This window comes from Biomphalaria glabrata, chromosome 3 (genome assembly GCF_947242115.1).
Source record: "Biomphalaria glabrata chromosome 3, xgBioGlab47.1, whole genome shotgun sequence".
Lineage (NCBI taxonomy): Eukaryota > Metazoa > Mollusca > Gastropoda > Planorbidae > Biomphalaria > Biomphalaria glabrata.
Window position 1 is genome coordinate 46,897,409 of NC_074713.1, and position 259,191 is coordinate 47,156,599.

The 259,191-nt window shown below is 37.5% G+C and overlaps 8 protein-coding genes across 14 annotated transcripts; 3 read left to right on the plus strand and 5 right to left on the minus strand.

The window, feature by feature from the left end:
• Positions 1-26,267: 26,267 nt before the first annotated feature.
• On the minus strand, positions 26,268-27,743 carry LOC129925113 (sodium/potassium/calcium exchanger 1-like). The gene has a single exon (XM_056023476.1). The coding sequence runs from the start codon at positions 27,741-27,743 to the stop codon at positions 26,268-26,270; it is 1,476 nt and encodes a 491-aa protein (XP_055879451.1).
• Positions 27,744-28,728: 985 nt separating this feature from the next.
• LOC129924922 (uncharacterized) lies at positions 28,729-33,703 on the plus strand. Its single transcript, XM_056022357.1, has 2 exons — positions 28,729-29,017; positions 29,738-33,703. Exon 2 carries the CDS (start codon positions 30,883-30,885, stop codon positions 33,535-33,537), a length of 2,655 nt encoding a protein of 884 aa, XP_055878332.1. The 5' UTR covers positions 28,729-29,017; positions 29,738-30,882; the 3' UTR covers positions 33,538-33,703.
• Positions 33,704-52,234: 18,531 nt separating this feature from the next.
• Positions 52,235-70,949, minus strand: LOC106073206 (endoplasmic reticulum membrane-associated RNA degradation protein-like). Its single transcript, XM_056023477.1, has 19 exons — positions 70,443-70,949; positions 67,452-67,606; positions 67,180-67,281; positions 66,845-66,934; positions 66,637-66,734; positions 65,817-65,953; positions 64,873-64,990; positions 63,701-63,803; positions 62,187-62,216; positions 61,634-61,702; positions 61,045-61,185; positions 60,348-60,425; positions 59,650-59,720; positions 58,555-58,659; positions 58,276-58,360; positions 57,168-57,367; positions 55,072-55,185; positions 52,654-52,808; positions 52,235-52,239 (listed from the first exon to the last, which is right to left on the minus strand). The coding sequence occupies exons 1-19, from the start codon at positions 70,894-70,896 to the stop codon at positions 52,235-52,237; spliced, it is 2,310 nt and encodes a 769-aa protein (XP_055879452.1). The 5' UTR covers positions 70,897-70,949.
• A 2,860-nt stretch (positions 70,950-73,809) lies between these two features.
• On the minus strand, positions 73,810-82,947 carry LOC106073207 (mitochondrial 2-oxodicarboxylate carrier-like). The gene is made up of 8 exons (XM_013233709.2): positions 82,705-82,947; positions 82,006-82,138; positions 80,477-80,606; positions 79,277-79,384; positions 78,747-78,911; positions 77,387-77,568; positions 76,057-76,109; positions 73,810-75,618 (listed from the first exon to the last, which is right to left on the minus strand). Exons 1-8 carry the CDS (start codon positions 82,802-82,804, stop codon positions 75,557-75,559), a joined length of 933 nt encoding a protein of 310 aa, XP_013089163.1. The 5' UTR covers positions 82,805-82,947; the 3' UTR covers positions 73,810-75,556.
• A 9-nt stretch (positions 82,948-82,956) lies between these two features.
• Positions 82,957-88,619, plus strand: LOC106073208 (40S ribosomal protein S12, mitochondrial-like). The gene is made up of 4 exons (XM_056022358.1): positions 82,957-83,113; positions 85,990-86,176; positions 87,037-87,120; positions 88,285-88,619. Exons 2-4 carry the CDS (start codon positions 85,999-86,001, stop codon positions 88,584-88,586), a joined length of 564 nt encoding a protein of 187 aa, XP_055878333.1. The 5' UTR covers positions 82,957-83,113; positions 85,990-85,998; the 3' UTR covers positions 88,587-88,619.
• A 3,126-nt stretch (positions 88,620-91,745) lies between these two features.
• LOC106056345 (protein Smaug homolog 1-like) lies at positions 91,746-140,882 on the minus strand. 3 transcript variants are annotated; one of them, XM_056022359.1, is made up of 13 exons: positions 140,773-140,882; positions 139,441-139,796; positions 130,779-131,549; positions 121,391-121,660; positions 106,983-107,092; positions 106,445-106,531; positions 105,586-105,799; positions 102,353-102,441; positions 99,236-99,339; positions 97,522-97,732; positions 97,165-97,234; positions 96,733-96,819; positions 91,746-96,643 (listed from the first exon to the last, which is right to left on the minus strand). In XM_056022359.1, the coding sequence occupies exons 2-13, from the start codon at positions 139,643-139,645 to the stop codon at positions 96,615-96,617; spliced, it is 2,247 nt and encodes a 748-aa protein (XP_055878334.1). In that variant the 5' UTR covers positions 139,646-139,796; positions 140,773-140,882; the 3' UTR covers positions 91,746-96,614. The 3 variants fall into 3 exon arrangements, with proteins under 3 accessions (XP_055878334.1, XP_055878336.1, XP_055878337.1); XM_056022361.1 differs by lacking the exon at positions 140,773-140,882 and adding an exon at positions 140,512-140,627; XM_056022362.1 differs by lacking the exon at positions 140,773-140,882 and adding an exon at positions 140,434-140,452.
• On the plus strand, positions 140,212-169,413 carry LOC106056346 (abscission/NoCut checkpoint regulator-like). 3 transcript variants are annotated; one of them, XM_013213046.2, is made up of 12 exons: positions 140,212-140,226; positions 150,003-150,062; positions 151,981-152,105; positions 152,565-152,621; positions 153,798-153,964; positions 154,794-154,870; positions 155,358-155,505; positions 156,620-156,754; positions 157,718-157,894; positions 158,698-158,978; positions 164,657-164,793; positions 166,881-169,413. In XM_013213046.2, the coding sequence occupies exons 2-12, from the start codon at positions 150,009-150,011 to the stop codon at positions 166,951-166,953; spliced, it is 1,431 nt and encodes a 476-aa protein (XP_013068500.2). In that variant the 5' UTR covers positions 140,212-140,226; positions 150,003-150,008; the 3' UTR covers positions 166,954-169,413. The 3 variants fall into 3 exon arrangements, with proteins under 3 accessions (XP_013068500.2, XP_013068498.2, XP_013068499.2); XM_013213044.2 differs by lacking the exon at positions 140,212-140,226 and adding an exon at positions 148,639-148,706 and having other exon boundaries at positions 166,881-169,412; XM_013213045.2 differs by lacking the exon at positions 140,212-140,226 and adding an exon at positions 148,670-148,697.
• Positions 169,414-182,940: 13,527 nt separating this feature from the next.
• On the minus strand, positions 182,941-243,445 carry LOC106073376 (protein phosphatase 1 regulatory subunit 12A-like). Of its 3 annotated transcripts, none has more exons than XM_056022363.1 (3): positions 242,865-243,445; positions 190,324-190,496; positions 182,941-183,997 (listed from the first exon to the last, which is right to left on the minus strand). In XM_056022363.1, the coding sequence occupies exon 3, from the start codon at positions 183,823-183,825 to the stop codon at positions 183,232-183,234; it is 594 nt and encodes a 197-aa protein (XP_055878338.1). In that variant the 5' UTR covers positions 183,826-183,997; positions 190,324-190,496; positions 242,865-243,445; the 3' UTR covers positions 182,941-183,231. The 3 variants fall into 3 exon arrangements, with proteins under 3 accessions (XP_055878338.1, XP_055878339.1, XP_013089360.1); XM_056022364.1 differs by lacking the exon at positions 242,865-243,445 and adding an exon at positions 195,443-195,834; XM_013233906.2 differs by lacking the exon at positions 242,865-243,445 and adding an exon at positions 191,064-191,197.
• Between the last annotated feature and the right edge of the window lie 15,746 nt (positions 243,446-259,191).

Below are 259,191 nucleotides of genomic sequence, written 5' to 3' on the forward strand. Positions count from 1 at the left end.
AAAGAATGCTGACCATGTCCTTCAAAGCCGCACACTCTATCGAGAGGCCCGTACAAGACACTGGCCCCAAAACCTCCCTACAGAAGAAAAACTATACGGTGAACTGCCTGATTTGGAAACCACTGCGCGGTTCAGCAGTCCAACAGCAACAACAACAAAATGAGAAAGAAGAAGTATAACAGTAAAATTTAGTTTTCCCCTTGAAATCAATTGCATATTTTCAGTCTCCACGATTTTTGTACTTGTTCCCCTCTCGGTAGGTTTAGAAAAACTACAAATACAGACATTGACAGACAAACGGGCATAATGAAAAAACAACTACAACGTTAAAACTACTAAGCGGATGTAACAGGGACGATGAAGCAAGATGAATCTATCTACGCATTCAAGTCATTGCAATCCTTAGTAACGAAAAAGTGGAAACCTTTATATCTAGCTGAAAACAACAACAACAAAACATCATTTTAAAATCTTGATGAAAAGCTTTGCTGGATTTCTGCGCAATTAGCAAATTAATAGTTTATCAAATCTCAAGAGATATCTTTAGTATAGTAAAATATAGATGTCAGCCCTTTGATAGTCGGCGAAGTTATGGATACAAGTTATCTGACGTTCGAAGACGTCGTGGCTGCATCTTGAAACTAAAAAAACCAACAAAATGAAGCTCAAATAGTCGACCAAAAAAGTTGAGTCTAAGAATGACAAGAACGCATTTGTCCAAACAAAGAAATAGGAAGTTCTCCCAATGTAGTTACTATGAAGATCTTCAAAGAAACATAACTCTTGGCTAGATCTCGAAAAGATTTGTTCTTAGGGAAAAAAAGGGCAAACGAAATTTGAGGCACTTCTGTCTACGTCAAGTCCAAGACCTTGTTTGTTATTACTAATACATCCATTGACAACGCGTAAAGCTGAACGTGAACATCTAGCTACGGGAATAAACAGTTTAATATTGACAAGGGGAGATCCTATACATTAGTCATTACAAACATTTGTATTTCTATTCAACGTTTAACAGATAAATAAAATACACCGTAAGAATCTAAAAAAAAAGAACAAACGAAAGATTTTGAGGATAATGTCGCTGTCATTTGGCAGGACAAAAATGAAAACATTCCAACGATGGCGAATTCCAATATTCCGAGAAAAAGTTGCAGGTAACGTGGAAGAATATGAAGTTGTAGATTGAAATACAACATAATCATTACATTTGAGAATACTAAAATGACTGGTTGGTGTCCCTGTCACATTAAAGATATGCCTCAATGCTCTAGTCTTGGGCGAGGAGCCAACATGACGAGCAATATATACATTAGATAAAGTCACTTCTAAGCAACAAACCTGTTCTATTCTTTGCTGATTCCTTGAATATTTTCTTAATTCAGTTGAAAATGATAAAAACGTCCCTCGGACTTAAGTTATCCCCGCTTTCCCCCAGAGAGAACGAACTATTATTAACTTACACCATTTCCTTTTAGCTAAGGAATACCGGGCTCTGCCTCCTACCCACTACGTTTGTCTGTTTTATTTTCACATTCATTTAGCTACAAAGTTGGAAATAGCACATGAAATAAGTGTGTGGACGCTGAGATTATAAGACTCGGGTTCAAACTCTTTAGGCTGGTCAGCTAAAAACAGTCTAGGTGTCCAACACATTTGAGTTGAAAGGTTGAAATACGAACATGTTGAAAAAGCATTAGTTGTATAAGATATGACAGAGATTCCTAAGCTTCACGTCCATCAAAAGGATGTTATCTGAGAGAGACCTGATTGAGATTGTCTTGTGTCTCGCCTCTAAGGCAGGCTGTCTAGGAATGAAAACATCGACTCTCTGACATAACAACATTAGTCCCCGACACGTCGGAAATGAGTTTGACCTATTGACCTATTCGTTTTCTCTATCTCTTCTCTCACTTGGCGTGTTTTGAACATTCCTTAAACTGACTGGCGGATACATTGCTACCAAAAAAAAGTGTCTGCTGCTGCCTTTTTCATTAGGTCGTCTCCGAGGATGTCTTTTTTTTTAGGCATTCATAGAACTTGACCAGCCCACCTATAGAACTTCCGTTTCAAAGCCAATGACTCATCTAAATCTGAGTGAAAGTCGCACATTTCTAGAAGATCTACAAAATCAAAGAGGCAGTACAAACGATTGTTCGAGCATTATGGAGTTCATATGACGTAACAATTGTGGGCGTTGTTCAGTATGGCACCCTCGCTACCGGCTCAATACAGGTGTTAATGACCAGATAATTAGCACAGATGTAGGGTAGATCTAGTAGATAACAGAATAAAGAAATGTTAATCCAGTGTACTTATCCAAATGTAGATAGAATGGATCCAGATCTATGAACATACGAAGGTCCTAATGACTGACCTACGGGGTCGCCACTTCTGTTGATGGTCTGTTTTGTTGATGATTATAGATGTTGATGTTGCATGCGAGTTCGTTGAAGACACAACAACAGAATAACAATGAATATATTTGATAACGCAGGCTGATAACTTCAACAATTTAATGAATAATAAAAAGGGCACAGTCCTCTGTCGTCGCTAGCCTAGCGTCGTCCTCTCTAAGGCGTCTTCTCCGTTACTCTCTCTAGTTCGTAATCCTACTTTTTATTAACTCGTCACGTCACTACGGAAAAACCCGATGAAACTCAACTTCCACGCGTCTTGTGTCATTACAACGGTCTATTGCGCCATGAATCGAGACCAATCGTTGCAGAAGACTTGAACACTGGCCTGCGACGTCGCGACCTGTGGGCAGTTAAGAGTCTTAACTTAAGACCAATAGCTTGTTTTCCACGTCAACATGGTTGTGACGTCGCAGGCCAGTGTTGAGGCCTCCTTCTATAACGATTGGACTCGCGTGAATCGTTGAGTTGGAAAAAAGAAACTACGAGGCAAAGGGAGAGACCAAATAAATAGACATGAAACCTTCACATGCAATCTTAAAGTGACATTGCGCTATGAATGTACATTTCGTTTGCTATCGTTAAAATATTTATCGTATGCGCAATTGTAAGGCTAATTTCGTCAAGGAAAATAAAGATGTACTTTTATTATTATTATTATTATGACCTTGCCATGTTTACAAAGCATGCAAAAGTATCCCACAAATCACAACGCCCAATCTCCCCTCCCACAATCACAACGCCCCAATCTCACCTCCAACAATCACAACGCCTCTATCTCCCCTCCCACAATCACAACGCCTCTATCTCCCCTCCAACAATCCCAACGCCTCTATCTCCCCTCCCACAATCACAACGCCTCTATCTCCCCTCCAACAATCACAACGCCTCTATTCCCCCTCCAACAATCACAACGCCTCTATCTCCCCTCCCACAATCACAACGCCTCTATCTCACCTCCAACAATCACAACGCCTCTATCTCCCCTCCCACAATCACAACGCCTCTATCTCCCCTCCAACAATCACAACGCCTCTATTCCCCCTCCAACAATCACAACGCCCCAATCTCACCTCCAACAATCACAACGCCTCTATCTCCCCTCCCACAATCACAACGCCTCTATCTCCCCTCCCACAATCACAACGCCTCTATCTCCCCTCCAACAATCCCAACGCCTCTATTCCCCCTCCCACGACCATCACTTTAATTTTTTAAATTACCTTAATATTTATAAATCATTATCAAAGTCTCGCCCGCTAAAAACATGGTAAGAAGAGGCATCAGTTATTAAAACCATCTAGACAATACAGCTGCATAGAAACAATGCAAACTAATGAGATTAAAAAACATTGAGAGACTAAAGCCTGCCCAGATTGCTTTCCATTATTCGGCAATCACATTCTATCGTCTGACAATGGACTTGTTTTTCTTGTGTTCCTCCTCCCCCCCCCCCTCTCATTTGAATGTCAAGCGCGAGACGTCCAGGCCGACAAGACGTCAAGTTGAATTACAAAATAAACATGTCACTCAAACTATCTGTTGCATTATGGGTAAGGACTCTTCCCAGAAATCAACACGCAGAAGTGTTGTTTTCCTTCCACTTTCTTGTCTCCTTCTCAAGAGATCCATTCAAAGATTGCGAATCATTTTATTAGCGTCCTATCATGATTCAGCTTTTGTCCTCTTGACTATACGACTGGTTTAATTTGGAAATTATTGACAATAAAAGGGTAAACTTCCCGGCGATAGTGATTCGATCTATTACTTTAAAGCGATTCGATCTATTATTTCAAAGTGATTGGATCAATTAGTTCAAAGTGATTGGATCAATTAGTTCAAAGTGGTGATATATTTGAACCACCGTGTCTGTTTCTAGGTAGGCGACTCACGAGCATCGTTTAAATCTTGCAAATTACTCATTAGCTTGCACTTTGGTTTTTATGACCTATGTCCAGACTTAGCAACCCTCTCCCTGGTTCTCACTCCCCCCCCCCTCCCCCATATCCCATTCCATTCCAGTTTTCCGAAAGTACGACATGACAAGCAACAGGATGTGCTGCTCATCGTAGCTAGGCCTAACGCTTTCAATCGTTGATATTTCAAATTAAAGGCTTCTAATTATAGAACGATGTGAGTCACATGACACAGCAGGAGTTTATTTTTAGCCACTTACTCACCCCCAACAACGTAGACTTCTGTCAAGAGTCTCCCTCTCCATTGTCCGACCTGACAAGTGATGCTAGCCATGCGTTACCTCCCATGACCCGACTTGTGATACACCCTAGGCGTTACCTCCCCTGCTCTAACCCCACGCGCTCACTTGATTGATATTTTTCATTGTTCACAATTAATCTGAAGGCTTTAGGAGGGCATTCCTTTAATGAAATGTCATCTCTGCCTGGATCCTGACGTAGGTTACAAGCACGGATAGTCTTTGAACTCTGAGGAGATAGATCATATCTTTTAGAGCCAAACGATCAGCTTCCATCGGTCTACGGATGCACAGAGAGAGAGAGATAGAGAGAGAGAGAGAGAGAGAGAAAGAGACAGACAGGTAAAAAGAGATCCTTAATGCACTAATGACAGCGACGATTATACTTTTCCTGTTTAAGACACATTTTTGAAATTCTTTAGGCTACAGGAAGAAGAAACAAAGAAGTCAATGGGGAATGTGGAATTTTGATCTGTAAATGTGTGCTCTGGATTTTTAGAGAGGCTCTTAAGGTAATAGTTTACTACAGTGTTTCCCAAACTTTTCCTTTAACTGAACACGTGGCACATTCTGAGTATTTAGCTGAACACGTGGCACATTCTGAGTATTTAACTGAACACGTGGCACATTCTGAGTATTTAACTGAACACGTGGCACATTCTGAATATTTAACTGAACACGTGGCACATTCTGAGTATTTAACTGAACACGTGGCACATTCTGAGTATTTAACTGAACACGTGGCACATTCTGAGTATTTAACTGAACACGTGGCACATTCTGAGTATTTAACTGAACACGTGGCACATTCTGAATATTTAACTGAACACGTGGCACATTCTGAGTATTTAACTGAACACGTGGCACATTCTGAGTATTTAACTGAACACGTGGCACATTCTGAGTATTTAACTGAACACGTGGCACATTCTGAGTATTTAACTGAACACGTGGCACAATCTGAGTATTTAACTGAACACGTGGCACATTCTGAGTATTTAACTGAACACGTGGCACATTCTGAGTATTTAACTGAACACGTGGCACATTCTGAGTATTTAACTGAACACGTGGCACATTCTGAGTATTTAACTGAACACGTGGCACATTCTGAGTATTTAGCTGAACACGTGGCACATTCTGGGTATTTAGCTGAACACGTGGCACATTCTGAGTATTTAGCTGAACACGTGGCACATTCTGAGTATTTAACTGAACACGTGGCACATTCTGAGTATTTAACTGAACACGTGGCACATTCTGAGTATTTAACTGAACACGTGGCACATTCTGAGTATTTAACTGAACACGTGGCACATTCTGAGTATTTAACTGAACACGTGGCACATTCTGAGTATTTAACTGAACACGTGGCACATTCTGAGTATTCTAAAAGTGACAGTTGGAGAGCTCTTACGAAGGCTGTGAAACACACATTTGAAGCCCCCCCCCCCCCCAAAAAAAAAATTCCTTGTAGAAGACAGGAGCAGAAGACGAAAAGAGAACTGACCCCGCCGGACAACGGCTTTGTCTGCACGAGATGCGGACAAATTATGTAGGTCGAAACTGGGTTTGCGTGAAACTCTGCACTCATCCTAAACTTTTGGAATCGAAAACATTGCCATTCATTGATTCAATATTGTAGAGAACGTCCGTGTAATAACAGACTATATCACATCCCAAATACAACTTCCAATATATTCTTGGATTTTTGAAGTGAGGTTGTTGCAATGCACTCGCTGTCTTTCATTGCCTCCAACAGACGCGCTCTCACACACACAGATCATAACACTCTTGAGTATGATAAAATTTTGGTGACATAAAACTGCATTTCTTTTTATTATTAACATAAACATGTATAGTTCTGAAATGAAAACTTTGCTGGGCATTTGTTCAGAACGCCAAAGCGAGAGAATGAACACCGTGATCTCAGATTATTGAAATAGAAACATCGGAGTTACAGCCCTTTTGTTCGTCTTCAACATTCTATATCTACATTAACTCATTAGCTTCGCAATCCACACCAGAGCACACAGAATGAAAACTGACATACATTACTTTTCAAAAGTGGAGCGGAGGTAAAGAGTTAAAATGGTTCGACTAATAGGCTCAGTGCTGCTTATCAAGCACATTAATATAACTGGTAAACTGGCCTATATATTTAATTTAAAAATATTAACATACACTGGATAATAAGATGGAAATAGAATTCTTCAATTGTAAACTTGAAGCAACAAATGTAGGCTATAAATAGCTAATGTTATCGTTTTTTTTAATCCGTATAACATTTTTGTTGGCAGACTAGCAACATATATTAGTGTTGTTAATTTATTTACTGCTATTTATAGCCTACATATTAACACATCTTAAATAATGTAGAAGTTCAGTGAACTAAAACAAGGGATGTTACTTATAGAAACAGTAAGTGTAGATAATCGTGAAAAGGTGCGCCTGAAGAAAACAAAAAATTCCTTGCTGCCTTTAAAGCATTTAAAAACAGAAAACAAATTGAGTGATTGTATAGCTGAAAGTAAGAACACACAAAAATTGAGAGGTTCAAACTCCAAAAGTTTGGCGTCAGAGATTGTAAAGTTAATGCAGAGATTGTAAAGTTAATGCAGAGATTGTTAAGTAAATGCAGAGATTGACAAGTGAAGTCAGAGATTGTAATGTAAAGGCAAAACATTATATAATTCGGCCCATAAGAAAAACTTTATTAGAACATGGTTAAATTGCATCATTAGCCTATATAAAACAAAAGTGTACTCACGAACTATTTCTCAATAGAATTTTAATGCCATTCATGTTGATGAAATGTCTTTAGGTCTACAAAGACAAAAACTTAAACTTGAGTGTTCAAATTGATTGTCACGTTCGAACAAAATACCAACATCACCCGAGATACCCAGATAAAAGTATCACCCAAGTTACCCAGATAAATGTATCACCCGAGATACCCAGATAAAAGTATCACCCGAGATACCCAGAAAAAAGTATCACCCGAGATACCCAGATAAATGTATCACCCGAGATATCCAGATAAAAGTATCACCCGAGATACCCAGAAAAAAGTATCACCCGAGATACCCAGATAAATGTATCACCCGAGATATCCAGATAAAAGTATCACCCGAGATACCCAGATAAATGTATCACCCGAGATACCCAGATAAAAGTATCACCCGAGATACCCAGATAAATGTATCACCCGAGATACCCAGATAAATGTATCACCCGAGATACCCAGATAAATGTATCACCCGAGATACCCAGATAAATGTATCACCCGAGATACCCAGATAAATGTATCACCCGAGATACCCAGATAAATGTATCACCCGAGATACCCAGATAAATGTATCACCCGAGATACCCAGATAAAAGTATCACCCGAGATACCCAGATAAAAGTATCACCCGAGATACTCAGATAGAAGTATCACCCGAGATATCCAGATAAAAGTATCACCCGAGATACCCAGATAAAAGTATCACCCGAGATACCCAGATAAAAATATCACCCGAGATACCCAGATAAAAGTATCACCCGAGATATCCAGATAAAAGTATCACCCGAGATATCCAGATAAAAGTATCACCCGAGATACCCAGATAAAAGTATCACCCGAGATACCCAGATAAAAGTATCACCCGAGATATCCAGATAAAATTCTCACCCGAGATACCCAGATAAAAGTATCACCCGAGATACCCAGATAAAAGTATCACCCGAGATACCCAGATAAAAGTATCACCCGAGATACCCAGATAAAAGTATCACCCGAGATATCCAGATAAAAGTATCACCCGAGATACCCAGATAAAAGTATCACCCGAGATACCCAGATAAAAGTATCACCCGAGATATCCAGATAAAAGTATCACCCGGGATACCCAGATAAATGTATCACCCGATATACCCAGATAAAAATATCACCCGAGATACCCAGATAAATGTATCACCCGAGATACCCAGATAAAAGTATCACCCGAGATACCCAGATAAAAGTATCACCCGAGATACCCAGATAAAAGTATCACCCGAGATACCCAGATAAAAGTATCACCCGAGATACCCAGATAAAAGTATCACCCGAGATACCCAGATAAATGACAAGTCCAGAAAGAAGAAATATATTTTAAAACAATGTTTTTTATTGTCAAGTAAGAGGCTTGATAAATGTGGCGTTACACTGAGCACATCAAGGTGACGGGGGTGGGGTGGGGGGTCTCTTCAAAACTGTGTCGACCTGTCCTTAGTAACCTTATACGTCATTGTCGGGATTGGGGGGGGGGGGTAGAAGGTCAAAAAGTAAGAAGACCTGGGAGTGGACTGTGAAGAGAATATTGTGATAGATCTCTACAAGGAACACGTCCACTTCTGAGAAAGATGAGAGTGACTCTTTTACCTTTGTACTGGTCACGTTGTCAAGGTGACATTAGTCAACTATCTCTTTATATATGTTTCTATTAAATTACATATTGCATGTACATATATTAATAGCGCCCTCGAGTCAGAATTTTACGAATCAGCGCAGTGTTTCACATGACTACGGAAACCCAGTTGCATATTTGTATTTTTTACAAAAAAAAAAGCACTATATATATATATATAAGTATGTATGTATCCTATGTTAATAATATGTCCATAGATCTAAATGCCACATTATAGTGATGTATCTCTACATAGCGATATATATACTTAGTGTATAGATAAATGGAAGGGGGATTAAATAGAGATATATCACCAGTTTGTCTTGCTCAAGCCTCTTGATGGACATGAAGGACATGGTCGGATTCTCTTAATTGTCCCAGAACGATAAAACATTTGGTAAGTCCAGTGAACTTTTTTGAGAGCAGTCCGAGAGCACTATTAGCATTGGTCAGGTCAGTCAATGTATTTTTTCATTTTTATTGAGAATGTTTTGGTTGACCTGTATTTTAGGATGAAACTTGTTGAGCCTGCTGATAATTATACACAACTGCGTAGAGTTACTGTCCTGGTCTTGCGAAGTTTACGCGTCTCCTGTTTTGCATATTGATTAGAGTCCCATTGGTGCTTTGATATAAGCGAGGTAAACACAAATTATAAATAATTTAAACAATAAAAAAAGGCTTATATTAAAACGCATTAAAAAAAGGTAAAAAATAACAAATGAATAATCAAAGCGTTTGGTGTGTTTAGTATAAGCGTTGGGTGTGTTTAGTTAAAGCGTTGGGTGTGTTTAGTTAAAGCGTTGGGTGTGTTTAGTTAAAGCGTTGGGTGTGTTTAGTTAAAGCGTTGGGTGTGTTTAGTTAAAGCGTTGGGTGTGTTTAGTTAAAGCGTTGGGTGTGTTTAGTTAAAGCGTTTGGTGTGTTTAGTTAAAGCGTTGGGTGTGTTTAGTTAAAGCGTTGGGTGTGTTTAGTTAAAGCGTTGGGTGTGTTTAGTTAAAGCGTTGGGTGTGTTTAGTTAAAGCGTTGGGTGTGTTTTGTTAAAGCGTTGGGTGTGTTTAGTTAAAGCGTTGGGTGTGTTTAGTTAAAGCGTTGGGTGTGTTTAGTTAAAGCGTTGGGTGTGTTTAGTAAAAGCGTTGGGTGTGTTTAGTTAAAGCGTTGGGTGTGTTTAGTTAAAGCGTTGGGTGTGTTTAGTTAAAGCGTTGGGTGTGTTTAGTTAAAGCGTTGGGTGTGTTTAGTTAAAGCGTTGTTTTTACATTCACGCACGCATTCGCCTTACTAATATTATTATTATTTCGTTTAATAGTTTACAAAACACTCTCATTAACTATATCGATAGTGACATCCGTCTATTTGGCTTGTCAATTCCTACTGGAAATATACACAATACAAGAAAGATAGTGAGTGAGTAAGCGTTGTAAAAAGAAAATTGCTAAAGTCTGAATTCGAATTCGATTCCTCATGATGGAAGGCCAGCGTGTTTTGCCGTTTAGCTATAAAAGTACTTCAAAAATTTGAACGTTTAAAGTTTCAATGTTAGGAGAGAAGAGATACCAAAAACAAAATCTTACGTCAACTCAACAATCAAAACAAAGAGGAAATACTCAAACAAAAAAACAAATGACAGCAAACGATTTGTTCGCTAACAGACTTGTTGAAAACTTGTCTGATTTGTTACTTGAACATACATCTATAAATTAGTTAATTCGTATGTATATTGTACATGTAGATATATCGTATGTTGGTATGTATATCGTATATGTATATATGGCGTATGTTTTTGTACTTTTATTTTTTTTGTTTTATGTCCTATGTATTTTAAAGTAGAACTCTGAAACAAAAACATGTATGGGGCAACTTAGTATGTGGTAAACGTCAACTATAAATACCCTACAGACAACTGTACGTCGCACGAAGCACTGGACCAGATACAGGTAGATCTAGTACTTCGTCTCCTTGTACAGGCTCTAAACAAGAACGATAATCAGTCCAGGATTATGACATCCGTCTATTTGGGCTTGTCAATTTGTCATTAAAAATAGAAACAACTTTCTAATTTAGTCAAAGTTTCAATGCGTGAATTGAAAAAAAAAAAACATTTTAGGAAAACGCAATGCTCAATAATCCGCCTGGAAATAGAATACGATCACGTGACGGTGATAGAGGACCAATCACGAGGCATGTCAGATGACCACATGACACAACTCCATCTGTTGTGACAGCTAGTAGCGTAATGTCGCTACTGTGAAATGGAGCGTGACGCTACTAGGTGGTCTATTTATAGCGACACTATTCATTCAACTAGCAGAGCTGGGTTGGCTGTTAGAAACTCTCTGGCTACCCAAATTCTCGAGTTTGAATCCAGATCCAGATGAGAGTAGATATTTTCAATTCGGATTGTGAACTCATAACTCAAAAGGCTGTATGTAAGGCCTCCACCAGGCACCCGCCCGTCATGAATGCTCGTACACAATTCGACCAGAAGGAAGGTTATCATCTGAAAGCCTGGTAAATGGCCTTAAGACAAATCCAATGATCCTGCTCCTAAATAATTAACATTTGGTAGAATGATTCTCTATGAGCTCTGGACGGGGGAGGAGACTGAAGTCACGTGATTTTCTCTTGACAATCCTTTCACCTTCAACTAAACATGAGATAATAGTCGTGGACGTGTTCCAAAAGTGAGTAGCCATAGAGCGAACTTTTAAGATGGTAAGAAATATACTTTTGGACTCACACAAAAAATGGCCCAATGTCGGATGATAATGCATTTACGAAATCATATCTGCATTCTTTCCTTTCGCTTCGACTTAACTTGTCGAATTTAATTGACAATGTTTCCCATTGTCTCGGCCCACTAAGCACAGTATCTTCTGTTACAATCTGCTGAGGTATGCACTGAGGCATGCAGGCCTGTCATGGTGGCGCGGCGGACGAGTGGTAAAGCGCTTCGCTTCTGAACCGCGGGGCCCGGGTTCGAATCCTGGCGAAGACTGGTATTTTTTTTGTTTCGGGATCTTTGGGCGCCTCTGAGTTCACTCAGCTCTTTTGGGTACCTGACATTAGTTGGGGAAAAGTAAAGGCGGTTGGTCGTTGTTCTGGACACATGACCACCCTCGTTAACCACGGGCCACAAAAACTGATGACCTTTACATCATCTACATGATCTACCCTATAGATAGCATGGTCTGAAAGGAGAACTTTACTTTTATTTTTTTTTTTACCTTCAGCTTGACATGGAAAGATTTAACATTGAGATCAAGAGAAAGAGAGAGAGGCTTGGGGGGTAGCTACAGAAGAAGGGGATCTTGGCTGAGGAGGGCGTAACACTCTGACTCTCTGAGAGCAGGAAACATACACCGCTGAAAATGTTGCAGCCCGTGGTTCTTTTAAATACATACGTTGTGACCGTGAGCAAGACTCTGAGAGTTAGCGTCCTTGGCCACAAGAGAGAAAAGAGAAAAAGAAATACACTTCAATAAATATATGAAGAAATAGAGCTTCAATGTTGATCTTAACCCTTAAAATGCTGAGATTTGTTTTTTAACATGAGTGCATACACAATGGAATTACAATTCTAGTGTTTAGAGGCCACAGTACCACACGCGTCTTAAAAGATACGTGTCTCAATGGATGCTTTCATCTTTCTCACTGCAATAATAAATTCCCATTTCCAGTGTCCTTATTATCTCTCCTATTATCTGCCTAGTGATCACTGCTATTACTCGCTGACCATCGAGCCACTTTGTATGCCAGTTAAAACAACATGGCTGTCACAATGAAGAGTTAAATTCTAATGAATCAGACACGAATATCTCCGACACATTCTGAATCATCTAATTAACGAAACAGACAGGAACATTTCTGTTAATTTTCAAATCATCTAATTAACGAAACGGACAGGAATATTTGTGTTACTTTTCAAATCATCTAATTAACGAAACAGACAGAAACATTTCTGTTACTTTTCAAATAATCTTATTAACGAAACAGGCAGGGTCACTTCAATGATAAGCAAATAAGATCTAGTTGAACTTAAAGATTTCGAAGTAAAAGTTATGCAATAAATATACATAAATATTATATTATCTTATAATTTCCAGGTGTTACTTTAAAAAGAAAAGATAATTACGTCTTACGCGTATCCATGTGTTAATCCATGTGATGTATTTACTAAGCACCTAAAGGCAGCACGGAAAACCATCTCCCACTTGTCCACAGATGAGATTCGACCATAGCGCTCTGAGCATGCTATTAGCATGAAAGTAGCGCTATATAAAAAAGTTAGTAGTAACAACAATCTAGTCATGGGTCTCTCTCAGCTCAGGAAGAAAAACGTACAATCCGAAAAACGGCCAGCTCCTCTACCACCGAAACAAAAGCCACCTTAACCTGCGCTATCTGTGGACGGGAGTGTCTCTCCAAAATAGGGCTCCACAGCCACATGAGGAAGTGTGCTCTGAGATGAACCATAGTCGTTCTACGACTGAAGGAGGCCAATGATGATGATGGTGATGAGTAACAACAATCTAGTCATGCATGTCCGTAAGAGTTAAACTCTGCTAAGTCATTGGTTTTCCAGGCTGATTCAGACAGACACATTCCATGCTCTGAGAGACACTAGGGAAGGAGCACTTGTACAGATTTGTCCTAGAATGTGGAGTAAGAAATGTGCTTTTATCTTTTATCTTTATCTTTCTAAGTATTTTATTAGATTTTGTTTTGGTATTGTATTTTGTAATTATTGTTCAGTGTTTTATGTATCATTGCTACTTTATTTTTTATTTTTCTGTCCTGAAGTGTCTCTAAATTTAGTGATTTGACTAATGGTGATACTCTAATCAAACATGACTCTATTTTGCGTCAGTTGTGGTTCATTGTGTTGATGGTGGGAGTGTAAAGATCCAGTCACACTGGTATTAGGACATTTAGAAATTTTAAAGAAGAATTTAGGGATTAAATGGTGTTAATGTGTGAATTAATCTACCGGAGAAACAACGTAATTAAACAGTCGATGTCGTCATTTCCGTTTCCAATCCCACAAAACACTAACCTATATATATATATATATATATATATATATATATATATATATATATATAGATGTACCTACCAAGCACTATGATAAACATGCCACGCTTGTAATGTGCTACGTACAAAAGTTAATCCTGATGTTAAATCATGTCAAAAAGGGCACAAGTTGAAAACAGTATGAAGTTCGCGCTAGACACAAAAAAAAAGGCTAAATTTAGATCTGATGACGCAAATGAAGGTCGCTGGGAAGAAAAGAAAAGAGGAAATAACACAAGAGGGAGAGACTTTGGTACACTAGATGCTAAGAAAACTGACCGGATATAAGTATTTAAAACATATGTCATGTTCTTGAACAGCCGCATGATTTGTTGTACAAACTGACCAATTCAAATTAAATATACTACTCTTTTTTTTTTTTTTTAAGGACGAAGACATATTAAAGAAAGAAAACTGTAATTGAGAGAAAGTTGTGTACAATCGTGTTGCTGAAGCAATCCATTTAATTTTCATCCACCTTTGATTTATGACTCACACGTCACACAACTAGAGTTAGTACCAATCACGTCACATAGGTATATTTAGATTTATTTTTTTTTATTAAAAAGCTTATATCAATCACTCTGTCTGTCTGGTAAAAAGTTTCTACAGGTTATTTCATTCACACACAATATCGGATCAAGCTGAAACTTAGCAAAGTTAATTTTTTTATCCGACAACACAAGAATCAATAAAAAAAAAAGTAACCAATTAGTTAATTAACTATTGGTAATAATTTATTTTGTTTGGTATCTCGAAAAAGGGAAAGAAACTGTACTTGACTGAAGTGGTGGTATAAGCTGAATGAGTCCCCTTTTTTAGGTCGTCGACAGAGGCTTAGTGAACAATAGATAACTATACTATCTTCCATGTTCATACGCTCTTCGCAAGCAGAGTGGTTACCGTGTTGGCTATGAGAAGTCTGAGATGGCTTCAACCCACGAGTTCCAATTCAGGTCGTTCACTTGTTTTTACATAAATACATAATAAAAAAGCGATCACCCAGAAAGCCCTTTCTTTCTCCCCCACCCCTTTCCAACTGGTCCAGACAAGTGATAGGTTCATAGCGTAGTGAGAAATCTAAAGGCATGAAATTGCGCTAAAAAAACAGTTGGTAAAACAAATTGTAATCGCACAAAATTATTATTGTTAGTCTAGAATAGTCTAGATTTATAACAAATTTAATCGCATAACTGATCCAAACTAATTGATACACTTAATATAAGCATTATTTTTTTGTTCTTAGCCCGAATTAGTGATTTACTTTTACAAATATAAAAAAACAAGAAAAAGTAACTGTATTTCTTGTGATGCTTCATTATCGCTACAATTCTTTGAAATGTCCAATTACGTGATTCTACCGACAGTCCTGCTAATTCTTTGACAAAGACCTATGGACTAGCACTTCATGTCTACATAACAAGGTGCGCTAAATATTCATGTACTTCTTGTCAACTCTTTGCTAAATACACACACACACACACAACAATTGAGCAAAGTGCGCAGTAATTCCCACTGAAGCAGGGTTAAAAAAAAACGTACGCAAAATTTAAGATTATATTTTGAACTATTACTGGGGTCAAACCAGAGTTTTCAATGTGTGGCCAATAAGCAGTTGTTTTTTTTTTTTTTTTTTTTCACAAAAATATATATCAATGACAAAAATCTAGGAAAATCGATAGAACCTTTTTTTTTTTGTTAAACCCACGAAGAGAATGCAAGCTAATGATAGGAATTGTAAAGACCTTACGACTAAGAGTTAATGACAAGGGAACATAGCCCAAGATGAAAGGTTCTAAGTTCATGAGGTGAAAGTCATAAGCGGTCAATGTTGCATCAAGAACTTACACCAAAAAAAAATATATATAAATTACTGGAGAAGATTATAAGTGATTGATAGCTTACAATACACCAGGGCCGGATTTAAGTATGTGGAGGCCCCGGGGGCAAGATTTCCGGCCCTACACTTTTTTCGAAAGATTTAATAAAGATTCATAAAAGAACAAACATGCTTACATCTTAAAGCATGCTATTTTTTAGAAGAAGGAAATAGACTACGTAAGATTGAAAGTGCTAGCGTTAAAAATGAAAAGAAAAAAATACTTAAGATGTTTCTGACACGTCGAAATTCCGAGATATTTTTCTCGTTTCTGGTGAGCCCTTTCTTGGGGAGCCCATGGGGCTGTAGCCGCGCCTCCCCTCCCTTAAATCCGGCCCTGCAATACACCGACTACTTGACGACATTTTGCATGTTCTCTTTAGAGGACAAAGGTCCCGGGCAGTAGACCCTGGCAAGACTTTGACACCAAGAGTTACGACTTTAAGGTCAAGTGAGTAGGTGTTTAGGTTTGGTACACCATGAATAAATCCGATGAAATATGTGTTCTTAGTGCATTAAGTATTCCGTTGCGTGATGCCCTGAACCGCTTTATTTCAGAATGTTCTCGAAGGCTGAACAGTAGGCCTCAATGGAAGATGCACTGAACAACCTTTCCAGCGGATGAGGGCGATGGGGAATTAATTGTCGACCTGTCAACGAAGTGTCATCGATGCTTACCTACCACCGAGGCTGTCAGTGGGTCGAAAGAAAAAAAAAAAGTTAGGAGGCAGTGGTCACTTTGGGTGAGGAATCCCCCCCCCCCTCCTCTATCCCAACATGACGAGATCCCCTGATCCCTAAACCTTGTCCTTGAGCGGATGATAAACACAGACTTGTAAACGTCATCTAGGTCAGTGCTTCTTAACCCAGAGTGATCTACCCCTGATGGTAACTATTCGGTAAGAGATGCATAGTTCAACGAAATCTCCCGTACGCCAGGAAACTATTTTTTTAAAGGAAATATTCTCTTTTGGTAGTGTATCTTCTTCTTCTTTTAAAGGAAATATTCTCTTTTGGTAGTGTATCTTCTTCTTCTTTTAAAGGAAATATTCGCTTTAGGTAGTGTATCTTCTTCTTCTTTTAAAGGAAATATTCTCTTTTGGTAGTGTATCTTCTTCTTTTAAAGGAAATATTCGCTTTAGGTAGTGTATAAACAATGATGATGTGGTGACATTTAGATATAAATTATACACCAGGAGTTCACAGGAGATGAAAAGGTTGAGAACCGTCTATAGGTCAAGGGTTAGGGTCATTAGATCTAACAGCACGTACATCTTTATGTAAGGGTCACTGGATCTAGTTGTACATCTTTATGTAAGGGTCACTGGATCTAGTTGTACATCTTTATGTAAGGGTCACTGGATCTAGTTGTACATCTTTATGTAAGGGTCACTGGATCTAGTTGTACATCTTTATGTAAGGGTCACTGGATCTAGTTGTACATCTTTATGTAAGGGTCATTGGATCTAGTTGTACATCTTTATGTAAGGGTCACTGGATCTAGTTGTACATCTTTATGTAAGGGTCACTGGATCTAGTTGTACATCTTTATGTAAGGGTCACTGGATCTAGTTGTACATCTTTATGTAAGGGTCACTGGATCTAGTTGTACATCTTTATGTAAGGGTCACTGGATCTAGTTGTACATCTTTATGTAAGGGTCATTGGATCTAGTTGTACACCTTTATGTAAGGGTCACTGGATCTAGCTGTACATCTTTATGTAAGGGTCACTGGCTCTAGTTGTACATCTTTATGTAAGGGTCACTGGATCTAGTTTTCATCTTTATGTAAGGGTCACTGGATCTAGTTGTACATCTTTATGTAAGGGTCACTGGATCTAGTTGTACATCTTTATGTAAGGGTCACTGGATCTAGTTGTACACCTTTATGTAAGGGTCACTGGATCTAGTTGTACATCTTTATGTAAGGGTCACTTGATCTAGTTGTACATCTTTATGTAAGGGTCACTGGATCTAGTTGTACATCTTTATGTAAGGGTCACTGGATCTAGTTGTACATCTTTATGTAAGGGTCACTGGATCTAGTTGTACATCTTTATGTAAGGGTCATTGGATCTAGTTGTACATCTTTATGTAAGGGTCATTGGATCTAGTTGTACGTCTTTATGTAAGGGTCATTGGATCTAGTTGTACATCTTTATGTAAGGGTCACTGGATCTAGTTGTACATCTTTATGTAAGGGTCACTGGATCTAGTTGTACATCTTTATGTAAGGGTCACTGGATCTAGTTGTACATATTTATGTAAGGGTCACTGGATCTAGTTGTACATCTTTATGTAAGGGTCACTGGATCTAGTTGTACATCTTTATGTAAGGGTCACTGGATCTAGTTGTACATCTTTATGTAAGGGTCACTGGATCTAGTTGTACATCTTTATGTAAGGGTCACTGGATCTAGTTGTACATCTTTATGTAAGGGTCATTGGATCTAGTTGTACATCTTTATGTAAGGGTCACTGGATCTAGTTGTACGTCTTTATGTAAGGGTCATTGGATCTAGTTGTACATCTTTATGTAAGGGTCACTGGATCTAGTTGTGCATCTTTATGTAAGGGTCATTGGATCTAGTTGTACATCTTTATGTAAGGGTCACTGGATCTAGTTGTACATCTATATGTAAGGGTCACTGGATCTAGTTGTACATCTATATGTAAGGGTCACTGGATCTAGTTGTACGTCTTTATGTAAGGGTCATTGGATCTAGTTGTACATCTTTATGTAAGGGTCACTGGATCTAGTTGTACATCTTTATGTAAGGGTCACTGGATCTAGTTGTACATCTTTATGTAAGGGTCACTGGATCTAGTTGTACATCTTTATGTAAGGGTCATTGGATCTAGTTGTACATCTTTATGTAAGGGTCACTGGATCTAGTTGTACATCTTTATGTAAGGGTCACTGGATCTAGTTGTACATCTATATGTAAGGGTCATTGGATCTAGTTGTACATCTTTATGTAAGGGTCACTGGATCTAGTTGTACATCTTTATGTAAGGGTCACTGGATCTAGTTGTACATCTTTATGTAAGGGTCATTGGATCTAGTTGTACATCTTTATGTAAGGGTCATTGGATCTAGTTGTACATCTTTATGTAAGGGTCATTGGATCTAGTTGTACATCTTTATGTAAGGGTCACTGGATCTAGTTGTACATCTTTATGTAAGGGTCACTGGATCTAGTTGTACATCTTTATGTAAGGGTCACTGGATCTAGTTGTACATCTTTATGTAAGGGTCACTGGATCTAGTTGTACATCTTTATGTAAGGGTCATTGGATCTAGTTGTACATCTTTATGTAAGGGTCACTGGATCTAGTTGTACATCTTTATGTAAGGGTCATTGGATCTAGTTGTACATCTTTATGTAAGGGTCATTGGATCTAGTTGTGCATCTTTATGTAAGGGTCACTGGATCTAGTTGTACATCTTTATGTAAGGGTCACTGGATCTAGTTGTACATCTTTATGTAAGGGTCATTGGATCTAGTTGTACATCTTTATGTAAGGGTCACTGGATTTAGTTGTACATCTTTATGTAAGGGTCATTGGATCTAGTTGTACATCTTTATGTAAGGGTCATTGGATCTAGTTGTACATCTTTATGTAAGGGTCACTGGATCTAGTTGTACATCTTTATGTAAGGGTCACTGGATCTAGTTGTACATCTTTATGTAAGGGTCACTGGATCTAGTTGTACATCTTTATGTAAGGGTCACTGGATCTAGTTGTACATCTATATGTAAGGGTCACTGGATCTAGTTGTACATCTTTATGTAAGGGTCACTGGATCTAGTTGTACATCTTTATGTAAGGGTCACTGGATCTAGTTGTACATCTTTATGTAAGGGTCACTGGATCTAGTTGTACATCTATATGTAACCAATCATCGTTGTTCTTGTGGACAGACTTCTCATTATTTGAGTATTTCAAAAACCTTTAAGCCGTAATAGAAATAAACACCCGGCAACAAGCAATTTCTGCTCACGTTCAATTCAGTAAATGGGGGGAAAAAACAAACAAAACACAAATCTTATATAAAGAAAAGAGATGCACATTTGCTATACCTCACCTGTAAGATTTTTTTCCATTTTTCTATATCCAACTAAATTAATTAATTATCACTAATTAATTGTTGTTGTTTTTTAAATTGATTTGTGTTTTGTTAAGGACAAACGAATAATCGTGCAAAGTTTCAACTTGATCCGAGAATGGGAAGTGGGAGAAAAAACGTGTACAAAATTTGTACCAGACAGACAGACGGCGTGAGTCGATATAAATACAATTAAAAAGAATTCTTAGCAAGTGTTGTCATATTATTTAGAATAAAGTAAAACTAGGGAGAATGTGACAGATTTTGAAATAAATAAACAAAATGAATAATAACAACAACAATAAACATAACAATAAAAAAAATCTGTTGACAAATATTAATATAATTAACTAAAAATGCTTAAACAAATATGTTTTTTCTCTAGTCTTATGTCAATTTCCTATGGAAGTGGTTGAGTGGTTAAGCGCTTGGATTCCGAACCTAGGGTCGTGGGTTCGAATCTCCGTGAAGACCGGGATTTTGAGCTTGAGGATCTTTAGGGCGCCTGAGTCTACCCAGCACTAGTAGGTACCTGACATTCGTTGGGGAAAAGTAAAGGCGGTTGGTATTTGTGATGGCCACATGACACCCTCGTAAACTGTGGGCCACAGAGATAGATGATCTTTATATCGTCTGCTCACAAGGTCTGAAACTTTAAATAAAATATTTTTCAGCTTCCAAATTCTTCAGAGAATTTTTCTTCTGGAAAGACGACGTGTGATATCACCACATTCCACATCCAACAATTTATAATATTTCCAAAATGCTAAAAGAAAAAAAAAATTATGTGGATAATTAATGAAAAAAAAAAGGTCGTGTTTTGGGCTATTTGGGTTAATTAGTATTATAGCCAATAATCCTGTTGGACAATTCTTGTTTATTAGAGAAATCGATAATTTTTTTATTCTTCTATACGAAAAGCGTTTTTTCTCTGGAATAGTTTTGTGTTGCCAATACCCCATGACCCTGGCGATGCCTGGGATGCTTATTTGTTCAGGTGAGTTACTATGTCCTGGGATCAAGAATTTTTCATGGCCTTTATAAAAAGTACTATTGTAACCAACTGGGAGAAAAACTAAACACACACATAAGACAAACACACATACCAACATAAAGATGGAGAGACACACACACTTAGCAAATGAGGAGGACGTCTTCCATGCACTTTTCACCACCCAAAAATGGACAGAACACAAAGACAATAGCGACTCTGGAGACAGCATGCTCTGTAACTGTCGTGTCTCCCAGTCGTAAAGAGGTCGCTGACTCTGCATCGTAACACACAGACATTCACAAGACATTAACATGTTCTGCTTGACATGTTTAACTCCCTTTAAATTCCCTTCTTTATAAATAAACCAAATTAAACGAGCCCTGTACATTAGGAGCAAGACAGAAATACAAATAAACACGCAATAAATGGAGACAAAAACAAAGCGACTGAACAAAAACAGACAAGTTGATCCTTCATATTCCTACATATGTTTTTTTTTTTTTTCTGGTGAGATTAACACACTGTGTAATGACCTTTACTCACACACCTTTTTCCAAAAGGCTCTTTTGTTGTTAAACCTATCATCAAGTGTATACTGTTAAACCTATCATCAAGTGTAAACTGTTAAACCTTTCATCAAGTGTATACTCTCTAACCCGAATCAATCTATTCCAGTGTTTCCCAAACTTTCGACCTATGTAATGCTGAGTACCGCCTCGCCCCCTCCTTCCACCACACTTTAATTAATTAAATATTTTTTAAAAAATCAGAATAGTTAATGAGGTGCAACGCGTACCCCCTCCAAAGTCTTCCCGTACCCCTGGGGGTGCGCCTACCCCACTCTGGGAAACACGGATCTTCTCTTAACAAAAAGCGCGAGACTTGAACGGTTTCATTCTGTCACGAGGAAGTCACGTGTCTGGCTTGGGCTCAAACAATCTCCCAAGACGCTTTCCAAATGTAGCAGCCCCTTTGTTCTTATTCGACATGTACGTTCTTGTTGTTGCCGTTGTGAATTTTACAAATGCTGTTCAGCAACCATCAGTCTAATTAACTTTGCCATCATCTACTGGTATGGTAATACTTTACTGGCACAAGGACGTCGACTAAATAGACTAATTAAAAGGTATCACTCGAACAGAACTACCGTCTCTTGAAGAAATGAAAGATGCCTTTACAAAACACAGACGATCCTTAAAGACAATCTCCACCCATGAAACCACTGTTTCATCAGATCTGGACCAAGTGGTCGTCTCATCACCATTAAGGCTAGAGCAGAAAGATTCCTTTATTCCACTATCAGTCAGGGTGTTCCAATGTCACTTCTAGTCACTGAGATCTACATAGAAGCCTATGACCAAGTGGTCGTCTCATCACCATTAAGGCTAGAGCAGAAAGATTCCTTTATTCCACTATTCAGTCAGGGTGTTGCAATGTCACTTCTAGTCAATCAGATCTACATAGAAGACTAAATTCATAAACCGCTCGTTGTGTGTGCATGTCATGTGTGAATGTTGTACGCGTTTGCATCTCTATTGTTCTTGTTATAGTAGTTATGCTGAGGTGGACCATTGTGTTCAAACTGAATTTTCATTTATTTGGACCAGTAAAATTATCTTATCTTAGGACATCCGGCGGACCACGACTTGTCTGTCTCTAATGTGACAAAATATGCAGGTCGCAACTGGGTCTGCGTGGTCACGTGAAATACTGCACTCATCCTTAATCCTTGGACTCAGGACATTGCTTCGTTGTTCATAAGACGAACCTGGTGTGGATGTTCTAAATTTAGACATTCCAAGCACGAGATTCCTTCTTGTAAGGACATCAATTGTACAGACAACACGAACTGTAACGCGTATTGGAAACAACGGAAGTGATGTCACATCACTAGCCAGCAGACGATTGCCTCCGCGTGAAATCAATGTCAGGATAGACAGTAAAGGAAATAAGATAAACCCAACTCGCCCCAGCACAGACTGCAGACGATGCCGCGCACCAAATCGTGAGACTCGACATTGGCGAAATCCAAGATGCTTAAAATAGGACATGTGTGTGTGTGTGTGTGTGTTTCTTAATATGTGCTGGTTAACTTTCCAAGACCGCAACTAACTTTGTAAAAGAGCAGGAAATATTAAGATTGTAAGATGATACAAAATATTAAAAGCAATCAATGCTTTTCTACCATTCAAAGAGGGCCTGTAAATTGGAGTACCACTGTCTAAGAACCATTTATGTTCGCAAGTGTTCTTCTAAAGAAAAGCCCATTATACTTAGAATAATGACTCATTAAACTTTAATTATTAGATGATGTTTAAAAATAAAAAGAGTATAAATGTCAAATGACTAATTATTTGAGGTCATAAATCGTCTTTTCGCAGCCCCAATACTAGATAGTTAGATATTTGTGGGGGATTTTGTTAAAGTGAAGTCTGTCAAGAGAAAGGCTCAGATCACACTGGATAAGCTCTTCGAAAGTGGATTGGAATTTAGTGACGGTTTTTTAAATTAAGCTTCGCATGTTGAATACTTGTTTGTAGCTTCGTCTTTGGGAGGTAGGCTTGTGGTTGTGGCTTGTTTGTAGCTTCGTTGGGAGGTAGGCTTGTGGTTGTGTCTTGTTTGTAGCTTCGTCTTTGGGAGGTAGGCTTGTGGTTGTGGCTTGTTTGTAGCTTCGTTGGGAGGTAGGCTTGTGGTTGTGGCTTGTTTGTAGCTTCGTTGGGAGGTAGGCTTGTGGTTGTGGCTTGTTTGTAGTTTCGTCTTTGGGGGGTAGGCTTGTGGTTGTTGCTTGTTTGTAGTTTCGTTAGGAGGTAGGCTTGTGGTTGTGGCTTGTTTGTAGCTTCGTCTTTGGGGGGTAGGCTTGTGGTTGTTGCTTGTTTGTAGTTTCGTTAGGAGGTAGGCTTGTGGTTGTTGCTTGTTTGTAGTTTCGTTAGGAGGTAGGCTTGTGGTTGTTGCTTGTTTGGAGCTTCTTTTGATTTTTCGTACTAAAATATCGAAACTCGCCTTTTACCTGCATTACTGAACAAAAACTCAAAGGGATGCCTCTGAGTTAGTATGAGATACACAAACTCTTTTTGTAATCTTGTTTTTACAATGCACCGCTTCTGTACTACATTTTCATCCCATACAAATGTGTTGTCACTGTAAGCTTACTCTTCAGTTCGAGTCACTTCAAATAGAGCAACTGTTGATCCTGGTGTAACTCAGTTAGTAATACTTCACCTTTCGAAATAAGCTTCACAAGAGATAGACACAGACCACGTCAGTCCAGCGGGGAGGTTTATAAATAGATGCAACTGTTACGTTATTTATAAGCTCACAGAAAAAAAAAAAAAACCCAGATGAAAAAGAAAATGAAACCAATAAAAAAAATTTACATGAATTGAACATAAATGTACAGTTTGTATAACGTCCACCAACCACTTCCTCTCGGGCTAATGTCTTCCTTATCTCCTCCTCTCGGGCTAATGTCTTCCTTATCTCCTTCTCTCGGGCTAATGTCTTCCTTATCTCCTTCTCTTGGGCTAATGTCTTCCTTATCTCCTTCTCTTGGGCTAATGTCTTCCTTATCTCCTTCTCTTGGGCTAATGTCTTCCTTATCTCCTTCTCTTGGGCTAATGTCTTCCTTATCTCCTTCTCTTGGGCTAATGTCTTCCTTATCTCCTTCTCTTGGGCTAATGTCTTCCTTATCTCCTTCTCTCGGGCTAATGTCTTCCTTATCTCCTTCTCTTGGGCTAATGTCTTCTCTCCTCCTCTACCTCCTCCTCATGGGCTAATGTCTTCCTTGTCTCCTTCTCTTGGGCTAATGTCTTCTCTCCTCCTCTACCTCCTCCTCATGGGCTAATGTCTTCCTTATCTCCTTCTCTTGGGCTAATGTCTTCTCTCCTCCTCTACCTCCTCCTCATGGGCTAATGTCTTCCTTGTCTCCTTCTCTTGGGCTAATGTCTTCTCTCCTCCTCTACCTCCTCCTCATGGGCTAATGTCTTCCTTATCTACTTCTTTTGAGCTAATGTCTTCTCTCCTCCTCTTCCTCCTCCTCATGGGCTAATGTCTTCCTTATCTCCTTCTCTTGAGCTAATGTCTTCTCTCCTCCTCTACCTCCTCCTCATGGGCTAATGTCTTCCTTATCTCCTTCTCTTGGGCTAATGTTTTCTCTCCTCCTCCTCATGGGCTAATGTCTTCTCTCCTCCTCTACCTCCTCCTCATGGGCTAATGTCTTCTCTCCTCCTCTACCTCCTCCTCATGGGCTAATGTCTTCTCTCCTCCTCTACCTCCTCCTAATGGGCTAATGTCTTCCTTATCTCCTCCTCTTGTGCTAATGTCTTCCTTATCTCCTCCTCTTGTGCTAATGTCTTCCTCTCCGCCTCTCCCTCCTCCTCTTGTGCTAATGTCTTCCTCTCCACCTCTCCCTCTTGAGCTAATGTCTTCCTCTCCACCTCTCCCTCTTGAGCTAATGTCTTCCTCTCCACCTCTCCCTCTTGAGCTAATGTCTTCCTCTCCACCTCTCCCTCTTGAGCTAATGTCTTCCTCTCCACCTCTCCCTCTTGTGCTAATGTCTTCCTCTCCACCTCTACCTCCTCCTCTTGTGCTAATGTCTTCCTCTCCACCTCTACCTCCTCCTCTTGTGCTAATGTCTTCCTTATCTCCTCCTCTTGTGCTAATGTCTTCCTTATCTCCTCCTCTTGTGCTAATGTCTTCCTTATCTCCTCCTCTTGTGCTAATGTCTTCCTTATCTCCTCCTCTTGTGCTAATGTCTTCCTTATCTCCTCCTCATGGGCTAATGTCTTCCTCTCCGCCTCTCCCTCCTCCTCTTGTGCTAATGTCTTCCTTATCTCCTCCTCTTGTGCTAATGTCTTCCTTATCTCCTCCTCTTGAGCTAATGTCTTCTCTCCTCCTCTACCTCCTCCTCATGGGCTAATGTCTTCTCTCCTCCTCTACCTCCTCCTAATGGGCTAATGTCTTCCTTATCGCCTCCTCTTGTGCTAATGTCTTCCTTATCTCCTCCTCTTGAGCTAATGTCTTCCTCTCCACCTCTCCCTCTTGAGCTAATGTCTTCCTCTCCACCTCTACCTCCTCCTCTTGGGCTAATGTCTTCCTCTCCGTCTCTCCCTCCTCCTCTTGGGCTAATGTCTTCTCTCCTCCTCTACCTCCTCCTAATGGGCTAATGTCTTCCTTATCGCCTCCTCTTGTGCTAATGTTTTCCTTATCTCCTCCTCTTGAGCTAATGTCTTCCTCTCCACCTCTCCCTCTTGAGCTAATGTCTTCCTCTCCGTCTCTCCCTCCTTCTCTTGGGCTAATGTCTTCCTCTCCGTCTCTCCCTCCTCCTCTTGGGCTAATGTCTTCCTCTCCACCTCTCCCTCTTGAGCTAATGTCTTCCTCTCCACCTCTACCTCCTCCTCTTGGGCTAATGTCTTCCTCTCCACATCTCCCTCTTGAGCTAATGTCTTCCTCTCCACCTCTACCTCCTCCTCTTGGGCTAATGTCTTCCTCTCCACCTCTACCTCCTCCTCTTGGGCTAATGTCTTCCTCTCCACCTCTACCTCCTCCTCTTGGGCTAATGTCTTCCTCTCCACCTCTCCCTCTTGTGCTAATGTCTTCCTCTCCACCTCTACCTCCTCCTCTTGGGCTAATGTCTTCCTCTCCGTCTCTCCCTCCTCCTCTTGGGCTAATGTCTTCCTCTCCGTCTCTCCCTCCTCCTCTTGGGCTAATGTCTTCCTCTCCACCTCTCCCTCTTGTGCTAATGTCTTCCTCTCCACCTCTCCCTCTTGAGCTAATGTCTTCCTCTCCACCTCTCCCTCTTGTGCTAATGTCTTCCTCTCCGTCTCTCCCTCCTCCTCTTGGGCTAATGTCTTCCTCTCCACCTCTCCCTCTTGTGCTAATGTCTTCCTCTCCACCTCTCCCTCTTGGGCTAATGTCTTCCTCTCCACCTCTCCCTCTTGTGCTAATGTCTTCCTCTCCGTCTCTCCCTCTTGGGCTAATGTCTTCCTCTCCGTATCTCCCTCTTGTGCTAATGTCTTCCTCTCCACCTCTCCCTCTTGGGCTAATGTCTTCCTCTCCACCTCTCCCTCTTGTGCTAATGTCTTCCTCTCCACCTCTCCCTCTTGGGCTAATGTCTTCCTCTCCACCTCTCCCTCTTGTGCTAATGTCTTCCTCTCCGTCTCTCCCTCTTGGGCTAATGTCTTCCTCTCCGTATCTCCCTCTTGTGCTAATGTCTTCCTCTCCACCTCTCCCTCTTGGGCTAATGTCTTCCTCTCCACCTCTCCCTCTTGTGCTAATGTCTTCCTCTCCGTCTCTCCCTCTTGTGCTAATGTCTTCCTCTCCGTCTCTCCCTCTTGTGCTAATGTCTTCCTCTCCGTCTCTCCCTCTTGGGCTAATGTCTTCCTCTCCACCTCTCCCTCTTGTGCTAATGTCTTCCTCTCCACCTCTCCCTCTTGGGCTAATGTCTTCCTCTCCACCTCTCCCTCTTGTGCTAATGTCTTCCTCTCCACCTCTCCCTCTTGAGCTAATGTCTTCCTCTCCACCTCTACCTCCTCCTCTTGGGCTAATGTCTTCCTCTCCGTCTCTCCCTCCTCCTCTTGGGCTAATGTCTTCCTCTCCGTCTCTCCCTCCTCCTCTTGGGCTAATGTCATGAGGCACTTGCCGAGGATTACGTCATGTTTTGTTTCGCTTCATTCCTTCTATTTCAGCAGTAGATAACTTTACAGTGTTGTATTTTTTTTTTAAATGACCAATTTTTTAAACAATTAGTTTCTTTGTGGCAGAAACTGTATGTCCATTCCCAGACAGCCTGTTAGTGTGTTATGCACTTCGAGCTATCGTCACACTGGTCCTGCTATGTCCACTTCAATTTTCCCCCCCCCCTTCCTGCTTTTCTACACAGGTTTGAACTACGATTTAATAATCACCATTTCTAAGGAACATCCGAAACTTATGAAATAAACTCTTAATACATTTCTTTTTTTCTAACGAGGAGTTGCTAATTGTTAATTAGACCAGCCTTTCAATGGTCAATATTTGTCCAAACTAAGAATTACGTTCTGTACAAGATGCCAAGTGCAGCTACCAAGGAAGGCGATACTATTACGTCACAATGGTCAGTCAATCAGAGGTTGTTCAAATATAACTAAAGAGGCAACGCTGTGGCCAAAAATTGTCCCCCCATTGGCTTCACGTTTCCCAAAGTTTATGTACGCAGCGTTCCCATTTCAGACAATAACAGTGTTGACCTCTCGCTGTCCCAATAAGTCAAGAGTTTGGAGAATCTGTCAGGAAGGTGTGGAAAACAAACAATCTGGGGGGACAACTTTCGGGGAAAGCGATTAGTTCTGAATGCTACGTTGTGACAAGTCAAATACTCGCTGTCAGAGTCACTCTAAATTATCACAGCATTAATTATTATTTTTCCTTATTTATTTATTTTATTTTAATTATTTGTCCATCCTACCCCTAAATCATTCACCCGCCACACCTTTTCCTCTCTACCAGGCTAGACTTAGTCCACCACCTTGGAGAAAATTAGGCCAGTCCTTTCATTTATCTGCCCTTGACCGGGGCAAAGATAGACACGTTCTCTTTAGTCTTATCCGCGGATGTCCGCCGCGATTGACACCCCCCCCCCCCCCTTGGGTGGAGTGTAGGTCACTCTTCCCCCCACGTCTCTCTTTGATCTAAGAGATTACACGGGTCAATACACCGCGTGGTACTCCAAGGTGTGACTCTTGTCGGACTTCACCCACGTGTAAGCTAATTCTTAGCCTAGGACATTTCCTGTGTCCGCTCACATTTTCCAGGCCTTTGTATATAAGGTAAATTAAATAAAGTCAGACCCTCTCTTTCTCATTCGAGCTGAGCTATCGAGTCTGGACTATATCACTTATTCTTTCTCCTAGAGGAATACCTGGTGGTAAGCCGAACTTAATCACAAGTTCCATCTTAATTACTCTGTGTATATTTCCATTGGATTTTATCATGTGTAGTTTGCTTAGTTCATTTATATTTAATTAGTGCATTGTGTATTTCTCACTGGCGTAAGTAGAAAACATAAACATGTCCTATGTATTTATTTATGTATTGCATTAATCTATTAATGCTACGTTGCTCAATTGATCGTTGATGCAACTATGTATATATTTGTACATCTTATTTTATTTCCTTTATCTCGGTTGACCGCCTTGATAATTTTACTAGCGCACTGATACTGCGTTTAGAGAAGATATATGAATTATCTCCCCTTTACTCATTTTACTCTAAGGAGAGTTGCGCCGCTTGAAGGGACATTCAAGCACGCTCCATTGTTCTCGACCCACGGTCATATGCAAACAAAGCGTCTCGGTCACTGACCACCGCCCAACTCACCCCCCCCCCCCTTTTCTTTCTCTATCCACCTGCGTTGGTTATTTGAAACTATTATTTCCCCTTCTATGTACATTCTTATATTATTATTTCCCCTTTTATGTACATTTCTATATTGCCACTATCTGCCATCTATTTTCCAAATCCCATTTGTCATCATCTCCCCTTTATGCTCTAAAGCAATTTTACCAATCTGACGAATGCACCTCAGTCGAGGGCATTGATAAGATGCATGAGAGACATGTCCTAACTTGTCTTTATTTATCCGCAGCCTCCCTCAGGTGTCTGCCTATTTATCGGATTACTTACCTGCCTATTTGCCTATCACCTATTGCCTAGTTATTGGATCAACGATCTATTTACCGGCAGTTGTGCTTAGTGCTATTCAGCGCTGCATTTGCCTACTGAGATCTACTCAACTCTACTACTTGGCGCTATCGGCATTGCCCGCCTTTTCGACAGCCCACCTGTCAAGCTATTAGGTGCGACGTCCCTATAGACCAGATCTGTGTGAGATGTCATAGCTACGCCAACCCTCTGCAACTCACTGGACATATCCTGTTACCCACACTGCCCACGGCAGATCAGCTCTGCCCGCAGTAACCTTGTGCCCACGGTATCCGGCCACCCGCCATACTGTGCCCACTACAGATACTAGAACTTGGGACTGAGACTCCACAAGAGCTATATCGCCGGCGTCCCTCTATCCGCTAGAGCGCCACCTCCAGCTGCAGAACCTCAAGCCAGGACCCAGCCAGCTGCGACATCAACAGGACAACCAGCTAAGTCAGAGGACAAAGTGACATACTCTCTTATTATGTGCAAGAGTGATGATTAAACATAGAATATATTAGAGATAGATGCAAACCCTCCCCCTTTTTATTATTATATGTATATTTATGTAAATAAATTTCCTTTATTTTAACTTTTGTATCTATCTTTCATTGCTTTGTCTCGTTGCGTGTCTGCTCCCGATTCATATGCTGATAAGTGGGGGTGTGATAGCATTAAAAATAATCATCCCCTAGACATTAAACGCGCCAAACACACGTCACATTTCCCCACCTGTCACATTTTGGCGAGCCCGTCCGTGGATTTAACCCATTAGTACAGCAGGCACGAACAGGCAGCAATAACTAAATTCCATATCAATATTTTTTTCTAAAAATAGTTATAAGTATCATCACTTCGCATTATCAAGAGTGTCACTTCTGTCATATTTTATTTATTATTATTATTGCATTTCATGTGTAATATTTTCTTGCAGGAACTTTGTGATTTACGTAGGCAGACACCTCATTCCTTTTGCACTCTTCCCTATAACTTCTAAGTAATTGCTTTCAGTAGCTCCTTCCTCGTCTCCACCTCTTACTCTATATTCTGCTTTATCCCCCTCATTACCCACCCCTCATCATTATGGCCAGCGGCACACGCTCGAAAGCGGACTCTGACATGAGGCAGAAACTAGCTGAATTGAAGGACTTCGCAGCCACCATATTTGACGATGAAGCAGAACGGAAAGAATATGTGAGAGCACAATTTGAGGCGCTCAGAAGAAAGGAAGACGAAAAGGAAGAAAAAAGAAAGGAAGACGAAAAGGAAGAAAAAAGAAAGGAAGATGAAAAGGAAGAAAAAAGAAAGGAGAAGGAAGACGAAAAAGAAGAAAGAAGATTAGCAAGGGAGCATGAGCTAGCAATGAAGGAAAGGGATAATGAAATAGCTATAGCTAAAGAAAGAGAAAAAAAGGAAGCTGAAATAGCTATTGCTAAAGAAAGAGAAAGAAAGGAAGCTGAAATAGCTATTGCTAAAGAAGTCACAGAGCGAGAAAGAGAAAAAGAGCAACAAATTACAGCGAGAGAAAAGATAGCCGCGGACAAAGAGAACGAGGCCGCCCGCCAGGCTTCGTCCGAGTCTCGCTCGGCTAGCCCAGCATCCTTTCAAAGTTCCTTGAACGGCCTGCCCCACATGCCAATGGAGCACTTCGACGACAAGACAGAGAACATCGAAGTTTATCTTGTCCGTTTTGAGGAAGTAGCACGCTTCTACGGTCTGCCAGAGGAGAAATGGTGCTTCCGGCTATCCCAATGCCTCCGAGGCAAAGCCTACGAGGTTTACTCCAAACTTCCCTCCGGCCGGCGAGAGGACTACCCAGCCCTCAAACAGGCGCTACTCGTCCAGTTCGAGTTGACCGCCGAGGCCTACCACAAAAAGTTCAGAAGTTCCCGCCTCGAACGCAGAGAGACCTACGGTAACCTCTGCGAAAGGCTGGACAAGTACCTTATCAGGTGGCACGCTCTCAGCCAATTGCCAGAGACTTTTGATGGCCTAGCATGCCTCGTACTCTCTGAGCAGCTGTTAGAGTGCATGTCCCCAGAGGTCAGGGTTTATGTCAAGGAGCAACAAGCAACAGCTCCCGCTGACATAGCTTCCGCCGCTGACCGGTACTTGAACGCTCGTAAGGACTTAAAAGGCAAAGCAACCGCGACAGACCAGCAAACAGACCAACCAACCTCTCCGGCTCAATCCAACCTTGCTCCTAAAACTCCCCAGCACAACCAGGCACCAGGCCGGCAATCAGCCCCTCATAACTACAATAACCGCCCCAACTATCAGTCTCGCTATAACCAGCCCAACTACTCTCAGCGTGACTTACGTCATAGCGCGCGTGACAGTAGACCCACTCCACAACGGCAGCAGCAGGCCCCACGGACCCTATCTACGGTGACGCCAGTCTCTCAACCCTCCGCGATCGATCCTTCTGACCAACCGGAGGAGGACACATACTTCGTCTCCACGATGGCCGTGGTTCCTCAACCCACTGCCATTGATCTCGGCCAACCAGAACTCCCACCGGTGCTACCTCACCCCATCTCTTCTCCTCCGGGAGTAGAGAACATTCTGGCTAACGGTGTCGAAGTTTTGGGCCTATACGACTCAGGCTGTTCGTTCGGCGCGGTTATCAATAAGACGCTGATTGACCCATCGGATCTCACTGGTGGAACAGTGACAATCCAGTCCATAGACCGTGGCACTCCTCCGCAGGTTCTACCTGTCGCGAGGGTGCACGTGGAGTGCAGATACGTACATGGCACCATCGACGCCGCCGTCATGGACACGCCAGTGTATGACTTCATTCTAGGCTCCAAATATGTCCCTCTTGGAGTAGTCAATAAACCATACTTCTCTCTGCCCGTCGGCAGATCGACGAAGCAGAAACGTGGAAGCGACCAGCTGGTTGGAAGCCCTGGTCGCCACACTCACCCGCCCGGTCCCGACTCATCAGCGAAGCTCAAACCCCTCCGCCCTGGCATTGACACTGCCAGGAAGTCACGAGTTAAGTCGTATACCCGCGCTCGTGAGGGTCAACCTGACCCAGGCTACTCAGCCAAAATCATGCGTCCCTCCCCTGACATTGACAGTGTCAGGATGCCCCGAGGTAAGATGAACCCTTGCTCTCGTGGACTCACGTCTTTTCATGGCTCCTCAGCCACCATTCAAAATCAACCCTCCTCTGACATTGACAGTGTCAGAATGCCCCGAGATAAGATGAACCCTTGCTCTCGTGGACTCACTCCTCTTCATGGCTCCTCAGCCACCATTCCGAATCAACCTTCCCCTGGCATTGATAGTGTCAGGAAGTCACGGGGTAAGCCGAACCCTCGCGCTCGTGAAAACTCTTCTCACCCTGGCTCCTCAGCCACCACTCAATATCTACCTTTCCCTGGCATTAACCGTGTCAGGAAGCCACGATGTAAGCCAGATTATCGCACTCGTGGGGACGTTCTCCAGCAGAACTCCACATTCTTTATCAGGCCACTCTTCCCTGACATTGATCGTGTCAGACGATACCGAGGTAAGCTGACTACTTACTCTCGTGAAGAAGCGCCTCACAGCGGCTTCGGAGGTAAGCCCCAACGGGCACACGTGCCTTGGGCACCCCGCCTAAGCCCCAATCACGCTCCCCAATCCGCCCCAGGAAGGAATTATCACTCATCCAATCGCCCAATCTACTCTCCCAAGCAACCCCAACTGTTTCACCCAGGTGACTACATATTCAGGGACGGAAAGTAGACCACGGACAGACTTGGACAGACTCTCCTCCTGGCATGGCTACCCCTTATTTTTCCAGATTTTTTTTTTCTAATGCTGTGATAACAACTGATCTTAAAGTTAGAGTGACATCAGTCTGCTCGCACTTTATGGATCTTTCTGCGATAGATCCATCTTGGCGGCGGCGTATGTGACAAGTCAAATACTCGCTGTCAGAGTCACTCTAAATTATCACAGCATTAATTATTATTTTTCCTTATTTATTTATTTTATTTTAATTATTTGTCCATCCTACCCCTAAATCATTCACCCGCCACACCTTTTCCTCTCTACCAGGCTAGACTTAGTCCACCACCTTGGAGAAAATTAGGCCAGTCCTTTCATTTATCTGCCCTTGACCGGGGCAAAGATAGACACGTTCTCTTTAGTCTTATCCGCGGATGTCCGCCGCGATTGACACCCCCCCCCCTTGGGTGGAGTGTAGGTCACTCTTCCCCCCACGTCTCTCTTTGATCTAAGAGATTACACGGGTCAATACACCGCGTGGTACTCCAAGGTGTGACTCTTGTCGGACTTCACCCACGTGTAAGCTAATTCTTAGCCTAGGACATTTCCTGTGTCCGCTCACATTTTCCAGGCCTTTGTATATAAGGTAAATTAAATAAAGTCAGACCCTCTCTTTCTCATTCGAGCTGAGCTATCGAGTCTGGACTATATCACTTATTCTTTCTCCTAGAGGAATACCTGGTGGTAAGCCGAACTTAATCACAAGTTCCATCTTAATTACTCTGTGTATATTTCCATTGGATTTTATCATGTGTAGTTTGCTTAGTTCATTTATATTTAATTAGTGCATTGTGTATTTCTCACTGGCGTAAGTAGAAAACATAAACATGTCCTATGTATTTATTTATGTATTGCATTAATCTATTAATGCTACGTTGCTCAATTGATCGTTGATGCAACTATGTATATATTTGTACATCTTATTTTATTTCCTTTATCTCGGTTGACCGCCTTGATAATTTTACTAGCGCACTGATACTGCGTTTAGAGAAGATATATGAATTATCTCCCCTTTACTCATTTTACTCTAAGGAGAGTTGCGCCGCTTGAAGGGACATTCAAGCACGCTCCATTGTTCTCGACCCACGGTCATATGCAAACAAAGCGTCTCGGTCACTGACCACCGCCCAACTCACCCCCCCCCCTTTTCTTTCTCTATCCACCTGCGTTGGTTATTTGAAACTATTATTTCCCCTTCTATGTACATTCTTATATTATTATTTCCCCTTTTATGTACATTTCTATATTGCCACTATCTGCCATCTATTTTCCAAATCCCATTTGTCATCATCTCCCCTTTATGCTCTAAAGCAATTTTACCAATCTGACGAATGCACCTCAGTCGAGGGCATTGATAAGATGCATGAGAGACATGTCCTAACTTGTCTTTATTTATCCGCAGCCTCCCTCAGGTGTCTGCCTATTTATCGGATTACTTACCTGCCTATTTGCCTATCACCTATTGCCTAGTTATTGGATCAACGATCTATTTACCGGCAGTTGTGCTTAGTGCTATTCAGCGCTGCATTTGCCTACTGAGATCTACTCAACTCTACTACTTGGCGCTATCGGCATTGCCCGCCTTTTCGACAGCCCACCTGTCAAGCTATTAGGTGCGACGTCCCTATAGACCAGATCTGTGTGAGATGTCATAGCTACGCCAACCCTCTGCAACTCACTGGACATATCCTGTTACCCACACTGCCCACGGCAGATCAGCTCTGCCCGCAGTAACCTTGTGCCCACGGTATCCGGCCACCCGCCATACTGTGCCCACTACAGATACTAGAACTTGGGACTGAGACTCCACAAGAGCTATATCGCCGGCGTCCCTCTATCCGCTAGAGCGCCACCTCCAGCTGCAGAACCTCAAGCCAGGACCCAGCCAGCTGCGACATCAACAGGACAACCAGCTAAGTCAGAGGACAAAGTGACATACTCTCTTATTATGTGCAAGAGTGATGATTAAACATAGAATATATTAGAGATAGATGCAAACCCTCCCCCTTTTTATTATTATATGTATATTTATGTAAATAAATTTCCTTTATTTTAACTTTTGTATCTATCTTTCATTGCTTTGTCTCGTTGCGTGTCTGCTCCCGATTCATATGCTGATAAGTGGGGGTGTGATAGCATTAAAAATAATCATCCCCTAGACATTAAACGCGCCAAACACACGTCACATTTCCCCACCTGTCACATACGTTAGCCACAAGTGACGAAAATAACAACTGTCCAGATAGATTAGCGACCTGATCAATAAATAGTTCACTCAATTGTGGTGGGCTCTCTCGCTATCTTCCACACACACTCACTCTTTCTTCTCTCCTGCACTGACCTATGCATACACCAGGTTTAGTAGAAGAGCGTGCGGGACAGAATCCGGAACCGGAAGTGCTTTTCAACCAAGTATGAGCAGATACACGAACATTCCAAGAACCTCAAAATTCCCTTGCGTAATCGATGGATCACACTGAAAATGCGTTTTAAATAGTAGTGCACATGCAGAATCCATCTGCCTTCAAAGAAACTGTCTAGAAACTCCAGAGCCATTCTTCACATCTTCGATGGAGCTTCTTATGAAATGTCTTCATCCACTCATTGACGTGCGAGACACGGAAACACTCGTACAAAATAAGGTCGAGAGAGGGCGAGCTAAAAACTCATTATAGGCACATAATCATTCAATGTTGTTACAATGTCTCTACTCAAGGAGTGACAAGGGCGGAACCTGGACACGGATCTCTAAAACGGCTCTAACGATTTTCCTATAAATTTAACAGCTGATGCATATCGCTGAGAAAAGATTTACTAGCTCGTTGGCCACACTGGAAAAACTCTAGTTTGACCATTATAATTTTTCAAAGTAAAAAAAAAAAAGAAGAAATAAATTTAAATTTGGCTATGAAACATGGCGTAGTCAGCAGTAGTGTACCGATAACTGATTTATTAATTAAATTTAATGTTGATTTCAGTTTATTGCTAAGCTTTGGCTATACTTTTACGTAAATGTAATCTAGATTACATCAATATTCTAGATCTAGAACTAGATCTAAACTAGATCTTAAGAGTTCTAATTAAGAAGTTTAGGTAGATCTTAGGTAGATCGAACACTTAGTGAGGTTGTGACTGAGCGGCGCATGAGGTTTGCGGGACATGTTCTACGTCAAAATGAATTACGCACACCAAGAGTTGCGATAACATGGAAGCCAAAACGAGGAAAACGCAAACAGGGACGTCCTCGTATTACTTGGCGACACACCTTCATAGAGGACCTCAGAACAGTGGATACCAGGTGGGAGGAGGCTTCAGACATTGCCAGTGACAGATCTTTATGGAGACAGCTTGCCGCCCAATGCGCCGAACGGGGCGGGAGGACCTAAGTCTAAGGTAGATCTAGATATAGTTCTATATAATGAGAGCACCAATAAATACGTATACATGGACACAGTTGTAGATTTAGCTGAGTGGCTAACGTCGGTGGGACATCGAGCTGACGGTGCGGAAGTACGAGTTCGATACCCGCCTTGACAATTTTTTATTTTTATTTTAATGAATTATTGTTTCTATATCTTATTTTAAGCTGTGTTTAATGGAGCTCTTATGGAGGTATTGTTTTTAACAAAAATATGGTTTGTTTGTTTTTTCATGTTATTATTACATTTTTTTTAAGCCTGCCTTAAATGCGGTCACTTTATTCTTTTAAACAAGTGCCAGAGAAACGGTCATCTTTCCATGAGGAGGAGGTAGAGGAGGAGAGAAGACATTAGCCCAAGAGAAGGAGACAAGGAAGACATTAGCCCATGAGGAGGAGGTAGAGGAGGAGAGAAGACAGGGGAGGGGGGAGACCACCACCTTAAACCCTAACGTAAATATCTTAGTTTATTTTAAACTGCTGCAAAATACAAACGAGCTTAAAGTTTTTAGATGTATGCAACGGAACAGTCAGCAGACGATTTAAGACAGAGCATCAGATGACCGGTAGCGTGTTGACTACTACAGGTCGGGTTCTGTGTCCTAACTGGGCACACTGAAAAACATGTTTTCTTTGCATAACTTTCCGAATAAGTAGCCCAGCCAATGGACACGTGTGAGTGTGTGTGTGTGTGTGTGATGTGTGTCACTGAACATTGAACTAATGACTTCGCGGATTTAACAGTCACGTGATCAGCTGATTTTTTTTCTTTGTTTCGCTTTCTTCAACTTGTGTCATTCCCCAACTGGGTATCAAGTTCAAGTTTTTATTATACTGCTCCTAAGCAATGAGCGGAAGTTAGTGTTAGCGGACTCGAAGTCAAACTCGCTATTGGTCTAATGCTGCCCGTCTGTCTTATTTTATCTTATATAATACAGACGTTACTTCAAAAAAGAAGATGATTACGTCCTACGCGTCATGCATTTAGTCATGCATATTAACCAATGACTTAAATTCAGCCAAGTCACTGGTTTTCCTGGCTAGCTCAGGCAACCCATTCCATGCTCTAATAGCACTAGGGAAGAAGGAGTATTTGTACAAATTTGTCCTAGCATATGGGATGAGGAATGTGCCGTCTGTGACGTTTAAATGAGAAAACAAGAAAAAAAAATACAATATTTTTTTAACAAAGTTTATATTAAGTGTAAATGTATCCATTAGTTTGGAGAAAGAATGTTGTATCTGGATGAAAAATACGGTGATAGCTTTTTAAGTCTATTGGTACGACTTGAATTAGAACTCGAGGGCTCAAACCTTCAGAAGCCAACACACTAACCACTGATCCAGCGAAGTGCTTCATAGATATCTTTGTTAGTTTCAAACTTTTAAGCGACAAAGTAAAATGGGGACTGATTCAACTTATATCACTAATCACGACATCTGTCAAGTACTATTTCTTTCACTTGTTCAATATCAAACAAAATTATTAATTACAAATAATTAATTAACTTCTTGGTTATTTTTTTAAATTTTATTCTTGTTTTGTCAGTACAAGAAATAATTGTGCAAAATTTCCACTTGATCCGACATTGGGTGTGGGAGAAATTACGTGTAAAAACTTTTTACCAGACAGACAGACAGACAGACAGACTGTGTGAGTAGATATAAGGTTCATTTATTCTTTATCGGAATGCGAATAAATGCAACGGCTACTTATGATCATCTGAAAGCGAGTCTTTATATGCGTTTGGAGCCGCGACATCTACATGTACTTATCGGTCTTTTAAAAGCGCACATCTGAGTTTTATAAACATTAAATATGCTAATTATATTGATGTCTCTAACCAAGTGTGCGAGTACGACTGGCCCACGGGGCCCGCTCACAAGTTTATGTATTATATAAAACTTCGTTCGTTGCCTTGTTTCTTATATGGTTTTGGAATTTAGAGAGATTTATATTATAGATTAGCTCTTCATGGTCTGGAATCTACTAGATGGCGCGCAATGCAGAACTTCTGCTGGGTAGGAGCGGAAGCCACATTATACAAGAAGAAATGCGTCTCCAACTAGATTGAAGATCTACTGTAACGAGAATCTACTTCCCAATGTGGTGGTGAGATTAGAGACTATTTCATCTTCATAAGGCGTGTCAAGAAATAACTCAATGCTAGGAAAATCTATCAAGTTGTAAAGCAGTGTTTCCCAAAGTGGGGTGCGCGTACCCCCAGGGGTACGGAAAGACTTTGGAGGGGGGTGCGCGTTGCACCTCATTAACTATGCTGATTTTTAAAAAAAATACCCATTTAATATGTTCATTCTTCTCATAGAAGCAAGGCGAGGGGTACTCGGCGTTACAAACATTATAAAAGGGTACACTTTAGTCAAAAGTTTGGGAAACACTGGTGTAGAGGATGTAACGTAAGGCAGACCAACCTTTCGATACAGAACTTTTGTTTGTTACATTTCCTATATTCAATTTGTAGAAATCAAAGGTAGCAGCCTCGCAGCATGGAGCGCATTCATACCGAAGACAGAGCGAGTATCTCTCGTGTCTTCTGTCTAATCCTTTTGGCGGTGGCTGAGTGGTTAAACGATTGGCTTCCAAACCTGGATTCGAATCTCTGTGAAGACTGGGATTTTGAATTTTGGGATTTTTAGGGCGCCGATGATTCTACCAAGTTCTAATGGCTGCCTGACTTTAGTTGGGGAAAGTAAAGGCGGTTGGTCAATGTGCTGGCCACATGACACCCTGCTCGTTAACCGTTGGCCAAAGTAACAGATAAGCTTAACATCATCAGCCCAATATATGGCATGGTCTGAAAGGAGAACTTAACGTGTCTTCTTTCCTTCCATACATCCAAACTTTAAACTCGTTTGTTTTTACAAATTTCAAGCAATTTTTTTAAAACAGCAAAACGTTTTTTTTCCCGACAAATTAAAAAAAAAAAACTTGGCCAATCCATCAGCGTTTACTTCATTATTTTTTTTTAAACCTTAACCTTGAAGGAGCGAGTTTCCCAAGTCTAGTTTATTTCCCGTGCACCGCCCTCACTAATGACCTATGTTAGACAGGAGGACACATCTATGTCTATGGCCTCTAGTCGAGCGAAGATACAACTTCCGAGATAGACCAACAGAGATCAGATGAATGTATTAGAACATTTGGTGGTAAAGCGCTTAGCTTCCGAACCGAAGTCTCGAATTAGAATCTCGGTGAGGACTGGGATTTTTGAACTTCGGGATTTTCAGGACGTCCCTGAGTCCATTCAACTCTAGTGTGTGTGTGTGTGTGTGTTTCTATGGTAACGGTGGGAAAAGGTGAGGTATGCAGTGTGAATGATGCAGCAAGATAAGTGGTATTGTCGTCAGCGGTCTTAGTTAAGCAGTTTGGCGCTACAAGTCAACGGCCGTGAACAACAGTGGGTACCTAACATAAGTTGGTGAAATTGAAGGTGGTTGGTTGATGTGCTGGCCACACGACACCCTCGTTAAGAAGCAAATGATCTTTACATAATAATGCCGTACAGATCCCAAGACCTGAAAAGGTTACTTTACTTATTAGTTCAATAACATTGGTTACTATAAAAAAAAATTTTTGTAAAATGTTTTACTTAATTCGGATGTTCCTTCAGAGTTGAACATAATTACTTCCTAGTCCAAACCTCCCGCAGGACGACGGGGGATGGGAGCGGGCAGGGTTTGAACCCGGGACCATCGATAAGTCCGAAGGACAGTCCAGCGTGCAAACCGCACGACCAGGCAGCCATCCAACTAGAGGCAAGGAAACATTCAAAGAAACGGGATATCGTCTTGAGAGTAACATACTCCGCCTAACAAACAGTGTCCAACTAGTTTTCTTCTAAAACGTTTTAGAATTGTTAAAGTGCATCCACAAGTACAAGAAAAAGGACGCGCCTATTATAAGCTATCTCGATGTCAAGTAAAGTTCCCCTTTCAGGCCTTGTGGTCTATAAGGCAGATGATGTAAAGGTCATCTGTTTCTGTGGCCTACGGTAGACGAGGGTGTCATGTGGCCAGCACAACGACCAACCGCCGTTACTTTCCCCAACTAATGGCAGGTACCCATTAGAGCTGGGTGGACTCAGAGGCGCCCAAAGATCCTGAAATTAAAATGCCAGTCTTCAACAGGATTCGAATCGGCGACCCTTCTATATCGATATGACCAACGCCTAATTTTTCGACTCAGAACCGGACACAACAGAATGAGACAACATATGTTCCGGAAGCTAAAAGTCGGGACTAGCGAAACCTGCCCTAGTGGAGCAGCACCAGACAATGCTGACCATGTCCTTCAAAGCTGCATACTATATCAAGAGGCCCGAACAAGACTTTGGCCCCAAAACCTTCCTAAAGAAGAAAATATTTTACGGAGAACTGCCTGATCTGGAAACCACTGCCGGTTTATCTCAGATATAGGATTACTGATCTGAACAGCCTGATCTGGAAACCACTGCCAGTTTATCTCAGATATATGATTACTGATCTGAACCCTCCGACATGTAAAATAAGAACGAAGAAGAAGTTCCAATGCATCCAAATGTTTCTTCTAGTAGTCTGGTTCATTGAAAGAAATTAGTCGTTGAATTTTTTCTTTTCTAAACAAGTTTCTGCAAGTCATCGTGCTAAGGTTACAAACGTCCACCCCCCAAGTTGAATGTACATCAGATGTTTATACAAGAAGGTGAGGGGTCAGGTTAAAGCCAATGATTAATGACTTATAGGTTGATGAGATTGACAGAAATAGTCCGATGAACTGGCATTCTTCCTAAAAGAAACTCAATTCATCTCACTGTCGTCAACACTAGATTTAGGGACAAAGTTTTTTGTTTTTTTTTTTGGGGGGGGGGGGGGGGAGTTTTGGCAGTAAAGAAATCTACAACAAGCGGAAGAGATTTTGTCAGCACAATTCTTTAACAGGGAATTTTCAGAAATGAAACTTCTTTTTCTTCTTATAAATTACAGACGTTACTTCAAAAAGGAAGATGATTACGTCCTACGCGTGTTCCTAGGTCAATCTAGTTAAGCATGTTAGCCAATGACTTAAATTCTGCCAAGTCACTGGTTTTCCTGGCTAACTCAGACAACCCATTCCATGCTCTAATAGCACTAGGGAAGGAGCATTTGTACAAAATTTGTCCCAGCATATGGGACGAGGAATGTGCCTTTATCTTACGGTCTTTCTGAGTATTTTATTAGGTTTTGTTTTTGTATTTGAAGATTATGGTTCAGTGTTTTATGTATAATTGCTACTTTACTTTTGAGTCTTCTGTCCTGAAGGCTTTCTAAATTTAGTGATTTTACTAAATGTGTTACTCTAGTCAAATGTGAATATTCGTTTGTTATGAATCTCACTGCTCTATTTTGTGTCTGTTCCAGTTTCTTAATGTTTTCTTGAGTTGAGCGGTCCCAAACAGAGGATTCATATTCTATTATTGGCCTAACCAAGGTTAAATGCCATTTAAGTTGTATGTTCTTATTTGATTTATAGAGATTTCTTTCCAATTCCTTTGTAAGTGAACGTGTCTGGATGTGTGTCTGGATGTGTGTGTGTGTGTGGATGTTGGAGTCATTAACGTATAGTGTGTGTGTGTGTGAGGGACGACTTGACGGTACTCCATTTAACTGCAGCTCATTGAACCCTAAATTTAGCTCAAGAAATGAAAAGTCCACATCCACATGTTTAAAAACAAAAGATCAGGCAAATAAAAAAGAAACTACGGGGCGCTGAGACTTTACCTGTCCAGTGTTTGTCACGTGAGTCAGGTGGATGGTCACTGAGAGATTACGTGAGGAGGGGAGAGGAGAGACGCGGGGGTGGGAGGGCGGAGAAAGATCAATGTTTGCCCTGTTTAAAAATAGACCAAATTGAACATTGCTCTGCAACGAAAATAAAACTTGGCCGACGGACACGACGCTGGTCAAACTAAGTACGGCCTGAGACCCCGAGAGCTGGAATGCAGTATGTGTGTGTGTGTTGACAGTAAGAAGTGATGCAGAGTTTTTTCATTCCACAAATCTACAACTTAAATCTAAGTATTAAAACTTAGGCAACAAATTACAATGTAGATAACATCGCTCTCCCCTCCCCCTCCAATTGGAAAAGGGGGGGGGGAGAATATTTTAGTTTCAGAAAAAAAAATCAAATACAAACGTGAATTTTCATTTCCTTGGTCCACTCGATCTATAATATTCTAGCTATTTTATTCTCTATGTTTCTTTTGAAATGTACCTAATAAAATATATTTTAAAACAAAAGAAGCAGGTTGTGTCCACGCCTTTTTTTTTCTAAACACCCAGAGTTGATGTTCAACTATTCTTACCCTACCCTAAGAGTCTTCTTTGAATAGATTGATACCAAAAAAAAAATTAAAAAAAAAATTCGAATTTATTTTCTTTTTTTTGAGGGTGCTGGAAATCTTGTCAGTAATGCAATAGAAAAAATATCATGGCAGAGAGATAGAGAGAGAGAGAGAGAGAGAGAGAGAGAGAGAGAGAGAGAGAGAGAGGGAGACTTAGAATGGTCAAGACTAAATTCCTCCTAGTACCAATGTCTCTCCCAAGTCCAGTTGTTGACACTGGCTAAACACACCAACACCTAAAAATAGAAGCGGTAAAGCTTTCCGTTTCTATAAATAGCCACACATCTTTCCGTTGGAATCTCCTCCACCCCCTCCCCTTTTCTCCCCGTGATAACCTACGTAGATCTACGTTCCAAGACATACCATGGTATTGTTACTATGTAAAGTGACCATTTCGAAAGATAACATTTGGTTCCTGGGCCATGTCTATCACTCACTCTCTCTATATCTTTGTATTCATATATATATATATGTGTTCAACTTGACCGATAGTGAGGTCTCAAAAAACTAAGGTAAAATGCAGATTACTACGAATGAACCCCACGTGATGACCTGCTAACTACAGATTTAAAAACAAAACGCTAACTAAAACTCTATGGTCATATTACAATGTCTTCGTGGCTCGCAAAGACCTTCCTTCAGGGAACAGTACCAGGAAAAAGAATAGAGCATATTCCAACACAGACCATTGTATCGTTACATTGAAAATTGACCAGTTCTAAAGGTAATATTTTCAACTCCATAGTCATCATCCCAATTCTATAGCCCTGCTTCCAACTCCACAGCACTAGCCCCCAACCCTTGCACTTGATCGAACTCTAAAGCATTCACTCTAAATCTTTCTATACAGTTTAGGAATCGTCACCACTTCTTGGCAGGCGCCCGTTAAGTAATTTTAGAGGAAACAAAACTCTCCAACCACAAATAGTAAACATTGGAACACGCTTAATTGCATACTGTATAATTGCATTGTGCGCTTAAACTCTAAACAGTTTGAAAAATTCAAACCCATATTTAAAAAAAAAAAAGACGTTCCGCTTATTCGCACAGCCTGGTTAACCGTATACCAGGAGCTGGCAATTAAGCGGGTTCCGCTGTAAGATAGTCCGAGCCTGACAATGATCTGACAGAAGATTTACCACCTGAAAGAGATGACTTGAGGCTGTGTGTGTGTGTTGGTCTCTATGTGAAAGTGCAAGCGTTGTGTGTGTGTGTGTTACCCCCACCGATTCTCAAACCATACATGCTTGTTGTTGCTTCATTAAGTGTTCAATGATAGTGTTTCCAAAGTGTGGCAGACATCATGGAACGTCCACTGATTGTAAGAGATGACAATTCATTTCGTCTTGAACACTGTAAAGGGAAACAATCAATGCAGGGGCAAAGACTAGATCCGTCTCTCTGTAAGATCATAGGTTTCTGGGAAATATTTCTTCATGTAAATAGCAGACTCTAGTTACAGCCAAGCACTTTAATGTCAGCCCCCACTTAAAGTTTATCATCGTTTTATAGCCTACCCTTGCAGATCTTAGAGAGAAAGGGGAGATGGATTGGTCACAACCTTATAAAAGATACCATCAACAGAGCTAGACAGGCCTTAGGGTGGAACACCCAGGGCACGAGACGCTGAGGAAGACCAAAAACAACGTGGCGACGCAGTATACTAGATGAAGCAGAGAGGACCGGAAAGAGCTGGTAAGCCATTAAAAAAAACTAGCAAGAGACCGTGGAGAGTGGCGTGCTCTTTTACTGAGGCCCTATGTTCCACGAGGAACGCAAAGGAAAGATGATGATGATGATGATGACAGCCACCCCTCTATTTATAGCCATTTTTTTCATGTAAGACCAATTCCGCTTAAACCTAAATGCCCATTTTCTTATAGACAACGAACCACTTCTAGCCAGCCCTCCTTTGATATAGTCCGCAACTGTTTTGAAGGAATCCTTATGTGGGATACAAACATCGGTAATAGGGATGTAATGAGCGTACATCTGTTTGGATTCCTCCCAGACAGAACACTTTGTTGAAACAGGTCAATGGAGGGGAGCTTCCATGAGCCTAGAGTACCAAGACTCATACCACAATTACAAAGAAGAAGTACCACATTCGAAAAGAAAAATCTCTTGGTCTGAGTGACCTACTGATTGACTGAAGTATACTTTACACCAGAGAGTCTGGAAACAGAAACAAAAAAAAAAAAACGAACGCCAATACGACGAGTAAAGAAACTTATTGTACTAAAGACATAAGTGACTAGTCTTGTGGTTATACCTAGACAGTAGATCAAAAATGAGAAAACGAGAGAGAGAGAGAAAGAGAGAGAGAAAGAAAGAGAGAGAAAGAGAGAGAGAAAGAAAGAGAGAAAGAAAGAGAGAAAGAAAGAGAGAGAGAGAAAGAGAGAGAGAAAGAGAGAAAGAGAAAGAGAGAGAGAAATCGAGAAAGAGAGAAATCGAGAGAGAAAGAGAAAGAGAGAAAGAGAGAGAAAGAGAAAGAGAGAGAAAGAGAGAGAAAGAGAAAGAGAGAGAAAGAGAGAGAGAAATAGAGAGGGAAAGAGAGAGTGAAAACGTGAAGACAAATCCAAACTTTGCTAGACTAAAAGGTTGAATAAAAGGTTTCATAGGCCCCTAAAAGGTTCAGCAACAGTTATGTTCCAATGTTTCTTAAAGTGTGAGATCCCCTGGCTAAGCTCAACCTGTATGTACAATGTGGGAAAACGAATGTGCTGTGGACATGTCAGCAAGGTAAGCTACTGCTGATTGAGTATGTGTCAGATCTAGCCATGAAGAACATGTTTTTTTATGTTCTTTGTTTGTATGGTGCAGAGTACAGAGCATGACGCTGGACACTGTTCTAATGGGCGCCGGTTTACAATGCTGCTAACGAGTCTGGTGGAAGCCAGAAATGTTTGGGTGAAACGGAAGACAAGTTAGATTCAAAGATAGTATCCCAAACGTGACATGAAACAAGCACTACTCATTCGCTTTTACAGTCTCATCTTACTCAGGCAAACCTAGATACACACTTTCAGTCTAACTACAGAAAAATCTAGCTACAGACACCATTTCTAGCTACAGACACATTTCTAGCTGCAGACATTATTTCTAGCTACAGACATATTTCTAGCTCCAGACATCCAGTGTTTCTAAAGTCGTTGAGTTGAAGTGCAACCATCAAGTCCGGCTTCTACACTCTATTCCTCTAGTGCGAGTGGTAGCCCTTTGATAGTGTCTTTTCTAACTTTTAAGAAAACTATGTTACTAGATGAATAGAGCAGAGCTATGAAGCTTAAGATGAGTTTATCATTCCGAAAAAGCAATATTTAAAAACAAATCGAAATTTTCTAAGTTATATTTCCAGAAATGCTAATAAAGTCAGTTAATATTGTTCCCAGGCGTACTCCCCTACATATCACCACCATATTTTAGAAGCATGTGTAATAAATATGCCAGGATACATCAAGTACTTTACAGATATTCAAGCATGCATTCATAGTACACATTATATATATCTTTACATGTATTTAAAGTAATCATTTATTGTCATCAGATATCCCAGCATGCATCCAAAGTACTCTTTAGATACCCCAGCATGCATTTAAAGTACAACTTGCACTCAAAGCAATCATTCAATATCCCAGCATGCATTCAAAGTAAACAAAAGATATCCCAGCATACCTTCAAAGTACTCATAAGATATCCCAGCATACCTTCAAAGTACTCATAAGATATCCCAACATGCATTCAAAGTATGAGATAAATGGCAATATCCTGGCGCCTTGCTCTTCTGGCAACCTCTTTGGTTAGGATTACCGACTTCCACAATGTATGCTCTATCGTGACGTACTAAAGGTCAACGAGTGATGCTGATATATGCTAAGTTATGCAGATGTATGCAAGTGAAACTCTTAACACAATGATGTGCTCATATAGGAGAGAATAGGAAAGAAAGTTGAAAGAGAGGTTCTAATTTGTAGAAGGACAAGATGTCACTCATAGAAAGAAGGCTGAAATCTATTAGACATCAGAAAGTCTTTTTTTTTTACACAAAGTGTAATTGAGAAGAAAGCTATTTACAAAACCATCATCAGACCTGTACTCATATATGCAAGTGAATCTTGGACGCTGACCAAAAAACACAGAAAATCTGCTAAATATTTGGGAAAGAAAACCCTCAGAAATTTATGGTGCCATACATGAGGAAACCGGATGGAGGATTCTCACCAACTAATAAATATAGCAGCTATATGAAGACCTCTCCATAGTGACGGAAAGAAAAAGGAACAGATTACGTTGGGTAGGTCCAGAGAACAGAGAAGCAAAGATTGTTCATCGTCAAAAACCGAAAGGCAGGCGCCCCAAAGGCAGACCACGAGTATGATGGCTTGATGACATAGAGGCAGATCTACAACAGCTAAAAGTCCGGGCGTGGAGACGTAAAGCCCAGGATAGATCAGAATGGAGAGATGTGCTAGAGCAGGCCAGTCCTCTCCATGGAGACGTAAAGCCCAGGATAGATCAGAATGGAGAGATGTGCTAGAGCAGGCCAGTCTTCTCCATGGAGACATAAAGCCCAGGATAGATCAGAATGGAGAGATGTGCTAAAGCAGGCCAGTCCTCTCCATGGAGACATACAGCCCAGGATAAATCAGAATGGAGAGATGTGCTAAAGCAGGCCAGTGCCCTCCATGGAGACGTAAAGCCCAGGATAGATCAGAATGGAGAGATGTGCTAGAGCAAGCCAGGACCCTCCATGGAGACGTTAAGCCCAGGATAGATCAGAATGGAGAGATGTGCTAAAGCAGGCCAGAGCCCTCCATGGAGACGTAAAGCCCAGGATAGATCAGAATGGAGAGATGTGCTAAAGCAGGCCAGAGCCCTCCATGGAGACGTAAAGCCCAGGATAGATCAGAATGGAGAGATGTGCTAAAGCAGGCCAGAGCCCTCCATGGAGACATAAAGCCCAGGATAGATCAGAAAGGAGAGATGTGCTAAAGCAGGCCAGAGCCCTCCATGGAGACGTAAAGCCCAGGATAGATCAGAATGGAGAGATGTGCTAAAGCAGGCCAGAGCCCTCCATGGAGACGTAAAGCCCAGGATAGATCAGAATGGAGAGATGTGCTAAAGCAGGCCAGGGCCCTCCATGGAGACGTAAAGCCCAGGATAGATCAGAATGGAGAGATGTGCTAAAGCAGGCCAGGGCCCTCCATGGAGACATAAAGCCCAGGATAAATCAGAATGGAGAGATGTGCTAAAGCAGGCCAGTGCCCTCCATGGAGACGTAAAGCCCAGGATAGATCAGAATGGAGAGATGTGCTAAAGCAGGCCAGAGCCCTCCATGGAGACGTAAAGCCCAGGATAGATCAGAATGGAGAGATGTGCTAAAGCAGGCCAGAGCCCTCCATGGAGACGTAAAGCCCAGGATAGATCAGAATGGAGAGATGTGCTAGAGCAAGCCAGGACCCTCCATGGAGACGTTAAGCCCAGGATAGATCAGAATGGAGAGATGTGCTAAAGCAGGCCAGTGCCCTCCATGGAGACGTAAAGCCCAGGATAGATCAGAATGGAGAGATGTGCTAAAGCAGGCCAGGGCCCCTCTCTATTGTATGTAGCGCTACTGTGATGGATGTCAACATGACATCATAAAGAGGAAAAAAAATCGTTTCCAGAGCCGTAACCTGCAGGTTCAAAGTAAGAGGGACTGCGATCATTAATTAGATCAAAAAGTACCGGAATTTCTTTATGCGAAATTCTTTTGTAAACTATACGCTTCATTTCTTGGTTTGAATCTATCAATGATCCGTTACGGGAAGTGAGTGATCGGAAACTGGATAAGCGTATCGATTAGATTCAGTTACAATTGGAAAAGAGTGGAATCGAGTCGATTCCGTAATATCTGTTCTCGTCCACAGGATAGATACAAGAGTCGCTAGCCAGGTAAATGTGACAGTCCTCGCAGTTATTAATCACAGCAGTGAAAACAGATTAGTGGCACGGCTAGAGGAGTTACTAACTGTATACTAGGTGATTTAATTAACCTGTGCCGGGGGGAACCACATCAGGTCGTGTGTTGGTGTTCTTAACCTCGACCTTCTCCATCGCACCCCCCCCCACACACACACACAAAAAACAACAACTCTACAAGTCACGAAGTGTGGCTTTTGAACACAATTATTATAGGCTTAAGTTAGGTCTAACGGGGGGGGGACTATGTAAGAGTTGGAATTGCATGCCCTACTCAACATCAACATGCCCTACTCAACATCAACATGCCCTACTCAACACCAACATGCCCTACTCAACATCAACACGCCCTACTCAACACCAACATGCCCTACTCAACATCAACATGCCCTACTCAACACCAACATGCCCTACTCAACATCAACATGCCCCACTCAACATCAACATGCCCTACTCAACACCAACATGCCCTACTCAACATCAACATGCCCTACTCAACACCAACATGCCCTACTCAACATCAACATGCCCTACTCAACATGCCCTACTCAACATCAACATGCCCTACTCAACATCAACATGCCCTACTCAACAGAAACATGCCCTACTCAACACCAACATGCCCTACTCAACATGCCCTACTCAACATCAACATGCCCTACTCAACACCAACATGCCCTACTCAACACCAACATGCCCTACTCAACATCAACATGCCCTACTCAACATCAACATGCCCTACTCAACATCAACATGCCCTACTCAACATGCCCTACTCAACACCAACATGCCCTATCAACATCAACATGCCCTACTCAACACCAATATGCCCTACTCAACACCGACATGCCCTACTCAGCATCAACATGTCCTACTCAACATGCCCTACTCAACATCAACATGCCCTACTCAACACCAACATGCCCTACTCAACATCAACATGCCCTACTCAACATCAACATACACTACTCAGCATCAACATGTTCTACTTAACATCAACATGCCCTACTTAACATCAACATGCCCTACTCAACATCAACATGCCCTACTCAACATCAACATACACTACTCAGCATCAACATGCCCTACTTAACATCAACACGCCCTACTCAACATCAACATGCCCTACTCAACATCAACACGCCCTACTCAACATCAACATGCCCTACTCAACATCAACATACACTACTCAGCATCAACATTCCCTACTTAACATCAACATGCCCTACTTAAAACCTACATGCCCTACTTAACACCTTCCTGCCCTACTCAGCATTGCCATATGGCAAAAGTGCTAAAATGGCACACGACAACCCCTACCGCCCGTGGCCCCGGTACAACAATATCACAGGTCACGGAACAAATCGGTAAAATAGAAAAGGGCGCGAAAGAGAAGCTGGTGACCAAGGTAAAAGTGTTGCTGTTGTTTTTTGGTGAGCCAGTAGTGGTACTGCAATCAACTATCAAAGGTACTAGTTAACATACAAACAAAAGTTGATTTCACCCTAACAGGCAACATTGCAGATGTTGGCCAGATAGTGTTGTAGAAAGCGAGACCAATGTCTACTTGCGTGTTCCTGCTTGGCGGTGGTGTCAAGTCAGAGGTCCGGGGTATGGACATGTTCTACTATCATATGTTAAAATCACATGCTAAAATCACTGTTATAATACATGGTAGGTCGATTGACATGTACACAAAGCACTAATATTAAATCTCAATCTCAGCTGAATTCAAATGGAACTCTAACTTTAACTGAGTCGTTAAAAACGAATAAACCTGTGATCATATGTCGAATAAACCATCTGAAAACGTTTTTCCCCGACTTCCCTCCCCCATCCCAAACACACACACAAATAGTCTCTCACGTGGCCAAGACCTATTTCAATCAAGCAACGCCATCAGTGTTGAGACCCCGGGTCTCCATTTTCCAGGTCACCAAGGCCATAGTACAACCACGCACGTGCCCATAGGTGTACATCGGGAGTGTTGGAGCCAGAGCTGGAGTTGCGTACGTAGTCTTGGTTTGGTTGGGGAAGGGGGGGGGGGGGGTAGGCGAGAGAAGAAGGGGCGCCTAATAGGCAGCGGGGCAAAACATCTCCCCACCGCCCATGAAAAGTAGGTCAAGCGTTACTGCTGACTCCAAGACTGGGCTAAATAAGTAGCATGCGTCGGCTCATTTGTTTTCTCATTTTATTTCAAACTGCGTCAGAAGTGGGAGCTGTCATCCAAAGTTCACCACAAGTTTAGAAACTAAAAAAATAAATGTTTTCATTATGTATAAGTGAGGAGGAGGGGGGGGGGGTCATGTTAGTTCATTAGGAGGCAGACGAGAGGTGGTTAAAAAGAAATCAACACTCTGTGATAAATGTATTTCCCAATGAGTTAGTCTGGTGTGACAAAACAACGTATGTAAAAATGCTATGCTTAAACTCTCAAGACTGTATACTGTTTTAATTACTAGTTTTAATTACTATAATTCGTCATGGACAATAAGGATGTGGGCCGTCTGTGAATCCATGGATACAATGAACAGGGGCACATATATTTAAGACCTTCAAAGTGCCAAAGACAGTCACAGACAAATCGAAAATTTTACTTAAATTGATCCCGCCCTCACAGTCAAAACCTTTGAATGCATTACATATGACAAAATATGTAGGTCATGGTCGGGACTGCATAACCACTTGAAATATTGCACTATTCCTTAATTATTGGACTGGAAAACTTTTGCTTCAATGTGCTCATTATTTCTCTTCATTGAATTTATCCAGTTGCACAGCAACCATGGCGCAAAGGGGCTCATGATAAGAACCCACAGGGGGCCATTGAAAAATAGTTGTTTATTGCTTGTAATACAAGCATCCATTTAGGCCAACTTATAAGAAGTCTTTTCTATACTGTAAACGATAATATACACAAAAATATACACAGTAAAGTGTTGGTTTTTCTAAATACAATACTTCATCTTTGGTCTGAGGGGGGATGACATCATATTCTTGAACCTACTCAATACACTACAGCACTGTTTCCCAATCTTTTTCCTTAACGGAACACTTCGCACAATCGGAGTATTTAGCGGAATACTTGCTTAATTTTTAATGGAGAGATTCAATCACGTGCTGGCCTACTAGTTAACAATTCCAGTAGTTCATGGAACACTTATTCAGGTCTTGTGGAACACTAGAGTTCCGGGCAAACCCAGTTCTGGAAACACTGCACTACAGCTATTCAGAAAAAAAAAATGTAAAGGCCCATAACTTGAAAGCTGTACGTGGAATTCAAACGTATAACAGAAAGTATTTTTTACTTACATAGATTGCCATGGCCGAAGATGTTCTGTTCAGCAAATAGCTCTGCCAAGTTAATTTCTTTCAGAATGATCTCCCCTGAAACACTCCACTTGCAGTTCTCAGCAGACGTGTAGGTCCTCAAGTTTTCACAAGTCTGAAGACAATTCTTCAAGAACCTGTTTCCAGTTTGTTTTTTAAAGAAAGCATGATATTAGGTACCTTAAAGTTCTGAATTTGCAGTGGCCTAGTTGGCCAAAGTGAGGACTAATTGTGGTAAGGATATCTCTGCCTGGCTACAAGCAAACTCATTTGCAAAGTTAAAAGTGACCCCAAGCAATTGATATTTTGAGTTTCGTAACCACCCCAAGGCAAAAAAAAATATAAAAAATCAGCTACACCCCTTATACTAAAACATTAAAACTGTAGACATAATTAAGGATCCTTATTTGGATTCTTCTTTTTATTTAAAGAATTTTTAACATTTTATTTGAAATGTACAGGTATTAGATCTTTATCATTATTATTACTTTGTATACACTGCCTATTTTATGCTCAGTGCTCTTTGATCCAATCTTTTTGAAGGACGGAAAGGGGGGGGGGGGAGATCTGAGCAAAGGTTTACATAATGTCTTTATGTGCTCAGCTAAATTGGGATCAAACTACATTATATTAAGTAAATAAGCAAAAGTTATATTTTATATTTTTAAAAAGTTATTCAGTATCCAACACCAAGATCAAAGATCTCTTAATATCCATGCTATGCTAAATAATATGACAAAGAATGGACTTTTTAAAATTAGTTCTATTAAACACAGAATGTCAGAAACCTATTTAGGCCACCCAGGCTGTTCTTCAACATAAAGATTGCACCTAGCCAATCACGCTTAAACATTTTATATGATCATAAAGTACCATTTCTTTCCAAGGCTTCATATTAGCTTTATATTCCAATTCACAGTAAACACCATCATGTTATTCAATCAGATAATGTCTTATTATTTTCTTTTTATTATTATTATTATTATCTATTAATCATATTGATCTGATTTGTTTTCAAATTTTATCTGTTAAATTAAAATAAATGTCAACCAATATGTGAGGGAATACTGAAAGTTTGCTTTCGTAGATCAGATTTAGAAAATGATCTTGTCTAAATGTTTCACTCAATGAGACAATGTTTTTTAAACCTAAAAATAACTCAGCTCATCTTACAGTTCTAATTCTAAATTCAGTTTGTGGCTGTAAGAATTGTATATTTTGTAACCCTAAAAAAAAATGGACCAAAAATTGTGTTTGCTGAAAAATTTAGCCAAGACTTCTTCCATCTTGGGATATTGGGCCACCATCATCATCACATTTGCTTTCTGGGAGAAACCCAGGCCAACTTGTTTGACTTTGCTGCCATTAGTTTGTCATTAGCGTGCAGTACAGCCAGGCTAATGTCTGGGCTGCTGACCACTATATCTGGACATGATGACCAGTGTATGCCTTGGGCAGTCCCGCCAACTAAGCTTTGCTTTCACAACAATTGTGGGAGAATATCTTTTTGGGACCAAAGTGCCATGCTCTTTTTGGCTAATCCACCTGAGCCAGACTGATCCAAATCTGCTCCAAGAACCATGTACAATGGGTCAGTCTGCAGACAGCAGTTTTGTATTGCTCATAAGGTGTTGAATAAAAGAACAAGCAGACAAACAATTGTGCAAATAATAAAGTGGACAACTTTGGGCCTCTAAAAAAAAAAAAAAAAATGCTCTACATTTTAAATCATTGTATGAAAAACTAAAAGTGTTAAAAAAAAATTAAATACTTCAGTCTTTTGCTTCATATTGTTTTTGTTGTTATCTTATCTTATTAATTACAGACATTCCTTCAAAAAAGAAGATTTACTACATACTATGTATATCCCTGTGTTTACCTAGTCATACATGTTACTTAGAGACTTAAACTCTGCTATGTCATTGGTTTTTCTGGCAACCCAGTTCCAGGCTCTGATGGCACTGGCAAAGAAAGAGCACTGCTATAAATTTTTCCTAGTGCATGGAATAAGAAATGTGCCTTTATCTTTGTGGCTGAATATTTTATTAGTATGTTTTTTTTGTATTTCAAAGTTATGGTTCAGTGTTTTATGTATTATTGCTACTTTACTTTGAAGTCTTCTATCTCTAAATTTAGAGGTTTTACTAATAGTGTTACGCTGGTCGAATGTGAATATTTGTTTGTTATAAATCTTACAGCTCTATCTTTTCCACTTTAAAATATTTTTTTCTTGACTTATCTCCAATCTACTTTTTTTTTTCAATAACAATTGAATTCTTTGCTAAATAATTATCTCCATAGTGTGTCATAGATGTTCAATTTGTGTCACAGCCTACAGTTGCCCCCCAATTTATTGGTATTTTTCTTCCTACTAAACAGCCCTCATTATCTATGACCTACCTTTGTAGAAGTTTCTGGGCGGAGTCATCCAAGCTGTCATAGCTGTTCAGGTGACAAACTATCCATGTTGACAAGATAAGAACATAGTTGCTCATCAAACTCATACAAGGGAGGCTACAATCCAGCAAGAGAAAGGGGAGAGAATATTTTTTAGGGGAAAAAAAAGTAATTAATTATCTGCCCATGGAGTGTTAAAAGCATTGACATTAACTAAGCTTCTATCAATAACATACATTGCACATAGAGTCTATAGTTAGATGCTTGGTCCTTTCATCACGAAAGTGAACAGTTTAGACCAGCACCATTTTTTAACAACATGCTTTTTACTAGATATCCACCACATAAACTCTTATATTAGGACAAATGTATGCAAATGCTCCTTCTTCCCTAGTGCTATTATAGCATAGAATGGGTTGCCTGAGCAAACCAGGAAAACCAACGACTTTATCATGACAGAATTGAAGTCATTGGTTAACATGCATGACTAGATGCATGACACATAGGATGTAATCATCTTCTTTTTTGAATTAACATCTGTATTTTATAAAATTAAGTATTTACATTCCCAAAACTCATTATGATTTGAAGTACCATATCAAAATGTCATAATACTGTGTGGTCATTAGTGAGTAAGTGTCATTGACAAAAACAACATATAGACTACAGCAGTCATGCCCAAACACTGGCCTGTGGGCAATACCTGGTCCTTGACACAGTACAATCCAGCCACAAGAGACTTCTTCCCACATAGTGCACAAAGAAGCTTCAGAAGATAAGTTCCATTTGTAAAAATTTTTTTTGCTTTTATGTAGCTAGTGACAGAATTGTATATATCCCTTCCCACAGTGCACCACTGGACTATAGTGTAAGCCAGTATCATATAGAAACACAAGTATGTCACCAAAATCAATTTTTACTTATGATTTTAAAGCATGAACTCATCAGCACCATGCACATGGCATAAGGAATTCAGAGAATCAGCTATTTTAATTAAATTTGTTTTTTTGCTAATCAACTTACAGTTTCAGTTTTGCTTTATCAGTCTGCAACTGAACTTTTTTTTTTCATCCTCAGCTAATAATTGTGTTCATTAATTGACCATCATGCTCAACATTACCTGACCATTATATCCATCATTAACTTACCATTATATCCATCGTTAACTGACCACATTGTGTATGATCAAGTGACCCTTGTGTCTATCATCAAGTGACCATTGTGTCTATTATTGACAATTATGTCCATTTTAAATTGACCATTGTATTTATCCATACTTACTATTCTGTCTGTCATTAACTGACCACTATCCTTCTTTAAATGACCATTATATTTACCCTTAACTGATTGTTCTGCCTATCATTAACTGACTTCACAATCATACTATATCATTAATCCTGTTTCACATGCAATCAAAGCTATACAGATTTTTTTCTAGACAACTGTAATTATGTGAAACTACTTGAAATATGCTACTGCAATAGTAAAGTCCCCCTTTCCCCCCAAAAAAAAAGTGCCTATCTGAGACCTTATGGTCTAAGGTGTGGCTGAATCTCAGTTTAAAATAGTCTTGTATGTTCGACTTTTCCTTTTCCTATCCAGATGACCAATCATGGAGTCTACTTATTCTCCACCAGGACATTCACAGTTTGAATGCCACTTCATTCTTAATGCAACAGTAAAACACACACACACACATTTTTGGATTAACTTTTTTAATTGTTGATGAAACACTGGCAGAGGTTTGGGACAAAATTTTAAGGTATTCTGGTGGAGGATTTATGGTAAAAAATAGTGTATATGAATAATTTAAAGACTTATTTTATTGATACTAAGCTCAATAATAAGCTTATTTCTTGCAAATAATAATACAAAGTGTGGGGATGTTTTTTTTTTCTTTTACAAACAGTAAAGAAATTATAAGAATCATTGTGTTATAAATCAAATTTTGAGAACTGGAGGAGAGAGTTTTATTTAGTGTGGGCTTGGTTTTCTACATTATGATGGTTTACATATGACTGTGTCTTCCTGCATTCAATGAAACTGATCAATTACAGTGTGTGTGTGACAATAAAACAAAACAGTACATATAAACCTACAAGGCCTTCAGGCTGTCTAAATTGTCACGCTGCCTTGACCTTAGTTGCTTGTCCTGCAACTGTCTCAGTCTGAGCCGCAGTGTGGAACTGATTTGTCTCAGAGAGGCTTCCGTTTCCTGTAGGACTCTAGAACATAGATTGACAATCTCACTTTCTGAAACTTTCTTAGTGCTTCCCATGGCTGGCGTTGACTTGCTAGGCTGAAAACAAGGATAACCATGGCAACAATATTTAAACAAAGTAAACAACACTACTGCAAGGAACATCAACAGCACATTACAACAACACATTATAAAAATAATTACCTGAACACACTGTAAAAACAATTAACACACTGTAAAAACATATGACTCATCAAATTGTAAAAAAACAATTGACTCCACAGATTGTAAAAACAACTAACCCAACACATTGTAAAAACAAATGACTCAACACATTGTAAAACAAATGACTCAACACATTGTAAAAACAAATGACTCAACACATTGTAAAACAAATGACTCAACATATTGTAAAAACAATAGACTCAACACACTGTAAAACCAACTGACTCAACAGATTGTAAAAAACAAATGACTCAACACATTGTAAAACAAATGACTCAACACATTGTAAAAACAATTGAATCAACAGACTAAAAACAATTGACTCAACAGATTGTAAAAAAACAAATGACTCAACAAACTGTAAAAAACAATTGACCCAGCACATTGTAAAAACAACTGACTCAACATGTTTCATAATTATTATAAATAGCTACAATTAGACACATAAATAATAACATTGTTGTTGTTTTTTAAAGCCTTTCAGCTTTAAAAAAAAAATAAACTAAGGAAGTAACTAGAAAATGACTCCTAGGGATGACTATAAAATAAGGGAGAGAATAGAGTGATTCCTTAGTACTGCAAATTCAAGGAAAAAAAAGGGAGACAGCTAAATTCAGAAAGAGTTAATATAAGAAACAGATACAAAATTATCTGTCATTTTGTGGGGTAAAGAGTATATCTAATAAAAACAGGAGAAGATCGTATAATTAAACATAAACAGCTTACACTGTGCAATAAAATATTATATTTTCTATTGTGTAAGTTCAGAAACAAAGACTTACATGCCATCTATGAAGTGTGTTGTGACGCAAGAGATTCAATACAAACTGTATCCTCCCATCACTGTTTTCAAAAGGAACAGCAGACCTAAAATTTGATAATTCAAATTTCTACTTATCTCAACATAGTTACAGTCATCAAAAGATAATGCTGTAGTGATAAAACAAATGTTACAAATACATTGATGAATACTTTATATATGTATATATATATACAATGAATGAAATATTTATTGTTATAGATATGTGTAACTGTAGAGTAGATCAAAAGATAGTTCTTACATTTCAAGTAACATGTTCCAATCTGGCAATCTTGAAGACAATGAAGAGAGAGATTCAGACTGTACAAATCTTTTCAATGATGCCTGGATCAACTCCAAATGTTTGCTATGCAAGGGGAGGGAGCGGGGAGGGTTTATATGAATAAATTAAACAGATAATACATTTACTGAATACAGGAATCATATAAAAAAAACAACTTGGTAAAGTTTGCTAAGTGCAAAGCAAAAATCACAATAATCTATTCAATCAAATGAGACAAAGAAGAAATATGTTAAAATATTTCAATCTATGTGTTTTATTGCTGTATCTATACTGCAACTTCACACACAGAAAAAAGTTCTTCCAGTTGGTTGACTTGAATAGTTGTATCTACATGCATTGATCAATAAAAATCAGTATGGGTATAAGTCTACAATTGAGAAAAATATGAGATACACTTTAGTAAGTCACATATGACACTCATGTTGAATTTCAGTTCTGGGTAGTAACTTGACTTAATGAATAAAACTCAATTAAATCAAAAGAAGACAACTGTCCAGTCTTTTACATGTACATGGATCACTAGCTGTATCTTGTCCAATCATTTATTTTTAATCTAAAAATTCAATGTTGGTATAGGCCTCTTTCAGTCAAAGAACATCTTTTAGATTGTGAGATGAGAGCCTGGGCATCAGCAATGGTCTGAACGATGCAGCCCACACACTAACACCCCCCCTCCCTCACCATGCAGCTGATGTATCAAAAGGAGCAGCACTGTAGGCTGTGTTCTGGCAGAATGTAGCTTGTAACCAGCTCCTGATTTGTGTTCTCATGGTTGACTCCAAAAGTCTTTCTAATGTTTGGGTATAGCAGCAGGGCAGAAGAAGTTTGGATTTAGAGTTTGTCCTCTACTTATATTTGATAAGGATAAGAAAATGATCATTGACACTCTTTTTGTTTACATTTGGTTTCAAAAAATGAATTTCCACTTTAAGAAAGCTGACCATAGTTATCTCATTTCAATTATTATTTTTTAACACAAAACAAATTAACTGACAGTTATTACTTCATGATAAGTTTCTTTTTAAAAAAAATAAAACATATTCAGTAACATACCAAGGTTTAGTATCTGAATACTGGCACAACTCTAAATAAATACCAGTAGCTAAGGAAGACAACTCTATGATCTGAATACAAAAACACAAAGAATCTTATTAATGCCCTTCCAATATAAAGTGATGTAAAAAGAATAACAATAAAACTCTTTAAAAGTGTCATTTTATAGGGAATTACAGAGCCCACTTTTATAGGGAATTACAGAACCCACTTTTATAGGGAATTACAGAGCCAACTTTGTTGTATACAGCAAAGTGACCCTACTATGAACTTTTCCCTAACAGAGGTTATGTACTCTTGAGTTGATGGAAAAGGGCATCCCAGATCCCCATATAATGAGAAAAATCTCCCCTAAAACACCAGGAATTAGATGTACACTAACTCAAGTTATATGGCACGACCAATTCATTCCAATCATAATGATCAAATGTGATATAAAAAAAACATATTTTGCTTTTTAAAAACTCTGAAACTAAAATGTATTAAATTTATACAAAATAAACATCAAATGTTGAACTTTAAGGAACTGCTTTCACTGTAAAAAATATATCTCATAATCTGTTATTTAATATTTAGCCCAATCTAGTAGATTGAAAGAAGTTCCAAACTATAATTTATGTAGTTTTGTTCTTCTTATCAATTTGTCCAGTATCAATAAATTAGTAGCTGCTGCACTAGAAGTATAGCCAGTGATTTACCTTGTGTTTGAGTATGGAAACTGGATGAAATATGGATCTGTATCCTTCCACAGGAGACGCCATGCCATGAGGCGTAAACTAAATCAAAGAAAAAAAAGGCGAGCATAACAATAATTAATTGATTTAAAAACTTTCTTTGGGGCACAGTAGCAGGAGAAAAAGGGAGAGAAAAAAAAACACTGTCTAGAAGGATTTTAAAGTATAGAATTGAATTTTAAATTCCGTTTCATTTTTTTTTCTCTGTCTCATGGAATGTTGACAATTTTAATTAAGAACAAAATCAAAGCATGGGCTTGGCTTGTTTCTGTGTGAGACTCTAGGCTTGTCAGATGATTGGAATAGAGGAAAACAACTGGTCAACACCAGCAGAACTACAAAGTCACAGTAATGCAGAACAGTTACAGAGTAAACCAGAAGTTCCAATATTCAATATGGAAATCTTCCTTACTCTTCCTGATGTAATCAGGAATGGGTTAATAAAAATAAATGAATGAAATGGGAGGGGGGGGGGGGGGAAAGGGGGATTTTTAATATACTGAGATAAAAACAATTTGTGTTTATAGAATACTTATGATATTTCAAGCCTATAAAGCTATTTCATTCATTGTGAAGTTACTTCAAGTAAACAATTATAAAGTAATAATAAAACTAAAACTAGAAACTAGAATATCTAATAAGTGAATTCATCAACAACTACTTTTAGGGCCAGATAAAACAGGCAGGAAATCACTATGCAGCACAGAGACTGTTGTACTGTCAAGTAATCAGCTTCTCCGTGGCTCAGTTTATCTCTTGCTCTCGGCCCCTTGGGATAAATGAGAAGATCATGAAGTAAATCCTGTGGAAGTCGACAAAAAAAGTCTCTCAATGGAGGTCATTAAGAGATCAGTATAGCATGGAAGTCTTCAAAGATGATTGAATTTTTAGGTTATTACCAAAGTGTTATTTAAAAAGTTGTTCATTATATGTGTTTTTTTTCCAAACACATTCATTATCCAGTGTCACAACAAATCAAAACCAGTACATTTTGTCTATCAATTTTTTTCAGAAAGTTCTGCCAAGATATTAACTTATTTAAAATTATTAAACTTTTTATCTAAAGGCAGAATTAAAAGTTTTGTTTATACCATTTAGAAGTAGTGAAAAAAGTTTCCCAAGTTTCAAAACTACATAATAAGTTGGGATGAATAATGTTAAAAAAAAATAGCATAATAAAAAATAATTTCATAATACCAATATCTGTATAAATATTATTTCAAGATTTAAAATAATGCATTTTCATTTACCATAAATGATTCTCCACAAACTTGTATCAAAGCATTAAGACTACCGTCTGGCAAGTACAAGTCCAATATCTAAAGTAGGCATAAAAAAAACAACCAAAGATAAATAACTATAAAGAAAAAATATATTTAGTACTCACTTGACTAAATAAAAAATTAAAGTTTTTTTTCAGAGCTTGCAATCTATAGGGCAGATGATGTAAAGATTATCTGTTTCTGTGGCCATCGGTTAACGAGGGTGTTATGTGGCCAGCACAACAACCAACCTCCTTTACTTTTCCCCAACTAATGTCAGGTACCCATTAGAGCTGGGTGAACTCAGATGCACCCTAAATATCCTAAAATTAAAAATCATATTCTTCACCAGGATTCGAACCCAGGCCCTATAGAGTGTATCTGTATCTACTATAATTTATAAGCCATTTTTTTAAATTTCAATTCCCTAAACTTTAGTTCATATGACTATGTTGACTGAACTAATCCAATCTACATCTAGCCAAAGAAAGTTTACTGATCTTTAAAAAGGTCAAGAAGATGCATTGAACTGTTTGCTTACCTCTTCAAATGTTGTGTACAAACTTGTTGCCTACCAAAGAAGATAACAGACATTCATTAACAATGACTGACACCAGAGCCAGATTTGGGGATGGTCAGATGGAGCTACTGCCCCAGGGAATCCACAAGAGAGGGGCCCCAACTATGGAGCAATGCATTTTTACTATAAATATTTAAATTTTATAGTTGGCAACATTGTCGTGTTTAAGACGTGTCCTCTAGTAATGTGCTAATAGGGAGAAATCCACAAAACTGTATCATTAGATTTCAGAGCTACCTTCCTGAACACTAAAATTACATTAAGAGTGAACTTAGTTTTGAGGGTCTTGAAATGCACTAGAGAGTGCTCATTTTCAACAATGACAATTATAAAGAATAGGCTCTCAAAGATGATGGGACGAAACCGGCTGTTGAAGCAAAAACCCAGCTAAATATTGAATGTGATTTAATTTGTTATTAAATTTTAGTGACTTTAACCATTGCTACATTCTGTTGGGAATAAATTTTTGAAAGACTTGACAGAAAAAAATTGTTTCTTTTATTCTGAAAATAATTAGAAACCTCCACTCCTTCGTCACCCCAGGGCCTCCAGACATCAGACCTCCTAATCCGGCCCCGCTGAAACAATATTTTTTAAATTGTTAAATAAGGATCTGATGAGCTTACCAAAATTAAAATAGGTTGAAAATTTCCAATAGAGGTAAATTTTGGGTCTATTTTATACCTCAAAACATGTTAATTTTCTTATTTAAAAAAAAAGTGTTTTTTTTATATCAGTTTTGAGCACCTTTGGAATATCTGACTTCAAAAAGAACTCAGTGAAACAGCATTTACATTTCAACCTATTTAATTAAAGATGTGAAATGTAATGTTTATATTTCTTGAAATAGAATACAGGACCGGTCCTAGCAGTTGTGGGGCCCTATGCAAAAAGGGTTGCGTGGGGCCTACTCTGATAAGTATAATGTCAAAATTAAGATTTTGTATTAGAAAATACATTCTTCTTTGCAATAAATTTTTATAAAATGTAAGCTGACAATGCCCTTTTTTTTTTCTCGCATATTTTTGGCACCCCAAAATGACAATTTTTGTCTATTTACAGGAGATTTGTATGAATTTTCAGGAGATTTTTTTTAATTTCAGGAGATTTCCAGGAATTTTTTGGTATGTTTTGCAATTTCAGTAGATTTCCAGAAGGCCGAGGAAACCCTGTTATTATATACAAGTTATAATGGTTTAATTTAATAATTGGCACCTAAAATTAGCACAGGGCCTATGAAAGTGCAGGGCCCACTGCAGTCGCATAGGTTGCAGTGGCCTAAGGCAGGGCCTAATGGGATATATTTATACTTTTTGTAATGTGATGTTTGCATTTCTTGGTTTTTAAAACAGTTTAAAACATTGATAAACCTTAGCAAAAGCAATTATAATTTCAAATGTACAGCAAATTATTATTATTCCAAATATACAGCAAAACCCATAGATTTGTTTCTATAGACAAAAATAAATGTTTACCTCAGCAGTCAGGAGTCTCTCTGGGCATTTGTTAACTACAACAAAAAGTCTTCTTAAAGTACATTCCAGCTGTGGCAACAGACAAAGTGCAGACCAGCTGTAGCTGTGAAAAAAACAACAGCAAAACAGATGGGTGTGAAGCTTTGAAAGAGTCAAAGTTCAATAACTGATTCACAAATTACTATTAAGTAAAGTACCCCTTTCAAACCTGTAAAAATCATTTGTTTCTATGGTAGATAGTTAAAAAGGGTGTAATGTGGCTAGCACAATGACCTGAGATGAACTTCTATTAAAAAAACAGAGCAGGAAGGACTCAATCCTCCCGCAGTGCTCTGGCAAGAAACTGGGCCATTTGGCCTAATGTCTCATAGCTACCATACAAGTCGAGTGACTGCTCAGACAAGTCCCCCCTAAGCTGGCGGAGCTGGGAACACTCCTACAAGACATGCGACACTGTTTCAATGCTCTCTCCACAGTGAAGGCATCGGGAGTCAAAGTTCGTATGGAACCGGGCAAAATATGCCCCAATAGGACAGTGTTCTGTCCTACACTGTGCAATAATTGTCTGCTCAGTCGCCACCATGGATCGTCGCGATCTTGGTGACGCATGTGCTGCCAGACACTACGTGCTCTATTGGATTCCTCCCAGGATTTTAACCACTTCTCTTGAATGAGTGCTTGGATTTCTGCCATTGCTTGTAAAAATGTGCTTTGTGCTTCGATGTGTGTGGCTGCCAAAGCACCCTCCCTTGCAAGGGCATCTGCCGTTTCATTGCACCTTATGCCGCAATGTGAGGGCGCCCACTGCATAAAAACGAGAGCTCCAATAGCTCAGCACAATGACCAAACATCATTACTTTCCCCAACTTTCCCCATTAGAGCTTGGTGGACACAGCGGGAGTGTCCTAAAAATCTCAAAATTATAAATCACTGTATTCAATAAGATTTGAACTTGAGACTTCCTCGGTTTAGAAGCCAAGTTCTTTACCACTCAGCCACTATGTAAGCCAATTGCTTATCATTTTAACTGGAGTGACTATCCTATGGATAAGTAAGTAAAAGATAGATCTATAATTTTGTATGAAAAATTATAAAAATTTAATTAACTCATTTGATACATCACAATAATGTCTTTTAGCTGAAATCAAGTGATGTTTTAAAAACGTGCTTACTTCTTGAGACTATAGTAAGTGAAACCAGACTTGATCATTTCTTTATTCCCTTTGGTTACAATCCAGCTGCTTTCAATCAACTCTTCAATCTGCTGCAAGTGAACATCTGATAGCTCTACTGAGAACAAAGATTGTTTTAAATTATTACTTCCCTGGCATCTGCCATTTCTACAGAGAACAAAGATTGGTCTAATGATTACTTCAATAACATGACAGCTCCAAAGAAAACAAAAATAGTTTTTTAAAGATTATTTCCATGAACAACCATCTTCCATTCAAATATGGATCACAAGATTAAACTTTCCAATGCACACAATGGAATGATTTATTTTCTATGAAACTCAAAGTTTTAAACAAGCCGCACTATAATACACTTGATTGTATCAACTTTCTAGAAACTTGTGAGTACACTTAATGTATTCATCAAATTAATAGAAACAGGTTTAGATTTCTCTTTATATTGTTTTTAGTAACTTAATCTTACTATAATTTTTTATTAAATTCATAATAGGTGCCTTTGTATGTAATAGTGGTTTGGGCTGATAAAACATCCAAAACTTTGAAAGCTGTATACTCTATCTAGAGGCCTGAACAAGAAACAGGCCCCAAATACCTGTACAGAAGAAAAACTGTATGGAGAGGAGCCTGATTTGAAAACCACTGCATTATTCATATCAGGTCCTCTCAGATATAGGACTAGTTATCTGAACCCTCCAACATATTAATGAGAAGACAGAAGATCTTAAACCACTTACAACATTTAACAGAAAGCTTAGGTCTTTTAAATGAATAAAGATGTGGACACTGACACCAGATAACACATGAAAAGATTATTTATTTAGTTACCTCTTCGTCATTATCAACTTTGTGTTCATAAGGTTTAATTGATATTAGCTCATTTCTGATTTAAAAAATGAAAGTAACAACATAAAAAATGTATTTACCTTTCAAATGCTGAGCTATATCATCGCATGCAGACAAGGAAACATGAAGCCTGTTCTCTACTACATCAGTAGAAAAATGTCTTTCTGACAAATGTTTTCCAATGCTTACAGTCAACAGCAGTAAAAAATAAATATACCTGTGGATAATATTCAGCCGGAATGGTTATAACTTCAGGACAGAAGAGTGAAAAGTAAAGTAACAATACTAGAAACAATGAACAATATCTTACAAATACAAAAACACAATCTAAACACATACTCAGAAAGACAAAGTCACATCTCTTATTCAATACACTAGAAGGAATTTGCATAAGTGCTCCTTCTTCTCTCGTGTCATTAGAACATGGAATGGGTTGCCTGAATCAGTCAGGAAATCCTGTCATTAAGTTTAAGTCTCTAATTAACATTCAAGACTAGATTAACAAGGAATATCTAATTTATAAGATAAGATTGATAATGTTGTCAATTTTATATTTTTAAAGTTTGGAATTTGTCTGAGAAAAAGAAAGAACAAAAATACAAGAATGTTCAAGATTTCAAAAATTATTTTGCTATTGAAATAGACATACAAAATGAAAAAAAAACTTGCAATCTTATCTTATCAATTACAGAAGTTCCTTCAAAAGATAATGCAACATAATTACATCATTTGCATATTCATGTGTCACTCTAGTTGTGCATGTTAATTGGAGACTTAAAACATGGATTTTCCATCTTATTCAAGCAATCCATTCTTCTTCTATCAATCTTCTACTAGGAAATAAAATACTATTATGTTAAAACTTTCTTAATTGTACTATGAAAAAAAAAATCTCTGAACCTTCTGGGTAATTCATTGACAGAAAGAAATCCATGCCAGGCGACATTTCGTAGATTCATTGACACAGGTGGGCCCATCACAACATGGAGAACAGCAATCTGAAAACCAATGCAAAGTTTACCAGACGGTGAAAATGATAAATTATTTTGTATGCAATCAATTATGCAGATAAACTTATTACACAACCAATGTATGCAGATAAACTTACTACAGAGTCACCTAAGATATCCCTCAGTTCAGTAGTAGCAAGAAGATCTTTTAGCATGGCAGGACATTTCATACCTTTGGTTAAATAGAGCTGAAAGGAAATAATGACAATGAAGCAAGGAGATTGTCAGTACATATATGTGATATTAAAAATATGCAGTTATTATGTGTGTCAAATCTGCCTTACTTGGTACAATAAAATTACTAATTAGTTCTTAAAATTTTATCTAAAAATAAACTCCTAGAGTCTAAAGTTTATATAAATATATGTATGAGTGTGTGTAATTAGGTTTCAAATTATAAAAAAAAAATAAAAATTATAAACTCTAAAATTACATTTCCAAGAGCTTTTTCCAAGCCTCCACATAACATTAGCAAGGCTAATAAATCATCAGCACCATCATGATGACTTAAAAGTTCAAAGCAATCCTGAAATAACTAAAGACAGAATCTACATTAGCAAACTAATAACACAGCTTGGTCACTATTATGATTTAAGCTACATCACCGCTAATTTGCCAACTTAACAACAATTTGAAAAATACTCTTGTTAAGTCAATTTCCCAAGACATTTTATGAAAATGTGATAAACTATTTTTTTAACATACTTTTACATTTTTAGTCCAATCCAAGAATCTGCTGAATTTGACAGTAAATGTGGTAGTGTCAAAGTGTTCTAAGACAACTTCAGAAAATCTGAAGGCTTGTGTCATACACTGTACAGAGTTTTTATAATGTAAACTGATGTCAATGTTAGATTCATCTGAAACATAGAGAATACAAATTAAACAGAACTAGTTCAAGTAGTTCCTAAAAATGAAAACATGATTTATGGATTATATAAGCCTAATCCTAACCCTAACCCTGACATCTTGATTTTGTAACTATATAATGTATTTTCGCTGGCTCGGACATGTCACCCGCATGCCAGATGGTAGAATCCCGAAAGATATCTTATATGCTGAGCTTGTGGAAGGAGTCAGACCCAAGGGCCGCCCAAGACTAACATATAGAGATGTCTGCAAGCGAGACATGAGAGCCTCAGGCATCAGTGAAAGTATGTGGGAAAACATAGCCAAAGACCGGAGTGCATGGAGACAGACTGTGCGTGCTGGGACAACCCTTGCTGAGAACAAAAGAATTGAAGCGGCTTTAATCAAGAGGGAAAAAAAGAAAGCTGCCCTGTCTGCTAGCCCTAAATCAGAGGCATACAAATGTACGAATTGTGGCAAAGTCTGCCGTTCTAGAATTGGCTTGATTAGCCACACCAGATTCTGCCCCGTCTCAAGATTAAGCCAAAACCAGTGACTCACTTGGGCGCATCCATTGCCTTTCGAGACAAAAGGAGCCATATATATATAATGTAAACTTTAAAGGTACAGACCTTGCAAATTATAGACCAGATGATGTAAAAATCATCTTTTTCTATAGCCAAGGGTTAATGAGGGTGTCATGTCACCAGCGAAATGGCCAACCTCCTTTACTTTACCCCTACTAATGTCAGGTACCCATTAGACTTGGGTGGACTCAGGGGCTTCCTAAAAAAACAAAATTTCAAAATCCCAGTCTACACCTGAGACCCTTTAGTTCAGGTACCAGTCATCCACTGTGCCACCTTATTATAAACTTAAGTCTATAATTGCATATCAGTATTTGCAAAAGTTTTTTTTTCCTGGTAAAATAATGGTAAAATAAAAAAAATAAAAAAATTTCAATAAAAATGTCATTTGAATTACATGTGTTATTTTCTTCCACATATGAACAAGACAATTGTTTAAGTTTGAAACAATATAAGCATTAGCTCTGAGACTATGCTTAAAAACTGATATATGGTGACTTAGAATCTCAAGGTTAGATCCTGGGGAAAAATTTTTTTCAATTACGAATTTTAAGGCATCCCTAAATCTACCAAAATTCTAAGGAAACTTGTTTGTCACATAGATCTATGTCACACAAAAATACATACAATAAGCAAATATAGGCATGGTTCAACAGTGTAGTGTTCAAAAAAAGAAATCATAGCAATGTATATTCCTATTATCCCTTTAACCACTAAGAAGGATTTCTACCAGCAGACAGATGTGGATTGGGAACTCTTCAGCCATGTTGAAGACAAAGGAGCTGGAATTCTCAGCTATGCAATAAGTCACCTGTTAAGGCTACTCACAAGCATCAGGCAGAGATTTGAATTTACTTATTTATCATCTAAGATCAAAATGAAATCATTTCAATAATGTTTAGCAATATTGTGAGGTAGACAAAAAATTAATAAAATTGTCTTGATCAGAGGTAAAAGTTGAATTGGATAGGTACTAGAAAGATCATATACAGTAAAGTAAAAGTAAAGTTCCCACTTCAGACCTTGTGATCTATAGAGCAGATGATATAAAGGTCTTCTGTTTCTGTGGCCTGCTGTTAACGAGAGTGTCATGTGGCCAGCACAACGACCAACGGACTTTACTTTTCCCCAACTAATGTAAGGTACCTATTAGACTCTAGATCTGGGTGGACTCAGAGGCACCCAAAGATCCTGAAATTAAAAATCCCAGTCTTCACCAGGATTCAAACCCAGGACACCCAGTTCTGAAGTCAAGCGCTTTACTGCTCAGCCACCTCACCTCCTGAAGGATCAACTACTCTAAAGTTTTTCCCATTCCATCTGAAAGTACAGGGTCAGCCATTCAATAAACTAACTTCTGGTATCTTGGTATTGATGTAGAGCTCTTGGCATCCTTACTTAGTGCAAGCAGTGGCCAGGGAATGGTCAGGTTTGATGTTTTTATTTAAAAAGATGTAGGCTAATCTAATTAAATTATTTGTGTATCACTCTAGGGTCTGCAACGTTGTCATTACTGGAAGTGGTAATGGATATAAGCACTTCACTAAATATAAAATGCTTCCTAATGGCATGCATCTTAAATAACCTCTCACAACCAGTCCAACTCCTGGCCTTCACATGTGAAAGGCTTTGAGAGCCAACCCTTAGGAAACACTTAAGACAGTTTTCAGCACACATTCCTACAACCTGGCATAACAAGCTGAAACCAAACTATAATTTTGATAGATCAACTGTATGGAGAGGGTGGAAATACTGTGTGGGTAACATTGTTCCAACCATAGCTAATGCCCAGGCATTCATCTCTTTCCTATTAGATGATCCACAGTCGCTTCTGGACTGAAGGAGGCCACAGACTGTAGTTTACCTAACTGACCATCAATAATGAAATGACAGAAATTACCCTAGCTTCAACTTCATTATTTCTTATAGATCTATTACTAGACCTTAAAAAATATCCTTTTTTATTCTAGATCAAGGAAGTCATTTCTGACTGCCTAGTCGTGTGGTTTGCGCTCTGGACTGTCGTTCAGACTTATCGATGGTCCCTGGTTCAAACCCTGCCTGCTCCCATCCCCCGTTGTCCTGAAGGAGGTTCGGACTAGGAAGTAAATTATCTTCAACTCTGAAGGAACATCCAAAACATGTAAAATTAGGCTAGACTAAAATGGTAATATCGCAAGCTATTTTTTTTTAGTCATTTTAAATAGCATAAAAATAAATAAAATTTTTAATAAGGAAATCAAACATAATTCAGGAGTACCTTTGATTTGGGATGTAGATCTAGGACTAGATCTAAGTGTAATATTTTCATTTGTATGAGGTGGCCGAAAATGGATGTAGCCATTCTTGCAAATAATAAATGCAGTCTTAGTCTTAATAAGATTGTCCTGAAGCCCCAATAATAAATCCAGATGAAACAATAGTTTAGACTCTTCAGTCTCTTCTGAATCACATTCTTTTAATGAGCATTCGTGTTCAAAATAAGGTGAGGCGATAAAAGGCTGAATTGGTGGAGTCGATGTCAACGATGAATTTGAAACAGTTATGTCGTCAGAGTGCTTAGAGTAAGCGTCATCTGCAATACTACCAACATCATGAACATGACAAATCAAGCGTTTCACGCCCTCGCTAAGAAAACTTTGGGAATTATTGTTAAACTGCCTTAACAATGATGCAACTATCTCTATTTCATTATTATCCGAATTAAAAGACATTTCCAACGTTATGACTTTTTTTTTCACAATACACCTAGATATAGATACAGATTCTAGATCTATATAATGTATTACTGTAGGCCTGCTTCGCCAGCGAAGTTGAATATTTCGAATATTTTTTCAATGAAACAGAATCAGAATGTAAACATTGTAGAGAGACTAGATCTATTTTCTTAAACTTTAAACCAAAAGAGTGAGAACCCCCCCCCCCCTTTTTTTTTTTCCTATTTCACATTATTAATGGGTCAGATCCATAGCGTCCTTACCAACATTCTTCCAGGAATGGCCAGAGAATAACTGGTTTTGTTGATATTTTATTTCTAAAAAAAAAAAAAAAAAAACAACTCTAGTGTTCTAAATGTTTTATATATGCTAATGTCAGTATAGCTTTTTAAATTCATTTATATGTATATTTTAAGTTGGAGTCGAGCTCGAGAACTAGCTCTAGCCTCTACAATCCAACATACTGAACACTGTACTAGAGAAATATTTATGAAAAAAAGTATAAAGGGGACTAGTTCAGCTTATACCACAACATCATTCAATTACAAATTCTCTCCCTTTTTCGATACCAAACATAGCAATTAATTACCAATAGATAATTAACTAATTGGTTATTTTTTTAATTATTATTATTGATTCTTGTTTTTTCAGGTAAAAGAAATAAATTTCATCTTGATCCGAGATTGGGTGTGGCAGAAATAATGTGTATAAACTTTTTACCAGACAGACATAGTGAATAAGCATGATAATTAGATCTAAAAGAAATCATATATGAAAAAAAAACTGTTTAATGCCTTAATTGCACAATGACTATATAATACTTTTCAATTTCTAATTTTTTTTTACAATGGGTATTAGAGCTAGTTGTTTATTTATTGTTTATTATGTTTGTATGGTCTTGATTACTATTAAATTTGATATGATTAAAATATCTTTCGAAGGATCACCTTCACCAGTTGAACTGTTGAGGCACCAACCCTGAACTCCATTCCATTTGTTTGCCTTAAATAGATTCTCTTTCAAAGACAGGCTCGTCTATTCTTTAATGTTGTCTTTTAATCGATTACTCTATCTGCTTCTTCTTTTTCCTGGTACTGTTTCCTGAGGGAAAGTCTTTGTGATTCTTGAGTGCTTTGTTATATGGCCATAAAGTTTTAGTAAGTTTAGTTGTTGTTTTTTTACAGTGGTTAGCAGGTAATCATGGGGCCCAATTAGCCATTCCGATCCTGTTTCAAATCTTATTTGTGATGTGGTCTTTATAGGTAATACTATATCCTCCTATGGCATCTCAAGTCCATTACAAGGATCCTCCTCTTTAATTCTGAAGTTAGCCTCCAAGATTCGCAGACATACAAGAATGTAGACATGACCAAGGAGCGCATCAGTTTGATTTTAGTGCTGGACAATGCCTTTGTTGACTGTTTTGAGCTTTGCAAGTGTTGCTATGGACTGTTTGAACAAGACCATTTAGGCCTATAGCAGAAGGCCTCAACACTGACCTTGTACGTCTCAACCTGTGGGCAGTGGAGACCAATCACTCATTGCCATGTCGTACAGACCTGTACGTGATGTTGCAATGAGCTATTAGTCTAAACTGCCCACAAATTGCAATGTTGCAGTTCATTGTTCAGGGCTTCTATGATGATTGGTCTCAGTTTGAATCTTTCATCAGGAACAATAGCTCCAAGGTACCAGGTATTTAAAACTTCTGACTTCAGAGGATCAGTTAGTCATTAAGAACACATTGATCTTTTTTCTAAATGTTCGGGGGGGGGGGGAGGTTTTACCAATGCAAAGCTGAGAAAAAAGGGGGGAAGGGGGATTGACACCAATCTTGAACTATTTACTTCTGCATGGCTGTTACTCTTTTTGTAAAAAAAATTTTTAGGCTGTTCTGAAATAATAAATATTAGATTGTATGTTTTGCTTAGTTGTCATTTATTTGTCTAGCATCAAAATAAGAATAAAAACTTTTGCTGACTAACACTAAGAAATTGCCACCTAAAGATATGTTAAGATCCTACATAAGGTCATTTGTTATTGCATATTAATTTGGCTGGAGCTTTTGTATAGAGGATTTTTTTTTAATGAACAGTAATTTAGTAGTGGATATTTTGTTTTTTTTGGCACATCAGCACAATCTTTGCCATGTAGTGCCCATAATTTAGTAGTCTAGGTCACTCTAGGACACAGGAATGCCTTAGTTTCTTAGACTAACAGAAAAAAAAATGTAGATGTAGTTAAGTCTTAAATGTTTTATTTTGAAAAGGCTGAGTGCATTGGGTAAATTAACTGCCAGGACATTGCCTGAGGTGCTCACAGAGTTTTAAAACAAGGAATAGTTCTCAGTTTCAATTAGTAAGGAAGATAGCTGAAGATAGCTGAATTTTACAAGGCCACTTGAAGCTTTTTTTTTTTTTAAACTGAACTAGTCTTTGTAAGTTGTGTTTTATAGTTTGCTACTTTTGTAACAATTGCCAGCTGTCCTCTTCATAACACAGTTGCCACAACTTGTTTCAAGCCATGCCAGCAGTAAGAGTATGCTGATGTCTAAGCTGGCCTATAAAGTGCTTATGGAGAGCCCCTATCTTGCCTTCGTGTGTAAAGCTAACCAAATAAAATTGCTTTTAATATACAATAATTCCAATTTTCCATAAAGAATAGCTTCAAAATATATGTTGGGACCTACATAAGCATTGCCTCAAAAGTCCTCTTTAGAATACACAAAAGTATAACCATTTGTTGTGCAGTCTTGCCATTTTATGTCCAACAAACATAAGAATATATTTCAACTTTTTATAGGAGCATTAATGTATTTGATGTATAATATATAAAGAACTGTGAGCATTAATGTATTTGATGTATAATATATAAATAACTGCTTAAAGTAATTGTTTTAATAGCTTAAAAAAAAAAAAGAAAAGGCATTTATTTCACATAGTATTCATTTATTAATACAATGTAAAGTAAACCTAAAAAATCTTGCATTTGTAAGGATAAAAAAATAGAGTTGGCAACATCTTCTTAACCCTCCATTGTACAAACCCCACACATTTGTTTGAGCACACTTGATAAATATTATTAACACAACAAAATAATTTGCTTTAAAACATTATGCCAAGAACTCTGAACATAATTATTACACTGAATATCAGTAACATGAAATATCACAATCATATCTTATCTTATATAATAAAGACGTTACTTCAAAAAAACATTAACATGTATAGTTAGACAACATGATTGTAGAAAATCTAAAGAACATGAATCATGAATACAAGCTTATGAACAAAACAAACTGTAATAAAAAACAACAACATCTGCTTTTAGAAATGTAGAAAATCTGGAAAAATCTGTTTACTGTAAATTAAATTTTAAAAAAAATTTAATGTTGAATAAAAATAGTAATGTATAGACATCAGAAAATGTTGCATATATATTAGCAAAGATTGCATAGGGTTTTAGACTAATAATTAATATAAACATTCTCTGATGACTGGCAGTCATATTGCATGAGTCTATAGCAATGAGATGATATTACCCTGAGATTTTAAATTCCACAATCAATCCCTACTTCAAGGTCAAGTTGAGACAGAATAAAATAAATGCAAGAAAGTGTACAATCTGCTGATCATCTCTAATAAGTTCTAAGCTATGCAGCAAATATTAAGTCACTGGAAGTTAAAAAAAAGCTTTCATTAAAATAATTTGAATTGTATAAAGAGAACAACAATTCATCTATAACAATATTTCAAATCTGAAGACAATGGAAACAAATTAAAATGCTATCTAGTAATTTCAAGCACTTGAATAGTATGAAGGGCTTAATCTCATCATTAAATTACGGTCATTGAAACATATTAGTCAACAATGATTAGAAATAAGTTTGTAGTTAACAAATATCTGTTATTAATTCTTTTCAATTCTTAAGTTTAAAATCAATAAAACTGATTGTATAAATTTGAGAAATTAATATCAATAAAAAATCTTTACCAAAAAAAAAATAATCGAGAAATGGTAAAAAAAAACCAAGCTATTGAAAAGTGGAACAGCCCAATAGCCATAGAATACAAGAGATACTTGACAAATGAGCTGATAACACCAGCCAACATAAAAAGATCAAATGACAACACACAAGCCTAGATACTAGACAGTAAACCTGCTTAATAAATATTTATGGCATAAAACATTGAAAATAGTTTTCCACTAAATTCAAATCCAAAAAGAAATAAAGGACAGCAAAGTACATCAATGCTGAAGGTTAAGTGAGACAATTATTTATAGTATTTAGGAATTGATATGCACAACTAGGAAATACTGACCTCTAGTGTCAAAGTAAGAACAATATATGTAATGCAGAAATAAATTTTAGTTTTTTACTATTTTTAAGAATAAACAATTTTAAAACAGAAATCCCCCCCCCCCCCCTTTTCCCAAATTTTTTTTTAGTGAAATGAGGTATAAATTAAGAAAAAAATAACAACATACCTTAGAATATGGCCCATTAACAGTTTTTTTTAGTATAAAAATGACATTAGGCAATACTTGTATACAGTATATAGAGTAGAATGCCATGTGTAAAAGAAACAAACACTAATAGCAGGAGTAGGCTGATATAACAAGTCAACAGTACAATAACCAAATGACATCGGATGCATCAAAAAGTTGTCTTTAGATAATCAAATACATATTCATACACCAACAACATGATGGCTCCACCTGAGGAAGAAAAATAATTCATGCAAATTTAGTTACTTTGTAACATATTAATTAAGTTGTTTTTGGTCAGGAAAGTAAAGGTAAAAATCTAAATTTGAATGATGGCACACTTCTGCTGAGTTTTACTTGCGTTTTGAATATGTTTATAAATTGAGTTATTAGGTGCAATTGGAGGAAAAGAACGGGCTGTCCTATCAATATTTGTGAAGCGTACAGATATTTGAGAGAATTTGAGTCTCTAAAGATTTCACTCAAAAAGATTTTAATGATGATAATGCTCTCAGATTTACTCAGACATTTTTCAAAAATGTTGAAGCATTCAAGTGTGTAAGGTAGTAGAAAGGTATATCCCTGAGTTTGGTAATACATAAAAACAGTTGAGAAACTTAAAAAAAAACAACATATAAATAAAAATTGATAAATGTATATACAAATTACCTGGCCCAAGTCTAAGTACTTTTGGCAACAAGCCTTTGTACAAAGCAAAATATCTGAAAAAAAAAAGAAAAAAAACTTAACTAATTGGCTGTGACAGTTTTCTGAACAGATACAAAGAAATTTATATTGAAGAATCAACACTATTTTTGCTTACAATTTATCTAAAACAAGAAAAACATTTTTAAAAATACTTAAGAAAACAAACAAACAAAGCTTATAAGAAGTGTAATTGTATCAATTAGTTTGGATCAGTCATGTGATTAAATTTGTAATAGATCTAGACCAACAACAATAAATCTGTGAAATTATAAATTTACCAATTATTTATGTTTAGTTCTATTTCATACTTTTATCTTTCTCAATACACTACGATCCTATCATTTGTCTGGACCAGTTGGGAGAAGGGAGGGCGGGAGGAAAGAAAGGGAGATTTGGGTGAATTTTTATTGTAATCGGTTTTTAAAAGCATTTAGTAAAAAGAAAAAAGGGGGGAACAACCTGAATTTGATCTCAGGGCTCAAGCCAACATACTAACCATTCTGCTAGTGAGGTGTTTATGACTAGAAGATTGTATAGTTATGTATGTTTTTGTTTTTTTTTCAAACTTTCTTTAAAGTGTAGACCTATAAAGGGGACTAATTCAGCTTTCTTTCCCTTGTTTGAGATACTAAACAAAATAATTAATTACCAATAGATAATTAACTAATTGGTTAATTTTTTTATATTGATTTTTGTATTATCAGGTAAAAGAACTAATTGTGCTAAATTTCAACTTGATCCGAGATTGGGTGTCGGAAGATTGGGTGAAATAATGAGTACAAACATTTTACCTGACAGACAGGCAGACAAACAAACAAAAGCTGATATGAGCTTTAAAAAAAAAACATCTAGAATTTAAAAAAATGACAAATACAAAATAGAGTGGAGCTCGGTCACACTTGGCTGATAAATAAAATATCTAGCCCTGGAGGAAACTGCATTTTTACTTGGGATTTAAGGGAATTCCTGAGTCTTGCTCATAATGGATATTTGAAATTTGTTGTGTAGTAAAGACAATTAATTGCAATGTGAATCATTTAACATCCTTTTTAAACCATTATCATGTCAGCTCTACTTTTAACATGTTTATGTCTGTGTGTTCAAAAGTGAATGACTAGAAGTTAAAGGGGTACAGGAAACAAAAAAATTGAAACAATGAAAAGATTATCCAAGGGATAAATAAAGAGTTTTAGGCTGGGACGTAATAATCTTCAAATTCTGAAGCAACATCCTAAACTTATAAGATATATGCTAATATTAATTCTGCCCATAAAAAAATAAGTTTCTGTACCCTTCTTCCTTATAGACCAGAGCCATTGTCTGAAAACAACTCTTATACTTAATGACTCCTGGTACAGGTTGCGGTCCTTGGATTCTGCTTTTAGCTACATCAAATGGAATGTTGACGATGGATGAGAGGGTGCCAGCCACCAGACCTATTAAAAATCTGCGGAAGAAATCAGTAGTAGGATCCTGAAAAAAAGGTTTAGTTGGTTATCACATTAATTAACATAGCTTCAAAGTGTTTAAAAATAAATAAACATGGTATGTGACACTGTTAAATCTAATTTTATCATTTCTTGATTATCATCTGAGATACATTACACATAAGATAATGGCTTCAAACAAATCCCTGAATAATACAATATCTTCAAAAAGTAATAATTTCAAAAAAGTACCCACTATTACCCTGTTTAAATATGATCTATAGGTGTCAGTGTTTTCCTGGTTCCAAAGTATTGGCTATTTTTAAATATTGTATTTTAAACAAAGCCAGGTAGCTAGTTAGCTTTGTTTTGTTGGTTTTATCCTCCAATATTATTAAGAATCAGCCTCTCTAGCTACATGGGAAGTTGCAAGGGTAGAAGATGCCTTTGAGCATTCTCCAATATTGAAAGCCTGGTGTCTGGAATTTCAAGGGATTTGAATGAAGGGTGTATGGCTGAGTGACAAAAACCACCTGGCTAGCTATCAAGGGAGCTTCATTTCAAAGTCTGACTCAAGATGAGTTGTGTTTGCTGACCACCTAAGGGCAGCACATCCCCGCACATGCTAAAAAGTATGGGTTTTTTTGCTAATAAAAAAAATTGTGAATATTTTTAAAAAGCTAAGTTTTATCTTTTAAAGTTCCCCTTTCAGACCTTGTGGTCATCTGTTTCTGTGGCCACGGTTTAAAGAGGGTGTCATGTGGCCAGTACAACAAACAACCACCATTACTTTTCCCCAACTAATGTCAGGTACCCATTAGATTTGGGTGGACTCAGAGGCGCCCAAGGATCTCAAAATTAAAAATCCCAGTCTTCACCAGGATTTGAACCTAGGACCACCGGTTTGGAAGACAGGTGCTTTACCGCTCAGTCAACATGCCTCTTCTTATCTTTTAGGATAACTATAAATGCCTACATTGAATCATAGCAGCTAATGAGTAGGTCACAAAAACAATGTTTGTCAGTAAACTGTATATTTTTTTAAAAATCTAATGAATAAGTTACAAATATGTAGAGGATTGAGATGAGTTTTGTATGGTGTAAGCTAAAAGACAAAGATCAACTCCGGCTAACCCAATAACATTCTAAGGTTTGGCAGTCCAACTTTCAATATTCAAGTAGGAACAACATTGAGGGTGAAATAAAAAAACTAAAAGCACTCACACTGTAGGCTGGTATAATATCTTTAACATTATGATAAAAGCCAAAATAGAACATGTTGAACACTCCATGGCGCCCCAGAGTTGCTGTCAGTCCTTTATTTAATCCTCTTAATCCAAATCCATCTTTGGCTACTATTGCTCTGGCTGTTTTGATTGTGCTTGGTTGCTGCATGCATATAAAAAAAAAATGATGTAAATATTAAACTATGTAACAAAGTAAAATGAAAATTAGGAAAATTGAAACATAGCAATATTTAACATAAAAAGACCATTCTTCAGCAGGATTCAAACATGAGACCTTTTCTTGGTTCAGAAGCCAAGCGCTTTACCACTCAGCCACCGTGCTTCCATTTGATAAAAAGCAACAATAGGGTACTAATAACTGGCTGGATCAGTTATCTTTCAACAATACCCTAAGTCCTAAGTAAAATTGAGAATACCCCAAGTCTTAAATTAAATGGAGTGATTAGTGTGCCATGCTAAAATCAAATTCTACAATTGACTGAGATATAAACAAAATAATTAACATACTTCAGTGAACTTGCTTCTTTCAGCCTGAAGTTTCACTTTGACCACTTCAAATGGGTTGATGACCACAGCTTCTGTCAAACCAGCAAACAAACCAGCAAGAGATAGTACCTGGAGGATTCAAATTCAGAACATAAGCACTAATATGGAAGCAAAAGTTTTACGTAATCATTGAAGTATGAAATTAGTGAATAAAATGAAGAACAAAATGACAACAAAAATCACTAATTAGATTTTAAAAGGACTTTGCCTGTTGATAAAAAGAGTGCACCCACCACTATTTCAGTAAAAAAAATAATTTGCATCTGCTTTGTAACTAAAACTTTGTTCCTGTAATATTTACCTCTGCTAAAGCATGCTAACAGCTAATTTAATAATAAGAGTGCTATTTTCTTTTGTCAGAAGTGTTAGTTTATGTAAAAAGAAATTATACCTAAATTGTAATAACTTTTTCTTTATTACTTAAACTTTACTTTAACAGATGTGATGTTTAACAAGAAAAATATAAAATTACTTTAAAAAAACCCAGCTTATTTTAAGCGTAATTGTACCGGTATCAATTAGTTTGGATCAGTCATGTAATTAAATGTATGACTAACCTTGACATATAAATGTGTGCGATATAAATATTTTTACCTATTGTTTTTGTTTAGCGTTTAGCTTAGAATATTTTTACCAATTGTTTTTGTTTAGCTTTTGGCTTTCTCAATGCACTACGATTCTATCACGTGTCTGGACAAGTTGTGAAAGGGGGACGAAAGTACAGTAGTTTCGCTGAGCTTGTCAATTGTAGTCAAACTGAATTTCCATTAGATTGGATCAATAAAAATTAACTTATCTTCATCTTATCTTAAAAAAGGATGTATCTTGGTGAATGTTTACATGATTGTATTTAAAATGCATAAAAAAAGTTCACTCAGGGCTCAAGACTCAAGGGTGACTAATTCAACTTATACCACCACATCTGTCAAGTATGATTTCTTTCCCTTGTTCAAGATACCTAACAAAAATAATTAATTACCAATAGTTAACTAACTAATTGGTTAATTATATTTTTTATTGATTCTTATGTTGTCAAGTAAAAGATATAATTGTGCCAAATTGTGTGGGAGAAATAATGTCTACAAACGTTTTACCATACAGACAAGTGAGTTGATATAAGCTTTGTAAAAAAAAACAATTATGCATTAGTAAGAGACTTACCACTGGCTGGGACAAATAATTATCGTAACTGAACAAATTTTTGTAGCGTTCAAATGTGAAGAACTTTACAGCTCTTTTAGGTGTCTCTGCTAACAAGGGAGGCAGGATTCCCTTATAGAATGATAATGGGCTAAAAGAAAAAAAAAAAATGATGTTGTACCATATGTCTGATTTGTGTCATGGTATTTTCTTCATGTTAAAAACTTAATTTAATACCAGTATTAGAATTTACTATTAGAAAGTAAAATGAATTTTGAGTTTTAAAACTAGCAAATATAACAAAATCCTCTTTAAAAAAAAAAAGCTTATTTAAGGGAAAGAACTTTGCACTCATAACCATATATCACAATGATGTAGATGTTATTTCTCTTATTTGATGTCAAACAAAATAAATAATTGCCAATAATTAATTGACTAATTGGTTAATTTTGTAATTGATTCATGTTTAGTTATATTATAAAAAAAAATAATAATTGTTTAAAGTTTCAACTTGATCCAATAAGGGGTGTGGGAGAAATAATGTGTTCAATTATCCTACAAATGTAACTGTATCTGTGAATACTGAAGAATTAATTTCCCTTGTTGGGATGAAACAAAATAGTTAATTACCACTTATAAATTGACTAATTGGTTAATTGTTTCAAAGTTTCAACTTGATTTGAGAGTCAGTGTGGGAGAAATAAGGTGTTCAAACCTTTTTACCAGAAAGAGTGAGTTGGTCCAGACTAAGATAAGATAAAATAAAAGCTTTGTAAAAATGTGTTCATGTTAATATGTATTTTTTTTACTTTTTTTTTCTGTTTTCAGCCAATAAATTATTCAAGACTACAGAGAAGCCATGTTCATCTTTTATGAGAAGTTTATACATTTTTTAACATAATACAAGGCAACTTTCTTTTAAATTTGAGTGATTTTTTACTATCAAAGTATTGAATAAACAGTTTTTAAAATAAGGTATTTCACATAATAATCATCACCCTTCTTTTAAAATTTCTCATGGAATAATGGGCCTCTGTAAAAATATGTCACTTTCTCCTGTCTCTTGCTAATCTTGCTTCCAAGCTCTTTCCTGCCCTCTCAGTTTCATCTTGTACACTACCTCGCCATGTTGCATCTTGTGCACTGAGGGTTCTAATCTAAGTACTGTCTAGCTCTGGCATCATTTCTTAGGGTGTGACCAATCTCTCTCCCCAATCTAAGGCCTGTCTAGCTCTGTTGCTGTCATCTTTTCTCTGGTTATGACCAATCCATCTCCCCAATCTAAGGCTTGTCTAGCTCTGTTGTTAGCATCTTTTCTTAGGGTGTGACCAATCCATCTCAATTTTACTAATTGATAATAAGATAAATGTGCAGTACTTTTTATATCTCAATTTAAAACAATTTGTATTAATCCTATAATTAAGATAATTTTCATGAAAATTTACAGTTAAACCCATTTATGATGCTTTGACAAAATCCTTTTATAGCTAGACTTATAATTGTTATAAACAAGAATTTCAATTGAAAAAGTATATATATATATATATTACCCTTCTTGTCTATACATTTTACGAAAGCAATCTACAATGGATGTGTATCTGTTTGGATCATCAGGGCCTCTTTGTATCTGAAACCTAGTCTTTACCAAATCTAAAGGATGCATGATAGATACCTCGATAAATCCTGCAAAGAGAAAGTAGTGTAAAAAGTCCAATGAATTATAGAAGTACAAATAAGAATATATTTTTAAGCATTAAATCATTAAGATATATATATATATATATATATATATATATATATATATATATATATATATATATATATTTGCTTGCTTTGCAATATTTTTCCTTGTTCTTTGCATTGTATTATTGTATGCCTAATCCAGCCCCATTTTTGCAGCTTTTAATTTCTTGCTGTATTGGTGTTTATTGGGTTGTTTCCCTGTTTGTAGATTTTGTTCCTCCTCCTAACAGTCATTATGTTGCAAACATTTGTAGGTGAAAGTCTGAATTTTTGTATTGCGTCTGTGACTGTGGGCCAAACATAATGATAATCTCACACAAATAACATCTGTAATAGATCTATATATGATAATATAATAATTTATAATTCTAAAACATCCACACATGCCATTTTTAATCATTTTAGAATCTTAAGTGACTAAACTGACTAAAGGCAAAGGGATTTATTCAAATCAAATATTACTTATTATTAGGCCTATTTAATTTTAAATATGAATAAAAGTTTACCGGCACATCCTCCAGCTACAAACTGCATAGCAGCAAGAGTAGCATGGCCGTGGTTCCCTACCGATGCAGCACTTATATTTCTTTTCTCGTTGACCGCCATAACAACACGTCATTAATCACTGCTAGTTATCACACACTGGAACCGGTCAATTATTTTGAAGTGCAAGGTTCATTAACCGTAATTATCTTGTAAACTCCTGACCATTAAAACAGTAGATCTATATGGGCTAGTGAATTCTCTCGTCGAATTAAAAAGTAAGATTTTCAAAAACATAGCGGATAAGAGATCTACAGATATAATATCTAGGCTAGAATCAAGGGGAGTTCAATCTTAATAATAATGTCGGTCTCTATACCGGTCACATAGTCGCGACCTTTACTTGAAACTATAGAAAATACAAATAAAACAGTAAGTTTGCACCATTTCAATTAACACTTGTTGATGGTTAATCAAGATCGGTACCTAGCTCACTCCAAACATTTGCCCATTTATTCTCTATAAAAAAAAACAACAACAAACGAACAAATTAATATAATTATAAGACTAATAAGATCATTAATTTGATTAATTATCATTAATGATTAATTATGATTAATTAACATTGAAATTGATGTCCAAAACTGGCTGTCCGAAATAAATTTTGGTAAGAAAATCGTACTTTAATTCTGACACACTACATCTAGATCTATATTATTAATTATTTTTTTGTATGCAATCAAACAACTTGGCTTATGACTTATGAATCAAATAAATTAGCTCCAAAAAGAGTTGAATATATTGCCGGGTTCATTAGTATAGACTTAGCCAATCAAAAAATATAGTCTTAACCCTAGGAAGAGGTAAAGTCATCCGGGTAACATAGGAAAAAACAACAACCTGACTAACAAATTTGTGAAATTCGTTTTTCTTACATAAAAAGACAGCTAAATGGAAGGCAATAGGGTCAGAATCATTGAAAAAAATGGACAAGCACACTATACAGCGCGCTAGTTTTATAATAAATATTAAAATAATTATTTAATGACTACAAAAACAGCGCATGTCCAAATTCATGTAATGTCCGGATTAAATAAACTACTATAGAAGTAGAGTAGAATTTCTACTCTAGAAATAGTAGAATTCTACTCAAGTCAATCTAGATTCTAGATTTATAGAATATATAATTATTATAATTATAATAATAAAATTATTATTATAATAATTATACTAATAGTATTACTACTCTATTACTATTACTATTTATACTAATTATTATAGTATAATAGATTTACATTTAGACAATTTAGTCGTAGTCTTAGATCTAATCATCTAGATCTTATCTTCTTCTTATCTTATATAATATATAATACAGACATTACTTCAAAAAAGAAGATGATGACGTCCTAGACTAGATCTATAAATCACAAACATAACAAGTATTATTAGACCTAGTGTCTAGATTTACAATGCTTTTTTAAATAAAAATGTCAGTATCTGCGTTATTTTGTTAATATTATTAAAAATATTGTCTTATATGGATAGTTCAGACTGAGATCGCTTTTATCTATGCTTCTCTCTCGAGGATTCAGAGCGAATGATTGAAAAAACAAGTTTTTAAAAAAGCATAAGCCCTTCAATTTCGGCGACCTCACTTCCGATTGGTTTATAAAAAACGTGGTTAAACATTATTTTTTATATTTTTTTCTGTTTTTTTAAGTACGAAAATATTACAATATGATTTCTAAAATAAAATATGTGTTTCCTAATTAAAATTGGTAATATTTACGTGTAAATAAATAAATATTGGCAAACATACTCTTGCGACAGACAATTTTCGTATTTGCATCGAGGCTATTTTTTTAAAATCTAGGACAAACGAACCATTCAATTCACTTTTTTTTTTTCTTTAACATTTACAAAAAACATTTTTTTTATACATAAAACACTGAACCAAAATCTTCATCACCATAATCAAACCTAGATTAGATCTCTAAAGTCTAAATGTAGATAGAGACTAATAGAGTGCAGTTCACAAACGTCAGCCATTTTTACGTTAAAATTTTTATAGCTTCATAATGGTCTGGCCTTTCAGAGATTCTGTGAGAGTCAATGAATTCCCCATCCTCTGACTATAAAAGTAGATATGACTCTTAATTAAAATTATGAGGTCAAAGAGGTGTAGAGTGGGTACCGTCAATTGCTTCTAAGACTATAATATAATAGTATAGTAAATTAAATCTCACTAAGCGATTCGTATTTGGTAGTAAATATCTCTCTTTGTAGCAATAATTAAATGTATCAACTTTTGTTGATTGTACTGTCAGACTATTCATTGAATAAATATATTGTCTTTTTTTTTTATGGTGCCTGGAAAAGAAATTATCCCACAAAAATGAAAAAAAAAGGGGACAGTATAACATCAACTATTATTTAATTCTTTTTTTTTTATTGCTTACAATTGTAACACTTATGAGTATATATAAGTATAAGTATATTAGAAATGCTTTCTCTTTGCATTCAATTGCCCTTATAACAAAATTAAATACTTATAAATTAATGACCAGATGTTATGGAGTGTATTTGTGTTTCCATGGTGACATTGGGAAGAGGTTAGTAATTGGTTGGTGGCTATGTAGTGTGAATGATGCAAGATAAGCAACATTGTTGTCAGCAGTCTCAGGTACAACAGACAACTCCAGAATGCCAGAGTGAAAAGATGTGTTTTTTTTGTAGTGAGTTAGATTTTGTTCATAATACCATTTTAGGGTTATATTATTACTAAAGTCTGGGAAGCGTGGTCGAGAGGCTAAGTGTGCTTGAATTTAGCTTGGCTTGGCTACCTATGAAGGGGGCTCGAGTTTTGACACCTGACTCGGGCAGAGTTGTGTTTACTGAGTGCCTAAAGGCAGCACGGAAAAACCTTCTCCTAGATACCCCCTCCCCCCACTGGTCCACAACTGAGATTGGACCAAAGCGCTCTGAGCATGCTATAAGCATGAAAGTAGCGCTATATAAAAGCCATAATTTATTTACATTTATCTCATTTCATCTCAAGTAAAAATTGTCTATATTGTATTAAAAGTTATATTTTAGTTATGCACAAAAAAGAAGTTATTCGAGTTATTTCAAGTTTTACAGCCTACAGCGGTTTAGTTGTCTACTAGCAGTTTGGTGCTTCAAGTCAAAGACCAGCTCTTTTTTCCTCCCTTTTTTAATTTAATATAGCACTATGCTATGTTTTTCTTGTTATTTAGTATAGCACTCTATGCTGTTTTAATCTGAATGTAGATTTTATTTTTTTCCAGGCAAACAGAATGTCAGTATTCCAGTTCTCAAGACAATTGAGTGTTCTAGCTAGCAATGTTGTCAAGAGCACAGTCCTAAGGGCACCATCACAGCTAACCACCAGAGTACAATCTTCACCTTTATGTAGTACATCTAAGACTAACAACTATTGCTCGCTGTGGAATGGGCTGAGTCCTTATATTAAATGTAGGTAGATGTATTTATAGTTTTATATCCAACATGTATAACTTTTGCAGGAATACCTAATAATAATAATAATAAAAAGAAAACATAATAATTAATGGGGATGAAATAAATTGTCCCAGATTTATTGTCTATATTTCCACCTTACTGGCTGCCTAGTCATGTGCTTCGGACTGTCACCTGAGTTCAAACCCAGAATGCTGTCCTGCAGAAGGTTTGGGCTACTACATAATAATCTTCATTTCTAAAGGAATATCCGAAACTTGTAAAATAAACAAACAGAAGTCTAAAGATCAAAAGTTATAATGATAACATAGGATAAGATAGGCCTAGAGGGCAAGAGGATTTATATAAGTTAAATTATCATAAACATCAAGAGATATGATAGTTTATCAAAAACATTTTGAATAAGCTTCTTTAAAAAACTTTAATATTATACATAGATGTAAATTGTTTACCCATACCCTTGGCTAATTTATAACATTGAATTGTTGTTTCTTGTACAAAGTCACAAAAACTGACCTTTAAAAAAATGTGTTTAGTCTTGAGAATGAATAGGAAAGCCTAGTCTATTCTTAAACAATCAGGTGTACATCCCCAAATTCTATGTTATCATTGAATATTATTATCTGAACTTGTATATATCAAAGACATTTTCATCTTGTAAAAGCAAAAGGTTGTAATGTTGGAGCTTGTGTTTTAGAAAGTGACCAATCACCTCTTCACTCCCCTACCCCTAACAGTGTGGTACACATTATTTCAACTGATATTGCACATCTCTTTACTTATTTTGAAGAACAAAGGAAAATTGTACAATCACAAACTCTTTTTTTTGTAACATTCTAACTATTATTTTTCTACAGCTGCTTCCTGTATTTTACAAAAAATGAATGACTGCAAATTACATTTTGAGAGATTCATTTCTTTATCTTACATGCATCGCAAAGGTAAGAAGCTTTCCTGATATGTGTAAGGAAATATTATTTTGTTTTGCAATAAATGAGATAATGGCTTTTAAAATTTATACAAAATTTGGTTGAAAATACTGTTGATTTTTTTTTTATATTTAAAAAAAAAATAAAAAATATTTAAACAATTTAATGATTTTGGAATTCTCACTTTTTGTTAAGCTTTGATATTCCATTGACTTTGTTCCTAACCCCAGACATGTTTCTTGGCATCAATTGGTGACTGCTTAGACACTGTGATGAGGAGGAAATAGGGTTACAGTAATACATGCCGGACAGAGTTCAGGGCAAAGATGTAGTGAAGCTTTATACACATTTAGAACAACCTGGTCGTATCCTGTCAATGAGATAAACTCTCTATTGAGTCTCAAGGGACACAGTCTTGACTCCATATAGACATTAAAAACTTGTTTATCCTCTCTCATATGAGGGGAAATCATGTTGATAGAACACCATGGTGTTCTGTTCCTAATAAGTCTCTGAAGGATGTCCCCTTAGTTTTATAAAGCTTATACCAACTCTGTCTGGTTAAAAGTTTGAACATATTATTTCTCCCACACCCACTCTCAAATCAAGTTGAAACTTTGCGCAACTATTCAAGATATGAATCAATAAAAAAAAAACAATTAGTCAGTTGATTACTGGTAATTTATTATTTTGTTTCATACCAACAAGGGAAATTAATCCTTTAGTATTCACAGATACAGTTCAATATGTATGGTTTCGTCTGCATGCATAATTGAACACATCATTTCTCCCACAGCCGTTATCGGTTCAAGTTAAAACTTTAAACAATTTTTTATCATTTTTATAATATATTACGTGAATCAATTACAAATTTAACCAATTATTCAATTAATTATTGGCAATTGATTATTTTATTTGACATCAAATAAGGAAAATAACTTCTTCATATTGATGCATAGTTGTAAGTGCGGAGTTCTTTCCCTAGATAAGCTTTGTTTTTTTAAACAAGGATTTTATATTTTAATTGTTTATATATTTTTAAAAAATTGGATATCCACATTTTCAATCAAAGTTTACACGTAAAGCTTTTGACTCAACCCAAAATGTGATTCTAGTGTCTTCCATACCATTTCATGGTTGTAGTTGTCATTATAAATTACATTCTATTTTGTGTAGGCTTGTATAAAAAAGTTCGTAAGAAGAAAAACAGTCCTTTGGAAGGAAGGCCCCAGTTAAAAGGTGTTGTTCTCAAGACACTTATCAAGAAACCCAAGAAGCCCAATTCTGCCAACAGGAAGTGTGTTCGTCTGCGCCTGAGCACCGGGAGGGAAGTGACAGCTTATGTTCCTGGAGAGGGTCACAATTTACAAGAACATAACATCGTGTTGGTTCAAGGTGGAAAGTTGCAAGATACGCCTGGAGTCAAACTTGTTTGTGTGCGGGGCAAATATGATCTTCCACATGTTAAAAAGAAATGATTTGCACTTGAATAATATTTGTACAAAACTTAATTGATGTTTGTTTTTAATTATTATTAGTCGCCTCCTTTGTTTATTGTTCTTTCTGTCACATTTAGATCTAAAAAAAAAGTGGTTATGAAAATTGCCTTCATTTAACCTCATAGTTCATATTAATGCAACATTTACTATTGCTGGAAGCTAACCATTTTTCTTTCAAGATTATTTTATGCATCTAGATTTTCTAGATATTGTTAGGGTACACAGCGAGTAGAATAAAAACATTTTTTCTGTGTGGTAATCTAGAACCCAAAACAGTTGCTAGGGTTGGACAGGAAGTTCAGATTAGAGACTGGTGAAAGAGGAATGCTAGATACTGGATAGAAGATGAAAGACACAAGACAATTTTTTCCTTTAAAGCAGGAGTATCGAGGGCCGCATTAAAAAAATTTTGCCAATGGGGGGCCCCATATATATATATATATATATATATACATCAAAGTGCTTTTTTTTCTAAAAAAAAAATAGATGCTGGTACTCGGTGATGAATTGCCTAACTTTTAACTACTAATAAATTAATAATAAACGTTAAAATACAAGAAAAGTAATATTTTTTTCCCTACATTGAAAAAGGTGCCGGTACACCGTACCGGTTGCGTACCGTCACAAACAGGCACTATATATATATATATATATATATGTGTGTGTGTGTCTGTGTTTGTACTTACAACTTAGAAAGGTAAGCTAGCTAACTGTGGATAATGTCTTTTAACTTAAATTTATAATATAATGTATTATACATTTCTGTTTTGTTTTGTTTTTTCACGCTCCCAATTGAGGAATTACAAAAAAGAGTTAGCAATTTCTGAAACCAATTTTACGATTTAAAAAAAAATGCTTTTCTTTTTACATCACATTTCACCATAAATGTACAGTTGTACTAAATGTGAAGTATTTACTTTCTGCAGTCGTGTGTATTGTTTTAGAACAGTGGAACTAGCTTACTTACTAGTTGTTATCCTTGTGACTGCTGTCAAATTACAGTCAGTCAACATCAACCTGCGATTACACTTGTTTAGTTTGCACAAAAAATACTTGTTCAAAGATTTATGTGTACCCAAATCATGTGAAAGTTTAGCAGCAAGTTTTTTTTAAGTCTGTAAATACAGCTTCTGCCACCCATAAAACTCCCACGGAAGAATTGACTGGAACTTCTCTTTCAGGTCATAATTTGCTTGGCGTTACGTTCTCTGGAGCTGAATAAGCTTCTGCGCTAAATTGTGAGCTGATGGTTGAAAACTGGTTCTTGACGTCTTAAAATTTGCTTATATAAATTCCACAATTAAGGAATCTAAATAAGTCTTGTGCTTTTAACCATTTCACTAGATATAGTTTCACATTTCAGCTAAGGAAAATAACAAAACCTGTTTTCCTTTGCTTGCCTGGAGAAATGGGAAAGCTTTGTTTGAAAAGATTTAACATGCACTTAAATTTCATGTGCAAACAAACCAAAAGTAATAATGAAAAACTTGAAATCTGTCTTCCACTCTTCATTAGAAATATTAGTAGCAACGTCACAGTCAATGTCCTTCAAAGAACACAAAAATTTCTTCCTTGAGATTGCATATTCTTCTCATTACCTTGCCCATGCTAAGCCAGTGAATACATTTCATTATTATGCTTCTAAATCTTCAAGTAATTGTCGGAACTGCCTCTGGTTAAGACCCCTAGTTCTGATAAGTTTGATTATTGAGACATTGTAGCCAATAATATGTTGACATTTATGCAGCTTTCTGCAACCCAGGTTTCGTAGCGCTCCTAAAAAGTGAAGTCTCCTATAATTCTCCTAAAAATTGCCAGAATACTCCTAAAATTTTGTCCACTCTCCTAAAATTTTTACCTAATATTTTTTTTAAAATATAATTTTGCTTATTTCTTGCTAAATATGTGGGAGAAAAAAACAACAGCATAACTAGACATTCTGATCGCATGACCTTACGGGCTGGCTGTGTTAATGAGCTGACCAGTGACACGTCATTATCTCAAATGCATACCATACTCTATTATCTATTAGATACATTTCCACCACATTATGAAGGCATCAATAAGAATGTTTCTTATTTGTAAAAAAAAATTCAATAGCAACCATTTGTTCTTTAATAAAGCTGATAACATAGTTTCTGCTCTGGGTGTGGATTTTGGCAAGATATTTATTACTCCCAGAATCAAGTAACAATAATTGATTTGATAAATGCATAGTTTTGTGTATCTTTTACTTTCACAGTATATCACAAATGGGCGGGACACACTCACATATATATATATATAATTATATATCATACATTTCATCCATAAAAAAAAATCTAAAATTTGTCATGGAAAAGTGCTACAAACCCCGTTTAGAGTTTTTGGTTGCGATATTCTTTATTTAAAAAAAAAAACAATCCACTGTGAAAGATCGAGCCCCCATCAGTTTTTACACTTGCCATCTTGTCCCAACACAGTTCTTAATAGCATTGAATAAATACTGACCTGAGATTGTGTCCTATATTGAGTGTACTGAAGAATAGCCAATAAGCATAATCTTCGTTTACTTAAAACTTTTTAAAATGAGACAGTTTCAATACTGTATATAGATATTATTTTTAATATGTTTGAATTATTATATGTATATACTTTGGGCACACCTCATTTCTGTACGTGGTCCACGGACCGCAATTTGCCCACCCCTGCTTTAAAGTATGTAACTATTATTGTTAGTAAAGAAAGCCTTGTGGAGATTCTTTTATTATTGTCAATCCAATAGCTGGGAGAGCTTGCATGGGTGTGACATCATCCAAGGCATAACATTCCATTGTTCAAAAACATCATACATTAACATTTAAAAATTGTAATTTGAGAAGTTGATGTTAAAAAAAGTTACATGAGCCCTAAATTATTATTAGGTGAGTTTGTATGTAAAGCATCTTCAAAGTTCTAATTTGTTTTTTTAACTCAAATATTTCAATTTGCAACTCTTTCTTTTGGAAGTAGGGTCCCAAAATACACAAGATTTTTTCTCTTAATTACACATTTTCTGAGTTACCTTACAGTTTTAATGAAGTACACAAGTGTCAAGTGCCTGCAATTAATTTTAGTCACTACACATTTAATGAAATAAAAACAAGAGCATTTAGTAACTTGAATCAAAATAAATTTATTTCTCAAAAACAAGGAAAAAACTCATCTCCCCGGCACAAAATTGAATAAAACCAAGAAAATATGGCAGAGCAGTATTTGAAGGAACCTTACAGTTCAATAAAAAAATGCATAAATGGTGGAATTAATTGCAGAAATGAAGATTGCTTGATGTAGGACAGACTCAGCTAGGCTTCATAGTGTTCATGTACAGAATACAGTAGCTAGTTCAACAAGCAGAGATTTACAAAACTAATGGCTAATACAAAAGGCTCCCCATGACTTAAAGCAAGTAATAATACAAACCACTAGTGTTCATTTATAGTTACTCAAAAGGCAGATCAGCCTGTGAGTGCTAGAAACCTCCAATGTTATGTACATCTGATTTTGGGGATTAAAAAAAAAACCTACAAGCAGCACTGTCGAGAAGCTGGAGGCTGACAACAAAACACCCTGTGTGTTAGGACAACATGGGGGCTTGATAGCAAGCTCAAGACCACCATCTTAATGAACAGTTGACATGCTAATATATATACATGGTCTTAGAAGGGATGTCTGTTCAGAGAGCATGATGAAACTATTAGCTGATGACCTGGTCCATTTACAAAGCTGTTAGTTTTCAGCTGATGATAGGAAATGCATAGTCTGTCCATATAATGTTAAGAAATAGTTGCATTCAATATCTTTTTTTATTATTATTTCGCAAAAAAAAAAAAAATCTGACCACAAAATATTGCTGACAATGTTTTTGGAGAGGAAAGATCAAGAGAAGGTATTGACTACTTTTTGTTTACCTGTATCAAAAGTACAAAAAAAAAATGATTTAAAATATCACACAATTCTTGAAAGCAAGATTTGGTTTGTATGGATGTTGACCCACTCCTCTACTGCCTAAGTATTCAAATAGTAACAGGTCTTGTCCATATTTATCACATGAAATCTATAAATAAATAGACATCTTTCAAGTAGCCACACACATTTGTGGGGGGGGGGGGGGGGGAAACAAAAATGAGAGGACTGCTAATGAAACTTACATGTGAAACACTGACATGCACGAGTTTAGAGTTTAAGGCACCTTTAAACTTAAAAGCATCTGCCAAAATTCTTGACAACAGAATGTAACAACCGTAATACAAAATTAAAAGTTAACATCAAAATCACTGAACTTAACAGTGGAACTTTGAAAAAACATTTCAGTCAAATAACATGAACTGGTGTTGAACTCAAGTCTAACAAAAACTATTCCAGTGCTTCCTTAGCACATTAACTGAAGAAAAATTTACAAAAAAAATAGAAACTCATCAATTCAAACAAAAATTTAAATGTTAGAAAAGGAATGATAAAAATAAAAAAAAAATGACACTTGCTAAAACACCCAACTGGGACATTTTGTTTTGAAAACAGCATGTTATGGGACAAAACTACAATCAGGTGAAGAATGTCTTGATCAAATCTCATCAGCTGTTGTTAGATACAGTCTAGGATAGTGGTGTGAAATCAATGGGACTTCCTAGCTTAAAAAAAGACCACATTTTGAACTGATGTTAACATTGTACAGAAAACAAGTCTGGAGGGATGTTGCTTGAATGTTGAGCTTATGACACCAGGTCCTAAATACTACATAGAGCAGGAGAGCTATTAACATTGTCTTCTAGTTGTGAGAGACACTCAGAACATCTTCAATCAAGTACAGCCAGACTTGCAGGACAATTTTGAGATGTTTATAGTATTCTAAAGCTGTAGGAAATTTTTTTTAGCTCATTATTCAATCAATATAATTGTTAATTTACTGAACACTTCATTACTCTAAGTCAGCAAAGATACATACATTTGTTTTTTAAATCTTAAACTTCTTGTAAATTGATTTTCTAAAATCCCCCCCCCCCCCTTTTTTTTTTCAAAAAAAAAAATAATAATTCTATGCAACAGTGGAAAAGTATACTCTTAGAAAGAGTATCCAGTGACTTGGGTATATGTATCAAACTGATGTCTTTGATTGAGGTGTGGGAAATGATTTAAAAGTTTCTTTAATGGATATTCTTTATAAAAAAAAAAGTGCTTATACAAGTATAATATATAAATATACAAATTAAAGACATGGCTATGCTGTTGGGACTATGCTAGAAGATATGTTTGGTCAAAAATTCATTGCTATCTTGACAATGTAGGCAACACCATAGTTTCAATATTGTGTATGTGTAGAAGGCCTACACCTAAGGTAGTAAGACTAACCATGTTGAACAGTGTTAATTAGTCTGCTTGGAGGGACACTACATATATTACATTAGTCTCCCTAAAAGAATGAGCAATCATGCATGATATTCTTCCAAAAAAAATCTTTCTTTAATATTGTGTAAAAAACAATGTATATAACTAACATTAATAAACATCTTGAATATGCACCCACCATTTGTCTTTAAAAAAATATCCCAGAGCCAACTCTATGTGGCAAATTGTAAACTAATTTCTTTATCAATACCACTTTTCAACTTGCTTCTATTGTTAAAAATGGCCTAATAAAATATTTAGAAAGAGTTTATATAAGTTTAAAATGAAAATCATCAAAACGTAACAATTTTTATTTTTTTTTACAATTAAACTATCTTACAAATTGCTGTAATTTTTGTTCTTTAAAATGACAGTAAATAAAATTCATTGATACAAAAAAAAAAGAAAGAAACAGTAACTCCACTAACTGAAATGTAATTAAGAAACTCCAAACTGATGTGTACTAAAGGTTTCAATTAAAAATTCAAAGGTGAAAAGATGTGACATGTTAGATACTTGTCACAACTCTGAAGAAATATCTTTCAAGATAAGCAAAAACCAAAAAAGAAACAAAAAACCAACCTAACAATTAAGACTAGTACCTAAACATTTCAGTAGAATGTGCAGCTGTTTGAAATGTAGACAATAGTATCACTCAAGCATGAATATTTCTACCAGATCTAGGCATGTTAAGCACATTTGTTTTGTTTTTTCAAGATGGACATTACAAAACTGAGGATGCTTCACAAACATACAGAAATGATAGCATCTTTTAAGACTATTAACAATAGTTATGTACACCAACAGTGTTAAGAGAATTACATTAACAGGGGGAACCAGAACAACACACACCATGAGTAGTCAATGCATGGATTGCATCAGTTCCAGCATATTTCACCAAGCCCCACCCTGCAAACAGTCAGCATGTGTGCATAGGTGTGCCTGTGTGCAAAAGGCATTTGGGGCACCATAAAATAATTTAAATTAAACAATTCTTGTCCATCCAAAATGGCTAAAGGCACTCGCTTGATTGGGGGGGGTGCATAAAACACTGCACACACACACACATGCCTTGTCAGCACTATACACCTACCTATGTAACGATGCATCAGATTTTCCATGCAAGAACTGAGAAAGTCTGGCAACTCAGAGGCTAGTTACTTGTCCTGTGTAACTGTCTGTGTTGTTGACAAACATTATGACCACACCAATTATGACGGTGTTCATGAGTTTACAAAAAATAAAGAACTGTGTGGACCAGCACACAAGCTGTTGGCTGTCTACAAGCGATGACAAAATATCAACATATTGGTTTAGATTTGGTTTGTACATTAAACAAAACATCTTGTTTACACACAAAAATATCATTTAGCAATTTTTAAAAAAACATTCTCAAAGCATAACAAGTTATAAAAATGATTTTTGAATCAGCCGTTATGTACATTGAGGACTGTTAGAGCGTATGTCCTCTTAGTTTTCTCAACCCTGTCACTTCTTGTTCAACAGCAGTGCTATCTTTCTTCAATGTAAATATTCACTTGACTTTTCTTTTTAAAAGGCAAATTTAACGACCTTTAAAAATACACTAATTTATCTTTAAAAAAAACAACTTTAAAATTTTATTAAAATAATATAAAATTCAGACCATGCTGACCTTATGAAACAAAAAACAAGTATGTTTTTAAAAAGCAATGCCATGGGAAAAAAATGTTTACATCATAACTCAAAAAGGTTTTTACATTCTTTTAAAATGTGTTTCTCATGGCAAGGAGAACCTTAACAAGCTTATTTTTAAAAGCATGGACCAATTTTTATCTCTACTGAATACCTGCTTACAAAGCTTAGTACCTCAAGTACAGCTATTTATATTGCATGATGGTCAGAAAAATATCTAAGTTTAGATACAAAAAAAAAAAAGCCACAGAATTGTGTAAATTATATACCTAACAAATTTTCTATAGAGTTATCTAAAAATTGAAAGAAAAAGAAAACAGAGAAAAAGATCTCTGTACATAAAACTTCTGAGCACACCTGCAGACAAAAAAAAGCAAAGGCAATGTCTGATCTTCACCTTAAAAAATCAAAACAAAATTTTTCTTAAGGAGTAGATCAAGAGTCATTCCTTTTCAACTGCTGGGAACTAGCACAAGTGTGAGCAACAACAGCCATGGTTTAAAAGTGAGTTCGAAACGACCATGACCTTTGGCACTACGACTGTTGCCAATAAAAGACTACCACACTATTGATCCATGTGACATTTGTGAGAAAATGTTTCTATTTACATTATCTTTATTCAAATGTAGGACATAAACCGAACATAAATACAAGACATGTATCAGAGATCTCACATACGTAGGTAACCTACTTGTAAAAGTAAAACTTGGATCAACAAAACTCTCCTTCCCTGGTTAGCATAACATTCTCAGAGAAAAGGATCCTATTTGACCAAGAATTCAAACCTAACCAATCTAACTACTTGCAATGGTAGTGCAGTTTCAAACTAGTCTGTTAGCAGTTCACTTTGCACTAGCTACATGTTAAACAAATTAGGAGAGATACAACATCAGCTTCTCAATATTCACAAATGGAGTGTGGACTTCAACATTAGAAGCCTGAGCCTCTGTCATTATTGTCTGAAATTTAAAATAAATTTATGAGTGAAAATGCATTACAATTATATAAATGAGTTGAATAAAGTCAATATATGAAATTTCAGACCAACCTGAGCTGCCAAGAGCATGTTCTGTCATACTGATACACAATGAGTCCATGTGTGCATTGATTTCTGTATCATTGGCATTCTCTCCACCTGTTTGTTAATAGTTTTATTGACATTTAATGATGAAAACATTGACAATCAAATAGTGCTATAAGTGGGCTGGTTGATATGGGTTTTCATTATATAGGTCATGTCATGCCAAGTGTTTTGGAGTGAGTGTATCTATTGGATGAGAATTTCGTAACATGGATTGACAAGTGGATAACAAAAAGGTGAGAGGCTGATGAAAGAGGAGTTGCAGTAGGAGAGAGAATTAGTGTTGACTGTAGTCTTTGAAGGGCATTGAAATATATTTTTAAATCATTCAACTTCTTTGTGTTTAATAATAAGTACTTGCATTACAAGCCATTCAACAATTTGCACCAGTCTACTTACTCTGTACAGGAAGAGCCAATGGGCGATGTGTTGGAGCCGACTGTGTTCTTGAAATAGGAGTTTTTGTTGGCTAGAAGGAAATGAAGTGAAATTTAGAAGTTTATTTAAAGAAAAAAAACACAAAACATTCATACTAATCAAATTCAGCAAAATCCACTTTACTTATTGTTTAATTGACATAGCATAAATTTTTTTAAATGAATTATAAATACAATTATTAGCAAAGCGTGAAGGATCACTAATTTTCTGTGTTATTTGTTCCAGCAATCTATATTTGTTTCATTTCTGTAAACAGTAGACCCACTTTAGTATGGACTACTAGAAGTCAAGAACAGGTTATTGTATAGACAAGATTACCTCCAAGAGACTAAGTTTGTTGACAGCGCTGATGTTCAAAGAACTGTTCCTCACAACCTGCATATGGCCACTGTTAGCACAACCACTACCAAGAATGGATCTCTTGCCCATCCCCCAGTTGGGCTGGTGAGACTGGGTCATTGTTAGAGGACTGCGACCACTATTGCCACGTAGCATGTGCCTACCCAAAGATGATGGGTATGCTACAAATCTGAAACAATATAAACAGACTATAAATAATGTTTTGCATAGAAATCAACTCTTGTTAAACAATTCTTAGAAAGTGTCTGTATCCAAGGAATCAACAAAACAAGTAGTAATTATATTTGTGGCAACCACAGTCACTTTCTCCATCTACAATCCATTAGAGCTTGCCATCATAGGCTTCCTTTGTCTTGAATAGCCAAAGATTTGTATGCACCAATGTTATTTCCCTAGACCAACTGTAAGCCAATTTAGTCATTAGTATGTTAGTAAACACTTTATGTCAAATCATTCAACTGAGAGATATTTTGTTTTTAGTGAATTGATCTATTATTGGTTCCTTCAGGATATGACTTTTGACAAGTTTCCATGACTGATAGTAAATGAAAAGCTATTAGTATAAATCCAAATAATACTGGTAGTGACACATTTGTCAAATGTGTAATAATAATGGACTTCATCTTGAAGTGTTAAACCAGTTTTATCTATAAGTATTGTAACTACAAACTAAAACATCTTGGAGTGTTCAAACAGTTTTATCTGTAAGTTTTGTAACTACAAACTAAAACATCTTGAAGTGTTCAACCAGTTTGATCTATAAGTTTTGTAACTACAAACTCAAACATCTTGAAGTGTTCAACCAGTTTGATCTATAAGTATTGTAACTACAAACTCAAACATCTTGAAGTGTTCAACAAGTTCTATAAGTATTGTAACTACAAACTCAAACATCTTGAAGTGTTAAACCAGTTTGATCTATAAGTATTGTAACTACAAACTCAAACATCTTGAAGTGTTCAACCAGTTAGATCTATAAGTATTGTAACTACAAACTCAAACATCTTGAAGTGTTCAACCAGTTTTATCTATAAGTTTTGTAACTACAAACTCAAACATCTTGAAGTGTTCAACAAGTTTGATCTATAAGTTCTGTAACTACAAACTCAAACATCTTGAAGTGTTCAACAAGTTTGATCTATAAGTTCTGTAACTACAAACTCAAACATCTAGAAGTGTTAAACCAGTTTGATCTATAAGTTCTGTAACTACAAACTCAAACATCTTGAAGTGTTCAACCAGTTTGATCTATAAGTTTTGTAACTACAAACTCAAACATCTTGAAGTGTTCAACCAGTTTTATCTATAAGTTTTGTCACTACAAACTCAAACATCTTGAAGTGTTAAACCAGTTTGATCTATAAGTTCTGTAACTACAAACTCAAACATCTTGAAGTGTTCAACCAGTTTGATCTATAAGTTCTGTAACTACAAACTCAAACATCTTGAAGTGTTCAACCAGTTTGATCTATAAGTTCTGTAACTACAAACTCAAACATCTTGAAGTGTTCAACAAGTTTGATCTATAAGTATTGTAACTACAAACTCAAACATCTTGAAGTGTTCAACAAGTTTGATCTATAAGTATTGTAACTACAAACTCAAACATCTTGAAGTGTTCAACAAGTTTGATCTATAAGTATTGTAACTACAAACTCAAACATTGACTCACGGTTTCGTACGTGGACGTTCCAGAAACTTCTGCGTGGGCTGCCACATTTTCTGTGCAGACTGTTTCAATGCATGTAGTTGCTTCTTTTGGCGAGATGAAAATGCCTAAAATGAAAACATGACAAAAACATCTAGTTCCTTGTTGAATTATTTCTAAATGACAAACTTGTTAACTGTTAATTCTTTATAATCAAGAAGTATCAATGCTAATAAGAAATGGCATCGAACACATCTTATAAATTTCAGGTTACATTCAGTTGGGTTAGATTTAAGTTCAGGTTGATAATGAATATAGTTCAGGTTCATTTCAGTTTGATATAGTGTCTGTTTGCTTTATATATCAAACTTTACACACTGACAAATTGAACTCTGCCTAATATACACCAAGAAAGTCTTGTGTCAGAAGACCCAATTTTACATTTACTACATCCATCCATCCCAGTGGCGCTACAGCACATGGAGGGCTCTGGCCTGCTACAACACATCCTTCAATTCAGATCTCTCCTGGGCCTTTGGTCTCCACGCCCTAACCCCAAGCTGTTGCAGATCTGCTTCCACATCATCAATCCATCGCATTCGAGGTTGGCCTTTGGGTCGCCTACCTTTTGGTTTTTGCCTGTAAACAATTTTCGCTCCTCTGTTGTCTGACATTCTTTCAAAGTGGCCTGCCCAGCGTAGTCTGTTCTTTTTTATTTCTGTCACTATCGGTGGGACTTCATACAATTGATATATCTCATGGTTAGTGCATGTCCTCCACCCTATTTCATCCTGTATAGCACCATAGATTTTCCTAAGAATTTTTCATTCCCGAGTATTTAGTAAATTTTCAGATGTCTTAGTCAGTGTTCAGGTCTCACTTGCATACATTGCTGCTGGTCTTATTATGGTTTTGTAAATTTTTTCTTGGTTTTCCTTGATATTGTTTTGCTCCTAAGTAAATGATGGGTGCTATAAAATGCTCTGTTGCCTCTCTGTCCTTTGCCTTAGTTGGAACCTCTTTCAATGGCAGGCCCCATTCATTCTTTTATGTTGTCCTCGCATCACTTTGTCTACCTTTTCTTCTTTTTCCAGGTACTTTCCCCTGAAGGAAGGTCTTTGCGAGCCTGGAAGACCTTATAATATGGCCATATTTTTTGGGCTTGCGTTTTTTAAAATATAGTTAGCAGGTCATCATTGGGTCCAATCGCTGCAGTAACCCTAACCCTGTCTCTAATCTCTTGGTTTGTGATGCGGTCTTTGAATGTGATACCTAGGATCCTTTTGTAGCTTCTCAATTCCATTGCTAGGATCCTCCTCTCTAGCTCTGCAGTCAGTATCCAAGACTCACAAGCATATAAAATGTGACCATGACCAGGGAGTGCATCAGTCTGATTTTGGTGCAGAGGGCTAAGCCTTTGTCTTTCCATATTATTTTAAGTTTTGAAATACATTTCACATAATATTCAATATCCAAGCAAACCAAGACTACAATTTCTAAGGTTTATGTTCTCAAGAAAAATTTCTTGTAAAAAAATATTCGTCTACAATTCCCTATATTTTCCCATCACCCCCTTTTCATGATCCAGTATTTTCTCCTACACTCTCCAACTTCTCATTCCCAAGTTACTACTTTTCATCTATGTCACGAAGAAGTCTGTGACAAAGTTCAATGCAATGTGTAAGTCAAAACACTTGAATGTAGCCTATTGACAGTTCAATCAGGGCTGCAAGTTGTATTATGTCAGCATTTCTTCATGTTTTTGAGTTTAGCCTACCCTTGTGATTGCTCATTGTCACTACACACACTGAAAATACCATCATGTTTGGAATCATTCTCTTACCAAACTGCAATGCATAGCAGTCAGTGCCAAGATTGTTTTCAAGTTTAGTTTCTCTCTTTCCATTATTACAGCATTAGTCTGCCAGATATGATTCAGGGTCAACTGCAATCTTTTTTTTTTTTTTTTTGATCCGAATGACAGCATTTACCAAAACTGTCTTTATGTGCACTATTTGAGTGCTCTGATACAATCTAGTGTGTTGGAGAAGACTTAATTTTGTCTACCATATCACATATCTCTAAATAAACAAACTTGCAATCTTCTGCATTCACAAAAGACAAATATTTATAACAATGCACAATAAGAGTTGAAAGTTTTCATCCAAGCTTGACAGAAAAGCTGCCTTTATATCAGAAAATGTCACTGTTTGAACCATTGCTCTTACAGCAGACATGCCTAACCCAACACCTAGAATGATGAACACTCAGGTTGAAAATGAGTAATTTTGGGCCCCAAAGAGGAGCATTAGAATGACAGTTATGCAATTTAGCCAGTTTACGTATTCTAATTCTACTGGAACTAGAATTCTAGATCTACTAAACAAATGTAGTTACTTTATTTTTCTACAGTCTAAGTCAAGATGTAGTTTTCAAACAAGTCTGTAGATCTAGAACTAGTCTATAATCCTAGTCCTGGTGTTAGAAAAATATTGGGAAAAAGATATCAACAAAGCATTAGATTCTATATCCATGAGCTCAACCAAATCTAGGCCACATCAAGAAGAAATGTAAACTGAATAAATGAACTTTGCATTCAGTATATTTAAGTCACATCATTCAAAAATAATGTAAAAAAAAAAAAAGGTGATTTTTTATTTTGGGTTAGGACTTGGCGAAACAAAAAAGCGCGGATGCAGAACATGAGCTTTTTTTGGTGATTTTGTGGGACAGTAGGTGTGTCTGTTGCAGACTGACCAATGACAAATTTGAAGGTAAAAAGCTTGTCATTTTAAATTGTCCATTTTCTGCACTGATCGCTTTGATTTATGATGTATTATGGCTTACTATGGGTGAAGTTGGTACTAAAAATCATAATACACATAACGTAAACACAGCAAATTTATTTACTTAGTAATGACAGTATGGGAATTGACATGAAATTTATTTTAGGGATGTGCAGATTGCAAAATTTACATTATTGCAAATCTCAATTTTGTTCACTTAGAGAAAGGACATTTGGTTCGGTTCAGTTCGTATTGAGCAGTTTCAAAGTTTGAATTTGGTCTTAAGTGAGGCTTGGATTCAATTAGTTTCCCATCTCTAAAGTCAATTTCATGAACAGAAAAATAGATAACTCACTTCGTGGTTTAGGCACTTGTCAATAAGTTGAAGACAAATTTGGAAACATTCCTCATCAGGATGATGTGCTAACAACATATGAGTGCACACTGAAAAAACAAAGTCAGTCATCATTAGGTGATACTTTGAATACAACTTTGTTATGTTCTTTTCATTTAAATAGAACTTATTGCTGGTACTATTTTTATTGAAAAAGATTTTAAAGTAGGGATCATGTATTTAATAAATATTTGGATTTTCTTCCATTTTGACAGCAGAAATAAACTTTTTAAGGACCAACTGAAGAGGTTTTTTTTTTTATTGAGATATCGATTGATTTAGATAGTAGATAGCATTAAAGTTAGTTCCTAAAAATTTGTGATTTTAGAAAAGCGTATTTATATTAGAAAAATTAATTTGAAAGTGTCAAAAATAATGAGATTTGAAAATCAGCTTCAATGGCTGAAAGTGGAAGGGACTTAGTTTAATGGACTGAGAAAATGTCAATAAAAATAGATAATGCTGGAAAAGTTATTGATAGCGATTCAGATGATATACATATCTAGATCTAGCTGTCAAACAATTTTAAATGATACTTTTGATGGGATGGACCAAAAATGACTCTTCTACTTTTTCAAAATATATTATAGAGCAGACTCTCAGCAAACTATTTAATTAATATAATTATAGATAGTAATATATATTAGTATATTCTAGTATTAGGAGATCCTAGATCTGGAATCTAGATATAGTCTAGGACTAGTCACTATTATACTATAGGCGATACTAGAGCTCTATAATAATAATAATAATATATAAGGTCTCATGCCTAGATCAAAAAAAAAAAATGTAGGAATATAAAAAATCTATATATCCTGCCTATATTAAGTAAGTTTCTAATAATATATGATCTATTGTCGATACTTGTCTAGGTCTAGACTCTAGATCTATTTTGCATAGCCGGTCTTAAGCCACTGCAACCTATGCGACCGCAGTGGGCTCCCACTTTCAAAGGATCCGGACTTTCATAGGACCCGCGCTAGTTCAAGGTGTATAAATTATTAAATTAAACCGTTTTTTACTTATTTCCCGCTCCTTCATGTCAATTTACCAGGAGGTCAACAATTCTCAAAGATAGATTGAAACATTTGGTAATTCTATGTAGGAAACAGAATTATTATGATATACTGTATGACTTTGCTATACGCAAGGCTTGTAAAGTAATTCTGTACGTTGTAAAGAATGAATAAAATGCATAGATGAATTAATTTTCTAATACAAATTTCACTTATTATCCGCTTCCCTACCCAAACTTGGCCCAGCGAAATCCGCTTCGAATAGGGCCTCACAATGCGTAAGTCCGGCCTTGCTATTTAGTGTTTGTAAAATGTTTGTTTGTAAAATGTTAAGTCCGGCCCTGCTATATATATATATACATAGTAGATTACTTAGATTAGTTCCTAGTCCAAACCTACCGCTGGACAAAGGGGGATGGGAGCGGGCAGGGTTTGATAAATTTAAACGACAGTCAAGCGCGCAGCCAGTCATCCGTAGTATGAATACTACTCTTTTTTTCTCATGGACTATCCGCAGAAATAAGAGAGTGATCTTTCCTTTACTTCTTGTTTAAACTCTTGAGAGAAGAAGAGAATTAAATATAGAGATTGCAACGTGGAATACATATTAGAGAACAAAAGAAAATCCATTGCCGAGGGCAGTAGGATAACCTCTTTCATTTATAGTCTTAACACAATTTAAAGCCTTGTTACAGTTACAGATTAACTTGCTAATTTAACTATCTAATGATTCTATTCCAAATCAATCAAACGTGGGACAAATGAAAATTCTTCAATTTTTACATATAGATTTATAGAACTATTTAAGAATATAGGCCCTAATATATTTACGTAAGAGTGTAACAAAATCCATACTATGTATATTATAGAATTGGTAGATCTATGTCTAATTTTTGCCTTATAGATTAGTTTTTAGAAATTTAGATCTAGTAGATCTAAATCAGACTTATCAGACTAGTTTTAAGTCTAGAGTCAAGGTTAAGGTTAAAGTTATTTGCTAGTGTTGTACGAGATGTTGATTAACTAGATGCAGGCTAAATATAACCATAATAATGAGCTCAACATTGTTAATGTTTTTTTTCTCCATATTGGGCCTTTTAGAAACGACTAGGTTAATAATCACTATTACATTATTATGATTATTAAATGTATAGATAGAGTCTATAATTTTAAACTTTGTTTTTCTAGATCTAGGCCCAGCACCTCAATCGGATCAGTCTAGATATATCTATAGGCCTAATACTACTATTACTAGATCTAGACTTGATCTAATCAAATTTAGGAACTAAATTCTTCTTCATACATCATTAAAGATCTGAGTAAAGAAGATCTAGTTCTTGATCAAAAGCAGTAGATGTAGAACTAGAATAAGCCTGAAGCAGTAACATAAGCCATACATTGTGTAACTTGACTAAAACGTAAAATGTGAACTGAGGGCGCGGTACTGCGTGGGCTGAAACGTTCCCTTGACTAGATCAAGAATAAGCCGACAAACAGAAACATACAAAGCCATAAATTTTGTGATTTGACCTAATTTCACCTACTCTAACATCCACTTTATATAAATTGGTTTATTTTAGTCGCCTTTGTTTTCAGAAACTGGCATTTTAATAAAAAAGGAATAGGGAAACATGCTAGGCCATAAACTGAATAATTTGACATAGTTTCCTGGCTACTACGCCATCAACCTTGGTTGTCTGGGAGATACTGATCTCGAATGGCTTTGAGATTAAAAATTAAATAATCCCTAAAACGCACATTTAATTGCTTATATCTAAATAATTACAAAGAATATATGTATAATATTTCGTATGTATGTTTTTTAAGCATTATGAAACTAAAAAAAAGTATTACACAGATTTCCTCAATTGAACCCAAAACCTCTTCAGTTGGTCTTTAAAACATTGGGAGGGGAGTTGAACGATACTTTTAATTTTGGTGATTAAAAAAAAAAAGAATAAAATAATTTATTAGATTTAAGTACTTATATCACTAAACAAAAAAAAAGAGTTAATCCAAATCTATTTGGGAAATAACTGTAAATTAACTAACACAATGCAATTAGACATAAGGTTTTATTTAAGATAAGCTAAAACCAATTTTCATAAGTTTTCATTTAGAACAAGAGTACAGGATAGATACAGGTTAATGTTCCAAAGTTGAATAAAGTGGCCCTACCTTTGTTCATCAGTCTACAGAACTGACCAGGAAGATCCCCTTCAAGCACCTCATCAGCTGTGGAGGACTGGCTAGTGTTGGACAGAGAAGAGGAAGGAGATGTCCTGTAGTCTGGGCTGTTCATGTTGGGACTGAAAGCTTTGATGGGGGTGTTCAGCATGGCTTTCATCTCTCCAAGGGCACACTTGATAGAACCCCCATCCTCTACAATGTTCTGGCAACAAATAGTAGCTCAATCACATACACTGACTACAAATGCTTTAAACAGAAAAAGTGCTGGAGGTGGGAACTTTAAAAGTGACAGAGGACATACGGAGGGCATGATACACTGACTCAACACTGGCAACATACACAATCACACACACAGATGACATGATTACTGAATCAAAATTGATAACATACACAATCACACAAACACACATTTGACATGATTATTGAATTAAAATTGACAACATACATAATCACACACACACTTGACATGATTATTGAATGAAAATTGACAACATACACAATCACACACCGATGAACATGATATACTGACTCAACACTGGTGTGAATCTTTACTTTGTTTTCTATTTTTATACTGTTATGTTTAGTGTAATGCACACATTGTAAGACAAATTTCCTTAAAATTTCCTTGTTGATACCGGTAATAAAGATTATTATTATTAAAACAAACGTAACTTGATATATTGGCTCAACACTGACTACATACACTATCATACACACTAAAATGACATCAACTCAACAAAGACTCCAGAAAATCACACACACACACAGATGACATGACATTTACCCATTCTGTTAAGAAGAAGATTGTTTTTAAATTACTAACAGTTCCTAATGCAGATCAATTTACCTTTTCTAATTTCCTCAAGACTTCTTGTCTTTCTCTAAGTTTCTCAATGCTGATATAGATTTTATGACGAGCTCCTTTTGTAACATTCTGACAAGAAAAACAATGAAGGATCAAACTTAAGTTTTATAGATGTCATCAATTGAATGTAGCACTAAATGTACACTGGCTTATTCAGTTCGGAAACTAAACAGTTGAAACTACAAAGAGAATCATTTAAAAAATGGTTCTTGTGGCTTTAAGTATTCAATCTTATCTTAAATGGTTTCAAATATTAGGATGTAAACACAACTACATATGTGTGTTGTGTGTGTTTTTCATCCTGAGTTGTTCCTTCATTTTGCCCATCATTTAACTAAAGGCCTATAATATTCATCCAATGTTTGATTTCTCTCTCTCCCCCCCTTTGTATTTATTTCCATACATGTAAAATGAAAAGGCAATCTTAGGATAATTAATAGTTGAATTAATCTCTAGTACGCTAGCTTGAACGTGGTGACCATTAGATGCTACTAAGGGAATATTTAGATGGCAAACCTACATGTTTTTCTAACCAATCCTCTGTCACATTCAACATATCTTCGTAAGCCATTTGCCTAAAAAGGTAAGCATATTTGTGCAGCCTGAGAGTTTTCAACCAAACTGGTACTTCTGAGAACATAAAAATATAATGATAAGTTAAAATTCTTTCATGAATATAGTAGTAGTGGGCATAATACAATCTGAAATAGTATTTAAAGGAAATGAAACTTTGAAGTACAGTATATGAATAGTACAAAGCAGACTTAAATAATGACTGATTGTAAGAATTATGAAAAAATCATGAAATAGAACTGATATGTCAAGAGTTGTAAACACTGCATTATACTTAAATTTAGTTGGAAATTTAACACAAATGAACATATAGGTTTAATTAGGTCCACACTCCTGTGATTATACATTGATTATATAAGGTAAGAGAATTGCATAATTTCACCCAACATGACTTGACTATAGGTTAGAACAAGAAGACTAAATAATTAAGGTACATGTCCTTCTGCTAATACAAGAACAAGGTCTTTCTTCACAATGAGTTCATTTACAATTTCACTTATTTATTACAATTCCGTATCAAACAGTTTTTCTCTTAATATACTGTTTGTGGCTGATAACTCCTCTAAGTAAATTTTGGTAAATTTTTTTGTCTGTTGCAATTGCACATAGAGAAATACAAGGTAGTTCTATTTCATTTGCTTTGACTATATTTATATTCTTGATATAAGATGTACTTTTTTTGTCATTGAGTGCAGACTATAATAACCTTGACCTACATGGCTACCAAACAAATGTGCATTAATTAGACATACTATCTTTTGAACTAATTTTCCAGTCACTGAATGCTTCTTTATCACTATGTGCTAGCAGAATCTATTCCTGATACTGGTGATATGCTTCTTCAACACACAAAGTTTATTTCTGACAATATAAATTCCTTTCAACTTTTACAAGACATATCACATTCACAATGACACCATGTCTGATTCACAGAAACATGTATTCAATTACAAGACAGACACAGTAGATTTCAACTACTTCTACAGAGTGGAAAGTTCAACCAGCGTTCATCTTAGTGTGTGTTATACAAGAAGACAGAAAACAACAACAACTGTAACAGAGCCAGAAAACCCTCACAGTTTCTGTTCTAATCTTAATGATAGCCACATGTCCTGTAAATCACTTACAAACTCAAACACTGAGCCAGTAGCTAGGAGAAACCCCCCCCCCACACACTTTTCACCCTTACAACTGAGTGTCATTCTTCTCAACAGTTTTCTAGTATCTATCAAAAGCTCTACTCAATTCTTTTAATAAGATGGAAAGGTTACTGGTCCTTCTGATACTAACCCTAGCTAGTACATTATTAGGCAAGTATTTCATGTGGTAGCCTGGTTGGTCAATGGTAACATATCCTGAGAGGCGAAAACTGGGATGTTTCAGAAAAAAAAAATTGGCAGGTGAAGTTTTGACATTCCTTTACAGTAGTGTAAACAAATCCTCAAAAACATTTAATGTGGTCCATACAATGTAATGTCTAGTGATTATTTAGACTTATAACTAACCATCTACCCTAATTCCTCCCTATGTTGACTAAACAAGTTAAAGAACAATCAATGCTAGATGAACATTATGATTTACATGGATTGTAGTGTTCTGCTTGGTCACTTACACTTCAGTTTCTTGGAGGCTAGAAGAAGACTAAAAATATTTGGGGGAGAAAGGACAAAGAGAGAGAGAGGGGGGGGGGGGGGGAGAGAGAGAGGGGGGGGAGAGAGAGAGACAGACAGAGAGAGAGAGGAGGAGAGACAGACAGAGAGAGAGAGAGAAAGAGATCCTTACTGGACCTCGAAAAACCTGTATTTATTTTCTGCTAACATTCATCAAACAACAAATATATTCTGAAAGTATATTGTTTATTTAGACTTATTTAACTTTAGCATAGATCTCAGCATGTAAGTGACTCTTAGTCCAAACCACTTGACAACATAAACATACGTCTGACCTTGGTGTGTAATCTAGGCTAAAGTACCTGAGTAGTTAAATCAATTCTCAGGGGACTACTTAGATCCAGCCAATCACACACATACACTGTAGTGAGATGTCTCCAGTGTAATTGTTGTTATGTTTGGTTTAAATGTTGATGTGAACACCAATATATGTTTAGATAAGTGTGTGTGTGTGTTTGTCAAACTGTCAACGTGAGAGTCAATGCTGTCAGTGAGATGATTAGATTAATAAAAGGGTCTAACACAATGAACTGGCATATTCAATTTCAAAGACAATGACAAAATGTCCTAAATGGCTCCTGTTTTTTTTTGTTTTTTTTGTCGATCAACACTGTTTTCCATCACCAGGACTATTGACATTAACAAAATCTGATTTGAAATGTTCAACGTCTATTAAAAGCTAATTCTCAGTAGATTCCAATCCACCAAATGCCACAATCAGAAGTGGGCCTTACACAGAGAGTCAATTCATCCTGAGCTCCAGAAAGAACTGTGTAGTTGTGGTTAGCAAGTGGGTGTGACCCATGTTTACGTTCAAGGCTTACCCCCACAGAGTGCACTAGTCACGAGTTCAAACAGCGAGTAGAAGAAGAAATGAACATGTAACGGTTCTCAGACTTGCAGTGGTAGCTTCAATCAACACCTTACTTTACATAAATAAACTGGAAAGTGGCTGGTGCGTGGTGGCTCTAATGTGATACATATTGCTTTGTACATAGTCCTTTACACACAAAAAGTGTACACTGCCAAGATAAAACGTCACATCTTATTAGTTAACTTCGGGGAACTGCTTTAAATATTGCTTCTGTTTAGCAGTATTTCACCCAATTACGACCAGAGTATATATGCAAATTACAGATGAAGCCTTCATTTTTGTTTTGCCAAGTGAAAATAACGCAGGTGTCTGTAATGAGAAAACTATGAGGGTACCCGTCTATTCCTAAAACAAAGGCTCCAAACCAAACTGAATTCGAAAAGAAATGACAGAAACCTGTCTACCGAGACTTGACACCAGTATCGATTGGTGGTGAAAATGCCTCGAAGACAAACATCGTGACATGGTTTCTATATAAAAAACCTGTGTCACGATTTGGTCATTCAAGTGATCAGATCTGGTCTTCAGCAGCAGAAATAGTAAAACTACTGTCAAGGAGTTTCAGCATTTCATTCGATAGAGTCGATGCCGGTAGTCCTAAACACGGGACAATTTGTGTTACAAAACAAACTCCTGTGTTATAAGTCACACGCTTGTTACAAAACAAACTCCTGTATTACAAGACACTCGCTCTATGTTACAAAACATACTCATGTGTTACAAGACACACTCTTGTCACAAGACACTCGCTATTTGTTGCAAAACAAAACTCCTGTGTTAAAGACACACGCTTGTTACAAGACGCTTAATGTTACAAAACATACGCCTGTTACTAGACGCAGGGTCTTCAAGCTTCTGGGGGGGGGGGGGGGGGGGGGGGGGGGGGCTCCTAGTTGTTACTTTGCATGACATTTTTTTTCTATTTTGGCAAACTGGTTTGAGATAGCCATTTCAGAATTCAATATTTACAGAAATAAACAATTCTTGCGAAATTCCTGAGGTAGATGTCACTAGCGCCACCTAGACCTAAACTCCAATGAAACCAAACTCGCCACTTCTCCAAAGCTTTCTACTTCACCAAGTGACCAGTTTGAAAATGTTAGTTAGCTTCTGTAATGACATCCCTGGTGTATCAGTAGATCAGATCAGTTACACGCGCTACTACTTGGACAAATGAAGAGAATTCAAAAGCCTAGCTACTGGAGCTCTCTCACACACACGCCCAACAGATACACACACACACACACAATGGATGTAAATGTCTCGCATTGATATTTATTCGAAAGTAATCACCTAACAGTGGAATCCTATTGCATATCCATTGAATGCATCATCTATCTACGTCACAGGGATATCATCGGATGTATCATTGTATGGTGTGCGTGACAGAATTAAACATTCATTGATTCGTTAGTGGTGGTGGTGTTTTTTTAAGTTAAGATTTCTTTTGTTTCATTATTTGTATAACCATAACAATTTAATAGAACATCGAATAACAGCTTCATTTCAACAGGCGTTTTTTTAACATTGCAACACTTTTTTTTATTATATTCAAAAGATGTGCAGAAATTAAGAAGGAAAATAGAGCATTAAAAATAAAAAGAACAATTGGAAGACTCTCGGTGTATGCTTTATTTTATATATATATATATATATGTATGTATGTATGTATGTATGTATGTATGTATGTATGTATGTATGTATGTATGTATGTATGTGTGTATGTGTGTGTGTGTGTGTGTGTGTGTATGTGTGTGTATATGTGTGTGTGTGTGTGTGTGTGTGTGTGTGTGTGTGTGTGTGTGTGTGTGTGTGTGTGTGTGTGTGTGTGTGTGTGTGTGTGTGTGTGTGTGTGTGTGTGTGTGTGTGTCACTGTGTTGTGTGTGTGCGTGTACACAGGAGAGGTAGATACGATAAAATTATCTAGATCACTTGGCAGAATAACCAGATTCTAAGGAAATCCTAAAGATGGACCAAAACAGTTAGACATCGTAATTTAAAGCGGCTCATTTCCTGTGTAGAATAACTAGATGAATGAATACACTAACTTTCACCAATCATATAGAGAGAGGGTGGAGACATGCCCATCTAACATTAAAAAAAAAAACTACAAGTATGTTAAGTGATTGTGTCAAGGGTATTTATTAAAAAGTGTGCTAAATTAAGTCTCACGGTGTTCTAGGAACTGTAAACTTCAAAACAATCCTGGACATTGTATGTCTCACACCTAGTGCTAGCCTGATTTGGAAAAGCCTGGACATTGTGTGTCTCACACCTAGTGCTAGCCTGATTTGGAAAAGCCTGGACATTGTGTGTCTCACACCTAGTGCTAGCCTGATTTGGAAAAGCCTGGACATTGTATGTCTCACACCTAGTGCTAGCCTGACTTGGAAAAGCCTGGACATTGTGTGTCTCACACCTAGAATACTAGCCTAATTTGGAAAAGCCTGGACATTGTATGTCTCACACCTAGAATACTAGCCTAATTTGGAAAAGCCTGGACATTGTGTCTCACACCTAGAGTGCTAGCCTGATTTGGAAAAGCCTGGACATTGTGTGTCTCACACCTAGTGCTAGCCTGATTTGGAAAAGCCTGGACATTGTGTCTCACACCTAGTGCTAGCCTGATTTGGAAAAGCCTGGACATTGTGTGTCTCACACCTAGTGCTAGCCTGATTTGGAAAAGCCTGGACATTGTGTGTCTCACACCTAGTGCTAGCCTGATTTGGAAAAGCCTGGACATTGTGTGTCTCACACCTAGTGCTAGCCTGATTTGGAAAAGCCTGGACATTGTGTCTCACACCTAGAGTGCTAGCCTGATTTGGAAAAGCCTGGACATTGTGTGTCTCACACCTAGTGCTAGCCTGATTTGGAAAAGCCTGGACATTGTGTGTCTCACACCTAGTGCTAGCCTGATTTGGAAAAGCCTGGACATTGTGTGTCTCACACCTAGTGCTAGCCTGATTTGCAAAAGCTTGGACATTGTGTCTCACACCTAGTGCTAGCCTGACTTGGAAAGAGTCGTGCCAATCCCTTGTTCGTCCCATTGAACTATCCAAGGGAAACAAGACAATAAAGGAGTTGTGTTTTACAGACATTCGTAGGCGACCGCTGCAGGTCAGTTGCACGTAGACATTACTTTACAAAGCATAATTCGAAAACTCATGCACGCTTGGAAGTTTTAGAGTAACTGTAGAACAAATGTCTGTGCAAACAATACAATTATGCGAACTTAGTTTTTAAACAACAAAACAGCGCATTCTTTGAACTGACACACACATTCATTAAACAGAAATCACACGTGTGTGCGTAGGTTACGGCGGCTTGAACGTACTTTTGGTTGGAATAGCCAGCTAACATCTTGCACTGTCCAAGTTAAAGCCTAGAAAATGAGTTTAAATACTTGTCTCGATGGAAGTTGTTCTTGAGCTGCTGAGACCCTATCAAGCTACCTCGCCCCACCCCCACACACACAGCTTAATGTACGTGAGGAAGAATAAATATTTGCGCACGTGTGTGTGTGTGTGCGTGCATCTAGCGTGTGCGTGTCACATAAATGTTGATGTTATTTTATACTGTGCATGTCGTCACTGGGACCTGGATCTAACGTGCACAATTTGGAAACCTCATCAGCGTATCTTATACACCGGTTTAGGCACTCGATCACAGTTACCAAGGCGTACTTAAAGGGAATTCTACTCTATAAAGTTTTATATACGTTTATATTCTGAAGCCTTTAGAAAGTGTCTCCCAGCTTTAGTAAACAGTGGCAATAAAGCGTGTTACCTGTGAGACTCGAATCTAGATCGTTGACTACGAAAAGGTAATGGAATGTTCCTTGTCGAAACTGAGCGGTGAAAATCTTGAGATGGGTGTGGCCTTACAGAGATATACATGCGTCCAATCGCTAAGTGAGAACTTTCTTACATTTAATCAATGAAAAGTTTTGTTGTTTGTTTTTTTTAAATCGTTGAATGAAGTGCAGTGTTTCTCCAGGACTAGGTCAAGTAAGCAATAGAAAAGAGATCTATTAACCATTTCTTACTACGGTACTTTGACAACGAGACTCGGAGCAGAAGAAACTATCTACTTAGTGGAGCTACGGCCGGGAGAAGTCCTATAAGAATTCGAAGTTGATCTTGTGCAACTTGGTAACTCACAGGACAATTGTACGCCGGGACTGGGGAAGACATTTGATCTCCCATCCCCAGTTATTTTATTGTCTATTACACTGCAGTCTACTCATTGCATTGATATGTCGAAGCGAGTTAGTCATCCTTTATTAGAATCTGTTCATAACTTGTAGATTAGTTAGTCATTTTAGCTCACGTGTTTATGTTTGTAATGTTTGAGCCTACATCATGTTTGGTAACAGCGCTTTATAAATTGAATAATCATTCATTAATGCTTCGCTTTATCAGGAGCAGGGCCCAAGAACGAAATTACAGGTATGAATATTGTTCCTGTATTTACGTATTATATAAGAACTGTCTTAAATGACATCATTATATATTATATTATTTGCTCATGAAGTTTAGTATAAAGAATATAAAACTTCTATGATGACATAGAATGACTAAAACTCAACTGCCACTGCCATGGCGGTCGATACGGTTAAAAGTCTCTCCAATAAGCTATTAGCGTGTTACGCAAGAGCTTGCATGTTGTAGGCTCGTTTGCCAGCGAGGCCCAGGAGTAATAAGCTCTCCACCTTTGAATAGGGTCTGAATGGGACTGCTGGTGTGGAAGGGTCATGTAGAACTACATTGCTCTGGTGGGTTCATCTAAATGTAGCTTTCAATGGACAAATGTGAGGTGCAGACGTAACAAAGGTGTTTCTCAGTTTTAAAGTACAATTTAAACAGCTTAACAAGGACTTATTTTTGTAAAGATGATTGTACAAAACACATAAAAAGACAAAGATTCTTTAAAATATCCATACAAAATTATTTAATGAGTATTTCTTGTCTAATGATTGTATTATTGTTTAATTTGCAATCGTTTTACTTCTTCAAAGTTATTGCTGATGCCTAGATATTAGAGATTAAAGCATTACTCCTTCACACCCCACCTCCCCCCCCCTATCCCTGTCCACGCCCTTGAAGAAGTGATCTCTTCTGAACTACGAAGTTTGTCCCCTTGCTGCTATACTTGATCCAAAGACAGCCAGTATTACAAGTCGTCCATATTCTACAGGCCTCGTTCTGGTGGGTTTAGATTGATCCCAAATCGTATAAAAAATGTGTAAGTCAAACATTGAACTTAATATCTAGTCTAGTTGATTGTTCTTTCAATGCACTAGAACTGAGGAGATGTTATCTGCATACATGTGTTGAAATTTGAATGTACGTTTTCAAAATGAAATACTTGACCAAGAGTGTGTAAGTGGTTTGATGACAAAGACACACACAACTAAAGGCGACACTCGGGATTGAAATCTGAATGTTCTCTGGAACGTTTGTTCTACAAAGTCAGCATGCTCACATCTACTTCAACAACAACAACAACAACAAGTAAACTACAGTCCTTGAAGTCTCTTCTCCTAACCCGCTACGTTTTGTTTCTGTTGTCTTGTGAAGTTGTATGTAACTTTCTATGTCATCGATCCAAGCCAGATGATTCACTCCTCCTGGATGTTGTCTCTGTCACAGAGACAAACAGGGAAATACGTTGGACAGACAATGTGCTTCATATTCAAACAAAACGTCACCTACACAAAACTGTGCAATCCAACAAACTTGTGCTAATAGACATTCTCGGTAATAAGAAACATACTGGCACTGCCTCTTGTCCTCCTGCTCAACATAATGAGACGAGGTCCCGAGAAACATTAATGACTGTTTAGTCACACGTACCACCAAAGTTCAACACATCTAGATCGCTAATATATGTGGCTTCATGTTTGTACTGAGGGTCATTCAAAAGGATGAAATAGTTTTAAAAAAACCTATTCGGTTAATGGGGAAGAAGGCGATCCAAAGCGCTCACCACAACAACTAGCACTGGATATAGACTGGAAGGTCAAGTCTTTGTGTATCAGAAGCTAGGTCTGTGTCCCTTTCCTTATAGAACATTTGGACTCTGGGGGGAGAGACTAGCAGCGTCTGGCCAGCGTGGCAAAGGACGATCGCTCAAAGCCACAAGTAGTCATGTGAGTGGACCCATGGGAAGGCCCAGAGGAAAATGTCACTTCTTAGCAACGAGATGACGAAATGCAGACATTGAGAAATGACCAAATATTAGATGGAGATAGAAAAATAACGTTAGCAAAGAAGACAAGAGCGTTAGTTGTTTTTTTTTCTTTCTTTCTTTGACTTATTAGCTAAGGTATTAGGAATACGAGATTCTAAACACCAGTCACAGCCTCAAAGTTCTCTATAGATAGAAATGTATTGATAAACATTAGCTTGTTATTGAAACATCTACATTGTAGTATATTCACCACTTCTATTTGGATGGAGTCATTGGCTTCCTGCTATATGGAGAAACACCTGATCGGTCTTATTAGATGAGAGGAAAACAGGAGTCACGTGCTCAAGTGACTGTCTGTGCGTATTGAATAAGTTTCATTGAAAATAAACAAACCAGTTGACAGGTCAAAACGATCACATTTGTATTGAATTCGTTAGACAACTGTGAGGCACTTGAAATCAACAAAAACAATCTATGCTTGTTGGTCTGGTCGTATTTGGAAGTGGCACGCGTAAATATTAATTAGAACAAAACACTAAACCTTGCACAAACTGTAGTGTGATTCCAATGCACACATTTATATAGGCAAGATTAAACTTTAAAAAACGCCAAGTTTATAGTTGACATTTAGGACAGGAAATTAGCTAACTCTTTCAATATGTATCCTGCTATTCAAACGAAAAATTGTTGTACTCAATTTCAATACTTATTTAAAATAGTTTAATTTTGTCTACATGTAACTAATGTTTAACAAAAAGAAAAGTAGATTTTATTTAAATAGGGATTCATTCCTTTCTTTGTCAAACAAGTGGTTGCCTATTGCCTTTTTTATGACGATATGAAACCAATTACGCAGGAGGATCATTTGAGAAAATGTCACCCTGACAAAATAGATAACGATTTGAACAACTTTCGAACACTCAAAGACAAAAGTTCAGAATAGACCCACAAAATCTCTTTTCGACATCATGTGTGAGCGTCTTACAATCTCTCTTTACTTATAGGAAAACATAGAAAACACTTTAGATAAAACAGTGATTTTACCAGCCATTGTAGTTTTAAAAACTTTTACACAAACCTTCATCTGCTATTATTAAAATAATTTCTCTACGCAACAATACTGTTCAAGGGCACATCGGTGGTATAAGTTATAAAATTAAAAGCTTCTTGTGTAATTCTTTCCAAACGACATATACAGTTTGGGATCAGCGGCGTCACAGGCTCTGACAGGGTGTAGCGCTGTGTGGTGCAAACTGCCGGCTCCATATTTTACCTCAGGCTTGACCCCGAAACCTTTCCCCTGTTTGTCTTTAGCTGCAAGGCAGCAGAGGTTTTAGTTCAGTTTTCCTTCTGCTAGGTGGGTAGCAAGCAAAGGCTAATGAGTCCCTCCTGTCCGAAGCTTACTAGTTTAGGCGACAGTTACTCGCTTTCGCTCCTTCTTCTGTTAGTGAAAACAGTCCCGGGTGACTAATATATGAGCCACGCGTGAAAGATCAAGAAATGCACGAGAAACTGCTCTTTTGCGAAAACTTTTCCATTGATGCATAAGAGAAATTAATTAATTAATTAATATTTCATGTTTGAAGGACTAATTCACATAACCCTATATGAACATAATATCCGTTACAACGCATGATACACCTGAGAAAAAAAATGTTTTAGTGTATTTTGGTGATTCCAGCAATACAAATTAATTGTTATTTTAATTGGTTTAAAGATCGCAATACACCTTTGTTCGGCTTTATATGACTTTTTCTCTCTTCAAACCAGTACAGTAAGAAATTAGTTGTAAAAATGTTGATGACTTTGTAAATATGTGCAAGTTAAGCAGGGGGTCTACCGAAAACCCGAAAGCATGGCAAGGGGTCTACGAGACGAAAAAGTTTGGGAACCACTGGTTTAGACCTTCATTTAGAGATTCAGTAAAATGGCTTAAGCAAATGATGATGCAGGATGGACCTGAAATGGACCCTCAATTTAAAAAAAAAAAAAGAGAAAAATAGCTAAATAAAGAATGCAATGCCCATGACGACACTGTACAACCAAGACGTGCCAATGGCGAAGAGAAGAACTATGTGGAGAGCTTCCTGATCTGGAACCCACTGAAACCGGATATAGGACTTGTCCTCTCAACTATACAACTTGATAAGAACAATGAAGTCACTTATTGTTTTCCCTTGAATATGAGAAAGGTTCCAGGAAAAAACTCGACTATAAATAAATGGACTTCAATTAATCTTGAACACAATGTACAATTCAAACACTACGAGTAGATAAAGCTGCTCCAAGTGCAATCATTTCAACTAATACTGGTCTAAAAATAGAACTGCACTTGCATGTATTTAAATAACAATTAACTGCTTGAACCGTTTTGTTTTTCTTTTTAAAAACAGTTATTTCCTATAGCTGGTTAGCATATCAGTCAAACTGTTTTTTCTGTTTCGAATATATTTCCCAAGAACCCTTTAACGAGCCCAGCATGTGTCTATTTATTTTTAGCCATTATCATTATGGTTTTACTTTTACCAGAGTTGCTGGCGTCAGGCGTGTGGGTGGGACGTGAACTAGCAATTATACATAAAACACTGAACCATAATCTTCAAATACAAAAACAAAATCTAATAAAATACTAAGAAAGACTCAAAGATAAAGGCACATTCCTCGTTCCATATGCTAGGACAAATGTGTACAAATGCTCCTTTTTCCCTGGTGCTATTAGAGCATGGAATGTGTTGCCTGAGCTAGCCAGGAAAACCAGTGACTTGGTAGAATTTAAGTCATTGTTTAATATGCATGACTGAATGCATGACGCGTAGGAGGTAATCATCTTCTTTTTTGAGGTAACGTCTGTATTATATAAGATAAGATAATAATGAAACTGAAAAGATGACCGACAATAATAACTCGAGATTTCAGCGGTGTCTGAAGCTATGACAATATGTACAACAAAAATGTTACATGGTCTTCTTCACAATCAGATGTTTGGACTTGGGAATTTTGAAAGAAAAAAAAAAGTGTAAAACTGATTTAGACAAATTACACGACACATTACTATGTCTAAATCTGGGTTCTATACCATTTTAAAATAATTACCAAGCTTAAAAAGTAATCCCTATAATGTTTGCAGTGTTTGATTCGCGACAGGCGACAATGAATGTGCGTGTGAACCTACTATTTTCCTATTCGACTAAACTCTAATTAGAAGCCATCTTGAAATGTCCAGTCAGTTTTAAAGGAAGACATACGCACACTGATCGGGAATACGATTATTCAACTGAACATCCATTAGAAACTCTTAACGGCGATGTGTTGTTGTTTTTTTTTTTTTTGTTGCTTTTTTTACTATTGATTTAGATATAGAAGCCAATACAAGTCGTCTCTTTGGTCAGTCTATATATACATCAGCAGGGCCGGTCCAAACAATTGCGGGCCCTATGCGAAACTGATTGCGCGGGGCCTAGTCTGGGTGGGGATAAGGATAATAAGTGAAAAAGCAAGATTTTGTATTAGAAAATAAATTCGACTTTGAATATTATTCATTGTTTACTAAACACAAAATAGCGATCAAATTACCTTACTTTACTAACCTTGCAACCTATGGCATATTTATATGCCAGTGACTATAAAAGTAAATTAAGTATTGGAACTTCCGATTAAGGGTGAAAATTCGCCTGATTATTACAATTTATTACAAGAAAGCTTACAATGCCTTTTTTCTTTAATCGCACGTAGGATTGGTGTTTTCCGCAATGAATGACACCCACAAAAGACAATTTTGTCTATTTTTCAGATTTTAATAAATTCAGGAGATTTCCAGGAATTTTTCATATATATTTTGCAATTTAATAATTACACCTAGAAAGCGCGGGGCCCACTGCAACCTAACCTATGCGGTTGCAGTGGCCTAAGATCGGCCCTGTATGTCAGTGCAAACATTTAATAGCACTCTAGGTCAAGAACAACAGTTGCTAAAATTATGTTGACAGTTCATCCGCGATCCTTAAGTATTTCAATTGTATTCATACTGTACAGACGAACAACTCCTAGCAAGATAAGCAAGACAAGACTTAGGTTTCGAATCATAATGACATAGTCTAACTAATTGGAATGATTAGGAGGTTTCGAATCATAATGACATAGTCTAACTAATTGGAATGATTAGGTAAGTAGTTATTATTTCTCATGCCAAGGTTGAAATTTGAAAAGTAAAACGAAGGGAGATAAACACATTTTAGAAGTAAAAGAAAATAAAGTATGACCTGTTAGGCTAGACTGGTCAAGAAAACCACTTAAGTGAGGCAGAATTATGTACTGGTCAAGGTTATTTTTGCAATACCCTGGACAGAAATGCCACTAATTTAACAGTATCTTTTGTTTAACTTTGTTAGTCTCATTTCCTTCATGTTTCATGATGTAGATATTACGTTTCACCACTAGACGTGCGATACATCTCGAGGCGGTCACGTTTGCTATACATTGGATTCACAACCTTCACTTGTTTTTTATCCTTCAAGTCAGACACATCATTGATTATGATGAAGTAGTACAGAGTTAAACAAATTAATATCATTATCAGCCTTTATGTCTTGACTTAAAAAAACAACAATCTTTTAACATGGTTCCAGGTTGGACAACATTCGCTATGATATTACTATGCCCCAGGACTTGACGATGTTTTAATGCGACAATATCCTAACGAGTCTATCAGACTGCTTGCACTTGCTGATATTGCCATTTGATACACACATTTTCCGTGTAGTGAAAAAAAAAAAGTATCGGTATTTAAATTGTATATAAAACATATATAACATTATTATATTTTTTTTAAAGAGGCTAAAAAAACTTCTTGCTTCTTTCGTATGACCAGAATGCACTAACATAGCAGTTGACAGGCGCCAAACTTCTACGGGGTACTACTGAGTGTTCCATGAGAAAGAACTACAACTTTCTTCATTCGTTTCTCTCATGTCTACTAAAAGTGAGGTACAAAGATACCATGGTATAGCCCAGACTGGGGTGGAGGTGTGCATACAAGGAGATATGCGAGCTGGGCTTCCTCAGTAACGACCACATTTCACGTGGTCATGAAGAAAGGCTCGCTAACTATCCGCTACGCGCTACAGTCAGTGTATGAATACGAGGCAAGCTAGGGATTGGAAAATCTCAATGAGTCGTGGCTTCCCACAATAAATGGATATGATTAAATGATCCCTGTGTTGATGGGAGACCTTCAGACAGCAGGGTCCATGAAGAAACCATCTCTTGTACCTGGCCACTGGGAGAAAGCCTTTCGTATGCTCTAGGCTAGGGCATCAAAAGCCTTCGCAGGACTCAAAGGTAGAAGAAAATGTTCATCTTAATTTCATTGGGGATAAAACTACCAAACACTTTCTCTTAGGTTTCTCGAATACAATGTACTACACTTTATTATTATTCTTGGTGTATCCTGTCAATGCAGTTAACCCACTAAACTTAAGGCGGTGTCCAGCCTGTGTTGGAACTTGTCATTCTTCCCTTCCTTTCATTGTTTCCTTCTAGACTGATGTGCTACTGCGTGTGTTCATGTATTGATACACAGATATATAGAGATACACACAGTGTCAACTATGGCTGACTTACCTCTCATTCCACTCCCTTCCTCCAGGAAACTGTCTCGGCTGGGCTGGGGCCCGTCGTCATGGTGAGAGTCGCTCCCCCCACTGCCAGAGGACGACACGGAGCTCTGGGGAGACAGTGGGGCGTGGTCCGAGTACTGGCTTCTTGAGGCGAGAATGGGGTGATGCCCGTGGTTCGTTTTAATCCATTCGGACACGGCTTTTTCTGGATTCTGCAGCTTGACAGGGGGTGTAATGGAGGGCGTTCGTCGAAGTGGGGCGTGTGTGTTGTTGGCTGTAACAAAGAAACAAAAAATGCAATCACATACAGTCACATACAATCACAATATGAAACAATCAAACATTTACAATGATTTGGAGTCATGTTCATACTGGATGAGATTCTAGAAACTCAACCAATAAGTTGTAATCAATGCAGTAGGTCAAATTTTTTAACCTGACTATCACTGACGCATTCATATTCAAACTTACTAAACATCTAAGTAGAACCAAACCATCAGAGAGTGGACTAAATCTCAACCAATATAACCCAAGAGGCATTGTATCAATGCTATCATATGTATAGAAAAAACTAGCATTAAACGACGACTACGCACGTTGATTTGTTCTCAGAATATTTATTGTATATTGTATTCCACGCCCTTTTATTAATTATAATAAAACACTCGGAACACCGACGCACACACTTTTTTAAAATTGCATTCTGCGCATCAAAGCAGCACTTTACCATCTAGATTACCCCCCCCCACACACACACACACACCTTTTTTTCTTTTGGTTCCCTTCGAAAACGGCCCGCATTTTGAAAATTCCAATTAGGACAGTGAATTGTAGTGTATGTTACGTTGAATTGGAACGTTCCACACCTCTTCCGGTCATACTTTTGACCCCTAAATTTTAGTATCACTTCCCCTGTTATGTTTATATGGCACATCGTGTGGTATGCGCTTAAAATTTTCGTCTAGATGGCCCCGGGATCGAAGCCTGCCCGCCATACTTAGGGAGGTTTAGGCAAGGATGTAATAATGTTCAAATATGTAAAACATTTAAGGGTCATTTATCCTTCAAGGTCTATTCCTCAACCCAGCAAAACCCAAATGGTCTGATGAAAACTATATAATTCATAAGTCGTTTTGGGGAAATTAAAACCGCTTGAGGTTTCGATCTTGAAAATGGCTTATTTACACAGTCAGTAATAAACTGGTTAACTTTTCGTATTTTTGTCGACCTCTGCGAAAAGGAGAATTAGTGATGAGTCACTTGTGTGTGTGTGTGTGTGAGAGAGAGAGAGAGAGAGAGAGGAGGGGGGGGGGAGCTACAGATGAAAAAAAAAACAAAAAAAAAAGAAAAACAATTAGAAAAATAAAACTGCAAGAAGCATGGAAACACACAAAGAAGAGAAAAAGAAAGCCTCTCTACTAACTAGTGTTCAAGAGGAGAAGCAACAAGTACACACAATACTAGCACACTTTACAACTTAATCGACGAATGTTCTCTTCCCCCCGCATCCCAGAATGCCACTGTTTCGAGAGCATACAAGTTCAAGAAGGTCTGCATGCAATATAGAAACTCGCTAAAACCAGACACTCATAGAAACTTTTTGTTTTGTTTTGATCTGACAGTCAAGCAGTAAATTAAATTGAATTCAATTGCTGAAAATGTCATCGGTTGAGTGTCATTACAGGAACTAGTCAGCAGTGAGTCCCATGAGATGTGGCTCCAAGAAGCAACTTGGACGAGATCCAGTAAGAAATGATGACAGGAGAGGGTGGCTAGTGTCATACCACTTAGCACGTTCCAAATAAACTTCTACTGGTTCAGTCAGTTCCAATCAAGGCCAGGTGAAAAGATGGAGAGCATGGTGTACCATAGACTCATATACTAGCATGACAAAGCAAGAAGAAGACCTAAGCATTGACTGAATGATTCATCTAGCATAAATTTTAAAAAAAAAAAAGACCGTCTGCTTTACCTTCTAACAACTTCTGCCTGATGTATCTGCATCTAGATAGTCTAACTACTTCATTAACAAAAATATAATACAAGGTAGAACACGTAAGCCTCATTAAAAAAAAATACAATTTTTTTTTTTGTACAAAGCTTCTACCAACTCACTCTGTCTGGCTGGTACAATTTTTGTACATGTTATTTCTCCCAAACCCTTTCTCGGATCAAGATGAAACTTTGCACAATTATTTGCTGTACCTAAGTAAACATGAATCAATTAAAAAAAAAACAAAAAAAAAACAGTTTATTATTGGTAAATAATTGTTTTGTTTGGTATCGGACAAGGGAAAGAAATTGTACTTGACTAGTGTGGTGGTATAATTCTGGTGTGGTGGTATAATTTGATTTCTGCTCCCCACCCCTTTCCCAACTGGTCTAGACAAGTGATAGGATCATAGCGTAGCGAGAAAGCTGAAAGCATGAAATTGTGCTAAATAAAAATAATTGGTAAACATATTTCTAATCGCACAGATTTAGTATTGTGAGTGTTAGATCTATTACAAATGTAATGACATGACTAATCCAAACTAATTGATACAACTACACTTAATAGTTTATAGTTTTGTTTCTTGTTCATTTTGAATACAATGTAGAGATGTGTGTGTGTGTTAGTCAAATTTGATAGCGGGCGACATAGCATTTTTTGGGGGTAACCTTAACTAAGTAACAGTTCAAGAGGTCAATTTCGATAACGACCAGGCAGCCTAGAAAGTCAAGGTATGACCTCCATGATCTTGTGTTGGTTACGATGAATTACTTCGAGTCAAGACCAGTTGTATATATATATATATAAACCAATTCAGAGTCGGTAAATCAGAGCAGTAAATACTTTTGCTGTCCATCAGCAGAGATTGAAAAGAAGAATGAGAAATGAGGCATTTCTATTTCTAAAATCCATCTAGGAGTCTAGAGTGTTTCAATAACAACTGCGTAAATGTTGACTGAACTAGTTACCATTAAGAGTGCTCTCGATAGGTCTAAACTTTGATTTACTTTTGAAAAGCTTTGTTTAAATCAACAGATATATAGTATTACCATTGGCTCATTTATTTCATTGGATTCACTTATGATACACGGGAGTTTCTTTAAATTCGTAAATTTAATCAAGGCAATTCATACTAACATATATCTAAAAAAGTTCATTAAAATTAAAAATTGGGGGGGGGGGGGGGAGAGAAAACAAACAATTGGTGAGTTTATTAATGGACATGTATAGTTTATTATTTGCTTGTTATCTCTGCAGTGTTCTGGTCAACAATACACCACACAATAATCGTATTGGGGAGGAGGTAAAAGTAAGGTAACATTTTTTTTTTACAATTTTTTACCAAAGAAAGATGATATATTCCAAGCATTCAAGAATTACGTGTGTGTCTTGTATTTACCCAAACAATAGATTATCCCCATGATTTCAACTACATTAAGCATCAACTGAAAGGTATCACAAATAGAAAGGTTATCATGCATATCGATTAGGGCTTCCCTCGGATTTGAAGCACGAATATAGTGTAAAAAAAAAAAAAAGATGCTAGATGACCAGCCTGTATTGATTTCATGAAACCCAAGTCCGGCGCTGACATCTCATTGCTGTGTAGGTCCCACCCCCCCCCCTTTCTTAGCCTTCCTTCAACAGCAACAAGTCATGAGACCTGGACGTCACGTTTCTCTGGGGGGGGGTTTATGTGTGCTTTTTCTCGACAGTACATTCAACACATCATCATCAACACACAACCAAAAAAAAAAAAAAGAACATGCTACCTACACGTGACCTATAATTTACGGGTCAAGACTGTGAACGTGAACTAAGGGGAAGATATTCACGAGTGTATGTGTCACGGGTGGATGCATGAGAAATAAGATTTCCCTAATCATTATCTACTTCAGGAGGAGGTGGGAGGGAAGAGAGAGAGAGAGAGAGAGAGAGAGATTATAACTTAACTATAAGCTAAACTTATAACTAGTTCAATAACTGTGAAGAGAATAAGAAATAATAAGAAAATTAGAAAAAACATTTTGAAACAATACTTTCCTTTTTTTAAAAAAAAGGGGGCCTATCTAATGGGAAGAACCCCAAACATATATAAAGAAAGATTGTTATGAAATGTGTGTGTGTTTCTATAGTGACGGTGGGAAGAGGTTAGCGATTGGTTGTGAATAATGCAAGATAGGAGGTATTGTCGTCAGCGGTCTTACTTAGGACAGACTACTCCAGAACGTGAGACTGAAAAGAAGTGTTGCAGTGAGTTAGATTTTGTTTTAAAAATATTCCTAAAGTCTAGTAAATGTATTCTATCCCATATCAACTTGATTGTGTCTATATTATAATAAGAGTTAGAATTAGTCTAGTTCACAAAGAAGTTATTCGTGTTATCAATTGATATATAAATATATATATATCAGGGCTACGATGTCTACCAGCAGTTTGGTGCTACAACTCAAAGGCCGTCAACAACACTTATACAATTGGAACTTGTTCTAGTTTTTGTTTTTCGTAATCCTACTTTGAAACTTGTTCAGTGCATTAGATGTTCTAGATGTTATGGAATGTCTTTGCAAGCACTGATGACCTTGTCACATGGTCATACAGTTTTAGTTTGCGTTTTTTTTTGGGGCAGTAGTCAGAGGGTCATCGTGATCGCCATTGTGATCCTGTTTGGAATCTCACAGCTACTATTCTACACTAGAGACAATTTTGACTTGTGATCATTAAGTGAGCAAATAAAAGTCTAGAGATCAGCGACGTACGCAAGACATAGATAGGCAATGCCTGTGAAGTTACTGTCTGACACATTCTTAATTATGTGTATACATGTATCTTATTAGGTCAGTACACACATGAGTGTTTCTCCAGTACTGGTGACAAATAGGTATTGGCTCACTAAAAAGTCTATAACTCAAAAACGTCTTATTAAAATGTCACAATTTTCTTTTCATTTCACTTAGAAATGGTTTATCTATAAATTGTGATATTTTGAGCTTGAAAAGTGCATTGTGGAATTTTAAAATTGTAGAAAATGTGTGAAATAGTGCACAAAATGGCATCTTTTGATGTAACATGGAATACCAGGCTTAGGTAGAAGTAATATTCTACTAAAAGCAAAGATTATTCAACAGACATTTTTGTTGAAATAGGTTAACAATATAATGTTATTGCATTATCTATATCTTTTTATTTTATATTTACTTTGGTATTACTTAGATGTCGCTGTAAAAAATGTGTCACAGGTGCATCACATGGTGTCCCACTTAACTTGAAATTTTAAACCTTTCTCAATTGTAAACAAAGTAAAGGATTCTGCTCCCAATTGTGTCTCTGTTACTAAAAGCATCTATGATTAACTTACACAGTGTAATTTTTCTTTAAAACTGTAAAAATTTATATAATTTTAGTAAAATAGCTCATGGTGTCCCAGGTGAAGCACCTCAAACGCTCTTAACAAAAAGAACAATATTTTTTTAAACAAAGTTATTAATGAGAAGGGAATTACTTAATGGTATCTCTGATACCACTTAGTACACAATAAGCTCCATTTTCGTGGGAAAAGACTACATAGTAATTAACAGGAGACATTAATAGACATGGTGTCCCACATTTTTTCAATGTAGCACCCGAAACGCCTCATGTTGAATGATACCAGAAAATCTCAGAGATCTAGATATAAGTAGTTTTCTCACCAAAGTTTTGAATTATAATGAGAAGTAAGCTTATTATTCTCAAGTTTGAACTAAAATACATAGAATACTATTTTTTAATCTAATTTGATGTAAACCTTATTGTTTTATCAATGTATGTGGTGCTTCACGGGACACTAAACAACTCTTGATCTAGATAAAGGTCTTATGTACATTTAAATCTACTCTATATTTCAATTTATATGTAAATCTAGTTTTGGATCTTGTTCTTGATGCATTGAAAGTCATAAAGCTGCTTTAGTCTATGATTAGGTCATGTTTGAGGCAGTTATGTCTAATATATTTTTAAATGATTATTGAACACACACACACAAAGGTCTAGTACACATTCATTTGTGGTTATTTTGTGAATCATTGATAAAAGAATAATTGGTAATGTATTTACAGACTTTAAAAAAATTGTATTTCAGCATGTATTAACAAAAAAAACTATATATTTCATACTGGTGTCCAGTTGTAGCACCCGCAACATCTTGTGATATAATAGTCATTTTATAATAAATGCTTGAATTATTGTTGAGATATTGCAGCAAATAATAGCCTATATATTTAGCTATAATGCAAGTATAGCATAAATTCTATTTTCTTTTAAAAAATCTTATTTAAAAAACTTTTACCAGTAGTGTTACAGGTGTGACAGTGTCCCATTTTTTTATTTGAGCTCAAACATTACGTAAGTGCTCAAAAACTTCAATTTCTCTATCTAGCTGCTTAATACAATAGAAACATTCAAATTATGCTAAGAAAGCAAACAAATTAAGAGTTAGTTGTACTTTAATCATCAATGGTGTCCCGGTGATGCACCTGAAATGCAATAGTGGGTACCCCTTTTGCCAGCACTGCTGAGGAAATGTATGTATTCCAATTTATTTTCTATTGATAAATTCTTAAAGTACAATGGGTGAGGAAAAGAATACACTTAAAAAGAAACCAAAAACTTCCATTTTAATTTTTGACCTAATGTGACACTTTTTGATACCAGTACTGGAGAAACACTCACATATCTTTATTAGGTCTGTAGACATGTGTTGATGAAACATGTATGCACGTCTTAATTAGGCCTATAAAGATATCTTCAACCGGCCTAACTGCAGACTTATGAATTGGGCCTGCATAAATAAACAAAAAAAAAAAACTCGGAGAAGACTAAACGAAATAATACAATACACCAGACCTACGAGGAAGGGCGGAGGAGGTAGTTTCAAGTTACATGAAGTGATGAAGAATGGTATAAAAAAACAACAAAGAATCATTTCCACTGCACAGAGAGCCACTTTTCCGACACATATGACAGAAGAAGACTTATAACTTGATGTCAACTATTTCCCTAACACGACAATGTTTGGAGGTCGACCTCCACGTGAAGAATCTTAACTGAACTTTTCATTTACAATGCAAGTTTTGAAGGGGAAAAAAATGTAAGCCACGACAGATGTCAACAGTTGGAACATGCAAGTGGAACAAAACAATGTTCGCCTAGTTCGAAGCTGTCTTCATTTAGCTCAATATCGCGGTTTGTGACATTCATTGAGTGTCATCACTTTGATAAAACTGAACACTACACAAAGGGGAATAGGATGGTCGTAAGATTATTTTTTTGTACAACAAAGTCACATTACGTCCCCAGCCCAAATAAAGCAGCTAGCCCTGGCCTGGTATTTTAGTGCCCACTAGATCTAGTCATTTGAGCACATTTCAACTGATAGATAACAGTATGTAAGTTCTTTAGTTTCCAACAGTTTTTGTTGTTGTTTTAAATCTATTAAGAGGTCCGGGTTTCGCTATTTTTAAAAATAGCGCACTTATTAATATTAATTTCCTGGGGAAAAAAATGTAACGTAATTATAATGGGAAAATACTTTACATTTCAAACTTAAAGAGAGAGAAAGAAAGAAGACTACAAATAACAAATATATGAGACAAAATCAAAAAGTAACATGGCCTGAATCTATCAAGTAACATGGCCTGAATCTATCAAGTAACGTGGCCTGAATCTATCAAGTTACATGGCCTGAATCTATCAAGTAACATGGCCTGAATCTATCAAGTAACATGGCCTGAATCTATCAAGTAACGTGGCCTGAATCTATCAAGTTACATGGCCTGAATCTATCAAGTAACATGGCCTGAATCTATCAAGTAACGTGGCCTGAATCTATCAAGTTACATGGCCTGAATCTATCAAGTAATATGGCCTGAATCTATCAAGTAACATGGCCTGAATCTATCAAGTAACGTGGCCTGAATCTATCAAGTTACATGGCCTGAATCTATCAAGTAACATGGCCTGAATCTATCAAGTAACATGGCCTGAATTTATCAAGTAACATGGCCTGAATCTATCAAGTAACATGGCCTGAATCTATCAAGTAACATGGCTTGAATCTATCAAGTAACATGGCTTGAATCTATCAAGTAACATGGCCTGAATCTATCAAGTAACATGGCCTGAATCTATCAAGTAACATGGCCTGAATCTATCAAGTAACATGGCCTGAATCTATCAAGTAACATGGCCTGAATCTATCAAGTAACATGGCCTGAATCTATCAAGTAACATGGCCTGAATCTATCAAGTAACATGGCTTGAATCTATCAAGTAACATGGCTTGAATCTATCAAGTAACATGGCCTGAATCTATCAAGTAACATGGCCTGAATCTAACATGGGACTGCCAATAACATTTGCTAGATAAAACTGGATTACAGAATCATGAATCATAAAATGAGGATTTTTCAACAAACAATGATTTTTTTTCATAAAATGTAGCTTGTTAAACAAGGAAACTGGGACTTAAAATTGAAAGCTCCTAAGCGTAATTGAAAATATAAAAATAAAACCGAGATAGTCATTTATTCCTAGTTAAAATTGATATAGAGACTAGGACCCCTATCGGACACATTAAAGTAAAAAAAAAAAAAACAACGAAATACATTTGTTTACATTGACTTAATACAATAAATAAAAAACAGTTCTACTGTACCTAAACCTAATATTTATATATTGTGCTAGATGTAAAAAATATGTATTGTCAGAATTTTCTTTTTCATACTAACAATTGAATCATGAGCAAAATTAGATGCATTAAAATATTTTAAATGTATGATTATTGTTTTATACATGTCAGTTCAAGTGTGCAATACACATGTATATATAAGGAAATCAGTTACAGACGAGGTCATAACCAAAGGACCATAAAACAAAAACTAAGTAAAAAAAAAAGTAAAGTTAACCTTTTAGATCTTACGATATATCACTTAAATTATCAGAGCTGATGTAAGGGTATTCTGTTTCAATGGCCAACTATGGTATCATTTAAACAGTACAATGACAACCGCCTTTACTACTAATGTTAAGTACCCATTAGAGTTGATTGGACTAAGCATCTTACCGAAAATCCCAAAGTTCACAATACCAGTCTTCACCAAGATACAAACCCAAGACCCGTAGGTTAGGAAGTCAAGCACTTTACCACTCAGCCAGTACATCCCCTTTACTTTTTTTTATTAAAGAGTCACTTTTAAACATTTGATTGTGTAAATCAAACATAAAGGGAATCTCTGATCTTTGTGTTTCCATTGTAGATCTACATGTTTTACAACAAATAATAATGGTTTAATGATGCTGAAGAAATATTCAAACAAAATATTACTTTTTTTATGTCTAAAATAAAATATATAGTTTGACTTACCATGCAAATGAGAGTTGGTGCCTGCACTTTGAATGGAATTAAAGTTTGGTGGGGCAGACATTGTCGCTTGAATGGACATATGACCTGGTGAGGCACCAAATGCCCCAGCATGGCTGTTGGTTGACCGCAGAGGCATATGTCCATTGGGGATATATTGAGCACATCCGGAAGTGTCCCCGTTTGTGGTCAAAGGGTGTATGGCAGCGCTGGCATCAAGGCCAGAGTAATGTGGTTGGTGCCACGAGGAGTGAGCTGGCGAGGCAATGATGGGCGATGGGGAAGAGTGCCCGTGATGTGAGGTGATGAGCGGGGACGGCGATAAGTGGCCCTGGGCAACACTCTGGTTTGTGGAGATGTATTCCTGCGAGAGGGTGAGTTCTGGAGATAAGTGTGTGAGGGAATGTTGAGAGCCTGGAGAAGGGCTATGGCTCTGGCTATGGCCCACACTGAGGCTGTTGCCACTGCTGTTGCTGGTGGCTGTGCTGCCTCCGCCGTTCCCATAGGTGAAACGTTCGTCAAGGCATCCCAGCCAATTCTGGAACTTGGAGCGCTCCTCTGAGTTTATGGCTGGGTGGATTAGAGAGTAGGACAAGAGCTGCCTGCTTTCCTCCACGTTGACTCCATTGTGGATGGTGTGAGACAAGAGTTCCTGAATAAGCTGGAGGTATGCTTTTTTAACAGAGATTTTCCCAACCTGCAGGAGAGGCAGAAGTTTCAGCAGTTGATGAATCACAAGCTCTCTCTCACCAGAGTACAAACTTCTCACATAAGCTGAAAGAGAAAAGAGAAAGAAGTTTAAACATCTTTGCTTTGTATCACTCATGATTCAGTTGAAACTGTTAAGTGTTAACAAAGTATTAAAGCATTAATGATGGTCAAACACATTTCACTCGTGATTATTTATTGTGAAGTATTTCTTTAGTGAGGGTGACACTGGCGGACAAACACTGAAGCTTTGTGTTTAGATTAGTTTATTCACTCCATGCGCATTTTGTAAATTTTAACTGTCACCAGCAAGGGACAAAACGATTTAATCAGAGAATGAAAGTTTCTATGTTCAGGCTAATAGAATTCAAAGTCTCTTTCTTTTTTTTTTTTAAATACAGTCATAAGCCTAACTAACGAACTTGCATTCCTAAATAAAATATTACAATAAGAATCCCCATTTCAATTAGGAGTGCCCTTTTGTGTGTGCAGTGTGACTAGCCAGAAATAAATATTCTTAATATTTATTTTTTAGTTCATGATATGAATAAAATGATAAAACATCTTCTTCTTTTTTGTATAATAATAACTAATAAAAAAAAACACAAAGGGAGTAAAAGTACACAAGAGCTAATAACTGTAAAGGGAAGTAAGGGTGTGTTTCACTTGGACTGTGTCACCTGTAAGTAGGTCAGTGAAGGTGAACTTACAACTGAAATGACATGGGCCAGCTCAGCCCAGCTATTAGATTTATACAAGAAATGATTGTGTGTGTGTCTGGGGGGGGGGGGGGGGGGGGGTAATAGTCCAACCATCAGTGTACAAGTCAATCTCTGCCCGCATAGTCAGCCTAGGCCTACAAAGCACATCAATTAACACCAGCACCAGTGTCTGTCTGCTTGACCACACGGCTACATGTGGTTCTTATAGCTCTACGTCAGCGACAAGAAGCTGAGCAAACAATGAGATGAACTCACAAGCTCCTGAACAAATACACATTTGAAAACAAAAAAAAAACGTACGTGGAAATGCACCGCCAGGACGCAAAACAATTTGCTCAGTGAATAGAAAAAGAAAAAAAAATTATAACGTACTTATCAAAATAGAAATGTTTGTTATTTAATTGTCTATCATCATGAAATACTATCACCGAGATACTCAATCTAAACTGTACATAGTGCAACATTATAAATTGTGGATCTAAAAAAAAATAATAATTTTATACTGAATTCATACCTCTACATCAGTTTTACAACAAAAAATCTGCATAGACCTAAATTGACATCAACTCTGCATAAGAAGGTCCTAATTAAATGACAGTTTCCTGAGAGAGAGTCAGTCACCCCCGAGATATCCCAGTTTCACTTCTCCTTGACACAGCAATTATTTCATTTGGCGTAGTAACGTTTGGCTATAAAGTTGAAAGCGGCGCTTAGACACTTTATACTGACACCGAGCTTCTAAGGCTGCTAGATTTTTTTTATTATTTCTATTTTTTTTTTGTTCGGAAGAAATTTAGATCTATTAGACCTGGTTGTGGTTTAATTTGATGAAGATTTAGAAATGATCAACTATTTAAATTTAAAAAAAAAAGGAAAAGTGGAGGCTGTAATTATGTTTTGTAAAAAAAAATATAAAAGTTTAGCAAAGGTAACTGTTTGCATTCATTATTTAAGTCTTCCAATTGTCCAAATGCAAAAAGATGCGTTTAAAAAAAAGGTGTCGGGTGAATTGCATAAAGCACAAGCAAGAAACCGCTCCTTTCAGAAAGACGAAATCGTGCAAGTCGCTCTGCAGCTTGAGGGTGATGAAAAAATAATGAAGGGAAAATGGGCTGTGCATGTGATTAGCCAAGAAATTACTTTCAAGCCGCACTGCTTACGTGCGTAGTCAGGAGACCGTGGCCTCGACAAGCATCTAATAGATACATTTCTCACTTTGTGTGTGAAGTGAGGGTTTCAGGCAAATGGGCAAGAATGTACAGATCAATAAAGACAATGTTTCTAGGTTTGGCAATCTCCCCCCCCCCCCCCCCCCGCCATAACATGTTTTTATGTTCCATCTTTGTTTTTATTTCAAGACAGTCGCAGACAGCGGGGAAAAAAAGAACATTAAAAATAAAGCGGACAAAGAGACATAACATAAGAAACACAAAAAAATCAAACTGGTTATTTTATTTCGAATCAATACTACATATATGTAAAGCAGCTCTAACTTGAAATTACACACACTCCTACTACTATTGTGCAACAGATATATAAGCTAGCCATTTGTATGCCATCAAAATACTTGTATCTAAGACTTGCCTTGTATCGTTGTAATCTAGTTTTTGTAAAACGTTTATAACAAACAAGCAAATAAATATTTGTAACAATTGAAACAACTTGCTCTCAATACTGATGCTAACAAAATAATAGCCTGCCTACAATATTGCGACTGTCATCCCTGGGTGTGTTGTTTTTAAATGTCAATTACTGGAAAATCCCCAAAATGTGCACTACTGTCTGCATTATGTAGAGCGAGGAGACATAAGACAAAAGCAGGAATTCTGACACTAAGCTTAATTAATAACAAAAGGTTTACATGACAAGACTGAAAAATGTTATGCAATTTTTTTTACGAAATATTTCCGCTGATGTTGCCCTTTTCAATAAAATGGCTACAAGCCTTTCTACTTCTATTGGTTGTTTTTTTAAAGAGATAAAGGCGCACCCTAAGCTCAGGCAATTTTTTTTTTAAATATTTTTTTGTAACATGTAATTTTGGGTAGGGCAGTCATGCCCAACCTTATTGTACCTTCGGGTCAAACCAATTTTCCGCACAGGCAGGACCAGCATGTTATTGGAACAAGGTGCCAACAGTGTAATATTATTTTTATCACATCAAACGCTCTGTGAAAAGGTAGTTTCGACTCGCTGTCTGCAAATAGAAGCTGACGATTCTATCTAACAACAAAATTGAACAATACATAAATTGTGTCTTCAATGCACCAGTAAATCCTGGGTTCAAAATTGTATATAGATAATTTGATCGAGCAGATTTTGAACATGTAAATAATGTAATCAGTTCTGATATTACACATTTTAGTACGTTGCTTAACTTAAATCTTTTTTTTTTAATTACCAATCCATCCTTTGAGTGGTCGAGAGGCTAAGTACGCTTGAACTTGGCTTGGCCCCCTATGAAGGGGGCTCGAGGTTCGACACCCGACTCAAGCAGAGTTGCGTTAACTGAGCGCCTAAAGGCAGCATAGAATCCCAGATACCCCCTCCCCCCACTAGTTCACAACTGAGATTGGACCAAAGCTCCCTGAGCATGCTATAAGCATGAAAGTAGCGCTTTATAAAAGCTATATTTAAGTACGTTATAATGCACCCATTAAGGCTATTACGATACAAAACAAAAAAAAAAATAAATATAGATCTGGTTCTTACACGATAACTCAACTGCCTGGTGATTTCATTATATTTATGATGTATTATTCACATTTTTAGCGAATAGGAAACAAAACATTGAATTTTAGAAGTAAACACCACTATATACTAGAACTAATGCGTTTGTATAACCCAAGCGCCTTTTGTAATTCTTATATCGTTAGTTTTCTTGCATCTTGGCCGTCATGGCATTGTCCAAAACTTAAGTGTGTCTTACTGGTCATTTTAATCAACGTTTATACAAACTTAAGTGCGTCTTACTGGTCATTTGAATCAACGTTTATACAAACTTAAAGTGTGTCCTACTGGTCATATTAATCAACGTTTATAGATAAAAAAGTTCCTTAACAATAATCCAGGGCAATATTTAATACGTACGACTAGATGGATACACGAAGGACTTGATTATCTTCTTATCGGAAGATGTCATGTCTAATTAATAAAACAAAAGATTTTTTTGTTGCTAAATAAAGTGTCTGCTTTTGATCTACTGAAGAAAAATAAAGCGTATTCTTTAAAAAGAAAATGAATTAATGTTGAATAATTTAGTAACACCATAACAGTAACATTTCACTAAGATTTGTGTGTGTGTGTGTTATATGCTTAATTTTTTTTTTCTCCACTGAACAGATAATTGGATCATATATATTTGTTTCGGTTTCAGCTTTGATTTGTAATTAGAACAAAATACTGAGGTGAAACATTGAACGATAGCAAGTGACATAAAGACAAATAGTATACGGTTATACCATAGCGTAGATTGTAGGCTACTATGTAAGGTTTTTGCATTTAATATACTATTGTACTATGATCGTATTTTCAATAGGCGCGAAATAAAACCAAGAAAACTTCAGATTGTTTTGACTGGTTATTTCTTCGCACCTTCCCACGTGCTGAACCCAGACGTCTGCTCATGCAGGTGTCAACCGTTAAGTAGTGGCTGTCTAGACAGTGCTGGCACGGTCAACATTTCACGGCGGGTCCTTGCGCCACGCCGACTTACCAAAGTGCGGCTTAGGGTGTCAAGAAAAAGCTGGGACACTATTCTATCGCAACACCAATCAAAATGTGTACCATACGTACAGATACACGTTTAGTGTCTAACACATCAATTAATTAATATCTCCATCAATGCGGAGTAGTAAAGTGCTTGGATTCAGAACCGAACGATCTCGGGTTCCAATCTCGATGAAGACTGGGATTTTGGATGTATGAATTTTCAGAGCGCCACAGAGTCCACACAACTTAAACATCAGTTGGGAGAAAAAGTAAAGGAGGTTGGTCGTTGTGATGGCCACACGATACTTTCGTTAACCGTCGGCCACAAAAACAGATTATCTTTACATCATCTGCCCCATAGATCGCAAGGTCTGAAAGAGTTTTTTTTTTCTCTTATAATGCAAAAGGCAAAAAAGAAATATTCAATAATACACATTCATTGTAAAACCATGGTAAATCTGCATTTATTTAGTAACCCCAATTTCTCTGCACGGCTGTGTGTACATGTTGGTTATAATCATTACACATCTAGTTATTGATCCGTTAGACATAAAAAGAAAATGTTAACCTACTCCTGAACAAAAAAAAAACAACAACAAGATACATGTCTAATTATTTAAGACTAGGACTAGGCCTAAACTCGAGAAAGTTCGGATTTTTTTTTTAAAGGAATCATTAGAATACTAAGCAAGATGTTTACAAAAACAAGTCGTGCCAACTGGATCCCTTCGCGTGCCAAGCAGAGCTTAAACAGCCAAAATATCCACGCCTATGACCTAGAAATAGCTACAACCCCAATAATTTTTTGTTACATCGGCTGCTGTAAACCCCCCCCCCCCCCACTCCGGGCCAAAAATTTTTTTAAAGAAATACGCGAATTGCATCTTTGTGTGTGCACATATACAACAGAAAATAGTACTACTACTAAAATAGCACTAATGATGAAGATCTACAAGCAATTAACAGGTGTGTCTAATTTGAAATAAGGATATCTATTTTGGGACATTAGCCTGAATATCAACATTCCAGAGGAGTCAAACGTCTTTATCAAATGTCTGGATACTTGTTTCTATGCTGTGTGATAAATCAATGAAAAAAGGTTTAAAACAGGAACATTGAGGAGTGTGGAGGATTTAGCACAATGTCTTGGCATAGGTTCTAGCTTCCAGTGTCCCTACATCGGTGACAACTATGACCTCTTTTATATGACTATTTCTATTCCCAGAGTTTGTTGCGTGGTTCTGCCTTTCACCTGTCTGCCAAACTTGAAATTAGACACCCAGTATGTAATGTTTCAAATGCAAAAACCGTGGAGAAAGGTTGTTGTTTTTTTCTTGCTTCCCTGTCAACAGCTTCATTGAGCTTAGTCCCAACAAGAGATTGGAGACTCAATGTCTTCCACTTCCTCACATCTCAAATACATTGGAGGTAACAACAGCAGTCCTAGAGTTTTTAAACAAAGGCACACACAAAATCTAAGCAGTTTATAAATATGTGTGCCTAAACAATCCCCCTATAAAAGAAACAGCAAGGCCAAGAAGGAAAATAAGGATAAATATGGAATAAAGTGGATTTCTTTTGGTACATTCAGCAGAAGACCAAAAGTGAATGGTTTCCAAGCTACAGATAATTTAAATAAAAAAAAATAATTTTGAATTTTATATCTTTAGATATTTCTTCATTAAATATGTGCAATTTACTATAGACACAAGTTTAATGTTAATAACACCATGTTTTTTAAAGTTAAAAAGAAGAAACTGTGTGGTGTTAAAAAAGATGTTAAAATTAATGGGGGTTTAAAAAAAAATTATTTAGAGGTATAATAATACATTATTGTTGTACTGATCATGATAAGAAAATAAAAATATATTTATAGAAAAATATGTTTGCTATGCAAAATTTTAGGGTACCTAGAGTGATAGGGTTAATAATCAGGGCCGGCCTTAGGGCACTTCAGCCTATGCGGCCGCAGTGGGCCCCGCACTAATACTAGTTGTAAATTATTAAATTAAACCATCTTTACTTAACAGAGTTTCCGCTGCCTCCTGATTTTCCAGGAGCTCCTGAAAATCTGAAATTATTAAAATATCCTAAAAACTCATAAAATGTCCTAAAAAATAGAAAAAAAAATTGTCACTTTGGGGTACCATTCAATATGGAAACTGCCAATCCTACTCATGATTAAAAAAAAACCGGCAATGTCAGCTTTCATTTAATAAAAATAATAAGGCAAATTTTAACCAAAAGAAGAAGTTTCAATACTTTATTTACTGTAATAGTCAGTGGCATGTAAATATAGATCTAAATCTATCTTGATCTCATAAAAAAATCAAAAGCGATATTTTGCTAGTGGATAGTAAATCTAAAGGCAGATCTGAATGTTTATCGGCTTATTGTAGTTAACTAATAATTTAATTTGACAGTGATTTTGTACTTAGTAAAGTATGAACAAAATGCAAAGACGTATTTATTTTTAAAAAAAAAAACTTAATTTTCACTTATTATCCGTATCCCTATCCAGACTAGGCATAGGGACCCGCAATCTGTAGGACCAGCCCTGTCAATAATAATAAATTTTTTAAAAATACTAGCATGTAATGATTTTATAGTTTGACGAAATTGTGACATTACTTTATATGCATATCTAGTGGTTAACTATCCAGCAATGGGATATTTTATGTAGGAAAACAAACATTTTAACCCTCTTTGATGGTAATATCTTGTACAGGCAAAAAAAAAAAATTCAAATAATGATTTATTAAGACATAAAATGTTTCTGAAGTGAAAGAAATCTTAATGCCAAATTAAAAAACAACCCAATTTAAATGCAATCTTTTCACTGAAATGAGTTCTGATCAACACTTGTAACTACTACTTCACTAGGTGATAGATAATTTATATAAAAAAAAAAGAACACCCAGCTATATATTATAAAATATAATAGATATGTATGTATTCACATTGATAAAAATGAATGAATAAAATATATTTTTTTTAAAAGACCTCTAGTTTAAAAGCATTAAATACTAATGAAAAATAGGTAGCTAGAAGGTGAATCTCAAGGCCATTAATTATGATAGCACTGCAGTGCTGTGATATAATAGCCAGTTTCAATTTTGTTACCCAGGTTTAACAAACATGAAATCAGCCAGAAAGGTAAAGATGGCCTGTGCTTTGACTACAAAAGACTCAATAAGCAGATGACCAAGGAAACAGGTGTAGTAACTCAATTATTAACTCTATCAGTGTGTAAATATATATATATATATATATATATATATATATATATATATATATATATATATATATATATATATATATATATATATATATATATATATATATATATATATATATATTATATACTAATAAATTTACAAAAGAAGACACACAAAAAAGGGCTAATTAATATACAATTAATCACATAATGGCTTATTCCAACAAGATTGTAACCATTATATATAGACATATATATAATATAGTTATTATATGCAACAAAATAATTGTAACACTATGAATCTTACCTTCATCATTAGCTCTTGCCTCTAAATGCTTAACATCTACACAGTCAGCAAGCGAATGCTGTAGAATCTGATCCAAGAATTTGGCCTGGACTGGAGAGCTCTTTTTCAGCAGAGAGTACAAGGCCACTGTTTGCTCACACTCACTCCAGTCTTTAAACCAGCTGGTGATGATATTCACCTGTTCCCTGAAACTGTTTGATTTCATGATGCTGACACCACCACAAATCACAGATATGATATATCCCTCCAATAAGTGAAAAATAAACAGATAGAAGCTTTAAATTTTCCTTCAAAAAGACTGAATGAATACTTCCACTTGAATCATCTTGGCTTCATACTTGGGTGCAATCCCAATGCTAAAGTGTCATAAGAAAAACAAGAAAACATGTCTTAACATTACATATTAATCATATTAATATATAATTTATTCGCCTAGTCCTAGTACTGGGGTTTGACCTAGACCCTAGAACTATATTTAGATCTAGAGTCTAGATCTATAGATCTATATTCTAGACATAAAATAAATTATAAAATGACTAGATTAGGATGGTAAATCTAGAAATATCTAAACTCATCTTCTCTGGATCTAGTTAAATCTAGTATAGAATGATATCATAGATCTATTTATATAATTTAATATTATATAATAGTCTATTAGATATATTATACTAGATCTAGATCTGTATAGTCATATAGATCTAGTAATATAATAATACACATCATACAGTATTATAACAGATTAACAGATCTAGATCTATCTGCTATCAGTAACTTGACTGGACTTGAGTAAGTATAATTAATAGTATTTATTATTAAATATGATTACTAGATAGATCTAGATTCTAGATCTAGTTACAATCTAGTAGATTGTAACTACTAAACTACTTAACTAGATTTTACTAGATCTAGAAATACTTATTATAGATCTACTAGTACTACTAGTCTAATTCTAATCATATTCTAATCTAATTAATCTAAATCTAATGACTGTACAGAGTGTACGTGAATGAATTAGATCTAGATACAAATATTATATCTAAATAACGTTAACTAAGAAAGATGTGTCACTACTGGCAGGGCACGCAGCGTTACAGTTACACGGGTGTGCTAAGGCTTAGCTGTTTACAGGCTTATGGCTTATGTTCTTCGACTTTGCTTGCTTACACTGCCGCGAAAGAAAAAAGAATCAAAAGGGCAAGGAAGAGAATGACCTAGATATAAACTCTACGTGTTTTTACTAAAATCAACACAAACAGCAACCAATTAAGTTCACAAACGTGACATTACTTTCAAGAATACACATTTGATTGATCTGTAACTACAAATACGTACATTTATTTCAAAACAATTTTTTACTGAGCCACTTCGAGTAGTCTACACTCCACATGTTGTGCTTCTGATTGTCTTGTATGCTAATGAATGACGTCATGGCATGGCGGACGGGCTAGCCTGCACCCCAAAAAAAAATATCATTGGTGTAAAAAGTACGGAATCCCTCGAGAACACATTTTAAATATACATTACGTAGGCCGATTTGACCAAAAAAAAATAGTCTGTGTTATATCTATATTTATATTATTTGTTGCTGCAACTTTTTTAAAAGAAATTAATAATTATTTTTATTATCTAAAACCATCTATATTTAGAATTTAGATCTAGACTAGAACTATATTTAAGTAGACTCTATTACTATTAGTAAACAAATGTGAAATGACTATTTGACTACTTTTAACTTAGAATGTCCATACTTATTAATCTACATGAATTGGCCTACGTAGATTCCTACTATCATTCTAGTAGATTCTATGTAGCCTAGAATTATAGATGGTGATCTATATAGATCTAGTGATAACGTCTTGCTTACGTGATTGTTACATCGCAATAAATATTTTGTATGTTTTCGCGCGCCCCAGGATTTAGTGTAGACTTATAATTAGACGGTGTAGACCTAAATCATTGGTTCCCAAACTTATTTGACATAAGGACCTCTTTTGTAGTTTTACTTACTCACGAATCCCAAGTGAAAAAATCTACATTTTGTTTTCAACATAAATGCATAGTATTAACAACACAAAAATACAAATAAACAAAACATTTTGTTGAAGAAGTAATTATTGAAATTTTAATTTTGTTAGAAAAAAAATAATAACTTGGATGAACCGTTCTTGACAGCGATGAAATTGAGTGTATTCACGTATGCCTTAATGTTTGTAAGTAGCAACCACTAAGCCTCACGAGCTCTATTTTTTTTTTTTTTTTTTTGTTATTTTATGAGGTTCCTAATTGCACTGAATTCGCTATCTACGGTTCTACCAAATATGAAGGCAGGAAAGCAGTCAACAACTTCTGTACAATAACCCATAATACAGGATATACAAATTAGGATCTATTTTTGGACCAGAGTTGGTGGTATCCTTGTTCGAACAATGGTTTCAGTTCCTCCTTTGGGGATATTTCTAAAATCTGTTTCTGTATAAGTATGGACTCATCTGTGTTTGGGATCTGAGTCTGTCCACGCGCAAAAGAATTCAAGACCCAGTTGGGTATATCCAAATCATAGACTATATATAGTCTATGATCCAAATGAAGAATGTCTTCAAATCCTTGGTTTAGAAGAATGTCTTCAAATTTTTGGTTCAGAACATAGACTATATATAGGCCTAGTCTATGGTTCAGAAGGATGTCTTCAAATCTTTTGTTCAGAAGAATGTCTTCAAATCTTTTGTTCAGAAGAATGTCTTCAAATTTTTGGTTCAGAACATAGACTATATATAGGCCTAGTCTATGGTTCAGAAGGATGTCTTCAAATCTTTGGTTCAGAAGAATGTCTTCAAATCTTTTGTTCAGAAGAATGTCTTCAAATCTTTGGTTCAGATCTGCACGAAGAGCCGTTAAGTAGACAGTACGCAAATCTTCATCTCTATTTTGACAATTTCAAAAGATTTGGAAACTGAGAACAATCTCCTCTTCCCGTGTTTTGTTTGTACAGAAACAGTTTTGCACCATCGCAGATATTATCCTTTTAGTTTTGATTCAAGTTAATTGCTAGAATAGCTTCGTGACGTTAGGCAAATAAATCAGTGCTATAGCTATGCCATTTTCCGAATTAATTAAATTGTGTTGCGAATCATTTGTCTTTGCTTTCCAAAAATTCCAACATTGAATCAAAGAGAGCCTAATATTGGATTGAAACCAGCACTTTTAGATAACACATGAACGAACTCCTGCACCGTGAAGTAGTAAACGGTTATAGGCTTCGTCCTTTTCCAAATGAAAGTTGACGGCATTCCTGCGTTAACTCTTTCTCTCCTAACTGTCGATACCAACGTTGATTCCACCAGAATGTGGTAAATAATTACGGAGAGAAAGAGTTAATGACACTTTAGATGGCCATAATTTCCATTTGAGTTGCGGGGGGGGGGGGGGGGGGTCATTAACTCTTCTGCTGGAGGTGTGTCTGAAATGTATTCTTGAGATTGTTGGTTGAAAATTGCCTGAAAATGTTGAACCCATCTCTCTGTCCAACATTGCTAATGATGATATTTCCTTGTTGGTCTTTCACTGGCTTGTTAGTGTTGGTACTTCATCCTGATTAGGTTCTTGTTATTTCGTACTTCCTTTTCACGTCTCTTTGTATAGCTGAACTCTATCCATCGGCCGTCATTTCAGGCAAAAAGCGAGTTTTTTGTTTGTTTGTTTGTTTTTTTTCGGCTTCCTTTCATCCTTCTTTACAGACCTGTTTGCTTCACCATACCGAGTTCTCTGATTAGTTTTGTTGCTCTTCGCTCTGGCAATGGTTGATCTGCTCTTTCAGCCTCTTCCGTTCTTGAAATCTCTCTTCTTTGTGTTCTTTCGTTTCCCACCCTAGAACTTTTGTTCATGTGATTTTCCAAATCTCTTGAATGGTAAGGCAATGTAACTCAATGTCAATCTGTCGCCAGTCCAGCGAATGCTTCAAATTTATTTTTACCTCGCCAGTGAAGACTTCCATCTATTTTTATCACTCTTCAAATGTGGACTGTTGAATTAGGGAAAAATCTTTGAAGGATTTTAGCTTCATCCTTGCTGTTGCGATAAGCAGATGATGATCAGAGATTGCACCTGTTTCCCGTCAGACCCTGGAAGTAAGTAGGCTTCTCTACTTTTGAGAGGTAAAGTGGTCAATGTGATTTTCTGTCTGGAGAAGTTCAGGTTGTATTGTGTATAGTTTTGTGTGGCAATATGGTTCCTCCAATGATGAGGTCGTTGAATACGTAGAAATCAGGAAAAAGGTCACCATTTTCATTGCATGTAACTGTTTTCCTATGTTGAGCTTTTTGACAGTATTGTTTGTACCTATTTATGAAAAGGGCAGACCCTATGCGAAACGGATTGCGCGGGGCCTAGTCTGGGCGGGGATAAGCATAATGTTAAAATTAAGATTTTGTAATAGAAAATTCATTCCTCTTTGCAATAAATTTTTATTAAATGAAATCTAACATTGCCGTTTGCGCGTGGGATGGGCACGCCAAAATGTCAATTTTATCCATTTTCAGGAGATTTTAAAGAGTTTACAGTAGATTTTTAAAATTTCATGAAATTTCCAGGACTTTTTTTTTTTGTATGTATATTTTGCAATTTCAGGAGATTTCCAGCAGGTCCTGTAAAATCAGGAGGCCGCGTAACCCTGTTATTATATATATATGGGATAATGTTTAATTTAACAATTGACACCTAGGATTAGCGCGGGACCTATGAAAGTGTGGGGCCCACTGCGGCCACAGAGGTTGCAATAGCAATAGGCCGGCCCTGCTTATGAATGTATATTACTCAAATTAAGCTTGATATCCCTTTTGAATAATTGTTCAATTATAGACTGTAGAGCGTTATAAAATTCTACAGTGGTTATTACGAAGACCATCAAAATTGCAAAGAATGGAGCGGCGGCAGGCCCAGATGGAAGCACGTTGAAACAGAGCCAAAAACATGCAGCTGAAATGCTGCATCCGCTAATGTGCAAGGTTTGACAAGAAGAACAGGTCCCTACAACCTGGAAGATGGAACCTAATCAAGTTACCCAAGAAAGTTGAGCTTTACCCAATGCAACAACTGTCGAGGACAGTGGCGTAGCTAGGGGGGGGGGAGAATTTGAAAATCCCCCCGGGCCCTCACTTGAGGGGGGGGCCTCAAATGAGTGTTTTTTTACATTAAAAATTAAATATTACGCAAAATGCTGGGGCCCCCAAAGAGGTCAAGCCCCCCCCCCCCCCGGGCCTCCAAACGATGGAAAATTCCTAGCTACGCACTACGGAAGGAAAAAATCATCAACTGACCACATTGTCACATTACTCATTATCATAGAGCAATAAACTGAATGGCTGTCCTCTCGGTGCACGACTTTAGTGGCTTTTTAATTTCGGGATCTTTGGGCGCCTCCCAGCTCTAATGGGTACCTGACATTAATTGGGGAAAAGTTAAGGCGGTTTTCATTGTGCTGGCCACATCAAACAGTTACGCTTATAACATGCTAAGGAGGCGCGGAGGCTGAGTGGTAAAACACTTAGCTTCTGAACCGGGGATTCCGGGTTCGAATCCTGGTGAAGACTGGGCCTTTTAATTTCGAGATCTTTGGGCGCCTCCCAGCTCTAATGGGTACCTGACATTAGTTGGGGAAAAGTAAGGGCGGTTTTTATTGTGCCGGCCACATGACACCCTCGTTAACTGTGGGCCACAGAAACAGATGACCTTTACACCATCTGCCCTAAAGACTGCAAGGTCTGAAAGGGGAACTTTACTTGTACTTTTTTGTATACCATGATAGGTAATCACACAATTGTAAGCTTACCAAAACATTTCCAGTGAAAGGAAAAAAACAGGGATAAGAATAGGATGCATGTTTAATATTTGTATTGATCATTAATTGTGTCGTGAGAATGGCACACAGTGGACCCTTAAAGAAATTCGAAGGTATCAAAAACAGGGGAAGAATATACTCAAGCCCCCAGTTTGAGAAACGTTGTCTTGGTAAACTATCATTGATCTCCCCCTTTTACCCAATACCACTCAATTTGATTAACTAGCATTTCTTCTTCTAAAATTGAAAAAAACAACAACCCTACTTTAAATATTATCACGATGATTTCCTGAATGCATGAATTATGAAATCCCGTTATGACCAGATGTAAACATATTGTACGTATCTAACTAGGACTAGATCTATTATCTATCAAGGTTCGTGACTTCTTCTCTAGCTGAACTTCACGTTATCTATCATCCCAAGTGCATTCGTTTTTACCAACTACAAAAAATGCGAAAGAAAAAAAAAAAGATTCTCCTTTACGCGGGAGGAAACGTTTTAACCATGACTTTAAAATAAAAAAAAAAGATTAACGGCCAATTTATTATAGCCCTATATGGTGCAACCCCCACTGTGTGGGCAATTTTCCCTAAAAAATTCCAGATTAAGATAATAGGCCTGTTTTTGTGTGTTTCTTACAGAGCTTATATCAACTCATTCTGTCTGGTACAAAGTTTGTACACGTCATTTCTCCCACAATCAATCAATTTTGCAATGCTCTCAAGAATAAACAAGAATCAATTTAAAAAAAAATTAGTTAATTAGCCTAACTATTGGTAATTAATTATTTTGTTCGGTATCGAACAAGAAAAAGAAATTGTACTTGACAGATGTGGTGATATATGTGAAATTAGTCCCTTTATGTATTGGCTTGAGTCCTCGTGTTCGAATTCAAGTCGTACAACTTTTTTTTGTTTTTCAATATAACACAATTTAAAAAGCGATCACGGTGACATTTACACAGATTCTCCCTTCTCCCCCCCCCCCCTTCCTCTCCCAACTGGTACAGACTTGGAAGAGGAATTTAAGTCATTGGTTAATATGCATGACTAAATGCATGACGCGTAGGACGTAATCATCTTCTTTTTTGAAGTAACGTCTGTATTATATAAGATAAGATAAGATAAGACCTGTCCGGATAGACTATTAGGACCCCATACCCTTATCTGGCGGGGTCCTTCATCATCGACCCATAGGTGTAGCAATAAATGACTCATGATTAAGTCTGGTAGCTGGTATATGCCTTTTGGTGGCTCCATCCTGACCAATAAGGGCCCGGGCTTGCTGCCCTGCCTCATCGTGGTTCCCGGGTGGAAACGGTCGTGAGAGGGGACGACTAGGCCAAAGGGTAGTGAAACAAGGCTCCCGCGGGAGTGCCTAAGGGGGTGCGAGAGCATCTCCATTACACTGTGCGGAGATGTAAAAAACGCTCCCGCAGCGATCCGTCAACACCCAGGCGCCGTCCCTCAAGGGACCGTTACATAAATGGCGTGTCCCGCACGGTTAGCCTGGTATAGTATAGGAAAACGACGGGGGTCCCAGTGGTGCGGCCTTCGGCCGCGTCTCTAGTCCCCGAGCCCGGAGTGTCCGTGTCCATTGGAAGTGAACGCAAAACCAACTCTAAGTTTAACTCCGAGTCTCACTCCGTCGGACAGGGTGGCGGGAAGGCGGAACTCGCTGTCCAATTCAGGCTGATGAAGGGGAGCTTTTTGTTTGCTTTTGCTGGCCTTAGTGTTCCAAGTGCGACGCACAACACTACTAGACAATTTCAAATGACCTATAAGGTTCAGGTTTATTTGTGGAGTGGGCATTCTCCTTCTATGAGGGCATGTACTAAATCGTTTCACAACTATCAGGTCAGTGGAGAACCCAGCTTATTTTGACAAATTTGTCGCTATGTGTAAAAATTGACCGCATTTCAGAGTAATTTTTTGTTTGTTTTTATCGTATCGACCTCCCTGTTATTGCTTCCTCAAATCTTATGCGAAGGCTGGTAACAACCTCATTATGTGATTGAGTACCCGTTCTTTGTTTGTGACCCGATCTCTGTAAGTGACTCTTAAAATCCGTCTGGGCCATTTCATTTAGGCTGATTTTGTAGAGGACTTCCTTGTCATTCATGCATACTCTCTGCTTGGATGACGATTGGTTTAAATCTGTACATTTTTTTCTTAAGACAAATTGCTTAGTTTGTCCTGGATGACCGTAACCTTTGGAAAAATGGCCTCTAATAGTCTCATAGCAGACTTGTTCAAATGTTCTTGCATTGAATGAAGACAGTGGTGATCATAAACTCTCCATGATCCAGCTACTTCTGGAGCCTCAATTTAGACAATATTGACTTTAATCACTAATGACATTGTGCTACTTTATTATTAAAATTCTCCAATTGAATCAGAGATTTTTATACATTTTGGCGCTAAGAGTCCATTTTTTTTACTAACTTTGATGGGCTCACACACTTGGCGTAGACATTAAACAATGAAATTTTCTCCCCCCCCCCCCCCCGGATTCATGCATCTTTGCGTTCCCCGTGACTTTGCTAGGATTTTGCCATCATCTGGGGGCCCGGAGGGCTTGACTTCTTAGGGGGCCCCTGCATTTTGCGTAATATTTAATGTGAAAAACACTTCTCTGGGGGGGGGGGGGGATTTTCAAATTCTCCCCCTCCCTCCCCTTGAATAAATGGTGCTAACACCTCAAGCACTTTACTATATGTATATCTCATGGCTTTTAGACTATTATTCCATGACGACCATCTTTTACGACAAATTATTGCGCGTCTAATAAATTCTATTAGCCATATCAGCCATATGGAATGGCAGTAGCGCCTATCTTGATAATATGTTAACAAAACAAAAACATTTTTTTACAATCAACTCTTTTTGTTTTCGTTTTTTTTAAAGTGTCCTCTATTGGTCATAGGTCCGGGTTCATTGAAACCCTTCACACCATGGATGCTACGCCACTGTTGCGACAGTTTAAATCTAGATCTATATAGCTCAGTGATTTATGGAGTTTTTTTTTAACAAAGGGGGATCACTCTTACTTTTAAATCCATTGTAGGTAAATAAGATGCTGAGCAATAATAAAACTAATCAGATAATCTAGTCTAGAATAGATTTACTAGATCTATAACTGGTCTGATGGTGACACTTCAATGACATCATCATGAACTTCATGACTCAATAAAAAAAAACCTAGATATTTCGAATCTAGATGTAGACATCTAGATCGATTATAGTTATAGAGTATTCTAGTAGATTAAGATTTAGATCTAGATTGTAGATTCTAGTATTTCTAGAAGCTTAATTTTTATAATATAATCTAGATCTCTATATTAGTATATAGATCTAAGACTACTAAGAGTCTAGATTCTAATATAACCAAACAAATAACAAATTGACTATTGGAGTATTGAGTGAGTCAAGTGAGTGAGAGAGAAAGTGTAGTCATGTACTAGCTACTACATAGTCTAGTGTAGCCAGCCTACTCAATAATTGTCAATATAAATATTTAAAATATCAATTACTAATTCAGAATTACTTGAATAACTCATCTACTTTTATTTAAATATATATAATTATATTGGATTGTCGTAGACAATAATTACAGGCTAATCTAGAGTTTTCTAGAGCTATCTGTCGTAGTAGCATTACACGTAGCTGTATGTTTCTTTGATAATTTTTATTTTTATTGTTAAATATTAGGTTTCAAATATTATTGTCATTAATAAAAATATTAAAATTAAATCATTTTTCAATTATCATAGATCTAGAGTAGATTCTAGAGTTAAAAATTATTATAAATACTAAATAAAATTTCTGAATATATACTAATAATATATAATTTTATTATTATCTAATACTGATTGTTTAATGATAACCATTACTAGCTATATAATTAATTATATATCTAGAATCTAGACTAGATATATTGAAATATGTAATGATAGATCTATATATAATATACACAGTTAATATTTATATAGCTCCTCCTTAGTGGTTGAAGATGAGCACATTTCTCATTTCCTATGGACTCAAAGATGACTGTAAAGACCAATGCTCGCTTTAAAAAGCTGGCCGTATATGTGACATGGGTGGGTTAGGTCAGTTACAGATAGGCCTGCTTCTTTTCTCAGCTTTTTGTTGCTACAGCGCTCTTTCGCCCTGGCCACTCCTCTTGCTTCAAATCTTGAGACTCCGAGACTCACAGCTTCACGCCATGAGGAGCGATAGAGAGTTAGTGCTTCCCAGCCCTGAAGGAGTTCTTGAATATTTATAATATAGGCATATACTATATTTTATTATAAAATATAAATACTATATCAGCCTATATACTATATATAACATAGTATAGCTAGGAGTATCATTAGGCTTAGCCCTGATGATGATACATGATTTAATGTTTACCATTAGCAGCTGTTCTAATTAAATCAGATTTGATTTGAATATAATGTAAAAAAATCATATTACTTGTTGTCATTAGACTCTAGTATTACAACTGACGGAGCTGCAGTGGCTGAGCAGTAAAGCGCTTGGCTTCCGAACTGGTGACTGGGGTTCGAATCCTGGTGAAGACTGGGATTTTTAATTTCGGAATCTTCTGGCACCTCTGAGTCCACCCAATTAAACTTTCTCATAATGTGATTAATTACTGGTTCTTGTGTTGTACACATTCATACCCAGGGTTTCATTTTAAACTATGGTTCAAAATTATATTTCAGTGTAAAATGCCAGGACAGTGCTACAAATGTGGATTTGAGTTTTCAGTTTTCAAGAAAGAGGTAAATAGTTTTAAAATGACTTGCGTCATAAGCCAGCTCAACAGGAGTGTTTAGTTACAGCTATTTAAGATAATCTACTCAGAATATGTCAATAATGCTAAAACAACTCAGGAGCAAAGACTGTTATCACTGCTATATTTAAAGTCTTACAAGTGTAAAACCTTATCAACCAGGAATAGAGGCTATTATAGTATGGATTAATTATAAACTGCTATTTAACCTATAAAATTAACTATATATACTTAAATCTGAAAACTTAAGTTATTACAAGAAATATTTTTGCTATACAGAAATTTCAGACCACATGACATACATAATAAGTTTTTTTAAAGACTTTTAAAAAAAATTTAAAAGCCTGTTATCGAAAACGATGAACTTTTGCCAATAATTCTCAGAATTGACTTTCATTTTGTTTGATTGTAAATAAAAAGGCTGTTTATAAGACATATCATTACAAAATACTGTCAATGTAACAAAATTTTTTAAGTCTCTGAAATACTATATTTAAGAACGATGTTAAGATATTTGTCAGTTTTTAAGTGTTTTGAAGCTCTTCCATGAGTTTGACAGAAGATAATGCAACCATATTTGAGCCAGTAATATCAAGTGATTATCTCTCCTTTATCCAGTAGGTGGAATAACATTTTTAAACCCTTAAAATGATTCAATTTTGGGTTGGCAGTAGACATCTAATTGAGTCCTCCTTATAGTGCTGATTTGAAAATAATGTATTTGACCTTATAGTTGTAATAAACTCACAAATACTTTTGAGCTCATCCTCTCCATTTCATAAGGATAAAACAAGAAACCTGAAACTGACCTTTCATACTGAGCTTTATGCATATCTTTGCCAGAATACTAAATCATTTAATATTACATTACATAGATTAAGTTTTTTTTTTTTTTTTGATATACTTTTGTCATTTTAACCTTTGCATTCTTTCTATTTATTTGAGATAAGACTTGCCCAGAAAAATCTTCAGCAGAATTTTTTATGTTGGAAACTTTCTTAATTCACTAATAATAATGTTTCACTTGTTTTATGTTTTGGATGTTCCTTCAGAATTGAGGCTTATTTTATTCTAGCTTAAATTTCCCGCAGGAGATGGAAGCGGGTTCAAACCCAGGACCGTTGTGATGAAGTTCAGGGCACATATTACCCAATCAGTTAGCCAATGATCTAAATAAATTAGGAGTAAGCTATAAAAATAAGTAAAATTTCCTTTTCAGACCTTGTGATCTATGGGGCAGATGATGTAAAGGTCATCTGTTTCTGTGGCCCACGGTTAACTAGGGTGTCGTGTGGCCAGCACAATGACCAACTGCCTTTACTTTTCCCTAACTAATGTCAGGTACCCATTAGAGCTAGGTAGACTCAGAGGCGCCCAAAGATCCCAAAATTCAAAATCTCAGTCTTCACCATAATTTAAACCCTGAACCCCCGGTTCAGAAGCCAAGCGCTTTACCCCTCAGCCACCGCGCCCTGAGTTAGCTATGCACATTGCTTTTGAACTGCTAATTGATATGTTTTGTAAATCTCAAGATGATTTCAGTATGAATAACCCATTGATTGTTTGGGTCTACAGTGGCTTCTTGTGTGTTAAAAAGATTGAAGCAATTAAACAGTTAAATGTCTGATACAAATATTTAGCACCTTTTTTTTTTTTTTTAAACAGACTTATTTATCAATTTGTAATGTAATTAGGACTATAAATATTAGAAGATAAACTGTTAAAGGCAAGCAGGTTACCATATTGGCAAAATAGGGAAAGAAAAGTCCTGTACTCTTATATTTAAATACATTAACAAATAGCCATATAAATCAAGTCTTACGTATATATAGTTTTTCTTGTTAGTTTAGAGAGATATTAAATTTTAATTAACTTTGTGACATTTTCTTTTGTGTTCCATCATGCAGCGGGGATGTAAGAACTGTGGCTATGCTTTCTGTAACAAATGTTTGAATGAAAAGCCCATTCCTGTGCCAAAGAAAAATAACGAAAAGCACCATGTCTGCAATGACTGTTTTAAAGTTTTAACAGGGTAAGATGTGTCAAGTAGAAACATTTGAATTGGCTACAATGTTGTTGTTTTTTAAATGAAATGTAAATAGGGAACATTTTTATTTGGTAAGATAAAGTGAAATAACAGCTCTATTTTATCTTTTTTTTTAAATGGTGGTTTAGTATTAAAATAAACAATGCTTGAGGTAGTGTATCTGACACCACCTAATGGACCTTGGTATGTTGCTAATCCTGCTGGTTAAGGTTTCTACTGGTGATAATATTCATTCTAAGTCCATCTCAACAGTAACTTTAATATAAGAGATAAATTATGTAAAAAAGAATAAATGCTGCCAGTTTTTGGCTGCTTCTCAAGAGCATTGAAAAACAAGCTTTAAGTAACATACAATATTGCCAGGATGACAAGTATTTTAAATTATTTTGATTTGCTTTGATTGTTTGTTTTTTTTATGCTTTGTTATTTTTTCTTTCTAACCAGTGCAGCGCCAGTGCTTAAAGAACATGTGAAATATGATTTACCTGAAGCTTATGTGAAGTAAGACTTTTTCCCAACTTAGACATTTTATTATTCACTGTGCAATCAAACACACACTTGAGAAATAGTATGTAAATCTTCCTTGATATATACAAATATATACTATTGTGTTCCTTTCCTTGATATATACAAATATATACTATTGTGTTCCAGGAACTCAAAGACAAAATAGACTATTTACACTTTCTTTGTAACTTTTTCAGTCAGTAAAATAAATAGTCAGTTACAACTGCCCAGCAATTTATTTGTTCCAGTCATATAATACTGTATGTTATTTTTACTATTAATTATATATAAATAAATATATATATATATATGATGTAAATTATCAGTCATTCATTTCAGATTTGTTAAGAAAGCAAATCAGTAATTTTTTTTGGAAGACAAAATAAGAAATCAAATCAGTAATTTTTTTTTAACTTTTTAAAAACTTATCAAAATATTTTTTGAAAGTAAATTTGACTTGCTTGTACTTGTGAAGTAATACTTCATTACTTGAAACGTGGTGTGCTGATCATCATTTTCTCCAGGGACCAATTCGTCTTTAAGGACTACAATTTCTTTTAGTCTATACTTAAAAAAAAACAGGTGTCTTTACATCCCTTGTTCCATCGACCACCTGGTCTGAATTAATTTTTATATCTTTCTCAATTGAGTTGATTATGCATCACGATAATAAACTTGTGCAAATCCTTTTTGTTTTCCCATTAATACAACAAAAATAAGAAGTGAATAAAGCATGGAACAAATCCAAGAATAAAAATTCTGAACACTTTTATTCATAAATCTGACAAGAATATAAGTATCAGAATCCTAACACTGCAATTACATAAATATATTTGTTAAGCCCAACTTATGTATCTAACAAACTGTCTTTTGTCTCTCTACTAGATTGTGCCCCTTTAATAATTTTACCTTCTCTAGTAATTACTTGAAAGAAACTAGAATATAAATTTCTATTTTAGTTTCATCTGCACAATTCCATTCTCAAGCACATGATGTTAAAAACACTTTTTTTTCTATTACTCTAAGGGAAAGATGTCACATGTTCAATATTAGATTAATCTCTTCGAACTTCCATTGCAATGGATATATATACTTTTACTTTACTACATAATCATTACTGAGTCAAACTTAGACTAATATTAATGAACAATGGGATAACTTATTTTTCAGAAGAGTTGCTGCACTTGAGCAGCGTAATGTGCAGCCTCGAGCAGGGGGTGCTGCACTTAAATCTCAGGATGGTAAAAAAATCCCAGAGTCTCTCATGAAGTTGGATAAAGCAGATAGAGAGATTGCATTGCGCCTAGAGAAGTTACGAGAAGATGATAAACCTAAAGGCAAGTAGACATTAACAGAACACAGATTTGAATAAATATTACAAATGTAAGACTTGAAGTTAAAGAAAGGTTTTTGAGAATAAAGTTTTCATTTGATACCATGTTGTTAATAAGGCTGGTGAAGCTCTGGTGGAAAGAGGTGTTAGATGAAACGATTAGACCATATAAGAAGCAAAACAACCCTCATAGGTGTGCCTATAGATTGAGTTCACTACATTGCAGGGATGGAAGAAAGCCCCAACAACTTTTTCACTATCCGCACACTGCCGCTTTATGCTGGTCACTTCGGCTTGGTCTCTCTCCAAGGGTCTTGGGATACGAACATATGGTAATGTGGATGTAAATACATAACAGTTGTTCAGACAGGCTGATGGAGGGGAACTTCTATGGATCTTTAGTTCAATGAAACTTCAATTCAACCCTTAAGTCAATCCCAAAGTAAAGTAAAGTAGAGTTGTTCTGTAGCTTGCACAATAATCAACCACTTTTGTAATCCATAACAAAATGCTCTCTGGTTTTGGGTTTTATTGTTAGGCTACTTTGTATAGCATTGGATTTTACTCTTAAACAGTTTAAATTAACTAGAACAGTTAAGTAATGTATAGGTTGGAACTTACTTATCAGCTGCGGTTGCCAATTTAATGGGCCACAACATCCAACTACATTTCAAAGGTTTTCTTTGACCCTAAGTCATCTTTGTACTATTTATGAAGGTTCCAGCTTACTTAAATTATTTATAGTATTAACATAACAAAGTTTGGGAATGTTTTTTTAAAGGAGCCAATAATTGATGTAACCAGTGAATGTGTTCATTCAACATTTGTTTTAGAACCTATCACTGATGCCCAGCTTCAAGCCAGACTTGCACAGTTAAAGGGCCAGCCTGTTCAGTCTACATCTAATCCTGTAGGTACATTATTTGCTCAAACTATTTACAAATTTCTAAATCAAATATCCAGCGTGGTTCATCTAAAAACTTGCTTATTTTTAGTCTCTTGTCAAGGCTATTTTAATATTGTTTTGATATTGTTTGATTTTTTTTTTCAAAGTTGAAGCTACATATACATGACCTGATTTACGCAATTACTGAATTTATTTGAGGCAACAAGATAAAACATTTCTGATATTTCTTTACTTTGCTGATCAAACAGTCCTGTTAGAAATGTCAATTTTAGTTTCATATATCCTTCATGCGAAATTTTTACTTCTTGCTTAAAGGAACTTTTGTAATTTAAAAGATAAGATATTAATATTCAAAAAAATTTAATATAATAAAAAATATAATAAAAGCATTGTTAAAAGAGAAATTATTGTCTTTGCTTTAAACATTCACACAATTTTAAAAGGCAAGTAATAGTTATAAACAAAAATATCTTCAAACATTTGATTTCAGGTGTACCAACCAGTGAAAAGAATACCAGAGACACAACAGGTTGATGACTTACTGGAGCAGCTGTCCGAGGAAGTGGCATTGGATGCTCGCTTGCCAGACCCTGCAGAGGAGGTTGAGGAAAGGCTGCGACGTTTCAGAGATAGTGAATGTATGTAATAATAACACTGCCATTTTATATATTTTTTTGTATGATGTAATGTTTGTCTCTTAAACCTTTAGGACAAGCCCAGTAAATGCAGCTCAAATAATAGCTAATGTAGTTCCACTAAACCTTAGGAGGAAATGTCTATACAGGCTTGCTTTGAGTGGTAAAAAAGGTTGGATGAATACCTCCCAGCTAGAAAACTAGTGGATGGTTGGAGATGCAGAAGACTTATCCAGATGCAGTCTTTTATGCATCATGCCACTAGACTATCTGATAAAGCTGGCCTCTTCACCAACCGACAAAACATTCAACGTTTTCTCACCACCTTCCCCCTTGGTGTCGCCCAACAACCCCAGACATACGCTTGAAACTAGTAGAAACTAGTAGACCCTAACGCACTAAGCTAAGGCATCCATCTAATGACCTTAAAATTCTAGCGCTGGAGCCAGGAGACCATCAATACCTTCAAGCCCAATCCCATTTTTCATCTTAAACTTTAATATTGTTTTTTTTTTATGTCTCTTAATTTTCAGAGTTCTATATTCGTTATTATTAGTCCAATGTTGAAAGTGTTGAAACATTAAAAAAAGATATGTGGAATTGATATAAAACTTGATTTTCTTTTAAGCTGAAAGGTGGTTAGGTTCAGGTAGTTTATTTCTTTCCTAAAATATTTCTTTCGAGGTTTAAATCTGAATGTGTTTTTTTTTTTTATGTGTTGAGATAGTAAACTAGTTAAAGTTTCCCTTTCAGACCTTATTATCTATTTGGCAGATGATGTAAAGTGTAAAGGTCATCTGTTTATGTGGCCTATGGTTAACGATTGTGTAATGTGGCCAGCACAACGACCAACCGCCTTTACTTTTCCCTAACTGATATCAGGTACCCATTAGAGCTGGGTGGACTCAGAGACACCCCTAAAGATCCTGAAATAAAAAATTCCAGTCTTCACCAGGATTCGAGCCTAGGACCCCTGGCACAGAAGCCAAGCACTTTACCGCTCAGCCACTGCGACTCCATGTGTAGAAATAACTTATTGTTTATTTCCATCATAGTTTTCAAATTAAAGCTCTAAAAGTTTATGCTTGTGACAGTTTTCTTGTTGCTTTCATCTCAGCTGAAAGATCTTGTAAACCTGGCATTGATGGTCACAACTTCAACCAGGATGACAAGTCAATAAAAGGGGAAAATAATCTCAATATTGTGGACAAAGGCAGACCTGTTAAGAAACTGTATGATAAAAATATCACAGGTAACCATAATACAGGGTGGTCTCAAGAAAAGCGGAATGATTTGTCAAGCAGCAGTTTTATTTTACAAAGAATAAATGTTACACATTTTTTAAAGACTTATAGATGCTCAAAACGTCAGCCATGCACTTCAAAGCAACATCTTTTACCTGAAAATCTAAGCTCATGTAGTGTTTTGAAGGATAACTTGACGAGATATCATTCCAAGCTCTTCCCAAGCTCATTTTCAAATCCTCAATAAAGTTTTTGTTGACTTTTCTGAATCTCTGTTAATAACAAAGCTGCAAACTCAGTAATCCATGACATTTAAGTCTGGACTTTTGGAGCTTGTTATTTATGATCTCATCTGACCCTCAAATTTTCCATTTTTCAAGCAATCATCCTGTGGTACAGTGCTACTTTGTTAAGAAATTCAGTCTTATACCTTTTTTGTCAAAAAGATAAATGAAACAGATATTACATTTAAATCTGCATCTCATAAATCTTACTCTGTTAATAATCTGTTAAAAAAAAAAGGAAAAAAACAACAACACTTTGACCTTGAATGTCAGTATCAAATTGTCTTGAACATATACATTTTAAAAAATAGAAAAAACAAATTGATGTTGGAAGTAATACGGGAGAGTTTAAAAGAAAAACTTTAAAATAACCAGAACTTCAAGATTTTGATATAAGAAGTTTGATTTTATTGTCATATTTCTTTTTTCCAAGTCAAATGTTAGCCCTCTAGTGCTCCACAAGTGAACACTAAGATAATATAAGTAGTAAATATGGACCCATCAACTTTTTTTTCTATATGTGAAACTTTTCCAGAGTATCATGTTCTAAAGTACCTATTTATATTTTGAATGTCTAACATCTTTGACTTGGACCAGAAGTGGTTCAGAACAACCTTGACTGAATGCATTGATAAAGTTTAGCACAAAGCTTCACTAAAAATACACTTGACTTTCTCTGGTGCAAAGGAACATCCACACTGGAAGAGCAGGACTTGGAAGAGATTCACAAGATGATAGCAGCGGCCGCTAAAGAGGTGGAGTCTGATGCACAGAAGGCGGTTCAAGATCTTCACAGAGATAAGGAATTAATGAGCAGACTTAAAGTGTTACAAGCCCACAGAGAACAAAACAAACATTCTGATGGTATGTTACTGGTTGGGTTAGGCTACAAAACAAGCACTAGGTAAAAAAAAATGTTCCCTTTACGACCTAGTGGCAGATGATTTAAAGATATTGTTTTATTGAAAAATTAATGTGAATCTTAATCTCATATTCAGTGTAGAGATCATGAAGGTTAAAGTAGGTTGTGCCTAAGAAAATTAGCTCTCTTTGTCTTAATGTCAGTTATCTATTTTATGGTAAATTAGAAATCCATTGACCCATATCTTAGGTGCAGTTTTGACAAAAAAATGTCCAAACAGTGGTACCGAATTACTTGAATTATTCCGTTGTACCCTCAGGGGAGCATAAAGCTTCAACCACACCTCTCCCCCAAAACTAAGTTCTGAGCAGCTTTCTTCATCTGTTCCCATGTCTCCTTAGTTTTGCTGACCTCTTCCAGGTTTGTTTGGGTCTGCCCACTTTCCTCTTTCTTTGTGGATTCCTGCCTTGCAATATCAGTACTTGGTTTTTGAAGGTGTCCTATCCAGCTCCATTATCACTTTTCAAAATCTTGTGTTAAGGTTTTTTGCTTGGTTCTTTCCCACAAGTTGAGAGTAGATGGTGCTGACTGACTTCATTTTTTTGTACTATGACTGGTCCCTGCTATGAATGACTTCATATTCTTTTAGGATATTTTAAGTGTAATTTGAAATCTTGTTTGTGTCTACCTTTGGATTGTCTTCCAGTTATCAACTTCCCCATTCCATTGTCTCCCCTGAAGTAAGATGCTCAACTTGAACATGTTTTTTTTGTATAATTCATTTTGTTGCCTCCAACACATTCAGATGCTGCCTCTGTCAACTCTGACACTGACAACACAACTAAAAGCACTGAGATCAGTCGGTCCTTGAGCACACAACTGGTAGACTCTGACCAGGACAGTGATGACGATGTTGCAGCAGCAGCGCTGGTCCAGCGTTACATTGAAGAGACCAAAATTGATGAGGCAGTTGGAAATTCAGGAAGACTCCCTGCCGATGAGCCTGCTTTGCCCATCCCATCAAAAAGTTCAAAGACGAAAAAGAAGGCTGAAAAAACTGTCGAGCGAAAACATTTAAATTCAGAGGTAAATATTTGATATAAAAACATGACATGTTCTTTAAAAATCTTTAAATTGACATGTTCTTTTATAGACTCTAAACCTTAAATAAAAAATTTTATTTGTAAATATTTCAAAGACATAATGTTAATTATCTGGTATAAAAAAATTCATTTTTCTCAAATCGTAAACAATTATGATTGGTGCTAAACATCACAATATTTGTATGTTCAGTTAAACTGAATAAACTCATAAAAACAGAAAAAATATTTTAGAACACACACAATAAACTTTTTTTGAAGAACTTTTTGACATTTATCTGCACTTATTACCAACCATATCTTATATTCTGAACATAAACAAGGCTTGTGGCCCATGTGAATCAAATGTTTGCAAAAATGTTTTGTAAAATGTTTTATGTGTTTCGGATACTCCTTCAGAGTTGAAGATAATCTACTTCATAGCCCTAACCTCCCACAGGATGGCACGGTATGACAGTGGGCAGAACAACAGCCCAGCACGCATACCCCAGGACACGTTCTAGTACACAAAATGACTAAATAATTGTAATCTCTATCTTGCAATAAAATGTGTGTTTGAATCATCACTTTCTTCAGCCTACAAAAGCAAACATAAACCAATTTAAAGCACTCAGATTGCAGAGTGAAATGCACTGATTCTATGATTTGATTTTTTTAGTACCAGTTAAAGTGTGAGAAGTTTGATTCAGAAATTAAGGATATTCTTAAGTTTATATAATTTAAAATTTTTTTTTTAGTTGGTGTTTTTAAAGACAGTGAAATGTACTGGCTATCGTTATTGAGTACCTGACCTTTGTTTTGGGGGTGGGGGGAGAGGGGGGGGGGGCTTTAAAGCAGTTGGTTTTTTTGCTGACCACCTTTATTAACTCTAAAACTTGTGAACCTATCCACACCAGTTTCGTGGCGCTTTATGTCTGCAGCAAACGTTACTTAAGTGCTTAATTCAAATCTAATATAATTTGATAATAATTAAGAGCGCTAAAGATTACACAGTATAGACAGTAACCGTGGATGAGAAGCCATCATGATGTAATGATTTCTCTCTTCCCACTAAAAATTTATGAAGATTCCTGTTCTATAGATCTTTTTGAATTACACTTTAATACGTGCAAGAACTCACTCTGTGGAGTGCAACTTTAAATTAGTTGAACTCAATGCAAAAACTATAGAATAACACAATGATCTACAATTGAATTGATATAATCCACAGGTAAACCCTTAAGTTACATTCCCTTCAAATATCCCCTATCATTTTTCTCTCTCCTTTTTTATGTCTAGATTTATGTGGTTATAGGCCACACCTGCCATGCTTGCTGTCCTGACTTGTGACAGAGACATTAGTGCTTGTTGTTGTTATCTATTCTAAACATTTTGTTTACTTCTAAATGCATGAGGTATTTGTTACGTGCGCATCTTAGTGTGAATGTGAAATGGTGCGATTGCGTGTTGAAAGGAAAAAACGACCGCAATGGAGGAATATGAACAAGAAAGTGTTTTCAGTGTTAACAAAGATTAAAGTATTTATAAACTGTGATTTGTCGTTTTCATGTCTAAAGAGTCTCATCCAATATAAAGACGTAACAAGTGGCGCCCAACGCAAAGGTAAAACCTACGTAGTCCTTTATACACAGTTGATCTCCTGTCAACAGACAGTAGAGATATCATATTATATAGTCTAGATCTAGTGACAGGATACTATTCAATTTGATTAATATTAATAGAAAATGGCGGACAAGGCTGAGGTAGCAGCGTTGAAAGAAGAGGGAAGGTTGTTGGAGCTGGAAGGGGCAGAACTAAGAAAGTACGTACAAGAAAGGTTGATGGAGAGGGAGAGATTAGCAATGGAAAGAGAAAAAGAAAAGGAGAGATTAGCGATGGAAAGAGAAAAAGAAAAGGAGAGATTAGCGATGGAAAGAGAAAAAGAAAAGGAGAGATTAGACATGGAGGACAAAAGAGAAAGAGAAAAAGAAAAGGAAAGATTAGACAAGGAGGACAAAAGAGAAAGAGAAAAGATAGCCATTGAAAAGGAGAAGAAAAACGAATTAGTCGCCATTGAAAGAGAAAGATTAGCGTTTGAAAAAGAGACAGCAGAGAAAAAGTTAAAAACAGACCAAGGAAAAGAGAATGATAAAAGAAAGAGTGACTCTACAGGGAATAAACTGGCAAAATATAAAGGTTTGATATTCAACGAAGACAAAATGGACATAGACATTTTTTTTGAAGAAGTTCGAAATAGAAATGAGAGAATTGGAATACCCTGAAGACAAATGGACATTCTTATTGTCGAGATCATTTACAGCGGAGGTGCCTTCAAAAATATGTATGAACCAGGGTAACTACAGCATTGTGAAAGAACAACTACTTCGAACTTTCGGGAAAACAGAAGCTTTCTATCGCCAACAGTTTGTTAATTGTGAGATAGAACCAGAGGATGACCCGCAGACCTTCTTGGACAAAATGAGCAGCCATTTCGATAACTGGATAGAAACTGCTGAGGTAGAAAAAACCTTTGACAGTCTTAAGACATTTCTCATGCTGGACAAAGTGATGTACGAGTGTCAGGAGGAATTAAAAATATTTCTGTTGGAGAGGAAACCGAAATCCATAGAAGACATAGTAAGACTGATAAGGGCTTATAAAGTGGCTCATCCCGAGAAGAAATTATCTAGAGGCAGTGATATAGAAGAAATAGTTGCCTTTAACAGAACATGTGAGACACAGAATAACTCTCACAGAACAAAGGAGACACAGGATAGACAGTATAGAAGTGGTACATATGAAAGACAAAATGATAGCTGCAACGGAAGATATCAAGGAAACAGACAGGAAAGAAAGGACTGGGAGAAAGGTAGAATAGAGCAAGGCTTATCATTGTCATCTGATACTGGAACATTGGAGATTTTTCAGACATTCGTAGGGAACAAGGCAGCCAAGACCATCAGGGATACAGGGAGCACTATTATTGGAGTGAATAAGGATTTAGTGGAAGACCATGAATATACAGGCGAATCTAGGAAGTGTGTTATGTTTAATGGGAATATTGTACAATTACCGATTGCTAAAGTTAGTATAGACACACCGTATTTTAAGGGGACAGTGGAAGCTTGTGTTGTAGATCAGGGTGAGATAGATTTAATTATTGGGAATATTCATGGGGTGAAAATATGTTCAGTAAGGGAGATTGAGAATTGGAAGAAATATTATAGGATAAAGTTTACGCGAGGTAGAAATGGGGATGTGGAAGAAGACATAAGATCTTATACATCAGATGACATGGGTAGCAGAGAGCACGAGAAGAAAGAATTAACAGATAAGGTAGAAAGCAATGCAATAGGAATGGGTCCAAATCAAAGTAAAGTAAGGCAATCAGTGGTACAGGGAAAGCGATTTAAACCCACATATAGACGTACAAGTCCATACATCTTATGCTTTAATTGTGGGAGAAGGGGGCATATCGAGTACTATGTACGGGTGCTCCACAAGGTTGTGTACTTTCTCCTGTGCTATACACTCTTTACACTAATGACATAAGAAGCATCTATGACTCAGTTAAACTCATTAAATTCGCTGATGATACTGCCATAGTCGGTCTTATTTCAGGAGACGAAACTCAGTATCGAAGCTCGATAGAAGAGTTTACAAACTGGTGCACCGACAACTTTCTAGAACTGAATGTAACAAAAACTAAAGAACTTATAATAGATTTTAGAAAGAAAAAACAAACTATACGTGAACTGCAAATAAACACTACATCTATAGAACAAGTAAAGGCATATAAATATCTAGGCATTATCATCAACAACAAGCTTTCATGGGAAGACCACCTTGGAACTCTGACAAAGAAAACAGCCCAGCGACTCTTTTTTCTATACAAACTCAACAGTTTTAAATTAAATAAGAAGATCCTTGAGACATTTTACGGCGCGACTGTACAAAATCTGCTAACATACGGAATAAGTTGTTGGCAAGGCAACGCCTCATCTAAACTGTTGCAACGTCTAGAAAACATCATTAAAAAAGCATCAAAAATTACACTCACAACATTACCACATTTAAAGGAACTTTTTGAACAAACGTGCCTAAGAAAAATCGAAAAAATCTTGGAAGACAACGGCCACCCGCTCCATCAGAACTACGCCAGGTCGTCGCGAAGTGGGCGACTGCTGTCAATCAAAACAAGAACGGAGCGGTACAAAAACTCGTTCGTACCTCACTCGGTCAGACTCTATCACCGCCACTCATTGATCAGGGAACATGAAATGCACCAAGATACCTGTGTGTAGTCGCTGAATGAACTCTTTATGTTGTCTGTTGTATTTATGTGTATTTTTCTGTTGTGTTGTCTTTATATGAGAAACGAGTCCTTGTAATCACAACAAATTTCCGTAAGGATCAATAAAGCAGTCTTAGTCTTAGTCTTAGTCTTAGAAGACAGTGTCAACAGTTAATTAGAATTAAGGAATCAAGGTACAATAGTGGAGAGGCGTATACGAGAAAAGAGAGGGATATTAGCAGCCTAGAAAACAGTACAGCTAGATCATTCGGTAGTAGGATCACAATGGGACATCATTGCAAAGGAGGGAAGCGGAAAGGATGGCATGTCAATAATGTTAGAATTATATAGATATGATTAGAAAAGGTAGGACTGATGGACACTAATTATTGTTCTATTCTACAATGAATAAATATATGTGTAATGAAGTAAATATTGTTGTTACATATACATATAGGTTAAGGATACTACATTATAGAAGTTTGTAAAGGCTACATAGGAAATGTAAAAGAGTATAAATACTGGAAAGTAGATACGTAGATGTTGCACAATGTATTTAATTATGTGTGGTTCTGTTGGATTATAATTATTCTATTAAAATTACATTTGTAAGAAAATTATCGAAATGATGTGGTAGAAATACATAAAAAGAAACGTCAAGACTGGAATTATTATATAGGCCTGATGATACTAAGACGTAAATAGCATTGGATTAAAGCTATGGTAGCCTATGAGGAGTGTTGTTAGTTATAAACTGGGTCATGTTGTTGAGGCTACAATATACATGGAGCAAGATAGACCTTGTTTGTTAACTATTTGATTGCGACTGGAATGATGGTGTTTGTACAGGCATAAAATTATGAGTGGGGAGTTGTATTAATAGAAATATGATTACTTAAAGATATATGTTAACAGAAGTGGTTTCAATTGCTCATAATAACAGTTATTATTGTGATGAATATAATTGTTATTCTATGTTGGAATTGTATTGGTATTAACATGACATTGTGTTTGAGTTTGTTTAGTTATTACATTATGGTTTTATATGTTACCGATTTTTTTTTAACTTGGAATAGTCTGATAATATATTCAGTGATTTGTATTTTGGACGTTCGATGTACATCGAACTTGTTAAACAGGGGGGGGTGTTACGTGCGCATCTTAGTGTGAATGTGAAATGGTGCGATTGCGTGTTGAAAGGAAAAAACGACCGCAATGGAGGAATATGAACAAGAAAGTGTTTTCAGTGTTAACAAAGATTAAAGTATTTATAAACTGTGATTTGTCGTTTTCATGTCTAAAGAGTCTCATCCAATATAAAGACGTAACAGTATTGTTCATCATCCAGGGATTCACTGTAAGGGTTGAGTTTTGTTCTTTTTTTCCAATAGCCCTCTACAAGGAAAGAAAACTCTGATAGTGACTACGATGATAGTGATGAACTCCCCTACTGCTGTCTGTGTACTGAGGATGCCTGCATCAGATGTCGAGACTGTGACCTAGATTTGTACTGCAAGAAATGCTTTGTGTAAGTCTGTACTCAGTCTTTGTCTCTTTGTATCCATTTTACAACACATTATTGTAACACATTACTGTAACTTATTACTGTAACCAATTACTGTAACACATTACTGTAACACCTTACAGTAATACTTTGAGCATAAACGTTTTTTAAAAACTAAGTTAGATTTCTCTGTATTCTATTGTCTGGCAAGTTTACCAGTGTGATAGACCTTGATCTTGTAGTTGTTGATGGCTGTCTGACTTTGACTGACTACTCTGGAGATGTCTGTGTTCTTGTACGGGTATTTTAGTTATGTTTAAACTACTAAGTAACAAGGTGTACACGCAAGTAGAAAGACTAAGTCCAGACTGTTATATACTTGAATGAAGTTTAATGCTGAAAAGGTCACAGTCGAGTCTCTGTCCGAAGTTATTCCCTTATAGTCCTAACACCAACTGACTAATAATAACATAAATAGACTATAACCCACTAAGCTGTGACGTTACTAAAGGTCATGTTCAAAGTCTATGGTTCCTCTCTATACTAACTAAATGTCTAAAAATGCTAAGTGTCTAACACCAGTCATAATGGCTGGGGGTGAACAAGTCTTTTGAGCTGCAACAGATACCTGGCAACTTTTAGAATTATTTAGACCCTGTCTTCAAATCCTGTATAAAAATAACTTTTTTTTAACAAAGCTTGCAGGAACATTGTCATCCTGTAATGAAGCACTTAGCTGAAATGTCCCTTTGCCTGACTTGAGTGTGGCTCATCCTCCCGTCACATCCATGGATTGCCAAACAAAGAACTTATGGAATACAACCCTGTGGTATGGGTTAAAGGTGCAGACTTTTTGTTTAGTGTCTGCTCTGTGATGGCATTACCAGCTGAAACAGCCTCTCTTCTATCAGCTTATAACTTGACTTGACTTAGTCCTTTTGACTCCCAGTTGAGCATAGTACTTAGTCGATAGATTCTTTTCTGTGTAATACCCTTCTGTTGGGTCCATGTCCATCCTGGCACACTTTTTTGCAATTGGTGTGATATGTCTAATCCATCTCCATTTTTTTCCATGAAGATTTAATTGGCTAGGACTTTTTTGACAACATTGACTGTTGGATGAGGAAACAATACATGACTCTTGTCTACAGCTTATTGTGTTGAATATTAGGACTTTGATTGTGAACAGAGAATGGCTAGAAGTCCAAATGCTTCTGACGTTTATCTTATATCAGTGTAATGGAAAGATTGAAGTTTAGTTTTCAAACCATTCAGTTTTCCTTGTTACTTTGACCTTTCATTCCCTACATTCTAGGTATTTATGTAATACATGTGCAATAAAGGTGCAGTGGGCTGAGAATGATTGAATAAATATAATGTTATAAATTAGAGAGTGTTGAATTCAGCAGCAATGTGTAACTGGTAGAGCAGAGCACGGTTTCAAAGTACCCATGTGATAGTACATCTTCTTTAGCCTATATACATTACCAAACAAGACATAATATAAACAGTGGAAAGACACAACCAGACAAGTCATTAGGCATACATGTCATTGTTTAAATGTTACCCTTGTAGACCTAGCAGCATAGTATTTAAAGGAAAAGAAAATGATGTCTTTATTTCCAGTGTAGACAAAGAGTCATTTTAAAACAGTGAAGCAACGAGGCACCAGGGGGCCAGTGATGGTGCCTCCCTCCCACTATGAAACTAGAAGGTTGAGCGTAACAAAGAATCTTCTTGTATTTATCAGTACAGGTACACAAATATCCCAATGTATGTACCACAGTAATACTGTCATGACACTCAATGCTTGTACATCTTTGTTTTTTTAATGGCACCAGTTAGTACTTGTTAGTCATTGGCCTGGACTCAATCAACCACTTTGTTGCTAAGCTGCTGATTTAAAGGGCTAATTATTGTTGGAGGTTTGGGACGGTTGAGCCTAAGACAGTTTGGTTTCATCAAAATCAAATAGGCCTACAGATATATCTTGATTAGTGATATTAGAAAAGTGTGAATATTGTAGTCCTTTATCCATTATGATGTATATTTTATTTAATCTTTATCTGATAAACATGTATGAAAAAGCACCTTTATTTTTGTTTCCACAGAAAATGCCATGAGAAAATGGACATCACTGACCACAGGACAGTGGCTTACAAAGCTCCCAAAGGCTACAGATAGTGACTCCAGAGGCAGAAACAGCGTTGCTGATTTACATTTCTCTTTGCTCCAACATTTACATTAGCTGAAACAAATTCTCATTATTGCTTTTACAAGCTTCCTCCATTTGGGTTCTTGCTGCTGCCTTGGTGTTAATATAAATGCTTGAAAATATTCTCTCATGAATCAGACTTAAGTCATTGCATTGAGTAAAAGACCAAAAGTTGAAATACCTAAATGAAAACAGCTTCATTTTAAGTTTATGAATCACATTTAAACTCATATCAAATGTCTCAGTCACCTCCAAGTCATAGCAGTCATCTTGAACTTATTGGCAAAAGCTTCCTTATAGATGAAATATTCCAGCAGCAAAAACGTAACTCCGAAACATCCTGACCATGTCACCTCACATCTTGGGTTTTAAGATTTAAAAAATGTATGTGGACTTGATGATAAGTTCATTACAAGACTTGAGAACTCTCTATATATATCAGTGTTATGTGCACATTGTCTTGTGGAATGGTGGGAATGCATTGTTAAAAGGTGACAAGAATTCAAAATGGAGGATTATAAACAAAATAGTGTTGACAGTGTTAGTTATGAAATTAAGATTAAATTATTTCTAAAACTATGATGTTGAAGTTTGTTGTAAATGTACTGATGAGAAAGTCTCATTACGTAACAAGAGATAACAGTTTGCCCTGGTAGTTTTAAACATGGCTATGTAAGAAAATAGCTTCATAAAGTAGCAGTAGACAGTCCTACTTATTACCCATAGCTCTCTTGGGTAATCGTTGTAAGCCTCATGTATTATAGTAGTTTGTCCAGGTGTTACTGACAGCACTTGGTAGGGTGAGAGCTTGTCTGCGGTAAACTTTGATAGTCTATGTTTGAACACAAAAACAACCTGGAAGTGCTTAAAAGCTCTATGTGTAACAAGAGCTTGTATGCATAACCCTTGACATTTCTGTGTATAATCAAGGCTCTTCACATCTGTTGATGTTCCTATGTATGGTTATCAAGCCAGAAGAAAGTGAAGAGAATACAGTGAAACATATTTAGGTTCTTACAATGATTTAAACCACAGACTTGGCAAAATTCTTTAGCAGGGACACTGGTACCAAGCTAACACCTTACTTGACCATCCAGACTTGCCAAAAAAAAATTCTTTTTAAGTTAGTAGAATGAGCAATGACCTCTATACACCATTCAGCCTCAGGTGGTCAGTCGAGTCATGTTCTCTAATGCTGCTATTGTTTATTACATGTTATGTTTATTAACTGAGACTATGTTTTTCTCTTGGTATTGCTGTAGCCATAAATATTTGCCCACATTTTGTTCTGAGGTACTCAAATAGTTGTGATAGGATTTGATGAACTGTCATGTTTGAGTGGGTCTGAGTAGATTCTACATTTCAGTGCAATGTTTCTACACTTTTTGATTTATTGTGATGTACAAGTCATAATACCATTCCAGTGATATATTTTGTAATCTGAGGTGAAGGTGTGGGTGTCCTAGGGAGATGTAACACTGTTTCAGTTTGATCTACTTCCAGACAAACCAGGCATCTAGTGTTCAGTTTACCAAGACATTGCTATAGTAAACAAAAATGTAAAAGAACCCATTTAAGACCCTGAGATCTATAGGGCAGATAATGTTAGGTCATCTGTTTCTAAAGCCCACAGTTAAAGAGGGTGTCATGTGGCCAGCACAAACCGTTTACTTTCCCCAACTAATGTCAGGCACCATTTAGAGTTGCATGGACTAAGGGGCATCCTAATAATCCAGAGATTCAAACCTGGGTCCTCTTGGTTCAGAAGCCAAGCACTTTACCACAGAGCCACCATGCCCCAAATTTCTATAGACTTGACTAGTATTGAATTCATATCTCCAAGTCCCTTAAGCTAGTCTCTACCAGTTTGTGTCCCTTTTTAAATTTTACCACTTCTAGTAACTGCATGAAAAAACTAGAAAAGAAACTTCCGCTTTTATTTCATCTGCATGTGTTCATTTTTAGCACATGCCACCAGAAACTTTTATTTTTATTGCTATGTCACAAGCTGAGTAAGTAGATTAACCCCCTTGGTCTGTCAACTCATTTGCTTTCCAAGTAAAAATAAATGTAATGCAGGAAGAATCCCTTTGAGACCCAGATGTAAGAGTGGCTTCTGTAGCATGTTTCAATTGTAGAATATGCCATAGACAGTCACCCATTTCCTGTTCAACATTTCATTACAAATAATATTTTAAGAAATTCTGCTGCACTGTAAATAATATTTTTTTTATGCCATTAAATTCATTTGCTTGTCAAATAAGTGTTGAATTTACTTTGAACATGTTAGGACATTTTGTGGTATGAACTCCTGGGAACTCCTCACACCATATATATACCATTAAAGTCATTTGCTTGTCAAATAAGTGTTGAATTTACTTTGAACATGTTAGGACATTTTGTGGTATGAACTCCTGGGAACTCCTCACACCAGACAAAGCTTAACTCAACTCTGTTCAAGAGAACACAACATGGACAGTGTGTTAAACTGCAGTTGCCAGCTTTCACAATTCGACAGATCAAAAGTTGTCGTTTATGCAATTTTTTTTTATTCAAGTCAGAACTTCATGGAGGAACTCTAATTTGACTGTTAAAGTAAAAAAAAAATTAAATTTAAATTTCACTGGAGAACTAGGGTTAGATCTAGATTCAAGATGGTTTTAGAAGGACTATCGCATACAGCAATTTCTAAATGTGAGTTTATGTGAGGCATTACTGATTTAAGAGTTTAATAAATTTTTATGTTCAGGAACATTTTTTGCAGATTGTTCTAAGTCTAGATCTAAATGTTTATCATTGGAATAGTATAAAAGTGTAACAGATCTTTACATACATATACATACGCTGCACCAGGATTCTTTGGGGTTTAGGGTAAAAAATTTTTTTCCATTGTTTTTTAATTTTAGATAGTTATTAAGAGCAAAATAATCACTCTATAAGCTGTATAAAAAAGGTAGGCTATTGTCTTTTTTTACAAAGTATTTATTTTAATGTATTTTCTTTTTTTTTTATTCATTTTGCTTTAATCGAAGATGACATCAAGTCTTGTGTGTACACAGGAGTGGCACAAGATCAAAGACCAGGGTTATGTAATGGATGTTTTCAAGCCCTTGTGACTCCACAAATGAAATTTTTCAATGTTATATAATTCATTAATTTATTAGCTTGACTACCTTTGACCAATGCCTGAGTGCCGACCGACCAAGGATTTGAGAAGGTTGAGGTTCGAACCTAATACTTCCACATCAGAAGTCGAACAAGCCACATGACTTGTCATGTAAATAATGTGAACTACTAACTGAATGTCACATGTTGGTTCACTCCTCACTAGTTAGCCATTGCTGTGTCCTGCCATCTCACCAGGTATGAGCTACTAACTGAATGTCACATGTTGGTTCACTCCTAACTAGTTAGCCATTGCTGTGTCCTGCCATCTCACCAGGTATGAACTACTAACTGAATGTCACATGTTGGTTCACTCCTCACTAGTTAGCCATTGCTGTGTCCTGCCATCTCACCAGGTATGAACTACTAACTGAATGTCACATGTTGGTTCACTCCTCACTAGTTAGCCATTGCTGTGTCCTGCCATCTCACCAGGTATGAGCTACTAACTGAATGTCACATGTTGGTTCACTCCTCACTAGTTAGCCATTGCTGTGTCCTGCCATCTCACCAGGTATGAGCTACTAACTGAATGTCACATGTTGGTTCACTCCTCACTAGTTAGCCATTGCTGTGTCCTGCCATCTCACCAGGTATGAGCTACTAACTGAATGTCACATGTTGGTTCACTCCTCACTAGTTAGCCATTGCTGTGTCCTGCCATCTCACCAGGTATGAACTACTAACTGAATGTCACATGTTGGTTCACTCCTCACTAGTTAGCCATTGCTGTGTCCTGCCATCTCACCAGGTATGAGCTACTAACTGAATGTCACATGTTGGTTCACTCCTCACTAGTTAGCCATTGCTGTGTCCTGCCATCTCACCAGGTATGAACTACTAACTGAATGTCACATGTTGGTTCACTCCTCACTAGTTAGCCATTGCTGTGTCCTGCCATCTCACCAGGTATGAACTACTAACTGAATGTCACATGTTGGTTCACTCCTCACTAGTTAGCCATTGCTGTGTCCTGCCATCTCACCAGGTATGAGCTACTAACTGAATGTCACATGTTGGTTCACTCCTAACTAGTTAGCCATTGCTGTGTCCTGCCATCTCACCAGGTATGAGCTACTAACTGAATGTCACATGTTGGTTCACTCCAAACTAGTTAGCCATTGCTGTGTCCTGCCATCTCACCAGGTATGAACTACTAACTGGATGTCACATGTTGGCTCACTCCTTACTAGTTAGCCATTGCTGTGTCCTGCCATCTCACCAGGTATGAGCTACTAACTGAATGTCACATGTTGGTTCACTCCTTACTAGTTAGCCATTGCTGTGTCCTGCCATCTCACCAGGTATGAACTACTAACTGAATGTCACATGTTGGTTCACTCCTAACTAGTTAGCCATTGCTGTGTCCTGCCATCTCACCAGGTATGAACTACTAACTGAATGTCACATGTTGGTTCACTCCTTACTAGTTAGCCATTGCTGTGTCCTGCCATCTCACCAGGTATGAGCTACTAACTGAATGTCACATGTTGGTTCACTCCTCACTAGTTAGCCATTGCTGTGTCCTGCCATCTCACCAGGTATGAGCTACTAACTGAATGTCACATGTTGGTTCACTCCTCACTAGTTAGCCATTGCTGTGTCCTGCCATCTCACCAGGTATGAGCTACTAACTGAATGTCACATGTTGGTTCACTCCTCACTAGTTAGCCATTGCTGTGTCCTGCCATCTCACCAGGTATGAACTACTAATTGAATGTCACATGTTGGTTCACTCCTCACTAGTTAGCCATTGCTGTGTCCTGCCATCTCACCAGGTATGAGCTACTAACTGAATGTCACATGTTGGTTCACTCCTCACTAGTTAGCCATTGCTGTGTCCTGCCATCTCACCAGGTATGAACTACTAACTGAATGTCACATGTTGGTTCACTCCTCACTAGTTAGCCATTGCTGTGTCCTGCCATCTCACCAGGTATGAACTACTAACTGAATGTCACATGTTGGTTCACTCCTCACTAGTTAGCCATTGCTGTGTCCTGCCATCTCACCAGGTATGAGCTACTAACTGAATGTCACATGTTGGTTCACTCCTAACTAGTTAGCCATTGCTGTGTCCTGCCATCTCACCATGTATGAGCTACTAACTGAATGTCACATGTTGGTTCACTCCTAACTAGTTAGCCATTGCTGTGTCCTGCCATCTCACCAGGTATGAACTAATGTCACATGTTGGTTCACTCCTAACTAGTTAGCCATTGCTGTGTCCTGCCATCTCACCAGGTATGAACTACTAACTGAATGTCACATGTTGGCTCACTCCTTACTAGTTAGCCATTGCTGTGTCCTGCCATCTCACCAGGTATGAGCTACTAACTGAATGTCACATGTTGGTTCACTCCTCACTAGTTAGCCATTGCTGTGTCCTGCCATCTCACCAGGTATGAGCTACTAACTGAATGTCACATGTTGGTTCACTCCTCACTAGTTAGCCATTGCTGTGTCCTGCCATCTCACCAGGTATGAACTACTAACTGAATGTCACATGTTGGTTCACTCCTCACTAGTTAGCCATTGCTGTGTCCTGCCATCTCACCAGGTATGAGCTACTAACTGAATGTCACATGTTGGTTCACTCCTCACTAGTTAGCCATTGCTGTGTCCTGCCATCTCACCAGGTATGAGCTACTAACTGAATGTCACATGTTGGTTCACTCCTCACTAGTTAGCCATTGCTGTGTCCTGCCATCTCACCAGGTATGAGCTACTAACTGAATGTCACATGTTGGTTCACTCCTCACTAGTTAGCCATTGCTGTGTCCTGCCATCTCACCAGGTATGAACTACTAACTGAATGTCACATGTTGGTTCACTCCTCACTAGTTAGCCATTGCTGTGTCCTGCCATCTCACCAGGTATGAGCTACTAACTGAATGTCACATGTTGGTTCACTCCTCACTAGTTAGCCATTGCTGTGTCCTGCCATCTCACCAGGTATGAACTACTAACTGAATGTCACATGTTGGCTCACTCCTTACTAGTTAGCCATTGCTGTGTCCTGCCATCTCACCAGGTATGAACTACTAACTGAATGTCACATGTTGGTTCACTCCTCACTAGTTAGCCATTGCTGTGTCCTGCCATCTCACCAGGTATGAGCTACTAACTGAATGTCACATGTTGGTTCACTCCTAACTAGTTAGCCATTGCTGTGTCCTGCCATCTCACCAGGTATGAACTACTAACTGAATGTCACATGTTGGTTCACTCCTCACTAGTTAGCCATTGCTGTGTCCTGCCATCTCACCAGGTATGAGCTACTAACTGAATGTCACATGTTGGTTCACTCCTCACTAGTTAGCCATTGCTGTGTCCTGCCATCTCACCAGGTATGAGCTACTAACTGAATGTCACATGTTGGTTCACTCCTCACTAGTTAGCCATTGCTGTGTCCTGCCATCTCACCAGGTATGAGCTATTCATTGTACTGTGTTAACTCTAGGCGTAGCACTGATACATTTAGTTATCATATACAGTGACACCGACAGTGACACCGACAGTGACACCCAATACAGGGGAATTTTACACTTTGTAATTTTTAAAATCTTTTTTCGTAGACTTCTTGAATGATTAGACCCTTTGCATAAGTTTCAGATTTTCCTCCAGATTTCTTTAAAGATAGTTAAAATTAAGATAGGATGACAGTCCAAAGTGCGCATCACACATTTAGGCAGGAAAATAATTTCATACAAAGAAAAGCTGTCTGGAAAACTGAACAGTTTCTGATGCTATTAAACTTTTGATTTTTAATTAAAAAAAAAACAAAAAAACTTTGGAAGTACAAGGGAGACTACAACTGTCAAAACAGTATGATTTTTTTATATTGACTATTTCCCTTTAATATTGATATTTCTACGCGATCGTATTATTGTCCTCTTTTGTGCTAATATATGCAGTCACGTGCTGATTAGAGCTGTGTTCACGTTTTTGTACCACGAGAGAGACAATAATAAACAAGTTTGACGTGGAATTACACTAGAGAGAAACAAATGGTTTTAAAAACTTATGACGGACATTTAATGGCGTAGCTACAGTTGTCCTAAGAGCTGAGTCTATGCCTCTTGGAACTCAAGACCTTTGAAGCTTGCCTCCATCTGTCTGTCTGAACAAACTTCTGTCTGGGAAAGATCCAAACGATGTATATTATTACATCCCTATTACCGATGGCTCGTATCCCAAATCGCTCGGATTAGAAGCGAGGCCAAAGGCCGAGCACACAGGGGAAACTTCCCCAGATTCCTTCTCTGTACCACATCAGCCGTGCAGGTGTCCGCCATAAAAACGGTCCTTTAAGGAACGGTGTGTGGATAGTGACATGTTTCTTTCTTCCATCTTCGCCAGTGCAATGGACTCGGTCCTTTGGCGCCTCAACGGGGGTTCTCTAACGACCGTTTCCACCCGAGCGCCACGGTGAGGCTGAGAGGCATTGCTTGGGATGGCGTAGCTCTGCCCAATGAAGTGTAGCAGTTTCAAAATATGTCATATAATATGAGTTGTCACCCATACCGTGTACCTAGCAAGTCCTTTAGTAATGTCCAGTGTTTAAAAGGTGGGGCGAGCTGCGAATGATTCAGTACACCTAATGAGGCAAATGGGAGAGTGTTGACTCCAGTCGCTATTTATTGTAATACATACAGAGTTTAAACTCTATTGACACTCTCAAACAAGACATTAGACAGACACAGTCTAAAGACACAGCCAAAAGACACTACCAAACATTAGACAGACACAGTCTGAAGACACTACCAAACATTAGACAGACACAGTCAAAAGACACTACCAAACATTAAACAGACACAGTCTAAAGACATAGTCTAAAGACACTACCAAACATTAGACAGACACAGTCTAAAAATATAGTCTAAAGACACTACCAAACATTAGACAGACACAGTCTAAAGACACTACCAAACATTAGATAGACAGTCTAAAGAGACAGCCAAACATTAGACAGACACAGTCTGAAGACACTACCAAACATTAGACAGACAGTCTAAAGACACTACCAAACATTAGACAGACACAGTCTGAAGACACTACCAAACATTAGACAGACACAGTCAAAAGACACTACCAAACATTAAACAGACACAGTCTAAAGACATAGTCTAAAGACACTACCAAACATTAGACAGACACAGTCTAAAGATATAGTCTAAAGACACTGCCAAACATTAGACAGACACAGTCTAAAGACACTACCAAACATTAGATAGACAGTCTAAAGAGACAGCCAAACATTAGATAGACACAGTCTAAAGACACTACCAAACATTAGATAGACACAGTCTAAAGACACTACCAAAATTAGACAGACACAGTCTTAAGACACTACCAAACATTAGACAGACACAGTCTAAAGACATAGTCTAAAGACACAAGCAAACATTAGACAGACATAGTCTAAAGATATAGTCTAAAGACACTACCAAACATTAGATAGACACAGTCTAAAGACACTACCGAAATTAGACAGACACAGTCTAAAGACACTACCAAACATTAGATAGACAGTCTAAAGAGACAGCCAAACATAAGACAGACACAGTCTGAAGACACTACCAAACATTAGACAGACACAGTCTAAAGACACTACCAAACATTAGACAGACACAGTCTAATGAAACTACCAAACATTAAACAGACACAGTCTAAAGACATAGTCTAAAGACACTACCAAACATTAGACAGACACAGTCTAAAGATATAGTCTAAAGACACTACCAAACATTAGACAGACACAGTCTAAAGACACTACCAAACATTAGATAGACAGTCTAAAGAGACAGCCAAACATTAGATAGACACAGTCTAAAGACACTACCAAACATTAGATAGACACAGTCTAAAGACACTACCAAAATTAGACAGACACAGTCTTAAGACACTACCAAACATTAACCAGACACAGTCTTAAGACACTACCAAACATTAGACAGACACAGTCTGAAGACACTACCAAACAATAGACAGACACAGTCTAAAGACACTACCAAACATTAGACAGACACAGTCTAAAGACATAGTCTAAAGACACTACCAAACATTAGACAGACATAGTCTAAAGATATAGTCTAAAGACACTACCAAACATTAGATAGACACAGTCTAAAGACACTATCAAAATTAGACAGACACAGTCTAAAGACACTACCTAACATTAGACAGACACAGTCTAAAGACACTACCAAACATTAGACAGACACTTGGTGAAGACCAAACATTATAAAGACACCGTACTTTGCCTGCGATGCTCTATTTCTACACTGTACGCAAATAAATCATTACGCCACAGCCTCGAAGATTTTCCTACTCTCCAGTAAAATTCCATTCCTTATGTATTTTTTTTAAAGTAACCGGACATTTTTTTTATGGTCAGAGCTCTCTTGCACCTTCCTTTACGCCCCCTCCCTCCCTCTTAAAATCTGTACTTGTAGGTTAGATTCTCTCTACCCCTTTTGTTTTCTTCACTATCATATCTCTTTTTCTTTCTTTGTCTCTTATATGTCTGTCTCGATGTCATTTAAGAGTTATATCTATCCATTCACTGGGACTGCCTCTTCATGTTCCCTTCATCTCTCTCTCTCTCTCCATCCTGTCTCTCTTCTCTCCTCTCTCTCTCTCTCTCTCTCGTTATTTTACACCGGAGGAGAATCATAGCACGTCTTTTGCTATAACAGCTCACCGACGCCATTGCTGACCCACCCCTTGCCTATTTCCTCCCAAGCAGAGCAATAAAATAATTTTACCTCGCATATCGACATCAGATAATTTAGAGTGAGCGTTAAAATCGCGACATCACTTGTCATTTAGAATGACATAATACAGGCATTCTCTCCCGCCAAGCCCCCTCGCCCTTCTTTCTAGACATCCACCAACTGGGCGCGATCGATAGTCCTGTTTCTATTATGTATCGACTGTCACTTGTAAACGGCTCGTATTCGAACACTGACTAAATATTTGTATGAGGCCGAAATATCGATTCTGAGCGTGTATTCGTTGAAGGGATAGATACATAAATAAAGCAAATAAACAAGACAAACACGGTAAGAAATCGATTCCGATTTTGGTTTAAAAATATTGAACGTAGAGAACAAAATGTAACAGCTATTGACTTTTTAAATCAGTTACATTTACTTCAAATTTTGGAAATAAAAGAAAGGGGAGTTAATTAAGTTTTAAAACACAACGATCGATACTCGTAAAGCTTCTCATTAAATACATTTGACATGAACGTAAAAATGCTCATTAAAATAAAATAGGCCGGCTTGTCAAGGGAAACAATCAATGTTTTTATCACAGTTCCTGTCCAGCAAGGCAGGACTAAACAAAGCTCGTTGAGGACACGTTGATTTAGAACAATAATAAAAACATTTAATAAATAAAAGAACAAATCACGAACATACAGATATGTGATAGAAGTGAAACACAAACATATTAGATTTAGTTACCCCAAGCCAGCGGATTAAGTTAACGCCCTTATTATTATTAAATATACTGCAGCATGAAGCCACGAGCAACATGACAAGGAACTATAATTCAAAAGAGCCCACACATTGTGACGTTGCAGGTCAGTGTTCAGGTCTTCTATAAAACAAATGGTCATGTTTGCACCGAGGTTAACTGCTTTTTCTGGAGGCAAAGCAGTTAAAATACATTACTAGTTCAAATCTTCATATTGAGAGACCCAGGCATATCTTCTGACACCAAGTCCTACACATAAAAAGTTACACCTTACACACCAAGACCGAAATCACAATGGACTACAGCAAATGTGAGGCCCAAGCAGGAAGTTGTTAATGTTTAGTATCAAGGACTTGACAAAGTTATCAGCTAGTGACTTAGGTTGTAAATAGCAACATTCTAAGAATAGCTGGAGTGTCAGACGAGGTCAATGGTTTGAATTGTTCAGAATTTCGCTATTTCAAAACAGCTCAACCAATTACAACAAAACACTTTTGAGTTTAACAACATTTCCTGTAAAATGTTTGTTTTGTCAAATGTTTTACATGTCTCGGATGTTCCTTCAAAGTTGAAGATAATTTACTTCCTAGTCCAAACCTCCCGTAGGAAGACGGGGGAGTGGGCAGGGTATGAACCCGGGACCATCGAGAAGTCCGAACGACACTCCAGCGTGAATACCACACAACCAAGCAGCCATCCGACCTGGCAGACATTCTGTTTAAGCAGAGGCGTTTTAAACTGCTCGCAGAGGGCAGAAGAATTCTAGGAATTTGAGAAAAAGAAGCAGAAACATAATCTGAGATATTACTTAGACTTACATCTATTCGATCCTCCCGCGCCATACGTCGCATTGGGCGGCAAGCTGTCTCCATAAAGATGTGTCACTGGCAATGTCTGAAGCCTCTTCCCACCTGGTGTCCACTGTTCTGGGGTCTTTCATGAAGCTGAAAGTGTGTTGCCAAGTTTTACGAGGACATCCATGTTTGTGCTTTCCTCGAATTGGCCTCCGTGTCACGGCAACTCTTGGTAAGCGTGATTAATATTGTCGGAGGACAGAAATCTGAGATCAAACAGCTGGAAAGAATAAGAAGGAACCTTTCACCGAACGGAATATTTGAAGAAGTCTGTTGTGATGGCAGAAGTCTTTTGTGATGGCAGAAGTCTATTGTTATGGCAGAGTTCTGTTGTGATGGCAGAAGTCTATCGTTATGGCAGAGTTCTATTGTGATGGCAGAGGTCTGTTGTTATGGCAAAGGTCTGTTGTGATGGTTGAAGTCCATGCTGAGAATGGCCCAGATGCAGATTCTGTTCTGTTGCTTTATTTGACGTGCTTTCCTTGTTCTACTTGGTAGATGCCTTTTTGTTTGTCTTTTAAAACCTCTTCATGGTCCTGGCGCTTCCCTGGACTGACTTCAGGAGTTTAGTTTCCCTCGCTAGTGTCAGAAAATGTTTCCCCTGGACAGACTTCAGAAGTTTAGTTTCCCTCGCTAGTGTCAGAAAATGTTTCTTCAATAATATTCTTTTCAAATGTTTAAAAGTAACATTAGAATATCTTTTTGGCTGCCCCCAAATTAGGCCACCTGCGTGTAATGCACACATTATACTATGAGTCGGCCTTAAATACAACAATGAAACTCACTTAACTGCATACAATATTATGGCATTGTTTGTTTAGTTGCCTAACGTATCAAAGAAGCGACTCATTGTTATTTTAACAGAAGACCCTTTTAGTCACATAATTCGGTTAAACGCATTAGTAATGCATGCACGCGACCATGCAATTAAGCGGAAGTCATCGTATTCAAACGTCAGACACTTAGCTTTTTTAGCGGCCCCCGAAAGGGGAAAAGACGCTTTTAGTTTTGTGCGAAATGTCTGTCCGTCTGTCCGTCCGTCCCGTTTAGATCTCGTAAACTAGAAGAGATATTGAAAATCCGACTTCACAATATTTTAGACCATTCAAAGTTCTGATGTAACGGCTACTTTTTTTTTCCCTGAAAGCGAAAATTTTAATTTTTAAAATCAATTATGCAAGCAGTTTTTTTATAAGAAAAAGCTAATTAGTATGCATTATATGTTAGACCTATTTTAAGACGAATAGTAATCTTATAAATATCATTTTCATAAATTTTTAACCGTAGAAGGCAAGTCACATTTTTTTTTTTTTTTTTTTTTTTTTTTTTTTTTTTTAGGGTCCCTGGTTCGAATCCTGGTGAAGACTGGGATCATTAGTTGGGGAAAAGCAAAGGCGGTTGGTCGTTGTGCTTGGCTACATGACACCCTCGTTAACCGTAGGCCACAAAAACAGATGAACTTTACATCATCTGCCCTATAGACCACAAACTAGTTAGGCCAGGTTCACATCTAACTTTACATTCACTTTCACGTATCCTTTGATCTGCGGGATGGTTGGGGCACTACACAAGATCTGTTAACCTTCTTTCTCCATTCTTATCTCTCATTTGTCTTTGATATAATTTCATTCGGATGTTCTTTCTGAAAATATTGAAGCCTACCTGGGTGGACCACTGGTCGTGCGGTTTGCGCGCTGGACTGTCGTTTGGATTTATCGACGATCGAAGGTTCAAACCCTGCCTGCTCCCATCCCCCGTCGTCCTGCGTGAGGTTTGGACTAGGAAGTAAACTATCTTCAACTCTGAAGGATTATCCGAATTATGTAAAACATTTTACTTCGGGGGCCGATTTTGAGTTTGTGTTTCCACACAAACTGTCTTTTGTAACCTTGTTAAAATTCTGAATCATCACTAGATCTACGATTCTTCAAACTTTTTGCCCAAGGAAAGTGAGTACTAAACCAGTAAGCGGGGATCGTTAGTCTTGGCTACCCACCTGCTGTGGTATTTTACGTCTCGAGACATTTTCTTTTCCCTACGCAACTTCTTGTGTGACTAAAGAGGCCAAACCTTGATACACAACTGCGGTCACAGGTTGGGCATATGTAATCACCAGGCGCCGTTGCATTTTCACCATTTTTTCTACTACTATTGTGTATAGCATCTACAAGCCAGGGCCCTTCCTTTAAGCTCACTCTCCATGTGGAACTATCCAGTGCTACTTTTTCCCAGCTGTTAGTGTTGATTTTAAAGAGCTCCATGTCGCGTTTGCAACGCTGCTACCCACCTAGAAGGACCTCAATTCAAACATCTGATGGCATGTGGCAATACACAAACATGGGAAAGGCTTCTGAAATAAACCCTGAGGAAAAATCCAGAGCCGGTGACTCGCAGCTTGCAGCCCAGAGCGCTACACCCTGGTAGTGTCTGCAACGTAGATGATTCCAAATTGTATTGGCATCTGTCATTCTTTTGGACACATCAGCGGCGTGGATCGTGGGGAACTGCTGTGTGGGCGACATCGTTCCGACCATAGCTATAGATCAGACATTCATTTTGATACTATGAGAAGACCTAAGATCGCTTCGCAACCATAGGAGACCATAAGATTTGACGGGAAGACGACTATTAGATTCATCTACATGCCTTGTACTTTTATTGTGATCAATACCCGCTCTTGTGACATTTAGGACAGCTAACAGAATAAACTTTTTTTAATGCTCAATTTTATTGCCAATGTCAAATTAAACCATACATAAGTTGTGCTATAAATAGATGCATATCTGAAATAACTAACACTGGGTTTCTATTTTTAGCGCAAACTATAATGGTATGTGTACCAAGTTCAAGTTCTGGAGTAGTCGTCCTTGTAAGGGTGCCACGACCATTATCACTCAGTGGGTAGTGTGACCCGGACTTCTTTCATGTTGTCATTGACGTGAGAATGTAATGTCCGACAACTCTCCGGGGGACTTCGAACTATCTCATCAATTGTTTCCCCTTAATGAGTTTCTTGCTATTTTTAGTTGTAGCAGTGTTGCGTTGTACACGAGTTACTTCCCAACGAGGACATTTTCACCAGACGGAAAGACAAAGTCTACACGAGGTAGTCAATAAATTATGTTCATAATGTGTTTGTTGAGAACCTATTTTTTTAATCTCCCCCCCCCCCCCCCTTTTTCAATGTTAACCGAAAATGTAATCTCAAGGACAGCGGTTCTAAAACATGGAGATATGTAGTACAATAATGATTGTGCTAATAATGGGCTAATAGAGATCTACCAATCAGAGGCTTCACTTAACCTTTTGGTTTAAATACTCACAATTAGGAATCACTTTATTTCACTATTATGATGTAGATCAAGTAAAGTTTCTTTTAGGGCCAGATTCAAGCTAGTGGAGTCCCTGAGAATGTTTTAGTGGAGGCCTTTGTTATTCTTAGGAATGCTTGAATCAAAATGTGCTTTTGAAACGTAAAGTAAAGTTTCCCTTTCAGATCATGCAGTCTATAGGGCAGATGATGTTAAGGTCATCTGTTTCTTTGGCCAACGGTTAACGAGCAGGGTGTCATGCGGCCAGCACAACGATCAACCGCCTTTACTTTCCCCCAACTAATGTCATGTAGCAATAAGATTTGGGTGGACTCACGGGCTCCCTAATAATCCCAAAGTTCAAAATCCCAGTCTTTACCAAGATTCAAACCCAGGACCCCAAGGTTCGGAAGCCAAGCACTTAACCACTCAACCACCGCGTCCCGTACTTATTGCGCATAGTAAAATAAGTAGAAGTAAGTTAACAAGTAAATCTAAACTTGGCCATATTTTTACAGAAAGAGAACTTTTACATGTAATCTTATTTCTTGTTCAATAATCTTTTTTTTTGTTGAATAATCTCTTTTTTTGTTCAATAATCTTTTTTTTTGCAATAATCTTTTTTTTTTGTTCAATAATCTTTTTTTTTTGTTCAATAATCTTTTTTTTTTGTTCAATAATCTTTTTTTTTTCCATAATCTTTTTTTTTGTTCAATAATCTTTTTTTTTTCAATAATCTTTTTTGTTCAATAATCTTTTTTTTTGTTCAATATAAATCTTTTTTTTTTCATACCAGAGAAAAACTGTATACACATTAAAACCCAACTTATGCTGGAACCATCTCATGAATCTATGCCATGAATGGGGCCGATAATGTCAAGTTCATCTGTTTCTGTGGCTCACGTTTAACGAAGGGGTGTCATGTCACCCAGGCCAGCACAACGACCCATTAGAACTGGCTGGACTCAGAGGCGCCCTAAAGATCCCGAAACAAAAAATGCCAAGTCTTCACCAGGACTCGAAACCAGGATCCTTCAGTTCAGAAGCCTAGCGCTCTACCACTCAGCCACCGCGCCTCCAAAGAAAAGAATGCATCTTAAAAAAATAAACACCACAAGAGGAATAAAAACGAAGTCCCGCAAAGATAGAAAGTTATTTTAATTTTATTTATACAAATACTTTTTTTTTTAGTCTCAATAAATATAAATTCATGATATGCAAATAGAAGAAAAAAAAATTGATTTTAAAACAATCAAATCACACCGTATGACTATGTACCACATAAGTTAAGAGATATATCTGTCAAACAATCCTCTGACCAACCATACACTTTGCATATCTTTCAATCAAGCGAGCTATTTAGTGTAGGTCAGGCGATGCCAATGTCTCAGACGACTAAATGTTTAGCATCAGAAATCTGGGAAAATAGGTTTTACTCTTCTTTCTGAATCTGCAGTCTTCTGGTGGGGTACTTTGTCCGATGCCTCTTCCAGAGATGGAGAAGCAGCTGCATGAACTCATCAACAAGCTTCAGGGCGTTCTGCTTGATGTAAATCCATCCGTCTGAGGCTTTTCTCTGCAGGAAAGACGTCAGGAAGAGCTCTTGGTGGAAGCGCCTCCGCATCTCCTCGCTCAAGAGCCGGATGACGCCGATGTCCTTGGCCACGTCCAGGGGCGTCTCTTTCTGCGCGGTGAGAGAGAAGACGTCGGCGCCGTAGAGCACGAGCATGCTAGCGATCTGCGTGAAGCCGCAAGCCGCGGCCGTGTGCAGCGGGGAGAAGCCGTGGACGTCCTGCGCGTTGACGTCGGCGCCGTTGCACAGCAACAGCTTGACCGTGTCCAGGTTGTTGCTGAGCACCCCGTGGTGCAGGGCAGTGAGCCCCACGTGGTTGACCTGGTTGACGCGAACGGCGTCGCCGTGGTTGTCCAGGATTCGGACCAGTTCAGAGGTGTCGGCATCCTGGATGACGGCTGTGAGCACAGAGTCGGCCGAGAAGGAGATCCGCCTCTTGCAGTCACCGCTCATCCAACGACTGCCCTTGGAGTTCGTCACGTGGGATGAAATCGACCAATCATCAACTTACTCTGAAACCGTTTGATAATTCCCTTCACGTTCCAATCACTTTAGTAAGAAGCGAGCGTGAGTTATAAACCAGCTCATACTGTCTGCTAGACACCCGCACACGCCATGGCTCGACCTGAAACAAGAAAATCATATTTTTAAATCACCTAAACTAAGAACACAATTGAAATGTATATACAGTGGCGTGAGGAGAGGGGCGGGGCAGCCTTCCAGCACCAGGCCTCAAAATGGGTATCAAAACATAAAATATCCTATATCTCTGTGTCCACATATTATTTGTTCCTTAAGCTTCGTTAACATTTGGTGTCAGTTTTTGTATTGCTTACTGGTGACTCCAGCAAATATGGACAGGAAGGGTTGATAGGCTAGGCTTTTTTGTATTCAGAGATATACATTTAGTGCACTTTAATGAATAATAATAATGAATAATGAACATAATAATAATAATAATAATGACATCAGTCAAAGGGGTAGTAACAAGTTAACAACTGATCTCGCAGACACATTTGAGAGCCCGAACATTCCTAAGAAGAGTCTTGTTAACTATCCTAAGTACGTAATCTTATTTACTATAATTATTCAGGCCGTATAAAACCCTTTAGTCACACAAGAAAGTTGCAAAGGGAAAAGATCGTCTCTCAAGACGTAAAAGGCCACAGAATAAAACCCAAATATGAAGTTAAATATAACAAAGAAATCCTACACACAAATCTCTTGTCTCTAACAGCACACTCGCCATCCTCTGTGTAAAGAAGTACACATTACATGGACAGAAAAAAATTGTGGAGATGTTTAGACATGGCGGATGAACTATAAATAGCAAGCTTTTTTTTGGTGTATCCGGTGTACTAACTGAAAGTGTTGATGCAGTTTAAAGGTCATAGGATAATTTGTGTGTGTGCACTTGTTAGCACAGCAGAATCAAATTTTGTAAGCTCTTCCGTTTGAAGCATGAAATCATTTCAACCTAGAAGGAGCCATAGATTGTCACTCTATAAATGAAAACTTTTTACAAACAAATGAGCTAACTTGAGGTAATAACATTGGACACAACTTACTGTTAAAATTAACGCTCAATTGTATTGAGTTAGCAGAAGCAGATCTCAATTTAGTGTCCTTGACATTGTTTAGTTTATAGCGAAGATCTCCAAAAAACAAATTCTATAAGAATAATTATATCAATCTGTATTTTAAGATATTAACCCCTTCTCACCTCTCGCTCTCTATCGAAAGCATTTTTTTGTTTAAATCCCCAATTGAGTTTTAAACACTAGACTTAGACGCCTACCTACAAGTAGAGTGAGAAATTGCTTGTCTTGTTAAATTATTTTCCATGAATGACTATAAGCCTCTAGTTTGATTGTTCACTTAGATCTATCACATGCTCGATAAGTTCCTATATATTTGCACCCCCTTTCCTCACTCCCCCCCCCCCCCGCCCCCAAAACCAAGGCGTAGTACTGAAAAGGATAAAACTGTTTTAAAACAAAAGCTACAAAGGAAATAAACCATTTCCACGTGACAGTAAATTGTAAACTCTATCTCTTTGATGTCATTTCACTACCTTCAAGTGAAGAGAGTACCTCATCGATCCTAAATAGTAACCATATTAATGATTAAGACAGAGGAGATGGAGATATATAGAGAGTGAGAGAGGGAGGGAGTGAGGTAGAGAGAGGCTTGGAGAAAGATGGAGATGAAAAGAGAGAGAAAGGGAAAGAGGAAGAAATAGGAGGAAGTGATAGAGATGAAAGGACTGTGGAGGAACGGAGAGAGAAAGAACAGACGAGGAAGAGGTTGGTTAGCCGCTGGTTAAGTCAATTAAAACATTTAAGTAGGTCCAAGACCCTCACGTTCAGGGTCGGATTAAAGACGTTTGATGTTCTCTTCAAAGACGTGGCATGGCTGCGGTATATTCTCGACAACTGACTACTTATAATCTCGTGAGTACATAATCAAAACTGGTTTACAAAATATAATCAGACCTTCAACTTTTTTTGTTTTTTTGGGGGGATAAAAGTAGGAAAACTAAGGGAAATAATAAATGTAATAATGACGCGAAAGTAAACTCCTGATCAGAAGAGCTAAAGCATTGGGGTAACTGCATCACTATCAACTAGCTCTCGTTACACAGGCCTCTTCATAGTTGAAGTTTCAATGTAGTTATATAGGCCCTTATAGCGCTTGCACATCTTTACATTACCCCACAGTGGGCACAATAGAGTTAAAAGTAAATGGGTTAGGATTGCATTCATAAACTCAGATGTTTTATATATAAGCAGTTTCTAGACTTTTCTGACAGTCAGTTGAATAGTCTGCTAAATTTAGAATGTAAACCAACACATGGCAACCACGTGATATCACGATTTAAACATGTGATTATTCTGTTACTGTAACATCACGAGTGCCTTCATATTTATATTTTGTTTACACAGCAAATGTCTATTTTTATTTTGTAACATTACGAACTATAATACAAAATAAGAAAATAAGCTACGAGAGGTATCTCTCTTTGTATACTTATGTAACCTTTGGATTACCATCATACCTCATCACGTTACCTCGTTATGGTTACAGTTACCTCGTTATGGTTACAGTTACCTCGTTATAGTTACATGGTTATAGTTACCTGGTATTAGTGAGCATGATAGGACAACAGAAGTTCTAGTTCAATGATGCCCTAAACCCGTACTTAAAGTGCAAACAGATTTATCCAACTTTTCGCTCAGGGTACGGCAGTAAAAAAAAACTATCGATTACTTTGTTCTGAACCATTGATTCACATGTCAGGTTCATATCAAAAAGATTTATTTCTGAAATTAATTACATTTGATCAGATCGGGGTTGAATGCTGGGAAGAAACTTCAAAAAGTAAGAAAAACTCAACTCTGTCATTTAAAAGAGATAGAAGGGAACATGAGATATGGTCACTTTCATACTAAAGTGCAGTGGCGTAGCTAGGGTGGGGATGGAGGGTCCAATTTCGAAAGTTCCCTTCGGGCCGCCCCTTAATGGTGGCTTCCAAATGAATGTCCTTATTTTTTTTTTCACATTAAATATTAAATATTACGCCACTGCCATGTCATCTTGCTATTCACGTCAAGCATTGATCTAGAATCTAGATGATGTCATAGATGACCTTTGACCTTTGCTGCACAGAAAGCACGACGTGAGGCGATATGAACTGAGATGTATCACTTGTACATTATTTCACAAATAAAAAAACGTTATTATTCATTAAAAGAGCCTTAATGATAATTTATTGTTAAATTTTACTTATATAACCAATTTGAATGTAGACATATATTTATTAAGTACATTATCCCATGTCATAATGTCGAATGTCAAAATGCAGGGGCCCCTAAAGAGGTCAGGCCTCCAAATCCTTAGCTACGCCACTGCTAAAGTGAATTACATTTCTTTCCTAAATTACTCGAAGTGACTTGAAGATTTTTTTTTTCACATTTTCAGACGATTCTACTAGCAAAAAAAGTTTGCTTAAACGCTGACCAATACTTTGTATCTGGCAGGCGATTGGATGGTTCCATCCCCAGCCAAACATCGTGTCAACAACGCAATCTCATATTTCCTCAAGAGGAAGTTCATTGCACAATTAATCTTTTTCTTTTTTGTTTTCAAACCATACCAGCTTCTCTACATCAACACACACGCAAATACACAAATACCCACATACAAAGATATAATATTTCAGAATATCATTTAAAACCCTTGGAGCTATTTTCAGCATTCATTACAGTTTACTAATGGCTCAATCTAGACACAAGTAATATTTCACTTACTCCCCTCTCTCTCTTCTCATTAAAAAATACCCACATTAAATGTTGATGTACTTGTTAAAAAAAAAAAACAAAAAAAAAACTACTTAAGCATAGATAAACACCAAAACCTTAAGGACATAAATGAGCTTTTCATAGAAACTTTACACAACCTAAGTTTAGATCAAATCATTAAAAAGCCAACTAGATTAAACAACACATTAGATCTCTTCTTAACCAACAGACCTGGATTAGTAGTTGATTATGATATTATCCCTGGTCTATCAGACCATGAGATCATAAAAATACACAGTCAGATAAAAGCAGTAGCCAATACAAAACCCAAAAGAAAAATCTTACTCTGGAATAAATGTAACCTAACACAACTACACCAAGCTGCATTAAACTTTCAACAAACATTCTTATTAGAAAAAGACATTAACCAACCAGTCGATGACCTCTGGAATTTTATTAAAAACCATCTTAAAAGCATTATAGAAAATCAAATACCAACTAAATACACATCAAACAAAATAAATAAATGCTGGTTTAATAATAGACTAAAGAAGCTTTGTAAACAGAAGGAAAACCTATATAGAAAATTTAAAGAAACTAATGCAGAAAGAGTTTACAAAAAGTATATAAAAATTAAACACTTAACCCAAAAAGTAAGCAGACAGCTGCAGAGTGAATACATAAACAATGTAATATCTAAAGACAACAACAAAAACCTATGGTCATACATTAAGTCTAAGAAAATGGAAACAACAGGCGTAGCGCCATTAAAAGATGAACATAACATAATACATAATGATAATGAAACTAAAGCAAACATTCTAAACAAATACTTTGCATCAGCATTCTCAGCCCCAGGAGACAAAGACATATTACTGAATTTGAACCAAGTAGACAACATAGAAGATATAGTAGTACAAGAAAATGGAATTCAAAAACTATTAGCCAACACCAAACCAAATAAAGCTTCTGGACCTGATGGTATTCCAGCTAGATTACTCAAAGAACTAAGTAATGAGCTAGCCCCAGTGTTCAAAATACTCTTTCAGGCTTCACTTAACCAGGGCAGAGTACCAAAGGACTGGAAAGAAGCTAATGTCACCCCCCTATTTAAAAAAGGAGAAAAATCTGACCCAGGAAACTACAGACCAGTATCACTTACCAGCATCACATGTAAAATCCTAGAACACATAATATGTAGCAACATCATAAACCACTTAGACAAACATAATGTCCTCACACCATACCAACATGGCTTTAGGAAATATAGATCATGTGAAACACAACTAATAGGACTAATTGATGATTTTTCAAAAGGTTTAGATAATAGTGAACAAATAGATGCTATCTTACTAGATTTTTCTAAGGCTTTTGACAAAGTTCACCACCATAGCTTGCTTAAAAAATTAAAATATTTCGGCATTAATGGTCCACTGCATCAGTGGATTAAAGATTTTCTGATAGGGAGAGAACAAACTGTAATAATAAATGGCTCTAAATCAACACCGATAACAGTAAACTCAGGTGTACCTCAAGGAACAGTCTTGGGTCCACTACTATTTTTAATTTACATAAATGATTTACCAAATTGCATTACTTCAGGAACAAAAGTCAGATTATTTGCAGACGATTGCATAATATATAGAACAATAAAAACAACACAAGACACAGATATTTTACAAAGAGAATTAGATGAATTACAGAAATGGGAATCAAATTGGAGCATGTCTTTCCACCCAGAAAAATGTCAGTTGTTAAGAGTAACAAAAAAACTAAAACAAATTAATTCCACTTATCTTATTCATGGCAAACCAGTAACACAGACTAAAAACGCAAAATACCTAGGTGTTATAATAAATGAAAAACTGTCATGGAATCCACATATTGATGAAACTATAAAAAAATCAAACAAATCATTAGGATTTATTAAAAGAAATTTCTATAAATCAAATAAGAACATAAAACTAAAATGTTATTTAACCTTGGTTAGGCCAATAATAGAATATGCATCCTCTGTTTGGGACCCCTCAACTCAAGAAAACATTAAGAAACTAGAACAGACACAAAATAGAGCAGCGCGATTCATAACAAACGAATATTCACATTTGACTAGAGTAACACCTTTAGTAAAATCACTAAATTTAGAAAGCCTTCAGGACAGAAGACTCAAAAGTAAAGTAGCAATAATACATAAAACACTGAACCATAATCTTCAAATACAAAAACAAAATTTAATAAAATACTCTGAAAGACACAAAGATAAAGGCACATTCCTCGTCCCATATGCTAGGACAAATTTGTACAAATACTCCTTCTTCCCTAGTGCTATTAGAGCATGGAATGGGTTGCCTGAGCTAGCCAGGAAAACCAGTGACTTGGCAGAATTTAAGTCATTGGTTAATATGCATGACTAAATGCATGACGCGTAGGACGTAATCATCTTCTTTTTTGAAGTAACGTCTGTATTATATAAGATAAGATAAGGGGAGATAATAACATGTTTGGCTGAAAAAACAACAACATATAAACTTTGTTTCTCTTGGTGAGTTTTTTCCCTTTTCAACCAGTGTTTTCCCACTCAGACAGTAGAAGATCTTAATCAATAGCAGATGAAAGCGAAAGAAAAAAAAAAAGAAAAGAAAAACCGTACTCGTCCACAAAGTCGTCCAAATCTTGCCTGCCCGGGGAATGGGCGCCTTTAGAAATAATAGAAATCCTGCTAAAACGCCCCAAGTAGTCCGGGATGTCAGGAAGATGGTAGTTTCTCAAGGTTACCGGAAGTGAAGAGCTTTAGATTAACGTCTGCTAGGGAAATTTAAAAACCTGAAGAAAAGAAAGGGAAAAAAAAAAAAGTTAAAATTGATCGTAAATGAGTGTCTTGGAATTTCATGTCACTCGGTTTATTTTGCTGATAATTCAAAAATATCAATTTGTAATCTAGTGCTTTGGCATGCCATTTATAATAATTATTATCATTATTGCCTTTCTATACATCTTCCATGGGTGATCATAGCGCTCTGATCCAATTATCGTTAAAGGACATGTTGGGGGGGGGGGGGGAGGTATCTTGGGGAAGGTCTCCCTGCTGCTGTTCAGTGCTCAACAAACAACTCAGTTACGGTCAAAATCTCAAATACAAATTCCTAGTCTATATCGAGACTCGAACTCGAGCTCTCTCAGTTACGTAGCCAAGCAGTTTATGTCATTCAGCCACACTTAAGACTTGTGTCATAGAAATAACATTGAAACAGCTCACCAGGGTCTAAAATAAGACCCACTCCTTACAATGTGTCAGAGAATATCTTTCTATTAGGTGGTGGATATTTCTTCCCCCCTCTCCCCCTCCCCCCCAAAAAAAGCACGCCTCGACTCCCCACCACAAAAACTTACTTCTGACAGCAAGGCAGTTACATTCAAACAGCACATCCTGCACAGACTGCGATTACAATTAGTTACGGGAGAAAACCTGACAGACTTGTGTGGGTAAAGAAATGACTACAATTTTAGACGTGACCTCTCCGAGATATCTACTGTATGAAAAAAAACAACTAATAAAACAAGCAAATAGCCATTCCATTGTTTTATTCGTTAATATTTTTATAATTTTATTTTTATTTACAGAAAACTTTTTTTAAAAACCTGATGATATTCTAAGGGCAACAGCTCTAGAAATAAGTTCTCATGCATCCTGTTGTCGATAGTCCATATATTAAAAAAACTACAGACACCTAAAAGTATTATATATTATATTAATGCCTCTGTATACGTTTAGTGCCTCAGAATCAATCGACATGAAAACCGAGGACAAGAAACACCATGCTACGTGAAATAAAGTAGGAAGAAACGAAATGCATTTTTGCAGGATTTCTCTCCCTAAAATGTTTGGCAGATCCTACACCCCCTATTAGGTACATTTTCACATATAAAGAAGCTACACCTCAATAGCAAGCGAAAAGCAATGTGCCAGGTATAGTATAGAGAGACTTATCCTCCAGATTCTCAACTTGCTGCCAAATATCAGATTACAAAATATTTTCCATTCTCTTGAAGAAGTTCTGGGATCAATAAAGAAGTGAAGAATTTCTGAAATCAATGAAGAAGACTTGAAGAATTTCTGGAATCAATGAAGAAGACTTGAAGAATTTCTGGAATCAATGAAGCAGACGTAAATAATTTCTAGAATCAATGAAGCAGACGTTAAGAATTTCCTGAATCAATGAAGAAGACTTGAAGAATTTCTGGAATCAATGAAGAAGAAGTGAAGAATTTCTGGAATCAATGAAGCAGATGTAAAGAATTTCTGGAATCAATGAAGCAGACGTGAAATATTCTGGAATCAATGAAGCAGACGTAAAGAACACTGAACAGAAACGAGCCTAAACAAGCGCTCCCCTTCCCAATGTCAATAAGACTGTATATATAAATCAAAGCACAATCCATCAGAAAATATTTTAGAACGACTGTAAAGATGAAAACATTTTTTTTTATTCTTAGCATAATATTTCAGAGTGGAATATCAGCAGTATATTAGACTAAGCTACTTGTGAAGCTTGACCTCAGAAAAAGCAAAGCAACTTCTTGACAAAAATGCCACTCAAAAAAAAATCTGGGAAGATGAAAAGAAAAGACGTACATTGGTTGCTATTGACTACCCCATAGAACAACATACATTAGGGTGGACTAGCCATTACATACGACCTTCTTCCGTCGGGAAAGCGATTATAGATCATCTCACAGAAATGAGATTAATGCCTGGGCATTAGCTTTGGTTGGAACGTTGCCTACACAGCAGTGCCCCCCAAGTCCGACACAGTCTGTGTTCGGAGGAGTCGCAGGAACTGCCATAATGAAGCACTGTGTGCTGCAAGCTGCCTTAGGGTCGCCGGCTTCTGATTTTATTTTCTCATAGTTGACTCCCAAAACCTTTCCCATGTGTGTAGAGGTTTGAATTTAAAGTTTTCCTTATCCTAGGTGGGTAGCCAGCCAAGGCTAACAAGCGCCTCCTGCCCGAAGCCTACTTGTTTCGTCACCAGTTACTCGCCTTTGCCCCTTCTCCTGTCAGTGATAACTTCCGCCTGACCCACTCGTGAAGGCCCGGAACTGGCATAAAACAATATTAATTAGACATGACTAGCCACTGCATAAGAAATATGCAATAGACTAGCCACTGCTTTTAACAAAATAGATCTACACGAGGTAAAACTAAATTTTCAAAGTGAGAAAAAATATCACAAAAAAAAGCAGAACTACAGAAAAACTAAATTAATAAATAATCAAGATTACAAAGAGAGTTTGTGTTATCACACAAACTCAGAGGCGGCCCCCATCAAATTCACCAATGGACGAGAAATATATCCAAGCCATATACTTGTTTTGATCGTTTAAAGAAATTTTAAAATTTGGAGTTATTTTTCACATAAAAGGAAACAGTGCAAACGTCGTCTTTGATAAGACTCTTCTAACTCTTCTGGAATAAGTAGAGTAGCGTTAAGTGATCACCTAAGATCAGCATGAAAACCTCACGATACAGTGTCGGTGGTACCTAGTGCGATAGCTCAGGGTGTCAACTCTCCCCATCAAATTTCTTGAAATATTTTCCAATGAACACTATTGATAGTTTTTTTTTTTTTTTTTTTTTTTGGGGGGTTGAACCAATACATTGAGCTGATTACCTACTTTTATTTATTTTTACTCAAATGTAATATCCCAATGTTTATTACGTTTATTCAAATGTTATCGCAAATTTTACAATAATATTTAATTAAAATTATAAACAGTCTTAACTTCATATGAACATGTTTCTTTTGTTATACTTTAAAATAGAAATGGTATAACTTTATGCTGTATCATTTACACTTGAACTACCATCTAGATGTGTCTAGGCATATTTGGGCATATATCTGGAGATTTTATTATTATCTTTTCCCACTTGTCTGCTTTTACCAAGTTATAATTTTTCCAACTCGGTAGTCACCCAAAAATGGTGTCAACTGGTGCGGACCGCACCCCTTCCCCCTATTATTATTATTTATTATTATCTTTTTCAATATGTCTGCTTTTGCCACGTTATAATTTTCCAACTTGGTTGCCACCCCCAAAATGGTGTCGACGGGTGCGGACCGCACCCTCGCCCCCCCCCCCCCCCCCCCACCAATGACGCCACTGCTCAAGATACCTAGACTAGACTACTTCTTGAAATAGATCTAGACTTGATCTAGATAGAACTAGAATCTAGAACTAAAATCTAGAAATAAAATTCAGACAAGAGCTAGAATTGGAATCTATAGGCTAAAACTAGATTTCTAAACTAGTTCTAGATCTATTTTAGATTTAGATCTATCTAGATCTCGATCTAGAATCTAGTCTAGGTCTAGAAGCTAGATCTAGACTAGGTTTTGGTCTAGACTAAATGGACTCTAGATCTAGATAAAGATCCGGAAATCTATAGCCTAATCTAGACTAGAATCTAGACTAGATCTAGAAATACAATCTAGATCTAGGTCAATATTATGATCAGGATTAGTAGGCTATACTGTTATAGTGCACTTATCATTATGCACCAGATTCACTTCTTGATTTGATACTACTGCTTACATAATAAATAAATCTGCACCCCTAAGCTATTAGAAGATAAACTATTTTCTTAATGGATTATAAATGTAAATTTTGTTCAAATTTTTTAATACAATTGAATCAAAATCTAGATCTATGTCAGGCCTCTATTTAACTTAGATTGTTGTCAAGTGTATAGCCTAATGAGGATATGTGAAAACTGCGCGCTATAAAAGTAGGTCTAGTTAGTTTTTTTTTAAACTTTCAATTGAAACGAAGTTCGTATCAAAATTCTTTTTAAAAACAACATTTCATTCAGTATTTCATTTAATGAGCTAGTCAATAAATGGAAAATATATTTTATAATAATACATTGATACTTTTTCCATTGTGACCTTAGATGTAACTATGCGCGAATCTATGAATGAGGCTTGATTTATTAATGAAGAAGTCTGTGACATTTCTAAAAGAGTTACCTCCCCTGAAGTCTTTCATTTAAAAGTGGTGTATTTTTTTGAAAAATCTGCTTGCATAGATAATTTAAAAAATTAGATGGTTCAGTTTCGGAAAAGAAAAAGTAGCCGTTGCATCAGAACTTTGAATGATCTAAAATATCATGATGTCCGATTTTCATTTTCTCTTCTAGTTTCTGAGATCTAAACGGGACGGACGGACAGACGGACGGACAGGAAACACAAAACTAATAGCGTCTTTTCCCCTTTCGGGGGCCGCTAAAAACGATGATTGAAAATGTGTAAACTTACAAAGGAGAAAAATGCTACATCACGTCTGCTTTCAATGTTGGCGTATCACTGAAGCCCTGAACTATATATAATTTTTAGATTGACTGAAGCACTAAGTCAGAAAAATGGAATTCATCAACCCCCCCCCCACACACACACATACACAATATGTTGACACAGCAAACGTTATTAAAACAAAAGAAAAGAGTAGGTCAGTAGGACGCTAAGTCCAATCTGGTTAAACCATAACATTGTGACCTTCTTTTTAAGCTTGAAGACCTATCGCAATTATTGGCCATTTCTTGTGCTTCAACTCTGGTTTTAAACCATCAGAGATTTTATGGTAGCTCCTAAAAGTACTTGAGGCAAAAATCTACTAAGCCTTTAAAGATAATAGTGTTTTAAACACTTTTAGACACAAGAGTCTAACACACAGATACAACTTCACTATGAGATTCTCAAAACAAAAGTCACCTTCACCTATTCCTTAGTCTGTTGGGCCCAGTGGTGTAGCTAGGGTGGCCTGACCGGCCTGTCCATTCTTTTATATTGTCTTCCCATCGCTATCTGTCTTCCTCTTCTTCCTGGTACTGTTCCCTGAAGGATGGTCTATGCGATTCCTAAGGACCATGTGATGTGGCCATAGAGTTTGAGTTGACAGTGGTTAGCAGGTCAGGTAAACTTAAAAGTGGGCTCCTAAAGATAAACTTTGCTTCAAAACACAAACTTTGCTTCAAAACACAAACTTTGCATCAAAACACAAACTTTGCTCCAAAAACACATTTAGCTTCAAAACACAAACTTTGCTTCAAAATACAAACTTTGTTTGAAAACACAAACTTTGCAGAACGTTTCAGCACTATCTTTTGTATTCGTTTAGCTACCACCAGGCACGTTTCGCTGACTACGCAAGAAGTTTCCTGTAATATTCATGTCAACAAAATATTTAACCCTCCACTACGCGGACAACATTACAATGGCCAGGTAACACATTCTGAAGAAATTATTGTGTAATGAAACCAGAGCGCAATTCTTGTTTTCAGAACCTCACAAAAATATCAGAAAAATCAAAAGCCTTAAAAACACACGAATGTTTTAACCATCCAATAGCAATGGTTTATTTTGTTAATGGGGAAGAAGAGTCCAAGTACAAACAGAAATGCATCACAATTGAAAGGAAAAAAAAAAGACTTAGACCTAGATGTTTGACTTAATGTTTTCAACTGTCAAAAAAAATAATAAGATCGTTTTTTACAAAGCTTATATCAACTCAGTCTGTCTGTCTGTCTGTCCTGGTAAAAAGATTATACACGTTATTTCTCCCACACCAAGTCTCGAATCAAGCTGAGATTTTGACAATTATTATTTTACCTGACAAAACAAGAATCAATAAAAAATAATTAGCCAGTTAGTTAATTGATTATTGGTAATTAATTATTTTGTTTGGTATCTCGAACAAGGGAAAATATTTTTACTTGACTGATAAGGTGGTATAAGTTGAATTAATCCCCTTTATTGGTCGTAGAAAGAAACGTTTGTAAGAATTATAAAACCTATTTTCGAAAGCAGCTCCCTGGCACAGTGGTTATTGTGTTGGGTTGAGGAGGCTGATGAGGCCTTAGCCCTCGAATTCGGGTCGCGCACCTTTTTTTTTTCAACTTTCCAACTGTAGCTTATTGAGAAAACTAAAAGAATGAAATTGAGATAAACAAATTCAATTGTAAAAAAATTATTTCAAATCGCACAGATTTTTTTTTGTTAGTAGTTATTACAAATTTAATTACCTGGCTGATCCAAACTAATTGATACAACTACAGTTAATATAAGCTTTGTCTATTCAAAAAAAAGTTTTATCCGAAAAAAATGTTTTGAGACCAATCCCAAAAAGCTCGCGGAGTCTTGAAGTACAAAAAGTGTTTTGATCGGTTGATCGGTGGAGGCTAACCAGGTCTGAACAAACTATCATAACACAGTGCAGGACATTGTCCTGACAGTTCTTAGTTTGTCCTTCAACTAACGGTGCACATGTTGTGGGGAAGACAAGAAAATCGTCTTTCATATTCTTTTTTTAGCCACGTATTTGCTGAGATCCTCTTTCGGCAGGTTTGAGAATCCACGGGAGTATAACCTGAACGGAGACATACGTGTGTAGAAGTGAAGGTTTCATTTGTCCAGGGAGTCTAAAAAAAAGAGGATTTAAGCCTCTCAAACTCCCACGTTCACTGAGTTTGAGGAGGGGGGGATTTCTTTTTCTTTTCTGAATACATTTTTAATTCTCATTTTTAAAAAAAAAGTTATCCCGATGTGTGCAAGAGAACTAAAGTTTGAAGAAGAGATTAATGCCTCCCCCTCTCTCTCTCTCTCTGTGTGTGTGTGTGTGTACCGAAAGTTGTTTGTGCTATTGTTGTGACATTCTTCGTATCACGTGACCTGTCAGGCGAGGACATGTTGACTGAGTGAAAGGGACACTGGGATACAAATAGTGCCACGTCCGGTTTTAAGTACAAACATGGGCACTTCCGGTTGTCTGCTAACAAATGAGAACCAAAAAGGAGGAACATGAATAACAGGAGTACACAAGCCGAAACGAAAACGAAGAATAGGATCTAGTCACTATAGTGTATAGTTGAAATGATGAAGTCTCAGGTTCACTGCTCCAGCCTGATATCTTAAGTAAATTACTTCATAAATAATGAAATAAATAAATACCTTAAAATTAGGCCATCTATTTTTTATAAATAACAAACATAAAAACTTCGAGAACAATAACTGTATTATTTATCATGTATAGATATATATATTGAATAATCAAAAACATATTATTAGCAAGACTATTTTACATGCATTTGAGATTCTCAAAACAAAAGTCAAGTAAACTTAAAGGTGGGCCTCAGGTTCCGCCCATGAACACTTAATGAGTTGCCTGATACGAAGACTCATCCAAGTTTAATGGCAAAAAAAAAAACTTGATCCCCGGAGAGACTTTGGCCAACGTGTACGGTCAATTTGAAGGGATAGTTTCTTCAACGCTCGCCTGACCTTCCAAACAAGAAATATTTTTAAACATTATATTTCTTCCCAAGGGATAAGCGGTACTGCAAGGAATATAGCACGCAACCGATAGAAGATGCAGAGAGAGAGAGAGAGAGAGAGAGAGGAAGAGAGAGAGAGAGATAGATAGAGAGAGAGAGAGAGAGGGGAACTTCTAATCCATACCTGGATGACTAGAGAATTCTTCCCTGAATCTCCAATGTGGCAACCTTTATCTGAATCTTCGTGTCAGATTTAAGGAATCAACAGCTTGGCATAGTGATCGAAGCTTGGGAAAACGCAGACTAAGCCCCAAAAGACACACTTAGCTCCAAAACTCAAACTTTTCACCAAAACACAAACTTAGTTCCAAAACACAGCCTTAGCACCAAAACACAACCTTAGCTTCAAAACACAAACTTAGCTCCAAAACACAAACTTAGCTCCAAAACACAAACTTAGCTCCAAAACACAAACTTAGCTCAAAAACCAACCTTAGCTCCAAAAAAACAACCTTAGCTCCAAACACAATCTTAGCTCCAAAAATCAAACTTAGCTCCAAAACACAAACTTAGCTCCAAAAAACAACCTTAGCTCCAAAACGCAAACTAAGCTCCAAAACACAAATTTTTTTTCAGCACTTTTTAAAATTCGTTTAGCAACCGAAAGACACTTTTTTTTTTGACACGCCAGACTTTTCCTTTCATATTCAAGTCAACAGAGTTAAGGGTTAAACATTAAACTCTTGTCATTTTGTAGCTCCTTTGGCAGAAAAAAAATGTTCTTTTCGCCACTGAAAAAACGCACTACTCTCGCCACTGATCTGGTTTGTGTCGATAATTGAACCTGGAATCAAAGATTTCATGAAATTCGAAGTACGTCCAATCCTCCCAACTTGAAATGTTCTCTATCTCTTGTGTGTATGGCTGTTACGTCATGGGGACACATTTGTAGGAACCTCAGTCAACTACCCACACATACTGACCTCTTATCAGCCAATCAAAATAGAACAAAGTTTTAACAGTTTTCTTTCTTTTCCTCTCTCTTTCTCTCTTATTTGTACACTTTCTTTCTCTCTTATTTGTACACTATCTTTCTCTCGTTTTCTCTCTTTTATCTTACTCATTCTCTCATTTCACACTATCATTCTTTCTCTATTCTTCTCTCTATATATCTTTAGCTCATTCTTTCTCTATTCTTCTCTCTCTATATATATTTAGTTCATTCTTTCTCTATTCTTCTCTCTCTATATCTTTAGCTCATTCTTTCTCTATTCTTCTCTCTCTATATCTTTAGCTCATTCTGTCTCTATTCTTCTCTCTCTTTATCTTTAGCTCATTCTTTCTCTATTCTTCTCTCTCTATATCGTTAGCTCATTATTTCTCCATTCTTCTCTCAATCTCTTGCTCATTTTTTCGTTATTCGTCTCTCACTCATTGACGATGAGTCATTGTGGTTGATATATTGCAGTCAGGTCACACCAACGCTTCAACTCGGGCCAGTCGTGCCTAGCACGTGCAGACGTCCAACAATCGATACTTTCAAACATCTTTTACCTCCTAAACCTGGTCTCGTCCACACACTCGATACCGAGATGCTCCTAGGAAATGTCTAACTTGCCGCCACTGGTTTTCTGAATCCTTAGAATAAAATAGACCCACAATTTGTGTGTGTCCTTAGAATAAAATAGACCCACAATTTGTGTGTGTCCTTAGAATAAAATAGACCCACAATTTGTGTGTGTGCTTAGAATAAAATAGACCCACAATTTGTGTGTGTCCTTAGAATAAAATAGACCCACAATTTGTGTGTGTGCTTAGAATAAAATAGACCCACAATTTGTGTGTGTCCTTAGAATAAAATAGACCCACAATTTGTGTGTGTGCTTAGAATAAAATAGACCCACAATTTGTGAGTGTGCTTAGAATAAAATAGACCCACAATTTGTGTGTGTCCTTAGAATAAAATAGGCCCACAATTTGTGTGTCCTTAGAATAAAATAGACCCACAATTTGTGTGTGTCCTTAGAATAAAATAGACCCACAATGTTTGTGTGTCCTTAGAATCTTAGAATAAAATAGACCCACAATTTTTGTGCGTTCTTAGAATAAAATAGACCCACAATTTTTGTGCGTTCTTAGAATAAAATAGACCCACAATTTTTGTGTGTAGTAACGTGACGGGATGGAATGGAATGAGAGACGGAAGCTGGTCATGAAATAAACATCACAGCTCAAGATCGACTATCGTTTCAACTACACTCACAGTACTAGTGGAGAAAAGATAAAGATCTCGAGTATCGATTCACTTGTTGTGTTTCGTTACGATACTATAATCATTTCGATTCCTACTAATGAAAAAAAATCAAAAGCTTATCAGAAATGAAAATTTAAAAATATATTCAACATCAAAAGGGTTTTCTCTTTCTGAAGCCCCTGGGTGTTTGTGTGTGTGTCTGTGTCTTTGTGTTGCGCGTTGTGTTTAAGTTGTGTGTGGGTCAGAAACAGACTTTCTCATAGATGGCCAGAAATTAACAAACGTCAAAAAGTTTGTCTATCTGGGATGCGCCATATCAACAAACACCAACCTAGATGATGAGGTTGACTTCCGTATTGCTCGTGCCAGTGCTGCTTTTGGCAGACTTCAAGAACAAGTATGGCAACGAGAAGGACTCAGCATATCCACAAAACTGAAAGTCTACAGTGCTGTAGTTCTACCGTCACTTCTATATGCATCAGAGTCCTGGATCCTATATTCCCGCCACACCAAAAAGCTAAACTCCTTACACCTACGCTGTCTAAGGAGTATCCATAAGGTGCGTTGGTCCGACCACATACCAGACACAGAAATCTTTAAGCTGTTCAACATGTACAGTATCAATGCGACAGTAAAAAGGTCCCAACTTTGATGGGCGGGACATGTAGTCCGCATGCCAGACAAACGCCTTCCCAAACGACTTCTGTACGGGGAGTTGTGTACAGGAAAGCGCTCTCTGGGAGGCCAATACAAGCGCTACAAAGACACTCTCAAGAGCTCCTTTAAGGAATGCGATATCGACATTCACAGCTGGGAAGCACTAGCTCTCGATCGCTCCTCATGGCGTGAAGCTGTGCGTCTCGGAGTCTCAAGATTTGAAGCAAGAAGAGTGGCCAGGGCGAAAGAGCGCCGAACCAACAAAAGTGGAGAGAAAAAGCAAGCCTATCTGCAGCTGACCAAAGCCACCCATGTCACGAATGCGGCCGGCTTTTAAAAGCGAGGATCGGACTGTACAGCCATACAGTCCATAGGAAATGAGAAATGTGCTCATCTTCGACCACGAAGGAGGAGCTATATATATATATCACAAATCACTGTTGTCATTGTCCTGGTTAGAGTGTGTCCACAAAAGTGGTCTTAGTCAGATCTAAAGGGAAGAGGTGGGGCGTGCTGGAGGTGTGTACACTAGACGGTCAAAGGGAATGCTGAGAAAGTATTTATGTGCATGACATGATTGGATGACGTTCACCTATATATTTTACTGATGTCACTTGACATCAAATGTCAGGTAGCTGTCCGTTCTAATTCTAAACACATACTAATTCTTTCTCCAGAATAAAAAAAAAAGATCCAATGAGTTTCAGAGAAAAATGAATAATAATCGAGACACAGTCAGTGATGCCACCTTGCATTTACAATGTGAGGACCGTCCTTCCCCTTCTTTACTCCCCAAAACTGAAGATAATACAGAAGAGTTCTCCCTCTAGTTGGGTCTAGCTAGCAGAAAGATAAATGAACTGGCAGGCCGAAGTGCCAGCCGAGAACATAACGCTAATGATGTCGCTGATCAGAGACCAGTAATGACCTTCCAGAGACCTTGCTCTAGCACGCGACAGGGTTGTTGTTGTTGTTTTCAAGGCTGGGTTGTACTTTCCTAGTTAAAACATTTTTTTAAACAGCTAAAACATAAATTACATTCCAGGTTTCGACTAAATTACAATTTCTATTCAAATGATAAACTGAACTACGAGTATGTCCGTAATCAGGATACCGAGATCATGTCACCAACAGAAATCCTCTACTGAACAGGCACACGACCCTTAGCTCATCGAGCTTCGTACAAGATTCACGGGACATCCTTAGGCAAGTGGAAACAGATTCTCCAAAGACAGAAAAAGATGAAAGCTGAAACAGGGCCGTCCAAGTCTAACATGGCGCCGCATCTGTTTAGTAGACCTGAAATCTGTAGGCAACAGCTAGGAAGAGGCAGAGGATGTCGCTTGTGATCGATATCCGTAGAGTGATAAGCCGCCCTATGTGACAGGGATCTAAGTGAAAGTGAGAGGGATCTAAGTCAAAGTCATTTTTTCCCACAGGACCTACAATCTGCACTCTATTTCAGTACAGAACCATCCGTTCGCCTTCACTGATTTTTACATCCGAAACACACACACACACTCCTCACACACACGCACACACACACTCCACACACACACGCACACACACGCACGCACACACTCCACACACACTCCACACACAGTGATCAATTGCAACTTTCTTCAAATGGGAACGAGAAGTTAAAACTTTTTTCCAATCTAGTCTATCTAAACTACGTTTCCTCTAGATCTAGATTTATATGTCTAAATGTCAGCCATATTATTTCACTATTGTTCCTGTAGTTATACCCATGAATAGAATGACCGCAACAAAACAACAACAACAACAAAACAATCAATGCTACTTTATTTGTTGGTGTACGCATGAAGACTACGTGAGCTGTGGTATATTTAAACTCCTAAACCTGGAGATCTTTGCGTCGAGAGCGAATTCCCAGAAATCTTCACGTCCATTGTGTCCCCCACTATCAAGTCAGATAGCACATCAGAATAAAGCTACTACAAATCGTCTGTTTGGCCACATTTTATATTTCTATGTTTATATTCATATCTAAGTTTTAAAATAAAATACTAATGGAATAAAAAAAAATTCAATGATGCTTATACAAACACAAACACAATTCAATGATGCTTATACAAACACAAACCAATGTTGACGGGTGTAAAGGTAATTTTTTTTCTTAAGTTCTTCACAGTCTAGTCTGAAATAATGGAAGAGTTGGGCCGGGGGGGGGGGTGTAGCATAGTAACCTGCATGGGGTCTATTGGGTAATTCTCGTTAATGTCACTCTAACCCTAATGACTCGTGGCCTTTAAAAAACAACTAAGCCAGACGTCTGCTAATGACCATATTTTTGTTGCTCCTAATTAGTTTGCTCATAAAAACATGAGGGGCGAGCAGGGCAAGATGGAGGCTGACAGTAAAACCATGCACTTAAAGCCTACCCCCCTTCCCCCAAAAACACAGAGAATCGCCGTATTAAAAGGCTAACATTTTTATAACTTGTAAGGATGTGTTCACACTAGGCGACTCGTTGCTGGGATTTTGTTTTCTTCTTGCAGATTATGTACTTTTAAGCCCTGAGATCGAAGCAATGACTTGCCAACATTTTACAATAACTTTTGTTGTATTTTTTTCTATCTGTATTTAAGTTGATTTGTTCACAATCTGCTGTGATTCTGTTAAGGATTGCGCTTATGATGCTAACCTTGTCATAGAAATGGGCGATAGTAAAAATCAACTGTGTCGCCTTTCTTTTCACTTGGAAATTATAACTCACTGTATGAGATATTTAGATCTAGTTCCCCTTTCAGACCTTGTGATCTATATGGGCAGATGATATAAAGGTCATCTGTTTCTGTGGTCCACGGTGAACTAGGGTGCCCTGTGGCCAGCACAACGACCAACAGTCTTTACTTTTCCCATCTAATGTCAGGTACCCTTTAGCGCTGGGTGGACTCAGAGGCACCCAAAGATCCGGAAATTAAAAATTCCTTCTTCATCAGGATTTCAACCTGGTATCTCCGGTTCGGAAGCCAAGCTCTTTACATCTCAACCACCGCGCCTCTATTTAGATCTAGATGTTTGAGGAAATTCCTCTTCTAGGAACCGAAACCACTTCTGATTTTTTAAGTTTCCAAGCCTTAAAATCGACAAGAAAACTGACCTCTTATCTTATCCATTACAGACGTTCTTTCACATTACGTCTTACGCCTATAAATGCGTGCATATTAATTAAGAGCCTTAAATTCTGCTAAGTCATTTTGTTTTCCTGGCTAATTTAGATAACCCGTTCGACGCTCTAATAAAACTAGGGAAGAAGTAGAATAGGTACAAATGTGTCCCAGTATATGGAATAAGAAATGTGCCTTTATTTTACTAGGTTGCGTATTTGTATACGTAAATTATGGTTCATTGTTGTATGAATGATTGATACCTAACTTGAGAAATTAAAACTATTGTAGAACAAAATAATTTCAGCTTTCTCATTCTGTCGGCTAAAAAAAACTTATCACACAAGGTGCCGAGAAAGAATTGATAAAAAAAAAAGCTCATTGTGAATGCACTCTAGCATCGTTTCAATTTTGTTAAAGAAGTCATACGTCAAATATACTTTAAGTCAATTGAGAACTCGCGTTTCACCATGCCACCAATTAGCTCTAATAACTTTGTCAACTGTCCAAGTTTTGAGTTAAATTAGGAGACCCTTGGGGCCTGGGATATATTGAGTTCACGTGTTTGTACTTGAAGATGGGTTCCAGTGGTGATTGTAACAACCAACCGCTTCTTCCTCTCCCCATCCCCTTAAGAAAAACAATCTGATAAGACGACAGCGCTCAATCTAGATGGGCAGAAGAAGTGACACTTAGAACATGTACCCACAATTACTCTGTCGTCAACAATGAATGAGTAGATGGTTTAGTATCACGGAGATAACAATTTATCCTGTTTTGTTTGTTTTTTAACTTAGAAAAATGAATTGCTGTATTCTAAAACAAAAATGTGAAGGTAATGTATCCCCACACAATAGTAGATCTAGTTCAGGTATTGCACTTAGGGAGAAAAGCGACTAGTTCCATGAGTTATACACGAAATTTCACATTCACATTTGGAGATTTTCACCATAAACAAAACAATGTAAAGGGCGAACTGAAGTTTTATGTTGCCAACTAAAAAACAAAAAGAGCCACAAACGGAAGAGCGTAGAACGCCAAGAAGTGAACAAAACATGACAAAATACTTTAAAAAAAAAACAACTTATCAACTTTTCCATTATTTTCTACCCCGAATTCACCAAAAAGTTATTTAAATGTGTTTCCACTATACATGAACATCTTTGATAGAAAATAAATATAAACTTATATGTCAACGACGTGAACAATGGCGAAGTAATATACATAGATCTACATCTAGCTACTAGTGACACTATCAACATATAAGCTTTAGTGAAAATTACCACATTAACATACAAATTTAGTGACAGTGACAGTGACAACATTACATACAGCTGCATGTAGCAACCACTTACAGACATATTAACATATAAATTTATGTCGCTACCAGTGACAGACATATTAGCTTGCACCTACATCAACTTATCAATTTTAGTGTATAAAAGTTTGATTTTTATTGCTACCTCTATAAAGTGAGGTAACGTGCTAGGTGCTAGGCCTATAAGTCGTAGGTCTTTGTCCAGACTATTTCTATTTGAAAAACAAAAAGTGCTATAAACGCAAGACGGGAGAAGATCGCGTGGATTTCACAATGGCTTCTGCTACATGAATATTGCCAAACTGTTGACACAGTGACAATGTTTATATGCTAAGTTGTGACAAGTGGCAGTGTAAGGATGAGATTTAAGACTGGGGAGTCCGGGAGGTGTTGGGGGGGGGGGGGGGGGTATGACAGAGGCTGGTGTCACGTGTCACAAAAGAAGAAAGTGAACTTGATTTGTTTTCTCGTAAACTCGCGCGGTGAGATGCAGACAGGAGAATGAGAGGAGGGGTAGCGAGATTGGCGGAGCGGCTCTTATTGTAAAAGTGCTGTATGTGTCTGGTTGTGCGCGCTTGTTTGGTGCACGCCAAGTAGACGAGTTGCGTGACGGTGTGATCAATAAACTAGGTCACACTGACTGTATTGCATTCTCATTCTGACAAGTGATTGGTATCATGGTGATAAAAGTCAAGCACTTTGTATCAGTCTCCTGGCATCACGCCATCACGTCTGCTAATGTGTATACTTGTCTATCTCAGTGATGCTAAACCTACGACCCGCATGACATATCCGGTCTGTCACATAGTGCTTTATTTAGGGCATAATTTACCTACACAACACAGGCTCAAGCTTAGAGTTCCAAGAAATATTCTGCACCGACATATATTATCTGGACTTATAAATAGCCCCAAAAAATGCACCTAATCTCAAATAGCTTAGGGCCTTTTCAAATTTAAGTACTGCACTGGCTATATAGCTCCTCCTTCGTGGTCGAAGATGAGCACATTTCTCATTTCCTATAGACTCGAAGATGGCTGTACAATCCTCACTTTAAAAAGCCGGCCGCATTCGTGGCATGGGTGGGTTTTGTCAGCTGCAGATAGGCCTGCTTCTTCTCTCAGCTTTGTGTTGGTTCTTTCGCCCTGGCCACTCTTCTTGCTTTATATCTCGAGACTCCGAGACTCACAGCTTCACGCCATGTGGAGCGACCGAGAGCTACTGCTTCCCAGCTGTGAATGTCGATATCGCATTCCTTAAAGGAGCTCTTGAGAGTGTTTTTGTAGCGCTTGTATTGGCCTCCCTGGGAGCGCTTTCCTGCACACAACTCCCCGTACAGAGGTCGTTTGGGAAGGCATTTGTCTGGCATGCGGACTACATGTCCCGCCCATCGAAGTTGGGACCTTTTTACTGTCGCATTTGTACTGTACATGTTGGACAGCGTTAAGATTTCTGTGTCTGGTATGTGGTCGAACCAACGCACCTTATGGATACTCCTTAGACAGCGTAGGTGGAAGGAGTTGAGCTTTTTGGTGTGGCGGGAATATAGGGTCCAGGACTCATAGGAGTGACGGGAGGACTACAGCACTGTAGACTTTCAGTTTTGTGGACATGCTGAGTCCTCTCCATTACCACTCTTGTTCTTGAAGTCAAGACACTGGCTATATACCCCTTAGAAACATGTAACATAATTAAGCAGCAAAGGTTCCGATGGATTTAACTAAATTTTAATGTGATACAGCGCGTGTCGATAGTTTAAAGGGTTCTCAGGACAAAAAAAAGAGCTGAGCACCGCTTGCATCTATCACTAATGAATATGTACTTTAAAATTCTAAATGATTCATTGTCAAAAGACGTAGGCCTATCAATATGTTATCTCTCAAAGATTTCCCATAAGAGACTAATACAAAGTAATTACAGAATGGATTTAGCAGAAACCAGTTCGGGAAAACCCCAAACATTTAACATTTTTATTTCCTATTAAGATGTATATCTACTCGTAAGTAATGATTTCATAGTACTATCGTAATTAACACTATTTAACAATTGGTCTTTCCAAAATTAAAGTGACAAGCTCCCCCCTTCCCTTCCAAATTTCTTTTAAAAAATTCGTTCGTTAATAGGAAAATTTATATTTAGGCATACAATCAGAAACCTAAAACGCACAGCGCTGATTCTGATTCAGAATAAGGAGGAGGGGGTATTCAGGATATCAACCTTTCCCCACCCCCTTCCCAAAATGCACTTACATAAAAATTTATTGAAAAAAACAACAACAACTCGTCAAGCAGCCATCTTTTGGGAATCTACTAGTTAGGTTTAAGATTAAATCGACCATTCCCTGTTCAGAGTAACACACCTCAATATTTCAATACACACACACACACACAAACACACAAACATACCTTTTACAGATTAATCTCAAGATGTCTTCCAGGGAAGGACCACGTGACCTAATACATAATAAATTGAAAGACGTCTGCTCTACACTTTTAAAGAAGCTTAAAGTTATCGTCGTTAATAGAATCAAGTGGGGTGGGTTTAAGATTTAATCGACTTGATTTGATCTATTGTATATTTTACTGTGTCAGAGCTTAGCTCTAGTAATTTGCCCTGCTTCCAATAATTGGCATATCGTGTAGACCCACGAGGCTATTGAGGTTATCACAAAGAATTTCACAGGAATGTGAAGAGTAGTACTGAACAGCTCTATGGTTGTGTCAACACTGAAATATTCCCTACTTGTTTCAGGACACAGGCCTCACTAACAGTTATACGATGATGTGTATGAAAATTTAGTCTTTCGGTGACTCCAGTTTCAATTAAACATTATTAGTAGACCATCCCAAAGTTTAATGGATTTCGTATGAAAAAAACAAAACAAACAACGGAGGCTGCGTACACGTCAGCGATAACAACTAATAAAATGTAAATAGATGCATTTATGCATGTAACAAAAATGGCACTGCATTGCTTCAAAGAAATATATACATATATCAGTGCCAACCTATTTCTCAGCTATGGGACAATACTGGCTGCCAATGTCCACTTCACTCAGACTTTAAATACATTGCTAGTCATAAAGATTGAAAACTTAGAAGTTTCAACTTCAACCATAACTTGCGTTTCAATATGATTGGCACCCAAGTGGTGCATCCATATAAAAGGAGAGCTTGTATTCAGGGGATTCTCATTTGCTGCGATTCGTTCACGAGAAATAAATGAGCCCATAGCCAATCATTAAAACAAAGATTATGTCCCCTGACCGGAATAAATCGTTCACATAATAAAAAAAGATCGATTTACAAGATCAATTAAATGAATTTAATGTTGGCCAATACAATTTGCCGAAATAAAACGATCCCTCTACAAAAAAAAAAAAAAAAGCCGGAAACTATTTTTTACTATTGATCGATAGAAGACTATCAAGGGACTATTTAACGGTGCGCAATGAAGTACCTAGATACCCCTTAGCTACACTGGCATCATGGAGCCCTGGTCATAGACTGGCCATCTGGCACTGGGGCTTAAATCAACAACTTGACCTCTCCATCTGTGTGTTGATTTCATTGCAAGTTATCGAAGAGTCGTTGCTAGGTCCCCTGACCCCCCCCCCCCAGCAATCAGTCATCCCGCTCCCCACTCCCCTTCACCACGCCGCAGACATCAATATCAGTGTAGAATTACAACTTTGCCCATTCCCCAAATAAACAATCTGATAATCTTAGCGGCTGATAAATTTTAGATATCAAATGAAATATCTACAGACTAGGGAAACTGAAACAGGTGGGGTTTTGTTTGTAATTATTTGATTATGTACACTTGTTTAGTTGTGTTTGTTCATTTGTTTGTTTTAAAGGTCTTTTAAGTTGTCTATCAGAGTGGTCTACGCTTCAAACTGTCACACAGAAGTCGTGGGTTTAAATCTCAAGTCGTCGATGGTTCCAGAGAAAGCTAGGGCTAAAATGACGTCCTATTTTCCCGTCTCACCGTGGCGCCCTCTAGTGGGAATGTCCAGCACAAGAAACGGGTAAACAAAGAAGGAAATCAATGATAGTGTCACGTGGTCTACCCAGTACGTTGCACGTGTTGAAAAAAAAAAAAGGGATTGCCAGCCCCTAGTGGAGGTAACACGCGACCCTCTCACGTTGTCACAGTGTAGGGCTGAGGAACCGGGCGTGACACCTAAATACATTTGGATCATCGAGAGGGATCGGTGATGAGCCAATCTCTGGTCCCTGACTTCTGGGAGAAATGTTTTCATTTGGACAAGGGTCTCGGGGGACTTTGGCTTGATTGTTTTCAATCTCTGGCGAATGAAGACAATTCGTCTCAATCATTTAAAAGTCTGAAATACTCTGAAACTAGACTGAAAAATACTTTAAGTTTTCTTTTACGAAAATACTTTTTTACTTGGCAACGACTTTGCAGACGACTGGGGTAAAAATAGGCGGGAAACTAGGAGGATTCATTTGACGAAGAACTTTTCCCACATTGTCGCTTAATGCCATGATAGACTTCTTTAGGTCAAGATCTATTACAGTACTTTATATTACTTCCCCTTTGTTATACCGTTCGAGATTTTGGTAAGTGGATGCCCTGATCAGATTTTTATGGAAGCCTCAGACCGAATGGTCTCGCTTAGACACACACACACACACACACACACACACATAATATCACACCTCATTAACTTCATCCGATACAAACTAAATTTCAATCGTTTTAAATCGTTGAGCAGCCAATGGGCACGATGCAGTTCGGGAATTTTAAGGCGTAAGAAAAAAATATCAATTATCACAAACAACTTTGTTCTGGAATAGCAGAGTAATGCTGCTCCATCATTGTTATAGTTTTAAAACTCAAGGGCGATAACAAAAACAAATGTTTCCACAGGACAGGGGTTAGGTGGAAGGAGTGGTGAGCTATAAATAGCATGCACTAAGCATTTCTCAATCTCCTGACAACACACGAGATAAGAACTGTTGTCGTTTTATTGCTATTTCTGTTGTTGTTGTTGCTGTTGTTTTTTTTTTTTAGGAATTTGCATTTAAAATATTCATGCATGGAAAACTATAATCATTAACAATAGAAGACTTCACATCGTACGTTGAGAGAATAACAGAATGAGTTGTGGATATAACAACTCTGGTACTAGTGCCTATTTTTGGGGGAAGTATTCTTTCAGACCTTACGACACTGGCGGATCCAGGGGGGGGGGGGGGCGGTAGGGGCGATCGCCCCCCCCCCCCCCACTCGGCCAACCCCCCCCCCCCCGAGGGGGGGGGGCGGACGAACTTTAGAATAGGATTCACACAATTGGTATACGAATTTATTACTTATGTTAAAAATATATACAAATTATTTATATTTCAACCTATTTTTAGATTATTTCACCCCTTCTCTAGTATGTTGGCTGATTTGGTGGGGTTGGGAGGGGGCGATGGTATCAATCCCCCCCCCCCCCCCTACACTTTCGAGTGGGGGGGGGGGCGGTCCAAATTGTTTGTAGAAATCACAGCTTGCTAACAAAATCAATTAAATATCTATATTTTTGAAACTTGTTATTGATATTTTAAGCGATCTTTATATTATGTCGTTCCCTGTTGGCCGATTGGTGTGTGTGTGTGTGTGACAAGTCAAAAACTCGCTGTCAGAGTCACTCTAAATTATCACAGCATTAATTATTATTTTTCATCATTTATTTATTTTATTTTAATTATTTCCCCATCCTACCCCTGAATTCTTCACCCGCCACACCTTTTCCGCTCCAGGCTAGACTTAGTTGACCACATTGGAGATAGCTAAAGCGCGTCCTTTCATTTATCTGCCCTTGATCGGGGAAAGGTAAACACACAATCTCTTTTGTCTTGTCCGCCGGATGTCTGAAGGACGGTCGCGGTTGACACCACCTTGGTTTGAATGCAAGCTAATCCTTCTCCCCCCCCCCCTTTTCTCACGTCTCTCTTTGATCTAAGAGATTACACGGGTCAACATACCGCGTGATACACCAAGGTGCGTCGCTTGTCGGACTTCACCCACGTGTAAGCTAATTCTTAGCCTAGGACATTTCCTGTGTCCGCCCACATTTCCCAGGCATATATAAGTAGATTCAAATCAAGCCAGACCCTTTCACTCCTCTATCGCTGTCGATCGAGTCTGGACTATATCATTTATTCTCCCTCCTAGAGGAATACCTGGTGGTAAGCCGAACTTAATCACAAGTTCCATCTTAATTACTCTGTGTATATTTCCATTGGATTTTATCATGTGTATTTTGCTTAGTTCATTTATATTTAATTAGTGCATTGTGTATTTCTCACTGGCGTAAGTAGAAAACATAAACCTGTGCTATGTATATATTTTAGTATTGCATTAATCTATTAATGCTACGTTGCTCAATTGATCATTGATGCAACCATGTATATATTTGTACACCTTATTTTATTTCCTTTATCTCGGTTGATCGCCTTGATGATTTTACTATCGCACTAATACTGCGCTTAGAAAGGAAATATGGGTTATCTCCCCTGTATTGAATTATCTCCCCTTTACTCATTTTACCCTAATGAGAGTTGCGCCGCTTGACGGACACACCATTCAAGCGCGCTCCATTGTTCTCGACCCACGGTCATATGTAAACAATCATCTGGGTCGCTGACCACCGCCCAATTCAACCCCCCCCCTTTTCTTTCTCTATCCACCTGTGTTGTTTATTTCAGATTATTATTTCCCCTTCTATGTACATTTTATATTAGTATTTCCCCTTTTATGTACATTTCTATATTGCTACTATCTGCCATCTATTCTCCAAATCCCATTTGTCATCTCCCCTTGTGCTCTAAAGCAATTTTACCAATCTGACGAATGCACCTCAGTCGAGGGCATCGATAAGATGCATGAGAGACATGTCCTAACTTGTCTTTATTTATCCGCAGCCTCCCTCAGGTGTCTGCCTATTTATCGGATCACTTACCTGCCTATTTGCCTACTGGCCTATCTAGGCGCTTAGTGCTAATCAGCGCTGCACTTGCCTAGTTGCCATCAAGAATCACCTATTGCCTAGTTATTGGATCAACGATCTATTTACCTGCAGTTGTGCTTAGTGTTATTCAGCGCTGCATTTGCCTACTGAGATCTACTCAACTCTACCACTTGGCGCTATCGGCATTGCCCGCCTATTCGACAGCCCACCTGTCAAGCTATTAGGTGCGACGTCCCTATAGACCAGATCTGTGTGAGACCTCATAGCTACGCCAACCCTCTGCAACTCACTGGACATATCCTGTTACTCACACTGCCCACGGCAGATCAGCTCTGCCCGCAGTAACCTTGTGCCCACGGTATCCGGCCACCCGCCATACTGTGCCCACTACAGATACTAGAACTTGGGACTGAGACTCCACAAGAGCTATATCGCCGGCGTCCCTCTATCCGCTAGAGCGCCACCTCCAGCTGCAGAACCTCAAGCCAGGACCCAGCCAGCTGCGACATCAACAGGACAACCAGCTAAGTCAGAGGACAAAGTGACATACTCTCTTATTATGTGCAAGAGTGATGATTAAACATAGAATGTACTAGAGATAGATGCAAACCCTCCCCCTTTTTATCCTTATATGTATATTTATGTAAATAAATATTCTTTATTTTAACTTTTGTATCTATCTTTCATTGCTTCGTCTCGTTGCGTGTCTGCTCCCGATTCATATGCTCATAAGTGGGGGTGTGATTGCTTTCAAAAATAATCATCCCCTAGACATAAAACGTGCCAAACACACGTCACATTTCCCCACCTGTCACATTTTGGGGGCCCGTCCGGGATTTAACCCATTAGTACAGCAGGCACGAACAGGCAGCAATAACTAAATTCCATTTCAATATTTTTTTTCTTAAAATATTTATAAGTATCATCACTTCGCATTATCAAGAGTGTCACTTTTGTCATATTTTATCTATTATTATTATTGCATTTCATGTGTAATATTTTCTTGCAGGAACTTTGTGATTAACGTAGGCAGACACCACATTCCTTTTGCACTCTTCCCTATAACCAGCGACTCACTTTCACTAACCCACTTTCTTTAATTCTAGCTCAATCCTACTATCCATTCTATCTGCCCCTCCACCATCCTAGTACCTCTCATCTCCCACCCCTCACCATTATGGCCAGCGGCACACGCTCGAAAGCGGACTCTGACATGAAGCAGAAAATAGCCGAATTGAAGGATTTCGCAGCCACCTTATTTGACGATGAGGAAGAACGGAAAGCATTTGTGAGAGCACGATTTGAGGCGTTTGAAAGGGAGGAAGAAAAAAGAAAGGAGAAGGAAGACGAAAAGGAAGAAAAAAGAAAGGAAGACGAAAAGGAAGAAAGGAGATTAGCAAGGGAGCATGAAATAGCTATGGAAAGGGAGAGAAGGGAAACTGAAACAGCATTGAAGGAAAGGGAAGCGAGAAAGGAAGCGGAAATAGCTATAGCTAAAGAAAGAGAAATCACGGAGCGAGAAAAAGAGCAACAAATTACAGCGAGAGAAAAGATAGCCGCGGACAAAGAGAACGAGGCCACCCGCCAGGCTTCTTCCGAGTCACGCCCGGCTAGCCCAGCATCCTTTCAAAGTTCCTTGAACGGTCTACCCCACATGCCAATGGAGCACTTCGACGACAAGACAGAGAACATCGAAGTTTATCTTGTCCGTTTTGAGGAAGTAGCACGCTTTTACGGTCTGCCAGAGGAGAAATGGTGCTTCCGGCTATCCCAATGCCTCCGAGGCAAAGCCTACGAAGTCTACTCCAAACTTCCCTCCGGCCAGCGAGAAGACTACGCAGCCCTCAAGCAGGCACTACTCGTCCAGTTTGAGCTGACCGCCGAGGCCTACCACAAAAAGTTCAGAGGGTCCCGCCTCGAACGCAGAGAGACCTACGGTAACCTCTGCGAAAGGCTGGACAAGTACCTTATCAGGTGGCACGCTCTCAGCCAATTGCCAGAGACTTTTGATGGCCTAGCATGCCTCGTACTCTCTGAGCAGCTGTTAGAATGCATGTCCCCAGAGGTCAGAGTTTATGTCAAGGAGCAACAAGCAACTGCACCCGCTGACATAGCTTCCGCCGCTGACCGGTACTTGAACGCCCGAAAGGACTTAAAAGGTAAAGCAACCGCGACAGACCAGCAAACAGACCAACCAACTTCTCCTGCTCAATCCAACCTTGCTCCTAAAACTCCCCAGCACAACCAGGCACCAGGCCGGCAATCAGCCCCTCATAGCCACAATAACCGCCCCAACCACCAGTCTCGCTATAACCAGACCAACTACTCTCAGCGTGACTCACGTCATAGCGCGCGTGACAGTAGACCCACTCCACAACGGCAGCAGCAGGCCCCACGGACCCTATCTACGGTGACGCCAGTCTCTCAACCCTCCGCGATCGATCTTTCTGACCAACCGGAGGAGGACACATACTTCGTCTCCACGATGGCCGTGGCTCCTCAACCCACTGCCACTGAACTCGGCCAACCAGAACTCCCACCCGTGCCACCTCACCCCACCTCTTCTCCTCCGGGAGTAGAGAACATTCTGGCCAACGGTGTTGAAGTCTTGGGCCTTTACGACTCAGGCTGTTCGTTCGGCGCGGTTATAAATAGAACGCTGATTGACCCATCGGATCTCACTGGTGGAACAGTGACAATCCAGTCCATAGACCGTGGCACTCCTCCGCAGGTTCTACCTGTCGCGAGGGTACACGTGGAGTGCAGATACGTACATGGCACCATTGACGCCGCCGTCATGGACACGCCAGTGTATGATTTCATTCTAGGCTCCAAATATGTCCCTCTTGGAGTAGTCCATAAGCCATACTTCTCTCTGCCCGTCGGTAGATCGACGAAGCAGAAACGTGGCAGCAACCAGCTGGTTGGAAGCCCTGGTCGCCTCGCTAACACGCCTAGTCCCGACTCATCAGCGAAGCTCAAACCGCTTTGCCCTGGCATTGACTCTGCTAGGAAGTCACGAGTTAAGTCGTTTACCCGCGCTCGTGAGGGTCTACTTGACCCATGCTACTCAGCCAAAATCATGCAACATTCCTCTGACATTGACAGTGTCAGAATGCCCCGAGATAAGATGAACCCTCGCTCTCGTGGACTCACTCCTCTTCATGGCTCCTCAGCCACCATTCCGAATCAACCTCCCCCTGGCAGTGATAGTGTCAGGAAGTCACGAGGTAAGCCGAACCCTCGCGCTCGTGAAGACTCTTCTCACCCTGGCTCCTCAGCCACCATTCAATATCAACTTTCCCCTGGCATTGACCGTGTCAGGAAGCCACGATGTAAGCCAAGTTATCGCAATCGTGGGGACGTTCTCCGGCAGAACTCCACATTCTTTGTCAGGCCACTCTTCCCTGACATTGATCGTGTCAGACGATACCGAGGTAAGCTGACTACTTACTCTCGTGAAGAAGCGCCTCACAGCGGCTTCGGAGGTAAGCCCCAACGAGCACACGTGCCTCGGGCACCCCGCCTAAGCCCCAATCACCCTCCCCAATCCGCCCCAGGAAGGAAATATAACTCATCCAATCGCCCAATCTACTCTCCCCAGCAGCCCCACATGTTTCACCCAGGTGACTACATAATCAGGGACGGAAAGTAGACCACGGACAGACTTGGACAGACTCTCCTCCTGGCATGGCTACCCCTTTATTTTCCCAGTTTTTTTTTTCTAATGCTGTGATAACAACTGATCTTAAAGTTAGAGTGACATCAGTCTGCTCGCACTTTATGGATCTTTCTGCGATAGATCCATCTTGGCGGCGGCGTATGTGACAAGTCAAAAACTCGCTGTCAGAGTCACTCTAAATTATCACAGCATTAATTATTATTTTTCATCATTTATTTATTTTATTTTAATTATTTCCCCATCCTACCCCTGAATTCTTCACCCGCCACACCTTTTCCGCTCCAGGCTAGACTTAGTTGACCACATTGGAGATAGCTAAAGCGCGTCCTTTCATTTATCTGCCCTTGATCGGGGAAAGGTAAACACACAATCTCTTTTGTCTTGTCCGCCGGATGTCTGAAGGACGGTCGCGGTTGACACCACCTTGGTTTGAATGCAAGCTAATCCTTCTCCCCCCCCCCCTTTTCTCACGTCTCTCTTTGATCTAAGAGATTACACGGGTCAACATACCGCGTGATACACCAAGGTGCGTCGCTTGTCGGACTTCACCCACGTGTAAGCTAATTCTTAGCCTAGGACATTTCCTGTGTCCGCCCACATTTCCCAGGCATATATAAGTAGATTCAAATCAAGCCAGACCCTTTCACTCCTCTATCGCTGTCGATCGAGTCTGGACTATATCATTTATTCTCCCTCCTAGAGGAATACCTGGTGGTAAGCCGAACTTAATCACAAGTTCCATCTTAATTACTCTGTGTATATTTCCATTGGATTTTATTATGTGTATTTTGCTTAGTTCATTTATATTTAATTAGTGCATTGTGTATTTCTCACTGGCGTAAGTAGAAAACATAAACCTGTGCTATGTATATATTTTAGTATTGCATTAATCTATTAATGCTACGTTGCTCAATTGATCATTGATGCAACCATGTATATATTTGTACACCTTATTTTATTTCCTTTATCTCGGTTGATCGCCTTGATGATTTTACTATCGCACTAATACTGCGCTTAGAAAGGAAATATGGGTTATCTCCCCTGTATTGAATTATCTCCCCTTTACTCATTTTACCCTAATGAGAGTTGCGCCGCTTGACGGACACACCATTCAAGCGCGCTCCATTGTTCTCGACCCACGGTCATATGTAAACAATCATCTGGGTCGCTGACCACCGCCCAATTCAACCCCCCCCCCCCTTTTCTTTCTCTATCCACCTGTGTTGTTTATTTCAGATTATTATTTCCCCTTCTATGTACATTTTATATTAGTATTTCCCCTTTTATGTACATTTCTATATTGCTACTATCTGCCATCTATTCTCCAAATCCCATTTGTCATCTCCCCTTGTGCTCTAAAGCAATTTTACCAATCTGACGAATGCACCTCAGTCGAGGGCATCGATAAGATGCATGAGAGACATGTCCTAACTTGTCTTTATTTATCCGCAGCCTCCCTCAGGTGTCTGCCTATTTATCGGATCACTTACCTGCCTATTTGCCTACTGGCCTATCTAGGCGCTTAGTGCTAATCAGCGCTGCACTTGCCTAGTTGCTACCAAGAATCACCTATTGCCTAATGCCTATTTGCCTACTGGCCTATCTATGTGCTTAGTGCTAACCAGCGCTGCACTTGCCTAGTTGCCATCAAGAATCACCTATTGCCTAGTTATTGGATCAACGATCTATTTACCTGCAGTTGTGCTTAGTGTTATTCAGCGCTGCATTTGCCTACTGAGATCTACTCAACTCTACCACTTGGCGCTATCGGCATTGCCCGCCTATTCGACAGCCCACCTGTCAAGCTATTAGGTGCGACGTCCCTATAGACCAGATCTGTGTGAGACCTCATAGCTACGCCAACCCTCTGCAACTCACTGGACATATCCTGTTACTCACACTGCCCACGGCAGATCAGCTCTGCCCGCAGTAACCTTGTGCCCACGGTATCCGGCCACCCGCCATACTGTGCCCACTACAGATACTAGAACTTGGGACTGAGACTCCACAAGAGCTATATCGCCGGCGTCCCTCTATCCGCTAGAGCGCCACCTCCAGCTGCAGAACCTCAAGCCAGGACCCAGCCAGCTGCGACATCAACAGGACAACCAGCTAAGTCAGAGGACAAAGTGACATACTCTCTTATTATGTGCAAGAGTGATGATTAAACATAGAATGTACTAGAGATAGATGCAAACCCTCCCCCTTTTTATCCTTATATGTATATTTATGTAAATAAATATTCTTTATTTTAACTTTTGTATCTATCTTTCATTGCTTCGTCTCGTTGCGTGTCTGCTCCCGATTCATATGCTCATAAGTGGGGGTGTGATTGCTTTCAAAAATAATCATCCCCTAGACATAAAACGTGCCAAACACACGTCACATTTCCCCACCTGTCACAGTGTGGGGGGGGGGGGGGTGAATACCTCTACTGCCTTTCCCACCTAAACCCTTTGAGTGGGGGGGGGGGGGCGGTCCGTTTTTATGGAGAAATCATAGTTTGTGAACAAAATTAGTTGAATTAACATATAAATTGTATATTATGTCGCTCCCTTTCTGGTATCTTGGCCGATTCGGTGGGGTGAGGGGGGGGGGCGATTGCATGTACTGCCCTCCCCACTCTAGCCGTCTGAGTGCTGGGGGGGGGGCGGTCCTATTTTTGTGGAGAATCATAGTTTGTGAACAAAATTAGTTGAATATCTATATAATATAAACTACGTATTGATATGTGACCCATTGTATATTATGTCGTACCACACTCTAATCTCAAATTGTATCATTAGTAGCCTAAATGAAAAAGGATTGTACCAGGTGGGAGGGGCGATATCGCATTTCCCCCATAGGACAAATCAATACTTTTTCTTTTTGTATTATAGTTAAGAAATTACAAAATTTAAAAAAATCTGTCACTAATATAATTTTTATATACTTCTCACCCCTATTCTTTAATGACAAATGCAATCTTTAGCAGAAATTATTAAAGGAGCGAGGATTAATCGTTTTCACTCTACCGCCCCTCCCATTTCCAGACCAGAGTTTATGTAATTTCACATGAATTTATCATAATTATTTTAAGAAAGACTATGCATTGGAAAAGTTAGCAAACGAAATTTTTCAGAATGAAAGTCATGACTGAGATGAGTTCTAAACTCAAATAATGATTTCATTGTTGCCTTTTCCCAACCTTTACTCAATCTGATATTTTTCTAGTTAAATAAATTTGGGACTATAACTCACAATTTATACTTCAATTTTCTTAAATACTATTTATCAAAGCAAAAATCTAAATATGTGGGGTATCCTATCTTTTCAAGGAACAAATCAGTTTTATTTGCAATGTATTATGGGCCTATAAATTTATATTAGAATATTTTTCAAGTACAACATTATTCGAAAGGTCGTTTTTTAATAGTATGAATAATGAGCTTTAGGTCAGGAGAATGCGTTTCTGCAGTGAAGAATGAAAGAAAACGCTTTTGGCGTCGGGGCGAACTCCATTGATAAATAATGAGCTGCAGATGTCAGGAGAATGCGTTTCTACAGTGAAAAAAGCAAGAAAACGCTTTTGTCGTCGGGGCTTCGCCCCGAACTCCATTGGTGAATAATGAGCTATACTTGTCAGGAGAATGCGTTTCTACAATGAAGAATGCAAGAAAATGCTTTTGGCGTCGGGGCTTCGCCCCGAACTCCATTGATGAATAATGAGCTGTAGATGTCAGGAGAATGCGTTTCTGCAATGAAGAATGCTAGAAAATGCTTTTGGCGTCGGGGCTTCGCCCCGAACTCCATTGATGAATAATGAGCTGCAGATGTCAGGAGAATACGTTTCTACAGTGAAAAAAAGCAAGAAAACGCTTTTGTCGTCGGGGCTTCGCCCCGAACCCCACAAGAGAACCTTATAGCGCTGCCCCAGTTGTTTTGTTTTCGCCGAAAGTTGAGAAATGATATATATATATATATGTTTGTGTGTGTGTGCGCGCGCGCGCTCTACGCACGTTTATGCATAGGGTTAGGGTTTACTGGGCGTTAGGGTTAGGGTTTGGAAAAAAATCGCCCCCCCCACTTCAAAGTTCTGGATCCGCTAGTGCCTTACGATCAATTGGGCCAATGATGTTAAGTTCATCAGTTTTTATGACCGACGGTTGACGAGGGTGTTATGTTGCTAGCACAACGACCAACCGCCTTTACTGTCCCCAACTAACGTCAGGTACCATCAAAGTTTGGTGGACTCAGATGCGTTATTGATGCGTCATAGAAATTTCAAGGTTCCAGTCTTCACCGAGATTCACCGAGATTCGAACCCCTTGTTTCGGAAGCTAAATACTTGACCACTCAGTCCTCTACATAAAGGGAAGTGCAACCTTACGTCAAGACCTTTCTAGAGATGCCTTATTACCCCCCCCCCTTTTTTTTTCCCTTTTTCTCTCCAAAACACTTGGTGAGGATGAAAAAGGCTGTAAACACATGTCCCCATCACAGAGCAATATAACAAAAAAGAAAAAGTGTTTAGAAACAGGAATTGAGCCCCGAGATGACCTGCTAACCTCTTTTAAGAAAAGGCAAGCTGAAACTTTATGACCACATCAGAAGGTCCTCAGGGCTCGCAGAGTATTGCACTGTAAACAAAAAAGAAGAGGTAGAGAGAGCGATGGGAGGACAACATAAAACAATGGACGGGCCTGACATTGGAAGAGGTTCTAACCAAGGCAAAAGACGGAAAGGAATGTAAAAAAGGTCACTACTGACTTCAACTATATTTCTCTTCTCTAAATCAAGAATACGCCACTAAATCAGCCGTTCCACCTCCGGTCGATACAATCGGCATAATTTATTGTTCAGGTAGCCTATTATTTCTCTAAGTTGGTCCTGACCTACAAAACAAACGCACTGGTTTGCGACCCCCATAAACATGCCCCCATACCGACAGACAAAGTGAGATAATTCAGTGTATTTTAATCTATACAACATATAATATTCTTAGTAGAAAAATTGTATGCCAATGAATTTCTATATTCAGATATGTGTCTACCCGTCCTAATGTTACAATTTTAGTCTGACAGAAGAACGAAAGACACAAAAGAAAATATTCAGCTACAGCAGTGATGCCCATCACTTTTGGGCCTGGAAACCAAACACATTTAAAACACTCGTGTCAAGGGCCGTAAACTCTGTGAAAGAGACTTGCCCTTAAGCCTTTCAAACCGTAGGGACACCACAAATGATCTGTTGATTATCTCTCTTCGTTTCAAGTCATTTGCCAGAATTAGAGCCGCTTTCAACGGTTGGCCTTGTTCATTCTTCGATAGTGTCTTCCCATCGTTTCTTTTGTTAGTCTCTCTTTCTTTTCCTGGTTCTGTTCCCTGCAGAAAGGTCTTGGCAAACCCTGATATGACCGTACAGTCTTAACTTAAATTTTATGACAATGGTTAGAAGGTTATTGTGGGGTGATCTGGTTTTAGAATTCCTCATTTGTGATGCTGTCTTTGTAGAAGACTTGAATCCTTCTGTAGCATCTAGATTCGATGGCTAGGATCCTCCTCTGTAAATTAGCACCAAGACTCCATGACTCACAGGCATACAGATAAGTCAAAGGCCAGGTACCTCCTCATAGACTGGAGGAGTCCAAGGGAATAGAGCTTCTGCGGTTACATCATGATCATACACTGTGGGCAAACGTTTCGAAGGCTGGATAGCATAGCGTCACTGCCCGGATATAGCCCGTGGGCCGTGGGTTGTAAGCCACTTCATTAAGTGACTCGGTTTTGAACACGAGGCATTGAGTGAAATAACTAATTCTTCAATGTGATTGTGAAAAGGATGCTGCAAGCAAGCCTGGGAGGGGGGTGGGGGGAGTTAGGAATAGATGCTTCCCAATCGAAACAGAAAACGATGTGCTGTCGGCAAGTGAGAAAAGCGCCCCCCCCCCCTTTTCCCGTTTCTCATGTAAGTGCATGGAAACAGTCTGAGTATTGATATTTCAATTGAACAAATATAAATGTTTTAAAGTGAGGACATGATCGAGCTCTACCAGTGGACGTAACGAGAGCAGAGTTGAGCTACACAGGACTAATGTTAAAGTGCAGAGGTCAAGGGCGATGCTGAAGTGGTATGTAAGTGCTTAAAGATTACTGTGAATTTTAAAATGGGCGTCGGTAATTTGTGAGAGTGGATGTGAAGCAAATTTAATTCCCCTTACCCCAATGGCTTTCAATCCCTATTCTCAAAGGATTTGACGTGAACCACACAATGTGTGACCATTTCTTTGTATTCAGTTTACTTTATTCCTATGTTATACTCTCGCTTCCTTAGTTACTTTATTCCTATGTATACTCTCGCTTCCTTAGTTACTTTATTCCTATGTATACTCTCGCTTCCTTAGTTACTTTATTCCTATGTATACTCTCGCTTCCTTAGTTACTTTATTCTTGTGTATACTCTCGCTTCCTTAGTTACTTTATTCCTATGTATACTCTCGCTTCCTTAGTTACTTTATTCCTATGTATACTCTCGCTTCCTTAGTTACTTTATTCTTGTGTATACTCTCGCTTCCTTAGTTACTTTATTCCTATGTATACTCTCGCTTCCTTAGTTACTTTATTCCTATGTATACTCTCGCTTCCTTAGTTACTTTATTCCTATGTATACTCTCGCTTCCTTAGTTACTTTATTCTTGTGTATACTCTCGCTTCCTTAGTTACTTTATTCCTATGTATACTCTCGCTTCCTTAGTTACTTTATTCTTGTGTATACTCTCGCTTCCTTAGTTACTTTATTCCTATGTATACTCTCGCTTCCTTAGTTACTTTATTCTTGTGTATACTCTCGCTTCCTTAGTTACTTTATTCCTATGTATACTCTCGCTTCCTTAGTTACTTTATTCCTATGTATACTCTCGCTTCCTTAGTTACTTTATTCCTATGTATACTCTCGCTTCCTTAGTTACTTTATTCCTATGTATACTCTCGCTTCCTTAGTTACTTTATTCCTATGTATACTCTCGCTTCCTTAGTTACTTTATTCCTATGTATACTCTCGCTTCCTTAATTACTTTATTCCTATGTATACTCTCGCTTCCTTAGTTTCCACTGTTAAAATTTATATTTGTTATATCACCAAGAGCAATTAATACATTAACAATCGCAATTGTTTTCTGGTGTATTTGTCTCCCGTGAAATAATACACATTCATTAGTTACAAAAAGTATTAAATGAATTTGTGGGTTTAATTCTTGTAGAATGTAGTCACTGTTACAACACTAAAAGCAAGAAAAATATATTTAAAAAATACTTTTTAAAACTTATATCAAGGGAAAGAACCGCATAAATCTCATTGCTGCAAGATTTATTTTCCTTTTCTTTAGCAAAAAAAAAATACTTATAACTAATAAAAAAAAATTGGTTTCTTTTTTAAGTAATTCACATATTGTCTTCAACAATGAATAATTATGCAAAGTTTTAACTTGAACTGAGAATGGGACTAGGGGGAAATTCTGTGTACAAGATTGGCACCAGACAGACAGCTGAGACTGGGTATAGGCTTTGTATTATAGTGCCAACTACTTAAAGAAACTATCAATGCAAATGTTAAGTCATAATCTACATATATCTAGTCCACTATTACAAAATATAATGCTACTAAATTCCGCATGAGATTACACCGCATCATTGGTAAAGCCCCAGCCCTGGTCAGACGACAAGACAGTTATGGAGACCTCTGGGAAATGGAGCCCGTTCTGTCAACTGGCAGACGTTTCTCTACGAGGAAGTAGAATCATCAGACGTAGTAATAACGTTCATTTGGGGCCGTTTAGTCTGTATACAATATTACATAGAAACATGAACAAATCAAGCCTTGAAAAGACTTTTCGTGAGGTAATGACTGTGTTTCGCGATCAAAGGACCTCGTTCCGGGATAACTGCTGACTTGTGTTGATTTCTCGGAATGTGGACGACATTAAATTTGTTCGAAAGTGTCTGAACGTAGAACGCGGACAATCTAATTAACCAGGAATAATGAACAATTAGGTAGTTCCGGATCTCTTCTCGGTCACGTGGGTGTGTTGTTTACATTAATGACCTCATTGATTTCATTGTAATTTAAACATAAAAAAGTCTAGATCTAGACATCTTTAAGTAATAAAAAGTATGTTACAATAATTCACTAAATTTTTTGATTATTTCGTAGGACTACTAGATCTAGGCTAGCACTAAATCAAGATCTACATCTTATCATAGGAAGATATTGCCGTTATTGCCATGTATATAAGACCACAGTCACGTGACTTTTTATAAATTAGGTCAGAGTTTCGGAACTACCTCATTAAATAAATCACGTTTGTCTTGCTCTTTCGGTGAACCATAACATTGTCAGTGTTTGTCTGTGTGGTCTACGGCTTGGAAACGACAGACATTAAACTGTTCATAAACTAAAAACAATGTCGGACGTACGTGTGTTCTGAGATCTGAGATCTTTGTGAGCATTAACAAACTGATCTCGTTCAGTTCACATGTTCTCCTAGATTCGCAACGATGAATTCATAATTCATGAACTGCGGCCCAACTAAATCAATCAACAATGGAAATGATTATGGACTAAAAAACAACGCCTCGATAATATTGACCTCTTGACCTCTTGACCGTGTTGTACAGTCTGAACGCGGATCCATGAACATGTTTGTCTTGCGCGAGAGTGTAAATGATTGAGATTAAAACTGAACTAAAGTGACAAAAAAAAAATTCAACCTCAATAATAACATCCTCCTTCGATGATTTGTTTAATTGTAAACATATTTTTATGTTATTCATTATTGGGGATCCTTATACTAAAGAGTATTCACAGTAATCTGATCTAACTTTACAAATTATACTAAAGATTATTCACAGTAATCTGATCTAACTTTACAAATTATACTAAAGATTATTCACAGTAATCTGATCATAGTTTACAAATTATACTAAAGATTATTCACAGTTATCTGATCATAGTTTACAAATTATACTAAAGATTATTCACAGTAATCTGATCATAGTTTACAAATTATACTAAAGATTATTCACAGTAATCTGATCATAGTTTACAAATTATACTAAAGATTATTCACAGTAATCTGATCATAGTTTACAAATTATACTAAAGATTATTCACAGTAATCTGATCATAGTTTACAAATTATACTAAAGATTGTTCACAGTTTATTATTCTTAGTTTACAAATGAGATTTTTTATTTTATTCTGCAGTGCTACAATAATGCACACTATAGTAGTGTGTAGTTCCAATAAGAGAAGCAAGACCTCGGATTTCTGAACGCACGTATAAAACTCAAACTGAAAGTGCATGATTCCTACTTGTACTAGAGGGCTACAACAACGACAACAGCGAATATGAAAGGGAAAACAAAGGAATGGTCAACAAAAATTAATTTAAATCTTTAAATCAAACGGCACTTTTAGTACAGTGTCCAGCTCAGTCTTACTGGAATTTTAGAAATAAAAAAAACGGGAGGGGGGGGGGCGGCAGTTTAAATTTTGCACTCAGGCGCCACACCTCTCGCTGTTCTATGTGGCTCTATGTTCCGAATTCATAAGCTATCAATATTTCTACATTCCGTTCACCGGATTGTGGCGGATACATAAAAAAAAGCTCGTTATTTATGGATTGGCTAATATTTTATTAAAAAGTCTAATATTCCGCTTGGTTTTGAAGGCAGGAATGAGGTACAATATAGTGGAAACTAACCCAGTCAAAAGCTCCTTTAAATGTAGTTTTAATAGGGAGCTCAGTAAACCCAATGCCCTGATAGAATAAATAAATAAATAAATTACAGCTTTTATATAGCGCTACTTTCATGCTTATAGCATACTCAGAGCGCTAGGGTCCAATCTCGTTTGTGGACTAGAGGGGGTATTTAGGAGAAGGTATTTCCATGCTGCCTTTAGGCGCTCAGTAAACACAACTCTGTCGAACCTCGAGCCCCCTTCATTGGTAGCCAAGCCAATCCAAGTTCAAGCGTACTTAGCCTCTCGACCACGCATCCCACTGTATCCTTTATTATAATCCTATATAATCCCTCTTTCGTAATAAGCGAGTTAAATATATTGATTTTTTACTGATCCATATCATAGTTTTATTACTTACAATGATAATTACAACAAAATAATATAACTACTAAATACTAGAAGGGAGGGGGTTTGGTGGCTGAGGGATAAACGCTTGACAACCGAGGCGAGGGGGGTCTTAATCTCATTGAAGACTGGGGTTTTGAATTTCGGGATTTTGAGAACGCCCCTGTGTCCACCCAGCCTTCATGGATACCTGACATTAGTTGGGGAAAATAAAGATGGTTGGTCGTTGTGCTGGCCACATGACACCCTCGTTAACAGTCGGCCATAGAAGCAGATAACCTTTACATCATCTGCCCTAAAGATTGCAAGCTCTGAAGAGGTACTAACTACTACTATAATTTATATATTAATACATTGTACTATTATAACTACTATAACTTATATATTAATACATAATTATAATTATTATAATACATTTCTGAACACTGTATTTGTTTAAACAAGACTTGCTCAGACTTGTAGTTTAAAAATATTTTTCTTTTCGAAGAAAGGTCACAGCGGCCGCCTACTAATAACGCGCGTGTCAGACCAGCCTGTTGTTTCTGAAAGCCCTTCCAACGTTGAATTATTGCTTCCCGCGATGTCATTGACCTCACGACATAATCCTCTGTTTTTGTTTTTATATTGGCTGGCAAGTAGCATGAGGTGGAAAAAAGGGGGGGGGGCGTGCCTGGTCTTATCTCGCCACTGGGGGAGCAGTGATTGGGACACAAAACAAAATGCTATCAGGGAGATCGAATTGATTACGGAATGGGGGGGGGAGTAGGGTTAGGGGGGGGGAGACTATCTGTACGGCAGCGGACTGTGCAGAGGTTCCCATGTTGGTAACTGTGTCTCTTAATCAGTGAGTATAAGATGGACGTAGACCCCAACCTAATAAAATTCTCAGCGAGACTCTAAAGGCGCATTTCTTTTAACAATGTTTAAATCAACTCTGTCTGTCTGATACGGCTCTTGTCTGTCTGATACAACTCTGTCTGTCTGATACAACTCTGTCTGTCTGATAAAACTCTGTCTGTCTGATACAACTCTGTCTGTCTGATACAACTCTGTCTGTCTGATACAACTCTGTCTGTCTGATACAGCTCTGTCTGTCTGATACAGCTCTGTCTGTCTGATACAGCTCTGTCTGTCTGATACAGCTCTGTCTGTTTGATACAACTCTGTCTGTCTGATACAACTCTGTCTGTCTGATACAGCTCTGTCTGTCTGATACAGCTCTGTCTGTCTGATACAACTCTGTCTGTCTGATACAACTCAGTCTGTCTGATACAAAGTTAGATGGAACACGTTTATTTCTCCCACTTCACACACTTGGATCAAGTTGAAACTTTGCAGAATCTATTCAAAAATGTTCCCAACGAAAAACATTTTAAAAAGTAAACAATTTGGTCAATGAATTATTGGTAATCATATATCTAAAAATTAAATTAATTGTTACAGTATTGAGCGCTACGGCTGTAAATATGTTCTCATTCTTAGATAAGCTTTGTTTTTTTTTTAAGTATGTTTTATATTTTGTTTATTACTTATGCTAGGACGAATCCTTATTCTTCCATTAGTTTCTTGGAGTCATTAGAGCATGGAACGTTTGGCATGAATTAACCAGGAAAAACAATAAATTATATAGAATTGAAGTCCCCTAGTTAACAGGCACGACTTGATTGACACATAAATAAGCGTAGGTTGTAATTATCGTCTTCTTTGAAGGAATGCCTGAAATGTATAAGATAAAAAGATAAGAGCTGAGCGAAGCAACCGAGACTGTACACACACACAACTTTAGAGGTCAGTCTGTTCAACAGATCATCGTTACCTTCGTTGTTTTTTTTGTTTTTTTTTTTTGTTTTTTTGTTCAGTCGGTTCTACCTACTTATTGAAAAGGTCTTACATTATTGAGATGGTCTAATGTTGTTGAGAAGGTCTTTTTTATTTGTGAGAAGGTCCTATGTTAGTGAGAAGGTCTTACGTAGTTAAGGAAGGCCTTATGTTACTGAAAAGATCTAAAGTAGTTGAGACGGGCTTTTATTTATGAGAATGTCTTATGTTAGTGAGAAGGTCTTACGTAGTTAAGGAAGGCCTTATGTTACTGAAAAGATCTAAAGTAGTTGAGACGGGCTTTTATTTATGAGAATGTCTTATGTTAGTGAAAAGGTACTAAGTACTTGAGAAAGTCTTATGTTAGTGAAAAGGTACTAAGTACTTGAGAAAGTCTTATGTTACTGAAAAGGTACTAAGTACTTGAGAAAGTCTTATGTTAGTGAAAAGGTACTAAGTACTTGAGAAAGTCTTATGTTAGTGAAAAGGTACTAAGTACTTGAGAAAGTCTTATGTTAGTGAAAAGGTACTAAGTACTTGAGAAAGTCTTATGTTAGTGAAAAGGTCTTACGTAGTTAAGAAGGCCTTTTTAAAAAAAAAGTCTTACATAACTGTAAAGGTCCAATGTTTTTGAAAAGTTCATACGTAGTTGAGCAGTTTCTATGTTAATGAAAGGGTCCATCTTTAATGAGAAGGTCTAACGCTAACGAGATACCACGTTATTGAGAAGGTCCTATTCAACTGTTACTGTTTAGTTGAGAAGGTCCTATTCAACTGTTACTGTTTAGTTGAGAAGGTCCTATTCAACTGTTACTGTTTAGTTGAGAAGGTCCTATTCAAATGTTACTGTTTAGTTGAGAAGGTCCTATTCAAATGTTACTGTTAAGTTGAGAAGGTCCTATTCAACTGTTACTGTTTAGTTGAGAAGGTCCTATTCAATTGTTACTGTTTAGTTGAGAAGGTCCTATTCAACTGTTACTGTTTAGTTGAGAAGGTCCTATTCAACTGTTACTGTTTAGTTGAGAAGGTCCTATTCAACTGTTACTGTTTAGTTGATAAGGTCCTATTCAACTGTTACTGTTTAGTTGAGAAGGTCCTATTCAACTGTTACTGTTTAGTTGAGAAGGTCCTATTCAACTGTTACTGTTTAGTTGAGAAGGTCCTATTCAACTGTTACTGTTTAGTTGAGAAGGTCTTTCAGTTATTCAAAAGGTGTTTGTAAATTTGTGAACAAATTTCTTTGCTCTTCATATGAGATTTTCATACATGGTGTATCCGGTGTACACAATAAAGGAAGTGTTGACAAGCTAGGTGTTTTTAAACGTTAAACAATGACATTTTAGCACTGCAAAATCAATTTCTGTTTGTGACTTCAAACTTAGTTGGCGACTTTGAGGCTCAATCCAGCGTCCTTCACTTTGTTTAGTTTATTGTGAAAGACTCAAAGTAAGAATGCAAGATTTTCGCAAGGTATTAACTAGACACATACGAATTAGGTTGACGAAGAGATTGCTGGTTTTTAGAAAGCACAATCACCTTTATTATTGCTTTGAAAAGCCTTGAGATGTTGAGGTCTTTGAATGTTTTCAAGATTCTTTACAAGATACCTTGAATATAACGTTCTCTAGCTGTAGAGTTTATTTGCTGCTGTTGCTGAGAATGTCTTTGTTTAAGGACATTTTTTTGTGTGCGAAAAGAGGACATTGCCTAACTTCACCTTCATCTTCACTTATCTCTTAGTCTGTTGGACCGTTGGGGCACCACATAAGATCTGTCGACCGTTTTTATCCATTCACCTCTGTCTTTTGACTTGGAAAAAAGCAACAACTCTTTTTTGATAGCAGGCCCGTCCATTCTTTCTCTGTCTGCCTCTTCTTCTTTTTTCCTGGTACTGTTCCCTGAAGGAAGGTCTATGCGAGACCCAAAGACCTTGTAATATGGCCACACAGTTTTAGTTTGCCATTTCTTTTTACAATAGTTAGCAGGTTAACAAGGGGTCCAATGGCTGCAGTAACCTTGTCTCTAATCTCTTCGGTTGTGATGCGGTCTTTGTATGTGATACAGAGGATCTTTCTGTAGCATCTCAATTCCATTGCTAGGATCCTTCTCTCTAGCTCTACAGTGTCCAAGATTTGCAAAAATATAAAATTGTGGCCATGACCAGGGAGCGCATCAGTCTGATTTTGGTGTCGAGGGCTAGGCCTTTGTCTTTCCATAACTGCATAACTTAAAATCCAGTCATGCCTCTAGCTCGCAAGAGTTCGCACAGGACTCCTGATACAGAGTCATTGACGCCTAACGCGGGGAAACAAAAAAAGTCAATGAACTAGGAGTCAAGCCCCACCGAACTCAATCATAATAGTTGTCACGTGACGCCACATTATAATTACAGCGTCAGAGCGATTATTAGCCAACATATAATTCTATCATCAAGTTTGAACTGCATCGACTGATCTAAATCTCAGTGGTCCCCAACTTTTACGGCCAGGGCGCAATATTTATTTCAAACACGTGTGACAATACCACACACATACATACACACAAACAAAATACAAAAGAACAAAATATTTTTTTTAAAAAAGCTTAACTTTAGTGTTTCAATTAATTTAGATCAGCCATGTAATTAAATTTTAATAATCCTGAGACGATAATCTATAAAGGGGACTAATTAAGCTTGTACCACCACTTCAGTCAAGTACTATTTCTTTCCCTTGTTTGAGATACCAAACAAAAGAATTTATTACCAATAGTTAATTAACTAATTTGTTAATTTTTTAAATGGATTCTTGTGTCGTCAGGTAAAAGAACTGCGCAAAATGTCAGCTTGATCCGAGATCGGGTGTTGGAGAAATAAAGTGTACATACTTTTGGCCAGACAGACAGAGTGAGTTGATATAAGCTTTGTAAAAATGGTAGAACCGAACTTTTTCCACTTCATTACGCACCGTGGACATACGTTTAGAGGGCCCGGAATTGGGCCGCGGGCCGTAATTTGGGCATCACTGCATGATATACTATTCAGCCACACATGCACACTAGCTAACATAGCTAGCACATGTATGTTTAATGTTTCAATTTTTTTTCTCTCTCTGTTAACTTTTATATCACGCAAAAGAAAATAATCTTTATGTAATGACAGTTCTAAACGCCACGATCGGTGTTTAATTTGTTTCTAGAAGCTATAGGGGATCATTAAGCCAGGAGATAAATCTTTATCTAAAGTAATTGTTGGTGTCAAACTGTGCTGTCGGATCGATAGACCAGAACTCTTCGCAGGTAGGAGCTAGATTTTTTTTTGTTTTTGTTTTTTCAAATAAAGGCTGTATACCGTCATGCTTCACTAACTCTTAGGGTCGCCATTATTCAACGGTTGAGTCATTTCTGACATAGTTTCAGGATGTCAGGGGACGTAACATAGTTACACTATTTTTTTCCAGTTTCCGCTATTACGGTATTGAATACAGGGCTAAGAGAACAGAGCTGTATATGGCCACGACCTTATTGTACCAATATGGCGTGGAGCCAACACGTGTCGGTAAATTATCCACGAAAACCTCAACTAGACAGATATAATAGCCTAAAAAAATTGAAATGAAATAACTACGCCGCACAACAGCTGGTAACGGATAGAGTCTTTGTGTGTGTGTGTGTGGTTCAAATCTTGTACACATCATTTCGCCCACTTCTCATTCTTGGAGCAAGTTGAAACTTTGCACAATTATTTGTTGTCAGAGACAATACATAAATTAATCAAATAATAATTAGTTAATCAAGGAGTGGTTATTAAATAATTTTATTCATATTCGAAGACAATACACGAATAGATCAATAAATTAACCAATCAGTTAATCAATAAGTGGTAATTAATAATATGTTTCATATAAAAGGGGAGATAAATAATACGGCAGTGACATATATGGCAGTAATTGTGCGGTTCTTCCCTTTAAATAAGCTTCTTTGTTTCGATTCCTTTAACATAATATTTATGTTTTGCTTGTTTTATTATCAGAAACAAAAAAAAATCAAAATAAGGAGGGAACCTTCCTAATAGTTGGGCCAACTCTTGCTTTCTTGTCTATTGCAGAAGCACGAAAAACTGTTTGGAGGGCATCAAAAATTACACTCACAACACTATCACACTTAAAGGAACTTTTTGAACAAAAGTGTCTAAGGAAAATCGAAAAAATCTTGGAAGACAACGGCCACCCGCATCAGAACTACGTCAGGTCGGCCCGAAGTGGGCGACTGCTGTCAATCAAAACTAGAACAGAGCGGTAAAAAAAACTCGTTCGTACCTCACTCGGTCAGACTATATCAACGCCACTCGTTGATCAGGAAACATGAAAAAGACCAAGATGCCTGTGTGTAGTCGCTGAATGAACTCTTTGTGTTGTGTCTGTTGTATTTATGTGTATTTTTCCGTTGTCTTGTCTTTATATAAGAAAAGAGTCCTTTTAATCACAACAAATTTCCAAAAGGATCAATAAAGCAGTCTTAGTTTTATATTTAGTTACATGATGCGACGTGTCGTGTTATTTAAGTAACGACACATCGAGTCTTGAGCGTTAATGCTACATACGAGATGTAGGGTTTCAATCAGATCACCATGGCAACGAGGCGATATGTTAAAAATGCAGAGCCGGCAAATTTTACCGAAAAAAAAAATGTTCCCCTCTTACCTCTCGACATTACAAAAGTTTGTGTGTGAACCTGGTCTAAACCTGCTTTAAGCCAGCAGACGACCGGCGCTACGCTGGAGTGACTGCGTGATTTTTTTGTGTGCAAATCTATAACCCAGGCATGAGGAGAGAGAGAGAGAGACACCGATTGTGGGAGGGAGGGGGTAGATCGATGCATGGGTAATCTTTCTGTCTGACACTTCGGTGGGAATGGGGGGGGGGGATGAGTATTTTAAAAATTGTTTTGTAATTAGCTAGTAGAGGGAAAAAAAGTTTCTTTTTTTTGTTTAATTAGCTCAATTGTTGCGAAACATTATGCCATTTAGGTCTAAAGCTAACAAATACACAAATAGAATTTGAAAGCATTTATGAGACATTTATTTTGGTCTTTTCTCTTTTGTTGTTCTTTCACAACTTATCTTTATCAAGAAAAAAAAACCACACACAATCACCACTATAGTACTACTGTGTACTAGTGATGTCATGTTTCTTCACACTCATAGACCAGCTCGTCATCACTCTTGTACAGACTAGAGCTTTCAAATTTACTTTTTAAACATAATTGTATCTACTACTTTTTACGCAATCATTTATTATTTTATTTATTTCCCGTAACATATCCTTTTAAAAGATGGAAACAAAATGCATATGTAAGGAATCTTAGACCTTTTCTAATTACTAAAAAAAACTTTTATCCACACAGTTTCCTGCAATTTGTAAGTGCACCAAACTATTAATACTAAATCTATTGTAGAATGTCTGCCTACCTCTATTTCATTTTAAAATCTTAATATCGACAACAAATAAATGATTCATAGATTCTCAAGCACATACCAATAATAAGACAGAAGACTCGATACACGTGCAGGTTATAGTATTCAAGTAATATATCATGAGAAAACAAAAGAATAAATACAACGTCTTGACCAGATCACTCTACTACAGATATAGTTATTGTTTAGTTCAATGTCTTGATCAGGTCACTCTACTTCTGATATAGTTTGTGTTTAGTTCAATGTGGGATCACAAGGAGAGCGTGGGAACACAGTTGTAAAGCGCTTGAATCGTATTTTTAATTTCGGTATTTTTAGGACGCCCCTGAGACCAACCAACTCTAATGGGTAAAAAGTAAAGGCAGTTGGTCGTTGTGCTAGCCACATGACACCCTCATAAACCGTCGGCCATAAATCGCAAGGTCTGAAAAAGGGGGGGGGGCAACTTATATACTTTACCATGCAATGTATTACAGGCCCAGATTTTCAGCTCCATACGAATGAAAAACTGTAACAATTTATTGAACGATTTAGTTCTTATCTTATAAAGTACAGACCTTCCTTCAAATAAGATTATAAACTCTTAGGTAGTATCTAACCATGGCACCCCAGCTCTGGTATTTCCTTTTAGAGGGTTCTTAACTGGAACCAAATGCTATAGTCAGCGATCCTTTCGTTCAGGCCGGCAAGCACGAGAGAGAGTGGGAGGAAGAGTGAAGAGAGAGAGAGAGAGAGAGACAAGGGGTGGGGCCGTGGGGAGTTCCATGATCTTTTCATCAAAGTCACAGCAATATTGCATAGAGAGGATGCTCTGGTCTATCTTCAAGTTTCATGCATTGTCTCAGGAGAGATAAATGGAACCATATATTTGTTAGCTTGCCCTCTCCCCACCAGTCCCCCGCCCCGTCTCTAGTTGTTCCCCGTGCAAAACTCAATCAGATGTTGTTCACCTCAACGTAGGGTCTTCAGTTCCAAGCATTCTGGGTAGACATGCAATGAACACAGACTCCGAAATAAAATTTTTACAAAGTGCTAATTTCAAATCGTTTTTTTTTTGCAGGGTTGTCTCTCTTGCCCACAGTGTCACACTCCTACATCAGCCTCATTGATGCCAACTTTAACACACGATTCAAATGGACACTGAACAATGTACTTACAACACTCACACAAATGATTTAAAATGGAGTTCGATAAACTATACATTAAATTTATTTTAAACTTATTGTCATGAGTCGAGACTGTGACCTATTTCGACCAGTTTCTAGAAGCCCAGGTCAAGTCAGAGCTGACCAGAGTAAACAAGTTATTTTTTTAGTCATCCAATCAGAGAAAGAGGTTAAGGGGAAAACATAGCAGACGTCAGCTTCTAGAAGGTCAAAGTTAATAAAATAATTAAGGAAGAAGTTTCTATGATTCTGAAAAGTACGATTGAGAAAAGTATAAATTAGGGGAAGGTTAGTTAGTCGAGGTCCTCGCATTGTAACCATCTTTGCTTAGTAACGGTCTTGTGTTTGTGTACGTCTAGACCACTGAGGGTCCATTGTTGAAGTTGTTGTTGTCTTTAAGTTTTTATTTTATGAAGATATTTAAGTCAAGTTGTTATTGAATTGAGAAGTTAATTATAAATGTAATCTGAAGAAGTTTATTAAAGAAGTTAAAAGAGAACACAGATGTTTCTTTAGTGTATTATGAAATTATTTATATAATCTCCGGCGTGTGATGATTCTGTTTGATCAATAATTAATATAAGAAACAATATCAATTAATAAATAAACAGAAATCTTCATACTTATGCAAGGGTCTTCAGACCTATTTTATTACATGATTATTTTGTCCACGGACTTTCCTAGACCAATTACGTAGAATTTCACACATGATAAAGCGACCAGACATCCCGACTTAGGCGGGACAGTCCCGCTTTGGACCGTCTGTCACGCTTATATTAAAATGTCCGTGCGGGACAGCCCATGATCCACTTTCATTTTAAAAAAATTGATCAATGTGAGACCGTTCGTTATAGAAGGCTTGAACACTGAACGTCACAACCTGTGGGCAGTTAAGACCAATAGCTCGTTGCCACGCCGTGCACACCAAGGCACAACGTTACAAGTAGAATAGGGAAAGCAGGGGCTGTCTTCCAAAAACTATTGCCTATCTGAACAAACAGCCTGGAGACCAAGATCCACATTATCACTTCGCCTAGGGTCTCAATTAACCTCCCAAGACAGAGGTATTTCTCTATTGAGTGTCTCCCAAGACAGAGATATTTCTCTATTGAGTGTCTCCCACAGAGATATTTCTCTATTCAGTGTCTCCCAAGACAGATCTTTATGGAGTGTCTCATAATTTTCCTATTTTTTATTTTCTGACGTTTTCCCTGTGGCTACATTGCATCACCACCACATCTCTTCATTTCCCTTTCTTTTCTTTTTTCTCTACCAAAGTGTAAACAAAGAGCAGATTACTGCGATTAACTTTTATGACGAGAATTCCACAATATTGGATAAAAAAAACACTTTAGAATCTTAAACTAATGCTACTAGAAAATATTTTGTTTTGTTTTGGTAGATGGGGGGGTAAAAGAAAGTTTGAGAAGCACTGCTGTCAAGTGTAAAAACAAATATACAAACAAAACACGTAGACAAACCATACATCCAGAAGATAGACCAAACAAAACACAAAAAATCCAGAGAGTAACGGGAATACCCGGTATCTCTTAGATCTCTACACTAGCGCGGGACTGAGGAAGACAGTGGGAAATGTTAAACCACGGAGCTGGGTGTGGAGTAGGTTCTGAGTGAAGAGCTGGCTTTCTATAAATAGCCCCCCGCCATTATTACTGTAGCCGCTGCAAAACTAGTGATAAAGATAGATAGAAACAGATAAACAAATACAAAACGTGATGGAGTTGGGCGTGGGCGTGTTTGGATGTTTCCGACAGGGCCGGTTCTAAATGCCATGTCGCCTCTGGGCAAAAAAAAAATATTCTTTTTCTTTATCTTAACTAATTAGCTCCCTTGTTTTGTGTCGCTCATGCTATAAAGATTAAAAACATAAATTGTCGTTGTTTCAATGCATTGAACCAGCCTGAACCAGTCATTGAAAAAAAAAATTGTAACATTAAGACTATGAGTCCAGGGCCGGCCTTAGATGATTAAAAGAGAAGTGAATTTGGTGGCCCCGAATGAATAGAAAAATAAAAAATAAACAGAAAATAATATTACGCAATTCATTTAATACCTAGTATACTCCACCAATAGCATTGGGTACAGGTTTTACTATTTCTTCTAAAAATAAAAATAAAATTACAAAAAAAATAAATAATAAAAAAAAATAATAAATTAAAATAATAATAATAATAATATGAGTCTGTGCGAGGCTCGAGGCACTTGGCGACTGCCTAGTTTGCCAATGCCTAATGCCAGCCCATCAGTATGACTATATCATTCATATCACTAGAACTTTTACAAGTATTTTCAATTCTGAAGATTAATAAATACAAGAAATATATATATATAAGAAATTAGAAGACACGCCATCGCCCCCTTCACCCCTCTCTCCCCTCCTCACCATAAAAATATCTAAATTAAAGATTGTACTGAAACAATATTTTGAGATCCTCTTCCCCTTTTAATCTCAAGTGAACTTACAGGTAATGTGATGTCACAAAAAAAGATCAATTAGGAATGAGGAGAAAAAGAAATGCTATCCTATTTCAATCGAGTTGTGTTTTGAATTCTGGGGGATTTTCTTAAATGGAGCCACTGGTGCATCCGGTTTAAAACAACACGGAAGTATAGATAAGCTTATGTAAAGAATGCAATCAATTTCTGTGCACTTTAGAGAAATGATGAATCAAATGTCTAAACTCTTTCGCTTCTAATACTAATTACTATCTAATATATGAAGTAGACTGTAAGGTGCATGTATGTCTTTCATAGACATCAAAACTTGGTCAAAGTGGTATCTTGACATAGATTTTTAATATTAAAACTATATAAAAATCAATTATAATAATACCAAACTAAAACAGAGAAAAAAAATCAGAGCAAAACCGGTAAAAAATAACTAGTTTAGTAATAAACGTAATCTTTCAATTAGCATCCTTGATATTTGTGTTCATATTGTCTATTTATTTATCTCTACCAGTCCTACTCGTTTCATTTTCATATATTTTAGCGGCCCCTTAATGGGGAAAAGACGCTATTAGTTTTGTGTGGTTTGTCTGTCCGTCGGTCCGTCCGTCAGTCCCGTTTAGATCTCGTAAGCTAGAACAGACAGTGAAAATCCGACATCATAGTATTTTAGACCATTAGGGGGCCGACATCATAGTATTTTAGACCATTAGGGGGCCGACATCATAGTATTTTAGACCATTAGGGGGCCGATTTTGTAATCTTTGTAATCTTGTTCTTTATGTTCCCCAATATCGTTCCCACATTTATCCATATCGTTTTCTCTTGTTTTCTTGCTATATTTTACTACTTAAAGAGTGTAAGCCGGATATTAAAAAACGTAAATAAATAGTTGATTGCTCAGACTGACTTAATTATGAGCTATGACTTGACTGTTTATTAAGTTTCGACTGTATCTTCTGAAAAGAAAATCCTAACCAACAATCATAAACAAGCAAAAAAAAAAAGATTAAAAAAAAAAAAAAAAAAAAAAAAGCTTATCTAAGGGAAGAACCGCTTATTACTGCAATTTTTCTGACAATGGCAGAGTTTAGCTCCATTTCTGACATACAAAACAAAATTAATTATTTAATACTAAATAATTAACTAATTGGTTAATTTTTGGATTAGTTCGTGTATTGTCATTGACTATGAATAATTATGTAAAATTTCAACTTGATCAGAGAATGGAAAGTGGGTGAAAATACGTGTCAAAACCTAAAAAGGGGATTAAATCCATATATACATCCACATCTCTCATTGAGTAACAGTTATTTACCCTATTTCGATATCAAACAAAATAATTGATCACCAATAATTAATTAATTAATTGGTTACTTTTTTTTATTGATTCATGTCTTGTCATCTACAAAGAATAATTGTGCAAAGTTTCAACTTGATCCAAGAATGGGAAATGTGAGAAAACAAAATATGCACAAACTTTTTACCAGACATACAGACAGACAGACTTTGTAATATATTACACGACCAGAAAGTCATTAATTAGCGTCTCGATTCTAGAGGTTACTTTTATTTCTTGGCCTTGACACGTTTATTTGCTATCACAAGTGATGGAATGTCATGTTATTGCCATTTTTATATAGACAGTTGTACACGCCTACGCACTGGTTGCTTGCGCTGTCTCAAGATACATAGAGATATATTTAAATCATAGTCAGCGTCAAATCAATCACCTTTCTGGTAGTCCAAATCTAAATTGAACTCAGGTAGAGGCCTGTCTGTCGCCGTCAACAGCCAAACAATATATGCATGTAGGCCAACTCTGTTGAGATATTAGCGTCAGTGTCAGGCCAGCCTAGATTATAGGCTAAACATAGCGCAGGAGTTCCTATACATATAGGATAGATTTGGACAACATTATCACTAGAGAAAACGTGACGTGATAAAACATCTTAGTCTCTATCTAATGGGAATTTTTTAAGTTTTAAAAACTTGAATATATTTACAGTTCAGACTAGGAAAACACATACACGAAACTATGTTTGAAATGCGAATGTAATAGATTTATATTCAGTGTGGTCACGAGCGAGAACGATAAAGAGTGGGTGGGGAGTGGGTGGTTTTAACATTACCATCCCACATGTACACTTTCACTCTCTGAAATAATTATATGCATATTCTCATCAGCATACCTACACGTAAATACAAATTTACATACATATATAATGCATAAATGTATTTACATACGTATGCGTTCACATACCAAGATTCATACATAAATAGCCACATATAAACTTGTAGGATTACTTTCGTGATAAGATATGAATAGATTGCAAATCGTAGAGCCTTTGAGACCCTCCATACTGAGGATTATACTTGTAATTATTATTTGTTTAAAGTCTTAGCCTTAGTGACTATACCTATACCTTTACCTATCGCTCAGTCTGTTGGACCGTTGGGGCAACATGCAAGATTCGTCGACCGTCTTTCTCCATTCCTCTCTGTCTTTTGCCTTTTTTGACTACGTTTTCATATTTCTTTTGCCCTTCTCGGGGAGCGGGTTGGGAGGGGGAGGGGGCGTAGACACGCTGTGCGAAATGCTCCGCTTTAGTAGAACTATACAGGGGCGAGAAGGCAGAGACGCTGTATTGTTATACTTGTATATAGTTGGCGTGCACCAAGGGACAGGACTGACTACCACCGAATTGAGAAAGAGTTAGCTACCCTGGGCTGGGGGGAGGGAAGCTAGGGTGTATGGGGAATGGTATCTCAATATGAGAGGGGTGGGATAGGGCTGCATAGTACAAGAAGAAAGTACATTTCTAAATAACTACATCCATCTCTAAATGACTACATCCATCTCTAAATGACTACATCCATCTCTAAATGACTACATCCATCTCTAAATGACTACATCCATCTCTACATAACTAGGCCTACATCTGACTCATGACTGCATTACTAGATTGCAGTTTTTAATAAATGCATACAGTATCAGGTAATCATTGTTACTTCCCTTTTGTTTTAAAGGATTTAAAGCTTTGCTATGTAGGAGTGCTATTATACATGTGGCTATTGCAGACTTACAACCCAAATAAAAAAAACCCTGACATTAGAGTTCTTAGTTTTCATTTTTAAAACTTTATTCCTATATATCTATTTGAAATTTATATTTTCGCCCCCCCCCCTTTTTTTTTGTTTCCACCAAATAAAAAAAATACTGAAATCTATAACTAGAAAAACAAAGTTAAACCATGGTTTTAGGGTATGCATAAGAAACCTGTCACTGTGTTGACTACACCACACTCTTGTAGAAACTTAAGACAGCGCGAGCAAATGTCTATTGTTCTTGAAGACACGCGAGAAGGCCAATGGTGTGGACATAGATCAACAAGGAAAAAAAATAATTGAGAGTTTTCTGCTACGTGGAATTGAGGTCGTTGCACTTGACGTAATGCAAAAGAGGCAGCGATCAACCTTGCCCGCTTTCATTTTCAGAGAGGATGAGAAAGGATTCTCATAACAGATGTGTGTCCAATAGCGAGAACATCACATCTAAGAGAAACGATGAAGCCATTTTCCATAGGTCACATGATCTCCAAAGTTTTTCCTTCGAATCTTAAAATGGCCTCTACTTCGGATAAGGATCTACTCTATGGAAGATAATGACTATTCTCATTCCAACGTGAAGGTAAATGGTCACGACCTGTGTGTATGACGAATTGACTACATATATATTCACACACACACACACACTGATAAATACCAACACACTCACAGGTACAAAGTCAAGACCTATGTGTAAAACCAGTGGACGATAAGTTTTGATGGTCCAGAGTTAAAACAGATTCTGTAGTACTACACCATGGAGGATCATGTTAACATCGAAGAAAACCAAAATATTTTCCAAAAACTTAATGAAAACAAAGCTTAACTAAGAGAAAGAACCACAAAATCACCGCCGTAGATATCAATACTGCGGGAATAAGCTCCCTTTTTCTATATAAAACAAAATTAATTAATGACCACTAATTAATCAATTCGCTAATTTTCTGAATGATTTATGTATTGTCAGGGCCAGTCCTAAGAATTTTGGGGCCCTATGCGAAACGATTGCGCGGGACTCAGTCTGGGTTGTAATAATAATAAGTGAAAATTAAGATTTTGTATTAGAGAATAAATTCGTCTTTGCATTGTATTCATTCTTTACTTCGTTCAATATCACGATCAAATTAACTTTACGAGCCTTGCGTGTAGCGAAGTCATACAGTATATCATAAAAATTCTGTTTCCCAAATAGATCACGATCAAAAGCAATAGCAAGAATTGCCAAATTGTTCAATCTTTCTTCGTGAATTGTTGACCTCAAGTCATTGAATGACACCCCAATAGGACAATTTTGTCTATTTTTCAGATTTCCTTCAGCCCGTGGAAAATCAGGAGGCCGCGGGAAACTTGTAATATAAGTTATAATGGTTTAATTTAATATTATACACCTAGAATTAGCGCGGGGCCTATGAAAGTGCGGGGCCCACAGCTGCCGCATAGGTTGCAGTGGCCTAAGACCGGCCCTGTGTGTTGTCATCGATTATGAATAATTATGAAAAATTTCAACTTGACCAGAGAATAGGAAAAGGGAGAGAAAACATGTACAAAACGTAATAAGGGAAATAACTCCAGATAGCCAAATAACTAAGTAAGTAGCATTTATTTTTCCTTTTTCGATACTGCACCAAAGTTTTAAAAAACTAATTACCAATAATAAATTAATTGATTAATTTTTTTTATTGATTCATGCTTTTTTAGTTACAACAAATAATTGTGTAAAGTTTCAACTTGATCTGAGATTGGGTGTACGATGAATAACGTGTACACAAATTGTACCAGACAGACAGACAGACAGGACATAGTGCTTTGTAAAAATAAAACAATCAAGTCTCTATACTTCTATCTGTCCATCTAGAAAATGACCTCTCTGTTTCCCGCTGCATGTGTTGGTCGTATAACTAATGGTGGCCGCCCACCCGTTTTCCAGGGGACAATACTCTTCTACAGGGTCACTATTACTATCAAGAGCTACAGCTCCCTCTCCCCAACCCCCATAATGAACATTAAGATTTGGGCATGCCTAGGGAACCGGACCCAAGGAACGTTCAAGACTAGCCCACAGAGATGTCTGCAAGCGGGATCATAATGAACATTAAGATTTGGGCATGCCTAGGGAACCGGACCCAAGGAACGTTCAAGACTAGCCCACAGAGATGTCTGCAAGCGGGATCATAATGAACATTAAGATTTGGGCATGACGAGGGAACCAGACACAAGGAACGTTCAAGACTAGCCCACAGAGATGTCTGCAAGCGGGATCTCAGGACTACAGCTATCAATGAAAGTATGCGGGAGGAAATAGCCCAAGATCGGACAGCGTAGACACAATGCTGGTACAACCCTTCCTAGTAAAGAGCAAAAGGACAGAGGCGGCCTTTTGTGCTATGTCAAGATCTAAACAAATTTAGTAAATGTCTCCTAATTCTTCTTCTTCTCTCTCTCTCCCATTCTCTCTCTGTTAAGTTTAGATAGTTCAACGTAAATCTATGTGAAGTTAATGTGAACTATTTTGTCCTTCACTCTAAATATGTCTAGATCAACATTCAACAGTCTCACTATTGTTCAGAGCCCAGGCGATCACTATCTAGACAATATCTACTTGTCAACTAATCACATTTTTCTCATAATCCGCTCAAGTTAAAAAAATATATTAACTAGACCTGCATCTACCAGTTCTTAACAAGTTAAAAATTTACCTTGAGTTCGATCTTATCCACAGAAATGATTAATCTGTCTATAATCCACACAAGTTCAGGAAATGTTAGGATGCACAATCTGGAAGTGAAACTATATTCTGACCAGATTTGATATATCCACAGTTTCGAGGTTGTTAATGAATCCAAAAAAAGTAGGAATCGTGGTTCGTAGTTAAGACAAGTGATTCCTGAACTTTGACGTTGGACTATTTATCTGGTCTACAATGAGAGCGGACAGACAAAACAAGTCATGCCAGTCGTGTGTTCCACAGATAAACCCAACACTGGGAATGTTTACATCTTTCAATACGAGCAATATATCGGTACAAAGCATTACGTTGTGGAAACACAACTGACTCCCTCACACAACTGCCGTTCAAATAAAATTTTAAAAAAAAATCGAGAGAGATAAAAAAAAAGTTCCCGTCTCCCTCTCAGTCTTTTTCCCCTCTCTTAGTCTCTTCCTCTCTCTCAGTCTCTCTCTCTCTCTCTCTCTCTATCTCTCGTCGGCAAGAAGTAGTTCATCTCTCAGAGTAAACAACGGCGAGCTATATTTAGACTCAAGGGAGAGAATTACTGCTTGCGTACACTCGAGTCACCTGTCGCGCAATAGCTAAATTTAAAACCATCGCGCGGCCCTCTCGCTCACGCTTTCTCAGTTGGCGCGCGGACGTAGTAAGTGTTGCCAAACTAAGCGTTCTGTAACCAAAAGGGAAAAATCTTTTTTTTTTTTTTTCATATTAAAATGATTGTAGCAAATAGAGACAAAAACTCATTTTCTAATAGAAATTAAAAGTAAACAGAATACACGTCCGGCTATCGGTACATTTATTTAATTGCAAGAGTCGTTGACAGGTAGTTCAATCTCTTAATACGCTTGGTCATATGCATGTTTTCACAATGGCCTTGACTTTGGACCTGTGACGTGGCAACGAGCTATTGGTCTAAACTGCCCACAGGCTGCGACGTCGCAGTTCAGTGTTCAGGCCTGCTACAACGATTGGTCTTGGTTTGAGACTCTGAACAAACGGCCATGTGCGGCCCCCAATGTCACAGGTGCAGTATTCAGTGTTATACATTACAAGTTCTACTGGCAAAACAACTAAAAACTTGGCTTCGTATTCCGGCTAAAAGCGAGCCTCTAGCTGGAAGAATGGGAACCACTTGTCAACATCACATCTCAAATGTCTCTTCCTGACACTGATTTAGATGTATGACAGCCTTTCTTGTTAAATATACACATCCTTTACTGCTACTGTTTTACAAGAACAGCTTCATAGATGACACCAGCGGTTCTAAAAACTTAGTAGATTCGACGCACTCATCTGTAGGTTCTATTTTGACTGATTTTTTTTTTGTTTTTGTTTTGTTTAAATATAGACTTCCTCATTGTTAGATGGTTCAAAATAAAATTTAGTTCTCTTACTTCAAGATGTCAGGAAGGGCACCTTTAAGTGGGTGCCCCAGAGCGCCCCTTGGGCGCATATGTTCTAAACCACTAGATTGGAAGTAGAGGGATAATAAACTAAATAAACTTCTGGTTGACACTTGACATACTGGTACTCAGAGACTTGACATACTGGCGTTTGACAAAATTGCACATTGACACTTGACATAATTACACATAAAAACTTAACCTACTTCCACTTTAATAAACTTGCACTTAGACATTTTCCTACACTTGCACATAGACATACTTGCACCTGGACATAACATACTTGCACTCAGAGTCTTGTTATACTTATGACCTTGACCTTCATGCACTTGGACTACTTAATTGACTTACTGGCACTAAGAGACATGCTTGCACTATAGCTGGCTCATTGTTTAGCATCAAAATGGTGAGAATAAAACATTCTTGAGCAGACAGCCCTGTTCCTATTTGCTGCACTACCAGGTCCCATCACCCCCCCCCCCCCTTAACCAACCCGATACTTACAACTCTTTGATGCTGTTTTTTTTTTTTTTACTTGAATCCGATCAATGAGGGTAAAAAAACGGATTACTGAGACAAAGCAATAGTAGCATGTATTATCTGTATTAACAATGTGGCAGCAATAATATAAATTTTATATAATTGTAATATAGTTTTTAAATTGGTTTTTGTTGTTTGTTTTTTTGTTTTTTTTTGTCGCTGTGATTGTTCTCCCCTAATATTTAAGACTTATCACTTCACAAACTTGGTAAGTGTCCAACCCCCACCCCTAAGGGCGGACTGGCTATATTAGCGTTCGGACAAAAGCCCGGTGTGCCGGTACCCTAATGGGCCGGTAGGGCCACCGAAAGGGCCGTATGGATGCTACTAAGGCACGTATTAAATTGTTTAAGATTTTATAATATTCTCTTATAAAAGGGGCCCTCTAAGCGCCGTGTTAAACAACAAATCTTGTACAGACTCGACAATGTAATACTATGTTAATCTTAACACATTTTCCGAAATAATGTAATAGCCTACATCCGTAGACAGTGCTACTAGTAAGCACATCCTTTTAGGGCCTACATACTTAGCGATTAAAAAGCAACATAAGACCTATATTTCTTATAATAGAGCTCACTGTATGTAATGTATGCATACAATATCGATACCTTATCAAACTTAATGAAGTTGAGGACAAATAGGCCTAGAATTGGAGGCCCATTGTATGATATACACTTTGTTGGCCAGATTGTATAGAATTGCCCGGGCTGATTTTGAAACCCAGTTCGCTCCTGCGGTACATCCCCAGATACACTCATATAATTGTATTAATTCCTCATTGGCATTCAGGATGTCTTCCATTGCCTATATAAGAGTTAGTTTTCTGAAATTTGAGAGTATCAACTTTTGTGAATTCAAGGAGAGTTTCACAATTCTGTGCAGAATGTTTTTAGCTTAGGGTTACCAGACGTCCGACTTAAGGAAATGTCCTTTTTTTGGAGTCATGTCCTCCGTCCTACAGGCATTGTCCTAAAATGTGAAAATAACCAGCTTGTACTCCGTTGTTTATAGTTATTGAATTTTCTCCAACACTCAAAAGTCAATCGTATTTTCAACAAAGAAACTCACTCGGATAGATGACAATAGATGACACATTTTTGGACTCATTTGTTGATAAGTGTTTGTCAAGGCTGCTCGAAAAGAAGAAAAAATCTTTTACTAGGAAATGCGATTCTGAGGCGAAATGTCAACGTCAAAATAGCTTTATCCGCTGTTCAACACACAGTTGACCTAGAAAAGAAAAAGTCTAGTCATGATTTAGTGTGAGGCTTTCTTCTCACAGAGTAAAATCCGATGCTGTGCATGGAGTGATGGAGTGGAGCTCCCTCGTATATTTGTGCCAAAAACGAGCTGCTGCGTCACACCACATCCATGCTACACCGCACCACATCACACCACATCATACCACACCGCACCACATCACACCACACCACGTCATACCAAACCACACTAAGCCACACCAAATCACACCACACCACGTCACACCACACCACACTACGCCACACCATACCACGCCACACCACACCATGCCACACCACACCACAGCAATCAATGCCACATTTCCCTCATTCAAACGACAGATCATAAGAGTCCAATATGTAAGTTAAAGTTTCAAACAGAACCCCCTAGTGTCGAGGTCTGTCGGTTGGCACAAGCTAGGGAAAGATAATTACAGGCACATATGGACACAAAGTCCTTCTCTGTTTTAAAACTGAAACAAAAATTGTTTGAAGTCCACTACAAGAAAAAAAAAAAAGGTCTGCCACTACCATGATCATGAGTGTTAATTTGTGCCTGTGTGGCTAGGATTAACTCCCTTATCCTCTCTCTCTACCAGTTCTGTAACTCAAAGTTGATTATCTCCACTTAAGAAGTTTTTTTTTTAAATCTTCACCAGTGTTCACGTATCTCTCCCTACCTCCTTTCTACCTGGATTTTCCGTCGTTGTGGAAAGGGGGGGTGGAGGGTTGGAGAGAAAGCGGAATAAGGGAGTGGCCTTAGTGAACATCTAATACAGTGATGCCCAATCTCTGACCCGAGGGCTGGAACCGGCCCGTAACGCAGTACTACCCCCCCCCCATACACACACATACAATCCTTCTACCCACAACGTAAATGGAAGCAGCAGAGACACGAAGAAATTTTTTTTGTTTTGCTTTTGTGATGCGGCACGTGACACGCGGGACATGAATTTTTTTTGGCCCCTAGTTTGACAAAAGTTTGAGAACCACTGCACTAACCTAGATATTGTAGATCAACTTGTTCAGTTTTAGAACATAAACTTGAAGAGCTGATGAAGTGCTGAGTGAGTGGGGAGAGGAAGGCAGCGAGAACTCAGGAGTTTAGTTTTGGCATTGGGTCAACACTTTTTTATATTTTAAATAGAAACAAGAAAAACATTTTTAAAAATATATGTTTTCAAAACACTATTCCTCAAATTATACAACTTTTAAAGATAATAAAATATAACAAAATTAATTTTAAAAAATAATAATTTGCTTCAAACCGGGTATCGAACCCGTGAATTTAACACCGCCAGCAGCTAGAACGAACGATTTTTCCGATTCGGCCAGCAGGAATTGTAAAAAAAAAAAATAAAGAATTTATTGACACCTTTGTTACTTGTAGAACTCTTTAAGATCTGCTCTAGATGTAGTTGCAATCTATATCAAATTTACGTAAAAGAATAAGCAACATTAAATATAATAATCAACTTATTTATCGGTAGTCTACGCTACTGCTGACTACACGATGTTCTTTTAAATTGCTTTTTAATGTAGGTCTACAGTCAGGGGCGGACTGGCTATATGGGCAAACGGGCAAATGCCCGGTGGGCCGGTACCAAATGGGCCGGTCTGGTCGCGACCAAAGAAAAAAAAATTTCAATGCAGACAACTTTAAAAAAAAAGTGACAGCAGCAAGACACAAAGGCCCGAACACGTTTTCTTGTTGTTTTTTTAATTCTTATTACAATTAATTTTGTTTGAAATTCAATATAATTTTAAGAATTACACTATACACTGTACGTATTATTATTTGTAAAACGTTAGACCGTACTTTCTGCTATGCATGAGCGGCATGGCCTTCAACACTACTTTGATGTCCTCGAGACTGTGTTTGGCCTGATCATTTTGCTGGTCGGCATGGGCCTGTGATGGCACTCCTATTTTTGTTTTGCTCCTTCCCTCACCCGTTTTTTGATGGTTCCATGAAAGTTAACGAAAAAGAGGGATGGGAGAGGGTAAGTTAGAAAACATTGATGTAACCGTGTATGTCGAAGGCGCCGATATAACGTGTCAAAAGGGGAGACAATTAGCGCTTCAACAAAACACATACACACAGCCGCGAAATTGCAAACCACCCAACTTATTCATAGCTCAATATGGGTATAAACTATAAAGTTCTACTTTCTGCGATTTGAAAAGAAAAAGTAAGTTTCTTGTTGTTTCTTGTTGTTTATTTGTAATAACATAGATCTAAAAAATACTACACTTAAGGCTTACAAAAAAAATAATTATTTAATTAAAACATAAATCTAGATCTGAATTAATTTTATACCGTTGTGATTAACGGCAAACTTATGCTTAGTTAGTATGAAGTCATTGATGATGAAAATTATTACAATAATTGCAATAATTTATATAGCGCTTTCACATCCGATATTTAATGAAAGGAGATTTAGAATCATTTATATTTTAAATAATATATTCATATACAAATCTCGTTTTTGAGAATGTACTAAGAGGAAGCAAGAGCTATTCACATTTAGAAGTACCTCTCTAACCGTTCTGCTTTCTCTTATCTTTTAAAGGAATTTATATAGTTCGTCCATCGTAGTTCGATTATGACCACTTTGTCATCCAGGGGACTGAGTGCTTTGCACTGGAGTTTTATGTCTCCTCGTGTGGCTGGTGAGACCTATGTGAGCCCGGAATGTTCGGCTGCACACTGGGCAGGTTATTCCAGCTGAAGCTAGTGTCATTGGCCTTGCTTTTTTTCTCAGACGCTTTTCTTCTCAGGCGCTTTTCTTCTGCCAGCTTTGTTCTCTTTTCCTCAGCAACCTGTACGCCGGTTTTCACAGCGCGACGTCATGATGCTCTGTCATGTGCCTCTGTCTCACATGTGGATGGGTCTATGCTGAACGCCTTCAGAGAAGCTTTGAGGGTGTCCCTGAAGCGTTTTCTTTGACCACCTTAAGAGGGCTTTCCTTCGCCTAGTTGGCCATACAAGAGTCGTTTAAGGATGCGGTGGTCTTCCATTCTGCATACGTGTCCTGCCGATCGCAGCTGGGACTGCATCAGGATGTGTGGATGCTTTGCAGACCCTCTCTTTGAACGACTTCAGTATCTGGTATTTTATCTTGCCATTTGACATTCAGTATTTTTCACAGACATGCAATGTGGAAGTGATTCAGTTTCTTTGCATGTTAACTGTACACTATCCATGTTTCTGAGGCATAGAGCAATGTAGAGGAGGATGTCGGCTCGATAGACCCCTAGTTTTGTATTTGTGGTGATACCACTTTAAAGGAATGGGTTGTCAGGCAGGAAAACCAATGATTTAGCATATTTTAAGTCACAGATCAACATGCATGACTAGATTGACACGTGAAATGCGTAGGGCCTAATTATTTTATTTTTTTGAAGAAACGTCTGTAATCTATAAGTAATACCAAAAAGTTTGAAACTCATTAAGGCTGCTATTGTAGTGTTTATAGTTTTCAGACTACATACATGTAGCTCTATAAATACATTATGTAAGCCTACGAAAGCATACATCCAGTTTTCGATGCGTTACCAAACTTTATATATTTTGAATAGAATTAGGCTTACACCTTTGATAAAACACATGGGCGTAGCCGAGAGGGGAGGAATTCAAACCATCACTTGCCTTAGATCTCATTGTCTGTAAGGGAAACTTTACTTACTTCCCCAGTGCAGCCAACTTAAGCAAACTACAGTCACCTAATTTGATGAGCGTAGCCAAAAGTGGTTATGTGGTCTCCCCCCCCCCCTTTTCCAATACCAAAGTAAAGCATTTTACCATTTTCTACCTGTCGCTTGACTCCAGTGAATAGAAGATTTAGTTTTTGATTTTTTTTTAGCGGAAGAGTATCAGGCTAGTTGCACTGTAGATACCTCAGAATATGCTGTAGCTGTCCCTTTGCGGTGTGTACTACCTTTCACTAATTATAGGAAGAGAGTATTCTAGAGCAGAAAAAAACGTTTAAAAGAATGAAAGATAAGAATGTAATGAAGATTAATTACATATACACACACTAATATATATATATTGCGGAGGGGGTTTACCCCCCCCCCCCACACACACACACCGAAAATATATGACATGTCATTTGTGGGCCGGTTTATATGGTAATGCCCGGGCCGATTTCGATACCCAGTCCGCCCCTGTCTACAGTACAGCACTTCGTAGACAGTAATGAGTTAGTTGTTTGTAGCTTGGCCTCAATTTTTGAAAATCCCCCGTTATTGGAGAGCAATTAGATTAACACTGTCCTTGCACGTGACTTGATGTTCAAAGTTCCACGTTGACTTTGGGTTCGTTGAGCAGATTCTATCAAGTTTCTAATGCCCACGATTAACAAGGGTGTCACGTAGCCATCACATTGACCAATGGCGCTTACTTTCTTAAACTAATGTCAGGTTCCCGTAATACGTTGGGTGGTCTAGGGAAAGGTGGGCTTGTGAAAGGTGGGCTAGTGAATGTGGGCTAGTGAATGTGGGCTAGTGAAAGGTGGGCTAGTAAATGTGAGCTAGTGAAAGGTGGGCTATGGAAAGGTGGGCTAGGGAAAGGTGGGCTATGGAAAGGTGGGCTAGGGAAAGGTGGGCTATGGAAAGGTGGGCTTGTGAAAGGTGAGCTAGTGAATGTGGGCTAGTGAATGTGGGCTAGTGAAAGGTGGGCTAGTAAATGTGAGCTAGTGAAAGGTGGGCTATGGAAAGGTGGGCTATGGAAAGGTGGGCTTGTGAAAGGTGAGCTAGTGAATGTGGGCTAGTGAATGTGGGCTAGTGAAAGGTGGGCTAGTAAATGTGAGCTAGTGAAAGGTGGGCTATGGAAAGGTGGGCTATGGAAAGGTGGGCTTGTGAAAGGTGAGCTAGTGAATGTGGGCTAGTGAATGTGGGCTAGTGAAAGGTGGGCTAGTAAATGTGAGCTAGTGAAAGGTGGGCTAGGGAAAGGTGGGCTATGGAAAGGTGGGCTTGTGAAAGGTGAGCTAGTGAAAGGTGGGCTAGTGAAAGGTGGTCTATGGAAAGGTGGGCTAGTGAAAGGTGGGCTAGTAAATGTGAGCTAGTGAAAGGTGGGCTATGGAAAGATGGGCTATGGAAAGATGGGCTAGTGAAAGGTGGGCTATTTAAAGGTGGGCTTGTGAAAGGTGAGCTAGTGAAAGGTGGGCTAGTGAAAGGTGGTCTATGGAAAGGTGGGCTTTTGAAAGGTGGGCTAGTGAAAGGTGGGCTAGTAAATGTGAGCTAGTGAAAGGTGGGCTATGGAAAGATGGGCTAGTGAAAGGTGGTCTATGGAAAGGTGGGCTATTTAAAGGTGGGCTAGTGAAAGGTGGGCTAGTAAATGTGAGCTAGTGAAAGGTGGTCTATGGAAAGATGGGCTAGTGAAAGGTGGTCTATGGAAAGATGGGCTAGTGAAAGGTGGTCTATGGAAAGATGGGCTAGTGAAAGGTGGTCTATGGAAAGGTGGGCTTTTGAAAGGTGGGCTAGTGAAAGGTGGGCTAGTAAATGTGAGCTAGTGAAAGGTGGGCTAGTGAAAGGTGGGCTATGGAAAGATGGGCTAGTGAAAGGTGGTCTATGGAAAGGTGGGCTTTTGAAAGGTGGGCTAGTGAAAGGTGGGCTAGTAAATGTGAGCTAGTGAAAGGTGGGCTAGTGAAAGGTGGTCTATGGAAAGGTGGGCTTTTGAAAGGTGGGCTAGTGAAAGGTGGGCTAGTAAATGTGAGCTAGTGAAAGGTGGGCTATGGAAAGATGGGCTAGTGAAAGGTGGGCTATTTAAAGGTGGGCTTGTGAAAGGTGAGCTAGGGAAAGGTGGGCTAGTGAAAGGTGGTCTATGGAAAGGTGGGCTTGTGAAAGGTTGGCTTGTGAAAGGTGGGCTTGTGAAAGGTGGGCTAGGGAAAGGTAGTCCCGAATCGTGACCGCCTCGTTTCTGTAGCCAAGCGTTTTACCACTCGGCCACCTTGTTTACACATAATGATCCTCAAAAAACAGCCCGAAGTGTTTTAAAACGAAAAACAAAATAACTATTGGAAGAATCTAGAGAATATCAGCTTGATTGTATATTCCTTTGTATACTTCATTCATGTAAATCTGCCTCTTAAAACTCTAAAATCTAAAATGAGTAATTCAGAGACTTTTTGTTCAGAACATGAGGTTCCCTGCACTCAAAGAGGTCATGGTTAAAATAACACGGTGAGAGGGACATTGAGCGTGAGGTAGAAAGAGGTTCTGGGAATGAGAGTACCGGCACACCGAAACGAGGTGGACATTTCATGACGTCATCAGCACCTTTGGAGTGAGCCCTTCATCACGTCCCACGTCCGTCGTCTGCTTTGACACAGAGAAACATGTGGGACGGAAATAGATCAACAGCGCCCTCTAGTGTCCAGATGAGATGATAGTTGCTAGAGTAAATGGAGACTGTTGGAATGGGGGTCAACATGACACAATATCATCAGCAAATAGGCGTTCGTTTTTTAATTCTGTTTCCTCACTCATCAATGCATTCTTTTAACCAGAACTAGTCACGTGCAGGAAATGAAACTGCTGCAGCTTTGTCCATCCAATGTTAGAACATATTCACAAAGCCGGCCTTAGGTCATTGGAGGCCCTAGGCGAAGTAGGGTGGCCCCATATGAAATAGAAAAATAATAATAAAAAATTAAGACCGAAATTACGCAAGGAATTAAAAAAAAAACGTTCTGTATCTAGATCTATAGCTAAATCAACAATGAAGTTATATTTATAAAGGGCCGATAGCAAGAATGTGCGTCGTGGACGAGTCACCAGACTAGAAATAACGTTTCGACATTTCACCAAAAGGAAAAAAAAAAGGTCGTCTGGCAAGTAGATCTAAACATAAAATACCCAAATCTTGTGTCATAGAAGAAGCTTAGAGCTAGGTTAGTAGCAGGGCCGGCCCTAGCATTTGCGGGGCCCTATGCGAAACGGATCGCGCGGGGCCTAGTCTGGGTAGGGATAAGCATAATGTCAAAATTATTTTTTTTTTTTGAATTACAAAATAGGCCTACTTTCGTCTTTGCAATAAATTTTTATCAAATGAAAGCTCGCAATGCCACTTTTTATTTATTGGCACCCCAAAATGTCAATTTCGTCTATTCTTCAGGAGATTTGAATAAATTCAAAAAAAGTTCAGGACTTTATCGTATATTTTGCCTTTTCATGAGATTTCCTGGAGGCCCTGGAAAATCAGAAGGTCGCGAAAACCCTGTTATTTTATATACGTTATAATGGTTTAATTTAATAATGAACACTTAGAATTAGAGCGGGGCCTATGAAAGCGCGGGGCCCACTGCGACCGCATAGGCTGCAGTGGCCTAAGGTCGGCCCTGGTTAGTAGACATATAGCTATAAAAGTAAAATTCCCCTTTCAGACCCTGTGGTCTATAGGGCAGATGATGTAGAGGTCATTTGTTTCTGTGGCCTACGATTAAGGAGGTTGACATGTGGCCAGCACAACGACCAACCGCCTTTACCTTTCCCTAACTTACAGGTACCCATTAGAGCTGGGTGGACTCAGAGGTGCCCGAAGATCCCGAAATTAAAAATCCCAGTCTTCACCAGAATTCGAACCCCAGACCCTCCTTACCGCGCCTCCGACATAGAGCTCTAGGGATCTGCGATGTTAGCGATTTGATTCTTGTTAAGCAGTTTTTTTTGTCTACAAAATTTGTATGAGTTCTGTGCGAGGCCCCAAGCAATCGGAGGCCCTAGGTGGCTGCCTAGTTTGCCTATGACTAACGCCGGCCCTGATCATCAAGTAATGAAACCAAGCTAAATAGGTGACAAAATAATTTTAGTAAAATTTCTATCATTTTATTTTATTCTGGTCGTGTGGCATACGTTCTCTGGACTGCAGTGCCGGTGGTTTAGGTTCGATCCCTCCCCGATGCCATCCCCCCCCCCCGCTTTTTGCGGGAGGTTTTGGCAAGGATGTAATAATCTACAACTCTGAAGGAGCTCCAGAAACATGTCAAACAAAACACAAACTTATCTTCTTATCTTATCTTATAAAATACAGACGTTACTTCAAAAAAATAAGATGATCACGTCCTACGCGTGTCCCTAGGTCAATCCAGTCATGCATATTAACCAACGACTTAAATTCTGCCAAGTCATTGGTTTTTCCTCGCTGACTCAGGCAACCCTTTCCATGCTCTAATAGCGCTAAGGAAGAAGAAGCAATGAAAAAAACAAACAAAACAAACAAACAAACAATGGTATCGATTATGAATTATTGAACTCTCGTACAGACACACACACACACACACAAACTATTCCTATAAAAATGTCGCCAGGAAGCACATTGATGAGTACATTAAGATGATTATTATCTATGCAAATATTGACTCACACTCTCAGATGTCTGTCTGCTTTGGTCTGCTTCCGAATGTAAGGTTAGCTCGTCCTTTGGCCAGTGCAATAAGATCTGGACCAAATTTTACGATATTCTAGACATGTGGGCAGCCCAGCACTCGTAAATTTACCGCCCAAGCTTTCCCCCAGCAATGGATGGAGAGGTCACTCCATCCCTGACAGTAATGTCTCTGATCAAGGATTGGCCTCTTTAGTCACACAAGAAGCTGCAAAGGGAAAAGATCGTCTCTCGAGACATACAATGCCACAGAAGAACACAAGAATAAGTGACAAGAGCTAAAATGTCTTCTGAACAGTCACGTCATATCCTGTTTAAAATGACAACAACATCTAGCAAAGTGGGATACACTCTACGTCATTTTCTATAAATAGTACGCGTATGTTGTTTTTGTTTCCACAATAGAACCTCTCGTAGTGATTTCTGTATTTTGTTTTTTATTTTTTTTTTTGCTTTGTTTTTGAGTCATTTTGCATCTTCTGCTCAACACGTATGCACATCGTTAGATTCTAATTACTGCAATGACGTAATCTACATCGAGATAGCTTCACACTCTCAAACCCAGATGTTATGGAGTGTGAGTGTGTGTTTCTATGGTGACGGTGGTAAAAGGTTAGCAATTGGTTGTCAAAGATGAAAGATAAATGGCATTGTCGTCATTGGTCATAGTTAGGACAGACGACTTCAGAACGTGAGACTGAAAGGTTGTGTTTTTGTAGTGAGTTATCACTAAAGAATAGCGCATTTATTATATCTCATATCTACTTGATTGTGTCTATATTTGTCACAGCCTGGTTCTTGTTGTAGGCGTGATGATGCGAATGTCTCCGTGTGTTGTAGATACCTCTTCTGGTACTACTATAATGTTCTTCTTAACTAAATACTTTCTTACACGCACTAGATTTGCAGGTGCGTGAGAACACTAACATACTGGACTCTCCAACCACAACATTTAGAATTATTAATAGACACGCTGGTAGCAGTCATGGTTTTTATTCACATAATATATAAATGAAATAATTCACAAAAGATATTGGCGACTTCAGCGATCATAAAATATAATCCGATGAAATAAGAACAGCATACTACATAATAATTACTCAGTGCTCATATAATATACATGAGGAGATGACAATGCTCCTCTCTCTACAAGAGTCTAAGATCAACTGAGGTGTTCACCTCGTGGTCGGTTTGATGCTTCAAGGCAAAGACCGTCAATAACACCAGACAAATTTCCGAACAAATATAAAGTACACGCTTACATACAATCGAAACCTAAAGTGCACAAACAAAACTCATATTGCAAAACTCTTGATTGGAAGAAAAAAAAACACTAATTAAATCATCTCTCTCATCTGACAGATATTTATCTAAACACTTAAAGAGATTCATTTGTTTAGACAAGCTATATCTAGTTTCATGGTATCTCCATATCTCCTATGTTATTCCTTTTTATGTCTTGCAAATCCCGAATTTGTATCAACATCTGTCTGTGTTTATCTGAAGCAAAAAAAAAAAAAAAGTAAAGAGTTTCAAAGATAATTATTTTTTTAAAAAACATTTAGTCGGTTGAAATGTGCACACTGTTGTGTCTAAATGATGATATGATGAAGAATAACGTTAGGAACTTGACATGAAGCTTTGTTTGGGTTAGGGTTACAAAAAATAGTTTGGGTATTTCTGATCAAGTGGATTAAATTTAGATCTATGCCTAACATGGCGAATGTTCCCTTCATATTTATAAATATATTTTTGTCCTGAGACTGGAACTAGAATGTGAGAGAGGTACGTCAACAGAAAGATGATCATGAGATGATTGAGAAAGCAATACCATGCATACTGGTGGGGAAATGCCTTCTGACCCATGTAAGTACATATACATTTACCGGCCGGATATGACCCGCGTCCTGCAGGCCTTAGTTTGGGTATTTCTGATCTAGTGGATTAAATTTAGATCTATGTCTAACATGGCGAATGTTCCCTTCATATTTGTATAATATATTTTTGTCACGAAACTGGAACTAGAATGTGACAATGGGTAGGTCAACAGAGAGATGATACGACTGACTTGAGAAAGACGGGTAGAATCGCGTTGGCAAAGGCATACTGATGTCTTCTTGAATTTTAGTAGCATCCAACTATCACGAAAACGCCCGCCGAAAACTTAAATGACTTCTTCCATCAGCACGTCTTCGCCCCGAAACGTCTAGAAAATTTTATTTTTTTAGCAGTATGGAAATATAAGTTATATTGTTCATTTATTCACTAACAAAAGCATGAGACATGATATCACGCGCCTCCGCATCAAAACCCTTTAGCACCCATATGAACGAACCATAGATGAATTAATGTAAGTCTTCAATATAAGAATCTGGTTGTTCATCTTCCTTTAGAGTCTCACAACATCCCACAGCGAGCAGAGGACGAAAGGAAGACTCAGAGAAGAGAATGTAAACAAAACAGAAGCCAAACATTCAAGAGGACAGTAAAGTTTTGTTAACTCTTAAAGTGCTAAACTGTTTTACAATTACAATTCTGATGTTTACAGGCTAAAATACCACACGCGTTTTAGGGTTAAAGACGATTGTCTGTTCTTCACATTTGTGTAAGTTTTACTTAATTTTCATTTTCCTTTTTTTACAACTTTTGCTTCTATTATTCAAACATTGTATTGAATTTTTAAAATGTTAATTCCTGGCCTTGAAAGCGCCCTTCTTTTATTTTCAACGACTGAAAAAAGACTTCAGTGAAATGGTAAAAAAAAAGAAAGGTGAAGGTCGTCTATTTTTAGACGAGATTTTTTTAGGCAGACGGCTTAAAAATAGAGGGGGCGTGTATTGTCCAATTTGTAAGACCAATTTATCAACTTCTGTGGTCCACTTGGTACCTAATGATCGGCCATTTCAGGACGAGGGGTGGGGATCTAGAGAGTGTCGAAGTGAGTATGGGATCGAATCTAGCAATGGGATAAAGAAGTGGAGGGATTGTTATGGGGTAGTTCTTCAAAGGACAAGATGTGGGAAATGGTCGGGATAAGAAAAAAAAGGAGTCGAAGAAAAATCCAGGGAAAGGCGATAAATGCCATGCATTATTTCTGAAATTACCGTAGGGTATCGTGGCCGTCATTAGTGGAGTATCGTGTCAGTTTGTGTCAGGTATCGTGACTGTTTTAATGGCAGGTATCGATCTTTTGAGATGTTCGGATATCGCATAACAATTATTGGCCATCGGAGTAAAAGGAAATTGATGATCAGATTATGGTGATAAAAAAAAGGCGAGCAAAAAGAAAGAGAGAGAGAGAGAGAAAGAGAGATGGTGATTGAGAAGTGAGAGAGACAGAAAGAGTAGAGAGATAGAGTTAAAGAATAAAAGAGAGATATAAAGAAATTTAAATACTATCAGATGCATTGAAATTGTGCCAACTAGGGAAAAAAAGAAAACGGAAGAGAAAAGAATTAGAGAAAAAAGAGAATTAGGAAATGAGACATGTTTCAGGAGATAGGCGAGAAGACTCTTGCAAGATCTTTTGTTGTTTCCTGTCCTCCAGTGTTGATTGTTTATCTTGCTAATAGCACTCTCTTTACACGAATGTCAAGGGAGTGCAGTTAGGACATTTCAAAACAAACAAAATGGGCATTCATGTCTTTGTTGTTCGATTTTTTTTTGTTTCAAAGACTTTCTGGCCACTTCTGCTTCTCTCGTCGAATTACACTTGGCCAGGTAATAGAAGAAAACGCATTTTGCAAGAATAAAGCATAACATTTTTTTTTTAAAAAGCTAGATAAAATAGAGTTTGTAAGACTTGTATACTTGTAAGTTACAAGAAAAATATATTCTATAGAATACGTAGACAATGATTGATTTATAAGTCTCCTTGTGTGAAAGAGGATTATATTTCATATTGTGACATTGGAATTATGTGGATAATACGTCTTTAAATTTGTTATGTTTAGAAACTGATAATCCAATGTCCAAAGTATGTTTAAGTCAGTGGTTCCCAAAATGTTTTGTCTCGTAAACCCACTGCCATGTTTTCATGTTTTCGGTAGACCTCCTGCTTTGATGATTATTCAAGTATGCATTTATTTATGACATACAAATTTAAGTGAAGCAAAATGTAATTAAATATGTATTACATGAATTAAACAAACTAGTTAGTGATGTTCGGTTTGTTTGTTTTTTATACGAAGATTGACAACATTACTGAAACCTTTTGCCAATAGACATAAAGATGGAAAAACAATTTAAAACTTTCGGGTGATATTCCATAAAAACTGTTATAAGTATCTCTAGTATCAGTTATAATCTGTATTGAACCAGAAGAGCTTTAGCATTCTTTTTACAGTTAGGTGCCGGTACTTAGTGATTAGGTGCCGGTACTCAGTGATTAGGTGCCGGTATTCAGTGACCGGCATTCAGTGATTAGGTGCCGGTACTCAGTGATTAGGTGCCGGTACTCAGTGATTATGTGCCGGTACTCAGTGAGGAATTGCCTAACTTTTAACTACAAATAAATTAATAATAAACGTTAAAATACAAGAAAAGTAATCATTTTTTCTCCCCGCATTGAAAAAGGTGCCGGTACGCCGTACCGGTTCGTACGGTCACAAAAAAGTACTGTAGGCCTATATATATATATATATATATCTTATACAACAAAATCCGTCTCTTCTAAATTATCATCTTATGTATTGATTATCCATTGAGGCAATATCATATTTA

Coding starts and splice junctions, on each gene's coding strand:
- LOC129925113 (XM_056023476.1), bottom strand. CDS start 27,743: ATGACATTAGCCCAAGAGGAGGAGGGAGAGACGGAGAGGAAGACATTA.
- LOC129924922 (XM_056022357.1), top strand. CDS start 30,883: ATGGCCAGCGGCACACGCTCGAAAGCGGACTCTGACATGAGGCAGAAA.
- LOC106073206 (XM_056023477.1), bottom strand. CDS start 70,896: ATGTCTTTTAATTCGGATAATAATGAAATAGAGATAGTTGCATCATTG. Junction 67,282..67,451: donor ATTGGACTAAAAATGTAAAA/GTATGTTAAAAA, acceptor TTCTGTCTTTAG/TTATTTCAGGATTGCTTTGA. Junction 61,703..62,186: donor TGTACACAACATTTGAAGAG/GTAAGCAAACAG, acceptor TGCCTACTTTAG/ATATTGGACTTGTACTTGCC.
- LOC106073207 (XM_013233709.2), bottom strand. CDS start 82,804: ATGGCGGTCAACGAGAAAAGAAATATAAGTGCTGCATCGGTAGGGAAC. Junction 82,139..82,704: donor TGTAGCTGGAGGATGTGCCG/GTAAACTTTTAT, acceptor TTCTCTTTGCAG/GATTTATCGAGGTATCTATC. Junction 79,385..80,476: donor ATTATTTGTCCCAGCCAGTG/GTAAGTCTCTTA, acceptor TGAATCCTCCAG/GTACTATCTCTTGCTGGTTT.
- LOC106073208 (XM_056022358.1), top strand. CDS start 85,999: ATGTCAGTATTCCAGTTCTCAAGACAATTGAGTGTTCTAGCTAGCAAT. Junction 86,177..87,036: donor GCTGAGTCCTTATATTAAAT/GTAGGTAGATGT, acceptor ATTTTTCTACAG/CTGCTTCCTGTATTTTACAA. Junction 87,121..88,284: donor ATCTTACATGCATCGCAAAG/GTAAGAAGCTTT, acceptor TATTTTGTGTAG/GCTTGTATAAAAAAGTTCGT.
- LOC106056345 (XM_056022359.1), bottom strand. CDS start 139,645: ATGAAATCAAACAGTTTCAGGGAACAGGTGAATATCATCACCAGCTGG. Junction 131,550..139,440: donor GGCAAGAGCTAATGATGAAG/GTAAGATTCATA, acceptor TTTCTCTTTCAG/CTTATGTGAGAAGTTTGTAC. Junction 97,235..97,521: donor ACAAACTTAGTCTCTTGGAG/GTAATCTTGTCT, acceptor ATTTCCTTCTAG/CCAACAAAAACTCCTATTTC.
- LOC106056346 (XM_013213046.2), top strand. CDS start 150,009: ATGCCAGGACAGTGCTACAAATGTGGATTTGAGTTTTCAGTTTTCAAG. Junction 157,895..158,697: donor ACAAAACAAACATTCTGATG/GTATGTTACTGG, acceptor CAACACATTCAG/ATGCTGCCTCTGTCAACTCT. Junction 164,794..166,880: donor TACTGCAAGAAATGCTTTGT/GTAAGTCTGTAC, acceptor TTGTTTCCACAG/AAAATGCCATGAGAAAATGG.
- LOC106073376 (XM_056022363.1), bottom strand. CDS start 183,825: ATGAGCGGTGACTGCAAGAGGCGGATCTCCTTCTCGGCCGACTCTGTG.